This window comes from Chiloscyllium plagiosum, unplaced genomic scaffold (assembly GCF_037043375.1).
Source record: "Chiloscyllium plagiosum isolate Xiang-an unplaced genomic scaffold, Cpla_swu_hap1 HiC_scaffold_42, whole genome shotgun sequence".
NCBI lineage: Eukaryota > Metazoa > Chordata > Chondrichthyes > Orectolobiformes > Hemiscylliidae > Chiloscyllium > Chiloscyllium plagiosum.
Window position 1 is genome coordinate 7,086,208 of NW_028270180.1, and position 250,706 is coordinate 7,336,913.

Sequence of the window (250,706 nt, forward strand, 5' to 3'; positions counted from 1 at the left end):
GTGATTACAGCGTTAACACTTCTAAGCGCTGTTTCTAAAGTGCAATTTTTCTATTACATGGGTTTGCACAAGAACCCAACCATCACTTTATAGAAGAACTGACTGCATTGCCTATCCATAATTGCCCTGAAAGAGTGGTAGTGAGCTCAGAGATGGTGACAGCCTAGTGGTATTATCACTGGACTGTAAATCCAGAGACAAAAAAAAAGAAGTTGCTGGAAAAACTCAGCAGGTCTGGCAGCATCTGTGAAGAGAAATCAGAGTTAAGGCCTTGAGTCCAATGACCCTTCCTCCGAGCTCCTCCTCATTCCAGAAACCTGCCTAATGTTCTGGGGACCTTGGTTTGGATCCTGTCAGGGCAGATGGTGGAATTTGAATCCAGTGAAAATCTGGACTTCAGAGTCTAATGATGATCATGAATCAGTTGTTGATTGTTGGGAAAAGCCCATCTAATTCACTAATGTCGTTGAGGGAAGGAACTTGCCATTCTTACCTGGTCTGGCCTACATGTGACTTCAGGCCCAGAGTATTGTGGTTGACTCTTAACTGCTCTCTGGGCAATTAGGGATGGGCAATAAATGTTGGCCTGGCCGGTGACACTTCATTCTGTGAATGAAGAATTTTTTTAAGAATCAATTTCCACTGTAGCTCATCTGGTGAAGATAGACTGATAGTGTTATCCAGGAGGATGTTTCAGGATGTTGACTCAGTGTCAGTGTCCAAGGTAGGCTGCTGTATGATTTGAAGGGGAACATAAAGGAGGTCATTTTCAGTGTGCCCTTTTCAAGGTCACAAGTTTGGAAAGTGCTGTCAAAGAAGGCTTACAACAGATCAGTGCTGGAGGGAGTGAATGTTTAAAGTTATGCATCAAAGACAACTGTCCAAGACCACTGCTTTAGCTCAGAACCCAGCAGACAAAACCTTCCCTGTTCCAGGATAATTGGCAGTTTAGAAGGATGCTGTTTTGAGAAGGAACAGCAGTATACTTCTGCGGCTAGCACAACTCAAAAAGGCACATGTTGAGATTTGCAATCTGTGAAACAGAATGCTTTGTGGCATTGTGGCAATCATACTTTTCAAGATCTGACAAAGGTCATCCGACACCAAACAAGTCTGGGTATCTGTCAGGTCTTGGACATGAACTCAGCACTGTCAGACTGAAAGCCAACATCTAATGTTCCTGCCCTCATGACCTAATAATGCGACATAAAAGCCAGACTATCTTTCTTGAAAAAGGCTGATGCCAGTGGGTTTGGAAAGAATTACACTGGAAGGGAATTAAATGTCTTTCAACTTTAATAAGATTTTGACCTCCCACTGGCTTCAATCCAATTGCGTGTCCACAGTCCAAACTCTTGAAAGCGTCAGGAAATTATAATTACAGGACCACACACTTTTATCTTCTCTGCTGTAGGCAGAATTGATGCTCCATTTGAATTAAATTGCTTTGAAAATTTGAATGGAAGTGATGTTGCACCATTGTTAAGCAACTGACCGAGCATTGTGTTCAGGTAGTCAAGAAAACAGAAAACCTTTTCTGGGATTTGCCCTTTCTTTTAAGCCCTCCCCAGCGTTGGAGACCGTATCATCAACCTTCTGAGGCCATATGCTCCGAATATGTTCCCTAAACTGCCTCAGTTTCTGTCTCACTACCTCTCTCTGTGCTCCCTTAAAGAAGCCAGGATGTGGAGGTGCTGGTGTTGGACTGGGGTGGACAAAGTTAACAATCACACAAACAGCAATCTAGGTTTATTCAATACACCGCATTAGTTGTATGACACTTTGATCTTTTGCTATAAATTCTGTGTCCTATAATCCTGCCCCACTAGCTACCTGACAAAGGAGCAGCGCTCTGAAAGCTTGTGCTTTCAAACAAACTTTTAAAGAAGTTCCTTAAACCCACTGCTCTATTTCAACTTCAGTGTATGTGGCGCAGTGTAAAATTTTACTTGATAAGAATCCTGTGATATCACATGCAACAGCTCAAGAGAAAGGAAATAAGTTTTTAAAAAGTCTTTAAACATGTTAGTACTCCCAAATAAACTTGTTGGACTATAACCTGATGTTGTGTGATTTTTAAATTTGTCCACCCCACTGGTACCCTCACATCATGGCTTAAAAATAAGTAATGTTTGGAAATGGATGTACTGGTCATATCTGGGGTCTATTTTGACATGAGCAAGTCAGACCAGTATGTACCATTAATCAGTTTTACTGTTTTTTCCTTAGGCCATGAGACATAGAGCGGAAATAGGCCATTGGGCCCATTGGATGGAATTCTGCATTCAATTCTGGTCTCCCTGCTATGGGAAAATTGTTGTTAAACCTGAAAGGTTCAGAAAAGATTTACACGGATGTCGCCGCGGTTGGAGGGTTTGAGCTACAGGGCAATGCTGAATAGGTTGGGGCTTTTATCCCTGGAGCATCGGAGGCTGAGGAGCGAACTTAAAGGGGTTTGTAAAATCATAAAGGGCATGGATAGGGTGAATAGCCAAGCCAGGGTAGGGGAGTCTCATATAAGGAGAAAGTGAGGACTGCAGATGCTGGAGATCAGAGTCGAAAAGTGTGGTGCTGGAAAAGCACAGCAGGTCAGGCAGCATCCGAGGAGTAAGGCAATCGACGCTTCTGGCATAAGCCCTTCATCATGAATGTGGAGGTGGGAAAGTGGGCTGAGAGATAAATAGGGGGAGCTAGGGCTCGGGCTGGGGGAAAGATAGCTGGGAAGGTGATAGGTAGATGCAGGTGGGGGTGATGGCAATAGGTCAGAGCAGAGGGTGCAGCAGCTAGGTGGGACAGTTCAAGAGGGCAGTGCCGAACTGGAGGGTTGGATCTAGGATGAGGTGAGAGGAGAGGAGATGAGGAAATTAGTGTAATTGATGTTGTGGTTGGAGGGTCTCAAGGCAGAAGGTCTTCCTTCAGGTGTAAGGTGGCTAGGATTTGGCAGTGGAGGAGGCGCAGGACTTGGTTGGCCATTGGGCAGTGGGCTTGCATTCCACGAGGTGGCGTCCTGTCTCCCCAGCTTAGAGGAGACCACATTGAGAGCAACAGACCTCAGAGTTGACCCCAATGCACGTCCACTGATCTATTCTGATTCCCTACAGTTGTGAAAGTCCACCATGTTCCAAACAAATTAGGAAATAGGAATAGCCCCAGTTGGAAGAGGAGATAATGCATTGTTCACCTCTTTCTGAAGGCATTCAGGGTATCAGTAGACACCATGTGCTCCCTCTCCCAGGACATCTGAGCACAAACATAAGTATTCCCTGTTCATTTAGGTTTTCTTTCTTGTCTCTTTTTTTTTCATATCCCTCTTCCACAGCTACATTCCTATCTGGACATTATTGGAGAAGGAATATGCAGTGTACACATTACACTTGAAGGCTTCTATGACTGGTGGACACCACAAGGGCAGGAGTGCATTATCTTCCCCAAAATGTTATTTTAATTTAATATATTGAGTGCTCTTACATACAACTGAATGTTTCTTTTTCCTATCATCAAATCACTCATGGTATTCTTTCAATTATTAACCACTGCCAGTAAATTATCCATGTTTTCCAATTGAATAATTTATGAGCAAATCCCATTAAGGACAATATAGACCATCAAAAACATGAGGGAGAGGTAAGGGGAGTGGGAGCTGTCTAAATTAAAATGTCTAAAGATGTTAAGGATATTGGTGGACACTGCATGCTTCCTCTCCAAGGACTCCAAAATGTAAACTTAAGTTATTCATTTTAATATTTTCCATCTGGAAGTGTTATCAGACACAACAAAAGAACTTTCCCATCATCGAATCACCTTGACTTTTTTTTTGTTTTCATATAACTATTAACTATCACCAGTATTCACCGTCCGGTCAATTAGAAATTTACCAGTAAAGCCCATAATGGGCAATGCGCATCATCAAAAATGAAATTGGGGTGGGGGTTGGTGAGTAGGGAGAGCAAGAACTGAATCAAAATGCAGTTGGAGGGGAAAGAAAGCGCAGTATTTTACACAGAGTCCACTTCTCTCTGAAGGCTTTTGTGCTATTCACATGATTGACAAACAAATTAAGTGATTGAAAACATCCCTAAAGTGGGCACTGTCACAAAGAACAAAACTTTAAAGGAAATTGACATATTAAATTAAAATAACATTTTGGAGAAGATAATGCACTCCAGCCCTGTGGTGTCCACCGGTCACTGAAGGCTTCAAGTGTAACAGGGACACCATTCCTTCTCTAAGATGCATGGATAGGAACGTAGCCATGGTAGAGGTACAGATAGTTACAATTGGATAAAATGGGATAACGAGGCCACGATGATGTTAAGCACCTCATTAAAAATGGAGGAGAGCGAAAACAAACCTGTTCGTTTGATACTGGTAGTTGGGAAAAACCTTGGAAAGAATGTGATATCTAAACAACGATGATATGGTTGGGCAGAGTCAACATGGACTTATGAAAGGAAAGTGATATTTGACAAACCTGTTGGAGTTTTTTTTAATAGATCTTACTTGTAGCATAGAAAAAGGGGAGCCAGTAGATATGTTTTTGTTTTGTTTTTCAGAAGATACATAGGAGATCAAGAAACAAAATTAGAGCAAATGGGATTGGGGATAGCATAAATTGGCATGGATTGAGAATTGATTAACAGAGAGGAAGCATAAATGAGTCATTCTCAGGCTGCCAAGCTGTTATTAGCAGTGATGAAGCTACAGTAGTTCACAATCTATAGCAATGATGTGGATATGGGGCCTAGATGTAATATTTCCAAATTTGCAGATGACACAAATTTATGTAGAAATATAAGTTTTGAAGAGAATGCAAGGAGGTTCTAAGGGAATTTGGACGAGCTAAGTGAATGGACAAGATCATGGCTCATGAAATATAATGCAAATACATGTGCACTTAGCCAGTGTGGTTAGGGAAAAAACAGAATGACAGCATTTCTTAAACAGTGGGGGGGGGGGGATGTGTTGAAATTCCCTTGTGTTCAGGAACATACACAAGCAATTGAGAGGGCAGCTGTCAGCTGTTGAAAAGTGTGGTGCTGGAAAAGCATCTCAGGTTAGGCAGTTTTCGAGGAGCAGGACAGTTGATGTTTTGGGCATAAACCCTTCATCAACTGTTACCTGTCCTGTCATTAGAACAGGATTTGAGTATAGGAGTAACGCTACTTTCTGAAATTGTAAAGAACCTTGATGAGACTGCACCTGGAGTATCGTGTACAGTTTTGATCTCTTTATCTAAGTAAGGGTACACTTGCCATAGAGAAGGGCTTCCCAAAGTGGGGTCAGGACCACAAGTTGTGTTGCCAGCTAAAACATTGAGGCACAATCCCTACATAAAAATGGCCACCTTGGAGTTCTGACCAAGTTATAAAAGCTCTGCTGAACTCTAACAGGGCCCTGCTCTCTATCTTCCCTACTCTCACTGAGAGGTTGCAACAATTTTGAAATCTCAATCGGGAAAAAGTTTGCAAAGCATTTCTATAGAGAGAATGCAATGGAGGTTTGCCAGACTATTCCCTGGGATAGTAGGATTGTCTTATGTGAAGAGGTGGAGGTAATTGAGTCTGTTTTGAGAGTGTTGAGAGTAATATAGATTTACAATATTCTTCTGGATGTGACAGGTGAATGGAGTTAGGACATTTCCCCAGGGTGAGTCAAGAACCAAAATGAATGGACCCTCAGAATAAGCGATTGGCCATTTAAGACAGAGATGGCGAGAATATTCTAAGTACGTAAGGAGGTGAATCTATAGAATTTTCTATTCCAGACCTGGAGAAGCTGAGTCACTGAGTAGGTTCAAAACAGAGATCAATAGATTCTAGAAATGAATGATATTATGAGATATCTACAAGGTATGAGAAACTGGTATTGAGGATTGTGATCAGCCACGTTCTAACTGAACAGAGATGATGGGCTGAATGGCCTACCAATGCTCCAATAGGCTTGTTAGAGATCTCCTGACCCTCTGCCCTCAAGAGAAAAGAAGGAGGAAGTATAAAACAGAGGTAGGGGTCTTGGCTTCACTCCTCAGCAGCTGTTTCTTCTACTGTTTGGCCTGAATTATATGTTCCAGATAGTGCTCAGATATTTTACTTAAAGTGCTGCTTGTCTGAAATCATTTTCCATTTCAGCAAAGAGCATATGACCAGTGATTCATTCCACCAAGCCCACACCAACACCCGTGCTGTCATCAGCTGCAGGTCTCTCATTAACACAGCTGCTATCTTCTTCCAGTAACTTGGGACCTGGATTGAATTTATATCAGTACTTTTTAACTTTAAGAGGAAGCAGCTATTCTTATATTTGATACAAAATACATCCTTTCAAAGCAGATGGATTAATTACCGTAGTCTTAATAAGCTTTTAATTGTTATGCTATAGTTTCTTCAGGTTATTTGTGGCAAGGGTGCATGCTGATGTCATCATGATTTTAGACAGCCGGGGAGATCTAGTTCAGAGCAGTTATTTCTTCTGACCAGGCACATCAAGGCAGTAGTAGTGTCATTGAGTGTCCATTCTTTTCCTCAACAGTTTTCTCACTTCCCCTATTCTCCTGTGAGTGTCCAGAACTGAGATCGCCTCCTAGAATCCCCACAGTGTAGAAAGAAGCCATTCAGCCCATTGAGTCTGCATGGCCCTCCAATGGGAATCCCACCCAGACTCAGTCCCCCCACCCTATTCCTGTAACCCTGCATTTCCCATCTCTAATCAACCTAGCCTGCACATCTTTGAACTGTGGGAGGCGTCTCATGCAGACATGGGCAGAACGTGCAAACTCCACACAGGCAGTCGTCCAAGGCTGGAATTGATAATGGTGCTGTGAGGCAGCAGTGCTAACCATGCCACCCCATTAAAAACAGCATGCAAAAGAATTGGTTTGAAGGCATTCACTCACCAAGAAGCTAAACTTCAAAGTGATAGTACCCAGAATGGGGCTTGAACCCAGAGCCTTGGCAGTATGTGTCTCATACCCTACTGACTGAGCCAGCCTGGCTTCTCATTAGCCAAGTGATGATTACTTATCTTCGAGTGTTGGTGGTTCATCAATTGCAGGCTATCAAACCTAAGTCTGTCCTATCTTTATCTTATTCATTGCATGTAGGGGTCAGGTTAGTAGCTTAAAAATGTGTTGCTGGAAAAGCGCAGCAGGTCAGGCAGCGTCAAAGGAACAGGAGAATCGATGTTTCGGGCATAAGCCCTTCTTTAGGAATGAGGAGGGTGTGCCAAGCAGGCTAAGATAAAAGGTAGGGAGGAGGGACTTGGGGGACGGGTGTTGGGAATACAATAGGTGGAAGGAGGTTAAGGTGAGGGTGATAGGCCGGAGAAGGGGTGGGGACGGAGAGGTGGGGAAGAAGATTGCAGGTCAAGAAGGCAGTGCTGAGTCTGAGGGTTGGGACTGAGAAAAGGTGGGGGGAGGGGAAATGAGGAAGCTGGAGAAATCTGCATTCATCCCTTGTGGTTGGAGGGTTCCTAGGCGGAAGATGAGGCGCTCTTCCTCCAGGCGTCGTCTGCATGTCCTTGGCGGAGTGGGAGGGGGAGTTAAAGTGTTCAGCCACGGGGCGGTTGGGTTGGTTGGTGTGGGTGTCCCAGAGGTGTTCTCTGAAATTGTCCGCAAGTAGGCGGCCTTATTCCCCAATGTATAGGAGGCCACATCGGGTGCAGCCCGATGCACCCACACCTTCCCGCTCACTTCTCTCCAAGGCCCCAAGGGATCCTTCCATATCTGTCAGAAATTCACCTGCCCCTCCACACACATCATTTATTGCATCCGCTGCACCCGATGTGGCCTCCTATACATTGGGGAGACAGGCCGCCTACTTGCGGAACATTTCAGAGAACACCTCTGGGACACCCGGACCACCCAACCCAACTGGGGTGGAAGATGAGCGCCTCATCTTCCGCCTAGGAACCCTCCAACCACAAGGGATGAATGCAGATTTCTCCAGCTTTCTCATTTCCCCTCCCCTCACCTTTTCTCAGTCCCAACCCTCAGACTCAGCACTGCCTTCTTGACCTGCAATTTTCTTCCCGACCTCTCCGCCCCCACCCCCTCTCCAGCCTATCACCCTCACCTTAACCTCCTTCCACCTATCGTATTCCCAACGCCCCTCCCCCAAGTCCCTCCTCCCTACCTTTTATCTTAGCCTGCTTGGCACACCCTCCTCATTCCTGAAGAAGAGCTTACGCCCGAAACATCGATTCTCCTGTTCCTTTGATGCTGCCTGACCTGCTGCGCTTTTTCAGCAACACATTTTTAAGCTCTGATCTCCAGCATCTGCAGTCCTCACTTTCTCCTAGTCAAGTTAGTAGGCAAAGAATAGTGATTGGAGCCAAGTAGGTCTCGTTGACTATGACATCCTTGATTGGGGTTGTTAATCTGGGCCAATTAGGGAGCCATGGCTGACAGGGGATTTAGAATCTCCTCAGTTTAGGGGGACTGACTCAGCCACTGTTCTGTGCACAAGTAAATAAAGGATGACTTGGTGATGGGATACCAGCCTCTGTGCAGTTATTTCACAAAGTATCTGATACTTATTGTCCAATTCTGAGCTGGCCTCCCAAAATCTTCCCTCTAAAAACATGAGGTAATTCAAAACTGTACCGCCCATCTTTTAACTTGCAGCAAGTCCTGTTCTCCTATATTCACTAAACTATACTCCTAGTCAAACAAAGACTTCATTTTAAACTTGTCATCCATCTTTTCTAATCCCTTGGCCTCAATTCTCCCTGCCTTTTCAGTAGCCTCCCCCAGCTCACAGCCTTCTGAGATATCTGCACTCCATTAACTCTCTGATTTTATTTGCTCTACCATTGGTAGTTCCATTTTCAGCTGCCTGGAGTCTGAGCTCTTGGATACCCTTCCCGCACGTCTGCCTCTCTAACACTTTTTCTTTAAGACATGCCCACCTCTTTGACCAAGACTCTGGCTATCTGACCGAAAGGCTTTCTGTGTAGTTTAGCATCATATCTTGTTCTATTATGCTCCTGAGAAACACTTTGGGATCTTTCATTCCATGAAAAAATGCTATAAAAATATAAATTGTTGTTTTTAGATATGGACACACAGATGAATTGTAATGCATATGATAGACACCATTAACAACCCTTCCTGCCCTGCCCAGGTCATCAGCTAAATCAAGAATGGCTAAATATCATACATCCGCCCTTCCTCATCTGCACATATTGCTCACAGTAAGAGTATTGGCTATTTGAAATTAATTACAAAATTAAGCTTGATCTTTGCTTAGTGCATAAATGTTCACTGTAATCATGCTCAAAGATGTTTTTACTCTCAGTGTCATCCAGATCAATTGCATACTCAACTTTTGATTAAATTATTTTTTCTGATTTTTAAGTCAAGTACAAGTATATAGAGTTAGCCCTGAGCTCATTGAATGATAGAACAGATTCGAAGAGGTAAGTTACCTCCTCCTGTTCTATGTTCCTAAGTTTAACAATTTATCAAATATACAGAGTGCACCATTTTTGATCAATTTGATTTATTGTTGTCACATCTATCTAAGTACAGTGAGAAGTTTTATTTTGTGAACAATACAGGCAGATTGTAACAAACGAGGACATACTGATCATAGGGTGCTTAAACAGAGCGAGGCGTACAGGTTATAACTGCATGGAAGGCACACAAAGGCAAGGTCAACATTCGATTTGAAATGAGAGCGATCTATTCAGCAAACTAATAACAGCAGGGAAGAAGTAATTATTTGCATGTCAAGCTTCTTCCTTGATAAAAATCCAACCTAAACTTTCTTGTCCTGACTTCCCATCAAAGATGTAATGAAGATATTTGAACCAGTTGACTGTGAAGACGGATTAAAATGATTTTTTTTAAAAGTTAATAGAACATAATTGGAATTTGGAAAGCTCACTCTTTGTCATTGAGATTGATGACTTATTTCCTCTCTTCCTGGCTCTGCAGCTATTTTCACTTTGTTTAAGAGGTGGTGACTAAATTTTAGGCACACTTTCAGGCTGGAGATTGGATTGTGATAGGGTAGATGGAAGATCAAGTAGAATTTCTCAAAAGGCACAGTGAGGGCTGTTGCTACTTAGGATGCACATAAAGTATTTGTAAGTGATTGCAAATTCAGGAGGTCAATTCAAACCAAAGCAAGTTGGTGAGAGAAAGACCAAAATGCCTTTCTTTGTGGATAGAGTTTATTGACTACTCAGTCTCATAGCTAATTCCACTGCAATCCTATCTGTTCACCCCACTTGGTTTATTAATGAATCAATTAACCCCACTCACCTGCTTAATTACATGTATATGGAGATGGAAATGTGTTGCTGGAAAAGCGCAGCAGGTCAGGCAGCATCTAGGGAACAGGAGAATCGACGTTTCGGGCATTAGCCCTTCTTCAGGAACGGGCATGCCCGAAGAAGGGCTAATGCCCGAAACGTCGATTCTCCTGTTCCTTGGATGCTGCCTGACCTGCTGCGCTTTTCCAGCAACACATTTCCATCTCTGATCTCCAGCATCTGCAGACCTCACTTTCTCCTACATGTATATGGAGGCCACTATAGGCATCTTCTGCTACTGCAGCAATTCCTCCTATGGTGGGCAGAAGGCCCATGCCAACATTACAGGATGCCCAGTACAAGCTGCTAGTCTGGTGATCGGGCTTGCAGGTGTCCCTTGTTTGGGCAGCCATCAAAGGTTCCCCCTCAAAAAGCTGTGTTTGGCCTCTCCTGTACTGTGAAGAGAAAATGAGGTCTGCAGATGCTGGAGATCAGAGATGGAAATGTGTTGCTGGAGAAGCGCAGCAGGTCAGGCAGCATCTAGGGAACAGGAGAATTTCCTGAAGAAGGGCTAATGCCCGAAACGTCGATTCTCCTGTTCCCTAGATGCTGCCTGACCTGCTGCGCTTCTCCAGCAACACATTTCCATCTCTCCTGTACTGTCCACTCCATCTCTCCCTGCCTGTTCGGGCCTGACAGCCTAGATCCCAGCATGACACTGGATTCAAGTTGTTCTAAATCCCTGGCTCCTCATTTTCAGGGGACTTGCTGTAGTCCCAGCTGTGGCCACTTGTGATGCTGCTGAGATAGGGGAGATGCCAACCATTTACTGGATTTGGGGCCTGAAGCCAATTATAGAGTCATAGAGCACAGAAACAGACCCTTCGGTCCAACCTGTCCATGCCGACCAGATATCCCAACCCAATCTAGTCCCACATGCCAGCACCCGGCCCATATCCCTCCAAACCCTTCCTATTCATTTACCCATCCAAATGCCTTTTAAATGTTGCAATTGTAGCTGCCTCCACCACATCCTCTGGCAACTCATTCCATACATGTATCACCCTCTGTGTGAAAACGTTGCCCCTTAGGTCTCTTTTATATCTTTCCCCTCTCACACTAAACCTATGCCCTCTAGTTCTAGACTCCCCGACCCCAGAGAAAAGACTTTGTCTATTTATCCTATCCATGCCCCTCATGATTTTGTAAACCTCTATAAGTTCACCCCTCAGCCTCCAATGCTCCAGGGAGAACAGCCCCAGCCTGTTCAGCCTCTCCCCATAGCTCAAATCCTCCAATCCTGGCAACATCCTTGTAAATCTTTTCTGAACCTTTGCAAGTTTCACAACATCTTTCTGATAGGAAGGAGGTAGAATTGCACACAAAAAATATTCCAACAATGGCCTAACCAATGTCCTGTACAGCCGCAACATGATCTCTCAACTCCTATACTCAGTATTCTGACCAATAAAGGAAAGCATACCAAATGCCTTCTTCACTATCCTATCTACCTGCGACTACACTTTCAAGGAGCTATGAACCTGCATTCTAAGGTCTCTTTGTTCAGCAACACTCCCAAGGACCTTACCATTGAGTGTATAAGTCCTGCTAAAATTTGCTTTCCCAAAATGCAGCACCTCGCATTTATCTGAATTCAACTCCATCTGCCACTTCTCAGCCTATTGGCCCATCTGATCAAGATCCCGTTGTAATCTGAGGTAACCTTCTTTACTGTCCACTACACCTCCAATTTTGGTGTCATCTGCAAACTTACTAACTATACCTCACATCCAAATCATTTATATAAATGACGAAAACTAGTGGACCCAGCACCAATCCTTGTGGCACTCCACTGGTCACAGGCCTCCAGTCTGAAAAATAACCCTCCACCACCACCCTCTGTCTTCTACCTTTGAACTAGTTCTGTATCCAAATGGCTAGTTCTCCCTGTATTCCATGAGATCTAACCTTGCTAACCAGTCTCCCATGGGGAACCTTTTCAAACGCCTTACTGAAATCCATATAGATCACATCTACCACTCTGCCCTCATCAATCCTCTTTGTTACTTGTTCAAAAAACCCAATCAAGTTTGTGAGACATGATTTCCCATGCACAAAGCCATGCTGACTATCTCTAATCAGTCCTTGCCAGTCCTTGCCTGAGCAAGGTGAGGGCCCATGGTGTTCGAGGTGAGCTGCTGGGATGGATTGAGGATTGGCTGTCTAACAGAAGGCAGAGAGTTGGGATAAAAGGTTCTTTTTCAGAATGGCAGCCGGTGACGAGCGGTGTCCCGCAGGATTCGGTGCTGGGGCCACAGCTGTTCGCATTATATATTAATGATTTGGATGAGGGAACCGGGGGCATTCTAGCGAAGTTTGCCGATGATACGAAGTTAGGTGGACAGGCAGGTAGTACTGAGGAAGTGGGGAGGCTACAGAAGGATCTAGACAGGTTGGGAGAGTGGTCCAGGAAATGGCTGATGGAATTTAACGTGAGCAAGTGCGAGGTCTTGCACTTTGGCAAAAAGAATAAAAGCATAGACTACTTTCTAAATGGTGAGAAAATTAATAAAGCCAAAGCACAAAGGGATCTGGGAGTGCTAGTCGAGGATTCTCTAAAGGTAAACATGCAGGTTGAGTCCGTGATTAAGAAAGCGAATGCAATGTTGTCTCTTATCTCAAGAGGGTTGGAATATAAAAGCAGAGATGTACTACTAAGACTTTATAAAGCTCTGGTTAGGCCCCATTTGGAGTACTGTGTCCAGTTTTGGTCCCCACACCTCAGGAAGGACATACTGGCCAGCGGAGATTCACACGGATGATCCCTGGAATGACAGGTCTAACATATGAGGAACGGCTGAGGATACTGGGATTGTATTCGTTGGAGTTTAGAAGATTAAGGGGAGACTTAATAGAGACGTACAAAATAATACATGGCTTGGAAAAGGTGGATGCTAGGAAATTGTTTCAGTTAAACGAGGAGACTAGGACCCGTGGACACAGCCTTAGAATTAGAGGGGGTCATTTCAGAACAGAAATGCGGAGACATTTCTTCAGCCAGAGAGTGGTGGGCCTGTGGAATTCATTGCCACGGAATGCAATGGAAGCCGGGACGCTAAATGTCTTCAAGGCCGAGATTGATAGATTCTTGTTGTCTAGAGGAATTAAGGGCTACGGGGAGAACGCTGGTAAGTGGAGCTGAAATGCGCATCAGCCATGATTGAATGGCGGAGTGGACTCGATGGGTCGAATGGCCTTACTTCCACTCCTATGTCTTATGGTCTTATGGTCTTATGGTCAAATACATGTACATCCTGTCCCTCAGGATCCCCCCCACCAACTTGGCCACCACCGACGTCAGGCTCACTGGTCTATAGTTCCCTGGTTGTCACAATGGTTGTTGAATGGCTGCAAGGTGAGCTGGTCACCTGAGATTTATGCTGTAGGTTAATAGCCTTACCTTCCAGATGTAAAACTGAGCTCCACAAGTGGACAAAAATTCTGAATAAATTTGATAGGTTCACAAGTTGTGGTGAACACAAGGTGCCAGAACTGGGGAAGAAATAGAAATGAAGACATGAATTAAACAGTATACATGACCAAACATAGGAGAGAGATCCAGGAGTGATGATGGAGGAGTTTCTGAAATCATCTCAGCAATGTATAAATAGCGGGTCTGAATGAGACCTTGGGGTGTGTGACTATTTGTGGAGAGTTACAAGATAGATTTCAGAAAGTGATGCTAAATTTGGATACGGTTTTGCACACCTGAAGCAAAGTGGGTAATTCTGCAATGGAAACAACAAGACATGTCTACATTGGTATCTAAAATAGGTCCCTGGGTGTCCAAGGTGGGTTTGTATTTTTTAAATTCATTCTTGGGTGTTGGCTTCATTTACTGGACCAGCACTCATTGCCCATTCTTCATTCCCCCTGAGAAGGTGGTGGTGAGCTGCCTTGAACCACTGCAGTCCCTTTGCTGTAGGTGGACCTACAATGCTGTTAAACAGGAGGCATTTTAAAATCTGTACTATTGTAATGTTAGAGTGTATAAAGAAAAATTATCTTCATCATATGATATGTGGAACACTTCTTCATTCATCCTTCCACAGCTCTCTTCCTCTTTAAACTGATGCCTGCCTTTGTGGTTTTCTGAGGCAATTCAATTATTTTGCTTTCCAGTCCACCAATCCCTCAGCTATGCATGGTTTAAAACAAACTCATGCTTCTGGACTTCCAGAACAACTGATCCTAGTTCCATGCAGATTGTTTTCGAGCCCAGAAGTGAGAGGAAAATGTGATTGACTCCAGTTGGGCTCCACGACATGTTTCCTGACATCTGTAGGAGGCAGGATTTATCTGGAGGTGAACCCCAGTTGTGCATGTTGTCCAATTAAGGCAGTAAGTTGTGCAGTAGGTTATGCTGTCATCCCCTGTTGTGGGACTGGGTTGCAGTTTCTGCAAAGGCATACAGGCTCTCCCCAACCAACAACCGTTCACCAGTATAGGTTGGAATTTAAAGGGAGACATCTATGTGATAGGAGGTCCAAACTGGGAACCACATGAGGCTGTTTATTAAGTTGCCAGCATTAAATCACAGCATTGAGGAATTCCCACATAGAAGACATGCCATTTACAGCCATTTCCCAACACAGAACAAAGGTCGCTGTTAACATCAAGCCCCATCCAGAACTATCACGCCCATTGTTACTTAGAACCTCAAAACTCTCTCTAGTCCTCCATTTCTTCTAAAATGTAGAGGCTTTTAAAATTCATGTTGTATATTATCCAATCTTTATTTCTTGAACTATTATAATTTCTTCCCATTTTTCTTTTTTTGTGTATAACACTCCTTTACACAATGGGACTTGAAGCATTGTTTTTCAAAAAGGCATTTCAGTTGCTCATCTATTTCTGCCTCACTTAAGAATATGAATGTAATTTTGCTTTTGGCCATAGTTTCCCATTATGTTTGTTCCTCATCGAAAGATAAAGGCCCCTTGCTTGAACCATTTTTTTGTACAGCAGTCACAAGAAAATTGACGATGTTTGCAGACTAGCTGTTTGATTGAACTGTTGTTGGTCCCAGAATTTACAATCAGACTCCAAAGTTCCACTAATTGGCTTCATTTTCTCAATAAAACTATTAACTGCAAGTTGAATTTTCTGAAGTGCAGTGGCACTACGGGTGACCTTAAAATGCTGCATTGGGTGCGAATAAAATCTATAGGCTCAGCTCCAAACTGTGGCTTATGTAACCAGTAATTACTCTGTGATTAACAGGCACCAACAGCTTATGTGGGCGGCTTGCATGCTGTTGAGTGTCGATCCGCCTTGTAACTTCTGTATAGGGATGAGAGATGCTGGTGTCAAAAAATCATGGTGACCCAATTGAGAACTGGCTTAGATAACCAGCTTTTCACTTTAATCCTTTCAATACCACAGGCCTTATTTCACAGCTCAGAACATCTCTTACTTCAACATAAGCATCAGACACATTTTCCACTGTGAAGACAAATTAGGAAAGTAATTTCTCAGACAATAGATTGTTCAGTTCACAGCACATTGAGAATTCCTCTACAATATTATTTTTAATTCATAAGACATGCAGGGTAAAGGTTTATCTGTCCTGTATCTGAACACCAACTCATAAATAAAAGGGCTCCTGCAAATATTCAGCAAATCTATCCATTTCTAGCCATTAGCTGATCTCAGTTACTGGCTGGTAGTAGGGGATTCATATTCCTGATGAAGGGCTTTTGCCCAAAATGTCGATTTTCCTGCTCCTCGGATGCTGTCTGACCTGCTGTGCTTTTCCAGCATCACTCTAATCTAGACAGTAGGGGATTCATGTCTGACCTCAGTACCTCAGAGTAAGATAATAGAAAATTGGTCAGGGTACTGTCCAGAGGTTCACACTGATGTTGGATGTGAAATAAGGTCAGAATTAAGCTTTGCTGTAATGCTACTGTGAGCCAGTTGATGCCAACAAAGTTTTTCACTGTGCCTCGGTAAACGTGACAATAAATTCAATTCAATTCAATTCAATTCAACACTGAATATCTCAATAACAGCTGCTGGGTAATATACTAAAGGAAATGATTGGCCTGAACAGAAATATGCCTCTTAAAATATCCACGATACTTCACACAAGTGCAGACATGGGTGGTGACATCAGTAGGCCATGACAGGATGCTAATACTCTCTTTCCCAATCTGTCTCCTCCCTGCTACCCATTCTCCATATAGTACTAAAGTATACTTGTAATTCTGAAACCAGCTACCATTTAGTCTGCCCCAGCGTCTACTAATATATTAAACTCCTTAGATTTGTTCACATGTCTTGCCAGGTTCTACCATTATCCTTTCCGATGGCAAATTTATAATGGGATCTGGATGCTGTATTTGGAGTCACTCAATCACTGAAAAATGGATGTAATTGCTTTATGTCAAATTTATGTAGTCAGTTTCAATTATAAACGAGGACACAAGAATTTGCAACTAAATAGTAAAAATTAGCACAAAAACTATATAGAAGTACAATTCAAAATTTAACATTGACATGCCATGGACTATAATGACTCCCATTCCAATCACTGTCCTACCAACTCAGGCACATCCAATGATGTTCTTCCTTCAGTCTCTTTCTTTCTGACTCCGTGCCACTGTCTGACTCTGATTGTCATTTTGAATGTTTCCTTTTTGTCACTCTGTCTATTCTCTTGCTTTTTCTCTTTGTGCCTTTCTCTGTCTGTCTCCATCTTTCTCTGCATCTACTCACTGATAACCTGAGGTTGTTCTCCTAAGGCAAAGAGGAAATTTGATGGTGTTTAAAACATAGGTGGGATTCAGTAGGGTAACATTAAACATAACTGTTAATGTGCCACAGGTTCAAAGTGATTGGCAAAAGAACCAGAGATGACACAAGTGAAGACCTTTGTATGTTAAAAAGTGGTGAAAATGTGGAATACTTCATTGATATGGTGGTGAATGCAGATTCAGTTCAGCTTTCAGAAAGAAATTGGGTAAATAATTGATGGAGAAAAAATTGAGAGGACGGAGGAAAGAATGGTAAACTGGGACTAACTGGATTCTCTTTGAGAGAGCCAGCACAGATTTGATGGGAGAAATGATCTTTTTTTTAAATTCATTCACAGGACAGCATTTATTACCTATGCCTAATTGCCCAGAGGGCAGTTCAGAGTCAATCACATCACCATGGATCTGGAGTCACACTTAAGCCAGACCAGGTAAAAATGGCAATTTCCTTCCCTAAAGGGCATTAATGAAATAGATGGGTTTATCTCCTGACAATGGATTCATGGTCACCATTAGACTGTTAATTCCAGACACTTATTGAATTCAATAGCATCTACCATGGCAGAATTTGAACCCAAATCCCCTGAACATTATCTGGGTCTCTGGATTAACAGTCTACTGATAATACCACTAAGCCATTACCTCCCTATTGTGAGGTACTGTGATTCTATCACTGTTTCTCTTTCTTTGTTAGACTTTCTCAGCCTCCTATCCCCTCCTTTTCAGCTTTCTCATCACTTTTTAAGCAAATAGCCAAACAGAGAATCTACTTAACACAAAGCTTCACTTTCTTTGAGGAATGTGACATCTGTTCCTCTGCCAGAGCCGGCTTTTAATATTCTGATTTATTGTTTTCTGCCAAGATAGTTTTAAGTCACATTGTAAATTATGTTGGTTTAAGCTCTGTTGGAAATAATTAATACTGTTCTGCCTTTGGTGGTGTTGATTGAGGGCCAATCGTTGGCCGATGCACTGAGAAACTGTTTGTGCTCTCATGCTTTTTACAAAAGGTCCATGGCTCAGATTCTGTGTACAGATCAGGGATTGGGGCCTCTGGTACAGAAATAAGGGTGATGCCAAATGAGTCAGCTAATCATCAATGACATGGTGAGGGATGGAATCCTGTGTATGCCAAATATGGTAGAAGGAGCAGGGACCCTATTCTGGAGGATAATATTGAAACATTTGAGCTTTGCAACAATTCAGCAGCATTCATGTCCACATCTTTCCCTGATGTCAGCCCACAAGATGATCAAATGTACTGAATTCGTGCATATAATTTGCCAAAAAATGGATTTTAACTCATAATCTGGTTTTTGAAAGTAGCAGCATCTCTGCTGCACTACCACACCCAAGGCTTCAGCACTTTTGGGTTCAAACTCCATAACAGTGTAATACTAATCAGAGGAGTTGATTCCAGGAAGTGACACTGAGTTTGTAGAATGCTGGAATGCATGGAATGCAATCATAATCTGTGGAATGCGTTTAATGTTGAACAGTGTAAACTGTAATGTCAACTGGTGTTCTGGAAGTCATTGCTCAATTGTTTCTTGATGGGTGGTGGGGTATGGGGAGTTCAGGCAGAAATTCCGCAGTTTTCTGAGTTCATTGCTATTCCCTCTACAACTCCCTGACAGGGATCTCAGATATTGCAACCAAAAGATAGGGGTGGTATGGTGGCTCAGTGGTTAGCACTACTGCGACCCAGGTTTGCTTCCTGCCTAGGTGATGGTCTGTGTGGAGTTTGTACATTCTCCTGTGTCTGCATGGGGTTTGCTCTGGTTCCCTCCCACAATCCAAAGATGTGCTGGCCAGGTGAATTGGTCATGCTAAATTGCCCTTAGTGTAAGGTGCATTAGTCAGGGGTAAATGTAGGCAAATGGGTTACTCTTCAGAGGATCACTGTGAACTTGTTGGGCCAGGTGGCCTGTTTCTATAGTGTAGGGAATCTAATTAAAATGCATGATTTATTGGAAATGAGAGCAAAAATGATCTGGCTACATTCATGTCTTTTTATGTTGGATTGAAAAAGAAATACAGTGCAGAATAAAGTCCAATCTAGCCCAAGCAGTCCAGCCCGTGTCACCTCAAAAACAGGAACAGATTTAGGCCATTCAGCCCTCCAAGACTGCTCTATCATTCAATGTGATCATGGCTCATCATCCTATTCAGTAGCCTGTTCCTGCTTTTCGCTTCATGCCCTTTGATCCTTCTGTTTCCTGGATGCAGGAATATTGGGAGTGGTTCAGCAGCATGTCTAGATGGTCCATGTTACAATAACAGAGAAAAATGCTGCAGGTCATTCAGCCCCTTGAAATGATTCCCCCATCCAGTTAGGTCAAGGGTAATCTATAACTCAGCTCCATTTACCCAAATGAATCCTGAAACCCATTCTTAACAAAAGTTATAGTCATAGAGCTGTACAACATGGAAACAGACCCTGCGGTCCAACTTGTCGACCAGATATTCTAAATAAATCTAGTCCCATTTGCCAAACTTGGCCCATATTTCTCTAAATCATTCCTATTCATGTACCTGTGCAGATACCTTTTAAATGTTGTTATTGTACCAGCCTCCACCACTTCCTCTGACAGCTCATTTAATATAAGGTTACCCTTCAGCTTCTGACGCTCCAGGGAAAACAGTCCCAGCATATTCAGCCTCTCCCTATAGCTCAAACCCTCCAACGCTGACAATGCCCTTTTAAATCTTTTCTGAACCTTTTCAGGTTTCACAACACCCTTCCTATAACAGGGAAACCAGAATTGAACGCAGTATTCCAAAAGTGGCCTATCTAATGTGCTGTACAAGTGCAACATGACCTTCCAACTCCTATACTAAAGCAACTAACCAATAAAGGCAATCATACCAAACACCTATCTACCTGCCACTCCACTTCCAAGGAGCTTGGAAGAGCAGCATGGTGGTTCAATGGTTAGCACTGCTGCCTCACAGCACCACGGACCGGGGTTCAATTCCAGCTTCAGGTGACTGTCTGTGTGGAGTTTGCACATTCTCCCTGTGAGTGTGTGGTTTCTTCTGGATGCTCTGGTTTCTTCCCACAATCCAAAGGTGTGCAGGTTAGCTGAATGAGCCATGCTAAAATTGAATCAGTGATGTGTAGGTTAGGTACATAATGCAGGGGAATGGGTCTCAGTGATTATTTCCTGGAGGGTCGGTGTGGACTTGTTGAGCTGGAGGGCCTGTTTCCACACTGTAGGGATTCTATGAACCCGCACTCCAAGGTTTCTTTGTTCAGCAACACTTCCCAGGATCTTACCATTAAGGGTATAAGTCCTGCCCTGATTTGGCTTTCCAAAATATGGCACCTCACATTTATCTAAATTAAACTCCATCTGCCATTCCTCAGCCCACAAATCCATCCACCAATCACACTTCAGAAATTTTCAGTTGACCCACTCTCCCTGAACAAATACTTGCTGGTCAGGATTTCCCACTTGTGCCTTTATGCCAGACCGGGATTTACACCAACGCATTTTAGTTGGCAGAAGAGCACCTCCACCATGTGATTCTCTCAGTTACATGTTTGTCCATGAGTCAGTTTTGAATCTGGCTGGGACAATCTGGCAACCTTTCATGTAAGAACATGGGAACATCAGAACAGGAGGAGGCCATTCAGCCCATCAAGCCCCATCCCATTGAGATCATGGCTGATCTGTGCCCTAAGTCCATATACCTGTCTTTGGCCTATGTCCCTTTAAGGAGTAATTAAATGAGCTGTAGTTGGAGCAAGTTGAGTTAAAGTGCGTCTAGAGGAGTGCTTAAAACTCTTAAGAAAACATTGCTCAAGAAAGTCCAATTCTACAGTTACTACTGGTTAAATGATGACTTTATTTAAAAACATAAGACTCTGAGGGGGGTTTGCAGATGCTGAAAGGATGTTTCCTGACATGGAGGAATCTAGAATGAAGGGATACAATTTAAAGATAAAGTGTCTTCCATTCAAGACACTGGAGGAACTTCCTCCCTCAACATCAATAATCCTTGGAGCACTCACTTCCAGGTATAGAAGAGGTTATGGGGTAGCGGTGTCATCATTGCACTAGTAATCTGGAACCCCAGGCTATCATTTTTGGGACACAGGTTCAAATCTTACCATAGCAGAAGGTGACATTTACATTCAATAAAAATCTGGAATGCAAAGACAGTCTAAGGGTGTCAATGGGACCATTGTTATAAAAACACACTTGGGGCAGCATGGTAGCTCAGTGGTTAGCATTGCTGCCTCACAGCACCACGGTCCCAGGTTCGATTCCAGCCTTGGGTAACTATCTATGTGGAGTTTGCACATTCTCCTCGTGTCTGCGTGGGTTTTCTCCGGGTGCTCTGGTTTCCTCCCACAGTCCAAAGATGTGCAGGCCAGGTGAATTGGTCATGCTAAATTGCCCGTAGTGTTAGGTGCATTAGTCAGAGGGAAATGGGTCTGGGTGGGTTACTCTTCGGAGGGTCGGTGTGGACAATTGGGCTGAAGGACCTGTTTCCACACAGTAGGGAATCCAATCTAATCTACTAATGACCTCCAGGGAATTAAATCTGTGGTCTTTATCTGATTTGACCTACCTGTGACTCCAGGCCCAGATGTGCGGCAGTATTGACATGAGTCAGCCACAGGAGATTACTACCAATTGTTTAAAATGGAAACAGCTGCTCATCAACCAGCAATGTCGTTGGTAATTGGCCTCTGGGTAATTAGAGATGGGCAACAAATGCTGGCTTAGTCAGCAACACCCACATCTTATGAATAAATAAATTCATGATAACCGTGGACCAATGTCATTGAATATAGTCAGTGCCAAGTTAAATAGATTTTTGATTGATGAGGGAGTCAAGTGCATGGGGTTGGGTCAGAAAGTGGAGTTGAGGCTACATCAAATCAGCCATGATCCTACTGAACAGCAATGCAGGCTTCACAGGCTGAATAGCTTACTCTGTATCTTATCCTTAACTCTGATCTTATTATTTTTCATTGAAGTAGGTTGTACAGAATCTACTATGGCTTGTATTATATTGTATCACATCAAATCCTTGTTTCTGTTTAATAAATTCAATCGATATCTATCCTGAAGTCTGACATTGTGGTGTTGAAAGATTGAATGAAGTTCCTGTGGAGGTATGATAGTTTTCAGAATGTTGATATTAAAAGGTACCATCGTTGTCATCATCATCTTTTTTTTTCAAGAATACTGTTTACTCAGGGCCTTTATGCGATGGATCAGGCTCATTCCCCACCCACAGATCCTTCAACACATAGGACAGGGTACCCCATGAGGTAGTGGTATATAGAGTGAAGAATCTAATTGTTTTTCCTTCTGTCACTGCCACCATGTTGCCTCATCATTAGGACGCTGCAACTCAAAATGTGATGCAATGTGATGGAGAGGTTGGTGCCATTCTGAATGATTGATAGTAAGTTCCTCTCAGACATTCAAATTGATGCTGCTGCACGTCAAAGCAGGTTTCAGGGTGTCTTTGAAGAATTTCCTTTGTCCTTCCTTGGAAGGTTGGCCACGTGAGAGCTGAGAAAATGGGAACTGGCGGCGAGGATTCTTTGGGCTATCCACACTTTGTCTCGTCCATCAAGGTTGAATTTGCAGAGCCTCAGCCTGAATGCCTGGTCAACATTTCCCTCTCAACCAACAGCATCAAAAACTAACAAGTATTAATCTTACTGAGTGAAGTTATGTACATAATTGTTTCAACATTCTGAAAACACTATTGTCCTTTTCTTAATTCAGTCTCTGGATGTAGGCATTACTGACTAAGCAAGTATTTATTACCCATCTGTAATTGCCCAGAGGGCAGTTAAGAGACAATAACATTAGAACTGGAGTCACACACAGACTAAATAGGTAAAGGTGGCAGATTTCCTTCTCTAAAGGGTATTGGTGTACAAGATAGGTTTTCCCCCCAACAATTAGCAGCAGTTTTATCTCAATCCCAGGTTTTTTTTTTATTGAATTCAAATTCCACTATCTGCCATTACAGGATTGGAATATGGGTTCCCAGAACATTGTTGAAAGTGTGGTGCTGGAAAAGCACAGCAGGTCAGGCAGGAGATGGAGCAGGAGAATCGACGTTTCTGGCAAAAGCCCTTCATCAGGAATGATCACCCAAAACATTACCTGGGTTTCTTGTGATAATATAATTTGGCCATCACCTCACCTTAAGAATTATAGGATTCCTGCATTATTTGCTGGGCATATTTCACAGAAACTTAAAATTCTATTTTCACTACTTGAGGGGAGCTATGGGACTGAATTCCTCCCTCAGTTAATTCTTGACCATTAAATTTAGTGCTTCGTTGATCAGCATCACACCAGTGATAGAATGATTGGGATTTTGTTTTAGTTATCATGGCCTTTCCTTCTTTGTGTTTGCTTTCTGGAATTTGGAGGGAATGATTGACTATTTGTGAGAGACTCAGTAATGCTACGGTGAATGACTTGGCTATTCGGGGCAGTGGCAAACCGAGTTGTACTGTTCAGAGACATCCCAGTTTTGATTCAGGAGTAATGCTTAGCTCATTCCAATCCCAGTTTGGGTCCACGCTTTTTTACTCAGTCAGCACACTAGGGAAGCAAGGTGTGTAAATGTGTCTTTGTATATATATATCTATATATATATGTGTGTGTGTGTGTTGGAATGTGTATGTGTTTATTAATGTGAGAGACTGTGTATGTAAGCAAGAGTGTGCGAGTGTGTGTATATGTGCATTTTGTGTGTAAGTGTGTGAGTGTGTGTATGTGTGAGTGAGAAAGTATATGTCTGAGAATGGATGAGTGTGAGTGTGTGTACTTGTGAGTGTGAGTGTGTATGAGTGTGCGCTTGTGTTAGTGAGCGTGTCTGTGTGAGTATGAGTCTGTGTGTGTGTGAATGTGAGAGGGTGTACATGTGTGTGTTGAAATGTGTATATGTGAATGAATGTGAGAGACTGTATGTGAGCAAGAGTGTGAGAGTGTTTGTGTATATGTGTGAAAGAGTGAGAGTGTGCATGTGTGAGTGAGAGTATATGTCTGAGTGTGTGAGAATGGATGAGTATGAGTGTGTGTGTGTGTATTTGTGAGTCAGCGTGTATGAGCGTATGCGTGTGTTAGTATGTCTGCTTGAGTAAGAGTCTGTGTGTATGTGTGAATATGAATTGACAAAATGTGTGTGTGTGTGAGACACTATGGGTGGTGTTACCCCAATTAACACTTGGCAATCTATTCTCTAAAATGACAAGTGAACATTGGCTGAGAACAGGACTGGCTGTTGCTGTGATGCATCTCACAATCAAATAGTCATCTGAGCTGCAGTTGGGATTCTCCACTTTTACTTATATTTAAAACAGGCGGCCTGACCCACTGAGGCAGAGTGTACTGTCAGGTTTGGTGAGTCAATGAGCAAATGGATAGAGAGGTAATCAGTCTCAGCTGCAAAAGGCAAATATGACTCTATAATGGAGAGAAAACTGCAAACATGTCTGTAAAGTTGAGTAAACCCAGAAAATGCACAGCATGTGAGAGAGAAAGGTATGTTAATGTGGGTGGCATCTGGCCTCATGATGTGCAATCAGATGCTGAGTGACACGCTGTGCATTTCTGCAATGCCTGGCTTTGTTTAAGTCTGGGTTTGATACAGATCTGTCTGTCCTGGTTGTTACTTTTAGAGGAAAATTAAGAAAACATTGCCTTCTTGGCAAGTCTCTGCACCCTAAACCAGGAACAGTCTGGCTGAGGATGACAGTGGAGGCCTGAAGGGGGCTAAGGCAGAGTCACATCTGAAAACCTAATAAATAACATCTCCCCTAGAAAATTGAGAATTGGGGGCGGTGGAGGTGGGGGGTGGGGGTGTTAAGGTTGGGGGAAGAGGTTGGGATAATCAGGGTCTTATGTATGGCTAAAACATGTGGTAGGGTGAAGGCAGGCAGAAACTGTCGGAAGAGATACAAAGATGATGAAATACTTTTTGTAAACACTGTTACAAAACGGCAACTGCAGCAAGATTATGAACAGCAAGCTCCCTCAAAAAGGAATGAAATAAATGGCCAGATTATCCGTTTTTTATGATAAACAAAAGATAAATGTTGGCTAGGACAGCAGAGAGAATATTTTTAAAATAGGGGCATCAACATTGACTTGAGAGGGCAGATGTGAGGCATTGGTCCAGATCACGGCGTTGCATTCTATCAGCATCAGAGATCAAAACAGCGCAATTAACTCTCTGCTTTGCCTTCAATTCCACAAACAACTCGATGGTCTGTTTTGTGATTTTCCTCTCTTTGTAAGTTCTGCATTCTGACATGGTGAGCATGTAGATGGTGATTATCACGAGATAGTGCATTTTGAAACAGGCTCAGGAAATTCATGAGATCAGATGCAGACAGTGAAAAAGCCTGAATGGATGAAATTTCACAGGGCAGTACAATTCAGATTGAAATAAAATGAATGAGAGGACAGAAGCTCTCTAATACATACATCAGCCAGAACCAGTTGTAAGACTTCCAGTTACAAACACAAGCTCCGATGTCCACTCAAGTCTTATAGGACCAAAGTCTTATAAGAAGCTGTTGTAAATATTTCACCAAATACAAGTTCAGAGTATATATACAAGTATAAAATTGCCTTACTATTGATCTATTCTTCAATTCTATTTAATTTTCTCTCAACGTCCAATAATGCGGAAATTAATTTCTTTACCAGCCTCGGGCGACTGTCTGTGTGGAGTTTGCACATTCTCCCTGTGTCTGCGTGGGTTTCCTCCGGGTGCTCCGGTTTCCTCCCACAGTCCAAAGATGTGCAGGTTAGGTGAATTGGCCGTGCTAAATTGCCCAAAGTGCTAGGTGCATTAGTCAGAGGAAAATGGATCTGGGTGGGTTACTCTTTGGAGGGCCAGTGTGGATTGGTTTGGCCGAAAGGCCTGTTTCCACACTGTAGGGAATCTAATCTAATCTAATACCCTAATCGCTCCTGTCAGTCATTTCAAAAACTAATATCTTTTACTGAATCTTCCCTTACTCTCTCTCAGCTTCCTCTGCCAGCTTTTTCTATCTCTCTTTCTTGAAGTCTGGACCCTTGCTGACACATTGTTCCATAATTGAGCTTCTCAACCAGGCGAGGCATTGTAATGAACATAATAGCATAAGAAAATTAGAGATAGGAACAGGAATAGGCCATTTGGCTATTCAGGCCTGCCCCTCCTTTCTACAAGAACATGGTCGATCTGCCCCAGGCATCAGCTATTGTTTTGTGCCAGCTCTTCACAAACTTCAATGCCTCGATATTTCAAACATTTATCTACCTCCATTTAGAGTAATAGAGTCATAGAGATGTATAGCACGGAAACAGACCCTTCGGTCCAACCTGTCCATGCCGACCAGATATCCCAACCCAATCTAGTCCCACCTGCCAGCACCTGGCCCATATCCCTCCAAACCCTTCCTATTCATATACCCATCCAAATGCCTTTTAAATGTTGCAATTGTACCAACCTCCACCACTTCCTCTGGCAGCTCATTCCATACCCGTACCACCCTCTGTGTGAAAACGTTGCCCCTTAGGTCTCTTTTATATCTTTTCCCTCTCACCCTAAACCTATGCCGTCTAGTTCTGGACTCCCTGACCCCAGGGAAAAGACTTTGCCTATTTACCCTATCCATGCCCCTCATAATTTTGTAAACATCTATAAGGTCACCCCTCAGCCTCCGACGCTCCAGGGAGAACAGCTCCAGCCTGTTCAGCCTCTCCCTATAGCTCAAATCTGCCAACACTGGCAACATCCTTGTAAATCTTTTCCGAACCCTTTCAAGTTTCACAACATCTTTCCGATAGGAAGGAGACCAGAATTGCACACTATATTCCAACAGTGGCCTAACCAATGTCCTGTACAGCTGCAACATGACCTCCCAACTTCTGTACTCAGTACTCTGACCAATAAAAGAAAGCATACCAAATGCCTTCTTCACTATCCTATCTCCCTGTGACTCCACTTTCAAGGAGCTATGAACCTATACTCCAAGGTCTCTTTGTTCAGCAACATTCCCTAGGACCTTACCATTAAGTGTATAAGTTCTGCTAAGATTTGCTTTCCCAAAATGCAGCACCTCACATTTATCTGAATTAAACTCCATCTGCCACTTCTCAGCCCGTTGGCCCATCTGGTCAAGATCATGTTGTATTCTGAGGTAACCCTCTTCACTGTCCACTACATGTCCAATTTTGGTGTTATCTGCAAACTTACTAACTGTACCTCCTATGCTCGCATCCAAATCATTTATGTAAATGAAAAAAAGTAGAGGGCCCAGCACCGAACCTTGTGGCACTCCACTGGTCACAGGCCTCCAGTCTGAAAAACAACCCTCCACCACCACCCTCTGTCTTCTACCTTTGAGCCAGTTCTGTATCCAAATGGCTAGTTCTCCCTGTATTCCATGAGATCTAACCTTGCTAATCAGTCTCCCATGGGGAACCTTGTTGAACGCTTTACTGAAGTGCATATAGATCCCATCTACCGCTCTGACCTCATCAATCCTCTTTATTACTTGTTCAAAAAACTCAATCATGTTTGTGAGACATGATTTCCCACGCACAAAGCCAAGTTGACTATCCCTAATCAGTCCTTGCCTTTCCAAATACATGTACATCCTGTCCCTCAAGATTCCCTCCAACAACTTGCCCACCACCAAGGTCAGGCTCACTGGTCTATAGTTCCTTGGCTTGTCCTTACCACCCTTCTTAAACAGTGGCACCGGGGGGGATCTAAGATGGCGGTGATCTGAGAAGATCACACTGCAGAGCTTCGCATCGCAGCAGGAGCAGGACGGTCTTTTAACCCACCCAACCCAGGTCATCAGGATCTCTTGGGGTGTTGGAAAGATTGTGGAGCCCCAAGAAACATTTAAAAATTGACTTACCTGTATTTTCAGCTGTCCAGAAATGCCTAAAATGGGAAGAGGAGCATCTGAGGCCGGGCCTGCAGCTCAGCCTGCAGCAGCCTCCGAGCCGATTACTCTCCAGGACCTGGTGAACCAGTCTCTCTCATGCTGCAGAAGCATGAGCAGCAGTTGGGAGACCTGGAGAAGAGGACAGATGAGATGGAGCACAGGGTCACAGTGGTGGAAGCTGATGCCAGTTCATTCAAGGAAGAGATCCAAGCCCTGAAGACGTAGGTTCATAATTTGCGTGACCAAGTGGATAATCTTGAAAACAGGGGCAGGAGAAAAAACATTCGGATCATTGGTCTGCCCGTGGGTAAGGAAGGTGAGCGGCCTGCGGAATTTGTTGAAGATTGGCTTCCGAAATTCCTTGACTTGGAGACTGGCATGAGAGGATTGAAGATAGAGAGGGCTCACCAGGTCGCAGCACGGAGGTCGGGTCTGGGTCAACGCCCTCGTCCTTTCTTGGTGCGGTTCCATCATTACCGGGATAAGGAGAGAGTCGTAGAGGCTTCCAGACTCCAGGGGAAGGATCCAAAGGCCCTAATTTATGAGGGGTCTAAGATCATGTTTTTTTCAGGACTTTTCAGCGGCGGTGATCCAGAAACGAAAATCGTAAGATGGTGTCAAGAGAAGGCTGAAGGAGCTTGGGATTCAGTACTCCCTGAGATATCCGGCAGTGCTTCAGATCACCTTAGATGGATCCATGCATCTCTTTGACACATCGGAGAAGGCAAGAGACTTTGTGGACAAACTAACCTAAGTTAAACAATTGTAATATGTATAAATATTGTTGCTTGGGTATGCGTTTATCGTTCTGTAAAATAAATGGAGGAAATCCGGTTGGAGCTTTGTTTTTCCCCTTTTTTTTACCTCTATTGATAATAGTTTGGTTCAAACTATGTCTGGCGGTGGTTAAGATGTACATTTTAAATTTCTAAGTTAGGACATACCAAAGGATGGGTGGGGTATTTATTCCCTTTTTTTTATAAAAGAATTTTTTAAATTCATATTGATATTCTATGGGGTGTTTATTCTTTTTAGCTTGTGCTTGCGATGCGGCTCTAGCTGGGAGAAGTGAAGGTGGTTGAGATGGTTAGATGCCTATTTATGGGCAGTTCGGGATGGCTAGCTGCCCCCTCTGGGCAGGGGGTGAGTTCCCCTACTCAGCGCTATTGGCGCTTTGTATGTTGGTTTGTTTTCTGGTTTTTGTTGTTTTTTATTTTTAATAATTTTGTATGTTTGTTAAATGTAGTGGTTTTAGTTTATGTAGTTTTTATATTTGGTGGATCATGCGACATTAAGGCTCAGCAATTTGTGGTTCTGGTTCCTCCTCTCTGGAATTTAAATGTAATTGCAGAAGATTATGGCTAATGATTTGATTAAATGGTGTACCTGGAATATCAAGGGAAGTCACTCACCAATTAAGAGGAAGAACATACTCTTGAGTCTTAGAAAGGAGAAGGTGGATATTGCTTTGTTACAGGAGACACATTTGGATGACAAGGAGCATCTGAAATTACAGCAGAATGGCTTTGACCGAGTTTATTTTTCATCATTTAATACCAGAAGTAGGGGAGTGGCCATATTGGTTCGGAAAAATCTCTCATTTAAATTGTTGGAATGTGTTAAAGACGTATACAGGAGGTTTGTAATTCTTAAAGCCTTGATAAATGGGGAAGAATATGGCATTTTAAATGTTTATTGTCCCTCAGCTCATCTTCTTAAATTCTTGGTAGATACGTTTTCTAAAGTGATAAGTCTCAAGTCTTGGCACACCATTATAGGGGGAGATTTTAACTGCCTCATGGACGCCACAGTAGACAGGTTGCCTAAAGGTCCCTTGATACCCTCTGCACAAACTAAACAGTTATTGGGTTAGTGTGGGGAATTAGGATTGGTGGATGTCTGGAGTTGTCTCCACCCTACAGGTAGGGATTTCACGTTTTTCTCCAATTCGCACAAATGTCACACGAGGATTGATTTTTTTCTGACCCCTGCGGTAACCCTGGATCTGGTGTCATCCCATACGATTGGTAATATTGCCATCTCTGATCATGCTCCAGTGTACCTCATGGTTAAAATTAAGGATGTTACAGTGGATTCAAGGTACTGTCGAATGGACCCCTTTATTCTCATGGACAGCAAGTTTGTGGAGTATTTCTCTAGGGAATTTCGGGCATTCTTAGACATCAACATCCTAGGCTCGGTTGATAGCTCATCTGTTCGCTGGGAAACTGCCAAAGCTTATGCCAGAGGGTTAGTTATTTCATATTCCACAAGTGGGAAGCGGCAGAAGGGTGAGCAGCAACGTTTCCTTGAAGCACGGTTGAAGGCAGCCGAGAAGGCCTATTTTGACAGACCCTCGTTGGTCAAACTACAGAGGATTACGGCACTGCGGTCTGCACTAAATTCCGTGCTCACGCAGATGGCAAAGAAGGAGCTGGCTTTTGCAAAGCAAAGGTTATACGAGCATGGTGACAAGCCAGGCAAATATTTAGCATACCTTGCCAGAAAGAGAAGTGCCCCACAAACCATTACAGCGATTAGGGAAGAGTCTGGGAACCTAACATGTGATTCTAAAAAGATTAATGTGGCGTCCAGAGATTCTACTCTAAATTATATCAGTCTGAGAATTGTGAGGAGGGGCAGGCCAAAATGGAATCCTTTTTTAGAGATCTGAAGCTCCCGGTTGTGACTCCCGAACAACAGTCCTTTCTCAATGCTCCATTATCAGAGCAAGAAGTGCAGGAAGCTGCGAGGCAGCTTCAGAGTGGAAAGGCGCCCAGTCCTGATGGACTTCCCAGTGAATTCTGTAAGGAATTTATAAGTATACTGTCAGGCCCGATGCTGAATATGTTTAATGATTCATATAGTCATGTTTGTTTCCCACCATCTCTTAGAGAGGCCAATATTTCACTTATCCTTAAAAAAGGGAAGGATCCGGAAGAATGTGCTTCATACAGGCCCATCTCGCTCTTAAATGTGGACTTTAAGATCCTTTCTAAGGCTCTTGCGTTAAGGCTGGAGACTGTGTTACCTTCTATTATTAAAGGAGGATCAGACGGGCTCCATAAAGGGTCCCAGATCCTCCAATAACATTAGGAGGCTGCTTAACGTAATTCAAGCATGCCAACAGCAGTCAATACAGGGACTGGTGATTTCTTTAGATGCAGAGAAGGCATTTGACTGAGTTGAGTGGCTGTACCTTTTCTATACTCGAGACCAGAAAGCGCAGCAGGTCAGGCAGCATCCAAGGAGCAGGCGAATCGACGTTTCGGGCATGAGCCCTTCTTCAGAAGGGTTTCCTGAAGAAGGGCTCATGCCCGAAACGTCGATTCTCCTGCTCCTTGGATGCTGCCTGACCTGCTGCACTTTTCCAGCAACACATTTTCAGCTCGGATCTCCAGCATCTGCAGTCCTCACTTTCTCCTATACTCTGGACTGGTTTGGTCTGGGCGAAGTTTTCATAAGATGGGTAAAGGTTCTCTACAGTGTACCTCTCACCGTGGTCATTACCAATGGGGTACGATCAAGCAATTTTAATATTTCTAGGAGCAGCCGGCAGGGCTGTCCCCTTTCGCCATTACTTTTTACGTTGGTGATTGAACCGTTGGCAGAGACCATTCGTGGGGATCTCAATATATCAGCTCCAGAAGTGGGGTCAAAATTACATAAGATCTCGCTGTATGCAGATGATGTTCTAATTTTCTTGACAAATCCAGCAATTTCAGTGCCTTGCCTGATACAATGCATTCATGCGTTTGGCGCTTTTTCAGGGTATAAGATTAATTTTGCTAAATCAGAGGCTATGCCCATGGGTGGTCTTACGAAAGAGTTGGCTCTTGAGAGTGACTATAGATTCCCATTTAGGTGGTCACTGGGGTGTTTTGTGTATTTGGGCATATTCATTACTCCAGTTCTGGATTGGCTGTTCAAAGCCAATTTTACTCAATTATTTGAAAAAAATTAAACAAGATCTCCAAAGATGGGAGGCACTTCCAATCTCATGGTTGGGTCAGATAGCGCTTATTAAGATGAATATTCTCCCTCGTTTGCTATACCCTATACGGATGGTCCCCCTGATTTTCAATAAACAAACACTCAGGAGACTGAACAGTTGGTTCTGCTCCTTTATCTGGCACTGTAAACAACCCCTCATTAAATTAGCCAAACTGCAGTTGCCTCACAGATTGGGGGGAGTAGACCTTCCGGACATTAAAAATTACCAATTAAGCTCACTTTTGACCTACGTAAGTGATTGGGTTTGTGGGGACCCTCTTTCAATATGGCTAGATATCAAAGTTTCCCAGGCAAGGTGCTCCCTTACCAGTTTGCTATTTTTGGACAAGGTGAGGACAGTTAGGGAATATTGCCATAACCCAATAGTCATCAATACTGTTAAAACATGGAGGGCAATTCGGCAGAGGGAAGGTAATATTGGCAAAACATCTTTGTTTACACCATTAGATTAGATTAGATTACATTACAGTGTGGAAACAGGCCCTTCGGCCCAACAAGTACACACAGACCCGCCGAAGCGCAACCCACCCATACCCCTACATTTATCCCTATACCTAACACTATGGGCAATTTAGCATGGCAATTCACCTGACCTGCACATCTTTGGACTGTGGGAGGAAACCGGAGCACCCGGAGGAAACCCACGCAGACACATGGGTATGCTGAGTTTTCAACCAGGTATGATAGATTCAGGATTTAAACGTTGGGCAGCTAGGGGTATATCTTGCATGGGTGATTTATTTGAGGGAGATGTAATGATGTTCTTCGATCAGTTAGTACGGAAGTACGAGTTACCTAATAGAGACCTCTTTCGTTTTTTTCAAGTTAGGGATTTTATTCAAAAAAAGACCACACTTTTGACTGACCCCTACAAATCTGACATAGAAAGAGGGGTACTAAGGGCTAAGAGTACACTCTCTGTCAGTACTCTATATCACCAATTGGGGAGTTGCCACCTCAGATGAGTCTGATCGACTCTGCAAGATGTGGGAAAGAGAGCTGGGTGTTGAAGTTTCTTCAGAGGCATGGGATGATATTTGGGAGAATGCAAGGAGGATATCAATTTGCAATAGGACCCATGCTTTACAGGATGAAGATTCTCCACAGGGTCCACTTAGCCCCAGACCGTTTGCCAAAATTTAAACCAGGGGTATCTTCAGCATACCCCAAGTGCAAGGTCTGTACGGGTACTCTTACCCATTGTCTTTGGTCTTGTGACAGGCTTCAAACATATTGGAGTGCTGTGGTGGGTGCAATGGAGAGAATTTTAGGTGTAGGGGTGGAGAAGGACCCTATTTCGCTCCTTTTGGGCCTACCCATTGTATTTCCTGTAGACATGCATAAGGCAAAACTTTTCAATATTCTTACATTCTGTGCAAGGAAGAATATCTTGCTAGGTTGGATATCAGAAAACCCCCCAGGCCTGTCGGGTTGGCGGAAGATTGTTATGGAGCATATTCCCCTGGATTTTCTCACAAATATGGTACACCACAAAACTGAGAATTTTTACAAGACATGGCAACCCTTTTTGAAATACCTGGACACAGATTTATCTGCCACACTAAGAAGGGCTTTTATATAACCGTAACGATTGTGTTTCATGAGTCCAATATCCAGGGAGGAGGAACTGTGAATGTATGAGTGTTTTGTTTGGCTGGGCTGAGTTATTACTATTTATTTGTTTGTTGTTAGGTATTTATTTAGTTAGTTAAATAGCTCGTTTAGGTTTTTTTTTAATTTTATACTTCACTATATATGTTTATACATTCGTATAGGAGGGTGGGTTGGGGAATCTTTTTTATTATTTGGTTTAATTTTGTACTATTTTTGTACTGTTTTGAATTACATTGTTTTGTATTTGCTGTAAGATTTAAAAATCTATTTTTTCTTAATAAAAATATATTATATAAAAAAACAGTGGCACCACGTTTGCCAACCTCCAGTCTTCCGGCACCTCACCTGTGACTATCGATGATACAACTATCTCAGCAAGAGGCCCAGCAATCACTTCTCTAGCTTCCCACAGAGTTCTCGGGTACACCTGATCAGGTCCTGGGCATTTATCCACCTTTACCCGTTTCAAGACATCCAGCACTTCCTCCTCTGTCAAAATGTCACCATCTATTTCCCTAGATGGTCCCTTTACCTGTGAACATCTGCCCCCAATCAGCTTTCGAAAGTTCTTGCCTAATACCGTCAAAATTGGCCTTTCTCCAATTTAGAACTTCAACTTTTTGATCTGGTCTATCCTTTTCCATCATTCTTTTAAATCTAATAGAATTATGGTTGGTGGCCCCAAAGTGCTCCCCCACTGACACTTCAGTCACCTGCCCTACCTTATTTCCCAAGAATAGGTCATGTTTTGCACCTTCTCTAGTAGGTACATCCACAAACTGAATCAGAGAATCCAGACATTCACTAACTTCTAGGAGAAGAAATTCCTTTGCATCTCATTTTTGAATGCGTCTCCCATTATTCTGTTACAACGCCCCTAATTTTACTTTTTATTCATTCATGGGATGAGGGTGGAATCATAGAATCCCTCTCGTGTGGATACAGGCCTTTCGGCCCAACAAGTCCACACCGACCGTCTGAAGAGTAACCTATCCAGACCCATTCCTCTCCCCTATATTTACTAATACACCTAGCCAACATATCCCTTAACACTATGGGCAATTTAGTATGGCCAATTCACCTAATCTGCACACCTTTGGATTGTGGGAGGAAACTGGAGCACCCGGAGGAAACTCACGCAGACACAGCAAGAATGTGCAAACTGCCTGAGGCTGTCCCTGGTGCTGTGAGGCAGCAGTGCTAACCACCGAGCCACTGTGCTGCCAGAGTGTCGCTGGCTAGGCCAGTATTTATTACCTAGCCCTAATTGCCCAGAGGGCAGTTAAGAGTTAACCACATTGCTGTGGGTCTGGAATCACATGTAGGCTAGACCAGGTAAAGGACATTAGTGAGCCATTATTGACTTGAAGATTCCCCTACTACTGGAAACATCCTCTCAGCATCTACCCTGACAGAATATTGTACGCTTCAATCAGAATCATTCCGCTTCTAAACTCTGACGAATAAAAGGCTTATTCTATTCAGCCATTCTTGATCAACCAACCCCATCATCCCAGGAATCAGCTTAATGAATCTCTGTTGAACAGTCTACAGTACCAATATATCCTATCTTAAATGCAGTTGGGGGGCGCGCGGCACGATGGGGCAAAACTATATACACAACTCCAGGTGTGGTCTCAGCTTCACCAAAACCCTTTGGTGTTGTAACAAGATTTATCTACATTTAAACACTCACAATAAAGCCCAAAATTCAGTTTGCCTTCTTGATTACTTGTTGAACCTCCGTGCTAACTCTTTGTGCTTCATGCACAAGAATATCAAGATCCCTCTGTGTTACACTTTGTTTGGATTCTCCTCTATTTGAGTATTGGTCTGCCTTTTGATTTTTCCTGTTAAAAAGTGCAGGACCTCAGACCTTCTGACATTAAAATCCATCTGCTAACTTTTTTTGCTGACTCGCCCAACCTTCAAAAGAACCATTAATGCCGACTCAGGGCACAGCAAACTATCCAGTGAGTACAGCAGTGCTCCTCCTGAATGGTCCAGGCACTGGAATCACACCTTCAGAAGACCAGTTGTCTGTTCTGTGATGACTTTGGTGTGTACATTTGCAGCACTGTAGCAAATGTACACACATTTGTTATCAGTCTGAAGGCTGCCTGCGGTGGTCATTAGCCATGTCATCATGGGGGTGGTGATGGTGGTTACCTATGTTCACCCACAAGGCTGGAAATGTTGCAGACATTTGAAGAACATGACAGTTGTGCAGAATGTATGCATTCCGACATGATGTGGAGGAACTGGTGTTGGACCAGAGTAGTCAAAGTTAAAAATCACACAACACCAGGGCATAGTCCAAGAGGTTTATTTGGAAGCACTAGCTTTCGGAGTGCTGCTCCTACCTGATGAAGGAGCAGCGTTCCAAAAGCTAGTGCTTCCAAATAAACCTGTTGGACTGTAACCTAGTGTTGTATGATTTTTAACTCTACATTCTGACAGGCTGTTGATAGTGGGCACACACCTGCAGGAATTTCTGCCCATGGTCACAAACCAACTGGACATAGAGGCAGCGAAATCCCTTCCTATTTAGGAATCTTGCTGGATGATGCTGGAGATCTGTGAGTACCATATGTATGCAGTTGATGCCCCATTGGACCTAAGGGAAGCCAACAATGGAAGTTAATCCAGTGGCTTGTGTTTCTTGATTCTCCAGGTCCCTAACGAATTGGACAAACCTCTTGTTAATTAGCTCACAAATGAAGCTGTGGGCTGTCCACTGGGAGATGCCAGACATGTCCCCATTTGAAATTTGAATGGAACCAGTGGTGAGGATATTTAATGTTGCTGTGATCTTTGGTGCCACGGGTACAGTGCTGACTCCCAAGCTCCCAAATGCATCGTTGCCTGCAGGAGTGGCAGATGTAAGTAACTCCTTCCTCGGGTTTTGGGAAATCATTGGTGGATCAGCCTTTCCCTCAGCTGCAGACAATTGCAATGCCTTCAGTAGATCCTCATAACTGCTTGACAGCATCTTCATAGATGCTGCATGTATACCCACTCTTGAGCCTCATGTCTCTGGTTGTATTGGTACTGGCCATTCCTCCTTCTCCTCCTCCTCCTTCTTAGCCTCAGCAATACCTGTACAGCTACTGGGTTAAGTTGGTCAAACACCTGCCATGGAATTACTGATCAGTGAAGAACTATCAGTCAGAATCCCTTTGGCTCTTATCAGATTACTCGTGTGTTTGTGAGCACCTGCCCTATCATCACTTCTGCAAGATGAGATGTATCCTCCATGGTCCATAACTGGGTTTTTTGCCCTTCCTCATTCTTCCATGTTTGAGACCTTTGCTGATCCTTTCCACCGCTTTCCACGTGACAGGTAGCTCAATTTGGCTCTTGATGGTTTTTGATACATCCCTAAAACCTTGGAATCTACAACCTGCAAGTAGTTTCATCCCAAGTCAGCTCTGTTTCCGAGCTGTAAGACTCTGTGACGCTAAGTCCTTAACTTCCAGGTATATGTTAGTGTGAACGATTAAAGGGTTGTTTAGCTCAATTGGCTGGATGGCTGCTTGGAGAATGTTGTGGGTTCAGTTCTTGTACTGGCTGACGTCACCATCAAGGTTCACCAATAGTCCTCTGGGAGGACTAATTTGTTACAAATTCCTGTGTCCTCACTATGGTGACTTTACTTTGTGTGTAGAACACCACCCTCTGCCACCAGCAGCAGCACTGTTGGTGAATCTTAGGTGCTTTACTTCTCAAAGTTTAGATTAGATTAGATTACTTACAGTGTGGAAACAGGCCCTTCGGCCCAACAAGTCCACACCGACCCGCCGAAGCGTAACCCACCCAGATCCATTCTCCTACATTTAGCCCTTCGCCTAACACTACGGGCAATTTAGCATGGCCAATTCACCTAACCTGCACATTTTTGGTTTGTGGGAGGAAACCGGAGCACCCGGAGGAAACCCACGCAGACACGGGGAGAATGTGCAAACTCCACACAGAGAGTCGCCTGAGGCGGGAATTGAACCCGGGTCTCTGGCGCTGTGAAGCAGCAGTGCTAACCACTGTGCTACCGTGCCGCCCACCAAGTTGATAGATGAATGAGAAGACGTGGTTGGAATGTTGGTGTTAGGTGTTGTTGGAGCTTGTTCTTTATTCTGCTGCAACTGATTCTCTTCAATGTTAAAGCCTTAACTTAGTGCTTACACAATAGTATGTTTCAGTTTCCATCCCTCAGTTGGTTGTGCTAATGCTATGCCAGAACATATGCAAACAGATCTTAGACTCCCTCCAATTTGGACTGTGCAACCTTCTTTTGAAAGATAACTGAAGGAGATCGGTTGTGGTTATAAACTTTTCATTTGGTTCATTCACAATTTACCCTCTGCTTTCCAGTACTCTTTCCCCCCCTATTCTTTCCTCTGGTATCTCCTCTGTCCTCATTCAAACTCCCCCTGTGACTATCAGCCCCTTCACTATCTCCTTTGATGATTTTGCTCTTCCCCCTGATCCCATCCCCATCCAGAACCCGGTGCTGAGCATTGGCCTTTCATTCACTTCTCACTCAATTCAACTGCTCTTTCTTCCTCCCAGTGAACTTAACTACCCACTTGGACTATGCAGCTCCCAACATGCCTTGTCCCTGAATGGCCCACATCACTCATTCTCCCTTCTGCATTCCCAGATTCCTCCTCCTATTCGCCACGGCCCTTCACCTGTGCTACCAACAATCAGACCCTATAAATTCCATTCCCTATCAATCCTTTCTACCTTACCTACCCTAATCTGAACCTTTTGAGTTCATCTTTGAGTTAAACCTCATTTCAGAAGTCTGTCCCAGTCACTTTTACTGATATCAGACAGTGTGGGTGCCTCATTTGGGCAGGCTGGTTGACCTGGTGAGGCTTCACCTCTTGCGCTATATTTAAGAACTTGCATTAAGAAATTTTATACAAGCAAGACTGCTTATGATTGAGACTTCTCAAAGATTGACCTGGTCAAACGTCACCTCTTTACTGAGCATAGAGTTATACAGCATAGAAACAGACCCTTCGGTCCAACTTGTCCTTGCCAACCAGATAGCCCAAATCAATCTAATCCCATTTGCCAGAATTTGGCTCATATCCCTCTAAACCCTTCCTATTCATATACACATCCAGATGCCTTTTACCAGCCTCCACCACTTCCTCTGGCAGCTCAATCCATACATGCACCACCGTCTGCATGAAAACGTTGCCACTCAGATCCTTTTTAAATCTTTCCTCTTTCACCTTAAACCTATGCTCTCTAGTTTTGGACTCTCCCATCCTGGGAAAAAGACCTTGTCTCTTCACCCTATCTATGCCCCTCATGCTTTTAAAAATCTCTATAAGTCACCCCTCAGTCACTGATGCTCCAGGAAAAATAGCCCCAGCCAATCAGCCTCTCCCTATAGCTCAAACCCTCCAACCCTGGCAACATCCTTGTAAATCTTTTCCGAACCTTTTCAAGTTTAACAACAATGTTTTTCTTTCCTATAGCAGGGGTATAATCATTTACACACAAAAAAATGACTTGGTTATAAAGGATCAAGAAATGGAAGATGTTTGGAATCACTGGGGTTTGGAGGGAGAAGTTTACCTGGCCAAGTACATGCCTTGTAGATCTGGTTAGGATTATGAACCCAAGTGTTATAAATTTTTGGTGAGCAAAATTATGCCAGTGAACATACTTCCAGCAGTCTGGAGTGTTAATGTATATTCATAGCATGATAATTAATAAAAAGAGATTCCTGACCATGGGAGAGCTGATCTGTCTGTTCTGAGAACTTAATAGCAATGCTCTCTCCCATGCACGCACACACACATATAAGTCTATGGGGTGAATTTGCATTTGCATATACATTGTGTTTTGCTCAAAAAGCATACAATCTGCAGGCAGTCTATCCATGTAACATTTTATAAATCCCTACTTTAGAAATAGAACCAGTCTGACTCAAGATTGGGATACTTACCTTCACACCTTTAATGCATTGTCTGAGCTGAGATGTCCCTTTTTCTCAGTATCTTAAGTTAGCTCGAGAATGTGACTTAAAAGAAGTTCTGGGATTTAAATATTAATGATCCAAAACCTGCAACCTGCAATTTAAAAGACTGAAGCCTTAACAGCAGGTTTGTTCAATATATTATTTCACTTACATGACTTGATAATCTTTTGCTTACAAATTCTATGGCTTAGGATCCTGCTCCACAGCTACCTGATGAAGGAGCAGCGCTCCGAAAGCTAGTGCTTCCAAATAAACCTGCTGGACTATAACCTGGTTTTGTTTGATTTTAAACTTCGTCCACCCCAATTCAGCATCTCTACATCATTAACCCACCAGGAGGGAGCTGAATCTTTGCCTTCTCACCCATTTAAGAAACCCTTCCACTCACCTTTCTAAATGCTCTGGGCAGGTCTAGAGGATCTTTCCCCATATGTATGTTAGATGCAAACTTTACTCTACGTCATTCCTGTCACTCAAAGAGGCCCCAGGATTCGATTTAAAAATGCAGTGTAAGTGTTGTTTTGAATTTGGTGCTGAGCGGCACTATTTTTGAGCTAGGATAGAAGAGTCTTAACTCTGCATCTAGCTATTCAGTCTATGGGCTTTGTATACTAGATATTCACACTTGGGGTGTCCAGCAAGCTAAGATAAAAGGTAGGGAGGAGGGACTTGGGGGAGGGGCGTTGGAAATGCAATAGGTGGAAGGAGGTCAAGATGAAGGTGATGGGCCGGAGTGGGGTGGGGGCGGAGAGGTCAGGAAGAAGATTGCAGGTTAGGAAGGCGGTGCTGAGTTCGAGGGATTCGAGGCCTCACCTTCATTCCCCTACGCTCTCGGATTAACGACCCTCTCTGAGGATGAAAGATCAGTCCTCAGCAGAGGCCTCACCTTCATTCCCCTACGCTCTCGGATTAACGAGTTCAATACGCAGCGTGACATCGAACAATTCTTCCGCCGCCTTTGCCTCCGTGCCTACTCTCGAACTCAGCACCGCCTTCCTAACCTGCAATCTTCTTCCTGACCTCTCCGCCTCCACCCCACTCCGGCCTATCACCCTCACCTTGACCTCCTTCCACCTATCGCATTTCCAACGCCCCTCCCCCAAGTCCCTCCTCCCTACCTTTTATCTTAGCCTGCTGGACACACTTTCCTCATTCCTGAAGAAGGGCTTATGCCCAAAACGTCAATTCTCCTGTTCCTTGGATGCTGCCTGACCAGCTGCGCTTTTCCAGCAACACATTTTCAGCTCTGATCTCCAGCATCTGCAGTCCTCACTTTCTTCTCGAAGATTCACACTTGGTGTCAGACATTGGGAAGTGCTCCTTTCATATGCTGATGAGTACATATCCTACACTATATCAGGATTCTTTCAACTGTCTGAAGTACTTTACTGTCATTTACTGTATACTTGTGTCGACTATCTGTCCCTTGATCCTGGGCAATACACTTCAGAACATCCATTTATAATCATATTAGAAAATGCACAGCTGCTTAAAACGTAAGACTTTGGAATATAAATTCCCTTTAGTGTTTAAAAATATTGTGAACTCTTAACATTTTTTAAGCGGCCAAGTAGGGCCTCACTGGTGGAAGTCATCGGTTTGGGAATTCACATGCTCAAACTGCTATGTGTGGCATTTGACAGCAGACTGCTTTTTTTGGGCGGGTAGGTGCAAGATTCATGAACCTCATTCCCATAGACATTTTTGTATTATTTTAGTAACATTCAATCTCTGGATATGGCTGTGGCTTGATCAGCCAGCATTTATGGTCCATTCCTCATTGTCCTTTGGAAGGGGTTGAGAGCTGCTACATTGAATGGTTGCTGTACGTGTGCACTTAGGGAGGGAATTCCTTGGTGATGAAACACTATCGACGATGAAGTAATACTGATATTTATCCAAATCAGCTGGGCTGTGACTTGGACAAGGTGATAGTCTCTCTAATAAGTGACAGCAGATCCACTTGCTGACCACCGTCTTACAACGTTGTGTGCAAGTACTCCCTCCATATTATGGATAGATTTGCTTCTTCAATTTCTTGCTGGTATTAGTTGAGCTGCAGGATGACATGGATTAGGACCTGAAAATTAAAGGGCTCAGGTTAGTTCAGAAGGACAGGAAGCTAGGAAAAGGTGGAGGGTGGGTCTGTTAGTTAATGATTTTATTAGCACATAGAGAGGGATGACCTAAATTCAGAAAATCTGGATGAGGAAGTGGTTGGGTAGAGATGAGAAATGATAAAGACAAGAAATCACACATACCTCCAAACAGTAACCACATGATAGAGTAGAGCACAAAGAAAGGAACATTGGGAGTTCCTCAGGAAGATATGTCAATTATCACGAGTCTATGTATCGACTAGAAAAGTCAGATGGGGGCAAGGGAGTTAATAGAATCTTTTGGGATAGTTTCTTGTAATAGTATAATCTGTAGCTGACCAGAAAGCAGGATAATCTGGACCTGGTATTTTTTCTTTCACCCATAGGATATGGACATCGCTGCTTGGCCAGCATTGATTTGCCTGTCTTTAGGTGCTCTTGAGAAGATGATGGTGAGCTGCCTTCTTGAACCACTGTGGCCCATGTGCTGGAGGTAGACTCACAATGCTGTTGGGAGGAACTTCAAGGAGTTTGATCCAACAACACTGAAGGAACAGCAATACATTTCCAAATTAGGATGGTGAGAAATTTGGTTAGAATGATGAAATTTGCTGATGACACAAAAAAGAGTTAGGAAAGTAAGTTGTGGAGAGGACAGAATTAGTACCTAGTTATATTATATACAACATACATGACCATGTCATGTAAGATAATCAGGCCCAACATCAGAGTATAGCAACTTGTTTTTTTTCAAAAATATAATTTATTTGTAAAAATCATTTTTACAGAGGTTCTAAATTAGTTCTCTGCAGTCTTTGCAGAGAAAAAAAATAAACCAAACATTGGAATTTTGATATTTCTCATTGGTTCTCTACAGTTGCAAAAACCAAAGGCATTTCTGCTTATGTCTGTTTACAGTTACTATTTACTCTCTTTAATACATTTTCAGGCACCGTTAACGTTTGATAACTGATCACACCCTTGTTATGCTCCTGCCTTTGGTTTCTCCTGCTCCTCAGATGCTGCCTGAACTGCTGCGCTTTTCCAGCACCACACTCTTGACCATGTTATACTTTGGCAGGAAGACCTCATATAGTGGGACTTTCCCCACTGCACTTAACGCAGCTGCCCCAAGCTTTAGTGCGTCCTTCAGCACATAGTCTGGGCCTTGGAATGTGCCAGAATACAGCACATGATTGAGGTCAACTCTTTACATTGGAAGACCAACAAGTTTCAGGCAGACCAAAGAGTGTCTTTCACCGAGCTGATAGTACTCCATAAGCAGTCGGTGTTTGTCTCAGTGTGAGTCTGGGCAACAGCCTGTGCATGGAGCTGCTCGGGATGAACCTCAACAAAAACCATGGCATCTCTCTCCATACCTTCTTTGCAAGGGAACATTCCAGAAGGAAATGTGTGACAGTCTCTACATCCCTCCACCCACTGCCCGCAGAACTTTGAGGGCAGTTTGAGGTGGCACAGAAACTCCATACATGAAGGATCTGATGGGCAGCGCCGCTCTCATCACCAGCCAAGCATTTGTAGTTAAAAGTATTTTTCTTCGCAAATTTTTCCACACAAGACTGGTGATACAGAACCGTCCAGCTACTTGGAGCGTTCTGCGACATTGAGGCCAGGCACATCCTTTGCATGACCAAGACTGCTAAGGCACAGGATCAGAGAAATGGGCCAGCTCTGCGCCATATGCAGCAATAACAAGAGTACCTCACACCTGATGGCCAGATTTTTACCAGCAATGGAGAGCACTGCTGTTCCTACTTGCACACCACTCTGAAGGACATTGGTTACCCCCTCCAAGGAACTGTCCTTTATATCCCGAACTTACTTAAGATGTCCATCAGTCCTTTTGGATCCTAACTATCACATACAACATTCTCATGCAACAGACAATCTAGGTGGTGGGAGACCACAGATTTGGGAGGTACTGGTGAAGGAAAACTGGCTCGTTGGATAATATACAATAACAGCCAAGATGTGTTTGTGGTGGAGGGAACAAGGAAAATCAGGTCCTGTATAATTTCAGAATTTCACCTGAGATTCTTCCCAATTGACACACATCCATGACTGCTGGGGTCTCTTTAATATTTCAGTTGTGGTTCAGGCTCTTGCCTCCAAGAAGGAAGCTTCTAGGCTCAATCCTACTCCAGGACAAAACATCTAATCTAACACTCCACTGTCAAGAGTTGCCTTTTGGATGAGAGGTGGAACTGAGGCCCTGGCTGCTCTTGGGGATGTAGAGGATCCCACTGCACTGCTTTCGAAGAAGAGCAGGAGAGTACCTCTGTTATCTTGGCAACGTTTATTCTCAATTTACATCACTAAAAAGATAATCACTTCATTATTGTTGGGATCTTGCTGGGCAGAAGTTGATTGCTGTATTTCCTACATCACAATATTGACACACTTAATTGGCGTAACATGCTTAGGAACTTCATTAGATTGGGAAAAATGCTAAAATAAATTAAAGTCTTTTTATTTTTAAAGCAAGCTTATGGGAGGCTCTTTCAAAGTCCCAAGTGGAGGTTTTTCAATTTTTCAATGATGTATGTTCAGGTGTGCATTGAACATCTTGCCTACTTTGCTTTTCCTGTTTGTTTGTATCCTTCTCTCTGAAGCCTTTATGTTGCTAGGCAACACATTCTTAAAATTCAGGCAATTTCTTACAAGTTGCAGCTGATTGAGCCAGGCCATTCCTGTATCGCTGCACCAAGTCTTGTTGAGTACCGGTTTCAACAGACACATCCACATATGGACACCTCAGGCAGCTTGCTCTTCCCAAACTCTAAGATGACACCACTCATCAGAGGGGGTGTTTCACTCCACTGCCTCGGCTTTAATGTCCAGGCAGCATACAAGTTATGCCATCTGCTCTGGACTGACTATGAAACGTCTCCCTGTTGCTGTCAGATCCAGCTCAGCTAAACCTTTGCATTCATTTGTTGTCCCTTAGCTCACTGACCTATGTTATATCTCAGCCTGAAATGTCTCAAACTTTCAATCCCTCCCTTTCTCTGTAAAGACCACCAACTGTTTAACATTCAGAAAATTTTGCCATTTCCGGTCACTTATGGTATCCCTGAATTTTATCACTCCACTGTTGACAACAAAGGCTTCAGCTGTCTAACTCCCAAGACCTGGAATTTCATCCCATGACCTCTCTACTTCTCCAGAGTATGTCTTCCTGTAAGAAGCTCCTTGAACCTACCTTTCCTTCTCTAACCATATATTTAATTACCTTCATGTGGCTTGATGTCAATTTTTTTACCTGATGATATTTCTTGAAGGAATCTGGAGATGTTTTACCCCATTGAAGGTGTTGTAGCAATGTAATTGTTGTTTCTGTTGATATAACGGCCACTATGACACACTAAACATAGACTCCATCAAACAATTGTAGGAGACTCAAATAAAGAATTATGGATGCTGGAGATCTGAGACAAAAACAGAAATCGTTGGAGAAACTCAGCAGACCTGGCAGCATCTGTGGAAAGAAAACAGAATTAATGATTCGAGTCCAGTGACTCTTTATTAGAACTGTCAATAGCTGGGACAAAGTGGTACTTATGGTGAAACTGAAGTGGAGAAGTTGGGGTATGGGGGAGAGATGAGTAGAAAGTGGAGACAGAGCCCAGAAAGAGAGAGATATGAAAGGGGTAGAAAGACAAGGAGATAATGGATGGCAGGCCAGAACAGAAGAATAGCTGAAAAAGTGACAATAACAGCTTAAAGTGAGAAAATGGGTTAGCTGTGTTGAATGCAACCCAATGTGATAATGGGCCTAGGATCATGCGGGAATGAGTGACTGTGCTAAAAGCAACCCATGGGTTTAGAAGAGATTTACCAGGACGTTGCCGGTTATGGAAGGTTTGAGTTATAAAGAAAGGCTGGACAGGTGGGACTTTTTTCACTGGAGCGTGGGAGGTTGAAAGGCAACCTCAGAAGTTTATAAAATAATGAGGTGTATAGATAGAGTTAATATTAGTTGTCTTTTCCCTGGGATGTGGGATTTCAAAACGATGGGGCACATTTTTAAGGTGTGAGAGAAAGATTTAAAAAAGACAGGAGGAGCAAATGTTTTACACAGAAGGTAGTTTGTCTGTGGAATGAACTTCCTGAGGAAGCGGTGGATGTGGGTACAGTTACAATGTGTAAAAGACATTTGGATAAGTACATGAATAGGAAAGGTTTGGAGGGATATGGGCTAAGATCAGGCAGGTGGGTCTAATTTAGTTTGGCATTATGCTCGGCATGGACTGGTTGGACCGAAGGGTCTGTTTCTGTCCTGAATGATTCTCTGACTCCATGTCATAACAGAATTGGGTGTGAAATGAGTAAAAAGGGATGGAAGGCTGGAATCAGGCTTTAAAGTTATTGAACTCAATGGTGAGTACTTGAGGCTGCAGGGCCTCCAGGAGGAAAATGAAATGTTGTTCTTCGTGCTTGCACTGAGACTCACTGGAACACTGCAGCAGGCTCGAGCCAGAAATGTTGGCGTGGGAACATGGTGGTGTATTGAAGTAGCAGGCGAGTGGAAGATTGGGGTCATATTTACAGACACTGCATAGGTATTATGTGAAGTGGTTACCTAGTCTACATTTCACCTCCCCAGTGTAGGGGAGACCACATTGTGAACAACGAATACAATAGACCAAATTGAGTGAAGTGCAGGTAAAGCACTGTTTCACCTGGAAGCTATTTCTGGGGCCTTAGATGATAATGAGGGAGAAGGTAAACAGACAAGTAGTACACCTTCTGTGATTGCATGGGAACCTGCTGTGGGCGTGAGAGGAGATGTTGGGAATGAACCAGGAGTGTACCAGAGCATCCCCAAGGGAACTGTCCCTGTGTAATGCTGACAAGGAAGGGAAGGGTAATATGTGTTTGGTTGTGACATCCCATTGGAGGTGACAGAAATGTCAACTAACAATCCTTTGGATGCAGGAATTCGTGGTGTGGTGACGACCAGGGGGATCCTATCATCGTGTGAGAAAACAGAAGGGGTGAGGGCAGAAGTGTGGGAGATAGGTTGAACATGGCTAAGGGCCCCCGACTTCAGCACAGTGGAGTCCCAGTTGAGGAAAAAGGTGGGCATTTTCAAGGCCCACTTGCAGAAGGTGGTATCATCAGAACAAATGCGATGGACGTGGAGAAACTGGGAGAATGGGATGGCATCCTTATGGGTGTGAGGATATAGAGTTGAATATAACTCTGGCAGTTGGTGGGTTTGCAATGTATATTGTGGCCAGCCTATTCTCAGAAATGGAAACAGAAATGTCAAGGAAGGGAATGGAGGAGTCAAAGATGGACCAGGTGGGGGTAAAGGCAGGATGGAAATTGGAAGCAAAATTAATAAATGTTTCCAAGTCCAAGTGAGAGGGGACAACAGCACAAACCATGTCATCGATGTATGGGAGAAAGGCTTGTGGGGAGGGACCCAAGTAAGACTGAACAATGAAAGTTCCGCACACCCCACAAAGAGACAGACATAACTGGGACCCACCCAGGTATCCATGGCCATACCTTTGACTTGAAGAGAGTGTAAAGAGTTAAAGGAGAGGTTGTTTAAAGTGAGGACAAGCTCGGCCAGATGGAGGAAGGTGGTGGTGCATGTGGTCAGTTCAAGCCTTTGTTCCAGGAAGAAGCAAAGAGCCATGAGACCATCCTGATTGGGGGGGTGGGGGAGGTGGGGTGGGGGGTGGTTGGATATATAAAGGGATAACACATCCATGGTGAAGAAGAGGCAGCTGGAGTCTGCAAACTGGAAATTCTAAAACTGACGTAAGACCTTAGAAGAATTGCAGGTGCAAGTGGGAAGGGATTAGACAAAGTAGGAAGAAGTAAGTTCGATGTGGCAAGAACAGGCAGAAACAATGAGTCTGCCTGGGCAGTCCCGTTTGTGGATAATGGGGAGAAGGTAGAGGTAGACTGTACAGCAATGGGGTCTATGAGCTGGGAGGCTGTTGCAGGAGATCGCCAGAGATCAGATTGGTGACATTCGTGGACACAATGGCCTGATGCTCGATGGTTGGTTTACAGCCCAGGGGGTGACAGGAGGAGGTATCTGAGAGCTGACGCTCAGCTTCCGCAATGTAGAGGTCAGTATGCCAGACAAGAACAGCACCGCCCTTATCAGCAAGCTTGATGGCAAAATCAGGATTGGGTCTGAGAGCATGAAGAATTGGAGAAGATGTTTGCCACATGAGCCTGTCTGCACTTCATATCCAAGGTGAGACAGTATGTTTTGCAGGTGAAATAACTTTAAACATTTTCTCCATAGAATCACCTCTTCAGGAGAGGAGGGAGTAACCTGGTGGGACAAACAAAATAATGTGCATCTCACCTCTGTATTATGTATGCCGTTTAATAATGGATATCAGAAAATTTGAGTGCTCCAGAATCATAGATTCATGGAATCATAGAATCATAAAAGCAGGCCATTTGGCCCATCGAATCCACACCGACCCTCCGAATAGCATCCCACCCAGACCCACTCCCCTACCCTATCCCTGTAACCCTGCAATTCCCATGGCTAATACCTAGCGTGCACATCCCTGGACACTGCCGGCAATTTACCTTGGCCAGTCCACCTAACCTGTACATCTTTGGAGATCTAGGGGAAGAAAGCAGAGTCATGATTTCAAGTCCAGTGATGCAGTTCTGAAGAAGTATCTTTGAAAGACTGGTCTTATGGCAATGTCACTGGGTTAGTAATTTGGAGGCCCAGCCTAGGGATCAGGGAAAATAGAGACTAAGGCAGCTGGTGAAATTGAAACTCAATTAATAAAATTTGGAATTAAAAGCAGTCTCAGGAATGCTGACCATGAAAATAACATAGATTTTCGTGAAAACACACCTGGTTCTCTAATGTCCTTTAGGAAAGGAAATCTGCCATCATTATCTGGCCGAGTCTGGATGTGATTCCAGACCCCACAGCAATTTCGTTGTTGCTGAACTACATTCTTAAACAATTACAGTACTCTGTTAGGAATGCAATTAGGGATGGACCACCCTTGCCAGTGACACTCACTAACCATGAAAGAATGAAGAGAAAAGTATGACATTCAGTGAATTAACTTTTGAAATATTATTGCTGTATTATTTTTAAGGTGATGGAAATTCACAATATAATCAGCAGGATCCCGTATATAGAAAACGTACTGGATGACAAGTCAATCAGTTGGTTTTGATGAATAAATGGGCAGTTGGCATTTCAGTTCAACATCACAGCTGAAGGATGGAATCTATAATAATGCAGCACTTCCTCAACGCTGCACAGAAAATCATTAGTACAGACTATATGCCAGGTCTGGGAGAGGGGCTAGAATCTGTAACCTGCTGATGTAAAGGTGTAACAATTTTAATACAAATTCCAGGCAGAGAGAAAAAAAATGTTGGATTATCTTTGTGCCTAATCATTAATCTGCTGTAAGTCATTAAGCTTGGAGAGAGGCTTATTATAGTGCACTAACAACCGCATCAGTGAGTTTAATCAATGGTTAACCCTTTTAAAATTATAATTTAGTTTTCATTGCATGAAATATTTGACTTAAATTTATAACAAGAACATTTAAAAAATGGAAATCCTACAAAATCCTTTAGCCCACATTACAGTAACACAATCTGATGTTTCCACAGGTTTAAATAAATGTTGCACCAAAAAGGCTAATTTTTCTAAGCATACATCAAAGCAAGTTAGAACTCAATGATTTACAACAAAAACAGAAATTGCATGAAAAGTTTAGCAGGTCTGGCAGCATCTGTGGAGAAAAATCAGAGTTAAAGTTTCGGGTCCGGTGAGCTTTCTTCAGAACTGGACCCTCAAAACATTAAGGAGGAGAAAGTGAGGACTGCAGATGCTGGAGATCAGAGTTGAGAGTGTGATGCTGGAAAAGCAGAGCAGGTCGGGCAGCATCCGAGGAACAGGAGAATCAACGTTTCAGGCAAAAGCCTGATGAAGGGCTTATGCCCGAAACGTCGACTCTCTGCTCCTCAGATGCTGCCCGACGTGCTGTGCTTTTCCAGCACCACACTCTTGACCCTGAATCATTTAGTCTGCTTTCTCTCCACAGATACTCCAGAACTGCTGAGATTTTCCAGCAATTCTGTTTTTGTTTCTGATTATCAGCATCCGCAGTTCTTTCGGGTTTTTTTGTTTTAAAGGGTTTACAGTTGCCTCATGTGCCAATACTGCAGACTATTGAATGCACCAGACAAACCACCAGCCTTAAATACCTTGTTGACATGTTAATTAGTATCTATTTATCTTGTCGTGCCAGAACATCTGTGTCGAAGATGATGTTTTAACAAGTCTTAGCAAGACAGATATATGTAATGTTCCACAATTATGATAATAATCCACTAGCTGTTTCTATATTAAATATGTTAATGAGAGCTGAATAGGCTGGGGCTATTTTCCCTGGAGCATTGGAGGCTGAGGGGTGACCTTATAGAGGTTCATAAAATCATGAGGGGCATGGATAGGGTGAATATTCAAGGAGTTTTCCCCAGAATGTGGGAGTCCATTGGTTTAGGGTGAGAGAGGAAATATTTAAAAGGGACCTAGAGGGCAACCTTTTCACACAGAGGGTGGTGCATGCGTGGAATGAGCTGCCAGAGGAAGTGGTGGAGGCTGGTACATTAAAGCATTTAAAAGGCATCTGAACGGGTACATGAATCGGAAGGGTTCAGTAGGATATGGGCCAAATGCTGGTAAATGGGACTAGATTAATTTAGGATGTTTGGTTGGCATGGATGAGTTGGGCTGAAGGGTCTGTTTCCATGCTGTTTGGCTCTATGAGTCTGTGACTGTCAGGGTCCCTGTGATTGGTAGTGCTAATCATCTACAGGTAATGTATTCACCAGGTGGTGTATCTGTAGGTTCAGTTATAACCATTATTAACCAGAAAATCCTACATTTGTCAGTCTTATTCTGCAGAATGTAAGGACAAATTGTTGTTGTTGGCTGGTGTTTTGTTAGTTATGCAGAAAAAAAAATCAAGCAGCCGACTGCTTTTCATTCACAGGAAGAATTCCAAACACTAAAAACCCTCACAAGCCTGTAGTTCAAAGATCAGCTGAAGTTCAGTGGTACTTGCCCAGTTGTTAGAAGTTTCCCACCGACTGGCTTCCTCATTTTGTTGCCCCTGGCGATGAATTCTTGCTGGGGTGGGGAATCTTTGCTGAATCACAGGCCTCCAATGGAATTGTTTGCTGAAACCTCCTTTGGGAATTCAGCAGGATGGTTGGCTGGATGTCTGCAATGGGAAAACCAAGAGCTCATTTATTTCATTTGCTTGAGATTATTATGGGAAAAGGTCGAAGGTTGGAGCTTGGAATGGGACTGTCAATTTCACTGAGCAAGCAGCAATAATTCAATTAACTCTTTAATTTTCTACTTTCTGAGTAGGATTCTATTTCACAGGTTATACAAATGAGCTGGAATGCAGCCCAATAAATTATATTGTTAACCTTACCAGCTTCAGTCAGAATTGAAAAGGCCCTGCTGAGAATGGGCTCAGAAGGAAACTTTTATCTTTTTCATTTAATGAATAAAAATGGCAAAGTACTTTGAAACAGGCTGACAATAAAGGTGCAGACATTTGAACCTGAATAAAATGTCAGTCAGGATTAGGTTCAGTTGTGAATGGCTTGAAAATAGAAATTCGCCATTCAGTGTAACAAAGCCAATGGCTGTCTGTCTTCAACTTAGCGAAGGGCTCAGAGAAGTGGATGTGCTGTCAGCGAGAACATAGCGGAACACCAAACACTACAGTTGTGTGCCATGCCATAATTTAAAAAAAACTATCTTATTATGCCAGGGATGCAAACCTAAATAAAAAGCAGCTGCTGCTGAAGGACAATCAACTGGGTGAATACCCTCTTTGGTCCATTCAAAACCTGCTACATTTCCCATGCCTAATGACCAAAAGTTGCAGATTGGCACATTCTAAGGAGCCAGGTGTACACAGAGAGGAGCAGCTGCTGTAGAAGTGCAATGAATCATAGAATCCCTACAGTGTCGGCCCATCTATTCCACACCAACCCCCCAAAGAGTATTCCACCCCACCCTATCCCTGTAACCCTGCATTTCCGATGGCTAGGCCACCTAACTTGCACATCCCCGAACACTATGGGCAATTTAGCATGGCCAATCCATCTGACCTGCACATCTTGCACTGTGGGAAGAAACCAGACAGTCATCCAAGACTAGAGATGAAACTTGGCATTGTGAGGCAGCACTGCTAACCGCCGAATCACTGTGCCACCCATTGATCCAATGGGGAGAGGTCATTTTCTCAGTCCATCTTTCCATAGTATACTGAGGAGCTAGAAACTGTATAAAACTCCTTGGGCTATATATTTGACATGAAATGTGTAGCACCTCAAGAGTGTCATGTGTTGAATAAAAAGAAGCAGTTTTGCACTTAATATAATGTTAAATTTGAACTGTTACGTCATGTACCTTTACAAATGTTATGAATAAGATATATTTTTGTGAAAAGAAAGTCTGGCAGACTGCAAGTGTGAACTAAAAGGAAAGATTTTACCACTGCACTCTTGGCAAAAAAAAACGCAGATGTAGAATTAAGTAATAAATTGAGCATCAATTTAACTTTGCAACTGAATGTCAGGAGCTCCAAGCTGGGAATATCAGCCTGATATTTGTTAAAATGAAACTTGAAATCACAAGCAATAAATTCTGAGACAAGAGTGTTATCCCCTAGGGCATGGCTAACAAATGAAATCAAGATATATAGGATCTCTGGGAATGTGGTGGAGTCTGTTTCAACTGAGGCATTCAAAAGGGCATTGGATGATGCCAGTTCTGAGGAAGGATCACTCGACCTGAAATGTTAACTCTGATTCCTCTCTACAGATGCTGCCAGACCTGCTGAACATTTCCAGCAATTTCTGTTTTTATTTGTCATTGGATGATTAATTGGATAGAAATAGGGTGCAAGGACATGAAAAAGGCATGAGATTGGCACTAAATAGTGACGCTTATTTAAACCGCTGGTGCAGACACGATGGGCTGAACAGTCTCCTTCTGTTCTAGAACAGATCTGTGATTTGGTTAAGTACAATATCTGGATCAGTACTAAACTCAGACTAAGTCCGTGAGGTGAGTGCCCTCAACCTCATTCCAGAGCCTGCTACCCACCTGCCTCTTAGTATAACTCCAGCCCAACGTAAGGTAGAAAATGCCACCTGACAGCTGAGAACCAACAAGGCCACCAGCACAGTCGGAATCCCCATCAAAATACTGAAATACAGCAGAGAAGCACTCTTGACCTGAGTACCTGATGTCATCTGGATGGAGGAAAGAATGACAGCAGATCGCCGCCAAGCCATAATTGTGACCATCTTCAAGAAAGGGAATAATCTAATTGCAGCAACAATACGCCATGCTCCCTGCTGTCCACTACAGGGGAAGTTATTGCAAGAATCCTCCTCAATTTCCTCCACTCATTGGCTGAAGAGGCACATTGTGGTTCTGGTTCATCAAGAATCCATGGTTCACGATTGCCATCCTTACTCAGTCTGCTCTAAGTGTGACTCCAGACCCACAGCAATATGGTTGACACTTAACTGGGCAATTAGAGATGCGCAATAGTGCTAGCCTAGCCAGCAACACCCACTTCCTGTCAATGAATCAAACAATAGAAGCACAGTGGACATGATATTCACAGTAAGACAAGTCCAAGAGAAGTGCAGAGAGAGGCAGCAACCTCTGTACATGGCCTTCTTTGACCTTACAAATGCCTCTGACGCTGTCAATTAGTAAGCATTGTAAAGCATCCTCCTGAAACTGGATGTCCACAAAAGCCATGATCTTCACTGATGGATCTACTACAATGTGGCTGTAGTGGTAAAGTGGTAATGTTCCTGCCTCTAAGCCAGGATTCAAGTCCCAGCTGCTCCGAAGGTTTATAATATCATATCTGAACAGGTTGATTAGAAAATATAAAAGAAGAATCCATATAGACCCAATACAAGTGCATACTGGAGTCAAACAAGGCTGTGTGAAACTAACAATGCCATGCTCCACTTTCTAAACCACAACAATCCACTATATATCAATGAAGTTCCCCTGTGGAGTGAAGCTTCCGAACAAGATGAGGCAGAAAACTGTTCAGCCTATGCTACCTCCTGTCTAGAATCCACCCCAAACTCTGAAGTTGCAGCTTGGACGTAAGCACAAGCTCTGAACCATCATCAATCACAGCATTCACTAAGGTATAGAGAGAATGGCCTTCGGCTCAGCAGGAATCTCTACCAGCCTGCTTCTGCCATGCAAAACTCCCTCAACAATCAAGATCCACAGCTAGCCACTGGACAATGTGGATCAATTCTCATACCTTCACAATGAAACTCAACGTTGCCATCTGTATGCAATGGAGCCTCTGCTATCAGAGGGATTGAGTGATGACAGAGACCTCAAACCTAGCATCAACTCATGATGTAAAGGACAGCCTAGTTACCTGCCTTTCTGCATGTGTTGGAGACATGGACAATGTACAGTAGGCACTTAAAATCCCAAGAGAATTATCACCAGTTTTGCCTCTGCAAAATTCTTCAACTCCAACAGCAGGATAAGCATTCAGTGTCCTTTCTCTGTCCAACATCCCAAGGTAGTTATGATCAATCAGGAATGTTGGGCTAAACTGTCTCAAAGAAGCTCTCCCCTCTGACCTTTGCCATGACAAGCAACTACCAGGAGGACAAAAGAAACACTTCAAGAACATCCTCAAAGCCTCCTGAAAAACATGCAACATCCCCACCAAAAGGTGGGAATTTCTTGCCGAAGACATCTGAACTGAAGAAGCATCATGAATGAGCCAACCGTCGTGAGTACCTCAAATGGCACGGTGGCTCCGTGGTTAGCACTGCTGCTTCACAGCGCCAGGGACCAGGGTTCAATTCTCACCTTGGGCGACTGTCTGTGTGGAGTTTGCACATTCTCCCCGTGTCTGCGTGGGTTTCCTCCGGGTACTCTGGTTTCCTCCCACAGTCCAAAGATTTTCAGGTTAGGTGAATTGGCCATGCTAAATTGCTCCATAGTGAAAGATGCATTAGTCAGGGGTGAATGTAGGGGAATGGGTCTGGGTGGGTTGCTCTTTGGAAGGTCAGTGTGGAGTTGTTGGGTCGAAGGGCCTGTTTCCACAGTGCAGGGAATCTAATCTAATCTAGTGATCACAGTGGCTCAGTGGTTAGCACTGCTGCCTCACAGCAGCAGGGTCCCAGGTTCACTTCCAGCCTTGGGTGCCTGTCTGTGTGAATTCTCTCCGTGTTTGCGTGGGTTTCCTCCGGTTTCCTCCCACTGTCCAAAGATGTGCATGCCAGGTGAATTAGCCATGCTACATTGCCCATAGTGTTAGATGCATTAGTCAGAGGGAAATGGGACTGGGTAGGTTACTCTTCGGAGGGTTGGTGTGGACTTGTTGGGCCGAAGGGCCTGTTTCCACACTGTAAAAAACACAAGCTCAGGTGGAGGCTAAGTGCAAACAGCAGAGCCAGTGTGTGGAAACCCAAGTACTCACCCACCACTCAGCTCACTGAGCACCACCCATAACAGGTTGTGTGGATCCAGCCTTGGTCACCTCAGGACCCACAACTGTAGACTAGGAGAAAGCCATTCCCAGTCCTGAGGTGCGACCTCAAAAGAACAAAACCTTACAGGGTCAGTCAGTTGAGGCCACTACAAATAGATTCTGAACCCCTGAGCTTGCAAGAGGAAAACTTATCAAGTGTGCACTTGTGCAACTCAGTCATCGTACTCAGCTTAATTTTTATTTCAAAAATATACTTTAATAGTAAAAATATTTTCATATACATACATAGTCACTAGAGCGGTTCTGTTCTGTACAGTAGCAAATGAAGAAACAAACATTGGAATTAGTCTCTATCCAACAAAACAAACCAAAGGCATTTCTGAGGAAGTGCCGAAACTTTAACTCTGATTTCTCTCCACAGATGCTGCTAGATCTGCTGAGCTTTTCTATTTTTGTCAAAGACATTTCTTACTTATACAAGACCATAATTACATATATTTGAGATATCATGGGGTCTGATAACTGAACGCACCCCCATTTAACTTCAGCAGAAAGACCTTAGATGGTCGTCTTTCCCCACTGCACTTTGACAGCAGCTACCCAAACGTTAGCGCATCCCTCAGCATGTAGGCCTGGACCTTGGAATGTGCCAGTCTGTAACACTCGTTTGGGGTCAACTCCTTGCTATGGAAGACCAACAAGCTGCAGGCAGACCAAAGAGCACTATCTGAACAGCATGTTGGCAATCACAATCCATACTATTAATGGTAAAATGAACAGAAAGCACATTTTCCAATTGTGCAGTGATGCAATTGCCCACAAGTGCACATGATGAAAATTACACAATTGTTCCATATCCTCCCAATGCTCAGATTTACCAAACATATGTTCTTGATGAAGGTAGCCCTTTTATATCACTGACCTGCAAAACATTTTCAGTCAAATTGGTATCATTATTGAAACCTTAGTTCTAAAAATCTCCATTCTGTACAATTCCAGCCTTCCCATTTGTCTTCTTTTTGCCACACCCATTCCTTTCTTCCCGTGTCATATTTTCCTCACCCCACACCTTCTTCCTCTGCCATTCCCATTCCCCACTCTATGCCTTGAATGAATTATCTCCTCTAACACTTTCCCACCCATGCTATTACACTCTCCTCCTGCCATCCAAATTTCATCTGATCAGATTCTGATATCTTTGATCCCAACTTATAAATTTATTTTTGCAAGTAAACAAAAAGAACTTTCATTTTTTTCTGCATGTTCCAGAGCTTCACAACATATTTATTGCTCAATTATTTTCTGGATTGACTGTTGCTCTCCTTATATCTTCCTTCTATCTGGTCGAGTCTTCAATAGGGATGGGTCTCCTGAGGTCTAATGAGGGCCTCTTGTGGGGATATGTGGAAGTGCTGCACTTGTAATGTGCTCATGAATTCTTTTGGAACTTGAGCTTGGGATGCCAATCCTCTGGATTGTTTTGGAGTCTTCTGGAATTAAAGATTAATCTACAGAACATTGTTGTATTAATCTTGGAACAAACATAATACAAGCATTTTGGTTTAAACTGGCTTATTAGTTCTAAATGTGGAATAGAGGGATGTGGAAAAGTATATTTGACTGACAATTGAGATTCATCCAAAGTCTGTTGGGCAATCAGCATGGTAAGACATTGTGTCACACGGTGTGAGAGGGATTGAGTAATAAACATCTAGGATTGACAATCCCTATCTCTACTAGGTGTAATTTTCATCTTCAAACCATGATTTAGTTTTAGTTTTATCACATGAAGCTGTTGTCTCTGGATTACTGTGGCACAGATATATGTAGTTTAGCACCTCTGATCCAGTAATCTGTTGTACTGGATGAAATGAAGGAGCCCATTTACACATGGCAAACTCATACAAATAGCAATGAGTTAGAATTGGAATTAGGTTTTATCGTCACATGTAGTCAAGTACAGGGCTACAGGAGTACAGTGCAAAGTCTGCAATGTCTTCATTCCCGGTTAAAAATCACATAAAATCAGGTTATAGTCCAACAGGTTTAACTGGAGCTTTCGGAGCGTCGCTCCTTCATCAAGTGATAGAGTGACGCTCCCAAAACTAGTGTTCTTCCAATTAAACCTGTTGAACTATAACCTGGTGTTGTGTGATTTTTAACTTTGTACACCCCAGTCCAACACCGGCATCTCCAATTCATTCCCAGTGCCATCTTAGGTACAAAGGTACCTAGCTACAAAATCTTAGACACAAAGTAGAAAAATAAAGAAATAAGCTAAAAGTTCAACACTACACTTCTTCTTAGTATAAAATAGAAAAATAAAGAAAGTTAAAAATTCAGCATTACATACCTTCCTTAGCCATGGGGCTGCAGATGCTCCACATGGGACTTTCCCTCCGAGGGATTGCACTCTCCACTAAGGCTTGATCTTTCTTCTGCGCTAGGCTCATTCTCTCACTCGTGCTGGGCTCAATCTCCTTCATGCTGCCATCTTGCAACCCACCACAGAGACCCACTTGGGCTCACCAGTCACCATGGTGCCAACCACAATCCGGCCAACTTGCCTCAGACTGCTCAAGTTCTGGCTGGCTCACCAGTCACCTCATTGCTGAGTGCCAAAGTCCTGCTCCAGATCACAGCTGCTGCCATGCTCCGGATCACAATGCCATTGCTTTCATGACTGAGCTCTCTCCAGTTAGTGACTGGATAATCCCTTACTTAATGAAATAAAACAAAGAATTGTAGATGATTAGATTCCCTACAGTATGGAAACAGGCCCTTCGGCCCAATAAGTCCACACCAACCCTCTGAAGAGTAGCCCACCCGGCTGCATTCCCCCTGCCCTATATATATACCCCTGACTAATGCACTAACTCTATGGGCAATTTAGCATGGTCAATTCACCTAACCTGCACACCTTTGGACTGTGAGAGGAAACCGGAGCATCCGGAGGAAATCCACGCAGACACGGGGAGAATGTGCAAACTCCACACAGACTGTTGCCCGAGGTAGGAATCAAACCCGGGCCCCTGACACTTTGAGGGAGCAGTGCTAACCACTGAGCCCTCTAATTCAGTTTCTAGAAATCTGAAACAAAAACAGAAACTGCTGGAGAAAATCAGCAGGTCTGACAGCATCTGTGGAGAGAAAGCAGAGTTAACATTTTGGGTCCTTGACCCTTCTTCAGAACTGATGGTAGCAAGGAAAGGTGGCATACATGCTGTAGTCAGAGGGTTAGGCATATGGAAAATGCGATGTGGAGACAGAGTCCAGTGCCTGACAAAGATAGCTAGGCAGACAAAGGGATAGATAATGGTAATCCAGGGAGAAGAAAGAGCTGTTAATGGTGACCATAAGTAGGTGAAAATGAATAGATGAAAATCAGCAGAAAGCAAAAGGTGGACAGTAGCTTTGTAATATGGAATGGAAGATGTATGATACCAAGATATCATCTTGAATCAGAAGATGGAGAATCTGTATGAATGGAGATAAGAAACAATAATGGAAAGAAGACACTGGAGGCAGTAGTTTCTAGCAGCACAGACAGTACTTTGTAGGACAGTATTTTGGATTTTGAAAAGAAAATAAAGTAGCACACATTAAACTATTTAATATGAGCCATGGTTTTGGAAGTAGTATTTTAGCATTGGTAGAGAATTGACTAACTAAAAGAAGACAGAGAGTGGGAATGAAGGGGGCGTTTTCATTTAACCTGTACCTAATGGTGTGCCATAGGTACCAGTGCTCAGGCCACAATTAGTTATATATTAATTGACTGGATGAGGGAAAGAATATCCTATCGACAAGTTTGTTGGGAGGGTGAGTGATGAGGATGATACAAAGAATCTATACAGGAATAGACATAAAATGAGTGGGCAAAAACTTGGCAGATGAAATATAATGTGGGGAAATGTGAGGTTATGCACTTTGGCAGGAAGAATAGAGGAGTTGTATCTTATTTAAGTGGAGAAATACTGCAGCAGCACAAAAGGGACTTGGGGGTCCTCGTGCATGAATGAAAAAAACTTGCTTCGGGGAATCAAAGATTGTGGAGAAAAGGCTGGAAATTATCAGATCAGACATGATGTCATTGACCAATGTATCAGACCTGATGGACTGAATGGCCTACTTTGCTCCTACATGGCATTATCGCATTATGCAGCACTCCCTCAGTACTGTAACGAGGGGTCACCTCAAATTACGTGTTCAGATCTTCAACAGGAGGAAAGATCATGTCAGCATTCAAGAATAAGTTAGATTGTTGGTTCAATGAAAATGGAATGAGAGGGATTTGGGAATGTGCAGGAACTGACATTCCCTACTGTGAAGGATAAAGTCTAACTGGTTAACCCTGACAGCTTGTTCACGTGTTTTAATTTCTGTGTAAGCTACTTGTGCTTTGGGAGATTGACCTTACTTTATTCAAGTTTTGCTCTTGTTTACTCTCCTCTGCGCTGGGCTCATTCTCTCACTCATGGTGGGCTCAATCTCCTTCATGCTGCCGTCTAGCAACCCACCACAGAGACCCACCCAGGCTCAGCGGTCACCATGCTGCCAACCACCATCTGGCCAACTTGCCTCAGACTGAGGTAAAAACAATGACTGCAGATGCTGGAAACCAGATTCTGGATCAGTGGTGCTGGAAGAGCACAGCAATTCAGGCAGCATCCGAGGACAGGCAAAATCGACGTTTCGGGCAAAAGCCCTTCATCAGGAATAAAGGCAGAGAGCCTGAAGCGTGGAGAGATAAGCTAGAGGAGGGTGGGGGTGGGGATAGAGTAGCATAGAGTACAATAGGTCAGTGGGGGAGGAGATGAAGGTGATAGGTCAGGCAGGAGAGGGTGGAGTGGATAGGTGGAAAAGGAGCTGGGCAGGTTGGACAAGTCTGGACAAGTCAAGGGGACAGTGTTGCTGGAGGTTAGAAACTAGGATGAGGTGGGGGAAGGGGAAATGAGGAAGCTGTTGAAGTCCACATTGATGCCCTGGGGTTGAAGTGTTCCGAGGCGGAAGATGAGGCGTTCTTCCTCCAGGCGTCTGGTGGTGAGGGAGTGGCGGTGAAGGAGGCCCAGGACCTCCATGTCCTCAGCAGAGTTGGAGAGGGAGTTGAAATGTTGGGCCACGGGGCGGTTTGGTTGATTGGTGCGGGTGTCTCGGAGATGTTCCCTAAAGCGCTCTGCTAGGAGGCGCCCAGTCTCCCCAATGTAGAGGAGACCGCATCGGGAGCAACGGATACAATAAATGATATTAGTGGATTTGCAGGTAAAACTTTGATGGATGTGGAAGGCTCCTTTAGGGCCTTGGATGGAGGTGAGGGAGGAGGTGTGGGCACAGGTTTTACAGTTCCTGCGGTGGCAGGGGAAAGTGCCAGGATGGGAGGGTGGGTTGTAGGGGGGCGTGGACCTGACCAGGTAGTCACGGAGGGAACGGTCTTTGCGGAAGGCGGAGAGGGGTGGGGAGGGAAATATATCCCTGGTGGTGGGGTCTGTTTGGAGGTGGCGGAAATGTCGGCGGATGATTTGGTTTATGCGAAGGTTGGTAGGGTGGAAGGTGAGCACCAGGGGCGTTCTGTCCTTGTTGTGGTTGGAGGGGTTGGGTCTGAGGGCGGAGGTGCGGGATGTGGACGAGATGCGTTGGAGGGAAATTGCGGTCTCTAAAGAAGGAGGCCATCTGGTGTGTTCTATGGTGGAACTGGTCCTCCTGGGAGCAGATACGGCGGAGGCGGAGGAATTGGGAATACGGGATGGCATTTTTGCAAGAGGTAGGGTGGGAAGAGGTGTAATCCAGGTAGCTGTGGGAGTCGGTGGGTTTGTAGAAAATGTCAGTGTCAAGTCGGTCGTCACTGATGGAGATGGAGAGGTCCAGGAAGGGGAGGGAGGTGTCAGAGATGGTCCAGGTAAATTTTAGGTCAGGGTGGAATGTGTTGGTGAAGTTGATGAATTGTTCAACCTCCTCGCGGAGCACGAGGTGGCGCCAATGCAGTCATCAATGTAGCGGAGGAAGAGGTGGGGAGTGGTGCCGGTGTAATTACGGAAGATCAACTGCTCTACGTAGCCAACAAAGAGACAGGCATAGCTGGGGCCCATACGTGTGCCCATGGCTACCTCTTTGGTCTGGAGGAAGTGGGAGGATTCAAAGGAGAAATTGTTAAGGGTGAGGACCAGTTCGGCCAAACGAATGAGAGTGTCGGTGGAGGGGTACTGTTGGGAACGTCTGGAGAGGAAAAAACGGAGGGCTTGGAGGCCCTGGTCATGGCGGATGGAGGTGTAGAGGGATTGGATATCCATGGTGAAGATGAGGCATTGGGGGCCGGGGAAACGCAAGTCTTGGAGGAGGTGGAGGGCGTGGGTGGTGCCTCGAACGTATGTGGGGAGTTCCTGGACTAGGGGGGAATAGGACAGTGTCGAGATAGGTAGAGATGAGTTCAGTGGGGCAGGAGCATGCTGAGACAATGGGTCGGCCAGGGTGGTCAGGCTTGTGGATCTTGAGAAGGAGGTAGAACCGGGCAGTGCGGGGTTCCCGGACTATGAGGTTGGAAGCTGTGGGTGGGAGATCTCCTGAGGTGATGAGGTTCTCTCTGGTCTGGGAGATGATGGTTTGGTGATGGGGGGTGGGGTCATGGTCAAGAGAGCGGTAGGAAGAGGTGTCCTTGAGTTGGCGTTTGGCTTCAGCGGTGAAGAGGTCAGTGCGCCAGACTACCACTGCGCCCCCTTTATCCGCTGGCTTGATGGTGAGGTCGGGATTGGAGCAGAGGGATTGGAGGGCTGCGTGTTGTGAGGGTGAGAGGTTGGAGTGGGGGAGGGGGGTCGACAGGTTGAGGCGGTTAATGTCCCGGCGGCAGTTGGAAATGAAGAGGTCGAGGGCAGGTAATAGGCCAGCGCGGGGTGTCCAGGTGGATGCAGTGTGTTGGAGGTGGGCGAAGGGGTCCTCGGAAGGTGGGCGGGAATCCTGATGGTGAAAGTAAGCTCGGAGGCCGAGGCGACGGAAAAATTGTTCGATGTCACGGCGTGTATTAAATTCATTGATGCGTGGATGGAGGGGGACGAAGGTGAGTCCTTTGCTGAGGACTGATTGTTCGTCCTCAGTGAGGGGGAGGTCTGGAGGGATGGTGAAAACTCGGCAGGGCTGGGAGCTGGTGTGGGTGTAGAGCTGGGAGTGGGGTCGGAGCCAGTACCTGGAGTGGGTGTGATGGTGGGGGGAATGGGGGTAGAGTCATGAGCAGGGGTAGTGTTCCCCTCGGGGTTCTGGGGAGTGCGGATAGTGACAATGGGGTCTGTGGGGGGGCGTGTCAGCAGAATGCAGGTGAGTGGCGCTGGTGGGGGCGGAAGTGGTGGCAGACATGGCAGTAGGGGTGGTGGAAGTCACTGAGCGTGTGGCATCAGCGATGATGTGAGGGGCGGAAGTGGCTGTGGGAGTGACCATGATGGGGGCAGAAGTGACATCATCAATCAGCGTGGGGGTGGTAGCTGCATCAGCCGCATGGCTAATGGTGTTTCCGAGGCCAGGGGAATCTTCTGGAATGTTCGAGGAGCGCTGGTTATGGAGGTGGGTAGATAAAAGTTTGTTGTACTTACAGTTTTTGATGTTTGAGATGGAATTGAAATACTGTTTGTTGAGAGTATGGATTCTCCTGAGGATGTAGTACAGGGTGGGTCCTTTGCAATTCTGAGAGAGTGTGGCCCTCAGCTGAGGCAGGGCAGACTGTAGAGAGGTTAGGTGCCAGCGCATTGCTGCAAGCGTGGAGCGGAGGATCTTGAAGGAGAACAATTGCTGGTGTTTTTGAATCTGTAGTCTGTACTGTTTGTCCTGTTCAGGTCCGAACTCTGCTGGTTTAAAGGTGGTCCGGAGTCCGTGTGGGATGAGTTGGTTACGGAGGCAGGCACTGAGGAAGCAAATGTGGCTGTAGTAGCGGGTTTGCTTCAGGACATCGTTGAAGAGCTTCAGGGCAGAGGAAATGACCTGGGAGTTGCAGTGGGAGAGAGACTCCCTGAGATTCTTGTAGAGAGAGGAGGAAAACTTCTTCAAGGCAGGCATCCTTGCAAGAGGATTCGCAGTAGGGTTAAAATCAACGAGGTAAAAACAATGACTGCAGATGCTGGAAACCAGATTCTGGATCAGTGGTGCTGGAAGAGCACAGCAATTCAGGCAACATCCGAGGACAGGCAAAATCGACGTTTCGGGCAAAAGCCCTTCATCAGGAATAAAGGCAGAGAGCCCGAAGCGTGGAGAGATAAGCTAGAGGAGGGTGGGGGTGGGGATAGAGTAGCATAGAGTACAATAGGTCAGTGGGGGAGGAGATGAAGGTGATAGGTCAGGGAGGAGAGGGTGGAGGGGATAGGTGGAAAAGGAGCTGGGCAGGTCGGACAAGTCCGGACAAGTCAAGGGGACAGTGTTGCTAGAGGTTAGAAACTAGGATGAGGTGGGGGAAGGGGAAATGAGGAAACTGTTGAAGTCCACATTAATGCCCTGGGGTTGAAGTGTTCCGAGGCGGAAGATGAAGCGTTCTTCTTCCATGCGTCTGGTGGTGAGGGAGCGGCGGTGGAGGAGGCCCAGCACCTCCACATCCTCGGCAGAGTGGGAGGGGGAGTTGAAATGTTGAGCCACGGGGCGGTTTGGTTGATTGGTGCGGGTGTCTCGGAGATGTTCCCTAAAGCGCTCTGCTAGGAGGTGCCCAGTCTCCCCAATGTAGAGGAGACCGCATCGGGAGCAATGGATACAATAAATGATATTAGTGGATTTGCAGGTAAAACTTTGATGGATGTGGAAGGCTCCTTTAGGGCCTTGGATGGAGGTGAGGGAGGAGGTGTGGGCACAGGTTTTACAGTTCCTGCAGTGGCAGGGGAAAGTGCCAGGATGGGAGGGTGGGTCGTAGGGGGGCGTGGACCTGACCAGGTAGTCACGGAGGGAATGGTCTTTGCGGAAGGCGGAGAGGGGTGGGGAGGGAAATATATCCCTGGTGGTGGGGTCTTTTTGGAGGTGGCGGAAATGTCGGCGGATGATTTGGTTTATGCAAAGGTTGGTAGGGTGGAAGGTGAGCACCAGGGGCGTTCTGTCCTTGTTGCGGTTGGAGGGGTTGGGTCTGAGGGCGGAGGTGCGGGATGTTCAAGTTCTGGCTGGCTCACCAGCCACCTCATTGCCAAGTGCCAAAGTCCTGCTCCAGGCCACAGCTGCTGCCACGCTCCGGGTTACAATGCCATTGTCTTCACGACTGAGTTTTCAGATAAATATATCTCAGGGTCCAAACTGGATTTTCTTTTTACATCTTGTTCTCTAAGATTGCTTTTGCACCAGTAACAAATGCTATAGTTCAGAATGCCATTTGGTGAAGAATGGTACTGGAGCAAATCTTTCTTTCTTAGTACAGCCAGTGTAGCATGACTGCCCTCTGTTTAACAAAAAATACCCTGCTCTTTCAAATCTAATGTCGATCTTGCTTTTTGAGCACTTTTCTTTACATCCATAACTTTGTATTCCTTAGTCTATGATCAATCACTCTATGATCTTTGTGTGGTAAGATCTGCATGTACTGCACATGAAACAATACCTATCACTGTACGTAGGTACAGTGACAATAATAAATCAAATCCAATCAAAATCAGAAAAGATCCCACATTTACATTGAGCAGGAGCTGACAAGATTCACATTTTTGTGGATGAGAGCTGGGCCATGCTGGGCCATTAACCTATTGCGGTGCTGTTGGTGAAAATAAAATTTTATTTCCCCATTGCACACCACCTTCGTTCCTTACTGAAAAAAACAACTGAGATCTCTATTCACTTCCCTGAAATTTCCCGGTTTGATGATTTCAATTTTCTTGACTTCAGAAGAGGTCTTGTCTGGGAAACAGTCACTCGGAGGCTTCTGTGAGAGGCTACCTATGATCAAAGAATTTGTTTTAGCTTCTGTTGCTCACAGATTTCACTTTCTTGCTTCAGGGACAGCTGTATCATATATTCCCCACCACGCTACTGCTACATCTTGAGTCACAATATTGGAAGCCAAGGGAATACTTTCCCTTAAGTGTGTTTCTATTTTGCAGTTTGCATTCCCTCTTTTGAGACAAAGGTTTGAAACAGCTGGAATTTCTTCTACACTGGAATGAGAGAGGTAAATATTGGATGTGTTCAAAGTGTTCAAAGGCATACCTGTCCTCGATCTCTTCATAGCCAACTGTCACCGCGACATTAACCGCCTCAAACTCTCCACCCCTCTCACCCACTCCAACCTCTCACCATCGGAACATGCAGCCCTCCACTCCCTCCATTCCAACCCCAATCTCACTATCAAACCGGCAGACAAGGGAGGCGCGGTAGTAGTTTGGCGCACTGACCTTTATACCGCTGAGGCTAAACGCCAGCTTGCGGACATCACCTCCTACTGCCCCTTTGACCATGACCCCACCTCCCACCACCAAACCATCATCTCCCAAACCATCCATAACCTCATCACCTCAGGGGATCTCCCATCCACCGCCTCCAACCTCATTGTCCCACAACCCCACACCGCCCGTTTCTACCTCCTGCCCAAAATCCACAAACCCGACTGCCCCGGCCGACCCATTGTCTCAGCCTGCTCCTGCCCCACCGAACTCCTCTCCGCATACCTCGACACGGTCCTCCTTAGTCCAAGAACTCCCCACCTACGTTCAGGACACCACCCACGCCCTCCACCTCCTCATGATTTTCACTTCCCTGGTCCCCAACGCCTTATCTTCACCATGGACATCCAGTCCCTGTACACCTCCATCCCCCATCACAAAGGACTCAAAGCCCTCCGCTTCTTCCTTTCCCGCCGTACCAACCAGTACCCTTCCACTGACACCCTCCTTCGACTGACTGAACTGGTCCTCACCCTGAACAACTTCTCTTTCCAATCCTCCCACTTCCTCCAAAGCAAAGGAGTAGCCATGGGCACCCGCATGGGCCCCAGCTATGCCTGCCTCTTCGTGGGATATGTGGAACAGTCTATCTTCTGCAGCTACACTGGCACCACCCCCCACCTTTTCCTCCGCTACATCGATGACTGTATTGGCGCTGCCTCGTGCTCCCACGAGGAGATTAAACACTTTACCAACACCTTCCACCCCGACCTCAAATTCACCTGTACCGTCTCAAACTCCTCCCTCCCCTTCCTAGACCTTTCCATTTCTATCTCGGGCGACCGAATCAACACGGACATTTACTATAAACCGACTGACTCCCACAGCTACCTAGACTATGCCTCCTCCCACCCTGTCCCCTGTAAAAACGCCATCCCATATTCCCAATTCCTTCATCTCCGCCGCATCTGCTCCCAGGAGGACCAGTTCCAATACCGTACAACCCAGATGGCCTCCTTCTTCAAAGACCGCAATTTCCCCCCAGATGTGATCAACAATGCCCTCCACTGCATCTCCTCCACTCCTCCGCCCTTGAGCCCCACCCCTCCAATCGCCACCAGGACAGAACTCCACTGGTCCTCATCTACCACCCCACCAACCTCCATATACATCGTATCATCCGTCGTCATTTCTGCCACCTCCAAACGGACCCCACCACCAAGGATATATTTCCCTCCCCTCCCCTATCAGCGTTCCGAAAAGACCACTCCCTCCGTGACTCCCTCGTCAGGTCCACACCCCCCATCAACCCAACCTCCACTTCCGGCACCTTCCTTACAACCGCAAGAAATGCAAAACTTGCGCCTACACCTCCCCCCTTACTTCCCTCCAAGGCCCCAAAGGATCTTTCCATATCCGCCACAAATTCACCTGCACCTCCACACACATCATTTATTGCATCTGCTGCACCCGATGTGGCCTCCTCTATATTGGGGAGACAGGCCGCCTATTTGCGGAACGTTTCAGAGAACACCTCTGGGACACCTGGACCAACCAACCCAACCACCCTGTGGCTCAACACTTCAACTCTCCTTCCCGCTCCACCAAGGACATGCAGGTCCTTGGACTCCTCCATCGCCAGACCATAGCAACACGACGGCTGGAGGAAGAGCGCCTCATCTTCCGCCTAGGAACCCTCCAACCACAAGGGATGAACTCAGATTTCTCCAGTTTCCTCATTTCCCCTCCCCCCACCTTGTTTCAGTCAAATCCATCGAACTCAGCACCGCCTTCCTAACCTGCAATCTTCTTCCTGGCCTCTCCGCCCCCACCCCACTCCGGCCTATCACCCTCACCTTGACCTCCTTCCACCTATCACATTTCCGACGCCCCTCCCCCAAGTCCCTCCTCCCTACCTTTTATCTTAGCCTGCTGGACACACTTTCCTCATTCCTGAAGAAGGGCTTATGCCCGAAACATTGATTCTCCTGTTACTTGGATGCTGCCTGACCTGCTGGGCTTTTCCAGCAACACATTTTCAGCTCTGATCTCCAGCATCTGCAGTCCTCACTTTCTCCCTGTGTTCAAAGTGTGTAGAAAATAAGACAGAGTATTTAAATACACCACAACAAAATAGAAATTAGTGAGGTTTAATTTCAGGTATCACATTGTTGACCAGATTTAAATGGATTAAAACATTGCATAAAATAAAGATGGTTTTATGCTTCTGCTCCAGGGCTGGTATTATGGACAAGGTTTCTTATTCCACTGAAAGTGCAGTTTAAAAATATAACCAGCAGAGTGCAGTGACAGTGAGGCAAAGCATTAAAACAAACAAAATAATAATATAATCCTACCAGCAGATGTGCTTTGAGTTGCTTACAGTAAATAGGATAACATGCTCTTTTCTAATGGCAGTTGCATTGGACCATGTAAAGCGCAATAATCTTTTGTTAAAGTGGAACTTACTTGGTCTGTCTCTTTGAAGGGTCTAATTCCAGTAAAGAAATACAATGTTGAGGGCAATTAAGGTTTTATTTTTATTAACAAGGGGCAAGTTTTCAGGTTGAAATGCATTTGCGTACCTCAGGGTCCAAACTGGATTTTCTTCTTAGCTCTTGTTCTCTAAGATTGCTTTTGCACCAGTAACAAATGCTATCATTCAGAAAGCCAATTGGTGAAGGATGATACTGGAGCCAATCTTTATTTATCCCATACTTACTTGTAGAGTGAAACATTATAAGCATACACCTAGGACAAAAGTACTAATTGCTGGAAAAGCTCAGCAGGTCTGGTAGCATCTGTGCAGAGAAATCACAGTTAACATTTTGGGTCAAGTGACCCTTCTCACAACTGTACACCTCTTAACTCGAGGGCTGTTGTAGTGCAGTGTTAGTGTCCTTATCTCTGAGCAAGAAAATCCAGGTTCAAATCACATCTACTCCTGTGTCACAGCATGTCTGAACAGGTTGGTTATTAAACAATTTATTCATGAGATGTAGGCATCACTGACTGGGCCAGCTTTTATTGCCTATCCCTAGCTGTCCTTGACAGGGTGTTGCTTTTCTGAACCGCTGCTATCCATATAATCAAGGTAGATCCTAATGCCATTAGGAAGGGAGTTCCAGGATTTTGACCTAGTAATTAAAATAATTACACTTTCAAACTCAATCACACATAGTTTCAGTGCCTCTTTCAAATGTGTAAATAATATATATGATTTGGATACTGAATTACAAATAGTTCTTCTATAACGCAATTGTTGTGTTCTTCTGCAACCCTGCATTATAGAAAAATTGCACTTGAGAAACTGGACTTAAAATGTTGGTGATTACAGCCAACACCCATTTTAAAAGTTCACACTTTAGAAACAGTATCCCCAATTCATCAATCGCATTACAGCGAATCGCGTTAATGAAATGTGCATTACAGCAGAATGATCTGTACCACACAAAGTTAAAAATTACACAACACCAGGTTATAGTCCAACAGGCTTAATTGGAAATACTAGCTTTCAGAGCGCTGCTCCTTCATCAGGTGGTTGTGATGAAGGAGCAGCACTCTGAAAGCTAGTGCTTCCAATAAACCTGTTGGACTATAACCTGGTGTTGTGTGATTTTTAACTTTGTACATCCCAGTCCAACACTGGCATCTCCAAATCAAGTACTACACAAAATTTCAAAATTTGCTGATGATACAAATCTTGGAGCTGCAGCAAACAGGAAGGATGAGACTGATGCACTGCAGCAGTATAGATAGGCTAACAGAATAGGTAGTCAAGTGGCAGGTGGAATTTGGTACAGAGAAGTATCGGGAGAAGGAATATGGGTCAAGTGCTGGCAAACAGGACTAGATTAATTTAGGATATATAGTCAGCATGGACGAGTTAGACCGAAGGCTTTGTTTCCGTGCTGTACATCTCTATGATTCTAAACTCTTGCTATTCATATACCCATCCAGATGCCTTTTAAATGTTGTAATTGTACCAGCCGCCACCATTCCCTCTGGCAGCTCATTCCATACACACACCACCCTCCATGTGAAAATGTTACCCCTTAGATCTCTTTTCAATTTTTCCCCTCTCATCCTAAACCTATGCCCTCTAATTCTAGACTCGCCCACTCCAGGGAAAAGACCTAGGCTATTTACCCTATCCATGCCCCTCATGATTTATAAACCTCTATAAAGTCACCTCACAGCTTTTGACTCTCCAGGGAAAACAGCCCCAGCCTATTTAACCACTCCCTATAGCTCAAATCCCCCAACCCTGGCAACATCCTTGTAAATCTTTTCTGAACCCCTTTCAAGTTTCACAATATCCTTCCTTAGGAGGGAGACCAGAATTGCACGCAATTTTTCGAGAGCTAGCATGTGTTTTATGGCCTGAATGGCTTCATCCTGGATCAAAATGTATATATAACACAGCCGTGTATATTTCCTTTACAAGTATTTCTCCAATTTCTTTTTTAAAATTACAACTGAATCAGCTTTCAATACCCTTTCAAGAAGCACATCTGGATCACACCTTGCTGTAAAAATAGGTTCTCCCCTCTTTGCCAATTATCTTAAATCTGCATCCATCGGTTATGATCCACCCTCCAGTAGAAACAGTTTATCCTTATTTACTCTATCAAAATCACGTACCTCCTAATTTTAAAAACCATTATTAACCTTCTTTGCTCTGAAGAGAAGCTTATCAGTCTTTCTGGGTGTCCACATAACAGACACCCATCAATCTTCGTGCATTGCACATTTCAAAGGGAATGGGATGTAAACATCAGGAAGTTTTGCCAAAATTATACAAGGCACTATTTAGATCACACCCAAATTCCTGTGACCAATTTTGTTTCTCTTATTTATTTTTATTCATTCATGGGATGTGTGTATTGCTGGCTAGGCCAACATTTATTACCCATTCCTAAATGCCTATAGGGCAGTTACGAGTCAACTATAATGCTTTGGGTCTAGAGTTACATGTAGGTCAGACCAGCTAAGAAGTTCTTCCCTAAAGGACGTTAGTGAACCAGATGGTCTTTTTTATTCCAATTAGTGGTGGTTACATTGTTGCCATTAGACTAGAATTTTATTGCATTTTTATTGAATTCAAAATCACCAACTGCTGTGGTTGTATTCAAAAGCATGTCTTCAGCCCATTAGCCGGAAGTTATGGATTACCAGCCCGGCTACATCACTACTATGCTATCCCTCCCAAAGGGGAAAGGAAAGGTATTTGAGGCAGTCTGGGAAGGCTAGGAGAAAGTGAGGTCTGCAGATGCTGGAGATCAGAGCTGAAAATGTGTTGCTAAAAAAGCGCAGCAGCTCAGGCAATATCCAAGGAGCAGGAGAATCGACGTTTCGGGCATGAGCCCTTCTTCAGGAATGAAGGCTCACTAGGTTGATACTGGGTACAGAGGAAATGTTGAGTAGTTTGGGCCTTTAGTCATTGGAGTTTAAAAGAATGAGAGGTGTCTTTGTTGAAACATACATGATTCTTCAGAAGCTTTGACGTTAGAAGGGATGGGGTTGTTTCTTCTTGTAGGAGACTTGAGAACCAGAGGGCATAATCTCAGAGTAAGGGGTCACCAATTTAAGACAGAGATAAGGAGGAATTTATTCTCTCAAAGGGTAGTGAATCTGTCCAATGTTGTACCATAGACGACTGTTATGTCATTAAGCAGATTCAAGGCTGAGATAGATTTTTAATCAGTAAAGGAGTCAAGTGGTATAGGGAAAAGACGATAGTAGTCATGATTTGGAGATGCCGGTGTTGGACTGGGGTGTACAAAGTTAGAAATCACACAACACCAGGTTGTAGTCCAACAGGTTTAATTGGAAGCACACTAGCTTTCGGAGCATCGCTCCTGCATCAAGTCATAGAGTGACGCTCCGAAAGCTAGTGTGCTTCCAATTAAACCTGCTGGACTATAACCTGGTGTTGTGTGATTTTTAACTAGGGAAAAGTCGGGATGGTGGAGTGCTTTTTATATTTGATGCCTCTAATTATAAAGAGAAGAATCATTTTTTTGTCATCTTTATCAGCTTCTCCTGCCACCTTCAATGATTTATGAAATAAACCCCAATGTTTCTTTTTTCATGAACCTGCATCTCCTTTAAAATATAAATCCTTACAAATTACCATTGCTGGGGGCATATTTGCTCCTGATTATGCAGTGTCAATTCAGCAAGGACTCATCAGAAATCTCAAAATGGAGTTCAGTTTAACAGTTCTTCCAAATTATGGCCCCTCTGGCAATGCAGCTCTCTTTCAGCACTGCATTGCACTGTGGGTCTTGACTTAAAGATCCAAACCTTGAAGGCACAACTTTCTGACTCAAAGGTGAGGATGCTGCTGTTGGAGCCACAGCTAGCTAGCACTCTTTGCTAATTTCCTTATGAATGTTATCATTTGTTTCATGTCTTCATTTTATTATTGACCTGTTCATTAGTCTTCAGTTTTGTTGGAAAACTGAGATGACAGGTGGAAGGTTTCTCAAAAAGCAATTGGGACCCAGTCTAGTGATTGTTCATTTGCTTACTTGGGTTTATACATTGGCACTGGCAATTTTGCTAGCTCTGATCTATATTTTAGAATTTTACATCCCTCATCTCTCAAGTTCTGAATTGTAACAGTCGGTAATATGCTAGTGCTCAAAGTAATGACATGGGAAATGTGACCTGACAAACAAGCATTTATAAAGTAACAGAAGCCTTATGACTGCACATGATGAGGCAAGATGATAGATTGTGCTATAACACTTCGAGGTGTTTTCAATGAATTGCAATAGGTAAAGTTTAACAGGAAGAGTAATTCTTATAGGGATTGTGTGCAATACATATGTTCTGGATAAATATAATTTATATAATGCCTTCACAATGTGTGTTCACAACAACATGTCTCCAGAGCATATAACCAAAAAGAATGAAAGATAATAAAACACAGTTGTTTATCAGGAAATTTGATATATTTACTGCTGTATAACATCACAAAGTCTTGGGGCTCACAATCATTACAGACCCATTAAAATGTGAATCTGTCAGTTTAAGGCTTCTGTTCAAAACAAATTAATGCCTGATCCCTAGTATTGCAGTCTAAAGAATTTGATCATTGAAGGTGGCAGGACTACTGGATACAGCTATTAAAAATATCAAATACTTGCAATAAAAACAAAGTGCTGGAGAAACTCAACAGGACTGGCAGCGTTGGTGGAGAGAGAAAAAGGGAATGGTTTGAGTTCAATATGACTTCTTTAAAACCGAACAGAGTAGGAAAGATTATGTTCGTTATATATTGTTGTAAAAGGGAAGGGGTGGAGAAGGGCAAGTGGATCAAAAGGGAAAGTCAAAGAAAGGTTAGAGGGCAAGGGTGAGTAAAGATCAAAAGATGTACAGAACAAAGTGCAAAGGCAGTGTAATGGCTGCAGAGACAAAACACTTTCCAGAATCTGAAATCTTATAGTTTATAAATAGGGATATAGGGGTAAGTTATAGCTCCATTCTCCTCTTATTCATAGATTAGCCTGTCCTCTCCAGCTCCTCTTCTTGCTATGGTTGCATTCCACAGACTTCAATCATCCTCTGGCACATTCTTTCCACAGAAGCTGAAACAAGAAGTGTCTGGAGGCTATTCAACCATGCAAAGCATCACAGTCAAAACCAATACTGTCCCCTTCTCATCAACTTAAATTTTTCAAAAAAGGGGAATCAAACAATGGGAATCATTGCAGATTCTTTTAGACTAGAAATGCTGAGATCCATTTCAACTACTGAAGCTATAGCAGATAATGTTGTGTAGACCAGGGAATGGACCCTAAGGATCTTAAGGGCTACAGAACTCGTTGCACCTGAAAATACTCTCACAATATCAAACTACATAGTCTTTACCATTATCCTCAGAGCATGAATCAGAGCCAGTAGACAATGCTATTTCATAATGATTTATGCAAGTTTCGATTTGATATACCTTTTCCACAAGATGATGCAATTCCAGGGAGTGTAATACCCTGGAAATAGGTGACCCAAACTCAACGTGGCACTTGACTCCTCTGTGTTTCCACAATGCTGTTACTCCCACTAATTTACAACGATCAAAAGAATGGAAACCACCCAATGATAATGTTGTTTTACTTTAGTTTAAAAGAAAGAGTTAAAAATCACACAACACCAAGTTATAGTCCAACAGATTTATTTGGAAGCACTAGTTTTCGGAACGCTGCTCCTACATCTGGTAACTGTCAGCAGCCTCCAAAAGCTAGCGCTTCCAAATAAGGTTTTCTGTGATTTTTAACTTTGTCCACCCCAGTCCAACACCGGTTCCTCCACATCATGACTTAAAAGAAAGAGCCATCAGAAAGAGTCCCTATGTTAAGTTATCACACCATCAGTATATTCCAAAACGCTTTGCAAACATCGATTATGCTTGAAGTGCAGTTACTGCTGTTATGTTGAATACCATACCAATTAATCTATGTTCAGCACAGTGCCACAAATTTAAATTGGATGAATGCTGCTTGAGGAAGGAACACGATTGGAATATTGGGCAAATACCCTGTTCTTTCTTTCAGTGGAGCAGGCAGATGAATCCCAAAATGTTGGTTTGTGATGCAGCAGGTAATTAAGAAGGCAAATAGAATATTGCCCTTTATTGCTACAGGGATGGAGTTTAAAAATAGGGAGGTTATGTTACAGTTTATAGGGTGATGATGAGGCCACACCTGTAGTACTGTGTACAGTTTTTGTCTCCTTACTTGAGAAAGGATCTATGGCACTGGAGGGTGTGCAGTGGAGGTTGATTCCAGAGTTGAGAGGGTTGGCTAATGATGAGAGATTGAGTGTACTGGGACAAGACTCATTGGAATTTAGAAGAATGAAAGGGGATCATACAGAAACATATAAAATTATGAAGGGAATAGATAGGATAGAAGCAGGGAGGTTATTTCCACTGGCGGGTGAAACTAAAATTGGGGTACAGCCTCAACATAAGGGAAAGCAGATTTGGGACTGAGTTGAGAAGGAACTCCTTCACCCAAAGGGTTGTGAATCTGTGGAATTCCCTGCCCAGTGAAGCAGGTACAGCTACCTCATTGAATGTTTTTAAGACAAAGACAGATTTTTGAATTGTAAAGGAATTAAGAGTTATGGTGAGCAGGCAGGTAAATGGAGCCAAGTGCATGAAAAGATGAGCCATGATTTTTTTTGAAGGGTGGACAAGGCTCATGGTGCCAGATGGCCTACTCTGGCTTCTTATCTGGCCTCAGTTTAAAATCCTTTCTGAAAGATGGACCCTCTCAAATGTAAGCATTTTCTCAGCATCCATCCAATTTAGATAATTAGATCTCTAGTCAGGCTTGAAACTTTACCCGCTGATTTACAGGTTTAACGGCTACTACTCAGGCTAAGTACTATGAACAATTTTAATCATTCTTTTGTGAACTAAGCATGCCTTTACTATATTACAAGCCTTTTCTACAAAACTCATCTCTAGCTTCATACAGAAAGCAATCAAAAGATGGTACTGTAATGCTTTTTGTTACAGAAAACATTACCTGGGATCAATTTCACTCTATTAAGAAATAAGCATATTAATTAGGAGTAGTAATAGGGCATACAGCCCTTGAGTTTGCTCTGCCGTTAAATATGAACACACAAAATTAATGTAAAGCTGTGTTTTAATATATTACAGAGGCAATGTAGGGAACACAAACCAGAATGAACACAGGAGTTAAATGTGGCTTTGGAACTTACACCATTTGAAAAAATAATCTGGATTTATGAGATTAATGACAAAAAATGCTCAATTACACAACTGGTTCAAGGCCAACTGAAAATTGAAGCCAATTTTAAAACCTATAAACACAGTACAAAAATTTGTGTGTGCTTCATTATATATGGAAACAAAAAGTATTCACTGAGCACACAGAAAGGGGCAAAAAAAAAGAAAAAAAGCCACCAGAAAACTTGATAAAAGAGAACACACAACATTAGACCCTGCTGGAGGACCATGTGACAGACAATCACTTCCCAGAGTGCGCATGCACGCTTCTTATCACTCGCCGAAATGACTGACGTAATCCCTTGATGACGTTTAGGTCACGTGTACCAGTGCAGGCAAGGGTCACGTGGCCGCGCCAGCTGGGTGCCGGCTCCGGCTGCCATCGTCCGCACTTGTCGGCGGCAGTTTGGTTGCTCAGGGTGTGTAGGCCGCTTTCTTGACCCACGCACGGGACAAGCGGCGTTTGCTGTCGAGGGTGGATCAGCACGCCTCAGCGGAGAGGATGGGTCAGTGTGGGATAACGTCGTCCAAGACCGTCCTGGTGTTTTTAAACCTGATATTCTGGGTAAGTAGGTCAAGGGAAAGGGCTCACCGGGTCGGCTAAAGAATTGCGCCGTCTCCATGGCTGCCCGCTCCCGCAACCCAACCTGACGACCGGATGTGGGTTTGGTTGATTGACATGGAGCTGATCGGTCTGGTTGGCTGAGAATGCAGTCGTTAGGGGCAACGAGGGTGGTTCTCCGCTGCGTGGGGTTAGGTTGCACTGGCCTGTTGTGTTGCTGCGGATGGTGTCAGGAGGTGTACCGTGTAACGCAGTGGTGTTGTCCCTAACTCAGGGCTAGGAAAACCTGGCTTCAATCCCGCCTGCCCCCACGGTGTGTGTCATAGTATCTCTGATTTTAAAAATACCTACATCAAAACAGGAAAGGCTGTTATCGGAGAGGCGGCCTCTGGAATGGATATCATAACGCAAATTGATTAAACTATCTACATTTCGGCAGCTCCTAATTTTATCTTTAAATACGTTCCTATGCAATGCCAGAGGCTCAAACAGGCTATTACTGCCGCTAATTCTTTTTACAGCAGCTCATAATTTTACTGTCATTATTGCTGATACCAGTTTTTCAAATTCAGATGTAAACTGTTTAATGTAAATTCCCCAACTATCACGATGAGATTTAAGCTGGTGTTTCCAAAGCATTAAGCCAAGCCTATAGGTTACTAGTCCAGACATAAAGACACTATAGTACCATGCCCACTAACTAATTTTATCTGCTGATCTTTTTTTTTTCAATCTGTTCAAATATGAGAATATATAGCTTGGAAGCAGAGGGAGTTTGAATCCAGGCTCCTGGCTCAAAGGCAGGCCACTAAATTAGACACTGCCAGATTAACCCTAATCTGCTATTATGTTTGTTTAAGACTGCAGGTGATTCCAGATAATTTCTGACACAAAAGCATTACTGCACCATCTTTAGACTGCTTTTTGTGCTGTTTGTTTATGCAGAGTTGTCTGATGCATGACAGACCTTTGTAAATGTCTTTTTAAACATTGTCCCTTTTAACTGTGAATAAAATTGTTTTTCTTTTCTAAATTAAATTATTTCATGTCCAACTTTCAAGAGTTTTGGTTTATTTTATTGCTGGGCTTTTTAGGTATTTTCAAAAAAAGAATTTGATGAAAGGAACATAAGTGAAATATTATGTAGTTTGATTAGATTGCACTATGTATGAGTTCCTGCTATGAGTGATAATCTGCAATCACTGGAAAGATTTCTTTACTAAAGCCTTTTAGAAGAAAAGGGAGTATGAGAGGTCAGGATGAAAATAACTCCAGCCAGCTTTTTAAACGATTCATGTGCCAAGTTAGATACAGTTACTAGGTAATTTGGTACAGTGTCCTTCTGTATTCAGTGCCTCAGGAGAGGCTTCAATAATGCAGAGCCTCTTTATTCAAATGTGAAAAGAGATTGTAAGTGAAATAAATTCTAAAGTTATTACTAAGCTGAATATATAACTAACTTTAAATTCAATACAATTAGAAAAAGGGACCCCTTAAATGTATATTGTTATAACCTTGTGTGTCTTTAAACTGAATTTAATGCCTTGCAGATGTTAATTTTAATGTTAAGTACAGCTTTTGGCAATTTAAACCTTTTTGGTTTATTTCAACACTGCAACAAAAATGGCATTGCAATCCCTGAAATTTAGAAGATTTAAGACTAGTTTGGTCAACGTTTCAAGATTACAAGGGAAGTTGTGGTGAAGTCTAGCACAAGAGAACATGGTCAAAATTAGATAACGGCCTTTCAGGATTAAAACTATGAAAACCTTCTGCACAAAGTATGTAAGATGTTTAGAATACTTTTTTTTTGTAAATGGTGGTTGCAACTAAATTGTTTGTTCCTAGTTTAAGTTTTAAATCCAGTGTTGAATGTTTATTTTCAATTGACTGTATTAAGGAACATAGGAAAAAGGTGCTTTGCAAAGGACATTGTCAAAAAAAACTAGCATTGAGCTGTGTGATGTATGTAGACAGATGACCAAAATTCTAACTGAAGTGATAGGTTTTAAGGAGCATCATAAAGAAGTAGAGAGGTTAAAGGAGGGGATTCCAGAACTTCCTATTGAATGACCTGTGATTTTGATTCCAGTACTTGCCCAGTAGAATATTTCAGGTATTGATTATTCCTTGTGCAAATTGCAGTTGCTTTATCCTTGAAGTAATGGTTTGTGTGTTTCTGCAAAGTGTCATTGATGTGTTTATGGTGAAAAATGTCATATGAGTGAAAGTTGTCACATGTTTCACTTAGAGATTCTTTACTGCTACAAAATGCTGTAGATAGATATTTTGACTCCTATATGTCAAATGGAGAAAGGATGAAATTACAATAAAACTTTTATAGAAGCATAAACATGCACAACTGTCACTCATCTGACATTTGTATCAAAACACACCCTGTGATACCCGACAGGGACATGAGGAAAGGATACTTCTAACCATTTTCTATGAATTTCTGTGCAGTTACTATGATTTCTTAGAGTTAGTGCTTTTTGTTTCTACATTTGATATGTTATTTTGGCTTCTGTGTATTGATCATGTAGTTACATTTGAGGTCTTTACTGAAGCATAATTCATGTTTTTAGTTTGAACATGTTGTGACACAACTCTGTATCAGGTGGCACTTGAACTTGGAGTTTCTGGCCCCAAGCTAGAGATGCTACCAGTGTGCCCCATGACCCTATAAGGGGCATAATTCTAAGGGTCTGTATTGCTCTTTGGCATTTAGGTGGCACAGGTGATCACTATTTACAATGAACCTTGAGTTTTCACAAGATATTTGCTCAGGATGTAAATAGCTTGTCTGGCAGTTATACCTGCTTTTCTAGTAAGGATTAGTGATCAACAACAAAATTTTGCTAATATTTCCACTCTAACTCAAGGGCAAACTTTTTTTTTCTGTCTCCTTCCTGCTACTGCTGCTTCAGCTGAGAAATTGCTGAGCAATCATAACAGGATTTCTCTTCGGGTCTGAATTACCCCATTATATATTGGATCAACTGTTGAGTTGTTAATAACTGAATGTAAAGTTTCTCAAGACAGTTCCTTTTGTCACTGGCTTCAGCCACAGATTAACCGTGATGTTTAATTATGCAGAATGACAGCATGCATAGTCAAGAGGATTTTGTGCTATTAGTAAGTGACAGCTCAAATGAATAGAATCCAATAAGGAATTAAACTTTGGTGTCTATTAATTTTTTTGTTTTAGTCATGTATGCTGTATGAGTCCAGTAGTTAGTATAACATCTGCCTGTTTATTTTCTTTGTTGCCAATAGTTTATCTTAATTATGATCAAATGCAGATTTGTATAGGGTACAGTTTTCTCTTACTATATTTATGAATTAAATTTGCTATTATTAGTACTTTGGCATGTTCAGTAATCTGCACTGATTTAAAAATGTTGATGCTTCAATATGTCTGCATCCTAAAACTGCAATTGTTCAGAATGATGTGATTTGTGTTTAGCAGGCAACTTTTAAAAGCCAGAGGTGATTAACCTTATGGGTCACTTTCTGCTCTGGTGGGGCTGGAGTGCTGGCAATTTGATCCTCAAAGTCCAGATTGCTGTGTCCTATTTTGTCCTGTTTCTTTCTTTCTTATTTTTGTGCATCTAAATATATGGAGAGGGCTGCCCTTGTTCTTGCCTCATTTTGAGTTTTAATCATATCTACGTATGTTAGAAATGTATGGAAACTAATAACATTTTTGTGACTTGATGATCCCCTTGGGTGATTAGTACACAAAAACAAAATGCTCCTGCTTGAAATGTTCTTTGAAATGAAAGTTAAAAGTATGAAATATAGCCTGAATGAGGAGCTACATGCTATATTGTTTACAAATTGTGAAAAATAATTTCTTTATCTAAGAAAAGGATGTGTGGAAATTTCATGGGAAACTTGCTTTCCTTTCACTGTTCTTTTGTATCATAGCTGTGCAATGCATTTTGCTATAAACAGGAAAGTGTTCTTCTCTATATTCAAAAATGTTTCTGAATTAGTTCTGACACTTAATTGGCTCCAGATTTTGTGTTTATAATGTGAATGAAATCTGTTGAGGTTGATAATTGATTTGAATTGTTTACTTGTGACTTGTGTTGCACCATGTAATAGCTTTCTCTCCAGTGAAATTCATGTTTTGGTGAGATGAATGACTGTGGCATTTTGAGATAAGGCTTCCAATCGAAGTTCTGGCATTGAATGCGCAGTCTGTGCTATTATTGGAGATATAAATACATAAACCTCAGTTTGTGTAGTACAAGTAGGAAATAATTATTTTCTCTTCCATGCACAAGTCCCTGTTAAAGGCAGATGCTTGACGTACCCAGCTTTGTGACTGACCAGCTATAGTGTCTCATCCTGGAACTAATCTAGTAAATCTCTCATGTTCTCTCCTTTCTGGGCAGTGAACAGGAAATCTAGTTTCTTTGTCTTGCAAGTTAACATAAAGTACTAATGTTGACTGAAAATCAATCCAGTATTAAGTAATGAAGACTACTTAGTTGAATGTGGTCAAATGGAGTTTGTTTTGCTTTGGTTAGGAACTGATCCATGTGGATGTGAGACAGGAAGAATAAAGTTTTTTTTTTGCAGTTGTTCCTTGTGTACTACTAATTTAGATGTCAACATATCTTATTAGAGCACATCTGTGCATCAATGTTTGTATCCCACACATGGCACTTGGATCTGAAATCTTTGCTCATAAAATAGCTAGCATTAACCTCTCATAGCTCAGCTTTGTATGTCTCCATTTTCCTTCAACATTGGCATGGGCTCACATGCATTCAATAAGTATGCTTGGTTAATAGCAGTCCTTCCAAATGCTTATACAGTATTTGGCATAAATTTCTTGATAGCCAAGTACATGTGTAATTCTAGGAATGTTTTATAGGTAATCTTTGTTTCTGGGTAACTGGAAAAATCAAGTTGAGATCTAGCTACTTGAATTGCTAGTTTGTAATATGTTGTATCTATTGCATTTGAGATTTTGGCATGAAAATCTTGAAAATATACATTAACAGAATCAAAGCCCAAAAGTTAACCATTACTTGTGGTAGAGGCTGAAGGGTCCAAAGCTAATATTCCACAGTATTTCCTGATCAAGGCTTTGCGCGGTGTTGATGTATTTTACGGATTTTTTCATATTTTCTCCTTCCCTACTTTTAAATCCTAATTTTCCTCATCAGGTTTTCTCGAGTGTTTCACATTTTCCTGAAGAACCACATTGATTTTGTGGATTGACAACTTATAAGCTAGCAAGGTAGATAAATGTGATTTTCAGTAGGCTGAATGCATCTAAGATTGAAAAACAATTTTCTCCTCAATGTTCCCCAGTATTCCAATTAAAGAAGGCAAGCTAGTAATATTCTATAGTTGAAGTCTTTTTCTGAGGATTGTACTTTTCAATGTTTATACTTCTGTGCAGTCAAGTCCTAATCTGTTGAGTTAGCTAATTTTTGAGATAGCAAGAAGTTCTCAAATTGGTTTGATATCCCTTGCAATGTCTTACCAGTCAGACCAGTAGCTGTTGAGGCAGCAACGTCTAGGGAATAATTTTCAGACCTTCTGATCTGTAGCCCTGCTCTGGATAAAATTGCTCTTCTATCAAGACATTTAGTTTGTATTAAACCTGTTTGTGTTTTTTTTTTGATAGCAAATTTTAGTCATTTAGCACCAAAGTTGTTTCCTAATTTTATGGGATGAGTGAGAGTGTGGTGAGTGGGCACTTTGGCAGAATGTGGATTTATTGCCCTAAATGGTAATAAAAATCTTGGAACCACACTTAATAAATACGGTACCACTAAATAGTCAACTTTATAACAATTCCTTTATTTTCTGAATCTCTGGAATAAACTACAAAATTGTGAAATGTGACCTACAAGAGATCTAATGCAAAGATAGTTTATTTGACTAAAATAAGCCGGCTATCCCAATAATCATGAATTTGCTTGCCAAAACCAAGTATTAAATCCATGCTGCTTTCCTAGCCCAAAGGACTGGGAAGACCATCTTTATGCCGTGTAATCTGCTGATACCAACGTAATATAAAAGAGTCTTTTTAAATCAGATTTGTTATGGCACACTTTTCAGTATTTTCCACCCTAGAATATGATATAAAATTAAGTAATTTTATGACACTGAAAGGCAAAGCTTTTTGTTTGCTGTCATCTTTGAGCTTGCCTGGGCATGTCTACAGCTATGCAGTTCTGAAAGGAATAGTCCATTTGCTGGAAATATTTTGGACCTCTAGTACTGATGTGAAGTTTGACTCAGTCTAGTTGTCATATCTGCTTTGAAACTTATTTGTAATGCATGGATGTGGCAGTGTAATTTTAATATGTTCTTTGGACTGTTCTATAAATATGATTAGTATAGTTCTAAATTGGAGCTCTGGTTGTATGCTTGTGCCTCAGCACACCAAGTAAATTATTTATTACAAATTTAGATCCCTATAAAACTAAGCACAGTGACATCTTTTGCTCTTTAAAAAAAACTACTTAAATGGCCATCATTAGACAAAATTACACAGTATAGCAACTAATGGTGCAGTATGTTTCCATTAATATCACCCAGTTGGCTGCGTGCAGGCCAAAGATGTTTGATATGAATCTAATTGACTTTGGAGGAGAGTTGCAGCTGGCGCTTTTGTCTTCATTCTGGTGTGCAAGGATTTGGCAGGTCTTGAATTCCCTACTTTAGGACACTATTGTGGGATTCCATCTTTGCACATACCAATTCAAAAAAGCAACCTGCCACTAATCCCTCAAGCACCCTAAAAATGTGTTTTTAAACTCAGCCTTTCCAGCACTTGCCCATCCAGTTAATAGACAAAACTGCTGGGAACTGAACAGTATGGTTCTACTTTAAAGTAGCTGCTTCTCTTTGGAATAGGACAGATGAACATTAAACTTAAATTCTCAATATGACTCGCTCAATGCCACACCTATGTGTTTGTACACAGTCATTAGGCTGTCCAATATTTGTATTTTCCATTTTTTGAACTTGCTAATGCTTGTATATCATTTCATGGTAGTTGCCTGTCTTTGTCAGTTGACCAGTTGATAGCCAGTATTGTTCAACAGTTTATTGGAGGTGAATTGGGGCTGGGAGGGCTTGATGCTGATGTCCAAACAGAATATCACTATGAATTTGAGTTCGTGAAAATGTCTTATCTTCACGAATATCTCACCTATGTGGGATAGTTTGGAATTCGAGCTTTTGCTGTGCTCTGGAGCCTTGCCCTCTGAAATAAAACATACAAGCTGATTGTTCCCGGTTATTTCTACTCTTAGCTGAGTTAACATTGAGCAATGTTTTGTCAGTTTCCTCTAGGCTGGGGAGAGACAGGAAACATCGGCCATCATTCCTGCTTTTGATATTCATTCTTGAAATGTGTGCATAGATGTTGGGCATGAACTGAACTGGGAGATACTGATCATCTTGCTGAGTGTTGACACATGCCCATTATATTGGTGAGATAACTTGGCTGCAATCGTTATAGATCTGTATCAATTAGCAAGAGTTAATTGTTTCAGGACAGAAAAGTAGACATTTAAAGAGAAATTCCACAGATTAATTCCATGTTCCTACTAAAATCTAGGTTTCAAACATTGAATTTTCTTAATTGAACCATGGTGTTCCCATTGTGCTTTTGGAAATATGAACAGACTGTCCAAAATACCTTCCAATTCTGCACCTATCTCCCCTTCTCTTCCATATGTACCTGCAATGTTTTCCAATAGAGATCACTGAATTGGGAATCATTTTTACCCTCCCTCAAAATGATATTTTTTATGGTGGAAAGGAAAATGGATAACTTAACGCTTTAAAAGCTGGCACTGCCAATCCTAAGTTTGTGTTTAGGCCAAAGGCTATTGAAAGAAATTGTAGTAATTTGATACCAAATTGCTCTAGTTATACCATGTTTGCACTCTGACTTTAAACCTCTTGGATGTTATAAAGATTTATCTTCTGAGGCTTGTGGATGAGCAGGTGCCTTACACTGCATATTACTCATGTCACGAGTCCTTTTATCTGTTTTAACTCTCTAATGAAAATCCTGGTACTTTGTACATTTGACTGAAACTGTGCCTGTTCATGTTCTGAGTCTGACCTACTTTGTGAAAATGTAACAAATTGCATTGGTGATTAATGCCACATCCTGTCATTTTGAGTACTATTCTGTGCCTAGCATGGAGCCATTGTTTTGTTAAGAGGCACCTTTTTTGAATATTTTCAATATAACTTGAACAGTTGTAAATGAGATGTTGTGTAGATACTATATCAAGAATTGTAAGTGGCAATGGTAATGAAGTTGAACTAAAGTGATGGTACTTCCAAAGAGTGGGTACTGTTATTATAGTGAACAGACAGTTTACTCTGGAGGGGAATGCTTGAAAGAAGGTTTTAAATCCTTCAAGGTTTGTATCCATACATAATTTAACCCTGATGAAGGGCTTATGCCTCAAATGTCTATTTACCCTGCTTCTCAGATGCTGCCTGATCTGCTGTGTTTTTCCAACACCACACTTTTTGACCATAATTTAACCCCAGTAACTTTTTTAAAAGGTTGTTGGAATTTGAAGCATTGCAAGCTGTTCGTGGAAAGAGGCAGCTGTTTAGCTGATGGGGAAAGTTGTAAGGTTGGTGGAAAATTTAAGCAACTATTATGTAGGTATTTAAGGGAACAGGTGATTATGGTTCGGTCGGCTCTGCTATAATGCGTGTTTCTCCAAAGCGAATTGGCTTTAATGTGTTTGAACAATTACATTACAGTATTTGTGACCTATGCTACAAATCCCGTAATTCTAAAAAAATTTTAAGGACCAAGAAAGGCCTGACCGTTAACACAAACATAGTTTATTTTCCTTCCTTTCTCCACGTAGTAGTGATCATGTTGGTGTTTATGTGCCTTGAGTGATTATCGTTGAGTTTTGACAGAGCATGGACTCAAAATTTTCTATATTTCACAATGGGACACAATGTGATCAAAGGTTTTTGGAAATCTTTTGGATCTTTTAATTGTATTGGCACTTAAAACAGAATGTAAAATACTGTAGTAGCTCTGTTTGATTATCAAAGTATAAAGGCAGCCAACTGCATGAATGTGGTTCATCCACCTGATAAATACAAAAATGCCTGAAGTGTTATGTAAATCTGGCAGTGAAATAACTAGCTGCAAATCAAAGCAAGGAACTGATCCTGCATGTCTGTGCACCAGTTTGTTAAATTGCAGTTGGACCTCTACATTAACTGAATGTCCTGCTGTAAGGTCAGTGCAGTGCCACAAGCTCCCATCTTTTAAACTATGGTTCTGTCAACTATCAACATGGAAAGCATTCTAGTTGCTAGGGCTCTCTTGAAATTTGGTTGTATCATGCCTCCAAAGTTCTGCATTTCACAGTGCTTAATTTTCCATTTTAATGAGTATAATTGTTTCATATGACTTGGCATCACTGCCTTTTAAAAAGTTTGTGGTGTTGCTTACCTATATGGGATAACATATGCTATAGACATTAACCCCCTGCAATCTGAAGTGGTCCAAACTGAGATTTTGATGCGTCTCAAGTCCAGGTAATCTCTTCCTCACAACTCAGTCTTTCCCAAGTCACTGAATTGACCTGTTTGTTGATTTTGAGGTTTGCCTTAGTGTTGACGCATTGCTCTTCAACTTTAGTATTAATAACTTAGTGTACTAAATTAATAAATAAGGATTTAAACATGATACCTGGAGGCTCTGTTGCACATGCTTACAAGGCCTGCAATGAGAGAGAGCTTGGGAACCAGTGGTTTCAGTGACCCAGCTCAAGTGATTCAACCTGATGCCGATTGCAGAACTTCATTTTGCATTGAATACAATGGTGTAGTTTAAATCAAGTCGTTGTACCAGAGTAAAAAAATGTGTAATCCTTAATCAAGATCAGATCTGCAGAAAAGGTCCATCAAATCGTATATCCCTTAAGACATTTCTGAACTGAGGAAATAGTGAACAGACAGTTGACTCTGGAAGGGAATGCTTGAAAGAAGGTTTTAAATGCTTCAAAATTTGTAACTATCCATAATTTCAGTAAATTTAAGGTGGTTGTTTGAAGGAATGCAAGCTTGTTCTTGGAGAGAGGCATCTGTTTAGCTAATGGGGAAACTTGTAAGGCTTGTGGAAAACTTAAGCAACTAATATGTAGGCATTTTAAGTGAATAGGTGATTATGAGACAGTCAATTCTGCTATGTGTTTCTTCAAAGCAAATTGGCTTTAACATGAATGAAGCTTTTAGACATTTATTTGTAGAACACTAACTTTCCTTCCCTGTGTTGGCAATAACGCAATTCTGGCCCCATGTGTTTAAATGGTTTTGCTATTGCACAATTTTCTTATAATGCAAGATTGCATGAGAACGGAACTATTACGTTATATCAGAACCAACTGTATTAGCTTTTGGGATCAGTCAGAAGATCTGCCAGTGTCTCTTCCTGTCCTCTATCTTCCTAATTCCTCTTCAATTTGAGCTGAACCTTTAGATGCGACAAGGAAAAGTCAGGGAACTATAGACCAATAAGCCTGACATTGTAGTGGGCAAGTTGGAGGGAATCCTGAGAGACAGGATTTACATGTATTTGGAAAGGAAATTGTCTCTTGAACTTGATTCAGTTTTTTTTTTGAAGTAGTAACGATTGAGGGCAGAATGATTGTGATCTATATGGACATCATCATTAAGGTATTCAAGATTCCTCAAGGTCAACTGGTTAGCAAGGTTAGATCTCATGGAATGCAGGGAGAACTAGCCATTTGAATACAGCGCTGGGTTGATGATAGATAACGAATGGTTGCCTTTCAGACTGGAGGCCTGTGACCAACAGTGTGCCACAAGGATCAGTGCTGGGTTCACTCCTTTCTGTCACTTCCATAAATGATACAGATGTGAACATAGGAGGTATGGTTAGTAAGTTTGTAGATAACACCAAAATTGGAGTTGTAGTGGCCAGCAAAGAAGGTTACCTCAGTCCAATAGGATCTTGATCAGGTGGGCCAATGGGTAGAGGATTGGCAGATGGCATTTTATTTGGATAAATATGCAGAGCTTCATTTTGCAGGACTTGCACATTTAATGGTAAGATCCAGGGGAGGGTTGCTGAACAAGGAGATCTTGGTGTGCAGGTTCATAGTTCTGAAAGTGGAGGTGTAGGTATATAGGTTAGTATGCTTGCCTTTATTGATTAGTGCATTGAGTATAGGAGTTGGGAAGTCTTATGGCTGCACAGGACACTGGTTAGGCCACTTTCGGAATACTGTGTGCAATTCTGATCTCCCTCTTATCGGAAGGATGTTGTGAAACTTGAAAGAGTTCAGAAAAGATTTACAAGGGTGTCGTCAGGGTTGGAGGGTTTGAACTATTGGGGTCGTCAGGGTTGGAGGGTTTGAGCTATTGGGAGAAGCTGAATAAGCTGGGCTATTTGCCCTGGAGTGTTTGGAGGCTGAGGATGATCTTGCAGAAGTTCATAACATCATGAGGGGTATGGATAGGGTAAATAGACAGATCGTTTTTTCCTGGGTTAGGGCAGCCCAAAACTAGAGGGCACAGGTTTTAAGGTGACAGAGGAAATTTTTAAAAGGAACCTGAGGGCCAACATTTTCAGAGAGTGGTGTGTGTGTGTGAAATGAGCTGCTAGTGGAAGTGGTGGAGGCTGATACAATTACAGTATTTAAAAGGCATCTGGATGGGTATATGAATAGGAAGGGTTTAGAAGGATATTGGCCAAGTGTTAGCAAATGGGGATATATTAATTTAGGATGTCTGGTTGGCATGGATGAGTTGGACCGCAGGGTTTGTTTCCATGTTGTACATCCCTATGACTCTGAGGTACAGCTCTTAAATCTTGATTGCAAGTAGCATTTCTTGGAACCAATGGCAAAGGAAATATGTCCACTATGCAATCTAAATGGGTGCTTTTATACAAAAGACATATACTTTTAAAGCATTCCAGGATCCCTTCATATTATCATTCCATTGTTGAGTGAGGTATCTACATAATTGGATTGGATTGTAAAGTTATGGTGTTTTTTGTTTCTAAACATCTTTGTAAACCATGCTGCCCCAGTGCAGAACTTTTTAGTCATCAAAGTTAACCTTTCCGGTCAGTCAAGAATTGAAGTTTTACTAACAGACCAGTTTCTTTGGTTATCAGCTTCAAAATGTTTGAGTAGTTTTTGTTACTGGGTTGATTTAAATCCAATTGATCCAGTAATCCAGAGTTAACTCTGGAACATAGTAATTGTGAATCTAAATTGTTAATTAAAACTCAGGTGAAATTGCCATCCGTTCTGGTGTACATGTCCCACACCATGGTTTTCTGTGACTTCTCTTCTGAAGCGTCGACAGAAGCATCTTGGTTGTAAAACCAATCACCACAATGCAACAGCTGTCATGTGTTATGCGTTCTTGTCAGCTACATAACCCAAATAAAGCTGGAGCCTGTCACCAAATAGCAATACCCTACAGTTGATCGAAAAAGTTTCAATTGCAAGTTAATCAATGTATTCATTTTAAAATGTTTTTATGCAGGCGGCAGCAGGTATCCTGTGTTACGTGGGGGCCTACGTCTTCATTACATATGATGACTATGATCACTTCTTTGAAGATGTGTACACACTGATTCCTGCAGTTGTCATCATTGGGGTTGGGACTCTGCTGTTCATCATTGGCTTGATTGGCTGCTGTGCCACGATTCGTGAAAGCCAATGTGGCCTGGCAACTGTAAGTAGGTGTAAAATGACATTTCTGTACAAATAAATTAAAGTAAAACATGCTGCCTTGTAGAATACTGCAGTTTTAAAATTGTAATTGAAATGAATCTTGGTAAAATATGTCTTGAATTCAAGCTGGTTGGATTCTCACTGGGGTTTTTGACTTTTGAATCCCCTGTAAATAGGTATCATCAAAATGGTTACTGTTTCTTCCACATAGTATTCAATTAGCAATAAATAGCCATGATGTTTAGCTGAAAAAAATTCAGGCTGCCTGTTCATTTGAGTTCAGTTATAGATCTGAGAAGTAAATCTTGAATTAAGTCTCACCATCTGATTATTTGTCTTTATAAAGGTGTTAACTCTCCCCACCCTCCCAATTTATTCATCTCTGACTCATGCTGAGGTATGATTTCATCAATACCAGCTGTCCTCTAAGTCATTAAATGGTCAATGAGTCAAAGTTGGCAGAGAATCTTACTCACTGTACATTGCATGTGAGCTTATTCTGTATGCTGGTTGGTACACTTTCATCAAGATAATCAGCCAGTGACAGTACTTCATTGTGACTTCCCTGCTGATTGAACAACACCTCACCAGTTGGGGTCTTTTGGTGTCTCTGCCTCAGTTGCATAATCTTCAGCAAGTGAAAAATTTGAGAGATTGCCTTTCATGTTACTGGGTAATGTCTGCTGGTGACAATATTGGAAAAATCTGGCATAAAGTTACTGAGTCTAATAATGCCAAGCAGCAATGTAATTTGTAATTGAAACGCTGTTATGGCTCCACATCTGTTGATCAGTCCACTTGAATTATTTATCTCTTTATGTACTACTTAAAACAGCTGGGGAAATTTAAATTCAATTAATTAAATAAACCTCTAAACAAACTAGCCTTAGTAATGGTGACTGAGACTACGGATTATCATAAAAAGTTTTTCTGGTTCGCTAGTTTCCTTTGGGAGGGGAGCAAAGAAAATTTGCTCTTACTAGTCTTGCCTGAATGTGATGTTAAATTCACAGCAATGTGTTTGTTAACTAACCTCTGAAATAGCTTAACAAGTCACTCGGTTGTATTCAATAAATTGGCTCACTTTCTTCAGGGCAATTAAGAATAGACAGTGAATGCTGGTTTTGCCAGAATGTCTACGTCCTGTAAATAAATTAAACCAAATGGAAACACAGGTTAACAATGTAACTGTTGTTCTACAATAACTGAAGTCTCTTTTTATTTTCTTTTTCTTCCCCAAAGTTTGTGCTGATCCTCCTATTAGTTTTCATCACAGAGTGGGTTGTTGTCGTACTTGGCTATATCTACAGAGCAAAGGTAAATGCATATACTGCGCTAGATGTGATATAATTCTCTCTTAGTTTGAAGAAGATGGGTGTTCATGATTTCAAGAAAAGGAGGGGAAAATAAAGCCAGAACACCTTCACATCTGCAAAGCTATAGGGCAAAAGAATATCATTGTATATATTTAGCTTTTTTATCTAATGCCTCTAATTATAGTAAAATAGCTGGTTGTATAATTATATGACACTGTCCACACACACACATCCTAACAGGAAACATGTTCAAATCTTAAACTTTCTTTTAATTTTGTGTAAAGATTGGCAGAGCAAATATACAACTGAGTCATATTACAAGCGATCCAAATCCCTGAATAATCTCTCTGGTCAGCCCAAACCCTGAGAACTATAATCATTACTTGCAGTCAAGAGTTTCAAGCCCCAGATGCTGTACAGAGAAGAGCTAGAAGACTTTACTAGAATTATAACATTAATTTGCAAGGAGTGACTGACGAACCTTGGAGTTTTCAGCTTTGAAATGCAGTTTGAAAGGGTAAATTCATAGTGTGGTACAGAAAAATGCACTATTATAGTAATGGCAGCAGGACAAGGGAATGCAAGTTCAAACTAGCAAAAGATGAGTTTAAACTTGACGTCAGGGTATATATTACACCATAATTACCGTCTGAGATGAGTTCTTGCCCCTTACAGTACTGGTGTTGAAACTTTAAAATTAATTTGTATATAAATAAAGTAAGGAGCTAAATGCTATGACGAGTCATGAGATTGCACTGAATAGAGAAACTGGAATGGCATTTCCTCTATCTTTCCTGTGCTTTGAATGTGAAAGGAAGGTCTGAGATTTGGATAACCCTCATTTCAAAGTGGGGCACTCTGTCATGAGGTGATCCACATAATTACAGCTTGGATTTCAGAATTGAAAGAGTAAGCTATTGATTCATTTGCTTCATTGTTTCACGGTTTGCCAGCTTCACCAACTTTGTAAATTTTGTCTGTTTTCTTTACTTGAAACTCTACACTCCTGTGGTGCTCTCCTTGGTTTAACCCTGAGTCCCATGGTATTGATGCTTATAACTGAGTGGATTGTGTAAACTCTTTTATGTTTGGCTTTCTGTAATTGAGTGCAAGCAATTTTCGTAAGGCTAATGCAATACCACACCCTTTAAGCCATTAAAAGAGGCTTTATAAATAGACTGTTGAAATAAAATGACATAAGGCAGTCAGTATAGAAGCTAATCTGCTTTGGTAATCCTAGAGCTCCTTCCAAAATAGCACTGCAGGTGTACCTATACCTGACATTGTATTGGTTCAAGAAGGCATGCTCACTTCCATCTTCTCTAGGGAAATTAGGCATGGGCAAGAAATGTTGGCCTAGCCAGTAATGCCTCCATCCTGTGAAAGAACAAAAAAGTTACTCCAGAGTTATTAGCCATAATTAATTTCAAGTAATAAATTGGATTATGCAAAGTGAATTTACTTTATTAAAAATTTGTAGTTGCAGTTTTGCACACAGAGTGAAATGAGTAAAGCACTTTGGATAGGATCATGTTACATTTCTGTAGCAACTTTCATATTGCTTTTAAATGTTACAAAGTAATTTTAATGTATAAATATTCTGGTTCACTTCTTCGATGCTTGAGGTAGTCTGGGTTGTAACCGGCTACAGGGTGTAGTTTTTGTTCAGTTTTGAAATAAATTGAATTCACTGGAGTAAATGCTCATGGTTATATTTTCTGAATACAATGAGAAATATATTGTTTATAACCTCACTACTTTACCCTTTGTCTGTTGTTGAAATAAGTCATCCATGCAGCATGAAGGTGCCTAAACTTTGTTCTGTTTTGTACAGGTGGAGGATGAAGTTGATAATAGTATTCAAAAAGTGTACAATGAATACAATGGAACATATCCAGATGCTGCCAGTCGTGCAATCGATTATGTACAAAGACAGGTGGGAGTAACTGCACAATATGCACACTTTCTGTATATGCTTTGAAGTTAGCGTCATCAATTTGATAACTTTTTGGCAATGCAATCTGGATGATAAAGCCTCATTTTTCTCATCTAAATTATTCCCTGTCATAGTGCAAACTGTAGGCTTCATCCAACCTTGCATACTATTTTGGGGCACGCCTGGTTAGTTCTCCCAGCCGAGTTGTTTTGCCTTGAGAATATTTTGACCCCCCAATTCACTGGAGGGAGATTTTTGCCAGCAAGCACAAGTGGCAAGTTACTGTTTCTCTGGTCAGGTTTGCACTGAGCATGTGATCTACATGCATAGACAGTGCTGTTACTTTTTGTTGGTCTGAGTGTATTAACTTGAACATTTTAATGACCTTTTATTATTCTTTATACAATTGCAGTCTTCATATTGCTTCCAGTGCTCATCAGTCAGCACCCAAAGATCTATATGATCATAATATTGGACAAGTTGAGAAAACATTTGTAACAAGATGTTTATGCAAATCCAATTTGTTGAAAGGCTTATCATGTTAACCTTATCTAATACATTAACATAATGAATTACCTTTGGCACATTAGTTGTTAGGCAAAAGCATTAAATAAAAAGATACATATCCAGTTAATTTTGGTTTTGGGTTTTGTGTTTAGTTATTGAAAGGAGGATGTTAGTCAGGATAAAACATTCCTTTCTCTAAGTAATGCCATAGTTTTTGTCTGGGGCAGATGTTTCATGTCTCGGTTGCAGGATAGATAACATAGAACATAGAAGAATACAGCGCAGTACAGACCCTTCGGCCCTCGATGTTGCGCTGATCCAAGCCCACTTAACCTACACTAGCCCACTATCCTCCATATGCCTATCCAATGCCCGCTTAAATGCCCATAATGAGGGAGAGTCCACCACTGCTACTGGCAGGGCATTCCATGAACTCACGACTCGCTGAGTAAAGAACCTACCCCTAACATCTGTCCTATACCTACCCCCACTTAATTTAAAGCTATGCCCCCTTGTAATAGCTGACTCCATACGTGGAAAAAGATTCTCACTGTCAACCTTATCTAAACCACTAATCATCTTGTACACCTCTATCAAGTCAACCCTAAACCTTCTTTTCTCCAATGAAAACAACCCCAAGTGCCTCAGCCTTTCCTCATACGATCTTCCTACCATACCAGGCAACATCCTGGTAAACCTCCTCTGCACCCGTTCCAGTGCCTCCACATCCTTCCTATAGTATGGCGACCAAAACTGCACACAATACTCCAGATGTGGCCACACCAGAGTCTTATACAACTGCAACATGACCTCAGGACTCCTGAACTCAATTCCTCTACCAATAAAAGCCAGTACGCCATATGCCTTCTTCACCGCACTATTTACCTGGGTGGCAACTTTCAAAGATCTGTGTACATGGACACCAAGATCCCTCTGCTCATCCACACTACCAAGTATCCGACCATTAGCCCAGTACCCCATCTTTTTGTTACTCTTACCAAAGTGAATCACCTCACACTTAGCTACATTGAAGTCCATTTGCCACCTTTCTGCCCAGTTCTGCAGCTTATCTATATCCCGCTGTAACCTGCCACGTCCTTCCTCACTGTCTACAACTCCGACTTTCGTATCATCCGCAAACTTGCTCACCCAACCTTCTAACCCCTCCTCCAGGTCATTTATAAAAATGACAAACAGCAATGGTCCCAAAACAGATCCTTGCGGAACACCGCTAGTGACGGCACTCCAAGATGAACCTTTGCCATCAACTACTACCCTCTGTCTTCTTCCAGCCAGCCAACTCCTAATCCAAACCTCCAACTCGCCCTCAATGCCATACCTCCGTATTTTTTGCAGTAGTCTACCATGGGGAACCTTATCAAACGCCTTACTTAAATCCATATACACCACATCTACCGCTTTCCCCTCATCCACCTCCTTAGTCACCTTCTCAAATAATTCAATAAGGTTTGTGAGGCACGACCTGCCCTTCACAAAACCATGCTGACTATCCTTGATCACATTATTCCTATCCAGATGTTCATAAATCCTATCCCTTACAATTTTGCCCACAACAGAAGTGAGACTCACCGGCCTATAGTTACTAGGGTTATCCCTACTCCCCTCCTTGAACAAGGGAACCATATTTGCTAGCCTCCAGTCTTCTGGCACTACTCCTGTAGACAACGAGGACATAAAAATCAAGGCCAATGGCTCTGCAATCTCCTCCCTTGCTTCCCAGAGAATCCTAGGATAAATGCCATCAGGCCCGGGGGACTTATCTATTTTCACCCTTTCCAGAATTTTCAACACCTCTTCTCTACATACCTCAAAGCCATCCATTCTACTTAATTGTGACTCAGTATTCACATCGACAACAATGTCCTGTTCCTGAGTGAATACTGACGAAAAGTATTCATTCAGTGTCTCCCCAATCTCTTCCGCCTCCACACGCAACTTCCCACTACTATCCTTGACTGGACCTATTCCTACCCTAGTCATTCTTTTATTCCTGACATACCTATAGAAAGCCTTAGGGTTTTCCCTAATCCTACCAACTAAGGACCTTTCATGTCCCCTCCTTGCTGCTCTTAGCTCTCTCTTCAGGTCCTTCCTGGCTACCTTGTAACTCTCAATCGCCCCAATTGAACCTTCACGCCTCATCTTTACATGGGCCGCCCTCTTCCATTTAACAAGGGATTCCAATTCCTTATTAAACCACGGCTCCCTCACACGACCCTTTCCTCCCTGCCTGACTGGTACATACTTATCAAGGACACTCAATAGTTGCTCCTTGAACAAGCTCCACATATCAATTACGCCCTTGCCTTGAAGCTTACTTTTCCAAGCCACACATCCTAAGTCATGCCTCACCGCATCATAATTTTCCTGCCCCCAGATATAACTCTTGCCCTGTAGTGCACACTTATCCCTCTCCATCTCTAGAGTAAAAGTCACCGAATTGTGGTCACTGTCCCCAAAGTGCTCACCTACCTCTAATTCTAACACCTGCCCTCGTTCATTACCCAGAACCAAATCCAGTATGACCTCACCTCTTGTTGGCCTATCTACATATTGTGTCAGGAAACCCTCCTGCACACATTGGATAACAGTCAGCAATAGGAAGCCTTACCCAATGTTCCCAACTGCCTCCAGGCCACTGCCTTTGAAGCTAGTTTAATTGCAATACAGTTACTAATTTGGCACAGTGGAAGTTGTATCCTCCTACATGTGTAATTATAATATGTTGTAATCACTTGTCTTGAACAGGCAAGATTGATAATTGTAATTTATAATGTATAGTGAACAATATGACCTGATTCCTAAACATCCGAAGCAGAGTACGATAGTTTTTTTCTGTAAATATATGGTAACTTGCTCCTCAGGTTTCAGATGACTACTGGCTGCTCTTATAGCTTGTGATTCAAACCCCTCTAATGTTACTGTACCACTTGCAATATAATCCTACTGTTTTTCTTTTAAATGAAGAAAACTAAATTAATGGAACAGTCAGTTAACCCAATTTATATATCATTACGAAATGTTTTGTGGTAGTTTCTTAAAATATATGGAGGATTGAAGAATTGTGAAAAGCCTTCCTTTTGATCCATGGTTTCTGCAAAGGTAAGTGACAAGAGGCTGTGGCAGCAGTTGAGATGTTGCAATTTACTTCCTAAACCCCTGGCTGAAAGAGGCTGAAACAGCAGTATTCTTGTTTTATATATAGTCCCTAATGGAAACTCTGCATGAGATTGGGTGGTGGAAGGGCAAACGTTAATAACTCCTTTTGGATTTCTGCTATCGTAAGGTCTGACAGGGTGGGTTTCCCTTCTAAAAGAATTGTTGCAAATATTTTTATATGCAGTTACAGAAATTATGACAGCAAGTTGTCAAAGTTACAAAATCTGATTTTTGGCCTCTTCAGGGATTTGCGGGCATCAATTTTAAGAACTACCATTTGTAATGTATATTGTGACAAGTTCTAACAAAATGTGTGTTGCTGTTTTATAGCTGCGTTGTTGTGGCATCCACAATTTCTCTGATTGGGAAAATACACAGTGGTTCAAGCAGACAAAGAATAATAGTGTACCAATCAGCTGCTGCAGATCGGGTGTCAGTAACTGCACAGGCAGCATGCAACGTCCTTCTGACCTGTATTCAGAGGTAAGGGTGTTCAAGAACAAATGACTAGTGTTGCAGACGAAAATTACTTGGATCAGTTGTACGTCAAAAATTCTCGTTTAACTTGAATTCCAGTAAGGCTCAAATTCCAAGTAGCTACTTTTTCAAGGCAGTGGGTAGATTTTTTCCACAGCAGTGGGTTTATTAATCAAAGCATTCATGAGAGGTATTCGGACTTTCTCAGGATATGTTAATGTCCTACATATTACTTTTCCTGTCAACACCGTTGTAGCACTTACTGTAAGCCTTGTTGCAGGACTCTACCTAAATTATGCTCCAAAAATATGAAACCGCTTTTCTTATTCTTCTCTTCAATTCTACAGTGTTCTTTGTACCCAAGTACATTTTCAATTGTTCGGCACTTCTGTCTTTACTTAAAATACCTCCTTGTCTCTGTTTTCAAGAAATTTGTTTTTTTTTTTTAAAGTGTTCATGGTATAGCCATGGAATTTAAATTCAGTCAATAAAATCTGGAATTGAAAGCTAGTCTGATTAGTGCCTGTGAAACCTATCCTTTTAAAGTCATGAAGACTATCTGGTTCTCTTGCATCTTTTAGGGAAGATAATCTGTCATTCTAATCTGTTCTGGCCTGCATATGACTGCAGATCCATAGTAACAGAATATAAAATGATATAGCACAGGAATAGGCCGACCATTTCTGTGTTGATCATGATGCCATTCCCAAGTAATTCCATCTGCCTGGTCATGGTCTGTATCCTTCTAATCACTGCCTGTTTGTGGTTGGCAGGCTAGTCAGCCCAAGGACAATTGAGGATGGGGATAAAATGTGATCCACACCCATAATTTATTAAAATAAGAAGATGTATATCACTTCAAATTTATATTCAACATTAATTTGAATATTTCTTTAGACAAAGTAAACTAAGTTGGGCCCAACAAACTGCTGGCATTATACATTCTTATAGCAGCACGCTAGAGGAGTGACAGGTCGTACTCCAAACTTGGAATGCGTTCATGGACCCCATGCAGGCTGTGTAACTGAACTAAGTAAATCTGGTTACTTATAAGCTGACACTAGGGAAGACAAAAGAACATATAAAAGCAGATGGATTTCATTCCTTTTTGTTTTTTTAAAAAAAAAAGTGGTTCACTGGTGCCTTTTCTGGAAAATAACCTATCACTCTTAGTTTAATCTATACATAACTCTCTGGCTGTCTCTTAATGTTCTGGAAAGCCAATCACTTTGGGTAAAGATCCATTGCCACTTTCTCAAAACAAATAGAGATGAAGAGCAAATACAGCTCTCCCCAGTGTCGCTCGCATAGAAGAACATTTTTAAAAATTAAGTCTGATATACTTTTATCTAAAGGAAATTAAAGATAATTCTCCACTTTACCAGTTAAAAGCAATAATATCTGAAACAGAGATTCACAAATATTTTTGTGCAGCTTGCTTTTTTTTGGGGGGCGGGGTTAGCGGGGAAAGAAATTCAGTGTGATGCTGGAGGTCATTCAGCCCACTGAATTCATGTGGAAGTTTACAATTGAAGTTTACATGAAATCTGTAATTGCAGTTAGTGTATGCTGGAACATTCTTGCATTTTCTTTGATTATCAATTTATAAACCTTAATACATAACCCATAAAACATTTTGAAAAAGTAAACATTTCCTTCCAGTTCACCTGCCAACTGTGGCATATCCTAAGTAACTTTCTTGTGATTGGCTTTCTTGTGAAAAAGGAATGCGAGTTCCATGCAAGCTTGTTTCATGTGCAAGCTCTTAAATTTACAATAATGGACTATTGATTTTTTTTCCTTCCCTCTTACCTTTATCCAGGGTAGTTGTAGTGCCTGCTATCATGGAATGAAGTAGAGGGATGAAGAGGTTAAAAACCCACTCATATCTCTGATTTAATTATCCTCTGACTTCAGATGCAAATGCTTTGAGGATCTGTAGTGCTCACATACGGATGATGACTTGGCTGAAATCTGGAAGATTCACTGAACAATATGGGGTTGGGGGAGAGATATGGAAAACAAAGTGCTTTCATTATTTCATTCTTTTAATCACAGGGATGCAAGGTTCTAGTGGTGAATAAGCTACAGGAAATCATGATGTACGTCATTATGGCTGCTTTGGCATTTGCAGCTATTCAGGTAAGGTTGAAGAATAAGTTGGAATAGAGTCATTGAGTCTCATAACACAGTGGAGCCGTGTGGCCAATCGAGCCTTTGCCGGCTCTGTAGAAGCACTCGCTCCTCTGCTTTTATTCAAAATAGCATTATTAGATGAGTAGAAGGGTCTTTTGGTGCAATGTCAATGTCCCTACCTCTGGGCAAGAAGTTTATGTGCAAGTCCTACCTGCTCTGGAGGTATGTCAAGATGTCTAAACAGGTTATTTTAAAATAATTACTTTGGTGTATCATGTGGAAATGGAGTATGTTAGTTTTTTAAACAAGATTTTAACGCCGTGCACATGCTGTGTAAATCTTTCACGCTGGTGAGAATTGAAACTTCAAAGATACCATGTATGCTCCCTTTCAACTGCCCTGTAATTGTTGACTTGCCTACTCTTATAAGAGACACAGGTGTAGTTTATGATAAAACCATCTGGTAAGTGGTTGATCTCGTACAGGGTTATAGTCATGTTTCATAGGTCATAATCTGTGTGTGTTAATGTTAATCATATCCTGCTTTTATCTTTTACTTCATTCGTTATGAATGTTCTATATCAGGTTGCTGATGTAAGGCAATTTTGTATTTGAGGCTGCCTGTTGCAGGGTATTCCTTTTTTCTGTGCACTGGTCACATATAGAACTGCATTTTGAGTTTATGGAGAAGTGTTTGCTCTCTATTCCTATTTAAAAAGTTTTTGATTTGTTATTGTTACATGTGTTGAGATAGTGAAAAGTCCTGCTTTGCATGCTAATTGGACAAATACCATAATGTACTTAATGCAGAATGTAGTGTTATAGCTACAGAGAAGGTGCAGAGAAAGATCAATTCCTAATACAGGAGGTCCTTTCATAAGTCTGACAACAGCAGGGAAGAAGCTGTTCTTAAATTTGTTGGTATGTGTTATCAAATGTTTGTATCTTGTTCCTAATGGAAGTGAGTAAAAGAGTATAATGGGTTGAAGTGGTCATTGATTATGTTGGCTATTTCCAAATGCAGTGGAAAGTGTAGGTGGTGTCAATGGAAGGAAGGCTGGTTTTTGTGATGGACTGGGTTGTGTTCAAAACTCCTTGTAATTTCTTATGGTCTTGGGTAGTGCAGTTGCCATTCTGTGATGCATCTGGATAGGATGCTTTCAATGGTACATTGATATAAAAAAGTGAAATTCCCTTCTCTCCCATACCTCTTCATTCTATTTGATCTCGCACCTATAGTCACACAGCACCGGAACAGACCCTTTGGTCCAAATTGTCGATGCCAAGCATAATCCCAAGCTAGTCCCACCTGCCTGCTCCTGGCCAATATCTCTCCAAATCTTTCCTTTTCAAGTACTTATCCACATGTCTTCTAAACATTGTAACTCTACTTGTTCCACTACTTCCTCATTCTACATGCGACCCACCTTCTTTTTACAAAAAAAAACAAAAATTGCCCCTCCTGTCTTTTTTTTAAATAAAAAATCTCTCATCTTAAAAATATGCTTCCTGCTCTTGAAATCCACTGTCGTAGGGAAAAGACACCTACCATTAACCCTATCTATACCCCTCGTGATATTATAAACTTTTATGTAATTAAATGGCCTCATTATTCTTCCTATATTAAACTTTTTCTATACAGAAAACCTTCCACATTTTTCTAAATTTGCCCTTCAGCAATTTTGAATCTGTTTAAATCACAAAGGAAATGCTGAAGTATTGCAGACCACCCAGAAATTAGCCTATCCTTGATTCCAGGATGGTTTATTCAGGCTTAATGCAGCGCCTTGGGCATTTCTATGATACTGTGCACCATATCTGTAGGATTCTCCTTTCATCTCTTCATCCCTCTCCTAACCCACTACCTATTCTATTGGCTGCTTGTCAAAGCTCAAAAATGTACATATCCAAGCATCAGAATTGAGCATGGATAGAGCTCATGGTCACTTCTGAGCAGTCTCCAGGACCTCAACATTTTGCTTGGATGTACAGTGAAGATTGCAATAAATGCACTGTTACAAGTTGTCTTTTAAAATGATTAATTTTCTATGTTAATGTCTGTCATTGCTTCCAGTCAGAAGTTAAGATTGTTAAACTCATGTGTTTGAGGGTAGTGTCCCAATATCTCAATTCTTGGTACCAGTAACCCATCATAAGTAACATGGGTGCATTTCTTTGAAACTTAGTCAGAGAAGTACTGCACAAAAACAGACCCTTTGGTCCAACTCATCCATGTCGACTAGATATCCCAACCCAATCTAGTCCCACCTGCCAGCACCCAGCCCATATCTCCCAACCCCTCCTATTCTCATACCCATCCAAATGCCTTTTCACTGTTGCAATCTTACTAGTCTCTGCATTTCCTCTGGAGGCTCATTCCATACGCGTACCATCCTCTGCATGAAAAAGTTGCCCCTTGGGTCTCTCTCATATCTTTCCCCCCTCGCCCTAGAGCTATACCCTCCAGTTCTGGAATCTCTCAGCCCAGGGAAGAGACTTTGTCTATTTATCCTATGCATGCCCCTCATAATTTTGTAAACCTCTAAAAGGTCACCCCTCAGCCTCTGATGCTCCAGGGAAAACAGCCCTAGCCTATTCAACCTCACCGTATAGCTCAAATCCTCCAAACATGGCATTTCTTCAAAGAATACCAGAAGTACTTTAGGCATTATTCTGAAAAGGTTTTTACTATAATGATGTGGTCCTTGATCAATATCAGGGATCATAAGCTTTACATTTTTTTTGGACTTGTGTGTAGAAGTGTATTTTAATTAATTTGTGGAATGTAGGCTGCTGGTAAGGCTATCTTCCTCAAAGGTGATGAAAAGTCAACTGCTTGACTCAAGGCAATCCCTGTTTTGGAAGAGCTTTCACAATGCTTTAGCAGTTTCAGGATTTTGACCCAGTGATATTGAAGAAATGTTAATATTTCAAATCAAGGTCATTTTTAATTGGGTGGGAGGATTGAGATATACCAATTAGACATGTAGAGATGCCTTCACACTCTGAACTTGTGCCTTGGAGATGGAGTGACTTTGGGCAGTTGGGAGGTGAGTCGCCCACGGCAGGTTATCTGGTGTGATATGTTTTTGCTCTTGCCCTATTTATATTGATTCATTTCAGCTCTTGGCCAATGATGAGTCCCAAGATGTTGATAGGAATTTGATAGATTTGTAAGCAAGACAAGAAGACCACTTGTCTGTCTTCAGGAGTACCAATCTAGCATTAAATCAATTGATTTACAACCGTGGACACTATAAAGCATAAGAAAGCTAATAAAACCATGTACTAAATTTTTTTTTAAAAGCCTCGCTATGAATTAAGTCGCAAGCGCTTAAAGCATCTTGTGCATGCCCCTTGGGACGATCTCCAGTTGTCAGCATAGACTCTGTAGCATTTGTAATTCCATGAAATTGTGTTCTTTGTCCATAAATTGATTGCCCGGTAGTTGGTCTATACTGCAGTTTTGGGAATGGCTGGAGTTGCAAGTTACTTTGTATTTCTGAGTGGACTGCTCGAGTTGCCAACTTCCTACACTTGGTATCTCTCAACCTTTCAATCAATGATAATCTCAAAGGAAACACACTGGTTGCTAAAGGCATCTGCTGACTAGCCTATCCTTTTGCAGTTGAAACCTGTATAGAATTCTCCTCATAATTCTCCTCATCCATTATTTTGTAGACAGCAAATAAGCCATTATGTATTCAAGTGACATGCTGTTCCTTCCAAGAAATTAGTGCTTGCATGTTTTGGTTATTCTCTCAGTAATATACGTCCTTAGATGTCAGTTGATTTGTTACTTACTGCAATGGCATTGTGCAAGGGACTATCTTAGTCCTACTGGATCTTGGAAAGGAGCAAGTGCCTTGATAATTTTAGGGGTTGTACTATCCTGATGTGATATGTTGCTGACTTGCTGTAAAGGAATTTGGAGTATGCATTTAATCTTGAGCTAAATACATTATGTAATAATTTCAACCTTCTGAAAGCCCTCTGTAATGGCCACATTGCTGCTGATGTTTTCTCATGGAAATTCTAATCTTGTTTCAATGTAAAAAGTAATACTGTTTAGCCACAACGTATTCAACAAAATGCAGATGCTGGAAACTGAAATAAAAGTGAATATGCTAGTAATACTTTGCAGACCAGGTAGCATCTGTGAAGAAGAAGAAAAAGAATTTTTGAATATTTTCAGGTTTACACCTTTTTAAAACCAGCTCAATGCCTAATGCATTGGATATGATTAGGTAGAGTTGGCTTGTTGCTTGTTTTGCTCAGTCTTCTATTTTTAGCGAGGATGATTGTTATCCACACGGAGTCTGTAGGTGGATGTACAGACCAATGCTGCTGCAGGCAGTGTTATACTTGGGGCAGGTGGTGGTCATGGGAATGGAGTGGGGCATTGGTGTGGCAGGGTGCTCCTTTTTGCTGTTTTTGCCTGGCTTGCTTTTTTTTGTCCCCTGATGGCAAATCTCTAGTTGCTCCACACCTTCCTGGATGCTACTCCTCCAATTTGGCAAAGTACAGCATTTTGGTAGATACCTGGGAAAAACTGGCCCAAGACTATCCAGTGTCTTCTGTGTCCTATGGTAAAAGCTTACTCATCCAATAGAATGGATTGGAAATGGGCTATTAATTGGGTTGATCCTAATGTAACTCTGGGAAGAGTTTGCCAAAGGCACAACTATTTGAGAGTGCAAATCTTTTAGGTGAGATGAAATGTTGTCAGGGCCCATTACCTTTGTGTCGTGTATGTGCAGCTGTTTTTGATAGCAGTGGAGTGAATTGAATTGGTTGAATTTTGGCATGGGAATGACCTTGGGAAGATGAGATGGATCATCCTCTTGGTACTCAGTCTGTAGACAGACAGTTGCAAATATTTCAGTCACTTCTGCTGGGTTCATTTGAGGAGAAAATGAACTCTTTGAAGTTTGATTAGTAAGGTATATTAGACAGAAAGTGCTTCCATGAATATATGTAACATGCCAACCAATCAGCATGTAGTGTCAGCAGTTTAACCTGAAAATGGGCCCTTTATCCCAACTATCTGCCTCTATTAATTTGCCAATCCTCTTAGTAAAAGACTACCTCCAACGTCATAGGCTCTTAACTTCCTAAGTAACCAAAGATGAGACCTTATCAAACATCTTTCAGAAAACAAAATAATACTGGTTCACCTTTATACTGCATGTTATCTTCTTTCTATTAACTTTGGTAGAGTTTTCCCTTCACAAAGTCACGCTAATCTGTTTGATTAGCTGATCTAGTTTTAAATTTTCTGCTATTATATCCCTTTAAAATCAACTCTAATACTTTGACAAGGATTAAGCTAATGGCTTAACTTTGCCTATTTTTCTGAATATGGGTGTTACATATGAATTTTGACAATCCTCTTGGACTTTTCCAGAGTTTAAGGATTCTTGGAAGATTGCCAATACATCCACTATTTCTCTAGTTGCTACATTAGCAGATCAGGTTGAACATCAGCATTCAGTCAGGTTCAAGAGACTTGTCAGCACTTAATCCCATTATTTCCCTAGCACCTTTTTTTCTTGAGATAATGTATTGATTTCCTTTTTGCCCCTGGATTTATTTAGAATGGGGCTTGAAATGCTATTCAATTCAAGCTGGAAACAACCAGTTGTTCAGTTAACCAGCTTCACCAGTGTGCCTCAGCTGGATTCTGTTTCAGAAATGTGACTATAACTACACCCAGTCAAACAGATCAGCTTTTAGTTACTAGACTACAAATTTAGCCATGAAGTTAAATTGCATTTTTACCCTTGAAAGTTGTTTCTTTTTCTGGAAAAACTCTAGGTTACCAGTAATCCATGCCCCTTTTTTCAATTTGCTATTTTCCTTAACTAACTTGGCTAACCATTGTTAGGTTATCCCTGTGCAAGAATCATTCTTCCTTATTGTGGTATATCTTTGAGCCATGAACTATTTAAAAGTATGTTGTTTTTCAGGTGTCTTTGCTGCTAAACTCCTGTCCTAGTCTGCACCAGCTGACTGCAGTCATTCCTTTGTAACAAAAACATAAATGGTTAGCACTGCTGCCTCGCAGTGCCAAGGACCTGGGTTCAATTCCAACCTTGGGCAACTGTCTGTGGAGTTTGCACATTCTCCCTGTGTCTGCATGGGTTTCCTCCCACAATCCAAAGATGTGCAGTTTAGGTGGATTGGCCATGCTAAACTGCCCATAGGTTTCAAGGATGTGTAGGTTAGGTGCATTAATCATGGGTAGAAATAGGGTAGGGGAATGGGTTTGGGGGTTGTGGGTTACTCTTCAGAGGGTCAGTGTAGACTTGTTGGGCCGAAGGGCCTGTTTCATACTGTAGGGATTCTAGGATTCTGGAAAAACTCAGCAAGTCTGGCAGCATGTGGAGAGCCATAGTTAATGTTTTGGGTGCGATGACCCTTCAGAACGTCAGTTGACTGCCAGATCTGTGGAGTTTTTCCAGCAATTTCTGTTTCTGGTTTCCAGCATCTACAGTTCTTGGTTTTTCATTCCTTTTTGTAATTACCTTTTCAGTTTAAGGCCATTATTTCTAACCCATTTCTAGCACTCAATAGCATAGAATTGGACATTCTATAATGTTATGGTCACTGTTTCAGAGGGCAGAAAGAGACCATTCAACCCATCAAGTCTGTACCAATTCCTTGAAGAGCATCCCACTCAAACCCTGCCCCCCCCCCCCCCCCCCCCCCCCCCACACACCACCACCACTACCAATCCTCATAACCTTGCATTTATCCTGGTTAATCAACCTAATCTACATGCTACAGGGCAGTTTAGGATGGCCAGTTCACCAAGCCTGCACATCCTTTGTCTAGAAGAAACTGAAGCACCTGATGGAAACCCATGCAGGCACAGGGAGAATGTCTGTGTGGAGTTTGCACAGTTACCTGATGCTGGAATCAAACCCTGCTCCCTGGTGCTGAGAGTGCAGAGCTTGCCACTGTGCCACAGTTGAGTAGAAATCTGTAGAAATTAAAAGTAAGCTGTGAATGTTGGCAATTTGTCAGCAACCTATTGACATCCGCACAAGTCTATTATATTTTGGATGAAGCCTATTCACCATGTACTTTATGGGCCTATTCACATTGCCAAAAGTTGGCGTACAGTATTGCTATCTGGTGCTGTTTAAAATCTGGCTAGCTCTTTTCATACACATGAAAGTCAGCATGATGGTAGCTTTTAGTTTTGCAGATGTATTCATGGTCTGTTTTTTTTTAAAAAATGCTAACTTTCTGTCTGTAAAATTTACAGACGATGACTGTAGCTTCTCTAGGCTTAGATTTGATAGCCTTTTCTCTCCACTTTTAAATACAAAATGTTTCTTCCCGTTTTTTTTCTCTCACTGCATCTTGTAGTAACAAATGGTGCTTGGAAGGATTTAAGAAAATGTCCTTGTGTTAATATACCCCTCCCCCATATTGCACAGTGCTCCCAAAGCAGCAATGTTGCTGTCAATGCTCTATGCATGATACTTGTGATTCACCTTATTCTTCCCCATGGGGGAAGCACCTGACATCCCTTCTGCTCTTCTGAAAATTAACAGTGGACAGTAAGTGCTTGTGTATGCTTGAGATTGAAGCACAGCCACAAACCTGTAACCATACTTCAGCTGCTCATACAAACACCACCTAAGCTTTATCCTACTACTTAAAATTTAAGACCATTGAAAATGTCAATTTCAACTTTTTAAATATCATGTATTTTGATGAACTACTAGCTCCAAAAGCAAAGCATTGAATGTTTAAGGCTGGGGCTACCTTTTGTTTTATTATTGACTTTGTGCATTTGAGTGTGCAGTGCACACTGACCTCATTGTCATGTTCTCACAATACACAGTATCCTGTGGCAATGACTCAAACCAAGCAACTAGAAAGAAATAACTGGATTGAAATTGATCTCCAAGGAAGGGCAGTATTCAGACTCTATATTAGTCATAATTCCTCAGTGAAAATTCACTGGAAAATTTCAATTTGTTTTTGTATTTGTCAATAATTCCCTGACACATCCCTCATTAAATCAGAATACAACTCTTAAATAAAGATATTTTACTATAAAAGTCGAATGTTGCTTTTTACTTACAAATTGCCACTTGGCTTATAAAACTCATTAACAATTTATTTAATCTGCAGAGCAGATCTGTTTACAAAGGCCATTTTGCTGCACCTGAAAATACCTTACAAAACTGAGTGAAATTTCTTCTGTTTTATTAATTGTGCATTCTGTCTCTATGGGTAGAGGACATGCCTGGCTTATGGAGTTGCTGAATTTGGGAAATACTCTATTCTGATACCTCTGTAGCCAAAATATCCCAGATCTGTATGGAATAGTTAATTGCAATACTTGTGTGCATGTGCACAATTTGATCAGTTGTAACTGCACTGTGGGTCTAGCTTGTGGAAAGTAAACTGGGGAGGAACCCAAAAATGGAACCTGTTGAAGCATGTTGTAGCCTGAATCTGAAGTTGCTGTGGTCGTGCATGTCATTACTGATAGCTGCTTGGATCTTGGTATGTTTGACGTTTGCTTTGTAGTTCATCTCTGTTAGTTCATAGTGTTGGAGCTTACTGCTTTAATTAAAACTTTCATTCTCACTTCATACAAGTCTGCTTGTTCGGTATCGTGACCATGAGCTTAACCATTCATTTCCTCCTCCATTACTGTAATGACAGTGGTGTACTAAATACAAGATGCACTGCAGCAACTTGTCAAGGCTTCAAGAGTACCTTCCAAACCAGAGACCTCTACCACCGAGAAGGACAGGGTCAGTAGATAAGAAGGAATGCCACCACCTGCAACCTCGTGCAGGTTTTTCACCATCCTGGCTTGGAACTATATCATTGCCTCTTCATTCTTACTGGGTTAAAGTCCTGGAACACACTCCCTTAAAGCAATATGAGTGTATTATGACTATATTATGGATTATAGCCAATCAAGAAGATGACTTACTGCCAACTTAGACATTTGGGGGGTGAATAACAAAGTGATGGCCTTGACGACAATGCTCCCATTCCATGGAATAATTACAAAAAGTGGTGTCGGTATAACTTAATATTTATACTTAGATTATGGCTTGGTGACTGTTTCAATTTCATTTGTGTTTTCAGAGTTCTTAGACGCAGGTTGGCCTCAAGTCATGTAATGTAGTAATAGGTACAGCTGGTAAATCATGTTATAGGGTCATAGAGAGGTACAGCATGGAAACAGACTCTTTGGTCCAAACCGTCCATGCCGATCAGATATCCCGACCCAATCTAGTCCCACCTGCCAGCACCTGGCCCATATCCCTCCAAACCCTTCCTAATCATATACCCATCTAAATGCCTCTTAAATATTGCAATTGTACCAGCCTCCACCACTTCATCTGGCAGCTCATTCCATAGCCGTCCTACCCTCTGTGTGAAAACGTTGCCCCATAGGTCTCTTTTATATAATTCCCCTCTCACCCGAAGCCTATGCCCTCTAGTTCTGGACTCCCCGACCCCAGGGAAAAGACTTTGTCTATTTACCCTATCCATAATTGTGTAAACCTCTATAAGGTCACCCCTTAGCCTCCGCTCCAGGGAAAACAGCCCCAGCTTGTTCAGCCTCTCCCTATCACTCAAATCCTCCAACTCTGGCAATATTATTGTAAATCTTTTCTGAACCCTTCCAAGTTTCACAACATCTTTCCGATAGAAAGGAGTCCAGAATTGCATGCAATATTCCAACAGTGGCCTAACCAGTGCCCTGTACAGCCGCAACATGACCTCCCAACTCCTGTACTCAATACTCTGACCAATAAAGCAAAGCATACCAAACGTTGCCTTCACTATCCTATCCACCTGTGACTCCACTTTCAAGGAGCTATGAACCTGCACTCCAAGATCTCTGTTCAGCAACACTCCCTAGGACCTTACCATTTAAGTGTATAAGTCCTGCTAAGATTTGCTTTCCCAAAATGCAGCACCTCGCATTTATCTGAATTAAACTCTATCTGCCACTTGTCAGCCCATTGGCTATCTGGTCCAGATCCTGTTGTAACCTGAGGTAACCCTTTTCGCTGTCCACTACACCTCCAATTTTGGTGTCATCTGCAAACTTACTAACTGTACCTCTTATGCTCGCATCCAAATCCATTATGTAAATGGCAAAAAGTAGAGGACCCAGCACCGATCCTTGTGGCACTCCACTGGTCACAGGCCTCTAGTCTGAAAAACAACCCTCCACCACCACCTTCTGTCTTCTACCTTTGAGCCAGTTCTGTATCCAAATGGCTAGTTCTCCCTGTATTCCGTGAGATCTAACCTTGCTAATCAGTCTCCCATGGGGAACCTTGTCAAATGCCTTACTGATGTTCTTGTAACTTGTAGTGCCGCAAGTTAGCTGACTGTGGATTGGTTGTTGCTTTTCATCACTGTAGTGAGTCCTGGCTTCCTAATGAGTGCGATGCTATTATTTGGGCTCCAGCCAGGGCAGAGGAGTAGTGATTTCAGGCTGCAGGTAGCATTTGGCTCTTGACAGGACATAAACTTCATAGACTCCATTTCAAGGTTTCTCCACAGTTGCATTCCAATGACTATGCCTTTGCAGAAAGATTAATGTGTTTGCAAATGATCACTAATTTTGAATGTGACAAAGTGAATTTCAAGGTAAATGTGAACAAGTCTTAACTTTACCAGTATTTAACAATTTACAATATTCAGTCCCTCTCTCAACATGAGAAGTAGAATATTTTGACTTGGTCTGAGTTGATAAATTCTGTTTTGGCAACATTCAAGGACAAGCAGTGCTTCTAGCATGCAGAGTAAGCAATGTCATTGCAGTCATCTGCCTTTTGTAGGTCATTTATCTCAATGGTGGTCAATGAATGAGAATTCCAGACCTGGAACTATGTGCTGAAATACTCAATGTTCAAATTAAGTATTTCGAGCAGTAAGAAATCTTTATTTTAGTACTTTGAAAATGCATTTTTAGGTTGAGGGATGATACCTTGCATAAACTGCTGTAGAACTATGAGAGCAAGCAGCAGATGTGCACTGTCACTCAACTCCTCTATTTGCATCTTTTATTTGGCTTCAAAATAACAGCTATCATGAACCTAACACTAATACTGTCAGAAGACCATGCTGCAATATTAGCAAGAATGATATGTCAGGACTAAATTTGCTGAGTATTTTTACTGCCTCCCTTTTGTGTAGTGCCTGTTGTTACAATACAATGTTTAGAAATTCACAAGGTCATGTGCCATGGCAGGTCACTTGTTCTGAGAGAGTCAAACTGCTTCGTCAGTTACTGACTGGAAGAGTACCAGGTTCATTAGGGTGGGGGAACGAAGGAGGCAAAGGATCGTGTTTTCCAACTAATTAGCTAGGCTGTGCTCTGGAATTGTATACTTCAGTTGGCCTGGAATCTGCAGTCAGAAAATTTTGAAGAGGGACTTTTTAAACAAAAGTCACTTCTGGCTTTCTGCTGAGCCCCTCCCCCCTAATTCAACCAAATCCTTTCGAGAGATGCAATCATTATTCATAGCTTATTAATTTCAGATAACCCTGTTTCAAAGGTTCTGGTTCATTGAGACAAAAAGCCAGTCTTTCTTCCAACATCACCCAGTGATTCCCAAAAGTATGCACCTGATGTGAATTGAGATATACTGATGGCTCAATGACTCAGACTTCTCTCCTTCCTTCCCCTTCTACCTCTGACCTTAAATCTACACTCCCTGATTATTGACCCCTCTACTAATGGGGAAAGTGTCTTCCTCTCCACCCTACCTATGCCCCTCAATTTTATGCACTTCTATCAGATTCACACTTAACCTTCACAGCTCCAGCTGACCCCCAGTAAAGAACCCATTCCATCCGATCTTTCCACATAGCCCTGATGCTCCAGCCCAGGCAAGCATGCTGGCAATTCTTTGTACCATCCCCAGTGCAGCCATGTCCATGCTATAATGTGGTGACCAGAGATGCAACCAGTGACTCAATTGTGACCTAACTATTGTTTTTATACATTTCCTGCATAATCACTTGCATTTTGTATCTCTGCTTATAAAGGCACGTATTCCATGTGACGACTTCACCACCTTTCCTGTGACTTTATCCAGTCTGTTAACGTGGACACCAATGTCCTTCTGATCTTCAGTACTTTCTGGGGTCCTATCTTTCATAGTGTATCCTCTTGCTTTGATAGTTTTCCTGCAGTCCATTTCTACAATTTTTTTTTTTCTGGATTGAATCCATTTGCCTCTACTCAGCTGATCAGTCTGATATCATTCTGTAGTTTACAGCTCGGACAAAGTGAGGACTGCAGATGCTGGAGATCAGAGTAGAGAATATGGTGCTGGAAAAGCACAACAGATCAGGCAGCATCCGAGGAACAGGAGAATTGATGTTTCTGCATTCAGCCCTTCAGGAATGAGGCTTGTGGGTCAGAGGGGCTGAGAAAATGGGAGGGGGATGGGGCTGGGAATGTGATAGGTAGATGAATGTAGGAGAGAAGGTGATAGGTCGGAGAGGAGGGTGGTGGATAGATGGGAAAGGTGACGGACAGGTCAAGAAGGTGATGCTGAGTTGGAGGCTTGGGACTGGGGTAATGTTGGGGGAGGGGAAATGAGGAAACTGGTGAAATCCACATTGATCCTGTGTGTTTGCAGGATCTTAAAGTGGAATGAGGAGTTCTTCAGGCGTAGGGTGTTAAGGGTTTGGTGATAGAGCAGGCCCAGTTTAGAGCTTCCTCCATTATTTACCACCCTACAAATTTTCATGCCAACTGCAAACTTCTTGTCATTTCTTATAGCAGTAGGATCAAGTTAAATCCCAATGTAGATGTATTCCAGTGAGAACTTGAAATCTCAAGAGATGGGAAAAATGATTTGCTGTGGCAATGCGGGAGCTTGGGAGGTGGGCTTTGTGCTGATTTTGGTTTCGCCAAATAGATATTTGTATTAGTAAGAAAGTCGGGAGTTGAAATTGCTTCCTGGGATGTTTTCAAAGGGTTTTGATTTAAGATTTTTGGCTTCTCACAGAAAGCTAAACTAGGACCACTGATTAACTGTGTTTACCTGTATGTTTAAAATTGAAGAATTAAAGAATCTCCCTGCATATCTCAACTTTTAGTAGATATATTCCACTTCTAACCGAGTTTGTGTTAATGTACCTGAAGCATTCTTCCTTGCTGTGAAGAATTATAAACCTGCCCTTTTCATATCTCCGCAAAGTCATCAGTTCTTAAGATCTGACTCTATATGCCATACTGAGTTTACTGATAGTTAAGTTGAATTTCTGAGATAACTGATCCTCCTAGGTGACCTACATTTTCCACTTAATGGATTTGAGCTCTTGCGCTCACAACTTTGGCAACCATTAGTTCTTCGCACTTCATTCTCTCCAGCTATTAATCATTCCAATGTTGATTACTATGCTCTCAATTGCCTCAGCTGAGAGATCTGGGACTTCCATTCTAAACTACTTCATTTCTCGCTCATGCTCTTGCTCTCCTTTTTTGCTCTGTAAAAATACTCTGACCAAGCTTTTGCTCAGCTGGCCATGTGTGCGACAGTGTCAAAATTGTTTGATTACTGCTCCTGTGAAATGTCTTGTAGCATTTCCCTATATTCAAGGTGCTGTGTAAATGTTGCTATTTGTTTTTTGAGGTCTTTGGACATCTGGGGAACATGAATGGTGTTATTCAGGAGTTAATATTTCGATGGAGTTTGCACTGCTGCAGTTCAATAATGTAAAGCCACTTTATCAAGGCTGTTTTATTTTGGGCTCTTGAAGTGCTGTGTCCATGCACTGATTCCTGTTGTTTAGGATACACAGCAGGCATACTGGATCTGATAATCTGCAATGAGACAAGATTAGTTGGCTAAGTAAAGGTAGCCTGCTTACATTATGATGGAATTTCGCATTCCGGTTAAGGGCGAAAAGAGGTTGAAAGTCAGTATTTTGAATTTAAGTGAACTGGGAAAGTCAGGTTACGGGATAGGTCAATAAGGATTGAGCGGCAGACCTTTTAAGACTGTTTTGGAATATTCAAGAATATTATCTTGAGTGAGATTAGATTCCCTACGGTGTGGAAACAGTTCACACTGACCTTCCGAAGACTAACCCAACCAGACCCATTCCCTGACATTTACCCCTGACTAATGAACCTAATACTATGGGCAATTTAGCATGGCCAATTCACCTAACCTGCACATCTTTGGATTGTGGGAGGAAACCCACGCAGATACAGGGAGAATGTGCAAACTCCACACAGTCGCCTGTAGTTGGAATCGAACCTGGGTCCCTGGTGCTGTGAGGCAACAGTGCTAACCACTGTGCGGTGGATAACATCCTGGAGGATATTCTGGAGGATAACATCCACGGCAACATTTTACATCTATCTTCTGTACTGACTGCAGGTAATATCTGAAACATAATTATGAATCTGAATGTGAAAGGGAGTGAGTACATACAGCAATTATGACCAGGGAGAGGTGCTGAGAATTAGAACCAAATGAGTCGGCTGGTGTTGACTGACTTAACTGAAGGCTCTAAAAGTGGTAGCTCCTGCTGATTTTAACTTTACAGGATTTCCTAGACTCCGACAGAAGTCTCATCAGATAGTAAAATAGTGATTGTAACTCCCCTATCTAAGAAAGAAGGGTGCTAGAAAGCAGGCAAATTCAGTACATTTAACCTGTCATCTGTCTTCAGGAAATTGCTGGGTTTTATTATAGCAGTAATGTCAGGTTACTTAAAAAATCTCTCTGCAATTGGGCAGTTACCATAATTTGATGAAAGGGGAATCATGGCTTGATGTATGAGCCACCTTTGAGGAAATAACCAGCAACAAGTGGAACTACAAGGTGTTATCTATTGAGAGTTCCAGAAAGTAATTGCTAAGATACCTCATCAAAAGTTCTTACACAAGATAAGAGTTCATGAGGTAAAGAAAGTGGAAAGAGGATGGCTGGCTAGTAGGAAGTTGAGGGTGGGTACAAATAGCTTGTTTTAAGTGGGTTGGCAGGATTCCCAAAAAATAGACTTCTGCTCCTTGGATACTGCCTGACCTGCGTTTTTCGAGCACCCTACTCTGACAGGATATCAGTAGTATGCTGTGGGACAATGTTGGGACCTCAGTTATTTGCAATTTTCTATCAATGACATGAATAAAGGAACCAAATTTGCAAGTGGAGTATTATAGGAAAAATATAAAGTGATCTTGTCAATTTTGACAGGGAGAATAGAAAAATAGTACATTTTAAATGGAGAGAAATTCTTAATAGATACAGAAGGATCATGGTGCATGAATCACTTAGTGTGCAGGTACAGCAAGTGATCAAGAAGGCAAATTGAATGCTGTTATTTTTTCCACAGGGAATGGAAAATAAATTCGGCATGTTTTGCAGCAGTTGTATAGGGGGTGGTGAGGCCACATCTGGAGTTGTGTACAGTTGGTTGCTTGTTTAAAAAATAATCCAAGTATGTTAAAGCAGCTCAGGAGACTCAGTCAACTGGCACCTTGGATGTGAAGAGCTATCCAGTGGGGGGGAAGGTTGGGCAGGCTGGCCTATATCAAATGGATTTTAGAAGAATGGGAGGTAACCTTGATGAAACTTAGATGCTGAGATGACTTCACAGGTGGATACTGAAAGGATGTTGCCTTTATGGGAAAGACCAGCACTCATAGTCATAGAGATGTACAGCATGGAAACCGATCCTTCGGTCCAACCCATCTATGCCAACCAGACATCCCAACCCAATCTAGTCCCACCTGCCAGCACCTGGCCCATATCCCTCCAAACCCATCCATATGCCTCTTAAATGTTGCAATTATATCAGCCTCCTACTTCCTCTGGCAGCTCATTCCATACACGTACCATCCACTGTGTGAAAACGTTGCCCCTCAGGTCTTTTAACTCTTTCCCCTCCCACCCTAGGGAGAAGACTTTGCCTATTAACCCTATCCATGCCCCTCATAATTTTGTAAACCTCTAAGGTCACCCCTCAGCCTCCGCTCCAGGGAAAACAGCCCCAGCCTGTTCAGCCTCTCCCTATAGCTCAAATCCGCCAACCCTGGCAACATCCTTGTAAATCTTTTTGAACTCTTTCACAACATCTTTCCGATAGGAAGGAGACTAGAATTGCATGCAATACTCCAACAGTGGCCTAACCAATGTCCTGTACAGCCGTAACATGACCTCCCAACTCCTGTACCCAATACTCTGACCAATAAACGAAAGCATACCAAACACCACCTTCACTATCCTATCTACCCATGACTCCACTTTCAAGGAGCTATGAACCTGCACTCCCAGGTCTCTTTGGCAACACTCCCTAGGACCTTACCATTAAGTGTATGCGTCCTGCTTAAATTTGCTTTTCCAAAATGCCACCCCTCATTTATCTGAATTAAACTCTATCTGCCACTTCTCAGCCCAGTGGCCCATCTGATCAAGATCCTGTTGTAATCTGAGGTAACACTCTTTGCTGTCCAGTACACCTCCAATTTTGGTGTCAAATGTAAACTTACTAACTGTACCTCTTATGCTCTCATCCAAATAATTTATGTAAATGACGAAAAGTAGAGGACCCAGCACTGATCCTTGTGGCACTCCACTGGTCACAGACCTCCAGTCTGAAAAACAACCCTCCACCACCACCCTCTGTCTTCTACCTTTGTGTCAGTTCTGTATCCAAATGGCTAGTTCTCCCTGTATTCCGTGAGATCTAACTTTGCCAACCAGTCTTCCGTGGGGAACCTTGTTGAACGCCTTACTGAAGTCCATATAAATCACATCTACCGCTCTCCCTCATCAATCTTCTTTGTTACTTCCTCAAAACACTCAATCAAGTTTGTGAGAAATGATTTCCCATGCACAAAGCCAAGTTGACTATCCCTAATCAGTCCTTGCCTTTCCAAATACATGTACATCCTGTCCCTCAGGATTCCCTCCAACAACTTGCCCACCACTGATGTCAGGCTCACCGATCTATAGTTCCCTGGCTTGTCCTTACCACCCTTCTTAAACAGTGGCACCACGTTTACCAACCTCCAGTCTTCCAATACCTCACCTGTGACTATCAATGGTACAAATATCTCAGCAAGAGGCCCAGTAATCACTTCTCTAGCTTCCCACAGAGTTCTAGGGTGCACCTGGGAGTTAATCCACCTGTACCCGTTTCAAAGACATCCTGCACTTCCTCCTCTGTAGTATGGACATTTTGCAAGATGTCACCATCTAATTCCCTACAGTCTATATCTTCCATGTCCTTTTCCACAGTAAATACTGATGCAAAATACTCATTTGGCATCTTTTTAAAAACAACGGGTTTCCCATTTAAGAGGAGGAAAAATGTTTTATGGATCTCTTGTCAAGAGGAAGAAAGAGGCTTATGAGACGTGAAGGTGTTTGGGAGCTAGAAGTTAGCCAGGAAAGACCAAAAGAGAGAGCTAAGAGGAGCCAGGAGGGAACATGAAAAATCTTTGACAAGTAAGATCAAGGAAAACCCTAAAGCTTTGTAGGTATGTCAGGGATAAAAGAATGACTACAGTAAGATTAGGGCCAGTCAAGGACAGTAGTGGGAAGTTGTGCGTGGAGTCTGAGGAAGTAGGAGAGGTGCTAAATTTCATCAGTATTCACACAGGAAAAAAAATGTCGAGGAGAATACGGAGATATTATACTAGACGGGATTGTAATTCATAAGGAAGTGGTGTTAGCAATTCTGGAAAGTGTGAAAATAGATAAGTCCCCTGGAATGGATGGGATTTATCCTAGTATTCTCTGGGAATCTGAGGAGATTGCAGAACGTTTTGGGTTTGATCTTTGTCGTCATTGTCTACAGGAATAGTGCCAGAAGACTGGAGGATAGCAAATGTTGTCCCCTTGTTCGAGAACGGGAGTAGAGATAACCCTGGTAATTATAGACCAGTGAGCCTTCGGTTCTGGGTAAAGTGTTGGAAAAGGTCGTAAGAGATAGGATTTATAATCATCTAGAAAGGAATAAGTTGATTCTGGATAGTCAACACGGTTTTGTGACGGGTAGGTTGTGCCTCAAAACCTTATTGAGGTCTTTTGAGAAGGTGATCAAACAGGTGGATGAGGGTAAAGCGATTGTGGTGTATGTGGATTTCAGTAAGGCATTTGATAAGGTTCCCCATGGTAGGCTATTGCAGAAAATAGAGGCATTGGGATTGAGGGTGATTTAGTGGTTTGGATCAGAAATTGGCTAGCTGAAAGAAGATGGTGGTGGTTGATGGGAAACATTCATCTTGGTGTTCAATTACTAGTGGTGTACCACAAGGATCTCTTTTTGGACACTGCTGTTCATTTTTATAAATGATCTGGATGAGGGCATAAAAGGATGGGTTAATAAGTTTACGGATGACTCTAAGGTTGGTGGATAGTGCCGAAGGATGTTGCGGATTGGAGAGATGTAGATGAACTTGGTTGAGAGGTGGCAAATGGAATTTAATGTGGAAAAGTGAGGTGATTCGCTCTGGAAGGAGTAACAGGAATACAGATTACTGGAGTTAGTGGTAAGGCTTTGGTCGTGTGGATGAGCAGAGAGATTTTGGTGTCCATGTATATAGATCTCTGAAAGTTGCCACCAGGTTTTTAGGGTTGTTAAGAAGGTGTACGGTATGTTAGGTTTTATTGGTAGAGGGATTGAGTTTGAGCCATGAGGTCATTTGCAGCTGGACATAGCTCTGGTGCGGCTGCACTTGCAATATTGCATGCAGTTCTGGTCACCACATTATAAGAATAATGTGGAAGCATTGGAAAGGATGCAGGGAAGATTTACCAGGATGTTGCCTGGTATGGAGGAAAAGGCTGTGGGGGACTTGAGGCTGATTTCTTTGGAGGGAAGGTTGAGAGGTGACTTCTTAAAGACACAAGATAGTCAGAGGGTTAGATAGGATGGACAGTGAGAGCCTTTTTCCTTGGATGGTGATGGCTAGCATGAGGGGACATAGCTTAAAATTGAGGAGTGATATATTGAGCGCAACATTGAGGGCCGAAGGGCCTGTACTGCGCTGTGGTGTTCTGTTATGGAGTGTCATAGAATCATAGATTTCCTTCAGTGTGAAAGCAGGCCCTTCAGCCTGTCAAGTCCATACTGACCTCCCTGAAGAGCATCCGACCCAGACCCACTCACCCAACCTATGCATTTCCCATAGCTATTCCACATAGCCTGCCCAGCTCTGGACTGTGGGAAGAACCCCGCACAGGGAAAATGTGCAAACTCCACACAGCCACCCAGGGGTGGAATTGAACCCAGGTCCCTGGTGCTAAGGCAGTAGTGCTAACTGCTGAGCCACCCTGTCGCTTACTGTATCTTTAAAACTCTTCTCAGTGTGGTGGGGACATGGTCATTGAATATTTTAAGGGCAGAAATTAATGGTTTCTTGATTGAAGTCCTTTGCGGGGAGGTCAGGCCGAAATGTAAAAATAGAGGTCAGATCATTGGTCATGATTTTATTGAATAGCAGAACAAGGTGGGGGAGCTGAGTGGAAGAGTGGCGCTGGAAAAGCATAACAGTACTCGCTTTCTCCTATGGGGAGCTGAGTGGTCTATTTTCTGTTTATTCATGCAGCTCCCTTTATTCCAGTCCCACAAGAAACGAGCTAATTGTTAGATGTTGGCATTCAGAAATCCAACCTAAAGCACTAGTTTTAAAAGTTGTCCTTTTCGCTTCACATCTTTGCTTTTTTTTCTGGATCTGTAACAGTTGATCTTAATTTATTTCTGTAGTTTTTGCAAAACTTGTTGACCCCAAGCTTGGTCAAAAATGTGGCAGTAAAGTTGTCATTTATGCAATGGCCTTCAAAAGTGGATCTTTTGTTCCAGTGACTGCTTTGCTGATGGGCAGCTGGCCTGCAGTAGTTTCTACTTTGCAATTTGATTCAGGGTGTGGGAAAGGTTGTCATGAGACGGCATAAAGAGTATCCCTTTAGCATTGTAGTCTACTCCGTTATTTACCAGTTTGATTTGTGTGACTCACCCTTGGGCAAATGAATAACTCTGCATGGAACAATTGGAAATTCTCTCTCTGGTGGCTTTGTAGTTTTTCATCACCCTCCCCCCACCAATTTCTAATGCTTTTGTTTTCCTCTCTCATAGAGGAATCTCCTTTTGATTTACAGATTTTTTCCCAAATGCTGATGAGGAAAAAAAACTGCATCAATTGTGCCTTGCCATGTCCAAAAGGGATCTTAATGCACCTCAGAAACAATAACTTTCAAATTTCAGGCCTCTGTCATTGATTTACATGTAGCAAATTCCAGGATACAATGATTAGGTAATATATTATAGCATGAGTTGAAGCAGGAATGTTGATTTATTTGCTCCTTGAATGGGTTCATGGGATCTTAAGGTAGGTTGTTTGGTCTATCTAATTAGGTGGCTCTATTTATGTTACGTTGCTCACAAAGCATGATTTTGTTTTTGTTGGAACTCTGGCAGTTTCCCTGAAACTGAATGACAAGACCTGTGATAAACTGACTTCCCATGTTTATTGCAGCATGGTGGTTGATCTGATTTGCATGCATTTCAGTTCCAATAGTGAATACTGCACAACTTGCAGTGTGCACATACAAAACTAAAATACTGTGGTGCTGGCAATGTGAAATATAAACAACAATTCTGGAAATACTTAAGTAATGCAGCATCTATAGAGGGAAGCAGATCTAACTTATCAGATTCTGATTCAGGATTATCAACCTGGAGCATTACTGCTTTCCCTCTATGGAATCAGCCAGACTTGATTGATTATGTCAAACATTTTTTATCTTCATTGCACTCTGTATGTGGAGGTTATACATGCAACTATCATGTGAGCATCAAATATAGTAGTTTTGTGTAACATTGGTTCCTTGAGAGAATGCTGACACCCTGAAAACCTCAGTAGATTGTGCAGTACCCCTGCCAGTGAAGTCATTCCATCCTGTTTGCTCATATTTATTTGTGCTCATCTGGACGCTGCCTTTTTAAAATCAGTCAAGTGTTTCTCAGTGTGCATGCACAGAGCTTCTGGCATGTGCAATGTGACCCTGTTGGGTTGGGAGACATAATGTGGCGGTGCCAGTGTTGGACTGTAGTGGACAAAGTCAAAAATCTCAACACCAGGTTGTAGTCCAACAGGTTTATTTGGAAGTACAAGCTTTCGGCGCATTGCTCCTTTGTCAGGTAGCTAGTGGGGCAAGATCATAGGACGCAGAATTTATAGTAAAAGATCAAAGCATAATTCATGATGCAATGTATTGAACAAACCTAGATTGCTGTTAAGTCTTTAATCACTTAAAATGGGGATGCAGGTTGGTAGAGTTGTGTGGTGCTCAAAGCACAGCAGGTCAGGCAGCACCCGAGGAGCAGGAGAATAGTCAGCCATGAATTTACACACGGTCTTCCAACTTTAGATCTGGCCTAGCTTCATAGTTTGTGTAGTGACTTTGTTCCCGATCAAGACAGGAGAAGATGACTTGTGATGCAGCATAAAATTATACACTTAAGAATGAATCTCTCACTGCTCTAGGTGACACTACAGTTGGTTTACCTAATCTGCTTTGCTTGGAACTCACTTGTAATATATGTATTGAACTAGTGCAGTTAATGTTAGGCTGCAAAGTGCTGGACCTATTTACAAAAATAGATGGTGGTTTGAGGAGCTATTTATGAGATTGTCAGCTGGCAGAATTAATAGAATGGTTTTCTAATTTGTGTCCAAATGTGGAAAGGAGTTTTATTTAAGTGCTATTTATGAGTGGTACTTTGTGAACTGAATCCAATCGTTTGCTCATTTAATGTGGAAATGGAGATAAAACTTTACAATAAAATCTCAAAGCCTGTATGGCAAATGCTCTGACCTTAGAAGTATTTCAATGGAAGCTGATATGAAAAGCCTTGAAGTTTTAAAATACATCTTATCCAGCACCAACAATGGGAAATAAGTTGTTGTTTATCCCATATTGCCATTTGATTAGCTATGCCTTCTCTTTGTATTTGTCCTTTTCTCCAGATATTTTCATGCCTATACTTGACAAATTATTATCTGAATTGTCTCCTTCAGGTTTCATCTCCCAAGTTTGCTTTTTACTGACTAATTTTGACTTCCTTTGTGTGCCAACACCACACGGACAGCAACAATTCAAGAAGTTCACATATCATAACCTTGAGGTCAATGAGAGATGGGGCAGTAATGCTAGTACTTTCTCTATATTTCATTTTTGATGTGTGGACCTCCAAGTTCTCCAAAACTGGAAGTTAGTGCATCGCCATTCCAATCTGTGTGCAGAACCTCTGTGACCATAAGATGTAAGATCAGAAGTAGGCTATTTGGTCCATTGAGTATGCTCTGTCATTCGATCGTGGCTAATGTGTTTCTCAAGCCCATTCTCCAGCCTTTTCCCTGTAACTCTTGATCCACTTACCAATCAGGGACCTATCTGTTTTAAATACATTCAGTGACTTGGCCTCCACAGCACTTTGTGGCAATGAGTTCCACAGATTAACCAGTCTGTTTTGCAAAACTTATTTTTTGACAGGTTGTGGTAAATGCATTGAGAATGAGTAGTTAAACCAGATTGTGAAAACATTATAAAATGGAGCAACAGTTATCCTTGTTGGTTAGACTTGTCTTAACCTACAGTTCCATTTTGTGGTTATTATTTGTGTGGTTTCCTATAATAGGAAAGATATGCTTCACTAATTCACTCTCTTGCCCCACACACAAAAGTTGAAATTGCAGTCATTAAGTTGTTAGTCAAAAAACTGACTTTTGGAAAATAAACCGGACCCAGCCCATGTTGTAAAGGCCTATTCGTACGCCAAATGATATTTTATAAATGGTTTTCAAGCTGTAACTTTTTAAATCCTTTCCAAGCTGTAACTTTTTAAATCCTTTCATGTGTAATTTTTTTCTTTGAATTACTGACGAGATGAGCTATGACTGCCATTTTGATGGAATTTGCTTTTACATTAATAAAATGTAAAATCGTGGTTGGTTAGTGATTACAAGGCAAGATTGGAAGGTTCTTGTGTACTTTTGTCAGCTGCCTGAGTAAAGCGAAATCAGGTTGACTGCTATCTGAAGCTTTGAGGAGAAAGTGAGGTCTGCAGATGCTGGAGATCAGAGCTGAAAATGTGTTGCTGGAAAAGCGCAGCAGGTCAGGCAGCATCCAGGGAACAGGAGAATCGACGTTTCTGGCATAAGCCCTTCTTCAGGAATGAGGAAAGTTTGTCCAGCAGGCTAAGATAAAAGGTAGGGAGGAGGGACTTGGGGGAGGGGCGTCGGAAATGTGATAGGTGGAAAGAGGTGAAGGTGATAGGTCAGACTGGGGTGGGGGCGGAGAGGTCGGGAAGAAGATCTCAGGTTAGGAAGGCGGTGCTGAATTCAATGGATTTGACTGAGACAAGGTGGAGGGAGGGGAAATGAGGAAACTGGTGAAATCCGAGTTCATCCCTTGTGGTTGGAGGGTTCCTAGGCGGAAGATGAGGTGCTCTTCCTCCAACAGTCGTTTTGTTGTGGTCTGGCGATGGAGGAGTCCAAAGACCTGCATATCCTTGGTGGAGTGGGAGGGGGAATTGAAATGTTGAGCCACAGGGTGGTTGGGTTGGTTGGTCCGGGTGTCCCAGATGTGTACTCTGAAACGCTCCGCAAGTAGCCGGCCTGACTCCCCAATATAGAGGAGGCCACATGGGGTGCAGAGGATACAATAGATGTGTGTGGAGGTGCAGGTGAATCTGTGGCGGATATGGAAGTTTCCTTTGGGGCCTTGGAGGGAGGTGAGGGGGGGAGGTGTGGGCGCAGGTCTTGCACCTCCTGCGGTTGCAGGGGAGGTGCCGGGAGTGGAGGTTGGGTTGGTGGGGGGTGTGGATCTGACGAGGGAGTCACGAAGGGAGTGGTCTTTACGGAATGCTGATAGGGGAGGGGAGGGAAATATATCCTTGGTGGTGGGGTCCGTTTGGAGGTGGCGGAAATGACGGCGGATGATGTGCTGTACATGGAGATTGGTGGGGTGGTAGGTGAGGACCAGGGGGTTCTGTCCTGGTGGCGGTTGGAGGGGCGGGGCTCAAGGGCGGAGGAGCGGGAAGTGGAAGAGATGCGGTGGAGGGCATCGTCGACCACGTTGGGGGGGAAATTGCGGTCCTTGAAGAAGGAGGCCATCTGGGTTGTGCGTTTTTGGAACTGGTCCTCCTGGGAACAAATGCGGCGGAGTCGAAGGAATTGGGAGAATGGGATGGCGTTTTTACAGGGGGCAGGATGGGAGGAGGTGTAGTCCAGGTAGCTGTGGGAGTCGGTCGGTTTGTAGTAGATGTCCGTGTTGATTCGGTCGCCTGAGATAGAAATAGAAAGGTCGAGGAAGGGGGGGGGAGGAATCTGAGACTGTCCAGAGGTTTCGTGTCCTCCTAATAAGTTAGAAAGATTTCAAACAATTCAGAATCCAGAGTTTGGGGGCTCAGAATTTGAGGTCGGGGTGGAAGGTGTTGGTGAAGTGGATGAATTGTTCAACCTCCTCGTGGGAGCACGAGGCGGCGCCGATACAGTCATCGATGTAGCGGAGGAAAAGGTGGGGGGTGGGGCCAGTTTAGTTGCGGAAGATGGATTGTTCCACATATCCTACGAAGAGGCAGGCATAGCTGGGGCCCATGCGGGTGCCCATGGCTACTCCTTTCGTTTGGTGGAAGGGAAGCTACCTGTTTTATTAGTCTTTATCCACCCCCAGTATTTGAGTACAGTTTCAGTTTTGCATGGATTGTGTTCTGGCTGTCAGAAGCTGCTACTCCATAAGGATGCTAACTTGATGTGGTAATGTGCTTGATGCACGATTCCACAATTAGGTTAACGTGGCATTTTCAGGAAATGAAGATTTCTGAAACATCTAATTCATTTCATTTAATAGTCTTCATTTGGCTAACCCTTAGTTTGATTGTAGTGCAGACATGAAAGAATGTTTATATACTCTGAGTGGTCTTAGTGGTGTAAAATCCTGGAATATTTATGTATGTACTCAGTGAATCCTGAAATTGAATGCAGAGGTTTCGTGTCCTCCTAATAAGTTAGAAAGATTTCAAACAATTCAGAATCCAGAGTTTGGGGGCTCAGACTTGAGCGTTCTAAGCCAAATTGTTGTGTACCTTTTTAGGGCATTATTTCATACTGGTACAAATTGAGCTGTGGTATTATGGCATCCGCTCAAAGCTCAGTTGAAATATCCCTCATTCTGAACTGCACTGACCCTTGAGCATACTGATGATTTGGAGGTGGATATCATGGTTGCTGTTTGAAATGTGGAGAGAGGGTGTAAATACTGTGATCAAAGGTCTTTCAGTTCCAGGCTACCCCTGCAAGTCTGGATGACTGCTACATGTTGGCTTTACATGAATAAGTTGAAAAGTGTGATGCTGGAAAAACACAGCAGGCTAGGCAGCATCCGAGGGGCAGGAGAATCAACGTTTTGGGCATAAGCCCTTCTTCAGAAACGTTGCTTCTTGGATGCTGCCTGGCCTGCTGTGTTTTTCCAGCACCACACTTCAACTCTGGTCTCCAGCATCTGCAGTCCTCACTTTCTCCTTTTTACATGAATAAGTTCAACCATGACACAAACTCCATCTGTTGAATGTCTTTTCTTAATGAAACCACCTTGATCTTCTCTGCAACATGTTGATGTTGCTAATTTATGGGTGCAGGTCATAGATGCTGGACATCCACCCCCTCACTACTAATTTTTATGCTGTTTGTTCTCCTCACTTGCAATCTCTCCTTTTTCTTTTTACTTACACTGTCCCCTGCCCAAAGACAAAATTTGAAGGCAAAGACAAAACATGATTGCGATTTGATTTTAGTAAAATCTCATTTAGCAGTCTAAACTCTAAGCTATGGTGTTTAACCCTCTGAAGCTTACCATCTTGGTACTCTCACCTCCTTTTAAGACTTTCTTTAAATGAACTTGCCATCTCCTGTGCATGATGTCAAGTTCTGTTAATGTCCTTGTGATGCATCTTTGACAGTTTTCCTATAGTAAAGGTGCTATAAAAATCTGTACCATAGATTTTTGAAGCAAACCTTTTCAAGCTAACCTTGTATTACATTATATTTGGTGGCACCAATATTCTTAATTGTGTAGATATTTTAATCAACCTGGTAAAATTTTTAATGACACACAGGAACAGGTGGTACCTGAATGTGGATGGGGTCTGTATAGTTGAGAAAAGCCTGGCATTGCAAATTTTGTGATCATAAAAACAGGAGATTAAGTTGAATAGCCTTTCCATAACTTTCTCCCTTTTACCAGATGGGAGTGAAAGTAAAGAACGTACAAATGATACTATTTTATTGGGCATCGTTCAGTTCAGTGCATAATGGACCCGGTTGTGTACTCTAGCCAGCATTGTTTATTATATCCTGCTGGTGAACACTCCCCTGTGTGATGTTTATAATTTATTTAACTCTTGGAAGCCCTGTCCTATTGCATTATGTTTATTGATAATGAGCTCTCCAGCCTGTGTGCAGTGTTACAGAAGTTCAAGGAAAATGCAAATTTTTCATGTTGCTCAAAAATGTGACTTTCCTCTGCAATGCTGTCATCTGTATTTGAAACAAAATTGGTCTTTTCCATTTTCTAACATCCCCATGTTGGATAGGTAATAGATTATTGCACCTTTTAGATAATGTCAACCCAGTCCCTCAAACAGTGCTCTTAGGCACAAGAAACATTCTGGCCTATACATAGCATTTCTTTGGGAAAACCAAATCACTACAATGTTCTAAAAGACAAATTTAGGATGGATTGGAAAATTTTACACTTGTCTGATCATGGTCACATCTAGAAATGGGCATAAAAGTAGACACACGTTTTTTTGATTTTATTCTAGAGCTGATTAGATGCTTCAATGGCGGACTTTGGTTGAATTAAGTTGGGCCTTGCCTGTTCCTTACGGTCTTATTTGGTTAGATAGTGGAATTGAGCTGTGTAACTGTCCTTGCAGTTTTATACACTATTCTTTTGTGGGAGGGTATTGTACGCGCATATAAGCAGGAGGCCACTGTAATGGAAAGCAAAATGAACTGATTATAAAGTTTGTGTTTGAATGAACCTTAGCAGAAAGTTCTCTTGCTTTTATGTCTCGCACCAGTAATTACTGTTTTCTTCCTAGTTGCTGGGCATGCTGTGCGCCTTCGTTGTGCTGTGCAGGCGGAGTGGCGATCTTGCCTACGAGCCCCTTATTCCTGGAGGGATCTATGCATAAGCTGTTGCCTGGGTGTTCTGTTCTCCCCTTCTCCCCCTTTCTTCCCCCCCGCCCCCCCTCCCCCAACCATCCCCTCGATCAGCCTGCCGTTTCCATCATTGGAAAGCTCAGACTGGGTTTCTGGCATTGAAGTGGTTCTTTTGTATATATCAAGTAAATCTAAAGCACATTTCACAGTCCAAGCTGCTGGGTTTAGTTCGCACAAAAGTGCACACTCAATGGGTGCACTGAGAGACCCTGTATAACTAGTAGAGATTAAACTGTACAAAAATGACTACTAAAACTGTAGCAATCAAGGAAACTCTAATTGCAAACTGATCATTTTGAAACTGATCTTCCAAGATTTATGCATTAACTTTCTTGTCCTTAACCTATCAACTGAATTTTGTTTTAGTTTTACTGTGTACTATCAAAATATTTTACATTGTATAGTATTTTTTCCAGTTTGTCTGTGTAGTGAGTTATAATGAGAAGTTTTATGTTGTCCCTTGAAATAATGCAGCCTTTTAGCAAGGATCGGGTATGTGAACTGAATTAATGAAAATAAAGATTGTTGAAACCAAAGTTGTTGTATTCTTTGTTGGTTTAAGTGTGATTTAGGTGAACAAACACAGTACTTATAAAATTGTTCTGCACCAAGCCAGGTAGTTCACATGCACCTATTTGTTTCATGTTTTCTAATGTCTGCTGATCTTGGGATATTTTAGTACAGTTCTTCGACCCCTTGTGAATGGGAAGTATAACAATTAAATTGTTCACAATCACTTGAATGTGATCATCTTCAACAAATATCACTATAAAACTATCTCATCATTTGTTAGTGTTATTTGTATGATATGCAAGAATCAATCCTTTCTGAAACTAAAAGAGAAAACTTGTGGGGGTGATTATAACTTGGACAACTTGAAAATTCTTTTGAAGGGATAGCTGTGTCACCAATCCCTAATTGTGCTAGAACTGAATTATTTTGACAGGCCATTTCAGACAGCAGTTGAGTCAACCACATTGCTGTGTGTGCAGTCACATGGAAGGGCCAGGTAAGATTGACAAATTCCTTCCATTAGTGAATCTGATTTTTTTTTTTTGGATAATCAATGATGGGTTTTGTAGTTACAATTGCTAGTTCAAAGTTTGAGAGAAGATTTGTAGCTCGGGTGCTCGTTGCTGTGGTTCTGTTCGCCGAGCTGGAAGTTTTTGTTGCAAACGTTTCGTCCCCTGTCTAGGTGACATCCTCAGTGCTTGGGAGCCTCCTGTGAAGCGCTTCTGTGGTGTTTCCTCCGGCATTTATAGTGGCCTGTCCCTGCCGCTTCCGGTTGTCAACTGGAAGCGGCAGGGACAGGCCACTATAAATGCCGGAGGAAACACCACAGAAGCGCTTCACAGGAGGCTCCCAAGCACTGAGGATGTCACCTAGACAGGGGACGAAACGTTTGCAACAAAAACTTCCAGTTCGGCGAACAGAGCCACAACAATTGCTAGTTTTCAATTCCCGTTTTAATCAAATGAACCAGTTGCTATAGTAGGACTAGAAGTAGTAGTTCCAGACCATTAGCCTGGGCCTCTGGATTAGTAATCCAGTGACATTACAACAACACCCCTATCTTCTTACAAACCCATTTTGTGCCTGTTACCTATATTTGCAGTGAAAAGAGCACTGCATTCATGGTAGACAATATAGCATGCATCGGGTTCATGCAGAAGGTAGTTAACCAGGGACTGTGAACTATCTAGAATATTAAACCTATTGGTAGTGCACAGTCTGAAGTTCAACCCAGAAACATGGGTACGAAATCTAAGCTGATACAACCTGGGGAATTCCACTCTTTGCAAAGTGCCTTTTTGGATGCGACAAAAACCAATAAAACTGTCCTGTGGCATGATTCAAAGAACAGGGGAGTTATCTAGAATGCCTAGCCATCAAAGGATCCAACTAGTCACTTAATGCCCTTTTTGCCTTGAGTGGAGACACATTTAGCTGTCATGCGTCCTGTGCTACAAATAATTTTTGCTTCATACTGTACTCTGTTTAGTAAAGAGCTTTGGGGTAGTCTCAAGGTGCATTTATAGATGTTCAGCCAAAGATATTGAGAAAACAGTCAAAACAAAAATGGTAAATCTCTAAACTAATTACAAGTAAATTTTAAACCTGCAAGAGGAGCTTGGAACTACAAAGTAGTTTGAAGCCATTTGATTTTCACATCTTGTAACCAAATATAAATGTGTAAAGTATTTCATTGGCTGTAAAGCACTTTGGAATATTCCAAGATGGTAAAGGGTATTACATAAGTATAGTCTTTAATTTTATCTCCAGCTAGTGCCTGTCTCGACCAGACAACAGGGAGAGTGTTCTACTTAGCTCTGGTATTCCTGATATTTACATACAAGGCGTTGGCATGGTCTAACTGAATTTCCAGGAACTGTCATGCCACAAATGACTCTCTATTATTTATCAACCATAGTTCTTAACAATGAATAGTGTTTAGTATAGCTGATGCTGTTTAAGCCTAAAACAAGATAAATATTCAGTTGTCCAATCTTGCAGGTATTTAAGGATTGTGGCAAAAATTCTCTCTTTCCACAGTATTTAATCAAATATTAGCCCCCCACACCCCCACCACCTTAACCTTTATCATAGATTTTGAGGCTGCCATTATTTACAATCCTAACCACTACCTGAATTTTTAAGCAAATGTAGAGCCAGCTTGAGGAACAGTTGTGTAGAGGCCAGGGAACTTTACGGTTAAGTGGCCATCCTATACTGAGTTAATTGAGCTCCATAGGATAAACAGTACAGGAGCTTCAATGTGGGTCCTCGAGTAATGGTGGAATGGTGAGGAGGGGGGGATTAGGGGAAAAATGACTGGTGATAGGTGAGGTGGTGGTGGGGGGCGGGTGTGGAGGAAAGGAGCAGGATGATGGCACAGTCGGGGGCAACACAGATTTGCTTCCAACCTTGAGTGGCCATCTGTGGAGTTTGCACATTTCTCCCAGTGTCTATAGGTTTCCATCAGGTGCTTCGGTTTCCTCCCACAGTCCAAAGATGTGCAGGTTAGATGAATTGATCATGCGAAGTTGTCCATCGTGTCTAAGGAATGTGCAGGCTAGGTGGATTGGCCATGGGATAGGGTAGGGTAGAAGGTTGGGTTTGGATGGGATGTTCCTCTGAGTCAGTGCAGACTGGCTAAACAACTTCTGTCTGCACTGTAGGGATTCTAAGAAAAAATGCCCTTGTTCGTATTTGACATTTGTGCAAAAGGGCATCACGCAAGTTGGTTGTGCTCTGCTGCCTGCAATTTGTACTCAAATAATCTGTCACTAAACTGCTGGAGGTCTTCTGGTGCAGTCATCAACCTGCCTGGCAATGTTATCAATCTTCAAGTCCTTCTAATACACCAATGGCAGGTGTAAGAGTTGGGTGCATTCCTGGTCAGGCATGCATGGACTTGGCCATCACTGTCCCTAACTCTGGGCCACAGCACAACAATAGAACCATATGATACCATAATAACTGCAGCCTGGATGACCAGAGGCAGGTGGGAAGAGGTTCTGCTGAGCTTGGCTGACCGGTGCCAACACCACTGGGTTCAATCCCTTTTCTGGCTGGCTTGAATTCAGGGCCTGCATCCTTGCTGTACTCCACGGTAGTGGTGCTGCAGGTCTGCCCGAACCTACAGTAGAGAACTAAAGCAGAAGTTGCTCGCACCACTGTAGTTTGAGCGCTTGACTGGTGCAATACAACATAGCTCAGCTTCACGGTCATGGGAGAAAAAGACAGAAGTAACAATCAGGAATTACAGCTTGTGCCATTGTTCACAACGCTTTTGTGTTTGGTGTCACGGTAAGAACTTTCAATAGACTCTGAGCTGCTTTGATGTTACCTGATCTACAAAACTGCTCTTTGTACGAGGCATCTATTGTTTTACTGCAGGGCAGGCTTCAAGTTTTATTGTAAGCATAGTATTCCTAATGGACTTAATTTGTCAGCCCGTGAGAATGTACAAACATCAGAACTGTTAACTTGTTTTATTGCTATGGGGGGGCAGAGGACAGAGTGAATCAATGATGTTTGCCTATCATGTGTGTACAGTCATGGAGATATCTCATAATGATCCAAGTATAACCCACAATCTCCACTAGTTTCTTCAAGTCTCAAATTTTAATGATCTTACCAGAAATGGAATTACTTGTGGGTGGCACGGTGGCAGGTGGGCGGCACAGTGGTTAGCACTGCTGCTTCACAGCGCCAGAGACCCGGGTTCAATTCCCGACTCAGGCGACTGACTGTGTGGAGTTTGCACGTTCTCCCCGTGTCTGCGTGGGTTTCCTCCGGGTGCTCTGGTTTCCTCCCACAATCCAAAAATGTGAGGGTCAGGTGAATTGGCCGTGCTAAATTGCCTGTAGTGTTAGGTTAAAGGGGTAAATGTAGGGGTATGGGTGGGTTGCTTGTTGGGTCGGTGTGGACTTGTTGGGCCGAAGGGCCTGTTTCCACACTGTAAGTAATCTAATCTAATCTAATCTACTCTTAATTTTTTTTCATCTAATTATTACCAATTACTTTTGAATGCACTGCCCCCTCACTTTGAGGTTCACCTACATTACCAAATAGAATCCTTCGTACCCCAATGACTACTGACCTTTGCCGCCTTTAAATATAGGCCACTTATTCCAGCTGTATCCTTGTTCTTCCCTTACTTTGAGACGAAAGTCCTAACCGTCAAACCAGAGTCAGAAGATTGTAGGGTTCAAGCTCCATTCTTGAGAACCTGAGCATAGAAATCTGGGCTGATGTGGAAGAGCAATAGTGGGGGAACGCTGCACTGCCTGAGGTGCTAAGTCTCCAATGAGATGTTGAATTGAGGCCCTTTCTGGCCTTCATCAAAAACTGTCCCATGGAGAATAAGGAAATTTCCTGTGTCCTGATCAAACCTATCCCTCCATCAGCATCACAGAAAGCAAATAATCATTTGATAGTGAATTAGTCATTGGCAATAAAACACCCACATAGTCATAGAGATGTACAGCATGGAAACCTACCCTTTCCGGTGCAACCCGTCCATGCTGACCAGAGGTCGGTGAGTCCAGAACTAGAGGGCATAGGTTTAGGGTGAGAGGGGAAAGATATAAAAGAGACCTAAGGGGCAACTTTTTCATGCAGAGGGTGTGGAATGAGCTGCCAGAGGAAGTGGTGGAGGCTGGTACAATTGTAACATTTAAGAAGCATTTGGATGAGTAAATGAATAGGAAGGGTTTGGAGGGATATGGGCTGGGTTCTCATCAATTTTTTCTAAATTGGAGATTAAAGCTGTCCCCTTCATCATTTTCTGCATTTGAACTGAGACTCAAGTATGTTTCAAAAAGTATTTAAATTTTAATAAATCTACCCAATACCACTGTTATTCAATATCTGGGAATTCTTATCAGAGCTGGCATTGTGTGGTATGGCTTAATTCCAAAGTATTAGTTAAAAAGGAACTTAATGCTTCCAGCAAACGGTAATCTATTAGTCCTCTGCTGCAAGATTTGGTTACCAGACAAATAGATTGATCTGCCTTTCAAAGAAGAGAGACAGAGGTCACCTTTTACAAAGAGTCTGGGAGGCTTATGTACATTGCTTATGAAACAGCTCTGCGCAGCGAAGGGAAAGGGAGAAAGTTACTGTTGATCCAGCCTTCTGCCATGAGTGAGTGTGGTGCATTTCATGGGAATGTCTGTTCCAAAGAGAATCCATGATAATTATTCTAATTAGGGCTGACCTTGAGGGCAGGATCATTGTCATCCTGCGACCCAGAAAGGCTAACGCTCAAGAATTTCCCAGGATGGAGTCTGACATCGACTTATAGTCTTGAAGATGAATGTTTCTTCTAAAATAAAATTTAGAAACCATCATGAATTTGCAAAGAGGAAGCTGAATGAGGTTCGTTAGCAGAATCCATCTTAAAAATGTAGTTTAGTGAGGTTTTGGTAAACTTGCAGTTTACAGATTTTAATCAAATTTTTGTTTGAAAAAATGTTTGCTTGCAATTTTCTCAATACGTGATAATAGTAATAACTTGTAATTCGGCTTATGAATTCAAATCCCAGCCATATGAAATTGAATAAATAATTGCAGCAGTTGTTAAACAATTGCCAATGTCTTGGCTGCAATAGCTGCTGAAGAAACTTGACCACTTCTCAAGATATAGGAGAAATTTTTTTTTCAGGAAAGTGCGTGCTGTCACCACATGCTAATGTCAAACACAATTTTTCGTCTCTCATTCAGTGACTTCTTCACTCCCAATGAATCCAAGTGAGCTATGTCAGTGTGTGCACCCTGTGCCAGCTTCCTCACATCCTACTTGATTTAGCCCTCCGAGTACCCTTCAAGTCCGTTCTCCCTCAGTGTTTATACCAATAATTACAGTTATGCTAGTCATCTCATCCACTTCCTGAAGTAGCAGGTTCCAAACTCTCATTACTCTGGGTGACCATTTTTCCAGAATTCCTAATTGGTTTTATTTGTGTTCTATGATTCTAAATTTTGGCCTCTCCTGTAAGTGGAAACGTCTATGTAAATGCAAGAGAGGGATTTAATCTCCAGTCACGTCTCAGCCTTTCTCTTCTCGAGAATAGAGAGCCAGCATGTTCAATGTTTATTGATTGGTGTAACCTTTTTGATTCTGACCTCTCCCTGTGGTTTTTTTTCCCCACCTCCAGCACTTTAAAGGGAGAAACTGCAGAGATGGGTGAACAGGAAACAACAAGTGATGTCATTCCAACTCTCATGGCTGCCAAGAATAGGGCAGCATGGTAGCAGTGGTTAGCATCGCTGCCTTACAGCACTCGGGACCCGGGTTAGAGTCCACCCTTGGGTGACTGTCTGTGTGGAGTTTGCATCTTCGCCCCGTGTGTCTGTGTGGGTTTCCTCCAGATGCTCCAGTTTGCTTTATCCATCAAAGTTCTGCAGATTAAGGTGGATTGACCAAGCTAAATTGCCCACAGTATCCAGGGATCTCCAGGCTAGGTGGATTACCCAGGGGAAATGCAGAGATACAGGGATAGGATGGATCTGGTGGGATGCTCTGTAGAGTTGGTGTGGACTTAATGGGCTGAGTAGCCTGCTTCCAGACTTGGAGGCTCTATGGTTTTAACTATTGGCTCTATCTCACCACCTGTAGGTGGACCTTGTTACTACAATCCCTTCATAAGTCTATACAAATACAATATTTTGCTGAAGCTTGTTTCAAGCATTTGTTCCTATAGTCTTTCAAAGAGGCCACACTGCAGCCCATCTCCCCCATTTCCCTCTTTTCCATTTTGTATTAATCATCTTACTTGGGGACATGGCAGATATCTTTGTAAACCTTAGCTACGCTTACTACTTATAGGTCTTAAATTCTGCACCCCTCCCTCACTGAGAATGGTATGATCAACTGTGAACTGCAGTTAGGGAAATGAGGGGAAAAAAAGGGGCCTTGTATTAACTTATTACGTTATGGTGAGTTCCACAAATGAAAACCGATTAGAATTGCAGCTTGCTTGAGCTGTGTAGTTAATAAACTCCACAACCTTTTTAAACATACACTGTCTCCTCAGTCAATTGATGGAGAGAATCACTGGACAAAACCAGTGTTAAAATCCTCACAGGAGGCCAGTCATCTCCCCTTGCTGAGGCCAGAGATAACTATCCAATTTGTCCCACCCCTTATCTTCAGGAAGATATCTTCGCATTGGAGGCAGTCCTGCAAAGGTTTACTAGGTTGACCCTGAGTATGGAGACCGGCTTAGAGATTAGGCCTGTACTCATTGGAGTTTAGAATAATGAGGGTTAAAATGTTAAAATATAGGGTTGATGCAGAAATGCTTATTCCCCTGGTCGGATAGTCCAGGACCAGAGGGCATCATCTCTGAGCAACAGGTCACCCATTTAAATGAGATGAGGAATTTCTTCACTCAGAAGTGAATGTGTAGACTGGAGAGGGTTATTAAGTATTTGTGACTGGCTGGTTTTTAATCAGCAAGGGAATCCAGGATATTGGATAAAAGACAGGAAAGTAGATTATCCAAATCAGCCATGATTCCAATTAATGACAGCGCAGGCTGAATGGCCTATTTCTGTTTCATCTTTATGGTCTCCCCTGTTCCTTGCCTTTAACATTTATCCAGTTCCCTTTTGAAAGTTACTAATGAATCTGCTCCTTTTAGGAGACATTTAACAGACATGTGAACAGATGAGGAATAGAGGGATATAGACCAAGTGCAGCCCATGCAGGATTAGTTTAGAATATCATGGGTTGACATAGACATGATGAGCAAAGGGGCCAGTTCCTGTCCTGTACTGGTCTGTACTGACTTTTCCAACTGTACATTCCAAATGCAAACGTATTTTTATTCTCTCCCAACCCCCACCCCCCCCCCCCCCCCCCTATTGCACTGAAAGTTTTAAGCTTCCTTGAGATAAATGATTGACTTTGTCACACTATTGGTGTTCAAAGTAATATTTTAATGAATGAATTCCTTTTTATTCCCTCCTGCAGTGTTCCATAGTTAGTGATATAGGAATAATATTTTAAAAACATTTGAGTCCTGCCCTGGTCTTTGTGAATGTTAAGCTATGTGCTCTGTGGTTAAATCATATGTGACCACAAGGTTTCTATTTGGGTGTTTGATGACCCCCCACTACTCATGGCATTCCATTGAAGTGCTAATACTGTGCAAGGCTATGACAGCACATACATTTTCTATCCTGATTACATTTCCACATCAGAGGAGAAATATGTGGGGCAAGGTTTCTTGTGTACAGCAAGTTAAAAGGAAACTTACTGTCAAACTTCTAATCTCGTCAGAGTTGGCAGACTGACCTTTAACCACTATAGCCCACATACTGATCCCAGACTACGTAAACTGGGGTCTGCAAGGATATTTGTTTTTGGTGGGGGGTTGGGGGGGGGGGGGGGGGGTAGAGAGAGGGAGGAAGGAGGGAGGAGGAGTTGGAGCTGTAGAACTGGCCCAGAGTGCAGGGCTGACCTTACCCTTAGCCCTGAGCAGTGGCCTGTCTGTAAATGAACGAGAAACTATCGGAGGTATCATCTCTTCTCTCTCCACCATGCTCCTATCATCTTTCTCTGCCTCTCACTGTTCTTGCCAAGGGCAGACTATCTTTACAGTGAGAATTAAATACACCCATCTCATTTAAAAGCAACATGCTGCAGATACTGGAGAGCTGAAATTAAAGCAAAAAAAAAGTTCAGAAACTCAGCAGATCTGGTAGCAACTGTGGAGAGCATGAGTTAACTTTCAAATTGGGGTGGCATGGTGGCTCAGCAGTTCGTACTGCTGCCTCCGAGTCAAGGACCCAGGTTAGATTCTAGCCTCTGGCACCTGTGTGGAGTTTGCACGTTCTGGGTCTGTGGCTTTTCTCCAGGTGTTCCAGTTTCCTCCCACAGTCCAAAGATGTGCAGATTAGAAGAACTGGCTATGCAAAATTGTCCATAGTGTTCAGGGATGTGGGGGTTAGGTGCATTAGTCAGGGTAAGTGTAGGATAATAGGGGAGGGGAAGGAGTCTGCACAGCTTGCTCTTCAGAGGGTCGGCGTGGACTTGTTGGGCTGAAGGGCCTGTTCCCACACTGTAGGGATTCTATGATTAAATCCAGTATGACTTCAACTGAAACTGAAGTGAAAGGAGCTGAAAAATGATTGCTTTAATGATGTTTTGTAGAGGGAACAGAGCTGCTCTGGAACGGATGGTGGGTGTCCAGAGAAAAGGAGGATTAGTATTTAGCACTGCTGCCTCAGCACCAGGGACCATTCCACTGTGTGTGAAGTAAGTTTTCCCTGTGTCTGCAGGGGTTTCTGCCTACAGTTCAAAGATGTGCAGGTTAGGTGGAATGGCTATGCTAAATTGCCCATTGTGTCCAGGGATGTGCAGATAAGCAAACAAGGATTAGCCATGGGTAATGCAGGGTTACAGGAACAGGATAGGAAGTGGGTCTAGGTGGTGTGCTATTTGTAGAGTTGGTATGGACCCAATGGGCTGAATGGCCTGCTTCCAACCTACAGGACAACAGCAGTGGTAAAGGAGTGATGGAGATGTCATGTGTCTAAGTGAGAAAATTGGACTGTGCAAAGCAGACCTAAGTGGATTGGCCATGCTAAATTGTCTGTAGTGTCAACAGGCTGTGCAGACGAGGTGGATTAGCCTAGGTGGAGGGAAGGAACTGCTGTCCTTACATGTAACCTACATGTGACTCCAGACCCACATCAATGTGGTTGACTCTTGGCAGCCCACAACACCCTCATCCCGTGAGTGAACAATTCTTTTTAAAAAGAAGAGGTCACAGAGTTTCTAGCACCCTCTACTGTTAGAAGGACAGAAGTCAGCCAATGCATATTTTAAAAATCATTCATGGCAAAAGTTCATTTATAAACTTTATTTAGAATACTGTGGGTCACAAGTCAACACATTTGAAAAAGCCACAGTTCACACCAATAAGCGTCGTGGCTATATATTAGTTTAAGTTCTTCATTATTTACATGGCTAATACTTTAAAATCTTTAATAGTCTACCATGTGGACACTCCTCTGGCACTTACATAAACATTGACTTATATTATACACATAGGATATATAAAATTATATGCACCTTTCTATACATGATACTGCATTAGTCACCTGACATGTACAAAGTAAAGGTGTACCGGTTTCATTGTATTTAGTTTGATAATCACATCCATAGTAATGTTTACACTCATTTGATGAATACAAGTCTTTCTCTAATTTTAGAACATGCAGGTGGGTTGGGAAAAGACTCATTGCGTTGCACCGCACCACCGAATGACCAAAAGCTTGCAAGTACACCAGGAGAGTCAGCTGTTTACAGGTTTCGGCTTATATCTCCATAAGCAATTTCATTGTTAAGTGTAATGAGAAATTTGTAACAGCAAGATGACCCCAAAGTGTTGCATAAATACAAAAACTGGACACCAGGAAGTGCTCTTAGGGTTGGTTATTTTAACCAGCTGCTCCAAATCAATTAAAAACAAAAAAAAATTATCTAAAACTGGTCATTTCACTGTTTAAAAAAGGTATAGCATAGCTCAAGCATAGAAATAGACAACACTAGAAATATACAGCAGTGTCTCCCAGCTACAGCTGGCATATTACAGAGATAAAAAGACCTTGAGGGTCACTGCATCCAAGGGTGGTGGGACAACAAAAATTGGGTATGAGAAAAGTAAACGTGCAGGGCCACAGGGGAATGGGACTGACTGGGTTACTCAGAGCTTCGACACAGAGTGAATAGGCCAAAATGGCCTCCCATCTACCATTATGACTCAGTTACAGTTATTCAGAAATCCCTTCTGGAGATGCCTTGAGGACTGAATGGGGCTTGACGTGATGCCTCCTGTGCTCGATCAGTTCAAGACAAAGCCACAAATAACGACCACTCAAGTGAGCTGCCTCCAGCAAAGAGTTGATGCTTTCAGGGAAGGTGGGGACAAGATTGGAAGGATACAACATGTACAGTAAGTCACACACTGTCTGCTCTGAGCTTTTCCTCAGCAGCTGGGTACGTTGGGTCATAGTCAGGGCTCCTGGGCCTAATTCTACCATTTGCAAGGACCAGGGCAGTGCAAAGAGTGCAACACTACCACCTGCAAGCCCCTCTCTGAGCCACACACCATCACTTGGAACTGTAACACCATTCTTTTGTTGTCGCTGGGGCAAAATCCTGCAACTCCCTCTCTAACAGCACAGTGGCTCTCTGTATTCCCATATGGATGGCAGTAATTAAAAGGCATTAGCTCAGCATTTTGTTCTCCATGGTAATCAGGGTTGGACATTAAATGCTGGCCCAGCCAGCTACACCCACATCCCATAAACAAATGTTTAAAAGCTCAACAAGATAGAGCAGGAAATCTGCTGGAGTGAGTTTGGGGAGTGAAGGATGTGAATTAGTAGGCAGAGGAATAAACAGTAAAATCACCATAGTCCAACTCTCTAATCAGAGAGCAACTGCTGTTGGTGATTTAACCAGAGGGTCACGACATCTTACATGAGGGAGGCGTTTGAGAAGGGGAATCCTTCATGGTAACCTCAGCTGCTGCAGGAATGGAGCCCACACTGTTAGCATCAGAAATCTAGCAAACTGAGGTAACCAACCACTAAATAATAAAATACTCCTACCAAAGTTAAAGCTAATAATGAGCTAAGTCTGGCACTGGCCTTTAAATGACTGAGAATTTATATTAAATTCAACCACTGAATTCTCCACTTGCTTCAGGGTCAACATCAGCCCACAAGCACAATTGTTCCAAGCTGGTAAATTTAACCAACACAGTCCACAGGATGGTTGCTGTGGGAAGTAGAAAAATATAACACTATTGTGGTAGAAACTAAGGGTTGAGAAACACTGCTGAACCAGAGAACAAGGAAGTTCTGCACTGGGTTAGAAATGCTGAAAGCTACATTCCTCACTGTGTCACCAACACCACTCACTTGAACAGCACACTAAAGAAAGTAATTAGTTATCTCAAAGTTGGGTGTGGGGGGAAAAAAAGGAGGTATTAGTGCAATAATTGAATATTTTAAAATGAAATATTCACACAGCAAGATGAGCACAGTTTAAAATAGACTACCAAAGCATCATTTCACAAGTATTTTCCACAGGAACTGGCCAATCAGTGAGGCAGGTGAAGGCCACAGGAGTGACGATCAAACATCAGTTGAACATCAATCTACTTCAGAAAGCTGTGGATGTTCCCACCTAACTATGTCACACACACATTTTAAAAAGTGAAACAGCTTGCTGTGCTTCCCCAGCCACCTTCAGGGATTACGGTTTCTCTCGACCTGTTCCAAGGGATATGGAGTTTAACTGGCGTAGCTGGCTGGTCTCTGATGCTCTCAAGCTTTCTCCAGGTAGGTGCTTGGGACTAGACCACTCCTTCCATTGCGACTTGCTGTCCACCAGCCATCCTCGTTCTCAGCCGTGATCTGGATGATGTCATTGGCGGTTATATCTAGCTCATCGCTGTTCTAACAGGGCAGAGAAAAGTGACATTAGCATCTCCCCCATCTGACCGAGACTCCTATAGTAAAGAGAGTTGGGCACTTTCAGTCCTGTTACTGCCAAGCACCAAGCCACCCAGTAGTTTTCTACTTGCAGGTATTCTCACTTAAGAACGACCAGGGAATAGCAGTGAAGGGGTAAGTGGAAATGGAGCTCTCTTACAGAGGATTAGGCTGAGGACCACACTTGGGCAGGAAGATACTTTAATCTCAGTTGTTATCTCTCTTTTTATTCACTCAAATGATCTGGGCTTCACTGGGAGGGCCAACATTTTATTGTCCATCCCTAGTTGTCCTTGAAAAGGTGATGAGGAGTCTCCTTCTCGAGTCACTGGTTAAAAAGCTAATAATTGGTATCAGTATTGGGATTTTACAACACTTGTCCCATGCAGTGTGGGCAGATCCATTCATTCACAGGATCTGGGCACCATTGAGAAGGTTAGAATTTATTGCCCATCCCTAATTGCCCTGAAGATGAAGAACACGATGTGGAGGTGCCAGTGCTGGACTGGGGTGGACAAAGGTCAGAAGTCACATGACACCAGGTTATAGTCCAACAGATGGGATTTTCAAATCACAAGCTTTTGGAACGCTGCTCCTTCGTCAGTTTAAGTGACTTCACTTGATGAAGAAGCAGCACTCCAAAAGCTTGTGATTTCAAATCAACCCGTTGGCCTATAACCTCTGACCTCAAAAGGTGACCACAAGCTTTATTAAATATAATTGAGTCACACGCTAGGCCCGTTTGAGAGAGGAGTTAAGAGTTGACTGCTGTGGATCTGAAGTCATGTAGAGGATAGACTGTGGAAGGACAGTCAATCATCTTCTTGCGTGGCATTATTAAATAAGATGAGTTTTTACAATTCATAAGTTTACTGTCACTATTACAGATATGAACTTCTCCAACCCAGATTTATTCTATTTAAATTTCCCTGGTAATACGGTGAGATTTGAACTGGTGTCTCTCAAGCATTAAATTAGGCCTCTGGATTGCTAGACCAGAAATATTGACACTGCCACCACACCCATGAAGTGACCATTACAAGAGAGTGTTTGATGCTTACACTGGGGACTTGAAATGGGACAAGTGTTTTACACCCCAGCATTGATGCCAATTAAACTTTTCAACAAGTTAAAGAAAGTATTTTATTCGTTCCAGTTTGTGGTTCAGTAGCTAGTCCATAGCAGAGGGGGCTCAGATTTAATTGCGATGTTACACCATTTCTTCATTGTTGTAAATGGTATCTGGTACCTCTACCTTTTTGTTGCAAAGAATGTGAATAACTCAATAGTCTGTGAAATGCAGGCGTGAGGACAGCAGAGAGTCCCAGTCCCACTTCCTACACACACTTCCCGCAACAAACCCACCAGGTAAATCTCCTGGGATTCAGCAAACCAGGTCAAGCAGGCCTTGCCCTGCACAATTGCCAACACCACCTTTTCAGGGCAGTGAGGATAGGCAATAAATACAGCCTCGCCAATTTTATCCACACCTCAAGAGTAAATAGGGACTTTAAAAAGGAACAGACTACTGCTTCCGAATGTAGGGAGGTGGGCAGCATAGTCATAACCCAGGCAAATGCTCTAGAGAAAGTGAGGACTGCAGATGCTGGAGATCAGAGCTTAAAAATGTGTTACTGGAAAAGCGCAGCAGGTCAGGCAGCTTCAAAGGAGCAGGAGAATCCTGAAGAGGGGCTTATGCCCGAAACGTCGATTCTCCTGCTCCTTTGATGCTGCCTGACCTGCTGTGCTTTTCCAGCAACACATTAAGCTCAAATGCTCTAGAGATGCAAGTTCAAATCCCACTATAGATAGTGACATTTAAATTCAATTTAATAAAGTCTATAACTGAAAGCTAGCCTCAGTAGTATGACTGACAACTAGCATGGAATTCTGTAAAAAAAAAAAAAGCCATCTGGTTTACCTGTCTCCTTTAGGGAAGGAAATCTGCCATTTTTACCTAGTCTGATCGATTCCAGACCCACAGCAATGGGGTTGACTCTTAACTTACCTCTGAAATAGCTAAGCAAGACAGAGAGTTTGAAAGGCAGTTTGGATAGACAACAAATGTTGGCTTTGCCAGCAACTCAAACATCCCATGAACGAATAGCGAAGAAAAACTACATTTTTGCACAAATGTTGCTTCCTTACCTGAGCAGTGTAATCGTAGAGTACTCTGTAGTTGTTCAGATTTTCCTGTTGTGGAACAGCAACACTGGCATACAAATCCTCTGCTGACGAACACAGAATATCAACGGAATAAAACTGCAGTGACAGTAGCTTTTAACTCCCACATCTATTGTATTAGGAGTGTTGTTGACAGCCATAAGTTAGAGATATCCCTCTGTTTATACCAGGGAAGTTCTTGCGGTGAACTGGAAAATTATCACTTAATCATTCTTTAAGGAGAGGGGATGTCCATGGGAAAGATTGGAGGCAGCTGGATTTTAATTCTACGACTCACAACAGAGCAACACTGCCATCTAGTGGTACAACTAAGCTATTAACTGGCAAACCCTACCCAGGAAAACACAAGAGGCAGTCTGGTCTGTATCTTCAAAATATTAACCTCTCTTTTCTCTTTACAGAGGTAAATGGGCCATTAAGTGACACTAACAGGATTGCCATTCCTCCACTGTCCTTTTCACATCAGTAGCATTGCCTGACTGTGCCCGGTCTCAGTTCATCTCCTACTCAGTTCATCTCACCGTGGGCGGCACGGTGGCACAGTGGTTAGCACTGCTGCCTCACAGCGCCAGAGACCCGGGTTCAATTCCTGCCTCAGGCGACTGACTGTGTGGAGTTTGCATGTTCTCCCAGTGTCTGCGTGGGTTTCCTCCGGGTGCTCCGGTTTCCTCCCACCATCCAAAGATGTGCAGGGTCAGGTGAATTGGCCATACTAAATTGCCCATAGTGTTAGGTAAGGGGTAAATGTAGGGGTATGGGTGGGTTGCGCTTCGGCGGGTCGGTGTGGACTTGTTGGGCCGAAGGGCCTGTTTCCACACTGTGATCTAATCTAAAAACCCACACTCATGCTTTTGTTACATCTGGCCCTAACTATTCCAATGCACTCCCGGCTGCTTTCCCACAATGATGCTTAAGATTTTACCGCCCATGTCCTCAATCACAGCAAATCCTTCTTGGTGACCTCAGCCCCACCACCTCAGATTTCTGCGTTCCTCGGGCCTCCCTGTGCATCCCTAATTTTAATTACTTTCGGTTGCCAGGACCCAAAGATCTTGATTCCCTCCCTACACCTTCCAGTTCACTCACTCCATCAAGATACTGCTTTAAATCCAACCCTTTGACTGAGCTTTTGGTTATCTGCCTTAAGGTCACCTTAGATTAGATTACCAACAGTATAAAAACAGGCCCTTCGGCCCAACAGCTCCACACCAACCCTCCAAAGAGTAACCCACCCAGACACATTCCCTTACCCTGACTAATGCACCCAATGCTATGTGACAATTTAGCACCAGTTCACCTGACCTGCACAACTTTGGGAGGAAACCCATGCAGACAGGGGGAGAATTTGCAAACTCCACACAGACAGTCGCCCATGACAGGAATTGAACCCAGGTCCCTGGCACTGTGAGGCAGCAGTGCTAACCACTAAACCACATGCTGCCCACACTAAAAATTGAAAGAAATGCTGAAGTTTGTGGCTCAGAGCTGTACTTTGCTTTATGATGTTCCCATGAGGTACCTAGGAACACTTCACCACTGTAGGGGTGCCATATTATTCTAACTTGCTATCCTTTCTTCCCAATTCTCCCATCCTGTCCTTTTCCCCCGACTCCAAAACATTAACTCCGGTTCTGTCCCCCACGGAAGCTGCCTGTCAAGTTCCAGATATCTAACAGGGCGGATTATTTTTTTTCCCCCAGAATCCCTACAGTGTCGAAGCAGGCCACTCGGCCAATTGAGTCCACACCAACCCTCCGAAGAGCATCCCATCCAGACCCACACCCCCTTCTGCCTAATCCCAGTTACCCTGCATTTCCCATGGCTCATCCAAATAATTCGCACATCTCTGGATACTATAGTCAATTCACCTAACCTGCACATCTTTGGACTGTGGGAAGAAACCAAAGCACCCAGAGGAAACCCATGCAGGAACGGGGAGAATGTGCACATAGAGTTTGCGCTGTCACCCACAGATGGGATTGAACCCACGTCCCTGGCGCTGTGAGGCTACCGTGCTAACCACTGAGCGACCGTGCCACTCTAAGTGACACAATGAAGTGACCCATGCAGTGGATAAGATGAGCAATGGAGGTTGGTGCTGGAGGAGAACAGGATGGAAACAAATTGAATAGCAGCAGTGAGCAAACCAAAAACAGAAACTACTGGAGAAACTCTGGAGCATCTGTAGGGAGAAAGCAGAGTTAACGTTTCAAATCCAGTGACTCTTCATCAGAGCAAGTGAGTGACTGGGATTTCCACCGAGTTCACCTTCACCCTCAGTCAGAAATGACATCAATGCCTAACCTGATCCGATCTGACAAATGATCATTGACCTGAAATGTTAACTCTTGGTACAGATTCTGCCTGACTTGCTGAGCTTAAGAACTGATGGTATAACTTACAGCCATACAGCTGTATTGCACCGAAACAGACCCTCAATCCAACACTTCTATGCTGACCAGATATCCTAAATTAATCTAGTCCCATTTGCCAGCATTTGGCCCATATCCCTGTAAACTCTTCCTATTCATGTACCTATCCTTTTAATTGGAACTGTACCAGCCTCCACCCTCTGGGTGAAAATGTTGGCCCTCAGGTCCCTTTTAAATTTTTTCCCCCTCTCACCTTAAACCTCTCTAGTTTTGGATTGGACTGCCCTGCCACAAGAAAGAGGACCTGTCTCTTTATCCTATCCATGCTCCTCATGATGTTAAACTTCTGTAAGGTCACCCCTCAGCCTCCAACACTCCAGGGAAAACAGTCCCAGCTTATTCAGCCTCTCCCGTTAGCTCAAACCCTCCAACCCTGGCAACATCCTTGTAACTCTTTTCTGAACCCTTTCAAGTTTCACAACTATAGCAGGGAAACCAGAATTGCACACTGTATTCCAGAAGTTGCCTAACCAGTGTCTTGCACAGCTGCAACATGACCTCCCAACTCCTACACCCGATGTACTGACCAATAAAGACAACTTCAGGAGCAGGAGAGTTTGACCCCAGTGTTCAGGCCAAAATCTTTCCTTCAATCAGTCTCTGGAGTGAGTATCAGATTGTTTGTTATCACTTTTTATTGCTGTGTGGTGAATGGCGCATTGTGTATTCCTACATGACAACAGTGACTATACTTCAACAAAAGTAGTCACGATTTGGAGATGCCGGTGTTGGAATGGGGTGTACAAAGTTAACAATCACAACACCAGGTTATGGTCCAACAGGTTTAATTGGAAGCACACTAGCTTTTGGAGCGACGCTCCTTCATCAGGTGATAGTGAAGCAGCGTCGCTCCGAAAGCTAGTGTGCTTCCTATTAAACCTGTTGGACCATAACCTGGTGTTGTGTGATTTTTAACTTTTTACAAAAGTATTTAGCTTGACAGCCAGATGAGCACAAATGGCACTATATAAATGCATATCTTCTGGTTTCTTACCTGGAGGTGGCGCAGTTGCATTGATTGAATTGCTGCTATTGGATTTGGATGTATGACCTGGTAACAGATGGGTAATCCTAAATAGCAAGAAAGAGAGAGTTCACTGAGTTTAATTAGCAATCTTCAGCAACTCAGAACAATTACTGCAGGACTGTTTAGTTAACTTTAACCATACTCATTAGTTTATGTTTTATTCCTTCATTGGTATGGGTGCAGCTAGCTTGGTCAGCATTTATTACCCATCCCCAATTGCCCTAGAGACAGCGGGGTGAACAGCTGCAATCCATGTGCTGTATTTCATTAGGAAGGAAGTTTCAGGATTTTAAACCAGCAATCCTGATATATTTCCAAGTCAGGATGGTGAGTGGCTTGCGGATGGGGGGGGGGGGGAGGAGAGAGAATGTGGGGAACTTGTAGGGAGTGGTGCACTCCCTGCTTTGCATGTTCATTGTTCTGGTCAGTTTTATCTTGAAAAGGCATTTGAAAGATTCCAGTGCTCCAGGGACTGGGGGTGGGGGTGTTGATCTAAACATCCTAGCCACAGGTAGTCTGACACTTGCAGAGTCAACAATGGGTCTGTTTGGGCCACCAGGGGGAAGGTAAATCTGTCTCTCTCAGTCTGGGTGCTTGCACATTCCTGTAGCAGGGCAGTGAGCAAGAGATTGGGTGAGTGGGTGGTGATGGGGGGTGGGCGGGGGGCTGATGTGGAGGAGGAAAGAGTGTGGGACCAAGGCCAGAATTTACCATTCCCATCGAAATAAATCTGACTGGTTGTACAGAGGGAGTCAGTGGTAATGTCACTGGGCTAGTAATTCACTGGCTAATGCGCTGGTTATTTAAATTCAATGAATAAATGCGGAATAGAAAACTAGTCTCAGTGATGTGAACCATGAAGTTATTATCCATTGTTGGAAGAACCCATCTGGTTCACTCAGGCGACTGACTGTGTGAAGTTTGCACATTCTCCCCCTGTCTGCGTGGGTTTCCTCCGGGTGCTCCGGTTTCCTCCCACCAGTCCAAAAATGTGCAGGTTAGGTGAATTGGCCATGCTAAATTGCCCGTAGTGTTAGGTGTAGGGGAATGGGTCTGGATGGGTTGCGCTTCGGAGGGTCGGTGTGGACTTGTTGAGCTGAAGGGCCTGCTTCCACACTAAGTAATCTAATCTAATCTAATGTCCTTTAAAAGAAGGAAATCTGCCATGCTTCCCCAGCCTGGCCTACGTGAATCCATAGCCTTTCAACCACTCAGTTCAAGAATGGGCACTGACTGCTGTTATAGAGTTATAAAGATGTACAGCATGGAAACAGACCCTTCGGTCCAACTCGTCAAAGTCAATCAATATCCTAAATTAATCTAGTCCCATTTGCCACCATTTAGCCCATATCCCTGTAAGCCTTTCCTATTCATGTACCCATCCAAGTGCCTTTTAAATGCTGTAATTGTACCAGCCTCCACCACTTCAACTGGTAACTCATTCCATACACTCATCAGCCAGTGTGTGAAGTTGCCCCTTCATTCCCTTTTAAATCTTTCTCCTCTCACCTTAAACCTATGCCCCCTAGTTTTGGATTCCCCTACCTCAGGGAAAAGACCTTGGCTATTCACCCTATCCATGCCCCTCATGATTGCCACACATATCAGTGAAAGAATAAAAAGGGACAGAGGACAGACCAGGGGTCAAATGTGAGACCTCTGGTGGTGGTTTATCCTGAGGGTCACCACATCTCAGACAAGAGACAAAGTTGAATGCTTCATGGTAACCTTAGCTGCTACAGGAACTGAAGCTGCACTGTTGGTGTCAACTAACCAAGCTAACCAACCCCAACCTGGTAATGTACAGCAAAATCATAGGTTGTCTGTATAAAGTTTCACTTCCAAATATTACATTATGAACAAAAAAAATGACATCTTTTGATTTTTGTCCATTACTGGCTCAGAATCTGAATATAGAATCAGTTAGGATTGCTGGTGTTGAATCTGAGCAAGTTAAAATTTCAAGTCCTACAGCTTAGTGCTGTGACTAATTAGAATTTAAGTGTTAATAAATTACTAGTTTCATCTTTGATCCAATGGCAGCATTAACAGATTTTTAAAAGATGCTTTGTTTGCTAAGCAGCTAATTCTTTCTAAATTAGCCCGAAATTTATCCTGAAGGAATTAGCAGAAACACAGGAGGACGTGCTCACTGGAATGAGATTTGTTCAAATTATTTTGTGAATGAAGGTTTTAATTAAAAGATCATGAGGAATGTTTTCTGTGTAGAGCACGGAACATCTCAAGAACAACACCTCAGCTAAGTGTCATAGAGATGTACAGCATGGAAACAGACGCTTCGGTCCAACCCGTCCATGCCGACCAGATATCCCAACCCAATCTAGTCCCACCTGCCAGCACCCAGCCCATACCCCTCCAAACCCTTCCTATTCATATACCCATCCAAATGCCTCTTAAATGTTGCAATTGTACCAGCCTCCACCACTTCCTCTGGCAGCTCATTCCATACATGTACCACCCTCTGTGTGAAACAGTTGCCCCATAGGTCTCTTTTATATCTTTCCCCTCTCACCCTTAACCTATGCCCTCTAGTTCTGGACTCCGAGGTCAGGGAAAAGACTTTGCCTATTTACCCTATCCATACCCCTCATAATTGTGTAAACCTCTAAGTTCACCTCTTAGCCTCTGACGCTCCAGGGAAAACAGCCCCAGTCTGTTCAGCCTCTCCCTATAGCTCAAATCCTCCAACCCTGGCAACATCCTTGTGAATCTTTTCTGAACCCTTTCAAGTTTCATAACATCTTTCCGATAGGAAGGAGACCAGAATTGCACATAATTTTCCAACAATGGCCTAACCAATGTCCTGTACAGCCACAACATGACCTCCCAACTCCTGTACTCCATGCTCTGACCAATAAAAGGAAAGCATACCCACCACCTTCAGTATCCTATTTACCTGTGACTCCACTTTCAAGGAGCTATGAACCTGCATTTACTGCATCCCCTGCACCTCCACACACCATTTACTGCATCCGCTGCACCTGATGTGGCCTCCTCTACACTGGGGAGACAGGCCACCTACTTGCGGAACGTTTCAGAGAACACCTCTCGGACACCCGCACCAACCAATCCAACCGCCCCGTGGCTGAACACTTTAACTCCCCCTCCCACTCCACCAAGGACATGCAGGTCCTTGGCCTCCTCCATCGTCAGATCGTGGCAACATGACACCTAGAGGAAGAGCGCCTCATCTTCCGCCTAGGAACCCTCCAACCACAAGGGATGAATGCAGATTTCTCCAGCTTCCTCATTTCTCCTCCCCCCACCTTATCTCAGTCCCAGCCCTCGGACTCAGCACCACCTTCTTGACCTGCAATCTTTTTCCCGACCTCTCCCCCTCACCTTAACCTCCTTCCACCTATCGCATTCCCAACGCCCCTCCCCCAAGTCCCTCCTCCCTACCTTTTATCTTTGCCTGCTTGGCACACCCTCCTCATTCCTGAAGAAGGGCTTACGCCCAAAACATCGATTCTCCTGCTCCTTGGATGCTGCCTGACCTGCTGCACTTTTCCAGCAACACATTTTTCAACTATGAACCTGCACTCCAAGGTCTTTGTTCAACAACACTCCCTAGGACCTTACCAAGGTCCGTCCAAGGACAAATTGGATATATCTTTAAACAAGGAATCGGAAGACCCCTGAAGGGGGTTTTGGGGATGCCCGATCCCAGATGGTCAGTGAAGTAGAGATAAGGCTGTACCCAGCCACTGTGCTCAGTCAGAGTAAGGCTAAATACTGCAGCTTCTGGACTTCTGAAATAAAACAGAGTACTAGAGAAACTCTTACAGCATCTGTGCAGTCAGAAACAGTAAACATTTTGACTCTGATATAATTCTTTGTCAGAGTTTCTCCAGCATACTTTGTTTCTGTTTTACTACAATCTGGTAATTTGTGGCACGGTTACCAAGATGATAGCTTTCAATTCCAGATTTTATTAAGTACATTTGCAGACACCCAGCTGCTGCAATGGTATTTTTAAGATTCATTCATGGGATGAGGGCATTTATTGCCCATCCTTAATTACCCAGACGGTAGATTAGATTAGATTAGATTAGATACACTACAGTGTGGAAACAGGCCCTTCGGCCCACCCAGTCCACATCGACCCTCCAAAGAGCAACCAGCCAGACCCATTTCCCTCTGACTAATGCACCTGACATTATGGGCAATTTAACATGGCCAATTCACCTGACCTGCACATCTTTGGACTGTGGGAGGAAACTGGAGCACCCGGAGGAAACCCACGCAGACACGGGGAGAATGTGCAAACTCCACACAGACAGTCGCCAAAGGCCAGAATCGAACCTGGGACCCTGGTGCTATGAGGCAGCAGTGCTAACTACTGAGCCACCGTAGTTAAAAGAGTCAGCTACATTTGAATCCATAGTAGTCTGGGTCCTCTGGATTACCATTCTTGTGACATTACCACTATACCAGTTCTAATGGACGAGGCTGGTACATATTGAACAGTTAGCATGACAGTAAAACAATATAAAAGCAGGACAGCAGGGAGAAAGCAGATTTGTTCCTCTGATTTGAAAGATTGTGATCTCTGCACAATGACCAGTGATAAGTGGTAACCTCACTATTCTCTCCATTATTTCTGGTTTTTTTCCAATTTTCCAGCGTCTGCACAAATTCTTTTTTATTCCTTTACAGGATGAGATAGTCATTGGAAGAATCAGATGCCCATCCCTAATTATCATTCAGGGGAAAACATCGAGTGGTTCTCTCAGCCATGTAAGAGACAGTCCCATTGCTGTGGAGTCACATGTAAACCGGATTGGGCAAGGATTTCAGATCAGCCATGTTCTCACTGAATGGCACTGCAGACTCAATGGGCTGAATGGTCGAGTTCTACACCTATGTCTTACAGTCTAAAGGATGTAAGTGAGCCAGGTAGGATTTTACAACAATTAGTCATACCAATGGACACCAGTATTGCTTCATAATCCAAGGTATTAACACAGATTGAATTTAACTTCCCTGGCTGCAATGATTAGATTTGAATTGACAATGTGAATTGACTAATGTGCCATTAGTCCCAGCTTGCGAATTGCTAGGTCTGTTGCTGTAACGATGACGTTGCGGTTTCTGGCTCTGAACCTCACTTCACACTCTCAGGCACATCCATCCCAGGTAAGGGCTTGGGTAGGAACCAGAGGCAAAATGCTTGGGTGCTCATTGTAAGGTTGAACGGGAGGCTGTTATGTGGAAAGTAAAACAAAAGTTGTTTATGTATTTCCCTTGGATGTTCCCGATGACCAGGGAATCCAGGACCACGAAAGTGTAGCCTTATGGATATGGGGTACACCATTTTGGACTGAGGAGGAGGAGGAGAAACGTCAGACAGTGGGGAGCCTGTGGAATTCCCTACTACAGAAAGCAGTTGAGACCAAAACATTGAATGGTTTCAAGAAGGAGTTAGATACAATTCTTAGGGCTAAAAGGGATCAAAGGATCTGGGGAGAAAGCAGAAACAGGGGACTGAGGTGGACGATAGCCACAGTCATATCAAAATGGTGGAACTGGACCGCAGGGCCAAATTGCTTACTCCTGCTCCTATTTTCGATGGGTCTGGGTCAATCTGCACCCCACAAGCACCAGTTTGTGCCATTTCTAACAACTCTCTGCCTTTCAGGTTTTGTTCCAGCATCTCTGTGGGGAAATGAACATTCCCACTGCACTTGTAAATGAGGATCAGTCATTGTAGCAGGTTCTTGCTGCAGTAGTTGATAGGCCTGGGGGTCCTGTGGTGAAAATGCAACTGAATGCAGGACTAAATGATTTGCATTGTGAAATGTCTTGCGATTGCAAGGATGATCGCTTTTGTGTTAAAAGTGTTAATCAGCTTTAGCAAAGCAAAACTGTTAATTGCTGGTGAATGCTTGCCTTAAAAGACACTTAGTCAGTACACAGTGATTGACACATAACTGGACACATACAAACGCATCAGCAAACAGTCAATTTTTAAGTATACCTGTTGGGTAAATGGATAAGGTTAGGAAAATACCTGAAACAAAAATATTGAAACATGGAAGTTAATGACAAACACAACCAAAAAGACAGGATGAGTTCATAGCAACATTAAGAAATCCTGCTTTTGTTATTCCAAAGGTGTTGTCTTTTCATGTGGAGGTGCTGAATATTCTATTAAAGGTTTGATGGGAGCATTTGCCCCAAGTGTATCCACTCGGCGACCTCCAGAGTTAAAGTGAACTTGTTAAAATGGAAACATCTAGTGGTTTTTTTTCCCCTCACAATCATGGCAACACACACTTCTCATTGCATTTATATAGCATCTCATGAAGGGAATATAAATGGTCAGAAGTGCCCACTTGTTGGCACTGTCATACACAAGTTTTTATTCTGCTTAGATTGCCTGATTCTTTATTCCAGGAGGTCTGGTCTTCATGTAAAAATTAATATTCTAAGAACTGGCAACTCAATTTTTCATGGTCCTTCCATATATCCATTGTTTCCCAGTCCGAAAACCCCGATTCCACCTCTCTGACTTCTTGCTGGTGATTGAGACTGGTCTGCTCTTTTAATCAATTCTCATTTTGATATTTGGAATAATTGAAGCTATGCAGATAGTTTAGGATGGGGTGGGTGGGGGTGAGGGGTGGGGCTAACAGACAGCGTCACTGGATTAGTAATCCACAGACAAAAGGCTAAATCGTCTTGGGACACGTGTTCAAATCCTGAGCACATTTAAACTTAACGTATATCTCTCCGGTATTGAAAGTTTCCTTCAACAACAGTGATCTTGAAATCATCAAATCGGCATAAAAGCCTAACTGGTTTACTAATGTCCTTTAGGGAAGGATACTTGGTCTGGTCTATGCGACTCCAGACGCACAGCAATGGGGTTTTTTTAAACTGCTGTCTGAAATGGCCAGGTAAGCCACTCAGTTCAAGGTCATTTAGGGATAAGTAACAAATGCCCACACCCCATGAAAGAATAAAAAGGAACATTTCTACAAATTAGGAATAGACCTCTCCAGTCAATATTCCATTTTACCCCTAATAGCCTTTTATCAGACTTTAAAAATATTCACTAATTTCCAACTTGCACCAACCTTTAAAGGAAGAAATTTCCAAAGGCTCTCAATCTTATGTAAGAAGAAAAATTCCCCTCCATCTTTGTCATAAATGGCAATCTCATTTTTAAACTTGTTCTAGATTCTGTGATAATGGGAAACATCTTTTCCACGTATGCTTCATCAAGGCTCCACATGATCTTGTGTGTTACAATCAAGTCACCTTTTACTTTAATAACCTTCAGTGGATACAAGCTTGGCACGTCCAATATTTCCTTATAAAACCGCCAGCCCCATTGCAGGTAATCTTTCTCTGAACTGCTTCCAATGCATTTACATCCTTCCTTAATGTAGAAGACCAATACTATACACAATACTCCAGATGTGGTCGCACCAATGCCCTGTATATCTAAAGCATAACCTGCCTACTCTTGTATTAACAGACACACACACAGACACACACAAAGTAACTTCCTGACGCCCCAAGGCCTGTCCACCATCTACAAGTCACAAGTCAGGAGTGTGGTGGAATACTTTCCAACTGGCCTGGATGGGTGCAGCCCCAACAACACAAGCAACTCGACACCATCCAGGACAAAGCTGCCCATTTAATTGGCATTGCATCCACAAGCATCCATTCCCTCCAGCACAGAGTGTGTACTATCTACAAGATGCACTACAGAAATTCACTAAACATTCTCAGACAGCACTTTCCAAACCCACAAACATTTCATCCTCAAAGAATGAGGGCAACAGATACATGGGAACACTACCCCCTGCAAATTCCCTTCCACTCACCATCCTGACTTGGAAAGATAATCACTGTTCCTTCACTGTCACTGGGTTAAAATCCTGGAATTCCCTCCCTAAGGGTATTGTGAGTCCACCTACAGCATATGGATTGCAATGAGACAAGGCCGCAGCTCACCACCCCACATTCTGAAGGGCAGCTAGAGACAGGCAATAAATACTGACCAGCCAGTGACACCCACATATGAATAGAAAATATTCCCCCTCATAATAAAATGATAACTTTCCATTAGTTTTCCCTATTTCTTGCCATACCTGCATACTGATCTTTTGCAATTTACACACTCAGCCACCCTGATCCCGCTGTATTTCAGAGCCTGATAACATCTCACCATTTACAAAATATGTTTTTATATTCTTACTGACAAAATGGACAATATCACATTTTCCCACATAATACTCCATTTCTCATTTGCCTACTCTAGCAATTTCTCTTTGTAGCTCCTTATATCCTCTTCACAACTTACTTTCCTACTTGATGTCATACCTTTGGTCCCATCATCACATTGTAAAACGTTGAGACCCCAGCCCTGATCCCTGTGGCATACACACATTACCAACTGCCAACCAGAAAAATACCCCTCTTCTTGACCAAAGCCTCAATATCTTTATTCATCCGTTGTCCCCTACTCTTACCAGCCTTTCTTTCACTTTTTACAGGAACATAATGCCTCTGAACTCTCGTTATCTCACTTTTAAAAAAAAGTTTCCCATTTGCTGGTCATCCCTTTCTCTGTAAAGTCTACTCCAATCAACTTTTGAAAGCTCCTGTCTCATACCATCGAAATTGCCTTACTCCAATTAAGAACTTTAACTATTATACAAAGCCTATCCTTTTCCATAACTACTTTAAAACTAATAGAATTATGACCACTGGTCTCAAAGTGCTTCCCCACTAACATTTCAGTCACTTGTGCTGCCTTACTTCCCAACAGAAGGCCAGGTTTTGCTCCTTCTCTAATAGTACATCTACATATTAACAAAGAATATTTTCTTGAATACGTTTAGCAAATTCCTTACCATCCAAGCCCTTAACACTATGTCAGTCCCAGTCTATGTTTGGAAAGTTAAAATCCCTTACTATTACAATCCTATTACTCTTACATAAATCAGAGGTCTCTCTACATATTTGTTCCTCAATTTCCTTCTGACTACTGGTGGGTCTTAGTACAAGCCAAGGAAGGTGATCAGCCTCTTCTGAGTTCCACCCATATAGCTTCACTGAACAATCCCTTAGATATATCCTAAGTACAGAATTAATGTTTTCCTTGGTCAAAAATACTACTACACCTCCTCTCTTACCTCCCTTCCTATAGCATCTAAACCCCGAAACATTGAGCTGCCAGTCCTGTCCTTCCCTAAGCCATGTTCCTGAAATAGCTATGATATCCTAGTCCCATGTTCCCATCCATTCCCCAAGTTTATCTGCTTTACCTGTCAGACCCCTTGTATTGAAATAAATGCAGTTTAATTCTTCAGAGTTACTTTGATGATATGTGCTAAATGATTGTGGACAGTGGTTCATTTGGACACCCAAACTTGTCTTTCTTTTGAAGGAGTCACTAAAAGGGCACTTGGGCACCCTTTTTATTGAAGGGTCACTTTGCTACAGCTGGTTGCTGTAAATCACATGCCTAAATTTACAGCTTTGTTTTGGATGCTGTTTTGAGTTCAGGTAGGCTACGGAGATGAGACAGAGAAGCTAGCCATTATATTTAATTTCCCAGATTAATACTCTCTCTTGCCTAACCTCCACATTTCAATTTATCGCACCTTCCTAAATTTGATCCCTCACCTTCATTATATATTTTCTGCTTCAACAAAATTCCTATTGAACACCGAAGGCTCTATTTCCACTAACTGGATTTTCTGTCTGCACCATTGAATTCTGCAAATCTAGATTACTGGTTGGAACTGAAATAAGTTCTAGGATTGGTTTGGGTTCCCATGTTTCCTGCACACAGCACATTCGGATTGCGATCTGGAGTGCAAATCTTAAGAAATTTGAAACCACATTTGTGCCATTTACCTTTTCAACATCCCTCCATTCCTGGCAGAGGCAGCTGTGCGATTTTCCGTGGTAGATAACTTGTCATAGTAATTCTCATACTCTATGGGAGCTGTGAAGAAATGTAAGTCCAACAGTAAACTCAGAATTTGTATTTGTTAAAATTTTAGAACACCAATCGCATTGTTTAACATAAGACAGCACACATGATCTGACAATGGCCAGACACAGACACATCCCATGAAAGAATGAATATAGCACATGATATTTGTGCAATTCCACATGATACATGCTGTCATATCATGCCCCATTTTGAAGGTTTTGACAAGGCATTTCTGGACAGTGAGGGCACAGGAAAGGAGTGTCAATTAGAAAACTGAAAAAAAATCAAAACCTCAGGATTTTCTGATCAAACTCCAGATGCTGCTGGGCACGTCATCCTTTGAAGCCTCAAATTAAATCCCTCTGAATAAATACAGGCCAACTTGTATACAGTAAAAGTCACCATAATCTTACGAGATTACAGGGCTGTGCTCTCAGAGAGACCGAACAAGCAAGACAGAGAGTTGGAGATGGCTGGTGGTGGTTTAACCTGATGGTCACCACACCTCAGGCGAGGGATAAGGATTGAGAAGGAGAGTCCTTCGTGGAAAGGTCAGCCATTGCAGGAGTTGAACCCATGCTGTTGGCATCACTCTGGTCATTACATTCTGGTCATCCATGTGCCACTCAGCACACTTAAAGGGGAACTGGCAGCATTGTCATTGTCTCAGACAAAGCTTGTCTTGACCTCCCACATGTATTTACAATCCATTCCACACATCGCCTGTCTGATCAGTTGTACCCCATTAGAAATCACCCCATGTGATTTGTGAGGTGGTTAACAGGATCGGACGGTCTTAAATGGTGTAATTTACAGAAGATGGAAAGTCAGGCACTTCTGGATTAGCCAGATATCTACACGATGGAAAGAATGTCATACCCTTTATTATCATTATCCATAGCTCAAGGCTACAGCATACCATAAGGATATCATGGTCTTAACCCCACACACACCTCTCTTCCAGGATCTTCTGCTAGAGCAGTGAGAAAATGGAAAGGCAAGACAATTTCCCTTCCCCAGCTGTTCTTTTTTCTGGGGGGGGGGGGGGGGGGGGGGGGGGGGTGGAAGTAGTTTTCCACTTGCTTCCTGCACATGTTCCCCCAACCCGGAGATCCCACTTTGCATCAAATTTGGGATCTCCCTGCTCACTGTGAATCAAACACACAAGGAGGCCATTCCAGCTCATCATGCCTATGCCAACTTTTCCAAAGAGCTTTCCAGTTAGTCCCTTTCTACACCCTTTTTCGCATAACCTTGCAGCCTTCTGTTTTTCTCTCTGATGTGCGGAATATGTGCTCTGTGGTTAGTGAAATGTCTAACAGGGAAGATTTGTGTCTATAAAAAATCTTCAGCGTTTGGAACAATTCTATTCCATTGACTGAGCTGCTCACGTCAGTACAGCACAGGGTGATGTCCTGCGACTACATCAGTGCAGCCATCAGGTGATAGTGAGGCAGGTTTGCTGCTATGCGCCTTGTGATCAGTCAACCCAATGGCACTATCTCTGGGAGACAGATGGGAAATCAGCTCCCCAGAGCCTTTGTGAGAGGCAGTGAGGAGAACAAATGAAACTGGAGTCCTGAATATTCACCATTCTTTAGGAAGGACTTGAAGATATTTGTTAGGGTAAGAGAAGATTTATCAAGCTCTAATATTGATGGAATTTAGTGACAAGGTTAGGTTGGAAATCCTAGCCTTTCATTGCTAGAGGGATGGAGTTTAAAAATAGGGAGGTTATACTGTACAGGATGCTGGTGAGGCCATACCTGGAGTACTGTGTGCAGTTTTGGTCTCCTTACATGAGAAAGGATGTACTGGCATTGGAGGGGGTATAGAGGAGGTTCACTAGGTCAATTCCAGAATTCTTGGAACCAAAAGGAGGTGGAGGCTGCTGTTTGGATGTGCCCAGCTCCTACACAATAGAAGCTCCTGCTCATGGTGAAGGCTGTTGCTATTTGAGTGCAGGAAACTATAGGGTCAGCTTTATCTAGCGAGGGAGAGGGAAACCACATCCTGGTCTAACTAGGAGAGTCGCTTGTAATTAACAATTTTGAGTTTACTGTACATTAGCGAGTGGTTACATTGATGTGTTAAACATTATTACACTGTCTGTGGGACCATATGTACACAGTCTCACTCCTTTCAGATCCTAAGCTGTTCTGCCCACAATTCCAAATGATCTCATCCTAGTGAGTGGTGCTTAAAGCACGCCCCAACATTAACCCTTTCCTAACCCATATACAACAGAGGGAGATTTGATAGAGGTGTGTGAAACAGTTACTTCTTTGTTAAGGTGGATAAAAAAAAAGACATTTTTACCATTAGTTAATGGTACAATGATGAAGGGTCACAGATCAGAGGCCTTGGGTGGAAGATGTAGGGAGGAATTTTCTTACACTGACATGGTAATGACATGGAGCTTATGGCCTATTAGGGTAATAAGGGGAGATGATCACTGATTTCAGAAAGGAAATTGGATGGACACTCGAGGAAAGCAGCATTAATGGAGCAGAAGAATTGGACTGATGGGATTGCTCATTAGAGGGGTCATGGGCCAAAATAGCCTCCTTCTGTGCCTGAATCCTTTGCTGCTGTGCAGAAGGACCAGAGTGTCCTTGTGCATGAATCACAAAAGGTGCAGTAGGCAATTAAGGCAGCAAATGGAACATTGCCTTTCGTTGCTAGAGGGATGGAGTTTAAACATCGGGAGGTTATACTGTACAGGGTGCTGGTGAGGCCATACCTGGAGTACTGTGTGCAGTTTTGGTCTCCTTACTTGAGAAAAGATGTACTGGCACTAGAGGGGATGCAGAGGTTCACTAGGTCATTTCCAGAGTTGAAGAGACTGGCTTATGAGGAGAGACTGAGTAGACGGGGACTATACTCATTAGAATATAGAAGAATGGGTGGGGGGCAGAAAACTTATTGAAACATAAAACTATGAAGGGAGTCAATAAGGTATAGGTAATGAGGTAGTTTCCACTGGCAGATGAAACTAGAACTAGGAGGAATAACCTCAAAAATAAAGGGGAACGGATTTAGGACTGAGTTGAGGAGGAATTTCTTCACCCAAAGGGTTGAGAATCTGTGAAATTCCCTGCCTAGTGAAACAGTTGAGGCTACCTCATTGAATGTTTTTTTAAAGGCAAATATAGGTAGATTTTTGAACAGTAAAGGAATTAATGGTTATGGTGAGCGGACGGGTAAGTGGAGCTCAGTCCACGAAAAGATCAGCCATGATCTTATTGAATGGTGGAGCAGGCTGGAGGGGCCAGATGGCCTACTCCTGCTCCCGGTTCTGATGTTCTTATGTGACTCCAGCCCCAAATCCTCCAATGACATTCCTCTTAGACATTGATCAAAAGCTGTTTTAAAAATCACCAAAGTTCTGATCTGTTTTTGGTACAGAGACAGAAGCAAGGAGAAAAAGTGAGGACTGCAGATGCTGGAGATCAGAGTTGAAAAGTGCGGGGCTGGAAAAGCATGGCCAGTTAGGTAGCCTCTGAGGTGCAAGAGAATCAACCTTTTGGGAAGAAGCCCTGACAAAGAGCTTACGCCTGAAACGTCGATTCTCCTGCTCCTCGGATGCTGCCTGACCTATTGTGCTTTTCCAGCACCACACTTTTTGACCGAGACAGAGAAGCAAGTCTTACCGGGTGGACGCGTTCCAGTCATCTTCTTCTGAATGAAACAATCCATATCTGCATCAATGTCGCAGAGCTCCAAAACCTTCCTTGTCTCCTCATACAACTGCAGAGAGTTAAAACGCCAGATGAAGACTCAAGCTACAACACGTGGACATTGCCGCAACTACATGCTGTACATTCCCAGGGAATCAGTTTAAAAAAAAAAGCAACTTAGCAGTCACTCCGCATGCAATAACATCTCATTGATTAGGAATAACAGCTCGCTCTATCAACAAACATTCCTCAGCAAATGGCCACAGGGTGCAGAAAGATCCCACTGTGTCATTATGTTGTGGAGGTTCCAGTGTTGGACTGGGGTGGACAAAGTCAGAAGTCACACAACACCAGGTTATAGTCCAACGGATTTATTTGAAATCACAAGCTTTTAGAGCATAGGCCCTTCGTCAGCTGAAGTGAAAGCTTGGTGATTTCAATTAAACGTGTTGAACTGGTGTCATGTGACTTCCAACTCAGCATAGTTAGCTAGAGCTTAGAGGTCACCCAAAGGCACTGATATAAATACATGTCATTTCACAACTGGCCAATTCAAGGGAGCAGGCCGCGCCCACCTCCAACTCCCAAGCAATGCCCCCACTGCGGAAGTGATGGGGGCTTTTGGACACCTTCCACTGAAGACTCCATTCAAGAAGAAGTTAAACAAGTGATTGAGAGAGAAAGCTAGGGTGAAGGAGATGGAAACGGGGTGAAATTTAAAAGGAAAACAGAAGGCTTGCATGGAACATAAAACTGGGCCAATTGTGTCTGGCTCATGTGCTGCAAGTTCTATGAAAGACTTAGATTTAGTTCCTCCCAAGGTTAAATTTTAGAGTAGCACAGACTGTCGCAGCAAGAGGACGTCATTTAAGAATCATAGAATTCCTACAGTGCAAGAGGAGGCCATTTGGCCCATCAAGTCTGCACTGACCCTCCAAAGGTCATCTTAACACCCCACCCTATTCCTGCATTTCTCATGGCTAATCCACCTTTCCTGCACATCCCTAGACACTGTGGGCAATTTAGCATGGCCAATCCACCCTAACCTGCACAGCTATAGCCACCCAGACAGGGGGCGAATGTCCTTGTGGGGTTTGCACAGTCACTGGAGGCTGGAACTGAACCTGGGTCCCTGGTGCTGTGAGGCAGCGGTGCTAACCACTGAGCTACCGTGCCACCTTTCAGAAGCCCTGGCCAAGTGTCTTCAGAAGAAGAGAGAATAAATTTCTGCCAAGGAGGATTGATCAGTTGGCCAAGTTACCAGACAGCTTTTGGTGGGGGTAGCCAGGGGAAGCAAAGAATGTAAAAATGGGTCGTTCCAAGGGTTGCTTTTCAGAATCCACATCAGGATTAGGGACCAGTCAGCGTACCGGTTGACCAGTACAATACCTCATCATCCTTCACACACTGCAGTGAGAGCTGGTTACAGTGCACCCACAGGGCATTCCTCAGATTGTTGATCCTGTCACTCTCTTGTTGGTGAAACACCTGCAAGCCAAAATGGAGAATGTTTATGAAGAATGAACCACACCACACCCCATCGCCCACAAACATCCGCAAAGACTCTGACCAGTCAGGCACAGTTTAGCTTCAAAAATCCCAGTTCACATTGACTGAATTTGAGCGAATGTCAGATAGTGTTAACAATGAGTCAGGACACTAGGCAGAAGCCAGCACAAAGACATGGTCAAAACCTACAAGACACATGTCAACACACTTGAGATAAACTGACCCTGGAACAGCCATAAATTTTAGCAATAGCTGTCATAATGAAATAATTTCTACATTTTTCACAGGTAACCAGGTTTTCAAGATTAAGATGACATTTTTACAAATATCATTCATAAAAGGATGACAGTCGATTTCATTAGATCAATTTGGTTGGACCAATGGTGACTGGTGAAGATATAGAGTTGGTTCTTCAATGAAACCCTCATTAAATCCCCCCCAAACTTCCTTTCTCCAAAGTCAGCAATCCCTGGACATATCCCTTTGCAGAGACCCACCATCAATGCAATTCGACCGCAATTTCCCCCCCCGACGTGGTCGACGATGCCCTCCACCGCATCTCTTCCTCTTCCCGCTCCTCCGCCCTTGAACCCCGCCCCTCCAACCGCCACCAGGACAGAACCCCACTGGTCCTCACCTACCACCCCACAAATCTCCATGTACAGCGCATCATCCGCCGTCATTTCCGCTACCTCCAAATGGACCCCACAACCAAGGATCTATTTCCCTCCCCTCCCCTATCAGCATTCCGTAAAGACCACTCCCTCCGTGACTCCCTCGTCAGATCCACACCCCCCACCAACCCAACCTCCACTCCGGCACCTTCCCCTGCAACCGCAGGAGGTGCAAGACTTGCGCCCACACCTCCCCCCTCACCTCCCTCCAAGGCCCCAAAGGAAACTTCCATATCCGCCACAGATTCACCTGCACCTCCACACATATCATCTATTGCATCCTCTGCACCCGATGTGGCCTCCTCTATATTGGGGAGACAGGCCGGCTACTTGCGGAGCGTTTCAGAGAACCCCTCTGGGACACCCGGACCAACCAACCCAACCACCCTGTAGCTCAACATTTCAATTCCCCCTCCCACTCCACCAAGGATATGCAGGTCTTTGGACTCCTCCATCGTCAGACCACAACAAAACGACGGTTGGAGGAAGAACGCCTCATCTTCCGGCTAGGAACCCTCCAACCACAAGGGAAGAACTCGGATTTCACCAGTTTCCTCATTTCCCCTCCCCCCACCCTGTCTCAGTCAAATCCATCAAATTCAGCACCGCCTTCCTAACCTGAGATCTTCTTCCCGACCTCTCCGCCCCCACCCCAGTCTGACCTATCACCCTCACCTTGACCTCTTTCCACCTATCACATTTCCGACGCCCCTCCCCCAAGTCCCTCCTCCCTATCTTTTATCTTAGCCTGCTGGACAAACTTTCCCCATTCCTGAAGAAGGGCTTATGCCCGAAACGTCGATTCTCCTGTTCCCTGGATGCTGCCTGACCTGCTGCGCTTTTCCAGCAACACATTTCCAGCTCTGATCTCCAGCATCTGCAGACCTCACTTTCTCCTCCTGAGTTGAGATTGAGAACACCCAACCAACTTCATTGCAACATGAGCTCATCCTACAGTGACCTGTGGTGGCCTACATATGAGAGATTATGTGGTCAAATCAGGTTTGACTCCAGTGCTTGTATACATTTATAGGATTGGCTTTCATCACGATTCACAACAATCCTAGTACTTAACATCTAGGTTCATAAAACAATCTGATATTGTATGAGGCAAGACTGAGGAACCTATAGAAAAGGACATTATTAAATTGGAGAGGGTTCAGAAAAGATTTACCAGGATGTTGCCTGTTCACAGACCCATCCAGATGCCTTCTAAAAGATGTAATGTATCCACCTCCACAACTTCCTCTAGCAGCTCATTGGATTTATGAAATCATGAGGGGCAAAGAGAAGGTGAATAGCAAAGGTCTTTGCCAGAGGAAGGCGGGGGAGCTCAAAACTAGGGGGCATATTTTTAAGGTGAGAGGAGAAAGATTTAAAAGAGACTAGAGGGGCACCTTTTTCACAGAGTGTGATTCATGCGTGGAATGAACTGCCAGAGGGAGTAGTAGACAGAGGTACAGTTACAATATTTGGAAGACATTTGGACAGATACATGAGTAGGAAAGGTTTAGAGGGATATGGGCTAAATGCAGGCAAGTGGGTCTAGTTTAATTTGGGAAACTTGGTCAGCATGGATGAATTGGACTGAAGGGTGTGTTTCTGAGCTGTATGAAATTATGACCAGTACCTGGGAGCGTACTCTTTAGGAGTTTTGAAGAAGGAGAGGCAATCTTATTGAAATTTGCACAATTCTCATGGTGTCACAGAGGCTGTAGTTAGGATATTTCTCTGGGCTGGTGAATCACGAACCAGGGGACATTTCAGAATTAGGAGCAAACCATTTAACACAGAGACAATGATGAATTTCTTCATCCAGACATGGTGAATCTTTCGAATTCTCTACTCCAGAGGTCTGTGGAAGCTCAAACATTGGTTCAAGATCGAGCTCAATCGATTTCTGGAGACAAATGACATCGACAGATGTCGGGATAGTATGGGAAAAGTGGCCATTGTTGTAGATGATGATCAGCTACGATCTAATTAAATTGTTGGCCCAATGGGCTGACTGGTCTCTATTCCTATGTTCTATGTATACCAGCCAATTGAACAAAGTATTAAAGGCCGTCCAGTCTTTCATGGAAAAGAAGTCCAGGAAGAATTAACGCTTTGAGGAACCTATGACAGGAAAAGCATATGGTAGTTGACATTCCATCCTTAAACAATGAGAACGACACTGGAGTACTGGTATAAAAAGTGATATTTGAAACAATGAGACAAGGAAATTATGTTGAATTTCTATAGGACATGGGATCAGCCTTGACCAGGGTATCATTTCAAGGTCCAAGTGCTGCTCTTTGAAACTTTTTGCAATGCCTTCAGATTCCCTCCCAGAGTTGAGAGAGTGTGGTGCTGGAAAAGCACAGCCATTATGCAGCATCTGAGGAGCATGAGAATCGACATTTCGCGCATAAGCTCTTCATCAGGGCTTATTCCCAAAAAGGTCAATTCTCCTGCACTTCAGATGCTATCTTACCTGCTGTGCTTTTCTAACACCACACTTTTCAAGGTGGGGGAAGCTGGCTGGGAATGTGACAGGGAGATGAAGACGGGGTTGAAGGTGATAGGTCAGAAAAGAGGGTGGAGTGGATAGATGGGAAGGAAATGGATGGGTAGGACAGGTCATGAGGGCAGTACTGAGTCAGAAGGTTGGAACTGGGATAAGGTGGGGTGGGGGTGGTGGTGGTGGTGAAGAGAAAACTGGTGAAATCTACATGGGACCCTCTAACCACATGGAATCAAAGGCAAAATACGAGGCATTCTTCATCCAGGCATTGGGTGGTAAGGGTTTGACAGTGGAGGCAGCCCAGGACCTTCATGTCCTCGGCTGATTGGGAGGGGGAGTTGAAGTGTTCAGCCATGGGGCTGTGGGGTTGTTTCATGCACATGTCCTGGAGATGTTCTCTGAAGTGTTCTGCATGTAGGTGTCCTGTCTCCCCAGTGTACAGGGGATCACATCATCAGGAGCAATGGATACAGTAAACAATGTGTGTGGAAGTGCAGGTAAAATCTGTCAGATGCAGAAGGCTCCTTTGGGGCCTTGGGTGGAGGTAGGAGGGGAGAAGTGTGGGTGCAGAGACGGATTCCGGAGATGAGGGACTCCAATCACTTGGATGGATTGGAAAGACAGGGGTTGGAGTGGGAAGGTTTGAGAGAAGATTTGATGGACACAGCAGATAGGGAGTAAGCATTCCCTTTGGTGGAAGAATTGAAAAGCAGAGGGGACACAGATTTAAAGAGATTAGCAAAAGAAGCCAGTGGGACTTGTGGAGAAACCTTTTATTGCAGCGAGAGGCTAGGATCTGAAATCTGCCCAAGGGTGTCATGGAGGCAGATTCTATTGTACCTTTCAAAAAGGAATTGGATAATTAATTGAAGAGGACAAATTTGCAGAGCCACAGGTAAAGGTGGAGGTGTGGGATTGGCTAAGTCGGCTCCTGCAGAGAGCTGACAGGTCACATTGGGTTGAAGGGCCACCTTCTGTGCTGTGACCATATCAACTATTATCAAATTACTACCTTCATTTTAAAAAAAAGAGATTTACAAATACCTCACAGGTATTGATGTGCTCTTGCTCCCACTCCTGTCGAATCTTGTCCAGCTGCTCCACATTCTGCTGGTAAACTTGTTCTGAAAAACAAGGTCAAAAGTCCCCCAAAGGATTCATGTCAGAATTGTCATTGAAATGTGTGACTTACAGAAAACAATTTCACACAGAGTGTGAACTGCCCAGGGAGATGCTCAAAGCTAGTTTCAGCAAGTGTTTGAGTGTGTGTCGGACAGCATTTGGTGAGAGAAAAATCAGCTCATGGGTGGACATGATAAACTCTATATTCAGATTGTGAATTTTGGCTTGTGGCCGTATATTCTTGTATTTTGTGTTTGATAATCTAGCCCAAAGTAATATACATTAAGATAAGAGTTCTCAAACAAATAGAGCGATGTGGGAGTTGTCTAAACGGCTACAGTATAGTGCAAAACAATGTCGAAAGCACAGGTTCAATTCCTGCTAATTGCTATAATAGGCTATGGAGACCTAGCTCTGCACCTCACCCCATGTTTGATGTTGGCTGATGCCCCTCACTATATATAACCAAATCATTTCTCTCTGTTAGAGATAGATGTGGACAATAGCTAGTTAACTGGCACAGCTTAGTGATGCTGCAACTACAAGATGTATCCAACTCTTTATATTCCCATTCTCTCTCCCTCTTTGGTTTAGGGTGTTAACCCATAGGTCTGTACTTTGCTAAAAAGATTTCGGATCTTTGGGTTTGGTATGCAAATCTAAACTCAAATTCAATCACATTTTCTAAACGTAGACAATGATTCAATGGCATTCCAATTCCAAAGCAAAGTTTACTCTGCATCTAACCTTGTATGGCTAATGATTAGTTACTCCAGTGCACCAATAATAATGCCAGACTACCAGATTGGCAGCCCCACTGCAAACCTGTCACCTTGACGAGAAATATGGTCTACTTTTACTGTAATCAAAGTATATAATATGGATGATTGAGACAAGCCAGTCAACTCCCTTCCAGAAAACAGACCCAGCCAATGAGTGTGGACTAGTTTAACATTCAGGTTACAGATGACTGACCAACAAAAATATTCACTCCCAGCACCACAATGTGGCTCTAACCATTGTACTGTCGATTAACGTGTAGCAACTTCCAGGTGCACTGCACGAGATGCCAGTGCAGAATCCTCCAAAATGGTGACCTCTAACACCCAGAAGAACAAGGGCAGCAGGCAAAGGGAAACACCCTCACCTGCAAGTTCCCCTTCACTGTTGCTGGGTTAAAAAAAAACAACCTGGGGTTCCCTTTCTATCAGCACTGTGGCTCTAACTACCACAAACACTTTGCAAGGATTCACAAAGAGGGCTTCCTGCTACCTTTTCAAGTAGGTGAAGGAATGGGTAACAAATGCTGACCTTAATTATCTATGGTGCCTACAACCTACAAGCAAATATTAAAAGTAGTGTCTCATATATGGAGTGCAGGTTCGTAGCTTCTTGAAAGTCGAGTTGCAGGTAGATAGGATAGTGAAGGCGGCGTTTGGTATGTTTTCCTTTATTGGTCAGAGTACAGAGTACAGGAGTTAGGAGGTCATGTTGCAGCTGTACAGGACATTGGTTAGACCATTGTTGGAATATTGCATGCAATTCTGGTCTCCTTCCTATCGGAAAGATGTTATGAAACTTGAAAGGGTTCAGAAAAGATTTACAAGGATGTTGCCAGGGTTGGAGGATTTGAGCTATAGGGAGACGCTGAACAGGCTGGGGCTGTTTTCCCTGGAGCGTCGGAGGCTGAGGGGTGACCTTAGAGGTTTATAAAATCATGAGAGACATGGATAGGGTAAACAGACAAAGTCTTTTCCCTGGGGTCGGGGAGTCCAGAACTAGAGGGCATAAGTTTAGAGTGAGAGGGGAAAAGATATAAAAGAGACCTAAGGGACAACTTTTTAAATCGCAGAGGGTGGTACATGTATGGAATGAGCTGCCAGAGGAGGTGGAGGAGGCTGGTACAATTGCAACATTTAAAAGGCATCTGGATGGGTATATGAATAGGAAGGGTTGGGAGGGATATAGGCCAGGTGCTGGCAGGTGGACTAGATTGGGTTGGGATATCTGATCGGCATGGACGGGTTGGGCGGAAGGGTCTGTTTCCATGCTGTACATCTCTATGACTCTATATACAAAAAGATTATTCTCTGCCGGGTCTCTAATTCCAGTGCCAATATAACCCCAATCCCATCAATTGTACCACCCAGCTCCCAAACTGGGTCAAGTAAACTTAAATCAGATTCACTTTGTACTTTGGTAGATAAAAATAATTTTTCACCCAGCAGTCTTTACTGTTGTGGACACAGTGGCATTAACCAGAATGCACCTTAACCTGCAAAGAAATAACTCAAGTCGATCTTGACCTGAAGATAAAGCTTTTTTTTCGCTTAGCATTGAACACCCACACACCAGGAAACAGACTCCAATAAACATCTTGATCAGCAAATTCAGAAAGCTTTGCCAAACTGTCTGAAATTTAATGAACGTACATTTCATTCCTTAATCAACATACTTTAAATACACACAACGCAAGATGACAGCATTGCTAAAGTCTGCCTAGCACTTATTAATGTGAGCAGGTTAGTTATTTGAAAACCCCACAGGTGATGTAAATATGAATCAGCAACAAGATCTATTTATGACTGAAACAGATGGTTTGCACTTATTTTCTGACAGTTACCTAATGGTAGAAACAGCCTATTAACACACTGACAAAGACAGTGTGATATTTCCAGTCAGAGTGTTGGCATGACATCCATCTGTTAATCAAAACAATTCTGTTATTTCACCATATCCCAATAACATTTTTGTTATGTCCTCCACTATTTAACCTCTGGAAGCAGAGTGCAAATATACTTTCTGACTGGAACTGGAAGTAACTTCATTCAACTTAGAAAATAGGAGGAGTAGGCCATTCAGCCCTTCAAGCCTGCCCCACCTTTCAATACGACCATGACTGATTATCCAACTCAGTCCTTTGTTCCTGCTTTCTCCCCATCCCCTTTGATCCCTTTCTCCCCAAGAACTATATCTAATGGCTTCTTGAAAATATTCAATATTTTAGCCTCAACTGTTGTGTGGAAGAGAATTCCACAGGCTCACCACTGTTTGCATGAAGAATCTTAACATCCAACATTGACATTTGGTGGTACAGACTTGATAGGCCGAAGGGCCTCTTCTGTGCTGTTTGATTCTATGACATACTCCTTGTAACTGAAAAAGTAATATCAGGATTTTATATTTGCTGGCAATAATTCTTTTATAACTAATTGGCTCGTTAAATCAGGTTAATTTATGATTGGAGTCAGTGGTCTATCAATTAGATGTTAATTGTATTGATGGCTTGGGTATTAACTAGGGTCTCAGCTCTCCTTAACTAGACTGAATGTGTGCTTATTGCAACAGCATGTGGAGTGTCTCTCTGTAAACACAAGGTCAAAGAGTTTAGACACAAGAATCTCTTGCTTCTTGCAGTTACTCTTCAGTCAGTCACATGGTTATGGGTAAAGAAGGGTGTGGTTTTAGGGTTTTTGTGGCATTGTGGGGAGGTGCTCCTTTTTCTGTGCCAGAGGTTCTGGGTTCAAGTGCATCAGAACAGATCGAGGGGTTTTTTTAGATTACATTACAGTGTGGAAACAGGCCCTTCGGCCCAACAAGTCCACACCGACCCGCCGAAGCGAAACCCACGCATACCCCTACATTTACCCCTTACCTAACACTACGGGCAATTTAGCATGGCCAATTCACCTGGCCCTGCACATCTTTGTGACTGTGGGAGGAAACCGGAGCACCCGGAGGAAACCCACGCAGACACGGGGAGAACGTGCAAACTCCACACAGTCAGTCGCCTGAGGTGGGAATTGAACCCGGGTCTCTGGCGCTGTGAGGCAGCAGTGCTAACCACTGTGCCACCGTGCCGCCCACAGGGTGTATCCTGTAACAGAAATACAAGCAGTCCCTGGCTTGCAAACGTGTTCTGTTGTCGGTCATAAAAGAGTCATACAACACGGAAACAGACCCTTGGTCCAACCAGTCCACGCTGAACATAATCCCAAACTAAACTAGTCCCACCTGCCTACTCCTGGCCCATATCCCTTCAAACCTTTCCTATTCACGTGCCTATCCAAATGTCTTTTAAACGTAACTGTACCCACATCCACCACTTCCTCAGGACGTTCATTCCACATGTGAACCATCTTCAGTGTAAAAGAAATTGTTACTTATGTCTTTTTCAAAATCCTTGTTCTCTCATCTTAAAAATATGACCCTCAGTCTTGAAATCCACCATCCTAAGGAAAAGACATCTACCATTAACCCTATCTCTACCCCTCATGATTTTACAAACATCTAGACGGCCACCTCTCAACCCCCTATACTCTAGTGAAAAAAAGTCCCAGCCCATCCAGCCTTTCTTTAATACCTCAAATACCATACCTGGCTTGATATGGAGGTGCCACTGTTGGACTGGGATGTTCAAAGTTAAAAATCACAATACCAGGTTAGAATCCAAAAGGTTTATTTGGAAGCATTAGATTTCGGAGTGTTGCTTCTTCATCCATCTGATGTTGGAGCAGCGCTTCGAAAGCTAGTGCTTCCAAATAAACCTGTTGGACTATAACCTGGTGTTGTGATTTTTAACTTTGAACACCATACCTGGCAACATTGTGGTAAATCTCTTCTGAGCCCTCTCCAGTTAATAATATCCTTCCTGTAACAGGGTGACCAGAACTGGACAGAGTCTTCCAGAAGAGGCCTCACCAATGTCCTGTACAACCTCAGCATGACTTCTCAACTCCTACACTCCAAGGACTGAACAATGAAGACAAGCGTACCAAATGCCTTTTTAACCACCAGGTCTACAAACTTCAAAGAATTAAGTACCTGAACCCCTAGGTCTCTCTGTTCTGGAGCCCATTTGCAAATCAACTTGCCTGGCCAGCAATACATAAAGTTAATGTCTTGAAGTTAAACTGCATAAATTAAATGTACCATGCTTTCTTGCACATAAAAAGATGATTGCTGAAGAGTCTCAATTGTGTCAATTATTTTAATCTTGACTTGGTTTCAAAGGAATATTTCAGCCTATAGTTATCCCCGAATAGTCAACATGAGTTTTAGCACCATTTGGATGCTATATTTATCATGTGAAAGACTGTATACATTGTTCAGAAAGTAAAATAACTATACCTTGTCAAAGCTACATCTATGACGTGTTGTAACTGAAGCCCTATTCTTATTTTAAACAAAGCGAACCAATCTACTTTTTTTAAACCAACTTAACACAGCCCAGAGTTTCCTGAAAAATGCAACCAACCCATTATTATAATTAGAAAGTGCAGTTCCAGTCCACAGCTATTGACAGAAATTAAAAGGACACAATGATTATAGGGAGTGTGGAAGATAATTACAGTCCAACTTCGCTCCCTTCTACGTCCTGCAAGTTTGTAGTTTCAAATGTCAATATGGTTCAGTTGACCCTGAGCCTAAACATTTCTGGTCAGACTCTTGTGGTGCACTGATAGTGTCTCTACCTCTAATCCAGAAGGCAGGAGGGTTTCAAATCGCACCTGCTACAGAGGGGTGTTTGAACAGGTTAGTTACAAATATCTAAATTACTGGTTACATCTCTACTCCAGGACCTCTGTAGATAATCTTGATAGTCGAGCATAGTGTGCAAAGTTGCATTGCTGAAGGCTCCAGTCTTCTGATGGGACACAAAGCCATGGTCCCATTTGTGCTAACAACAAAATACCGTGGATACTGAAAATCTCAAACAAACACAGAACACTTGAGAAACTCAGCAGGTCTGGCAGCATCTGTGGACAGAGAAGCAGTCAACTTTTTAAGTCAGGTAAAATTCTTCTTGAGAACAAAGAGTGACTTTGGACTCAAAACGTTAACTCTGTTGCTCTCTCCACAGACACTTCCAGACCCGTTGTGTGTCTCCAATGTTTGGTCTTATTTGTTCAGGTGGTTGAAGTGACCAATGAGAAGATTGCACTGCCTTCCTTCTGAATAGGGAAGGGGGGTTTAAAAAAAAAGAGGTGGTGGTGGGAAGTGTTCTCTGGTATCTTGAGATATGTCCCCCTCCATCAACCCAAAAGAAACCACAATACAGACTGGGGTCATTGATTCAGCCGACTTTCGGAATTTGCTGCTGCAAAGCTTGGATATTTCTTAGTTTAACAAACAGCAGCAGTGACACCAAGGTAACTGGCTCTTTGCAAAGCAGTGTGTTGCTGAGTAACCTGATAATAGGCCGCTTTCCCGTTTATGACTTGATGAAAAGTATTGTATGTTTCTCAAAAGAGAGAGTGTGATTAATCGCAAAACCTAACCGTCTCCCAACCTTCACATTCCCCCCCTCTCTCTCTCTTCTTACCCCCATTTCCCTCCCCCACCACCTCCTAAATATGTTCTGTATGCAAGCTTTTGCGTTGCTGGTGATTTTCCTTCCACATTGTTGAGGGTATCATAGGGGCAAACTTTATTTTCTCAATAAAGTTATTGCCTTCCCCTGCACCCATAACTCTGCAAGTGACGGGCTGTTGAAGGACAAAGAACACCACGTCATTAAGATTCATCTTCACCACTGATCATGCCCAAATGGTCACATGATAGGAATGCATCAAGACCACAAGTCAGTTTAGCAGTTTATTTTGTATCATTGACAGGAGGGGGGGGATGGAAAGCCTTGCAAAGAGAAAGGCCACTGGGCATTTTTTATTCCATTCTCTCAGCACAGAAACAGACCTTTCGGTCCAACTCATCCATGCCAACCAGATATCCTAAACTAATCTCATCCCATTTGCGAGCACTTGACCCATATCCCTCTTAAACCCTTCCTATTCACATACGCACCCAGATGCCTTTTAAATGCCATAATTGTACCAGTCTCCACCACTTCCTCTGGCAGCTCATTCCACACATTCTTTGCATAAGAAGTTGCCCCTTAAGTCCCTTTTAAATTTTTCTTCCTCAGACTAAACCTATGCCTTCTAGTTTTGGACTCCCCCACCCCAGGGAAAAGACCTTGTCGATTTACCTTATCCATGCCCCTCATGATTTTATAAACCTCTATAAGGTCACCCCTCAGCCTTCGATGTTCCAGGAAAAACCACCCCAGACTCTCCCTGCAGCTCAAATCCTCCAACCCTGGCAACAACCTTTCAAGTTTCACAGCATCCTTCCGTGGCTGGGCCAGCATTTATTGCCCTTCCCTAGTTACCCTTGAGAAGGTGGGGGTGAGCTGCCTTCTTGAACTGTTGCAATCCCCGTGTTGCAAGTAGGCGCAGAGGCTTGGGGGCCCAGGTTCGATTCCAGCCTCCGGGTGACTGTGCAAACTCCACACACACAGACACAGACACAGACACAGACATTCTCCCAGTGTCTGCATGGGTTCCCTCCCACAGTCCAAAGATGTGCAAGTAAGATGGATTGTGTATGCTGAATTACCCAGTGTCCAGGGATGTGCAGGCTAAGTGGATTAGCCATGGGAAATGCAGGGTTACAGAGATCGGGTCTGGGTAGGATGCCCTTAAAGAGGGTTGGTGTAGACTCAATGGACTAATGCCTTGCTTCCACACTCTGTCGGGATTCTAATGATTCTTAGGGAGTGAATTCCAGGATTTTGATCTAGCAACACTGAAGGAATGGCAAAGTATTTCCAAATCACGGTGGTGAGTGGTTTGAAGGGGAACTTGGATGGGTGGTGTTCCCATGTAACTACCACTCTTGTCCTTCCAGATAATGTGGTTATGGGTTTGGAAGGAACTGTCTAAAACCTAGGGCTCAAAATACTAACTCCACACCTGTCCAGCTGCAGACTGGATTCAAAAACGCTCAATTTAACTGTAAAACAAAACGTCCCTTTCTCACACATTGTACTAAGGAGCATGGACTCCATTTGAAAGACCCCCTTCTGCTTTATCAACATAACCATCCACATTATAAAGTTTTAAGTAAATAGTTGTTAGAGGCTGGAATCTGTATATAGAAAAGGAATGAATTAATGATTGGGAGCACCATAGGGAGAGAACTGGTCTAGGGAGAATGGCCCACATTTAGTCGAAGGTTTTAGATACAGGAACTGAAAAGATTTCTTTTGCCAATGGAGGGAGATGTATAGGAGATAATACGGGTAAAGCAGCCAATATTATCTTGAAGGAGAGTTTTGGGAACACAGCATTGGGGTAGTTGAGGAAAAGTCAAGTTTCACAGCCTAGCAGTCACTATTTGAGTGATTTGCCACTAACATAAAAATACACTTAAAGTCCTGGTCAAGGTTTGCACAAGAACTAGAGATCACATACCTGCATCATTCACTGCATCACGAGATTGCTTGGCTTTATTCTGACTCTGTGGAGCAGACACACACATTATTTAATTAGAATGCGATGGTAGCGTAGAGGTACTGTCACTGGAATAGTAATCCAGAGATATAGGATAATCATTTGGAGACATGGATTCATAATCCTACCACATCAGCTGGTAGTGTTTCCAGTTAATTCATTCAGCAGGCATTACCATGAGTAACAGCAACCATGGAACTGTCATTAAAAGCCCATCTGGTTCACAACTGCACTTTAAGGAAGGAAATCTGCCACCCTTTCCCAGTCTGGCCTAGACTGGAGTTCAGATCCAATACAATGTGGATGAGTGTTAACCTGCCCTCCGAAATGGCAGAGCTAGCCACTCCATCGAGGGATAGGCAACACAGACACTAGCCTTGCCACTGACACCTACATCCCATAGAAGAGAATTGCTGCCAGTGCATTTTGACCAATGCAAGATCAGCCAGGTTTGCAGAAACCCTCCCAATGTGCCCCACACTTGTTCAGGAGAACAAGACAGAACACAGTGCTCCAGGTTCCTCATGCCCTGATATAACATCCATCCCAGCTGCCTTTCCCATCAGAGGAATTTTATCCAGGCTCCAACAACACTCAGGAAGCTCAACACTATCTGGGACAAAGCAGCCCGTATTATTGGCGCTACTTCTACAAACATCCACTCCCTCAGTTGCAGCAGTGTGTACCATCTACAAGATGCACTGCATAAATTCACCAAAGATCCTCAGACAGCACCTTCCAACCTACAACCACTTTCATCTTGAAGGACAATGGTAGCAGATACTTGGGAACACCACCCCCTGCAAGTTCTTCTCCAAGCCCCTGATCATCTTGACGTTGGGGAATATAGCACCATTCTTTCGCTGTTGCTGGGTCAACATACTGGAATTCCCACCGTAACAGCTTTCTGGGTTTATCTATAGCACACAGACTGCAGTGATTCAAGGCAGCAGCTCACCACCACCTCAAGGTTAATTCAGGGTCAGCAATAAACACAGACCCAGCCAGCGATGCCAATGTCCCACAAGTAATTTTTTTTTTAAAAAGCCCTCCTTCCTCAATTTGGTGCATGGGAAGGGCAGGGTGTGGCAGGGGTTAGAGAACCTGTGTTTTCTCAGTCTGGGCATGTCGGGGGCTCATGCTTAAACAGATCACTACACCTGTCAAATGCAGAAGACTACAACTGTCAGTGAATGTGTCAAGATTAGACATGCACAGCTCCAGTTTGATCATTTATGGGCCCTGATCAGGAGAGCTTGGGAATCACACATTTAAAAATAAAATGCACAGATGGCCTCAAAAGCTCACATGACACAGAGTCCAGCTACAATGCAAGTCTGTGCACAAACACGATCACAAGCAAATAGAGACATTCCTAGTGTACAAAGCTTGGATGTGGTTACACCTGGGGTTATGCATAAACAGCTCTCCAGTCACAGGAGCTGTGTCTCAGTCCAGAGCTTTCAGCTGGTAATAAAGAATAGTGTGGCTACACCTGAATCCTTGGATTCCTTTAATATAAACCATAAGAAATAGGAGTGGAAGAAAGGCCATTCGGCCCATCAAGTCCAATCGCCATTCAATCATGGACTGATGGGCATTTCAACGCCCCTTATCCGCACTTGCCCCTTATCCCTGAATTCCTTGCGAGATTAAGAATTTATCAATCTCTGCCTTAAAGACTTTTAATGTCCCGGCCTCCACTGCACTCCATGGCAATGAATTCCACAGGCCCACCACTCTCTGGCTGAAGAAATGTCTCCTCATTTCCATTCTAAATTGACCCCCTCTAATTCTAAGGCTGTGCCCATGGGTCGTAGAATCCCCGCCTGACGGAAACAATTTCCCAGCGTCCACTCTAAGCCATAACATTCAGCCCAACAGGTTCTCCCAGAATCCACTCATTCTCTGCCCTACAAATTTCATCTGTTACGAAGGAAGTTTTTTTTAAAAGACATTGTGTTATCTTAGAGTATTTAAACAAAAGTGAATTGCAAGTTTTTAAAAAGGGAAGGGAGTGGGGAACAAAAACAGATAGTGGTGGCGGGTGTGGGGTGAAGGACACCGGCACAGCTGCATAGGGGATTAGAGAGGGACAGAAGGAGAAACGAGGACAACGAAGAGAGAGAGAGATGGTTGGGAGGGAAACAGATGCAGCAGGGTGAGGGATGAGAGAGGGAAAAACACAGGAGCACAGGCAAGGAAAAGTGGAGAAGGAGAGACAGAGATAGAGACAGAGACAGAGACAGAGACAGAGACAGAGACAGAGACAGGAGTTGGTAAGAGAGGGTGTGACAAAGAGAGAGACAAAAGAAATTAGGAATTGAGCAGAGAGAAATGGGGAAGGGACAGATAGAAAAAGACAGACACGCACACAGACACGCACACAGACAGAGTATGAGCAAGAGAGAAAGGTGGGGGAATGAGTGGTTGGAAGAAAATACACAGTCAGAGAGAGAGAGCAAGAGGTAGACAGAAAGAGATGGCAATGGAGGAAACAGACAAAACGTCTCTGAATGCAAGCCCCTCTCTTGTACTAGAGTTGCAAGAAGACAACTAATACATTTTGTTGTGATTGTAACAGTCAGCCAGATGGCCCTGAGAGAATGAGTTCCCTGACTGGGCTGTTAATCTTGTCCAATCAGGGAGTTCTAGTTGATAGATATAAACAGGTATATCACTGGCCACCCAGGCGTTTTCCTATCTTCCTGGTGGTGGAAATTGAATAAAGATTGGTGCACTTAGTGTCTCTCACTGTGTCTCACACCTGCACACACGCACACCATGGGTGCTGAGGAAAAAATAAGCACTACAGCAGTTAGGCGGTAGTGTGGGGGTTAAATTAAAAGAAAAAACAGAAAAAGAAAAAAGAAGAAAGAAATAAGAAAAAAATAACAGAAATATCAGAGGTTCTGCTCATTGAGAGCTGGCTCTGAGGGAGCTGGATCAGTGTCAAAGACTCTCCATGTGTAAAGAAAGGAGGACCTAGTGATGGGACACTGGCCTCTGGAGTTATTTCAATGTCACTCTCCAAGATGCTTATTTTAGAAAGGTCTCAAGTGAAAAGAGGCACTAATTCAAACAGCTAACTGTAGTATTGCAGCTTGAGGGCCAGCCATTGATGCACAATCCCTGGACATGGGCTGTTCTCATCCAGCTGAGGATGCAGGAGCAGGGCCATCTGATCAGAGGCTGTGCTTGAAAGGTTTATATTCTGAAGAGGCACCAGAGCAAGTGACAGGAGTGTTGTTAGAGTTCAACACCGAGTCAAGAGCTTCAGTGCAGTGTAGTGAATGTCCAAATTGTGCTGTGCCTTTAATTAGGATCAATTACATTTCCAACATGCTCTTGGTCTCCTGGGTCCAACAGAAAAATACACAGAAAATGTGAACAATTAGTGAAAGGATAAAGTCTAAAAGACATCACAGTTACCGAAAGGAGAGGAAGAGCACATTCAGCAGAACAGGTCAAGTCCCAAATGCTCACACATACACATTCAAACTAAAGACCAGAGACCAAAGCAAAAACCTAGAACTGGCAGGCAAGGAATCAAGGATAAAAACCGTCTCACAATAAAGAGGGTGAGATTATTGGAGAAACAAATTCAAATGGCGAAAGAAATAGAAAAATTACGAAAAGAAACTAAATGAGGGAAGCAACGACCTTATTTCTGGTCAGTGAGTAGTTTACCTTTTCGACTTGCTTCTGGTTTCCTGTGGATTGAACACGCTCAGCACTCTGCTCAGCCTCATCTGCTTCTTTACATTTCTGTTCATAGCATTTCTTTGACTGCAAAGTTAGACAAGACAGGTCAAGAGACATGACCATCAGGATGGCTTGGCTGGTGTCAAAGTAGTGTCCCATCATTCAGTTTGATGTTGGTATTGACCAGGTAGCTAACTACCTCCATCAGCAGGCTACAGCTCACACCCTGACACAAAAACACCTCCCCAAAACACATACATACCTTAGCAAGTGGTGAACTGCATCAACTGGAAGTATCCAGTTTTATTGGATTTCAGGTGCTGTGGCTGACTGTAGCTCCTTCATATTAGGGGAAAGTGGGGAAAATGGAGCCATGCTCCCATTCCTGATCACCATCTATCCAACCTCCCACTCCTCTATACTCCAGCAAATAGTGCCTCAAAATTATTCAGTTTCTGCTTATAATCCCTCATCCCAGGGATTGCTCTGATGAATTTACACCGTACTGTCACCAAGGTAAGCATATCCTTCCTTAGGAGATATACAATTAGGCCCACTCTCCTAATCTATGGTCATTGCTCCATAATATTCTCCCTCCAAGTTTTTATCCAATTCTTCTTTAAAAAGATAATTAATAACGAAGTAAGTAGCTTTCTTAAAATACTACAACTTTTTGAACTAATTGCTATAAATGCACATTCTTTGAGTTTGTTGTCCTTTATCCAAAAAAAATCCCTTCGATGGAGTCCGTTTTGTCAACTGCCCCACAATGTTTTGCTTACGTCAAGTGTCTTCTTATACAAAGCCACTTTGCTCTTCTGAACACGGTCCATGGCATTTTCATACTGTTGGTAAAACGTGCTGAGGTTAGTTTAATTTGTGAAAATAAAAATGACCAGAGCAGATCACTTTGTCAGGTTGCTGACCTCAAATAGAATCAATACCCTACCCTCCAACCAGGACAGATTATTAAAAAGCTGTAGTGATTGGAACCATGGCCAGATTAGATTCCCTACAGTGTGGAAACAGGCCATTCGGCCCAACAAGTCCACAATGACCCTTTGAAGAGTAACCCCTCCCAAACCCATTTCCCTCTGACTAATGCACCTTACACTATGGGCAATTTAGTATAGCTAGTTCACCTGACCTGCACATCTTTGGACTGTGGGAGGAAACCGGAACATCTGGAGGAAACCCACACAGACATGAGGAGAATGTGCAACCTCCACACAGTCGCCCAAGGCTGGAATCAAGCCTGGGACCCTGGTACTGTGAGGCACCCAGTGCTAACCACTGACCCACCGTGCCAGGTGGATCTCGGCCCAGGTTAACAACCCTCAGCTAATCAGGGAGCCCTGGCTGAGAGATGTAAACAGAAAATAGGGTCCCTGTTGTGGCACAGTGGTAATGCCCCTACCCCTGAAGTGGGGGGCCTGGGTTCAAATCCCACCTGATCAAAGAGGAGATAACATCTCTGAACACGTTGATTAGAAAAAAATAGGTTCAGTTTAAAAAAAAAAACTGGGTTTGAATTGTTGCGTAAATAGTATTACACAGAGGGTGGCTAACAAATAAAACTCTTATAAATAGGAGGCTTCAGAAAGTCTCCTCAGTCTCGGGACTGGCTGAGCTGGCTGGTCACAGCCCATGTAAATAAGGAGTGACTTGGTGACAGGATAATCGGTCTCTGTTATTTTAAAAGCCTTCATCAATATGAACATTTCCCCTCTCATTCACACATTCCTCTACCATTTAAACAAATTGTGAACCCCTCATCAATTTTACATAAAGTTAGAGACAGTGGGACCAACAACCATCCTGGAATTGCAAAACCCATTGGGAATTTCAGAATTAAATCCATCCATAGCAAGAGCTGAAATTTTTTTCATTCATTCACGAGATGGGAGTGTCACTGGCTGCACCTGCATTTATTGCTTGTCCCCAGTTTCCCTTCCAGAAGTTAGCAGTGAACTGATTTCTTAAAATCACTGCAGACCTTAATAGTACTGTTAAGGAGGGAGCTCCAGGATTTGGACCCAGTAATAGTGAGGGAACGAGCAACACATTTCCAAATCAGGATAGTGATTGGTTTGGATAGGATGGTGGCCCTATGGATCGGTTGCTCTTATCCTTCTAGATGAAAGTGCTCACCCATTCGGAAGGTTAGCAAAATTAGATACCATAAATTTCCAATTGGATTTTTTTTCTTTTCCAAATAATCATCTCGTTCATTCCCAGTAGAAATCCCAAGAATCAGGCTAATGGTCCTTTGATTCCGGACACACACAGACACACAGACACACACAGACACAGCATTTATTGCCCATTCCTAAATCACGCAGAGATCAGAGACTGAACCCCATCACTGTGGGTCTGGAGTCACATGTAGGCCAGACCATGTAAGGACAGTAGATTTTTGTTCCTAAAAGAGCATTATTAACCAGAAGATTTCATTTTACCAAACCCCCAACAATTCAAATACCAATAGGATTCAAACCCAGCTCCCAGGGACATTACCTGGGTCAAACTGTAACACCACCACCTTCCTTCTACAACAGTCTGTCACATCAGAGCTAGATCGGGGAGGGAGACAGCACTTGAATTCAGTCATTTCTGCTCTGAAAATGTGTTTATGTCTGCATCTATTGAAAATAGAGGTGGTTCAGCTCTCCTGAATGGGTCATTAAACCCCACTATCTCAGACTATTTTAGGGATAGGTACCAGGAATTTTTAAAAACCGACAGAACTGAATCCTGACAAGAGATGGTGCCTTTAGAAAAGTCAGAAGTCAAGCAACACCAGATTATAGTCAGACAGGTTTATTTGAAATCTGCACTGCAAAAGCTTGTGATTTCAAGTAAACCTGTCTGATTATAACCTGATGTCGTGTGACTTCTGACATTGTCCACTCCAGTCCAACACCGGCACCTCCACATGGCCTTTAGTAAAGGCAGCTTTTAAAACAAAAAAGGGGGAAAAAACCTGACAATTTACAAACCTGAATTCAGGCTTGAACTGATCTCTCAACACTCAAACAGGTCAAGCTTTCAAGACAAGCTAGAGTTCAGGTCATGAAAGATTAACTTCATTTTATGTAAAAAGCCTGTGGTTTTACATTTCCTTTTCAGCAAGAACAAAAACACATTGTTCAGGTCAGATTCTTTGTCCCCAGAGTGCTTCAAATGACCGACAGACATTTCAAACATCATTTTCAGATATTTATCTGGCAAGGACTATGCAGATTTTGAATGAAAAAAATCTTGCAATGCTCCTACAGGAACATGTGGGGCTTTTTCAAATTCCAAACAAAGTGCAATCTGTCAATATTAAGTAGCTCTGACAATGATACAAGCACAGTGTAATTCACACCGTTCTTAAAAAGAAGTGTCCTGTCATCTGTTATCACACACTCGTCATTCTTACCTTCTTCCTCGTCTCCTTCTGCCTCTCCCTGAAATCTTCCAGGCGTTTTGCCTCATCCTTTAACGTGACTGCCAGCTGAATGTGTAGATTTCCAATGTTTTCCAATTCTGAAACAAAATATGCACTCTGTCTACTCTATGCAATCAACAAAAATTAAAGAATTGGTAGATCACCTTACTCCTCAAATACACTCCTAATGGACAGTTTCTTCTGATATTGTTGGGGATTACAGGGGGAGATGTTTGAATTTAGTGCTAGAGTGTCCATCTGAGTCACACTGAATGGAAGCACCCATGACTAAACCGTGTTGTGGTTTGACCTTGACCAGTTGCTCACACAAATAGTCACACTGCCCTCGGGTGTCACCCTCACCGCTGCCCAGTAAACTCAAGCACACGTGAAAAGCCGCTCACAGCAAAGTGGTACCTTCTTGCTCCAGCTGATTTGCTACTTAATGCACCGGTCCATTAAAAGACAAATGGTATTTGGGGGTAGAATTAGGAAAATTAGAGTTCCTACAGTGTGGAAATAGGCCTTGCGGCCCAACAAGTCCACACCAACCCTCCGGGAACTATCTCACCCAGACCCATTACACTACCCTATTACTCTACATTTTCCTTGACTAATGCACCTAATCTACACATCCCTGGACTCTATGGGGCAAGTTAGCATAGCCAATCCACCCTTAGCTGCACAGTTTTAGGCTGTGGGAGGAAACCAGAGCACCCAGAGGAAACCCACGCAGGCACTTGGAGAATGTTTGTGCAAACTCTACACAGACAGACAGTCACCAGAGGCTGGAAATGAACCTGGGTCTCTGGCGCTGTGAGGCAGCAGTTTTAACCACTGAGTCACCGTGCCACCCAGTTTGGTAAACAAAATCCCAATCAGATTTCACTGGGGAAATCAGAATGTCTTGAGGCTATATGTACATACCTGGTTCTACCACACTGCCAGCAAAGTCACTGCAGCTTAATGGGGTGATACATTGGCTCAGTGGTCAGCACTGCTGCCTCACAGCAGCAGGGACCGTGGTTCGATTCCACCGTCAGGTGACGGTGTGGAGTTTGTATGCTCTCCCAGTGTCTGCGTGGGTTTCCTCTAGGTGCTCAGATTTCCTTGCACAGTCCAAAGGTGTGCAGGTTATAGTGGATTGGCCATGGGAAATTGCCCATAGTGTCCAGGGATGTACAGGCTGGATGGATTATTCATAGGAAATGCAAAGTTACAGGGATATGGCAAAGGGGTGGCTCTAGGGATGCTCGGTGTGTGTCAGTGTGGACTTGATGGGGTGAATGGCCTGCTTCCGCACTGTAGGGATTCTGTGATTCAGCCCATTAGGCCTGTGCTGGAGGGCTGACCTGGTTCGATTATGGGGAATCGTTTTGACACCAAGGAGATTTTAATTCCTAATTTTCAATGAGGGCCAGGAAAGCAATATTAGACAAAAGTGGGAAAAGCACAGCAGGTCAGGCAGCATCTGAGGAACAAGAGAATCAACGTTTCAGGCATAAGCCCTTCATCAGTAATGAGGCTTGTGGTCAGAGGGCTGAGAGATAAATGGGAGAGGGGTGGGGCTTAAGGGGGGGGGTTCAAAAAGGTAGCTGGGAATGCAGTAGGTAGATGAATGTGGGGGAAAAGGTGATGAATCGGAGAGGAGGGTGGAGAGGATAGATGGGAAAGGTGATGGACAGGTTGAGAGGGTGGCACCGTTTCCTTCGCCCCTACCTCCATTTACCTAACATATTCCCAATTGCCTTACCCCAGCCCCACTAGCCTCATCCCTGATGAAGGGCTTATGCCCAAAACACTGACTCTCCTGCTCCTCGGATGCTACCTGACCTGCTGTGCTTTTCCAGCACCACACTCCCAACTCCAATCTCTAACATCTGAAGTCCTCACTTTCTCCCAAAAGTGGGAAAACATTATTTTCCATCAGGGATTTAAAAAGTAAATATTCAGAGTGTCGAAGCTTGTTTTTTTAAAACAACGTTGGATTCCTTGTGGTGAAGGTCCAATAAAACCAAGAAAAGGATTCAAAATTATTGTCTTTTTAGCATTAGTTTCATTTTTGGGGAGTGGGGTGCGAATGAATTGGCAAAGGGGTGTTTGAGACAAAGGGAAAAACAGATGAATCTCTTAGATTTAATAACTTTGCACAGTTCCTGAAAATGTTCTTATTTTAGTCTCAAAAGTTCTGATGACACCTATAACCCACCCCAAGCTGAACTTGGTGATTTATGTCATGTAAAGATAAGGAAGCCAACATTAGCTGAGACAAGCAAAATAAGTGCAAATTGATAATACAAATCCTCCAAGACTCAAGAGCTTCTGGTGTGTAAGGATTAAGAGTGCATCGTGGTGCCCTTGGCTTCCTCAGTTGCTCTTGGTCAGAAGGTTGCACATTCAGATATCCACACAAGGGCTCAAGTCATAAAGATTCCATTGGTGAACACAGGGGCAGGAGGAGGCCATATAGCCCCTCAAACCTGCTCCACAATTCAACGAGATCATGGTTAATCTCTTACCTCAATGTAACGTTTTCACACTATTCCCATACCCCTTTGATATATTTAATACATAGACAGAGATCTTTTGATCTGCCTTAGACTCGGCCAATGATTGAGCTTCCACAGTCCTCTGGGGAGAGAGAATCCCAAAAATATTTACCACCCTCTGAGTGAAGAAATTCTGCCTCATGTCAACACATGATTCAGAGACTGTGTCTCCTGGTTCTGGATCTCCCATCCGGGGCAATATTCCGTATCTACTCTAGAATTTTGAGTGTTTCAGCAAGATCATCGGTGCAGTTTCATGTATGTGATCAGGGTAACCAAGCCCTGCAGCTCATAGTAACTGGATGTGAGATACACGGGATAAATAAAAATAACCATTCCTGGTTCAAGGTGATACTTACATCTGAGCAAATGGATATCATTAGAAGAATCCCATAAAAAAGGTAAAAGTAAATGTATATGACAAATACAGATTCCAATCTCTGCTACTTACGTTGCTTTAGACTGTCAAATGCTATTCGTAGAGTACTGAAAAAGAAACCAGAGGAGACTTCATCAATAAAAAAAGATATATGCCTTAAAAACTTAACTCTTTTGCCAAGCTTCTGCCTAACATTTCTTTATGCAGCTGAGTGTCAAATTCTGTCAGATATTGCTCTAGTGAATCACCCTGAAAATATATAATTGTATCAAAAGCACGGCAGGAGCTTAATGTGTTTTTTTTAAAGCTTAGTACATTTTTCAATTAATCAAATCCTTTCCACCTTTTCCCTAATGAGGGGACTATTCTTTTTACAGTAAAGCTCTCTCAGTTTAACACAGAATCCCTACAATGTGGAAGCAGGTCATTTGGCCCATCGTATCCACGTTGCCCCTGCAAAGAGCATCCAACCCAGACCTCCCCCGCCTTATCCTATCCATGTAATTCTGCATTTCTCATGGCTAATCCATTTACTCTGCACAAAAGATTAAGCGTTGACTATGTAGTGTGCGTAATGTGACTTTGTGATTGGTAACTCTTGTTTCCGGCTTTTGATCTTATTTGTTGAAGGGAATGTGGGTGCCACTGACAGGAATGAGCAATAAATGCTGGCCCAAACTGCTATGGAGAAGGTGATGGTGAGCTATCTCCTTGAATTACTGCAGGTTACCTGCGGTTAGATAGGAGTGCAAGGTATTTGATCCACGGACACTGAAGGAGCAGTGATATGGTTCCAAATCAGGATGACATGGGACTTGGTGGTGGTGTTCCTCTCTACCTACTCCCCTTACTCTTCCAGGATGGTCATACATTTCAGGGTTAGAAGTCCACATCAGGATGGGACCACATCATCACGTCTCACACACGTGAGGACAGAGGTCTTGCATGGTTATAAAGTGTTGCCCTTTAGAGGGGATTTCAAGGTAAGGCCTTGTCTACCTGCTCCCAGTGAAGATGGGGATGATGTTGAGGAAGTGCGGGACCAAATGGGCAGACGACATTTTTCATCTGAGCTCATCTGGTGTTATCTTGGGAGAGGGCTGCCATTCCCAGCTTACGACAGCAGTACAGTTCTACACTTAAACCTGTTTCAGCAGGTCATACACATTAGTAAGTACCCAGAGACCTGGACAGCATGGTAGCTCAGCGGTTAGTACTGCTGCTTCACAGTGCCTGGGACCCAGGTTTGATTCTACCCTCAGGTGGCTTTCTTCTTGCATCGGTGCGAGTTTCCTCCAGGTACTCTGGTTTCCTCCCACAGCCCAAAGACCAACAGATTAGATTGGATTCCTTACAATATGTAAACAGGCCATTTTGCCCAAAAAGTCCACACTGACCCTCGAAAGGGTAACCCTCCCAGACCCATTCCCCTATCCTATATTTATCCCTGACTAATGCACTTAACACTATGGGCAATTTAGCAAGGCCAATTCACCTGACCTGCACATCTTTGGACTGTGGGAGGAAACCGGAGCACCCGGAGGAAACCCACGCAGACATGGGGAGAATGTGCAAGACAGTCGCCCAAGGTGGGAATCGAATCCAGGTCTCTGGCACTGTGAGGTCGCAGTGCTAGCCACTGAGCCACTGTACCACCTTAATGATGTATACTAAATTTCCCATTGTGTTCAGGAACGCGCAGGCTCAGTGGATTAGCCAGGCAAAATGCAGGGTTACAAGGAGAGGGTAGGCAGCTGGATGGGATGCTCTTCAGAGGGTCCTAAATCCTTCTAAACTATTTGTTAAACCACTCCCTACCATTGAACTCCAAATTCTCGCCATTCTTTGAACGGGGAGGATTATTCGTAAGGGGGAGACAAAAAAAAATCAACTTTTGTGCAGTGAAGACTGGTTAATGTTGTCCAGTTCGATTCATGTTGGAGTCAGAGTTTTACAGCACAGAAAGAGGTCCTTCAACCCGTTAGACTGAAGGGTCTGTTTCTGTGCAGTACATCTCTATGACTATGTCTGTGCCACTCTTCAAACATCTATCCATTCATTCATTCTAATCCTATTTACTGCACATGACACCTAGCCTTGTAGCTACTGCATTTCAAATGCTCATCTGAATACATCTGAAAAGTCTTGATAGTTCTTGCCTCTCACCATCCTTTCAGCCAGTGAGTTCCAGACCACCACCCACTAGGTGAAAACTTTTGCCTTGAATAAGCTCTAAACCTCTTGTTCCTGTGTCCTCTGGTTATTGACCCCTTTACTTGGGAAGAATTTCTCTCTCTTTATGTTCCTCAGAGCTATGTTCACTTCGATTGGATTCCTCCCTGCCCCCTCCAGAGCTTGGTCTGCTCCAAAGAAAACCAGCCCAGTCTGTCTAGTCTCTTTTCAGGGATTAATTTCTCCAGCCCAGGCAACATCCTGATGAATCACTTCTGCACCCTCTCTAGTGCAATGACATCCTTCTTATGGTGTAGTGATCAGAACTGTACACAGTACTCCAGCCTAACTGGTTGCTGGGAATTCATTAGAAAGGCCGGTGTGTACTCTGCAACTGGGAAGTTCTTGCAACACCGTGGGTAGCGTCCCTGCCTCTGAGCTAGGAGAAAGTGAGGACTGCAGATAGAAGCTCTGAGATAGGAAGCTCCAGGTTGGAGTCCCACACCAGGGACTTGGTCATATAAAGGTACGTTCACAATACAGCCAAACAGGTCAATGACACATCCTTCAAACGACATCTACTGATAACAGGCTAGTGACAAATTTCAGAAAACAATTAGCTCTGGAAGCAATGTTACCATCTAATGCAGTCTGAAGGGATGTGCAAGACCCATTGGAACAAGGGAGCAGACAATGGATATTTTAATTAAAAGGTCAATTGGGCACAAATTGTTATATAAAAATGTCAGGAGCTGGTAAACAGTGACTCATGTAGTGTGCTTAACAGATATCAAGTGCTCACTAAAAAGTGTGAACCTGGATTCAGTTCAAAACCATTTCTGTTGTAAAACACTACGAACACGCTTTGTCAGCTTCTCACAATGCGACGTGTTAAAAGAAAGAATGAGAAGCGTACTTGATAGCAGTATTAGACAAAAAAAAACAAACAACAGTCCTTCAAAAAGGATCTCTGAACCCAGAACATTAACTCTGCTTTTACTCCACAAATGTTGCCAGACCTGTGGAGTTTCACAGTAATTTGTTTTGTTTCATAATTTCCAACATCTGCAGTCCTTTTGGTTTTTTGACTAGTATGAGGCAGTCTCATTAATAAAATGTGAAACATTAGGAAAGGGTGTGTGATAACTGGGTCGTTGAGTTAGCTTCAGTCCTCACTAGGAGAGTTACTTACTCAGAGAGCTGGAGCTGGGAGACAGTTTCAACTTCACAAATTTCAAAACAATAATAAAAAAAAAGTGGGGTCACTTTAAAAACACAACCAGATCCTGCAGAGCTTCCTTATTTCTAACTATTGACCCCATGGGCACTTACTTCACCAAAACAGTAATTTTCAACTCCCTTCCTGTGAGATAGGGTTCAATTCCGATACGGATGGAATTTCTCCAAATCCTGGGGACCTGTGCCCCAAATTCCAAAAGACAGCATTGAGTAACAACAATAAACAGTGGGCTAATATTTTTTAAAAAGTAGTTTTTCTTTTAAAAAAAAGAAAAGTTGCCATAGTTCCAGAGGATCGTAGGGCTGCTTAGAGAGAGATGACTGGTGATGGTTTGACCTGGGGTCACCATGCCTCAGGAAAAGGGGTGAAGTTGAGAAGGGGGAACCGCCACGGTAACCCTAGCCAGTAATGGGAGAGGTGTCAGTTAGCTGGATTGCAATATATAGCAGAAGGCAACAGAGAGAGTTTAATTCCCATACTAACTGAGGTTACCACAAAGACCCCATTCTCACTGCTCCCCTGAGGCATGGGTGACCTTTGGGTTAAACCCAATCACCAATGACCCCTTCCTGAGAAGACAGAGTGGGACTAGCAACAGGCACAACTGATCACTGAAATCCAACCCACTGCTCCCACTTTCTTCCAATATCCTTTGATCTCTCTAGCCCTAGGAACTATATCTATACCTTGCTTAAATATCGGACGGACGTCTGACATTTTCAGGAATCCTCATTTCGGAAACTTGTTTTTAGTTTGTCACAGGATCACTCTGTCGCCCTGATCAGTCAAATTATGGGATGCCTGAAAAGCCAAATTTATCTGAAGCTGGCAATCCGGAATGCATAGAGTAGAAAAACAAACCAGAGGTGGGAAATCCAGAGATGGAAATTACAGCAATGTTACAGCAGGTAAACCTGTGGGAAAGCAGGGCATGGCTTCACCAGACAAACCAAGATCACGTAGGAGTGGGCCATTCGGCCCCTTGAGCCTGCTCCACCATTCATTGCAATCATGGCTAATCTGATGTCTATTATGTCCACTCTCCCTCCTGATCAATAATCTACCACTATCAACTTTAGGTTAGCATTCTGGAGACAAGTTCAAATCTCACCAATTGAGCTGGCATGTTTAAATGGAATTAAACCAGTAAATCTGGAGTTAATAGCTAATCATTATTCTTGGTGAATAATGAAGCTACTGGCTAGATAATGTACCAGGTGGGTTGTAGGATTATTACAAGGGCTCATGTTACACAATGACCGTGTCCCTACCTCAGCTCCACAGTTGTGATATAACATGCCTAAACAGGTTGACTAAAATATCTATAAATCCATCGGTTTCAGTAATGCTCTTTGGAGAGAAGACTAGACTCCAGACTCATGCCACTGTGGTTAACTCTTAAATGCCCTCAGAAATGGTGGTGGCCAGCCACTTTGTTGTTGGCACCTCAATACCACATTCTCCTGGGTAATAAATGTCCTTTAGGGAAGGAAATTGGCCATCCTTACCTGGTCTGGCCTACATGTAACTCCAGACTCACAGCAATGTGGTTGATTCTCAATTGTCCTCTGGACAATTAAGGATGGGCAATAAGAACATGAGTACCAAGAGCAGGAGTAGGCCATGTGGTCCCTTGAGCCTGCTCTGCCATTCAATATGATCATGGCTGATGTTTTCCTGGACTCCGCTCCACTTACCTGTCCTCTTAGGATAACTCTTAATTCTTTCCGTTCAAAAAAATCTTAACATTTACTGAGGAAGCCTCAACCACTTCACTAGGTAGGGAATTCCATAGATTACCCAGAGGATTGCCAAAGAAATTCCTTCTCAATTCAGTCCTAAATCTGCTCCCCCTAATTTCGCTCTCTTGTCAGAGTTTCACCTGTGAGTGTCTATCTTATCTATACCCTTAATAATTTTATGTTTCTGTAAGATCCCCCCTCATTCTTCTAAATTCTAGTGAATATAATCCCAGTCTACTCAGTCGGTCCTCATAAGCCAAACCCCTCAACTCCGAAATCAACCTAGTGAACCTCCTCTATACCCCCTCCAATGCCAGTACATCCCTTCTCAAGTAAGGAGACCAAAACTGCTCGCAGTACTCCACGTGTGGCCTCACCAGCACCCTATACAGCTGCAACATAACCTCCCAGCTTTTAAACTCAATAAATGCTGGCCTAGCTAGTGACACCCTCATCCTGTGAATTAATTTTAAAAATGCTAGCCAACCAGTATCCATTCGATAGAATTATGGCTAATCATCCAACTCAGTCTCCACAGAATATCATAGAATCCCTACAGTGTGTATTTCTTCCAATATCCTTTGGACTCTCTAGCCCTAGGAACTATATCTATACCTTTCTTAAAAGCCTTCAATGTTTTAGCCTCAATAGTTTCCTTAGGCAGAGAGAATTCCAAAGGCTCACCACTGAGTGAACAAAATTTCCCCACCAACTCTCTCCTGAAAAGCCTATACCTTATCCTTAGACTGTGACTCCTAGTTCTGGACTCCCCAGTTAAATTGGGAACATCCTTCCTGTATCTACCCAGTCTAAGCCTGATCGAATTTTATAGGTTGTTATATGAGATTCCCCACTCATTCTATTAAACTGCAGTGAATACACAAACAAAAAGCTGGTGCAGGAGTAGGCCATTCGGCCCTTCAAGCCTGCTCTAACATTTAAGAAGATCATAATCATGCAATTTCAGTATCCCACTCCTGCTGTCTCTCCATACCCCTTGATCCCTTTAGCTGCAAGGGCTACATCCAACTCCCTCTTGAATATAACTAACAAACTGGTCCCAACAGCTTCCTGTGGGAAAGAATTCCCCAGGTTCACAACTCCGAGTGAAGAAATTCTTCCTCAACTCAATCCTAAATGGCTTACCCCTTATTCTTAGACTGTGACCTCTAGTTCTGGAACTTCCTCAACATCAGGAATGTTCTTCCAGCATCTAGCTTGTCCAGCCCCATCAGGATTTTATGTTTCTATGAGATTCCCCCACGTCCCATTCTTCTAAATTTCAGTGAATTCAAACCCAGTTGATCCAGACTTTCTTCACATCAGTCCTGCCATCCCAGGAATCAGTCCGGTGAACCTTCGCTGGACTCCCTCAATAGCAAAGAAGATCCTTCTTCAGACTAGGAGACCAAAACTGCACACAATACAAGGTGTGGCCTTACCGATATAGTCCTAACCACCTCAGTATCACTGTTCCAGGAATCAATCTGGTAAACCTCCTTTGTACTCCCTCAATAGACATAACATCCTTCTTCAGATTAAAAACTGCAAACAATACTCCAGCTACTCCAAATACATATCACTGCCCGAACATTCAATGCAATGGGTCACATTATCATCATTAGGATTTTTGATCCTGAATATTAGTCTATTCCTACTCTGAAGCTTCTGTATTGGACCTTGAAGTCCAATATTATGTGCCAGAGTTTAAAAAAAAACATTTTTACACGGTTATCCTCCGTCTGCTTTGGAAACTTTAACTGGAAACAAGTGTGTTTTCTGAGAAAATATTTGCATTTAATTTACATAAACCACAAAAAGAACTTGGAAGCAAGTCATTTAAAAAAGGCTCAATCACAGTGAAATTTCCATTGAGTGAGTTTCATAGAAGGAAATGTTCAAATAGTGTTCATTCTCTTCATAAACAAGATTTTGTTCATGACTTTTCCATTAACCTGGGTTACTAGGTTATAAAATGGCACTCATTTCCTCCTGTATAAATAATCTGAAATGTTTTAAAGCAGCTAAAAATGTGAGTTTAATAAGCTTCATAGAGATGGAGGATTGGTCTTTTGGAGAAGTCCATAAGATATAGGAGCAGGAGTGAGCCATTTGGCCCAGCAGTTCTGCTCCGCCATTCAACGGGTTCATGGCTGATCTGGTAATCCTCAACTCCACGTTCCTGCTTTCACCACCTTGATTTGCCACAACATTTTCTGAAATTAATCAAAAGGCTTCATTTTCCTGCAAGTACCACTGATGATCAGACTGATCACTAGCCTTCTTACTTTCCCCTCATTGCTATCTGGTATTTGACCAGTTACTATGGTAATTCCCCATCATTCTTGCAGACTCTAGTGAATATAGTCCAAAGTGATCCAGTCTTTTCCCATCCATCAGTCCCACCATCTCCATCCAGTAAACCCTCTTTTTACTCCCTCAATAGGCAGAATTGATCGGTGAACGGTCTAAAGGGTGTGCATTCTGAGAGAATGACATCACCTGGCAATGTTCATGCCATTCTCTGGCTCATTTAACAAAGCAATATCTTGGCCAATCAGAGTCCACTTGCTAATTCTCTTCTCTCACAATATAAAACACTGTTCCCCTTTTCTTTTTACGAGAATACTAAAGTCAACATGAGTTCAAGATGAGAGATTTTGACAAGGTGTGTATTTTTAGCTGTACGCAGTTCTGTAGAGCCAAATAACAGTTTTATTTGTTCCAAAACATACTCTTTGACTGTCTTCAATCCTACCCCACATCAAAGATTAAGCAGTCAGCCTGTGTGAAAGACCCATCAATGACGTTTTTAAAAACATGAGTTGTAGGCAAGCATAAAGAGATAAGATGGTGCTTTCATGGCAAAGCGGAGTTCAATAATTCCCCCCCCCCCCACCAAAATGTGTTCAAGCCTGCACTCTACCACTTCATGCTATAACCATTGATGACCTGTCCTACCCTCTCATTTGACTCAGTGGTTAGCATACTGATCTCCATGTCACAAGACACAAAAGTAGAAATTGCTGGAAAAACTTAGCAGGTCTGGCAGCACCTTTGGAGAGAAATCTGAGTTAAGGTTCCAATTCCAGTTCTGTGGAAGGGTCACTCAACTTGAATTGTCGACTATTTCTCTCCACAGATGCTGCCACACCTGCTGAGCTTTTCCAGCAATTTGTTTGTGTTTGATTTACAGCATTCGCATGTGTTTTGATTTTTATCCACCTCACAAGACTCTGGGTTCAAGTTCTGGAGCAGGACTTCCGTTCTTAAAGCAATGTATACTGAGAGAGTGCTGCACAGATTAAAAACTCTGATCTCACCACACAGCCTAAATGACTTTAGAAAATCTCAGTGCTTTTTTTTTTATTAAAAAAAGGAATTCACATTGATACTAAGAAATATTGTGTTTTAGGTTGTTACCTTTACTAACTCACTCACCAGCTCACTATATTTAAAAGGAGAAAGTGAGGACTGCAGATGCTGGAGATCAAAGCTGAAAATGTGTTGCTGGAAAAGCTCAGCAGGTCAGGCAGCATCCAAGGAACAGGAGAATCAACGTTTCGGGCATAAGCCCTTCTTCAGGAATGAGGAAAGTGTGTCCAGCAGGCTAAGATAAAAGGTAGGGAGGAGGGACTTGGGGAAGGGGTGTTGGAAATGCGATAGGTGGAAGGAGGTCAAGGTGAGGATGATAGGCCGGAGTGGGGTGGGGCAGAGAGGTCAGGAAGAAGATTGCAGGTTAGGAAGGCAGTGCTGAGTTCGAGGGTTGGGACTGAGACAAGGTGGGGGGAGGGGAAATGAGGAAACTGGAGAAATCCGAGTTCATCCCTTGTGGTTGGAGGGTTCCTAGGCGGCAGATGAGGCCCTCTCCAACCGTTGTGTTGCTATGGTCTGGCGATGGAGTCCAAGGACCTGCATGTCCTTTGTGGGGTGGAAGGGGGAGTTAGTGTTGAGCCACGGGGTGGTGGGTTGGTTGGTCCGGGTGTCCCAGAGGTGTTCTCTGAAACGTTCTGCAAGTAAGCGGCCTGTCTCCCCAATGTATAGGAGGCCACATCGGGTGCAGCGGATGCAATAAATGATGTGTGTGGAGGTGCAGGTGAATTTGTGGCGGATATGGAAGTATCCCTTGGGGTCTTGGAGGGAAGTAAGGGGGGGGGGGGGAGGTGTGGGCCCAAGTTTGGCATTTCTTGCGGTTGCAGGGAAAGGTGTCGGGAGTGGAGGTTGGGTTGGTGGACCTGACGAGGGAGTCACGGAGGGAGTGATCTTTCTGTCCTGAACCCCACTGGTCCTCACCTACCACCCCACCAACCTCCATATACAGCGTATCATCCGCCGTCATTTCCGCCACCTCCAAACGGACCCCACCACCATGGATATATTTCCCTCCCCTCCCCTATCAGCGTTCCAAAAAGATGTGGCCTCCTATACATTGGGGAGACAGGCCGCTTACTTGCAGAACGTTTCAGAGAACACCTCTGGGACACCCGGACCAACCAACCCAACCACCCCGTGGCTCAACACTAACTCCCCCTTCCACCCCACAAAGGACATGCAGGTCCTTGGACTCCTCTATCGCCAGACCATAGCAACACAACGGTTGGAGAGGGCCTCATCTGCCGCCTAGGAACCCTCCAACCACAAGGGATGAACTCGGATTTCTCCAGTTTCCTCATTTCCCCTCCCCCCACCTTGTCTCAGTCCCAACCCTCGAACTCAGCACCGCCTTCCTAACCTGCAATCTTCTTCCTGACATCTCCGCCCCCACCCCACTCTGGCCTATCATCCTCACCCTGACCTCCTTCCACCTATCGCATTTCCAACACCCCTCCCCCAAGTCCCTCCTCCCTACCTTTTATCTTAGCCTGCTGGACACACTTTCCTCATTCCTGAAGAAGGGCTTATGCCCGAAACGTTGATTCTCCTGTTCCTGACCTGCTGAGCTTTTCCAGCAACACATTTTCAGCTCACTATATTTACTAAAGACTGGATTCCTGTTCATTCATAACCCTTCACTAACCTGTTGTTTAATATAACATAGTAAAATATTTACAAAACTATTACAAAGTTAAAAAACACACATCAGGTTCAGTCCAACTGGTTTATTTGGAAGCACTAGCTTTCAAAACACTGCTCCTTCGTCAGGTAGCTAGTAGGGTAAGATCATAGGACACAATTTATAGCACAAGATCATAGTGTCATGCAACGAATACGATATATTGAACAAACCCAGATTGCTTTAAATCTTTCATCTTTTAGAATATGTTGTAAATTTCGATTAATTGATATGTAAATTCCAGAACTTCTTTCAAGTCGCATTCCCAAAGTCACATTCTAACCTTGAGTCACTGGTTCAATTTCCAAAGTAGGCACTACACTACACACAAGCATATACACATCCCCTTCCATACTCTCACACTCATGCAGAACACACACACACACACACACTCATGCAGCACACACACACACACTCATGCAGCACACACACACACACTCATGCAGCACACACACACACACACACACACACACTTATGTTCTGTTACACACTCACACACTGCACCAAGCACGCACACACAAACTCTCTCCTTCACATGGATGCATGCACAAACTCTATGGCGTGAATGTGCATTTGCAGATACATTCTATTTTGCTGAAAAAGCACAGTCAATCCATGTGACATTTTATAAATCCCTACTTTGGAAACAGAACCAGTCTGACTCAAGATTGTAATACAAGACAGACTCTAACCTCACACCTTTAATGCATTGTCTGAGCTGAGATGTCACTTTTTAAAAAAAAAAAATAAAACCTTAAGTCCTCGAGGTTGTGACTTGGAAGAAGTTCTGGCATTTACATATTAATGAACCGAAACCTGCAACCCATTCTAAAAGACTAAACAGCAATCTAGGTTTAATATATTGCATCAGTTGCATGATCAGACACTTGATCTTGTGCTATAGATTCTGTGTCCTTTGATCCTGCCCCACTAGCTACCTGACAAAGGAGCAGTGCCCCAAAAGCTAGTGCTTCCAAATAAACCTGTTGGACTATAAGCTGGTGTTGTGTGATTTTTAAAAATGTTGTCCACCCAAGTCCACTGGCATCTCCACATCATGACCTCCTAATTATGCAAACAGACCAGATATACACTCTTAATCCCATCAGTAGTGGCAGCCAACACTTAGCACCGATCTCCTGTGTCCCAGGACAAAAGCCCCTCAAACCTTTGAATACTATAGATAAAACAATGTAACACCACAGTAGTGGAATTTTAATCTATGTAAGAACCGTGCATAAAGGGACTCTTGCAAGTGCTATATTTCATGATTCTTTTGCCACCTCAAACTTGTGCCCTTTGCAGTTGCTGAATAAAAGGAGGATATTTTCACCACTCACCCATTTCAGTCATTATGTGATTACATTCCCACAATTTGGTCATTATTCTTCTTTAACTGGATTCACAAAAGCGCATTGCTGTTTGTGGGAGCTTGCTGTATGCAAATTGCCTGCCCTGTCTGTTTCCAATGGTTGCCACATCTAATATTTATGCAAGATGCTGTATGATTGCATGTCTTTCTTGACGTTGTTATTGCTACAGTACAACACCAGGGTGCTGATTAACCACTGTAGGCTTGCATATGCATCCTTCTGTCAACAGGCAAACTATTACAGAAACAAGAATCTGGCTGATCAGTTCAAGTCACAAAGGAACAAGTCACTTTGCGAACACAGCTCAACCTAGTAAATTCTCCTGGACACACCTCGGCAAAGCTCCCATCTTGAGCTCATCATGACATCAGTATTCTTGTAAATGGAAAAGAACAACAACATTTTACATCGAGAGAGAATAGAATTACCAAGTGGAATCTGATTGGTCAAGGTCTTTCTTTGTTAAATGAAACATTGAACAGAACGAACATTGGCATTCTCTTGACCATGCCTGCTTTAGGCTGCTTCCCGGATGGCAAATGTTAAAAAAAAAATCACACAACACCAAGTTATCGTGTAACAGGTTTATTTGGACCTCTTGGGCAAAGTATTGAAAGACCTTTTAGATCATCCTTTGATGTCAGTGGTTGGCATGATTGGGGGGGGGGGGGGGGGGGGGGGGAAGAAAGGTGAAGAGACTGGGAGAATGACTTTGAGAGCAGGACAACAATTCATTAGGTTTCCAAAAATCAGAATGGAACCAGATTATTTGTCCAAAACTTGTCAAAAGATGAACAATGCTAACTGTACAAAAGCAACTTTTGCCCAGGGCAGGTACATGTAGAAACCAAACCTTCACTGGCATAGATATGCTTTGGAGAAACCCTGTCTGGTTTCATCATTCAAATGCACTGAACAGCGTGACATTCACGTTTTTACAGAAGAGGTAATTACCTTACTGCCACAGGAAGTAAAACTTCAAGTGCAAGTAAACATTTAATGTATTTCAGGTTAATCTCAGTCATAAAAAGTGACCTTCTATAGATATGTAATCTCATTCTTTCAGGTTTTAATTGTTTGAGATTTTATTTTTAAAACTTAAACTTTCTGTTGCTCTTTCTGGCTTGATAAAAATGTTCCTACCGTTTTCTCTACATGCAACATTACATGAACAGTTCAAATGAACAGGTGAGAACGTAAGTGAGAATGGTGAATTTGCACACACAATCGGGAAGGAGAGATCACATCCAGAAGTGTGACACAGCCCAAGTGAGTGTATAGTTCAGGGAATTTGCAGAGAGTGTGGGAATTCAGTGCAGACGGGGAAAAAGAGGAGGAGTTTTTTTGCTTGCTTTTTGGCTCAGTTTCAAAGATCTTTTAAAAATAGGATAAAATCGAAGCTCAGAATCAAGAGTCTAGCCCAAAAAGGTGACATCACGGATAAATCTTAAGTTCACTGGTTGGTGATAGTTACTAATTTAACTATCTATTGTAAGTTACCTTCATATTGAACGTAAATAGGGGAAATATATACAGGCTTTAAAATTAAAGATCAGTGTGAAAACTTTCTACAAGAACCAAAATCAAGCTGTAAGTACCAAATATACACGTGAGTAATAGTCAAATGTTTTCGATTACTTTTTAAGGTTAAATTTATAGGGTCAACTATTACATGGATATTACTTTTAAGGGGCTGCAATTCATACCGCATCATTAGCAGAAGTCCAAGTGATCTCGAAATGAATAAAGAAAAACAATGAATTATGGTAGCTCTGAAAACCTGGAGCAGAATACAACAGTTAGTAGACTGGAAGACCAAAAGTAGAGCAGAACAACCGGCAGAATTAGATTAGATTCCATTCCATTCCATTCACAGTGTGGAAACAGGCCCTTTGGCCCAACAAGTCCACACCGATCCTCTGAAGAGTAACCCACCCAGACCCATGTCCCTCTGACTAATGTCCCCTTACACTATGGGCAATTCACCTGACCTGCACATCTTTGGATTGTGGGAGGAAACCAAAGTACCCGGAGGAAACCCACGCAGACACGGGGAGAATGTGCAAACTCCACACAGACAGTGGCCCCAAGTTGGAATCGAATCTGGCACCCTGGTGCTGTGAGGCAGCAGTGCTAACCACTGAGCCACCATGCCACCCCAGAAAGCTGGATCAGGATGTGATGGTCAACACACTGACTCAAAACATTGATCTGCTATCTGTGAAGAACTAGGGACAACTTTTACACAAGATATGGAAAATTCAAGGTTATTTGGCCAAAAATAGGGGGTCGACCTTTACATGAGATTGATTACTACTTGAGTATGTACTGTAATGTCAAGTCAGGCATCATTTTGGCTCAGTGGTTAGCACTGCTGCCCCACAGCACCAAGGACCTGGCTTCGATTCCAGCCTCGGTGACTGTCTGTGTGGAGATTGCACACATTGTCTCTGTCTGTGTGGGTTTCCTCCGGGTGCTCCGGTTTCCTCTCACAATCCAAAGATATGCAGATTAGGTGAATTGGCCATGGTAAATTGCCCATAGTCAGGGGTAAATACAAGGGAATGGGTCTGGGTGGGTTACTCTTCAGGAGGGTTGGTGTGGACGAAGAGCCCGTTTCCATACTTTAGGGAACCTAATCTAAAAACATCATAGTGTCGCACAGCATGGAAAACAGACGCTTCAGTCCAACCAGTCCACGCCAACTACAATCCCAAACTAAACTAGTCCCACCTGCCTGCTCCTGGCCCAGATCTTTCCAATTCATATATCAATCCAAATGTCTTTTAAATGTTGTAACTGTACACAGATCCACCACTTCCTCAGGAAGTTCATTCCAAATGAGAATCACCGTGTGTAAAAAAAAAATTGCCTTTTTTTTTATAAAAAGAAAAAAGTCTCTTTTTCTCTCTCACCTTAAAAATGTGTCCCCTAGTCTTGAAATTCCCCATCTTGGGAAAAAGACGACTACCATCAACTCCATCTATGAATTGAAAACAAAACAAATGCTGCTGGAGATCACAGCGGGTCAGGCAGCATTCATGGAGGGAGAGCTAGCTAATGTTGAGTCTCGATTACTCCAGAGCTGATGTGTGGAGAGGCTAGCATTTACGTTGCAAACGTATGTGGGGGAGCTAGTGGTCCCCATTGTAGTTCATAGCAATCACATCTGTAGCAAGTGTTGTTGCCTGAGGAAGTCCAGCTCCTCAGTTGATGAGCTGGAGTCTGCGCTTTGAACACTGACACCTCAGGGAGGGGGGATAAAAAAGTTACCTGGACGCATGTTTCAGGTGGTAGTCACGCCCTTTAGATTAACAACATAAATTTGATCAGGGAGCAGAGGCTGTGCCTACCAGTGAGGCAGTTAGAGGGATCCAGGCAGTCGTGCTGAAGGGCTCTCCGTTCTGGAGCTTGACTTAACAGGTTCGAGATTCTTGCTGCCTGTGTGAATGAGAGTGGGGCCTGTAGGGGGAATGAGCAAATTGACTGTAGCACTGGTATATGGAGCCATTCAAAAGGGGTTATTAAGAGAAACATATTTGCAACTGGAGAAAATATAGTTAGGGAATAGATTAGATTAGATTACCTACAGTGTGGAAACAGGCTCTTCGGCCCAACATGTCTAAACTGACCCTCTGAAGTGTAACCCACCCAAACCCATTTCCCTGACTAATGTACCTAACACTATGGGCAATTTAGCATGACCAATTCACCTGACCTGCACATCATTGGACTGTGGGGAGGAAACCGGAGCACCCAGAGGTAACCCACACAGACATGGAGAGAATGTTCAAACTCCACACAGACAGACAGTCGCCAGAGGCTGGAATCAAACCTGTGTCCCTGGCACTATGAGGCAGCGGTGCTAACCACTGAGCCACCGTGCCACCCTAAGTAGACATTGTTCTCTATGGCCAGGATCGAGAGTCCCACAGGCTGTGTTGCTTGCCTGGTGCAAGGATTCAGGATCTCATCTGGAACCTGGAGTGGGAGGGGAATGATCCAGTTGTCGTTGTCCACATAGGTGGCAATGATATATGCAGAAAGAGGAAGGAGGTTCTGCTGAGAGAATACGAGAAGCTAGAGGCTAAATTTAAAAGCAGAACTAAAAAAGGTACTAATCACTGGATTACTACCTGAGCCATGAGCAACTCGGCATAGAGGCAACAAGATTAAAAGTAGTGAGACTCAAAGATTGATGTGGGAAAATGGGTTCAAATTCAAGGGCATTGACATCATTACTGGGTAAGGAGGAAGCGCTGTTCCGATGGTATGGACTTCACTTGACTCCTACTGGGACCAAGCCCTGGCTGACTGCATAACTAGGGTTATAGATGGGGCTGAGTTGGTGGACAAGTTCAGTTGCATGCAAAATTATTGAAAATGTTAAAATGGGGGAAGGTCCATCTCCCGTGCCACCCTCACCCCCTCTCTCCCCTCCCAGAACAAGAATAGGTTCCCTCTTGTTCTCACCTTTCACCCCACCAGCCTTCACATGCAAAGAATAATCCTCTGCTATTTTCGCCAACTCCAACATGCGCCACCACTAAACACATCTTCCCTTCCCTTCCCTTCCCTGCATTCCGCAGAGATCATTCCCTCCAGGACAACCTAGTCCACTCCTCAATCACCCAAACACCTCTCCCATCACACACGGCACCTTCCCATGCAATCGCAGAAGGTGCAACACCTGCCCCTTTACCTCTTCCATGCTCATCATCCAAGGCCCCAAATACTCATTTCAGATTAAGCAACGTTTCACTTGTACCTCTTTCAATTTGGTCTATTGCATTCAATGCTCCCAATATGGTCTCCTCTATGTCGGAGAGACAAAACGCCGACTGGATGATCGCTTTGCTGAGCACCTTCGGTCTGTACGCAATCAGGTCTCGGACCATCCAGTGGCTTGCCACTTCAACACAATCCTGCTCCCATGCCCACATGTCTGTCCTTGGCCTGCTGCAGTGTTCCAGTGAAGCTCAACGCAAACTGGAGGAACAGCATCTCATCTTCCAACTAGGCACGTTACAGCCTGCCGGTCTCAACATTGAATTCAACAACTTCAGATGATTATCCCATCTCGACCCCTCTGTTTTCATTCTGCTCTGTAATTTTATTTCATTTATTTTATTTACTTTTTTTATTTTTTTTCACTTCTGTACCTGTTATTTCTTGATTATCTCTCTTTCTCTCGCTCCCCACTCTCTCATCACCTTTTTCCTCTCCTCTTCCCCCTTTGCTACCCTTCTCCCCTGTTTTCCATTTTGCCTCTGCTTCAACCATTTCCCCCCCCCCCATATCTTCAGCCTTGGTCATTCACAGCTCCTAATCTCCCTATAATCTCTCTATGCACTGTCATTATCACCTCGTGATTGCTACCTTTACTTCTGGAGCCATGACTCACTTTCCCTCAGCCGAATATAAATACCTCCCCATTTCTCCCTTTTTTTTTAGCTTCGACAAAGGGTCAGTTAGATTCGAAACATCAGCTCTTTTTTCTCCTTACAGATGCTGCCAGACCTGCTGAGATTTTCTAGCATTTTCTCTTTTGGTAGGACTAAGAGCATTGTACTTAAATGCAGGCAGTACACAAAACAACGTTTATGAGCTTGTCGCATGTATCGAAATGGTCAGGGATGATGATGTGGGTATCAACACACAGCAGGTGCAGTGTTGTGGATATTAGAGATATGTCTGCAAGAGGATCAGGGGTGGGAACTAAACATTCAAGGGCACATGTCCTATCTAAAGGAAGGGCAGAAGGGACAGGGTTGCCTCATTAGTAAGAAATGAAATTAACTCAGTATAGAGTCAGAAGGCATGGAATCTATGTTGGTAGAGTTGAGGAACAGCAAAAGCAAGACCCTGATGGGAGTTGTGTAGAAGCCTCCTAGCAGAAGTCAGCATGTGGGGAAGAAAATAAATCCGGAAATAGAAAAGGCATGTAAAAAGACACTGTTGCAATAATCGAGGTGAACTGGGAAGATCAGCATGGTAGTGGAATTCAAGAAAAGGAGTAGGTGGAATGTCTACAAGATTTTCTTTTGGAGCAGCTTATAGTGTACCCCACTAGGAAACAGGTAATTTCTGGACTTGGTGGTGTGTAATGCTGCAAACTTGATTGGGAAGCTTAAGGTGAAGGAATCCCTCGGGGCAGTGACCATAATATGATGTAATTCCAATACAGGGTCACTTCTAACAGAGTAAAGAGTAACCACTAACACGAGGGAGGAGCTGACCAGAGCAGATTGGAAGGGAATCCTGGCAGGGAAGAGAGTGGAACAGCAATGGCAGGTGTTTCTGGGGCTAATTCAGTGAGCACAGCAGAAATTCATCCCAAGGAAGAAGAAACATACTCAGGGGAGAATGAGGCTGACCAGGGAAGTCCGGGACAATCTCAAAGAAAGTGCACACAATGTGAAGATTAGTGGGAAGCTGGAGGATTGGGAAGCCTTTAAAAAAAAAACAGGGGATAAATAAAAAAAAACCCAAAAAATGAAATATGAAGCTAGCTAGTAACATAAAAGAAGATTGCAAGTTCTTTTTAAAAACAGGTAAGAGAGGCAAGACTGGACACTGGACTGCTGGAAAAGGAGGCTAAAGAAGTAATAGAGAACAAAGAAATGGCAGAGGAACTGAATAGGTACTTTGTATCAGTTTTCACAGTGGAATACACCAGTACCATACTAGAACTTAGAGTCAGGGGGCAGGCTGAGTGTAGTGGCCATCACGAAGGAGGTGGTGTTGGGGAAGCTGAAAAGGTCTGAAGGTGGATAAGCCACCCAGACCAGATGGACTATCCCCCAGGGTTCAGAAGGAGATAGCAAAGGAGAATTTGAGGGCATCAGTGGCGATCTTTCAGGAATGACTGAAGTCAGGGAAGATCCCAGAGGCCTGGAAAACTGCAAATGTTACACTGCTGTTAAGAAGGGAGTAAGGCAGAAGAGAAATGTAAAGGCTGGCTAGCCTGATATTAGTCATTCGAGATTTGAGAATCCAATATTAAGGACGACCTTGTAGAGTATTTGAAAGCTCATGGCAAAATAGGGTAGAGTCAGCACGGCTTCATCAACAGGAAGTCATGCCTGACAAATCTGTTAGAATTCCTTGAGGTAATGAGCAAATTAGTTAAAGGAGAGCCAGTGGATGTGATCTTTTTGAATTTCCACAAGGCCTTTGACAAGGAAGCTGCACAAGAGGCTGCTAGTCAGAGTCCATGGTGTTAGGGGCAAGGTACTGGCATGGATAGAGCACTGGCTGACAAGCAGAAGGTAGGCTTAAGAGGGGTCTTTTTCAAGAATGGCAGGTAGGTCTGTGTTGGGAACCATAACTATTCACATTATACATTAACAACCTGGACAAAGGAATGGAGGGCATTGTTGCTAAGTTTTCAGATTTCATAAAGACAGGTGAAGGGACAGATAGTGTTCAGGAAGTGGGGAGGCTGCAGAAGGACTTGGATAGGTTAGGAGTGGGCAAAGTAGTGGCAGATGGAATACAATGTGGGAAGGTGTGAGGTTATGCACTTCAGTAGGAAGAATAGAGGCATAGACTGTTTTCTAAATGAGTAAAGGCTTCAGAAATGTGAAGAGAAAAAGACTTGAGACCTAGTTTATATTTCGCTCAAGGTTAAGATGCAGGTTCAGTTGGCAGTTAGGAAGGTAAATGCAATAACAGCATTCATTTCAAGAGGGCAAGAGCAGAGATCTAGTGCTGAGGCTGTAGAAGGCTCTGGTCAAACCACTTTTGGAATATTGAGAGAAGTTTTGGGCCCTGTATCAAAGGAAGGATGGTGGCTGGAGCCCAGAGGGGGTTTATAAGAATGATCCCAAAAAGGATGGAGGGCTTCTCATATGGACGATCAGTTGAGGACCCTGTGTCTGTACTTGACAGAGTTTAGAAGAATGGAGGGGGCGATCCAATTGAAACTTATAGACTACAGAGAAGCCTGGAGTGAGTGGGTATGGCGAAGAGGTTTCCACAAGTGTGTGTGTGGGGGGGGGGGGGGGGAGAAGGGGGGGGGGGGGGGGGGGGGAGACTAGGACCAGAGGGCACAGACTCAGTGAAAGGATGACTGTTTAGAACGGAGCTGAGGACGGGTAGTCAATCTGTGGACCGCTTTGCTACAGAAGGCTGTGGAGGCCAAGTCATTGAGTGTATTAAAGACAGAGATAGATAGATTCTTGACTGGTAAGGGGATCAAGGGTTACAGGAAGGCAGCACGAGAATGGAGGTTGAGTAACATATCAGCCATGATCATACGGTGGAGCAGACTCAATGGGCTGGGTGGCCTAACTTTGCTTCTATGTCTTATCGTCTTTTGGTCTAAGTTCACAATTCTTCTGTCTGACTGGTGAAGGAAGACAATTGCTTGCTCGGTTTACTCATGAGGGTTCCGCACTGTTCCCTTTCGGGGTTTCACGTAGGTAGACCACTGTTGTGGTTAACCAGGCATTAGCAGCCACCATTCCTCAGTCTGCTGTCGCAATCTTTGAATCTCACTCATTTCCATTTCCCAAACCAATTGTAAGCATAGGATCAGGGTACTGATTTGCAGTTAACATGTTCAGATTTAATTAATGCCATCAACTCCCTATTGGTGATCTAGCTCTGTTGGTGTTTGCAGCTATTACTACATTCAAGAGGCCATTCCACTTTTGAGAGGTTGGACAATGGATTGCTAGTGGGCTGCCTCACAGTAAAGCCATTTCCCAAAGGCTCACAGAATAATTCTTGAAATTGTCCTCATGACTGTACAACACAGGAACGGAGGCCAGTGCAGTTGTACCGAAGAGACAACACCAGTGTGACCATGTGGAACACTAATCCTATTCCTTATGCAGTTTAGCATCTGCTCAGGCATCAAGGAGGCGATACCTCAGCACGTACGTCAATAAATAGAAGTACAATAATAAAGCTTGTTTTTGCTATTAGATTAGCATACAGGACCTTTAACTCTGACAATGCAACCCATCAGTCAGAGCAGCTTCCTCAAAATGTTCTCCAGGATTATGTCCACAGGGCTCTGGAGTGTGATTTAGAACCAGAGGGGAAAAGACTAAGAGCCATCCTGGACTTCCAACAGCCAGAGTGCTGCAACGGTGTCTTAGTAAGAGGCAACATCTTCAGGGACAGAAGTAGTGTCGGGGAGGGGAGGGGGAAGGGGAAGGGGAGTGACTGAAGGTGATGGATGTGCTGACAAAATTCACAACAGCGTGATCAGCAGCCGAAAGCAAAATTAATTAGTATGAGTGGAATCCTTCGTACGAAATGATGCTAACACAAAACATAGGTTGATGAGGTCTGTAAGCCTTTGTTCCAACATAAAATGTAGTTTGTGCTGGGAGAGGAGGCTAAATTCTGTACAGGAATCCCATGGGGGTGAAGATTTGGGTGTTACAATCTCTGACAGAGAAAGAGACTGCAGATAGGGAACCAAGACCATTCAGAATCTCTCGGGTAGGCCAACAGCAGCTCTTTCTCTTTGGAGAGGCAGATATCCAGATGTTATCACAGGCACTAGAAGACTCCGATTTACTATTGCTTTATTGTTAAAACTAAAATTCAGTAGCAGTTTCTATCCTTCCCTTTCAAATCCTTTAACTATCCAAAGAGCAACTCAGTATCAGGGAAAATCCCACTTTGTCTTTTGTTAATATTGAGAAACCCACTACCAAACCAGCCAATTGACCGACCAACAAGAACAATTCACAACCCTGACCTCCCAGGGATGTGTAACAAAATGAAAATGGGAAGACAATCTAAAATGGAATGGAGTTGGGGAGATAATACATCCCAGCCCCAGTGGTACCCACCTCCCTCTGCTCTTTCTTTCCTTCCTTTAAAAATCAACCAATCAATCTGCTCAGATTCATTAATGACACCTTTGGGACATAAGGATTGAGCTAGGACCTACTAGCTGAGAGTCAGAGATGTACAGCATGGACACAAACCCTATGATCCAACCCGTCCATGCCGACCAGATATCCCAACCCAATCTAGTTCCACCTGCCAGCACCCGGCCCATATCCCTCCAGACCCTTCCTATTCATATACCCATCCAAATGCCTCTTAAATGTTGCAATTGTACCAGCCTCCACCACATCCTCTGGCAGCTCATTCCATACCTGTACCACCCTCTGTGTGAAAACGTTGCCCCTTCAATCTCTTTTATATCTTCCCCCTCTCACCCTAAACCCATGCCCTCTAGTTCTGGACTCCCCAACCCCAAGGAAAAGACTCTGTCGTCTATTTACCCTATCAATGCCCCTCAATTTTGTAAACCATTATACAGGTCACCCCTCAGCCTCCGACGCTCCAGGGAAAACTGTCCCAGGCGGTCCAGCCTCTCCCTGTAGCTCAAATCATCCAATCCTCGCAATAGCCTTGTAAATCTTTTCTGAACCCTTTCAAGTTTCCCAACATCTTTCTGATAGGAAGGAGACCAGAATTGCGCGCAATATTCCAACAGTGGCCTAACCAATGTCCTGTACAGCCGCAACATGACCTCCCAACTCCTGTACTCAATACTCTGACCAATAAAAGAAAGCATACCAAACGCCTTCTTCACTATCCTATCTACCTGCGACTAGGGACACTGCGACAGAGTCCCAACCAGCTTCCACAGTAGGATGTAACATCCTGTGTAAGGTGCTTTAGCCGGAGACCTCTGCATTACTCGTCCAGTGACATTACCATGACGCCACACCTCCCCCAAACCCAAATCCCAGCTCCTGGTTTTATTTTGAATAACCCACCATCTAATCACCCAGTTAAATAACCATTTAACCACACCTCCCACCAGTGTCACAATAATTAAAATAAACCAAAGAGATGGGGAAACAATGGAAACAAAACCAAAATACTATTGGGGGAAAATGGGGTGAGAATGGAGATAATAATGCACTCCATCCCCTTGGTGGGTGATGGAGGGGCACCTGTCTCAACAGCTTTGGACAGTAAATCTTAGCTCTTTTACCCCTTCCAACACTAAATCAGCCAAACAACTAGCAAGCAGCAGATAGTGCACTACTCAACAGCAACTGTGCAGGAATAACAAAGAAAAATGGAAGGGTAGGACAAAAGAGGGGCACTAAATCAAAATAGAGTTGGAAAGGAGATGAATGCATTCCAGCCCTCGTGTTACACACCTCTTTCTGAAGGCAAAGGTATTGATGCTGGTGTGTTGCCTCTAAGGGCACTCTGAATTAAAGAGATGCAGGAAGGCCAGCACTATGATCCGCACCAAACCCCACGCCCTGCTGCCTGGGCCTGTTGATTATTTTAACCCTCGAACCAAACTGTTCAGGGATATTATCACAGACTTCGGGAGCAGGTGGAACTCAAACCAAAGTCTCCTGGTCTAGAAATAGGGACATGACGACCACAAGAGGCCCCTAGACTTGTAGATGGGAAAATCCTCGAAAGAGCATGGCCTGCTCTCAGTTAACTCCAGAACTGTTCTGGTTGACGCTTAAAGATCTGCACTTCTAACATGGCCAACCTATTCCAATTTATGTGCAGCGCTCTGATAGCCTCCAACACACAGCAATAAATGCCCAAAGCTTTGTGGTTGCATTATAGCCTGTGTCAGCAGTTCAAACAAATGTAGCCTAGAATAGTTTCATGACTGGTCCAGTAAGCCAGTGTTCAAATCCAACCATGACAGCTGGGGAATTTCAGTACAGTTACTTAAATAAATCTGGAAATTAAATGAGAAAGATCCTGCATCAGCAATGGTGACAACGAAACTATCAGACAGACAAAAATCTTCCATCAAGGGAAGGAAATCTGCTGGGCCTATATGAGAGTCCAAACCCATAGTAAAGTTGTTCACACTGAACTGCCTTTGGCAACGGCCACTCAATTGGATCAAAAAATGGTGACAGCATGGACCTCACAGGTTGCAGCATTCATGATGTTGGTCTGTCCTTGTCCATTCACATTGAAATAACTGTCTAAAGCACACCAACACCTCTACTTCCTCAAGAGGGTGAGGAAACTCAGCATGTCCACAACCTCGCCTACTAATTTTCTATAGATGCACCACAGAAAGCATCCTACCAGAATGGCTCACAGCTAGGTACGGCAACTGATATGTGCAGGACCACATGAAACTAGAGTTGCGAACACAGCCCAGTCCATCACATAAACCAGCCTCCCATTCATTGAATCCATTTATACTACCCACTGCCTTGGGAAAGCAGCCAACATCAAAAGATCCCTCCCACCTGGTTTTACATCTTCCATCAGGCTAAATATACAAAAATTTGAAAATCCATACCAACAGATTAAAGGCTAAAAATCACACAACACCAGGTTATAGTCCAACAGGTTTAATTGGAAGCACACTAGCTTTCGGAGTGACCCTCCTTCATCAGATGATAGTCCAGGCTACCACCTGATGAAGGAGCGTTGCTCCGAAAGCTAGTGTGCTTCCAATTAAACCTGCTGGACTATAACCTGGTGTTGTGTGATTTTTTAAACTTTGTACAGCCCAGTCCAACACCAGCATCTCCAAATCATGAACAGATTCAAGAACAGCTTCTTCCCCACGGTTTTCAGGCTTTTGAACTGACCTATCATATGTCAGAGTTGATCTTTCTCTGCACCTTCTCTGTAGCTGTAATACTATATTCTGCATTCTGCTCTATTTCCCTGATGCAAGGCATGGCAGGTCAGATCTGACTTAGCTGAATAGCACACAAAACAACACTTTTCACTGTATCTCTGTACACGTTACAGTAATAAATCAAATCAGCATCTTTATGAGGTAGCTGGGAGAGGGAAATAAACACCTCAGTGATAGCTGAACTCCCTAATAATAAAAAGGACAAGCAGAGAGTACACTCTGCTAGGGCAGTGATCTTCCAATGGCTATGAACAATAAGACATCTTTTAGAAGAAATGAATCAGCAAGTGGTCATTTAGATTTCATTTTGAATTGGGACTGTTTTACTTCCTGCAATACTCAGCCTTTTTGTATTCAGTTTCAGATTTGCAAATTCAGACAAGGAATCATCTTGGAACAGAGCTTCTACATTTGTCCAAAAGCCCCATTTCCCCTTCAATTTATAGATTCGAGAGAGTTTCTCTAAGCCTTCCTCATTTGCATTCTTTTTTACATGGCGTATTCTACTGCATCCACGTTCAGTCCACTTCCCTTTCTCAAATTCATCAATTGACCAGTTAAAGCTTTCTTTGAGAAAAATGTCCTGGATTTTGTGCTGTGCAGCAGATGAACAGTGTTCGCACTTACAGCTGCCCACAGACATTTCAGCTTTCTACAAATAGCCAACTGGAGTCCAGAACGTTGTAGGTACCTGCATCTGGGCTTTGTATGCATAACGCTTCCAGAAACAATCTTGTTGTCTGCTCCTTGACTTGAACTCGGGAGTATAGCCTCAAAATAAGGGGGAGCAGCTTTCGGACTGAGTACTTGGAATCTTTGGAATTCCCTACCCAGTGAAGCAGTTAAAGCTACCTTATTGAAATATTTTTAAGGCAAAAGATTGATTTTTGAACAGTGAAGGAATTAAGGGTTATGGTGAGCGGACGGGCGAGTGGAGAGAGGCCACGAAAAGACCAATCATCTTATTGAATGGCAGAGCAGGCTGGAGGGGTCAGATGGCCTACTCCTGCCCCTAGTTCTGACATTAAGTCTTACCAATATACAAAGAGAAGTAGGCCATTCGGCCCCTCACGCTTACTCTGCCGTTCAATAAGATTGTGGCTGATCTGACTGATCCACATTCCTGCCTATCCCATATCACCTTTCACCCCTTTGATCACTAAAACTCTAGCCACCTCTGCCTGAAAAATATTCAAAACCTCTGCTACCACCACCTTTTCTGGAAGCAAGTTCCAAAGGCTCACAACTCAAAAATTATCCTCACTTCTGTTTTAAATGGACAGCCCCTGATTTTGAACCAGCGATCTTTAGTTCTGGGTTCTTTAGAAAAGGAAACAGGATCTTACTCTTCTTGTCTAGTCAGATTCAAGTCTAGCCTGCACAGCCTTTCCTAATAAGGCAACTAGGCCATGCCAGGTATTAGTCTGGTAAATCTGGTCTGCACCGTTTCTGACACATTTACGTCAACAATGTAGGAAAGACTTAGAATCAGAGATGTACAGCATGGAAACAGACCTTTCAGTCCAACTAGTCCAGATATCCAACCTAATCTAGTCCCATATTCCCTCTAAACCCTTCCTATTCTGTCATTTTAGCAGGAAGGAGAGAATTGCAGCAACTAAATCTAAAACAATCTGCCTCACAAGGACTGGTATAAACTGAGAAAGCTCCTGCTAACCTTTGTTGGCAACTACAGGGCATATAGTTACTTATAACAAACAACAGGTGCGTGTACATGGCATGTCCTGGAGGCTAGCCAGAAATTGGGCGTTGGGTCATATTTCGATCATCTGAATGAGCTGTTGTATTTCTAGAGGCAGCTCCCAAACCTGCAAAAGGAGCAAGGGCAGCAGGAGCAGAGGAACACCCTGATCTCCAGTTTAATAAATTCTTTTTCACCTATTTACGGGATGAGTTAGGTTTTGCTTGATTGCCCACCCTTAATTGAGAGTCAACCAAATGAAGGTGGGTCTGGAGTCATATGTAGGCCAGACCAGGTAAGGACAGCAGTTTCATTCCCTTAAGGGCATTAGTGAACCAGATGGGTTTTTCCCCTGGAGAATGGATACATGGTCATCCTTGGACTCTTAGTTCCAGATTTTTATTAAATTCAAATTCCACCATCTGCCATGGCTGGATTTGAACCCCAGAACATTACTTGGGGCTCTGGATTAACAGTCCAGTGATAATACCACTATGCCATTGCCTCCTTTAATTTTAGGCCAACCAGATTGCAACAGCTCAAGGTGGCAGCTCACCACCACTGTTTCAATGGGAAGTAGCACTGGCTTTGCTTGTGATGTCCAAGTCCTATGAATGAGTAGGCCAATTGTTGAGTTGGTTGCTTTACTGGCCATGGTCTTAAGGCAAGTGGAGGAGATGTGGGGTTTGAGGATGGTTGCAATTGCTATATATTAGAGCTAGGATTTGACAGTGTTATGCATAAATATTTTAGCAGGGAATACTGCTTAGCTGCACTTGCAAAGCATGTAATGTGGAACAGAATCAGTAAAGACCAATCTAGAGGAGTCTGACTCAGTTCCTCTTCCTCCCAAGCAGCCTGCAAAATTACATTTCTTTAGTTTCAAAGTGTGGTTATTCAAGCATCACAGAAGTCATGTCAAAATATCAGCAGGCCTTCAGCCTGTTCCAAATCAGGCTTAATTGCCGATGGTCAGTTGTTGCACTGCATGTGGTAAAGCAAACGGGAATGGACTAAGTATTGGGCAACCCAATTTAACAGAGCGATCTTAAAACAGCCACAGCTATGCCTGCCTCTTCGTAGGATATGTGGAACAGTCCATCTTCTGCAGCTACACTGGCACCACCCCCCACCTTTTCCTCCACTACATCGATGACTGTATCGGCGCTGCCTCGTGCTCCCACGAGGTGGTTGAACAGTTCATCCACTTTACCAACACCTTCCACCCCGACCTCAAATTTACCTGGACCGTCTCAGACTCCTCCCTCCCCTTCCTAGACCTCTCCATTTCTATCTCGGGCGACCGAATCAACATGGACATTTACTATAAAACGACCGACTCCCATAGCTACCTAGACTACACCTCCTCCCACCCTGCCCCCTGTAAAAACGCCATCCCATATTCCCAATTCCTTCGTCTCTGCCGCATCTGCTCCCAGGAGGACCAGTTCCAATACCGTACAACCCAGATGGCCTCCTTCTTCAAAGACCGCAATTTCCCCTCAGACGTGATCGACGATGCTTTCCACCCCATCTCTTCCACTTCCCGCTCCTCCGCCCTTGAGTCCGCCCCTCCAATCGCCACCAGGACAGAACCCCACTGGTCCTCACCTACCACCCCACCGACCTCCATATACATCGTATCATCCATTGTCATTTCCGTCACCTCCAAACGGACCCCACCACCGGGGATATATTTCCCTCCCCTCCCCTATCAGCGTTCCAAAAAGATCACTTCCTCCGTGACTCCCTCGTCAGGTCCACACCCCCCACCAACCCAACCTCCACTCCTGGCATCTTCCCCTGCATCTGTAAGAAATGCAAAACTTGCACCCACACCGCCCCCCTTACTTCCCTCCAAGGCCCCAAGGGATCCTTCCATATCCACCACAAATTCACCTGCACCTTCACACACATCATTTACTGCATCCGCTGCACCCGATGTGGCCTCCTCTATATTGGGGAGACAGGCCGCCTACTTGCGGAACGTTTCAGAGAACACCTCTGGGACACCCGGACCAACCAACCCAACCACCCTGTGGCTCAACACTTCAACCCCTCCTCCCACTCCACCAAGGACATGCAGGTCCTTGGACTCCTCCATCGCCAGACCATAGCAACACGACGGCTGGAAGAAGAGCACCTCATCTTCTGCCTAGGAACCTTCCAACCACAAGGGATGAACTCAGATTTCTCCAGTTTCCTCATTTCCCCTCCTCCACCTTGTCTCCGTCCCAACCCTCTAACTAAGCACCACCTTCCTAACCTGAAATCTTCTTCCTGACCTCTCCGCCCCCACCCCCACTCCAGCCTATCACCCTCACCTTTACCTCCTTCCACCTAGTGCATTTCCAACACCCCTCCCCCAAGTCCCTCCTCCCTACCTTTTATCTTAGCCTGCTTGGCACACCTTCCTTTTAAAACGTCATTCCTGAAGAAGGGCTCATGCCCAAAACGTCGATACTCCTGCTCCTTGGATGCTGCCTGACCTGCTGCACTTTTCCAGCAACACATTTTCAGCTCTGATCTCCAGCATCTGCAGTCCTCACATTCTCCTAGAAGATCTTAAAATAGGCTGTGTCTCGTGACCAGATTATACAAGGTATTTAATGTGTGCTTGAGGTGGCTCAAGGGCTGCCTAAAAATAATTCACTGGATCTTACGCTGGCCTGTCAAGTGTGAGCTATCCATTACTACACACAGGCTCATCAGAAGGAAATTTCAATTTTGAAAATTAGTGCATCTGCCACATAACGATGAGTGGAAGTAATGCAACAACTTTTATAAACCTGATCTTTATCTTTTGTTCTACAGGAACAAGGTCTGTCTGTCATTACCATAGATAAAAGAACAAGGAAAGTTTACAGCCCAGGAACAGGCCCTTCGGCCCTCCAAGCCTGAGCCGATTCAAATCCACGGTCTAAAAATCTGGGATTGGCGTTGATAGCCTGCCCCTCTGGTGTTGGTCAGTAAACATCATTTGCAAAGTATCCTGAGGACGGGGCTTTATAAAAAGGGTGACCAGATAGCACCATGGCCCAGTTGCTCTGGTAATAGTGATCATCGATGATGCAAACTATCTCAGTTACATATTAAGATCAACACTTTTACACTACCAATACATTTTGAAAGGGGCTTGGACAAGGTAAATACTGAAAAAGGGCCTCTCCCTAATGGAAGAGTCAAGGACCAGATGGCACAAGGTCTCAGAATAAAGAGGTATCAATTTAAGACTGAGCCAAAGAGGACTTTCTTCTCTGAGGATTACCAGTACTTGGAGCTCTGCTAGAGAGAGCTGGGGGGGCAGAGTCCTTGTGTGTATTTAAGGCTGAGACAGAGAGATTCTTGATCAATTAGGGAATCAAGAGTTATGGGTAGAGTGCAGGAAAATGGACATGAGGAATGTTGGATCAGCCATGATCCCATGGAATGGAGGAGCAAGTTAGAGGGACCGAATGGCCTACTCCTGTTCCTAGATCTAATGGTCTTATTGACTAATACACCAATACAGAACCAAATGAATGCCACACTGCGGAATGAAATCTCTCATTGAGCCAGAGTCCTCCCAGTGTTCTGGAGGAAATCCTTCCCACAGACAACCCTAGATTGTTTGGAAATCTTGCTGTGTGCAAAATGATTGGCAAAGCACTTCAAAAAGGGTGACTGAAATGATGGAATGTTTTGAAAATATTCATTTCATCAGGTGGTGCTAATCTCCTGGCAGCACCACGAGAAGATAGGGATAGAGGAGGGGTGTGCCTTCAATCATCAGATTTTCCTCATAGTTCCTGGCAGCTAGTTGAAGATTGATATTGCTACATGCCACTGAGATTCTGGTAATTTATATTTTTGCAGCATTGAAACACAACAGAGCAGAATGGCTTCGAAGGTGTTGCAGACATTGGAGTCACGCGTTGAATAAGCATACGTCGATGTATCATGACCGGAACTGAATGTTCAAAGTGTGGCCTCAACCACAGTGTTGGCTCAATACCCTTCAACTTAATCCCCTTGGTTTAGCAACATAAACCCCCCGTTCGGCAACGAACGGACAAACACAAGAAAGGAAAGGAAGTCAGAGTAAAGCCATCAGGAGCCAGAATAGATGGTGGAGAACGAGAACTGAACCCCAGATTGCCAGAATTCAATTTATACATACACATGGAAAAATTTGATGCAGACCTGCTCATTCTCGGCAATGCTGTCACTTCCTAAAGAGCTGCAGCTATAACCACAAACTGCCTTTATCGGTCGTATTTAGAGCAGTGAGGACAGGAAATGAACACATACCCTATTCAAGAAATGTTCTACTGCTAAAAATTGACTCCTTTGCAATGTGTTGAACAACAGCGCATTGCAAATTAAACTCAAGTTGTCGTCAAGAGGGGCAAGAACCAAAAACTGGTTTCAGTACAAGTTCTGATGATCTGAACATGTGCAGATAAAACAATAAAGTTTTCTATTGGAAATGTTTAGATTAGGTTCCCTACAGTATGGAAACAGGCCATTTGGCCCAACAAGTCCACACAGACCCTCTGAAGAGTAACCCTGTATTTACCCCTGACTAATGCACCTAACACTATGGGCAATTTAGCATGACCAATTCACCTGACCTGCACATCTTATGGGAGGAAACTGGAGCACCCGGAGGAAACCCACAGGGAAAAATGTGCAAACTCCACACAGGCAGTCGTCTAAGGCAGGAATCGAACCCAGGTCCCTGGCGTTGCGAGGCAGCAGTACTAACCACTGAGCCACTGTGTCATTTGTTATTAGTGTTGAAACTTCCATTTCATCGCCAAATGAACAGAGTTCTCACTATTCATCACAACATGTTGCTTCATAAAGCCAGGAGTGTGACAGCATTCATTGAAGTACTCAGTCTTTAAAAAGCCTTAAAATCTAATTGCTATTAAGTAATTGCAGGCTCAGATTAATAAGAGTTTAATCCTAGTTTGGTCAGCAATTTTCTGGCTCCCCAGCCCAGCAGATGAAACTGTGCATCTATAATAAGTGGGATTTCTGCAGTTTGCTGAACAAATTATTTCTTATTCAGACAAGGTTTGGTCTGGGTTGCTATGTTGTGAACCAAGTGTACAGGTTAGGTGGATTGGCCATGCTAATTTGCCCATGGTATCTAGAATGTTCAGTAGGTGGTCTGGCATGCTAATTTGCCCATAGTGCCTAAGAAGGTGCAGTTTGGTCGATTGGCCATGGGAAGTGCAGGATTATGGGGATAGCACTAGGGGGGCTGGGTCTGGGTGGGATGCTCTTCGAAGGTTTGGTGTGGACTCAATGGGCTGAGGGGCCTCTTTCCACATTGCAGGGATTCTAAATGATTTTTGTTTGTGATGTTCTTCCACACATCAACAACAACAAAAAAAGGACCTTGCCTTTCCATCCACTTCATTTGGAAAAACAACTGACTGCACTGTAGGTCTGCACTCAAATTAAACACACCCCATTTACATTTGTGTCTGAAACACTGGGGTGCAGAGGACGATTTCTCTGCCTTTGGGACAGAGGATCCATGTCCAAAGCCTATTCCAGGACTCGATGGCCCCAGAATTAAATGTTGTAATGTAGCCAAATAGGATGATGATCAGCCTACAATCTCTTTCAATGTGCCCACAGCAGGCAATCAGACTGGAGAGGTTCCTGATTGACCAGAACAGTGTGGCAGCTGCAGTGCAATCACTTCCCCCACGTTAGAAGTACTCCATTTGCAGCTTCTCACCACAATCTATATTCTACAGAAAGTACCCTGCTTGCTTCTAGGGACTGATAGGTAAAGATTACAAGCTGACGGTTTTGTCCTCCCCTAGTTATGTAGTGCACCGCCGCTGAGTGAGCCCTGCATATAATTCCCAATATTATTTTTTTTAAAAAAGTGGATTTAGATTGTCTGGGTAATTATATGTGATGAAATGCACCAGCTACTCAGAGACCATATTGAATGCACAAGGTTTTCTGTACGTGGTTTGTATCTCATCACAAATAGGGACAATTACAAGTGCTCAGAATAAACTGTCATTTCTAAACTTTAAGAGCTGAGAGATGTTAAAACCCAGACTTTGTGCTGAAGATGCATATTAGGCTGAGTTTTCTCATTTTCATAGTTTTCCTAACAGATCCAGATTTTCCTTTGCTATGTACATTACGATGTCTACCATAGCTTCTGGTTTCTGTAGGACAGCACAGACACCAGCAGACACAATCTATGAGCTAGCTACGTTCTTGTATCTCAAATCACTTAGTTTTCCTTTCAATAAATTATTTCCGAATGTTCTGGGCTATTGCCCTTGATTTGACAGAGGCCTGTTGACAACAGTGACAAACCTTGTCCCTCTCAAGCCAAGTGGAGATATCAGGGTCATATTACTGCTGAGGGGCAATGCGCAAAGAGACAAGGCAAGGCAGGGATGTTGTGAGCATCAAGGTCAGTTCAAAGGGAGTTCGCACTATGAGAGTGAGCAGGGAGCCAGGAGATAGAGCCTGGTCCAGTCCATGAGCTGGGTGTGTCCCCCTAAGCGTGCGTACACACACACACACACACACAGTGTGCTTCCTGCAGCATTACAATGAGTTTGCCTGGGACACAGCCCTGAAGTGCTGGAGTGTCCTGTAAGTGAGTTGGAGATCTGCCATGAGCGTTCTTAGAGTCTGGCACATGTCCATAGGCAAAAGTATACGCCATGGAAAGCATGTTGCTTGTGTCCATGGCCCATACCCTAACACATTAGCACTTGGTATCCAATAGAGGGGTATTCTGGGGCAGGCCATGAGCTGAATTGAACAGGTACACACCAAGGTTGAGCTTTCCCAACATCTTGCCTGTTTTCTGAGTTTAAGGTAGGAAGCTGAATATTAATGAAGCAAATTGGACTATCAAGATGTTTAACAAGCAATAATCTTCCATAATTGACAACTCATCACTGCTTAATGAGAAACTCAATATACCACAGATGGAGATGCTCCTGATGTCAGGCTTGACCTCAATGCTGAAAAATCTTGCTATAGCTCATGTTACTAAATACCCTGAAAAAAAAAGGTTTTGTCTTTTGACTCTAAAAAGGACAAATGAGTAATAATACCTAAATCCATTTGTTAGGTTTCACTAGCTCAAATAGTAGAAATTAATCATTTATGACTACTTGACTAAGCACTCCATTAGTTGGAGTCATAGAGAGGAAGATGGTTGTGGTTGGAGGGGAGGTCTCTCAACTTGATGTGTCTGCAGGAGTTCCTCAGGGTATGGTCTTAGGCCCAATTGTCTTCAGCTGCTTCAAACGACCTTCCCTCCATCACAAGGTCAGAAGAGGGGACGTTTACCAATGATTGCACAATGTTCAGCACCATTTCTGACTCTTCAGATACTGAAGCAGTCTACGTCTAATTGCAGCAAGATCTGGACAATATCCAGGTTTAATCTGACAAGTGCCAGTCAATGGCGACCTCTAACAGGACAGAACTTAACCATCCCCCTTGACATTCAACGTCATTACCATCACAAACTCCCTCACTATCAACATCCTGGTGTTACCACTGACCAGAAACTGAATTGGACAAGGCATTTAAATACTATGGCTACAAAAACAAGTTAGGCCCAGGAATACTGCTGTGAGTAACTCATTGACTCCCCAAAGCCTGTCCACCATCTACAAGACACATCAGGAGTGTGATAGAATACACCCTACTTGCCTGGATAAATCCAGCTACAAGAAGCTTGACACCATTCAGGACAAAGCAGCCTGCTTCACTGACAGCACATCCACAAACATCCACTCCCTCCACCACCTGATGCTCAGTACCAGCAGCGTGTACCATTTACAAGATGCATTGCAGAATTTCACCAAGCCTCCTTAGACTCCTTCCAAACACATTGCCACTACCATGGAGAAGGACAAGGGCAGCAACACATGAGATCATCATCATCATCATCATCAAGTTCCCTTCCAAGCCACTCAGTACCCTGACTTGGGTCAAAATCCAGGAAATCCCTCCCTAATGACATTGTGGGTCAACCTACAGTAAATAGACTGCAGCAGTTCAAGAAGGCAGCTCACCACAATTTTCTCAAGGGTGAATAGGAATAGGCAATTTAAATACTCACATCCTACATTCCATGAATAAAAGTTAGAATGTCATACTCTTCAAATTCAGATGAGAGAGTTAGCCCCGAATCCTTGGCTTTCCTTCCCACTTCAGAGGCTCGATCAGGAAAATCCAGGCTGACATTCCCATGTGGTGCTGTGGGAGTGCTGCACGGTTGGTGACATTACCTTTGAATGGAATGTTAAACTAAAGGTCCCTTGTAGGTGACCATAAGATGATCCTGAGGCTGTATCACAAAACAGATTGTTGTCAGGCGATTGTCACATTGCTGGGGGCTGGCACAGATACATTCCTGCTTTCTGAGACAGGGCGGGAAAAACCTTCAAACGTTGCAGGCCAAAAAAAAAGGTACATCCATAGAGAACTGCCAGAGCAACACATTTGAAAAAAAAGTCATGTAAAGTTTGACACTATTTCCCCTTAATGCACAAATTAATTTGGCATTCTTTGAGGAAGTAACAAGCAAGGTGGATAAGTGGGAAACTGCAGGTGTACTTGAATTTTCAAAAGACATTTGATGAAAGTGAGATTACTACATACGATAAAGAATACTGTTTATGGGTAATATATCATGGATAAAGAACAGGCTAACAAATGGAAAACAGTAGGGATAACTAGATTTTTTGGAATTCACAAACTGTAACTATTAAGCGTGTCATAGAATTACTGTTGGAGGCTCAACTATTTACCATGTCAAATGAGTTGGATGTTAGAAACATGGAGACTCGGAGCAAGTGTAGGCCACTTGGCTGTTTGAGTCTGCTGTTGTTCAACATGATCACAGTTGATTCTCTCAGTTTCACGATTCTTGCATTCCATCTACATTCCTCGAGGTCTAAAAAATGTATCAATCTCTTTGACTCTACTCAGTCAGCCAGCGTCCAAAACCTTCTGTGTTAAAGAATTTCAAAACTTGACCAACCACTGAAAGAAGAAACATTTCTTCATCTCTGAAATAACTCCATGGAGGCTGGCATTCTGTCACCAAGTCACCATTTATTTACACATTCATAGTACTTGACACCGGTCCAGCTCTGAGTGAACAGAACCTCTGACAAGTGAGCTGCAAGTGGAGAGTATTCCATCACACTCCTGACTTGTGCCTTGTAGATGAACAAGCTTTGGAGGCAGCAGTTGTTATCCACTGCAGGATTCATAGTCTTTGACCTGCTCTAGTAACCAGTATTTATATGACTGGTCTAGTTAGTTTCTGGTCTATGATAACCCCAGGATGTTGATAACAGGAAGATTCCACAGTAGTGTCAATGAATGTCAAGGGTGGAATGAGAGATTCACTCTTCTTTGAGATGGGGGATCGTTGCCTGCCACTTGTGTGGCACAAATATTTGTTGCCACTTTTCAACCCAAGTTTGGATGTTGTCAGAGTTGTAAATGGTGCTGAACATTATGCAGGTCATCACTGAACATCCCCATTTCTGACCTTATGTTGCAGGGAAAGTCATTGATGAAACAGCTGAAGATGGTTGGGTCTAAGACACTACCCTGAGGAACTACTGCAGTGTCCTGGAGCTGAGATAATTAGATCTCTAACAAAAGCTACCATCTTCCTTTGTGTTGGATATAACTCCAACCAGTTCGGGACGGTTGAAAGAAAACAGTTTTTCCAAAAAAAAAGATAGTGAAAATCTGAAATTCTCCCTCTAAAAAGCTAGCAGTCTGTTGAAAATTTACAAACCGAAGTTGATAAATCATTATTGGAGCTATTACGGATTACAGAATCAACGCAGTTGCTAGATTAAGATACAGCGCAGCTATGATCTAACTGAATGGTGGTAGAGATTCAACAGATTCAACAGGTATGGGTTATTCAAAGAGTCAGTCATTCAGCACAGAAACAGACCCTTCAGTCCAACAAGTCCACACTGAGCATATTCCCAAACTAAACTAGTCCCACCTGTCTGCTCCTGGCCAATATTCCTCCAAATCTTTCCTATCCATGAACTTATCCAAATGTCTTTTAAACATTGGAACTGTACCTGTATCCACCACTTCCTCCATCAGTTCATTCCACACAGGAACCACAGTGTTTAAAAAAAAAGTTGCCCCTCGTGTCATTTTTAAGGTGAGAGGAGAAGGATTTAAAAAGATGTCCCATAGTTTTGGACTCCCCACACCCTAGGAAAAAGACCTTTGTCATTGACTTTATCGAAACCCCTCATGATTTTATAAACCTCAATGAAAGGTCATCCTGTGATATTACAGAGTTAATTTGCTTTGCTGACCTGCAAGAAAATTGAATGCCCCAGAGGTAGAGTGGTGTGTCTTTATCTGATAGATGGAATGTAGGTTTACTTTCCCATCCAGGGATAATTGACATGGTTTTCATCCCCTATTCAGAAATCAATAAGAACATTACAGTTGGAATTCTGACTACTCCCTATAGTTATATAAAAAAAATACAATTCACACCAGACTTGACCATTAAGGGATGATTTGCATTACATTGTTTCTGGAGGGGAGGTGGTCACTGCATTGTATCTTGAGTGGCATGGGACTGAGGGAATGACTAGGGGTTGTCTTGTGGACATGACAAACTGTGACGTAACGATTTTATAGAAAGGAAGGATTGTTTCCTTTGCTCAGAGAGAGCTTTTACCACAAACCTGTAAACCCTGCGAGGTGTGTGTTAAAAAGTTCCTCCAGAGACCCCTGGACACACCTCGCAAGCGTGGCGTAGAGTGTTCAGGGTTTCTCCCAAGCTTGTACTGCATTTGCTTAATAAAATTTTGCTTGTTCACAGAAGTTGGCATATTGCAGATGCCACAAGTGTGTAAGGACTTCAGGACAAAATGAACTTAACAACCCCTCAACCTCACACTCCAGTGAAAGAGTGCCAGCCTTTCCAAACTATTTTTATAACTCAAACTCTCCCTTCCTGGTAATATCTTCTGAGTCCTCTCTAATTTAATAATATCCTTTCTATAACAGGGCAGCGAGTGTAAGAGGCCTCACTATCCTGTACAACCTCAGCATGATGCCTCGACTCCTATCCATGCAGTAACATTCCTCCAATGACTGCACGAAGTTTCCCTCAAATGAGATCAACAGATTTCTCAACCGGTTATATTCTGTACAGAGAATTCCCGTCCAAGGTTATGAAATCTATTAAATAACAGCTTAAAGTGGCAGGCAACAAAGAGCAATCAGACACTGATAAGCACACCAAATATTTTCCATTTAGCACAACATGGCAAAACTAAGATACACACTTACTTTATCTCCATTTGACCTCCAGCTTTGCGGGCTATATGGACCAGCTCCTTCCCATATTTCTCTTCTGCATATGCCCTGCACAAAACAAAAATGCTTCACTCATTGTGATCAGGGATTTTGGGTAATGAATTGCCTCCACATATGGGACACCTTTCATGAAATCAAATATCCCAAAAAGTACCTCACAGGAATGTATCCAGAAGATAGTCAACAATTGACCAAAGGGTAATCAAAATAGAATAGAATAGAATAGAATAGAATCCCTATAGAGTTGAAATACAAAGGAAGTACTATTTCCTTTGTTTGGAGAGAGCTTTTACCATGACCCTGTAAGCCCTACGAGGTGTGTGTTAAAGGTTCTTCCAGAGACGCCCCCGGACATGCCTCGCAAACATGATCATTTGGTCCATAGAGTCCATCTACTCAGACCCAGCCCCTACACGATCCCTGTTCACTTAGCCTGCACAATTCAGCATGGCCAATCCACCTAACCGACACAGCTTTGGACTGTAGGAGGAAATGAGTTTGCAGACGCCCAAGGCTGGAATCGAACCGAGCTCCCTGGCACTGTGAGGCAGCAGTCCTAACCACTGAGCCACCGTGCTATCCCACGGTGGTATTAGTTTAGTTTGGGATTGTGTTTGGGACAGACTAGTTGGACTGAAGGGTCTGTTTCTGTGCTGTGAAACTGATGTCAGGTGGAGTAAAGATCAGGCTTGACCATTGTGAACATCAGAGTCACATTTTCAGTTGCAGCTCAGAAAGAAGAGAATGGAACGAGGAAATGTTAAATCTGGCTCCATTAGTATTAATGGACAACTGTTAAATTCTGAATAACTGCATCCCATCACCAGGGACCAAAACTTTGGAGGAGGACTGAACATAAAAACATTATTTTAAACTAAATGTTTTGGGAGTTAGGAACACAGTAGAAGGTTCCAGTTCCTCAATGCTGCAGCTGTTCCTTTATTTCCCCAATCTAAATAGTTGCTTCATAAAATCCAGGAACTCTGAAATCTTACCTCAGTCTCAGCAGTTCCTCCATGTCCTTGCACATTTTTCGGCCTTCCTGTAACCGCTCCAGTAAGACCTCGTGCCCAACATAACTGGTAAATTCTGGGCACTGTGAAAACAATGGATGGATTAGGATTAACAACATGTCCAAGTGTTCAAGGCCACTGACCCCCACCATGTACAGCTCAATGTCTGCACACCCCAGTGATATTTGGACAGCAACTTAATCCAGGTTCTCAACCACACTGCTTGCTCAGTTAAATCTACCTTGTGGAGATTCTAAATGCAAGATACAAGAACTGCCAGAGAGTTAGCTTTCTTCCCTGCACTAGTTAATCAACAACATAATAACTTGCAGGCTTGAAATGGCAGCAGTGGCACACATTGAAACACAAACAAAATTTACACAGAGTCATAGAGATGTACAGCACGGAAACAGACCCTTCGGTCTAACCCGTCCATGCCGGCCAGATATCCCAACCCAATCTAGTCCCAGTACCTGGCCCATATCCCTCCAAACCCTTCCCATTCATACACCCATCCAAATGCCTCTTAAATGTTGCAATTGTACCAGCCTCCACCACTTCCTCTGGCAGCTCATTCCATATATGTACCACTCTGTGAAAAAGGCGCCCCGTAGGTCTCTTATAATCTTTTTCCTCTCACCCTAAACCTATGCCTTCTAATTCTGGACTCCCAGACCCCAGGGAAAAGACTTTGCCTATTTACCCTCTCTCTTCATAATTGTGTAAACCTCTATAAGGTCACCCCTCAGCCTCCAACGCTCCAGGGAAAACAGCCCCAGCCTGTTCAGCCTCTCCCTATAGCTCAAATCCTCCAACCCTGGCAAGACCCTTGTAAACCAAAAGAGAAAATGCTGGAAAATCTCAGCAGGTCTGGCAGCATCTGTAAGGCGAGAAAAGAGCTGACGTTGAGTCGGACTGACCCTTTGACAAAGCTGACTCGAAACGTCAGCTCTTTTCTCTCCTTACAGATGCTGCCAGACCTGCTGAGATTTTCCAGCATTTTCTCTTTTGGTTTACAAGGGTCTTGCCAGGGTTGGAGGATTTGAGCTATAGGGAGAGGCTGAACAGGCTGATGTTTCCAGCATTTTCTCTTTTGGTTTCAGATTCCAGCATCCGCAGTAATTTGCTAACATAGTTTTAAATCTTTTCTGAACCCTTTCAAGTTTCTTAATTCAAATTATGACAAAAAACAAGAGCAGAAATATACCATCCTGCCTTTCGAGGCTGTCCCTGGTTCCAGACTCCCCTCTCATTAGGAGCATCCTTCCTGCATTTACACTGTCTGGTCCTATTGGAACTTGTTAGATTTCAGAGATTCTCCCCTCATTTTTCTGAACTCTCGTGACTGAAATCCTAACCAATTCAACCTCTCCTCACGTTTCAGTCCAGACATCCCAGGAATCAATCTGGTAAACCTTCACTGCATTCCCCTCTTATAGGAAGAACATCCTTCCTCAGATAAGGAGAGCAAAACTGCACACAGTACTGCAGGTGTGATCTCACCGGGGTCCTGTACCATTGCAGCAAGACGTCCCTGCTCCTGTATTCTGATCCTCTCGCTATGAAGGCCAATGTACCATTGCCTTCTTCATTGCTTGCTATATCCATGGTTTACTTGTCGGGCCAAATGGCCTGTTTCCACGCTGTAGGGAATCTAATCTAATCCGGTCACTGTTTTCTCAGGTGCTCTGCTATTGGATTTTTTTTTTAATATAATGAACTCTAGCATTTCTCCACTACCAATGTCAGGCTTAACTCGTCTATATTCAGTTTTCACTCTCCCTGGTTTTCAAATCATGGCATTACATTAGCTACCCTCTACCCTCTAATCCCTAGGAACTATTCCAGAGTCTACAGAAATTTGAAAGATGACCAACTCTTCCATGATTTCTAGGGCCACTTCCCTAAGTAGTTGGAATGTAGATTGTCTGGGTCAGAATTGATAGTGTGGAGTTAGAGAAAATAAAATGAGATGCAGATTTAATTTGATCACATTGTTTAAGGGATTAGTTGCACATGTGCGTGTGTGCATGTGATATGGCTATTGTGTTTCTTTACAGCATTTCCCTTTTCAAAATAATTCCCCACGACGATTTGAGATGTTCAGAGGGTAGTGGCAAAATACTATAAATATGCAAAAACCTTTGTCACATCTGTTCCACTTTCTAATAGTGAAATCTCAAAATCAGTTAAAACTGGGCACTGAGCAGTTATCGAGTTTGCCTCAGCTCCTTATTGTTTAATTGAAACAGTGGACATCCACCTACCCATTTGTGGAGAGGGAAACTGAAAGAGAAAAAAAAATAGGGAAGTTACACACCACTTGGGAGATACTTGAGGTTCTCCTCCTCAAACCACCAGTTTGATTCATCAAGTTACTTTCCCCTTAGCAACCACCAGTGAAAACCAACCACGAGTCACAAAAATATCAGGTTATTCACTTCTATTACAACTGGTGTTCTTTTTAAAAAAAAAACAAATTTTCTTAATACTAGAGATGCTGAATTGCTTTAGAAGCAAGTGGACATTGATTTAGATGTTTCGGATTTGAATGATAGCACCTATAAACTTACATGGAGTGCAGTTTCACCACAATTACCATTAAGTTTCACAGAGGGTGGTGTGTATGGAATGAGCTGCCAGAGGAAGTGGTGGAGGTTGATGCAATTGCAACATTTAAAAGGCACATGAATAGGAAGGGTTTAAAGGGATATGGACCAAGTGCTGGCAAATGGGACTAGATTAATTTGGGATATCAGGTTGGCAAGAACTAGTTGGGCCAAAGGTTCTGTTTCTGTGCTGTACATCTCTATGACTCTAAGTGATTAAGTTGTAACCAATGATGATTAAAGTATTATAAATTAGTTACATTTTTGTGCATTAACCATTAAAACTACCTTACTGACCCAGATTCAAATTTGTTCAAAATGTTGATGTGATCAGCAATCTGCATTTTGGATAATACGAAACATGAGACGATTTTAAAGTTAAGCAGAATGGTTTTTCCCATGCGTTTCCTTTCCTATCTCTTGGGCAAGCTACAGCTTTTCACCCCAGCTGCTGCATGACCCCAGCGGAGTCAGAGAAACAGAAGTAGGCCATTCAGTCTTGCAAGCCTGCTCCACCATTCAATTTAAAAGGGGAGGCAAAGGCCTCAAATGGTATTATTGTTGGATTGTTAATCCAGAGACCCAGATGATGGCTAGGGACCCAGGTTCAAATCCCACCACAGGAGATGGTGGCATTCAAATTCAATAAAAAGTAATTCTGGAATTAAGAGTCTAATGATTACCATGAATCCACTGTCTATTGTTGGAAAAACCCATCTGGTTCAGTAATGCCCTCTGTGACTCCAGACCCACAACAATGTAGTTGATTCTTAACGGACTAGAGATGGGCAATAAATGCTGCCTAGCCAGCGACACCCTCATCCCGTGAATGTACAAAACAAAAAAAAAAGATTGCGACTGATCCTCTACCTCCAATTTCTCTTCATACCTCTTGATGCCTTCAATATTGGCCCATGTTGGCATTCACCTGATGTCCACACATGCCTACTTCCAGTAGGAGTCACCTGGCACCAGATCAACAGGAGGAACGCAGAGTAACTCCGAACAGGAGTGAACCTGGAGACCCTCAGTCTCTATAACTCTGATGTTACTTGGGTGGGTATTCTCAATTACCAAGCTATCCACGTTAAAAAAAACCTGAGAAAGGGGGCAAATGACTAAATTCTCTTAGAGAGGAGGGAGGGAGCAAATCTTTCTAAATTGTGGAGATCCACAAATGTGATATTCTTCCATTGATCTTGTTGCTAATTGCATTCAATTTGGGAAGCAAAAGCCGAGGAACATTACTGCAATTAAATAGTGAGTCACAAAAAAGAAAGAATTGTCTTGCAACTGCGGTTTTATAATGGTCTCATCAGCTGCTGCATTTTTAGAAAAACTCAAGAGGCTGTTGCACAAACGCTACTGAAGGAACAGGAAGGGCAGGGTTACGGTGATGGATAATCCCTCAGCTTGATAAGCAGCAGATAGCTGCACATTCTGCAGGCTAATCAAAACTATGACCAGACAGCTTTTAACTGGGGACTGCCATTCAGGATTGAAGCTTGTAATGGGTCTACCTGAATGAAGTAGTGAGCATTGCATTCTACACATATCACCTCATGATGGACTCCTGCTCCTAATTTGTAAGAAATACAATTAACCAAGTAATTATAGGCACAGACCAGACTGAAAGCACGTTTCTAAAATATGTTAACATTGGTAAATTAGTTGGGAAAATATGGCTTACTGAAAAAAAGATTTCCAAAATCAACTTCCAATTGTAGAACCACGTCTTGGATAGCAAGGTGGGAGTCTTGAGGCGAGTGACCCAAGGCCTATTTGCATCTAATGTCACCTTGATTATATGCAACTTTCCGTTCTCCCATATGCCAGAAACAAAATTAGACAACAACAATTCCCATCAGGAAAGTCAGGATGAGTACTAAGCTCTCGTTTTCTCCCATGGGCCTCCATTTTGGACAGTCAGAGATATCCAATATGGAAACAGACCCTTCGCTCCAACTCATCCATGCAGACCAGATGTCCTAACTTAACTTAGGTCCTATTTGCCAGCACTTAGCTCATATCCTTCCAAACCCTGCCTATTCATATACTATTCAGATGCCTTTTAAAAATGTGGTAATTGTACTAGGCTCCACCACTCCCTCTGGCAGCCCATTCCACACACGTACCACCCTCTGCGTGAAAACGTTGCCCCTTAGGTCCCTGTTATATCTTCCCCCTCTCACCCTAAACCTATGCCCTCTAGTTCTGGCCCCCCCCACCCCAGGGAAAAGACCTTGTTTATTTACCCTATCTATGCCCCTCATAATTTTATAAACCTTGATATAAGGTCATGCCGCAGCCTCCGACACTCCAGGGAAAACAGCCCAGCCTGTTCAGCCTCTCCCTATAGCTCAAATCCTCCAACACTGGCAATATCCTTGTAAATCTTTTCTGAACCCTCACAACATCCTTTTGATAGGAAGGAGACCAGAATTGCACGCAATATTCCAACAGTGGCCTAACCAATTTCCTGTACAGCTGCAACATGACCTTCCAACTCCTGTACCCAATACTCTGACCAATAAAGGAAAGCATACCAAACGCCTTCTTCACTATCCTATCTACCTACAACTCCACTTTCAAGGAGCTATGAACCTGCACTCCAAGGTCTCTTTGATCAGTGACACACCCCAGGACCTTGCCATTAAAAAGGTGTACAGTCCTGCTCGGATTTGCTTTTCCAAAAACACTGCATCTCGCATTAATCCAATATTAAACTCCATCTGCCATTCCTCAGCCCATTGACCTAGCTGGTCAAAATCCAGTTCTAGAATTGGGTGATAAAGTGTGATGAGGTCCCCTTCAACAGAGAGCATTTTGCTCCAAATTTTATCCCATTCAGTCAGCATTGTGTGTTTGTCGTTAGGTAGTAGCAAGTGGTGGTTTAAGGGGAACTATGCTTACTCAATACCTTGTTAACAGACCAACTCTACTCGTTACGATTTAGCTTCCTATCTTACCAAGCTCACCAAACAAGCTCAGCGTTGGGAAACAAAACAGAAATGTTGGAGAAATTCAGCAGATCCAGCAACATCTACAGGGAGAGGGGGAAAACAGAGTTAACATTGAGTCCAGAGTTGCTCTCTCCACAGGTGCTGCTGGACCTACAGATTTATTCCTGCATTTCCCATTTTCATTTCAGAATTAAAGCGCCCACAGGTGTTTGTTTTATTTCAGACGCAGAGAAAACTTGACGTGGGAACCAAAACGGGTCCCTGATGGATTGCTCCGAATGATGGCCATGTTCGAAACAGGGTGCCAATATCGCAGGGCAGGCTCCAGAGGGACTGGTGACACACAAAGGGACATGCACTCAGCTCATGGGCTGGACCAGGCTGCATCTCTGAATTAGTTTAATTGCCATATGTACTCACACGAGTACGGTGAAAAGTTTACATATCGCCACTTACAGCACCATCTCAATACAAGAGTGCTAGGTACACATTAAGAAAAAACCCAGGAAGAAGAAAAGAAAAATAAATTAATAAGAGTCTATCATTACAGATCATAGGAACAAGTTAGAAGAATAGATAAAAACGTTCAGAATAACAGACTTTCCAACCCAGACTACACTTGCACCTAGCTTCCAGTAACTAGAAGAGATCTCTCCAATGCCTCAATGTGCCTGCGCCAGACCCACCAATGTAACAGTCATCACACTTTAAGGACCATCTCTTCACTGCTGAACCCACACTCGCCCCACAACCAGGAGTCTCCAATTCCACTGCTGCTGCCACCTCGCATCTCCGCTCGCTGTCAAAGCACCTCACTCTTTCATTGCCGTGCCTCCTCAGGTAAAAGATTTGAGGCTCATATACCTGCTGTCTTTATGTGAAGTCTAATGCAGACACAAAGTCAGCCAGACCAGCTGTGCTTGTCTAGATGCACAATGGCTTTTTAAAAACAATGGTACTGGCAGCAGGGACGCTGGTTACTTTCAGGTATTCCAACAGTGGTGAGCTATTCTGGGTACAGCGAGTGGTAGAATGGGGCTAGAATCAGGAGAGAGGAGCATTGTTCAGGTGAGGTAGGGTATGAAGCAGGTTTGACAAGAAAATTCTTCAAGTCTCAGAGAGAAACTCTCCATGAAACCTGATATTTAACCCAAAAAAAAATTTCAGCCCAAGGTCTCCAGCAAGGTGGGAAAGTGACAGAGGGGAGCTCAGACTATTTGCAAAAATATCTTCCCTTGTTAACTTCCCTTGATACATTCCATCCCTCTTGGTCTGTTCCTGACATTTTTTCTAAAGTAAAAAGTATTCTGGTGAGTGCTTTGAAACGGATGATGAAATCATGGTATTCAAGATGGTTTACACACACTGACACCAAAATATCATTACACACTGTGCTGAATCATGCTAGTTTGGTCCATCTGTCAAAGCTGATAATACTTCCAAATCAGCCTCTAACCTTCATCCGACTTATCAATGCATCTCTGCTCCTGTGTGTTTACTCTGCTTCCTCTTTATATGCACCATATTACATACCTCAACCACTCTGTGGTAGCGCACTCAATGCTCACACTATTCATCAAGTTATTTGTAGCCAGCTTAGAACATAGAACTGTACAGTACAGCACAGCACTCTTCTAGCTATGCTCCCAGTTCTGGTCCCCTCCAAAGCAGTTTATCTTTTTCCCCCCCCCCCGCCTCTTAATTCATGGGATGTGGGTGTAGCCAGCAAGACCAGGAGTTTTGGCTCACCTTTAATAGCCTTTGAACAGAGTGGCTTTTTACAAAATTTACTATGAACAGTTTTAGTCCCCTTATCAAAGCAAAGATATACTGGCAGGCCAGAGAAGTTTCACTGGTTTTTATCCCCAGTATGGAGTGATTTTCTTGAGGATAGTTTGAGTAGGTTGAGTTTGTACTTATTGGAGCTTAGATCAATAAGAAAGCTTATTGAAACATTATGATTCTTAAATGTTTGATAGGATTGTGTGGAAAGGTTGTTTCCCCTTGTGGGAGAGTCTGGATCTTAGAGTAAGGGGTCATCCATTTAAGATAGAAACGAGGAGGATTATTTTTTCCCCTGAGGGTCGTGAATCTGTGGAGCTCTTTACTACCAAGGGTTAGGTCATTAAGAATATTCAATGCAGCAAAAAAAGGAAATAAAGGGTTATGTAGTAAAGGCAAGAAGTGGACTTAAAGATTACTAATTCAACCATGATCTCACTGAATGACCAAACAAACTCCGAGCAAAGGCCAACTTGTGCTCCTGTGCTTTATGGTCTTAGTTCAGAATCTCACATTGCTGTGGGTCTGCAGTTGCATGTAGGCCAGACCAGGTAACAATGATAGATTTCCTTCCCTAAGTGGAGTTGATGACACTCACAGTCACAATTACTAAGACTAGATTTATAGAGTCTCCTTGTATATTAGTGAGGCGTCCAGATTGCTTCTGGTGGAGTCAGTGCTTACTGCTGGTTATAGAGCTAACAGCTTTGCACTAAACAACCCCCTTACATTGGTTGGGTCTGCCTAATGAACCAGTTCAGAGATGACATGGCACACGACTGAAGCCTGTGGAAATTTAACCTGGGCTTGCTGGCCCAGGGGTAGGAACACCAGCACTGTGCTACAAGAGCCCCTCTGCTTTTGATACACATGTAAGTATTTGCAACACCACCAAAAACAACATGTAATGACCTAATGTAGATATCAATCAATCAATCTGTTCAATGTTATTGTATAACTCTGGAGCAGGTGGGTTCGGAATCCAGGCACCCTAGCTAAGAGGTAGGGATACTACCATTGTGCCATATGAACCACCCCCACCCAATTTCTTTGGATACACATGCAACTGTAATTAATAATAAACACCTATTTACCTACATACCCTGAAATACTGAAGGTTTAACATCCAACAGAACCTATTGGGGTCCTGTGACACAGTAGCAGTTTCCCCATTGTCTTGTTACTGACACCGTCCTCATGTTTTCAGTATTACTTGCTAGTGGGGCTCTTTTGGTATTGTGGTAGTGTTCCTACCTCGAGGCCATAAGCCTGGATTCAACTCCCACCTGCCCCAGATATGTGTACTAACACCACAAACAAAAATTGCTAGAAAAGCTCAGCAGGTCTGGCAGAGAAATCAGAGTTAACATTTTGGGTCAAGTGACCCTTCCTCAGAACCTGATGTATGGCATCTGCAGTTCTTTCAGTTTTTGTTTAGAGTGTAACAAGATCTTTGAACAGGTTGGTTAGGTAACTACCTGCTACTATTGTAATTGGAGTTTGTTGAGACAGGGAGAGAAGGTTTATCACATTAAATCAAACATATGCAGTGAAATGCATTCTGTCACCTCAAACATCAACGTCTTATGGTGCACTGGTTCACAGTTCAAGTCCTATTCCAACATCTGATAACCAAGGAATGTATGTTCACCACATTTGCCAAATAGGTCAAGTATTCACCTGCAAATTCTTCAAAAACAATCCTCAGTTGGTTAAGAGCAGGCGAGATTCCTACTTAGTGGTTTGACAGCTATCAGTAAGCCAATCCATAGCTCCAGACTACATCAAGTGTGTAATAATGCATATTGTCACCGCTATTCAAAAGACTCAGTAAAATAGAACACACAGGTCTACCTTGCTATTTCCATTACTCCATCCAAAGGTGTTCATTTGAATGGAGTGCTAAAAATAATTTTAGATTAGTGGCTTAGAGGAATCTAAAATGTCCAAGTTTGCACACGATACAAAGCTGGGTGGGAAGTTGAACTGTGAAATCTTTAGACCAGAAGATGAATAAACAAAATAACCGAAACTCATTTATGACAAATATATGTATGTTTTTAATATACACAGCTGTTCCACTGAGGGTAAAATAAACTTGTTGAAATAATTTATTGCTAAACTAATAGACCCCTTTTTGAGGATCACTATCTGCATATAAGAGAGAAAGAAGCTCCAATGAAGACCCATCTAGACGTAAAACATTAGCTCCCTCTCCATGGATCCTGCCTGACCCACTGATCTCCAGGACTTTTTTTCTTTTCAGAAAGAAGCATGTTGGACCAAATTTGGATTTTTAACTAGTATGGAGCACTTGAAGGCATTCTCTACTGGACAAAGTAATCATGTCTGGAGGAAATTCTATAGTTTTTAAACTCCTAAATATTGAAACTTTGTTTCATCATCCTTCTAACTGTGTAAACCCAAGAGGTGTGGCCTGTGCATCTTTCATTCAAGAAGCAGATTTGATGAGCCAAATGACCTACCCCCTTTTTTCTTCAAAAGATACTTTTAATATTATGAGTTCAAAAATAAACTAACCAATTAGACATTCAAACTATGAATTTGGATAGTGTCTGATTTTAGAGACTGCTGTTTTTTTTATTAACACTCCCCAAATAGGCAGAATATGCCACTCATGCCTGACACCAGATAACCGAAATAACTGCTGTACTCTGAACTCAGTCATATCAGGAGATTCTTGGGACCACAGAAAAACTTCATTAAACATTCCTAAAAAGATCAGACATTCCCACTTGACTAACGGGAGTCCCTGGCTTGTGACTGATCAAACTGGAGAAGGTACCAAACACATCGAGATTTCTTAGAGAACATGTAGAGGAGATGTCGTTCAAGCTTCACAGGATTCAAACAAACACAACTACCTGGCTCTTGAAAGACCACCTGCCCTGTGTGTGTCAGAGTCTTCACTCACACATTGGGCTTCTTCACCAATGGTCTCACCACCAACTGAAGAAGACTCCTACTTTGGGCACCATTAATACAACAGCCCATTGATACCAATATAGAAGAATCTCAGTGGAATAAAGTGGTGGGGAAAAAAGGATACTTCATCCCCTGCAGCCAAGCTGAATCCAAGAGCAAGTCACTGGTGAAAGGAATGTTCTTCCAAGATTTTAAAACCTTTCCAGGGTGAGCTTTGCAGTGCCAACCTCACTTTGCATGCTGTGTAAATTGTTTAGATTAGATTAGATTACAGTGTGGAAACATGCCCTTCGGCCCAACAAGTCCACACCAACCCGCCGAAGCGAAACCCACCCCATACCCCCACATTCACCCCCTTACCTAACACTACAGGCAATTTAGTATGGCCAATTCACCTGACCCTGCACATCTTTGGATTGTGGGAGGAAACCGGAGCACCCGGAGGAAACCCACGCAGACACGGGGAGAACGTGCAAACTCCACACAGTCAGTCGCCTGAGGCGGGAATTGAACCCGGGTCTCTGGCGCTGTGAGGCAGCAGTGCTAACCACTGTGCCACCGTGCCGCCCACCCACAAGTTGCATTGCAATGAGCTATGTACTGCAGGGGTACTTTCTCCAAATGGAACCTTTATGGGCTTTTAACTATAGTTCTAATAAATGTATGACAGGTACATGACTCCAAACATCTGGAGTATGCTGAAAATTTTAAATTGTAATCTTACTGATGTCATAATTTCCTGTTTATTAAGGAATGTGATTCAGTTGGGCCTGACACATAACAGAAGTCACACTTTGGAGGTAACATGTTGTCATAAATGTTTCCTTATTAGCAACTGACGTATTTTCTGGCTCTGTGACATAAATAATTAATTACCAGATATAATTCTCATTACAGGAATTTATTCTTTTTTTCTCCTCTATTCATACGCAAAGAGACCCTTCTGTCCAACTCATCGGCACTGAACAGATATCCTAAATTAATCTAGTCCTATTTGCCAGCATTTGGCCCATATCCCCCTCAGCCCTCCCTATTCGTGTACTTATCCAGGTGCCTTTTAAGTGTTGTAATTGTACCAGCCTCCATCACTTCCTCTGGCACTTATTCTATACACACACTCCACCCTCTTGTTTCTCTTTAATTTCTGTTTTGTTTTATTCCATCTTGTGTTTCTAGATCTTTGCCCACAATTTGGATACTAAGAAATTTGAATTTAGGTTACATCTCAATCCACTTTCCATTCACTCAACTGTTTGAGAGTGGGGCAGTTTTAGATGGTGGTGAAAATTTCACATACACAATTGCACATACCTGAACTGCGTTTTCTATCCAAAGATAGGGCAGTCTGCAACCATGTCTGTGATATCTATCAAAACATACATACAGCAGCGCCTCGACTTAAGAACTTAATCCGTTCTGGGACCCAGTTCGCGAACTGAATCAATTTTTCCATTGTTTGGATATTTCTGGAGTCTTTTCTCTTTTTTGTCTCTTTGAGGTTGGTGATGCCACAAGAAAACGATCCAGAGAAACTTGTTGTTTTTTTTCTTTTTTGCAGAATTTTAAAATGTTCACTGCTCTGTTGGTCACAGTTTTGTTAGGGTGATGCCTCTCAACAAAAGCCTGCACTTCACTCTGTTCGTACCTTGAAGCAAAATTTTACGTACAATCCTGTTCGTAAACCGATTTGTTCATGAACAGGGTCGTTTGTATGTCGAGGCGCTACTGTACTTATTTCTGTGTTAACAATTTGTCTATTTTGTTACAAATGCTGCATGCACTTGGATTCAGAACATTTAACTGTGTCTTTTTACTGTTTTTGCAACCTCTACAGTCCAAAATACTGTATCATTAGCAGACGCCTCCCTTTTGCCGATTTCTAATTACCAACTGGTGAAACTGTGTAACATCTTATCTTATCTTTTAATTCACAGGCAGCTTTTGTGCAAGCTGAGTGCTTTGGCAGAGAACTAAGTCATGGCTTCTCACGATGTTTAGGCACCAGCCAGCACTTGCTTTAAAATCCAAAATTCCATCCTTCTTTGATTGGTTTTGTATGTGGATTCGGATGGCTTCACAACTAATATTTTCCATCTTGACAATTTTCCAGTACCCACTCAGCAACACTTTTTTTTTCTGATTGTGGCCACCTGCTAAGTTTACCTCTGGCACACTCTCGGTTTAACATTGTCTGAAGTTGGTTTGATATCTATCTCTCTCAAGTTCCTCCCAAGCTCACAATTCTCTTGCTGCTACACCGTTTATTTGTCTTCTCTGCAACTTCAATAACTTTCAGTTTAAACACTGCTGTATCTTTTATTGTTTTTTTTCTGGAGGGCATTTTTACATAATTTCAGAATCTCTACTAGGTATGTGAGTGTATTCCATGAGTGCTACTGGGATGCTGAGCTGCACTGTAGGGATTCTGATTCTAATTTTAATTCAAAGGGAGGTTGTCACCTGACTCTGACCTGATGCATCTTCAAATTTCACGCTAAATTGGTGTGAATTGTACAAAGCACAATAGCACAGAAAAAGAGATTCATTTCCTCATCGTAACATTTATGTACAAGATAATACCTTGACTCTCAAATATTGATCCGTTATCTGTGAAGAACTAGGGTTGACTTTTACACGAGGTATATGGAAACTTTTTGGCTAAAAATAGACAGTCGGCTTTTACACCAGTGCATACAGTAATTCATGGGATGTGGGTGTCACTGGCAAAGCCTGTCCCTAATTGCCCTTGCTAGAAGATGATGGCTCAGGTAATCAGATTATTACCTCTGAAGCTATGCTTTGTAATTTATTTCCTGTCTGCTTGTACATCTCCCAGCAGAACCTTTTTTTTTAAAAAGTTGTTTCTATATTGTTGATGCTTGGACTACAATGACTGGAATCTCTCCAGTTTCAGACCTTGCACCAGGCAGGCAACATAACTTTCTTGTCTCTTGACTGGGTATAACTGCATGTATCCCACGATCGTATTACTAACCTAGCATCTAATGCAGCGACTGCAACTTCTATAACAGATGATAATGCTGGTGCATGGAACGTTTTCTCAAGTTAACAGTTAAGGTTGGGTAGAGCAAGGGCATGCTATAGATGACAAATCTTTCTTCAGTTTGCTCAACTTCAACAATGTGGTTAATTTAAAATCATAGCTGCCCCACAGCTTCAAATTTTCTGTTTCGATACTAATCATCCATACACCCAGTGCATTTTGTCAGTTTTGATCCAAGGTTATAAAATGTGCTTCACAGCCAAAGAAGTGTGAGTAAAATGTAGTCAATGTTGGGGTGCCAAAAACACAGCAGTTCATTCATGCTCAAAGCTCTCAAATATAAAAATGATAATGACCATACCATTGGTTGCTAGTGATGTTAGTTGAGGTTATAAATAATGACCAGGACACTGGGGAGAACTCCCTTGCTTTTAAACATAATGCCATAAGATCTTTTACACCACCTGAGGAGATAACTAGTGGCTTTAGTTTAGTATCCAGGAGTTGGCTCATCAGACAGTGTGAGGTGACCACTCCACAAGGTGCAGAGCTTTCCCAGCTGTAGCACAGCCAGTGCAGGATGTAACCCACGTTGTTGACTTTATTCTGATGACTTTAGTCATTGAGCCAACAGTGCGAATCCAGCCCAGAGGCTAGAAACTTTTCTGCTAAAGTATCTGCAGGATGTTCGTATTCTATCCCTTTTTTAACATCCTGAAGACCTGACCTCTAGATCTGGCCAATAAGCTTCATAAAGACATAGACAAATAGAGACTGGAGTTGGCCATTCTGATTCTATGATTTCGACCTTTTGAACCTGCTTCCCCATTCGATATGAATGTGGTTGATCATCCAACTCCTTATCCTGTTCCATGTTTGCTATATACGTTTTTACGAGGTAAAAAAGCTCACGTCACCATATGTTAAGATTGCACCTTATTCATTCATCACATCTCAGGGTCATTACAAACTACCTTATTGACAGAATCACTTTTGAAGCCTTGCCCTGTAAACACACAAATACATGCAACCAGAATCCACAAGTAGCCAGTAGTTTATAATATCCACTGAGCTTGCAAACAACAATGTACATGCAATAACAGCTCCAACAATGTTAGCCTAAATTACACTGGATATTAATGCTCAGCTTCTAGCGTGTGCATCATATCCATAAAATGTTCTAATTCAGAGTCAAAAAAGGTGTCACTAATAAATTTAAAAATCACATGACACCAGGTTAGAGTCCAACAGGTTTATTTGGAAGCACTAGCTTTCGGAGCGCTGCTCCTTCATTAGGCGGATAAAGGAGCAGTGCTCTGAAAGCTAATGCTTCCAAATAAACCTGTTGGACTCTAACCTGGTATTGTGTGATTGTTAACTTTGTATACCCCAGTCCAACACCGGCATCTCCAAATCATCACTAATTAATGGCATTGTAGAGTCAAATGTTAAATGAAGCACTGTAAAGTTTGCTTGAAGATTAGTGAGCTTGATAATGTGATAAAGTAATGGTGCTATAATTATTTCACTATTTTTAAACTGCATTAATCAAATTCCCTTATCTACTTAAGATCATGCCTATCGCTATTGAAATCTCTCAGTTGCCTCAGGAATCAACATCCTATCAAAACTGTTTGAGCAATTTGTGTTATCTTAAACCTCTTTTTAAATTATCTTCCCTTCACATGTACTATTCTAATTTTCTTAGTATACTTAAATATCGAAATCATACAGGAATTTAACTTAAAAAAAGGGTACAGATGAATTAAAAACAAAGAGGCTCAGCAAGTCTCTCAGTTTCAGGGAAGAGATTGAGAGTTAATGATCTCTGGTTGCTCTGGCTGCATCTGCATGCAGAGAGAGATCTGTCAGGTACATTCAATAGTTTTGTTTTCATTGCTTTGGTAAGTATTAACATTTAACAAAACCAGAAACTTCCGAAAATGCACCACATGCTATTCAGTATCGGGGGAAAAAAGCTTATTTTATGATCTCGAGTCTTAATTTTTTTTTCCAATCCAGAGTTGAAATGTCTAATGCTCAGGGCACACATTTAAGGTGGTGGTGGTGATGGTGGTGGGGGTAGAAAGAGTTCAAAAGGAAAATATGAGGGGCAAGGTTTTTTTTTTAAATGAAAACAGCGATAGGAGTCTGCAACCTGCTGCCAGGGTGGTGGTGGTGGAGGTAGGTACGTTAGGGGCATTTAAGGGACTTTTAGAAATCACATGAATATGCAAGGAATGGAGGGATGTGGACCAAGGGCAGGCAGAAGGGATTAGTTTAATTTGGTGTCATTTTCGGCACAACATCATGGCTTGAAGGGCCCTGTTCCTGTGCTGTACAGTTCTAAGCTATGTTCTAAGATGGATACCTTCAGCAGACCTGAAGGTCACATTAGAAAGAATACTTTTTTGTACATAGACTGACCTGTGTATTCTGGCATTTTACTCTGAAAGTCAGGATTATCAGATTTTCTTTGCCTCTCTAACATTTTGTTTTATTTTATATCATTAGTGAAGTGTTAAGTTAACATAAGAAATGCTGGCTGCATCTCTGGACAGATAAACAGAGTTAATGTTGGGTGTGATGTGACTCTGTCAGAACTGGAAAATGGTATTTTCTATGTTGTTGATAGAGGGGGAGGAGTAGTAAGTGGAATAGATGGGGAGGGTACCCAGAGCAAAAGGCAAAGGGAATGCTAATGGTTGCAAAGGAGGGATAGAGATGCAAAATGGGTGGAAATGATGTATGAGAAAGGTGGAAATGTGTCTAGAAAATGAGTTCTAGGATTCAATATTGACTTCAACAACTTCAGAGCATGACTGCTGACCTCCATTTTGAGGAAGCCCTCCTCCACCCACAATGGCCATGCCCTTTTCATGTCTTGTCGGATTTGCTCTAGCAGAGCAGAGCTATATGCTTACATATACATGCTCAATTCCAATCTTCCCCACATAATTTAATACTTCCCAATCCTATTTTGACACAAATGAAAACATATTTGACTTTTGACAAGTTAGAGCCCAGACCTGGAAAAATGATAAATTGAATAAAGGATTTTCAGATTGAAAAGCCCATCGTGTGCTCATGTTCAATAATTTGGAGTGCCACTACTGACAGCAGTGTATACCATCTGAAAGGTACACAGCAGCAGCTCACCCAGACCCCTACAATAGAACTTTCCAAACCCACAACCTCTAACTCTGGAGATTGACAGCAGCTGCAGATATAGGGGAGCACCAAGCACCTGGAAGTTGTCCTCCAAGCTGCACATCATCCTGCCTTGGAACCAGGACCTAAGACAGGAGCTTACATCAAGGCCCAATAGGGCATGGAGGGGCCCACTATACTTCATTTATGTGTCAGAGTGCTGCTCCTGGGTTGGCCAATGATTTCCCTCTCTGCTGGGTTAAATTCCCAGATCTCCCTGCCTAACAGCACGGTGGGTGTCCCTACATCATATGGACTGCAGCAGTTCAAAAAGGCAGCTCACTGAACTTCTCCTGGATAATGAGGGATGTACAATAAATGCTGGCCTGGCCATTTACATCCACATCTCAGGATTCAATTCTAAAATTTTAACCTATCATAGGTCTAGCAATCCAGAGATCTGGACATAAAATCCTGCAATTTTAAATTCACTTAATAGATTTGTAAGAAACACAGGTTAAAGTAATGAGGATTATGAAATTACCAAACTGCCTTTAAAAAAAAAACACATCTTGGTTCACTAATATTATTTACAAAGGAAATCTCACTTTCCTAAGGCTGAAAACTCAAATTTCTTTTGTATCCCTTCATGAGGATCTCTTGATCTGGGTGCAAAAGATGCAAGCCTTTTATCTAATCCGATAAAAGGTGGGAATCTGCAATTGATAAATGGCATGTTTTAAGAAAGGAAAAATTGATTTAAAGTAAGGGGTTCAATTACCCTTAATACTAATCAGATAAAATTAACACAAAAATAAGAGGCCAGAATTCTTAAAATGCATTCAGGTGATTTTCTTTTAAGCTAACACGTATATTGCAAGTCCAATAAGAGATAGAACATTTTCTGGCCTTGTTTTAGGATGCAAAGTTGGGCAGATGGCATGTGTCGATTAAACAGCTCTCATCGTCATGATTTACTGTTGAAATGGATAAGATGGACTAGCAATTCAAAAGAAAATTAAATTGTGTGTAAGCCAATTTTATCAAGTAGATACATGATTTAGCAAAAGCAGACTGGAAAAAGAGTAACTTGAAGGTACTTGCAGTGTCATTGCAGTGGGAGGCACTTAAGGACAATATACAGAGTTCAAAACGAGAAGATAGATAGAGAGACTTCAGAATTTCATTCAAAGTTAGTAAGGCAATAAAAGGGGAGCTTCTGTCAGGTCCAGAGAACTCAAGATTGCAGAAATTCCAGTGAAGGGCAGACAGCTGAGATGAAATTATAAAAAGGAAAAAATGCAACAAGATAACTATGGGAATAGTGCCTATTGGAGAAAGGAAACATAGTAATTTGAGGGGACGAAAACATGAGCATGGTTCTTAACAAATATTTTGGAAAGAACGTAATAGAGGCTGCAGTGGTCCTGACCTCTGACACAAAAACCAGTGGACCCCCATGGAAGCAAATGCCTAACATGCAGCAGAAACTTGCCACCAGGGCTTCCAACTCCTTAGTGAGTGAGTGGATACCCCATTCCTGAGATCTCTAGCCAACCAGGGCTAGCAGATCTCCCACGAATGTCCTTTATGAAGGGCTTATGCCTGAAACATCGATTCTCCTGCCCCTCGGATGCTGCCTGACCTGCCATACTTTTCCAGCACCACACTCTCGACTCTGATTGCCAGCATCTTCAGTCATCACTTTCTCCTAGGAACAGGAGTAGGCCATTCAGCCCTTCAAAGAGAAAGTGAGGTCTGCAGATGCTGGAGATCAAAGTTGAAACTTTATTGCTGGAACAGCACAGCAGGTCAGGCAGCATCCAGGGAACAGGAGATTCGACGTTTCGGGCTTTCCTGAAGAAGGGCCTGTGCCCGAAACGTCGAATCTCCTGTTCCCTGGATGCTGCCTGACCTGCTGTGCTGTTCCAGCAATAAAGTTTCAACATTCAGCCCTTCAAGCCTGTTCCATCAGTCAATTAGATCATGGCTGATCTGTAGCCTAACTTCATATCCTTTGGCCCATATCTCTTAATACCTTTACTTAACAGAAAAAAAATCTCAAATTTAAAATTATCACTGATACAGCATCGACTGCTCTTTGACAAATAATTCCAAACATCTACCACCCTCTGTGGGCAGAAGGGCTTCCTAACAACCCTCCTGAACAATCTGGCACAGTGGTTAACACTGCTGCCTCACAGCACCAGAGACCTGGGTTCAATTCCTGCCTCAGGCGGCTGACTGTGTGGAGTTTGCACATCCTCCCTGTGTCTGCATGGGTTCCCTCCGGGTGCTCCGGTTTCCTCCCACAGTTCAAAAAATGTGCAGGTTAGGTGAATTGGCCATGCTAAATTGCCCGTAGTGTTAGGTTAAGGGGTAAATGCAGGGGAATGGGTCTGGGTGGGTTGCTCTTCGGCAGGACGGTGTGGACTTGTTGGGTCAAAGGGCCTGTTTCCACACTGTAAGTAATGTAATACTATGCCCCCTAATTCTGGAAACCTCAAGGAGCAGTATTTGAGGAGGTTCAGAGAGAAGAGGAATTAGCAATGGAACCTCAAGAGGAAGGGGTAGGGTCATTGGTACCAGACAGGGAGTACCTGTATGTGGGTAGATTTCTGTTTAGGGGTCTTCACTGGTTTGCCTGTATGGTATTGTCCCTCTGCCCACTGCTGATGGAATACCAGAAATGGTGGTATGAGGTCCTTAAGGGTCTCAAATGGTTTCCAGACAAGGTGAACTTTAAGCCCATCTACCCTGCACTAAATCAGAGGGGGAGGCCGGCAGGGGGCATGGTTTGGGGATACAATAGAACCTTCATCCTGACTGATTAATGAAGCCCCCACCACCCAGTCTAGTTCTGGAGGAGAACAAAATGCTGTCCTTTTGTGCTTGTCTTCATAAAGCAAGGAGTGTGGTGGCACAATTCACACACTACTTGATGAAGGAGCAGTGCTCCGAAAGTTAGTGCTTCCAAATAAACCTGTTGGACTATAACCTGGTGTTGCATGATTTTTGATTTTGTACACCCCAGTCCAACACTGGTACCTCCAATCATATTTAAAAAAAGGTCAATGTATATATTGGTTGGGATAAACATGATGGAAGACACTAAAGGGTTTTGCATCTTTGAATTTCCAAGGCCAGGATGATGGTAACTATTAAGAGAAATAACGGAAGAAATAGCTGAGACTCTGACCATCATTTTCTAATCCTCTCTAACTATAGAGAGGGTCTTGGAAGGCTATGGTTTAAAAAAATAGGGACAGACTGAGTAATTACAAGCAAGCAATCTCATCTCAGCGTTGGGTATGCTACTGGAAAAAGTCCTGAGGGACAGTATTGATAGCCATTTAGACAAAGCATAAATCAATCAAGCATGGATTTGAGAAAGAAAGGTGGGGTCTGAAGACTTTTACCAATTTTTTGTTTAAAAATGGTGGTAACAAAGAGAGTCAATGGGGGTTGTGCATCTTATGTAGTATAAATTTTATGAAAGCTTTTGAAAAAGGTACCTAATGATGGAAAGAAGGAAAAATGATGGAAAGAAAGGAAAACAACATGTTGGATTCAAAAGTTGGCACTGCAGCAGAAAGCAAAGGTGTTTTAGTCACAGGAAGGCTGTTTCCAGTTGGGTTATGCAGGCCTCAGGACTGGGTTTGCTACACAAAATGATCAAGATCCTTTTTAAATTAATTCACAAGATGTGTGCATCGTTGACCAGACAGCACTTATTAACCATCCCTAATTTCCTGGAGGTTTTGGAGAGTCATCTTTTTGAACAGCTGTACTAAATGGGTTGTAGGTATATCTATGGTGCTGTTAAGAAAGGTGTTCCAAGATATTGGCCCAATGACAGTGAAGGTGCAGTAATAGAGTTCAAAGTCAAAAAAATGTTACATGTCTTTAAAAGGAAACTTGCAAATTGTGGTGGTCCCATGCCTCATGCGATTTTTACCACATAGAAGGACAATGCAAGTTTGGAAGGGCTAAATCATAGGTGACATGGTTAAAACATTCATAGATGGTACAAAAAAAATTGGGCACATTGGTTGATAGTAAACGGAAAGTAATATACTGCAAGACGTTATCGATAGGAGTCAATTGGGCAGAAGAAATGGAAATCAATGGTGAGGTAATTGTGGAAGGAGGCAGACAAAGCAAGAAATAGACAATCAGAAAAGGATTCTGTGAAGCGTAGAAGACGTAGTTAGGTGCTCGTAGATCCTTTAAGGTAGGTGGATCGATGGTTAAAAATGCATGTGGAATACTTTACTAGTAAGGCATAGAATATACAAGTGGAGAGGTTCTGCTACAATTTAACTGTTTGAAAGTGGATATTACTGGCATTTTTGGCCCCAATTTCCCTTGAGCCAACCGGATATTTAGGGTAATTCCAAAGGGCAGTGAAAAGTCAACCAAATTGCTGCAGGTCTGGAATTGTATTTAGGGCAGCCAGGTAAGGATAATTGCCTTCCCTCAAAGGCATGAGTAAACCCATTCGATCTTTACAATGATCAATGACAGTTTCAAGGTCCCCATTATTGGTGATCAACTTTACATCCAGCTATATTTAGTGATTTTAAAATGTTCAGCAGCTACTGTGCTGGTATTTGAACTCCAACCCAGGGCATCTTCTGAGCATCTGGATTCCAGGCCCAGCAACATTAACTTGAGGGAGAAGATGGCATTGTGTCAATTTTCTTGATAAACCTAACACCACAGTGAACAGACTGCTGACAGGCGATCAAGTGAAGTATCTGAATAATAAAAACACTACAGAATGAGTGTTCCAAATGGTTCACATCTTTGTCCTTAAAAAAAACCCTGCATATTTAGGTGGATTTTAAATATTTGCCTCACCCTTTTATGGTTCCAGTGAACCCAAAATGTGGTGTTGGTACAGCAAGGTTCTAGTGTAAACGTAGCCCGAATCCAGGGTTAGAATCTGATCAGACACGGGAGCACAGCACAGTGAAACTCTTTACACAAAAAGAAGTCTCTCTCTACAGTTCAATTTTAACATCCGTCAGTATCAGTGCAAAACAGAACCCAATTCATATCAGTGCTAATCTTGATCACAAATTTTTTTTTGTTTGATCAGCATCCTCTATTTTTTTTTAGAAAGAGTATGAAGATGGTGTTTATTTTAAATCCACTCTTGGAAAGAGTGTTGCTGGCCAGCATTTATTGCCCATCTCTAATTGCCCTGGAGAAGGTGAAGGTGAACTGCCTTCTTGAATCACTAATGTCCATTTGATGCAAGGACACCCCTAGTGCTCTCAGGAAGGGAGATCCAGGTTTTTGGCCCAGTGACAGTGAAGGAACAGTGATATATTTCCAAGCCAGGTGGATAGCTTAGAGGGGAGCTTGTAGGGGGTGGTGTTCCCTTGGAATCTGCTGCCCTCGTCCACCTCGATGTTAAAGGTCAGGGCTCTGGAATAAGCTTTGCTCAGTTGAATGCAACAATATTTTACACACACACTTGGCAGCCTCAAAACCTTGGCTTGTACTGACCATTCCATGAGGTTAAATTGTATGTGTGGCTCAGCAGCATCTCATCTTTAAAGCAAGTTCACCTCTAAGCCACACACCATCTGACTCAGAACTATAACCATTGCTCCTTCACGGTCACTGGGTCAGAATTCCTGGAACTCTCTTCCTAACTGCACCATGAGCGTCCCCACATCCCAAGGACAGTAGTGGTTCAAGGCAGCTCTTTACTACTACATTCTCCAGGGCAGGTAGGGGTGGGTAATACATGCTGGCCTAACCACCAAAACACCCACATTTCTCTTGAGCGATTAAAAGACAAAAAAAAAAGGCTCCCACCATTTAGTGACTACATGCATTCTCTCTCACACAGTCACCATTGACCAATACTGGGAGGTGAGGAGTGAGCTGCATTTATGCAAAAGGACCAACACTTCTGATTACCCACGTGCCCAAATTGGAGTCACACGACATAACTGCTCCCAGGAGACTCAGTCGGCACATGCAGAGAGTTATACTCGATGCACAGGTGAGCAAGTGATATTTCTAAACGCGTAGTGAGAGCCAGAGTGAAGTTTACAATTCACTAACCCAAGGGTTCAGTTTCACTCGGAATCAACTGACCTTGGCTATTGATTACCCAGAGAGTGTGCCAATAACAGTTTGCAACATTAACAATACAAGGTTGTGATCTCAGAAACTAGTTACGCAAATTAAAAAAGTGATTCAGTGAAACAGATATGATGATACTTTGTTTAACGGTGCAAGTGTGAACTGAACCTTTGAGAGATATTAAATATTGGCTATTACTAAACTCGTGAACGAGAGTCCACCCAATCCCGATGTTAACACGCCCAAATTACCTCACGTTACAAGTTAGAACGTTTTGATTTTGTCTGAAACAAAATTTAAAGGAATAAAATAACTGATCTAAAATTGGTCCCTTGTTAACTTGTACACAAAGAGCCTCACTTAACGTGAAAGCTACTCACCCAGAAAGCGTCCTTAAAGCGCAGTCGAGTCATTAAGAACACGAACGAAAAGAAATATGAAACTCTCTGATGAAGCTGATGTGACCCTCTCTGGTCAGTGCTGCTGCAATGATGAGATCTTCAGCTCAGATTTTTTTCCCTCTTTTATTTTGTCCTAAAATTACAACCTCTAGCGAGATTCGATTTCCCTGCTCGAACGCTCTTCTTAGCAACAACCGACCCGAAGAGAGAACAAGGAAGAGGGTTTTTGTTCACTCAAGTGATGTCAGAGGTAACCGCAATTAGCACGTGAAGTATTTCAGTAACACTCCAGAGAGTTCAGAAACCGACAACGCACAGCGTGAAGCAATTTATTTCGAGATTCTTGGAGTGCAGGATGCAAAATATATGCTGTAACAAATTTATTTTGGTATATAAGGCAAGTGTCTAAGAGGAGGTGAGGTGAAAACAGCTGTGAACGGAGCTGAGAATCATTACCGAGATCATTGCTTCCTGCAGCACAGAGGGAGGGTTCTCGAAGATAAATGGAGCTCGGGTAGAGACAATTCTGGAGTTGTAAGTTGGTGATGTACTGTATAGGCTGCTGCAATGAAGGCTGGATTCATAGTTCCAAAGTGGTTTATTTTCTTAGCCATCTGAATTCCTGCAACCGTGTATTTTAAAACCTTACTCAGATGATACATTTCTGGAGCAGATGGGATTTGGAACCCAGGCAGGGACACTTTGAAACCGACTTGCTTGGACCTGTTGTGACTAATTTCCAGAACTGAGACCTTATGATTCAGAGGTAGGGACACACAGGGAACCACAACATTCGTCAGTATTTTGAGACAAATTAAGATCACGTGTTGCAACCCAGCTCATCTCCTCAGTTTTAAAGTTGACTTGGCATCTGAGTGTATAACACACAAGTGACATCTGGCTTCTTGCCAACATTGAGTTTAGTGCCCTTGCCAACAGTCTCTTAAAGATTCCTAGAGTTATTGCAATCTCCACCCTGGAATGCCCAGTTTTGCTTTGATCATTTAAAATCAGTGAAACACTTCCTGATACCCCATGCCAAAGCAGTCTTAACTTCATATCAGCACTGGAGGCCATTCAGCCTTTCATGTCCATGTTGGCTCTCTGTCTGAGTGATTCAGCCACTCTCCACCCAGACTTCAGTAAGGGTTCGACAAGGTTCCCCAAGGGAGACTGATTCGCAAGGTTAGATCTCGTGGAATAAAGGGAGAACTAGCCATTTGGATACAGAACTGTCTCAAAGGTCGAAGAAAGAGGATGGTGTGGGAGGTTTGTTTTTCAGACTGGAGGCCTGTGACCAGTGGAGTGCCACAAGGATCGGTGCTGGTTCCTCTACTTTTTGTCATTTACATAAATGATTTGGATGCGAGCATAAGAGGTACAGTTAGTAAGTTTGCAGATGACACCAAAATTGGAGGTGTAGTGGACAGCGAAGAGGGTTACCTCAGATTACAACAGGATCTGGACCAGATGGACCAATAGGCTGTGAAGTAGCAGATGGAGTTTAATTCCGATAAATGCGAGGTGCTGCATTTTGGGAAAGCAAATCTTAGCAGGACGTATACATTTAATGGTAAGATCCTAGGGAGTGTTGCAGGTTTGTAGCTCCTTGAAAGTGGAGTCGCAGGTAGATAGGATAGTGAAGAAGGAGTTTGGTATGCTTTCCTTTATTGGTCAGAGTATTGAGTACAGGAGTTGGGAGGTCATGTTGCAGTTGTACAGGACATTGGTTAGGCCACTGTTGGAATATTGCATGCAATTCTGGTCTCCTTCCTATCGGAAAGATGTTGTGAAACTTGAAAGGGTTCAGAAAAGAATTACAAGGATGATGCCAGGGTTGGAGGATTTGCCAGGGGAGAGGCTGAACAGGCTGGGGCTGTTTTCCCTGGAGCGTCGGAGGCTGAGGGGTGACCATATAGAGGTTTACAAAATTATGAGAGCCATGGATAGGATAAATAGCCAAAGTCTTTTCCCTGGGGTTGAGGAGTCCAGAACTAGAGGGCATAGGTGAAGGGTGAGAGGAGAAGGATATAAAAGAGACCTAAGGGGCAACTTTTTCACGCAGAGGGTAGTATGTGTATGGAATGAGCTGCCAGAGGATGTGGTGGAGGCTGGTACAATTGCAACATTTAAGAGGCATTTGGATGGGTATATGAATAGGAAGGGTTTGGAGGGATATGGGCTGGGTACTGGCAGGTGGGACTAGATTGGGTTGGGATATCTGGTTGGCATGGACGAGTTGGACCGAAGGGTTTGTTTCCATGCTGTACATCTCTATGACTCTATGACCTATAAATATTTCCCCTTCAGATTTTATCCTCCAGGTTCTATTGCAAAGGAAATGCTCTTTGGAAAGCCATGACGGAGTGTGCTCCCGGTATTCTCTCAGGGCTATGATGGTCGAACCAGCAGAGATTGCAGTGCTGAATACTGACAGTGGGAGGCAGTATTGAGATCCTAACCATTGGCTGCAAAACAATACTCCCCCCCCCCCCCCCCACCCCCCGGCCATCTTATTGACCTTCTTTACCTGATCACCCGAAATCAATCCCGCCTGGTTATTGTCTCTTCTCCCAATGGAAGCAGCTTCTCCCTATCTACTCTGTGTAGTGATTTTGAACAGCTCAATGAAATCTCTCCTTAGTTTTCTTTTTCTAAGAAGAGCCATCAGCTTTGTCAATCTGACCATGTCCCTCATCCCTGGAATCATTCTTATAAGATTTATTTTGAGACTCTCTCAAGTTTTCATGTCCTCTGGAGGTCCAGTGCCCAGGATTGGATATTCTAGTTGATGCTGAAACAGTGTTTATAAGGGTTTATCGTGATTTTGAGGAGAAAGTGAGGACTGCAGATGCTGGAGATCAGAGCTGAAAATGTGTTGCTGGAAAAGCGCAGCAGGTCAGGCAGCATCCAAGGAACAGGAGAATCGACGTTTCGGGCATAAGCCCTTCTTCGGGCTTATGCCCGAAACGTCGATTCTCCTGTTCCTTGCATGCTGCCTGACCTGCTGCGCTTTTCCAGCAACACATTTTCAGCTTTATCATGACTTTGTGCTTTTGTGTCTGGCTTGCATATAGAGAATCCCCTTTTGCCTGTTTACATGAAACTTTGATGTGAGATTCCTTTCATGGGATTGCGACCATCGGTACAGTATAACTTAGAGGTTGTTCATCACTCACAATGTAATTGTGATCAAATTAAGTTTAAGAAAACCTCGTGTTCACTCTGTTGCAAAAGAGTAAACTGTTGCCCATTATAACCTTCTGAAGAGCTGAGCGATGATGGTAAAACCAGCAGAGACTGTGTAATAATTTATCCACCTTTACCCGTTTCAAGACATCCAGCACTTACTCCTCTGTAATATGGACATTTTTCAAGATGTCACCATCTATTTCCTTACAGTCTATATCTTCCATATCCTTTTGCACAGTAAATACTGATGCAAAATACTCATTTATTATCTCCCCCATTTTCTGTGGCTCCACACAAAGGCCACCTTGCTGATCTTTGAGGGGCCGTATTCTCTCCCTAGGTCCCTTTTGTCCTTAATGTATTTGTAAAAACCCCTTTGGATTCTCCTTAATTCTATTTGCCAAAGCTATCTCATGTCCCCTTTTTGCCTTCCTGATTTCCCTCTTAAGTATACTCCTATTTCCTTTATACTCTTCTAAGGATTCACTCGATCTATCCTATCTATACCTGACATATGCTTCCTCCTTTTTCTTAACCAAACCCTCAATTTCTTTAGTCATTCAGCATTCCCTATACCTACTAGCCTTTCCTTTCACCCTAGGAGAAGGTGAGGACTGCAGATGCTGGAGATCAGAGCTGAAAATGTGTTGCTGGAAAAGCGCAGGAGGTCAGGCAGCATCCAAGGAGCAGGGGAATCGACGTTTCGGGCATGAGCCCTTCTTCAGGAACCCATTCCTTTCACCCTGACAGGAGCTCTTTCCTTTTACCCTGACAGGAATATACTTTTTCTGGATTCTCGTTATCTCATTTCTGAAGGCTTCCCGTTTTCCAGCTGTCCCTTTACCTGCGAACATCTGCCCCCAATCGGCTTTTGAAAGTTCTTGCTTAATACTGTCAAAATTGGTCTTTCTCCAATTTGGAACTTCAACTTTTAGATCTGGTCTATCCTTTTCCATACTATTTTAAATCTAATAGAATTATTGTCGCTGGCCCCAAAGTGCTCCACCACTGACACCTCAGTCACCTGCCCTGCCTTATTTCCTAAGAGTAGGTCAAGTTTTGCACCTTCTCTAGTAGCTACATCCACATACTGAGTCAGAAAACTGTCTTGTACACACTTAACAAAATCCTCTCCATCTAAACCCTTAACACTATGGCAGTCCCAGTCTATGTTAGGAAAGTTAAAATCCCCTACCATAACCACCCTATTATTCTTACAGATAGCTGAGAACTCCTTACAAGTTTGTTTCTCAATTTCCCCCTGACTGTTAGGGGGTCTATAATACAATCCCAATAAAGTGATCATCCCTTTCTTATTTCTCAGTTCCACCAAAGTAACTTCCCTGGATGTATTTCCGGGAATATCCTCCCTCAGCACAGCTATAATGCTATCCCTTATCAAAAATGCCACTTCCCCTCCTCTCTTGCCTCCCTTTCTATCCTTCCTGTAGCATTTGTATCCTGGAACATTAAGCTGCCAGTCCTGCTCATCCTTGAGCCATGTTTCTGTAATTGCTATGATATCCCAGTCCTGAGTTCATTTGCCTTCCCTGTTAATACCCTTGCATTGAAATAAATGCAGTTTAATTTATTAGTTCTATCTTGTCCCTGCCTTCCCTGACTGTTTGACTCACTTCCGTTCTCAACTGTACCCGTCTCAATTTGATCTCTTTCCTCACTATCTCCCTGGGTCCCACCCCCTCACCTTACTAGTTTAAATCCTCCCGAGCAGCTCTGGAAAATTTCCCTGCCAGTGTATTAGTCCCCTTCCAACTTAGGTGCAATCCGTCCATCCTTGTACAGGTCACTTCTACCCCAAAAGAGATTCCAATGATCCAAAAATGTTAATCCTTCTCCCATACACTAGCTCCTCAGCCACGCATTCATCTGCTCTATCCTCCTCTTCCTGCACTCACTAGCTCGTAGCACTGGGAGTAATGCAGATATTACTACGCTCGAGGACCTCCTTTTTAAATTTCTGCCTAACTCTCTGTAATCTCCCTTCAGAATCTCAACCTTTTCCCTTCCAATGTCGTTGGTTCCAATGTGGACAATGACCTCTTGCTGGCCCCTCTTCCCCCGTGAGAACATTCTGCACCTCTCTTAGATATTCTTGATCCTGACACCAGGGAAGCAACACACCATTCTGCTTTTTCACTGCTGGCCACAGAAATGTCTGTCTGTACCTCGGACTACAGAATCCCCTAACACAATTGGTGTCTTGGAAGCCGATGTACCCCTCGTTGCATTAGAGCCAGTCTCAATACCAGAAACTTGGCTGTTCTTGCTATGTTCCCCTGAGAATCCATCACCCCCTACATTTTCCAAAACAGCATACCTGTTTGAAATGAGTATGTCCACAAAAGACTCCTGCACTAGGTGCCTACCCCTCTTACCCTTCCTGGAGTTAACCCGTCTATGTGACTATCTGAGACTTCCCCCCCTTTCCTATAACTGCCATCCATCACATATTGTTGCTGTTGCAAATTCCTCATCGCTTCTAACTGTCTCTCCAACCGATCCATTTGATCTGATAGGATTTGCATCCAACATGATTTATGACAGATATAATCCGCAGTAACCCTTATACTCCCTTTAAACTCCCACATCTGACAAGAAGTATATATCACTCTACTAAAGGCCATTTTTGCTCCTTCACAATCTACAGACCCAGAAAATAACAATGTCTTATTCCTCTACAAAACACTGTCCCAGGTTAAATTAATAGTTATGGCTTATATTTTAAGTTTAATCAAGTGACATATCTCCAAAAACATATAATCAAGAAAGAACCCACTCTATTCACTACTGCAGCCTTTCTATTGGACACACTTAAAACAACGATTAACTTATTTGATTCTGTGCTGTGAACTTCATCCAAACAGGTTCCTCCAAGATTAGTTGTGAATTTCACTGTTTGTTAATTTTCCCAGATGCACTCTGATATCCAGTGATACATGAATTCAAAACAGTAAAGGCAGTAATTGTGCAGTTTCTCTCCTGCACTGTCCTCACCATGTGCTTCCTTTGTCTGTTCTTTTTCCAAAGTTTGATGGTGAGGAACTCTAGGTCGTGGGAGCAATGGCTGCTCAGGGTTGCAATGTCCCTGCACCACAAGTTGTTGATTTAAAAAGCTCACTTGAGCTTTGGCAGCCAGTTGCAGACAATAGTCTTCCTACTTTTGAGAACGACCAGAGCTAAAGTGCTATTAGAAACCCTTCTTCAAGTTCCCAAAACAGTTTAACACCATTTAATTTTGGACATTTAGTGTGGTTCCTTCATTATTGCTGGGACAACTTGCAGAAATTTATTTCCAAATGTTAAGTATCAGAGATTACTTGCTGGTTAGACAACAATTCAAGCATATATTCTTCCTGTCAGAGTTGTATTCCTATGCAGAAGCCACAAACTCCATCACCACTGATTACATCCCCCAGTCAAGTGCTCATTCAATTACCTCTTAATTTATGTGGAACCATCATCTGTTCCCAAGTTTCACCTTGTCTCAGATAGCCCAGTCAGACCCTAGTAGATGGTAACAACTAACACAGCTGTGGCTGCAGCATCAAAGAACAACTGCTGTGATTCAAGAACAGGACCCAATACCGTTTCAGGACAACTGAGGATTGATGATAAATAAAACCTTTTCAATGTCACCCACACACCTTGATTAAAAGTTTCCACAAGGTTTTAATTGTTGTAGGCCTTGTCTCCTTTTCACACCCACTCTGAGTACAAGCTGTTCTGGTTAACTGTTGCAGAAGTGTTTTGCGAAAAAAAAAGCAGAATTGCAGAGCTGCTCATTTTAGAACTGGAAGTGATTTGTAATGAATTGAGGTTAAACATGCAGCACCTCTTGATTTTCTGTTGTTAAGCAGGAAGTCTGGCCTGCAGGCCAACACATACAACATCACTCCTACAAAACTATCCATTGTTCGTAAGAGTCATAGTTTAATTATTGACAAGCACCATAATGATTTAAAAAAAAGTCAGTACAGAAAGGAAAACTTTGCTTTCATGTTGCACAGCTTGCATCTTTAGCATTCTGCAGCCAGGATATTGTGTTTCTGAGCCTAGTCTGTATTAAATTAACAAATATAGCAATTTATTTTCTTGCAGCTGGGGGCCGCAAGGTGCAGAGGAGAAGAATGCTACAGACAAGTTCCATATCTGAAGACACATTTTCATACATGTTCTGAACCAGTCACTTCTGGAACTAATTACTCC

At 43.0% G+C, this 250,706-nt stretch overlaps 2 protein-coding genes across 5 annotated transcripts; one reads left to right on the forward strand and one right to left on the reverse strand.

Annotated features, from left to right (window-relative positions):
* The first annotated feature begins 75,776 nt into the window (after positions 1-75,776).
* On the forward strand, positions 75,777-126,059 carry LOC122542542 (tetraspanin-3). The gene is made up of 7 exons (XM_043680396.2): positions 75,777-75,963; positions 88,516-88,707; positions 89,949-90,023; positions 91,857-91,958; positions 95,976-96,128; positions 98,181-98,264; positions 125,403-126,059. The coding sequence occupies exons 1-7, from the start codon at positions 75,901-75,903 to the stop codon at positions 125,493-125,495; spliced, it is 762 nt and encodes a 253-aa protein (XP_043536331.1). The 5' UTR covers positions 75,777-75,900; the 3' UTR covers positions 125,496-126,059.
* Positions 126,060-135,887: 9,828 nt separating this feature from the next.
* On the reverse strand, positions 135,888-243,589 carry LOC122542541 (proline-serine-threonine phosphatase-interacting protein 1). 4 transcript variants are annotated; one of them, XM_043680394.2, is made up of 16 exons: positions 243,267-243,589; positions 220,310-220,410; positions 219,288-219,362; positions 182,098-182,132; positions 179,089-179,195; positions 176,447-176,509; positions 175,650-175,748; positions 171,921-171,966; positions 163,588-163,667; positions 159,244-159,342; positions 157,828-157,924; positions 154,093-154,183; positions 150,191-150,223; positions 144,157-144,233; positions 140,695-140,774; positions 135,888-138,510 (listed from the first exon to the last, which is right to left on the reverse strand). In XM_043680394.2, the coding sequence occupies exons 1-16, from the start codon at positions 243,297-243,299 to the stop codon at positions 138,379-138,381; spliced, it is 1,248 nt and encodes a 415-aa protein (XP_043536329.1). In that variant the 5' UTR covers positions 243,300-243,589; the 3' UTR covers positions 135,888-138,378. The 4 variants fall into 4 exon arrangements, with proteins under 4 accessions (XP_043536329.1, XP_043536328.1, XP_087838287.1 ...); XM_043680393.2 differs by having other exon boundaries at positions 140,695-140,777; positions 243,267-243,586; XM_087982161.1 differs by lacking the exon at positions 150,191-150,223 and having other exon boundaries at positions 243,267-243,584.
* Positions 243,590-250,706: the final 7,117 nt, after the last annotated feature.

Coding starts and splice junctions, on each gene's coding strand:
- LOC122542542 (XM_043680396.2), top strand. CDS start 75,901: ATGGGTCAGTGTGGGATAACGTCGTCCAAGACCGTCCTGGTGTTTTTA. Junction 75,964..88,515: donor TTTTAAACCTGATATTCTGG/GTAAGTAGGTCA, acceptor GTTTTTATGCAG/GCGGCAGCAGGTATCCTGTG. Junction 88,708..89,948: donor GCCAATGTGGCCTGGCAACT/GTAAGTAGGTGT, acceptor TCTTCCCCAAAG/TTTGTGCTGATCCTCCTATT.
- LOC122542541 (XM_043680393.2), bottom strand. CDS start 243,299: ATGACTCGACTGCGCTTTAAGGACGCTTTCTGG. Junction 219,363..220,309: donor GAGGAACTGCTGAGACTGAG/GTAAGATTTCAG, acceptor TGTTTTGTGCAG/GGCATATGCAGAAGAGAAAT. Junction 138,511..140,694: donor TCTACGATTACACTGCTCAG/GTAAGGAAGCAA, acceptor CTGCCCTGTTAG/AACAGCGATGAGCTAGATAT.